The following is a 282,942-nucleotide window of genomic DNA, read 5'->3' on the forward strand; positions in this document are numbered from 1 at the left end:
TAGCAGTAGCAGTATTAATAGCAGTAATAGTTGCAGTAGTAGTTAATGGTAACAGTAGTAGTAGCATTGATGTAGTAGTGTTGGTAGTAGCAGTAATGGTAGTAGTAATAGTTGTAGCACTAATAGTAACTGTGGTAATAGCAGTGGTGTAGTAGTAGTAGTAGTAGTAATAGTAGTACTTGTACTAGTGATAATAGTAGTAGTACTCATAGTAACATTAGCAGTAGCAGTGGTGTAATATTATTATTAGTATCAGAACTATTACTAGTACTATTAGTAGTAATACTAATAGTAAGTGTAACAGTTTCAGTGGTGTAGTGGCATTAGTAGTAGCAGTAATGTTAGTAGTCATAATAGTAGTAGTACTAATGGTATGGGTATCAGTAGCAGTGGTGTAGTAGTATTAGTAGTAGCAGTACTAGTATTAGTAATAATAGTAGAAGTATTAATAATAACAGTAGCAGTAACAGATGTGTAACTGTACTAATAATAGTATTAATAGTAGTAGTACTAATAGAAACAGTAACAGTAGCTGTTGTGTATTAGTATTAGTGGTTGGAGAACTATTAGTAATATTAATTGTAGAGGTGTTAATTGTATCAACAGTATTAACAGTGGTGTAGTAGCATTAGTTGTAGCAGTACTAGTAGTAGTGATAATAGTAGTAGTACTAATAGTAACAGTAGCAGTAGCAGTGGTGTAGTAGTATTAGTAGTAGCAGTACTACTATTAGGGATAATAGTAGTAGTACTGATAGTAACAGTAGCAGTAACAGTGGTGTAGTAGTAGTGATCGTAGTAGTTGTACTAATAGTAACAGCATCAGTAACAGTGCTAGTAGTAGTGATAATAGTAGTAGTATTAATCGTAACAATAGCAGTAGCAGTGGTGTTGTATAATTAGTAGCAGTACTAGTAGTAGTAATATTAGTAGTAGTAGTAATAGTAACAGTAGTAGTACCAGTGGTGTAGTAGTATTAGTAGTAGCAGTACTGGTAGTAGTAATATTAGTAGTAATACTATTAGTAACAGTACCAGTGGCTGTGGTGTTGTAGTATTAGTAGTAGCAGTGCAATAGTGGTAATAATAGTGGAAGTATTAATGGTAACAGTAGCAGTAGCAGATGTGTTACAGTACTAGTAGTAGTGATAATAGCAGTAGTACTAATAGTAACAGTAGCAGTAGCAGTGGTGCAGTATTATTAGTATTAGCAGTACTAGTAGTAGTAATAATAATGGTAATAGTATTAATAGTAATAGTAGTAGTAGCAGTGGTGTAGTAGCATTAGTTGTAGCATTACTAGTAATAGTGATAATAGTAGCATTACTAATACTAACAGTAGCATTAGCAGTGGTGTAGTATTATTAGTAGTAGCAGTACTACTAATAGTGATAATATTATTAGTACTGATATTAAAATTAGCAGTAGCATTAGTGTAGTAGTAGTGATAGTAGTAGTATTAGTAATAGTAACAGCAGCAGTAGCAGTGCTATTAGTAATGATAATAGTAGTATTATTAATCGTATCAGTATCAGTAGCTGTGGTGTAGTTGTATAATTAGTAGCAGTACTAAAAGGTAAAAGGTATCCCCGTAACATGCCATGAAGGCACTTGAGGGACAAGGAGGTAGAGCCCCATGCTTTCCATGACCTCGGCATTAGAATGAGGTGGTGTGGTCGGCACCACGCTCTGACCGCCTTTAACCCCCGGGAAAGACCCGGTACTCAATTTAATAGGAGGCAGAGTGAACCTCGGGGCCGTTCTGAAAGTTTGGCAACGAGAAAAAATCCTGTCACCACCTGGGATCGAACCCCGGACCTTTCAGTCCATAACCAGCTGCTCTACCAACTGAGCTACCCGGCCGCCTAGTAGCAGTACTAGTAGTTGTAATAATACAGGGTTGGTCAGGTAAAACCGGCCCCATCTCATGTCATATGATTTGGAAAATAAATTATGTGGGGTATTGATTTCTTTTGTTTCTTTTTTCTGGAAAATGTAATTATGTTGGCTAGCTATGTTGGCTATACTGTATCTTCCGCGTGTTTTGTGTCATTGTTGTTGCGGCATTTTTGCTTATAACCTCTTCTGGTTGCTGTTTAAAAGTCAGACGTTCTAAACACATGTAAAGGATTATTCTTTAAATAGGCATGACTTATTCAATACCAGAGCGAATATTCATTGTGGAGGCGTACGTACAGACCAGCTCTATTAAGGAAACACAACAATATTCAGAGACACATATCCGCTTCGCTCAGTACCAGCGAAAAGCAGCATTCAAGATTTGGTGCGAAAATGGGGTACGACTGGATCCATAAAAAATGTAACAAGGAACAGAACTCCTTCTGTCCGGACTCCTCAACTTACGGCGCGAATTAATGAATTTATGACTACGAGTCCTCGAAAGTCTACCACGAGATTGGCTCAACAGGTTCATGTGAGGAGAACTTGCGGACGTGTGTTGAAGTGTTTGAAATTCAAACCGTACCGAGTGACAGCTGTACAACAATTCAAAGAGCCCGATAGATATAAACGTGTAAATTTCTGCCGCTGGTTGTTGGACATGGTTGCAGGTGCATCCGCAGTATCACCCAAGAGGAATTGACACGTGTTTGCATGAACCTGTTAAAACGTGCACAGAAGTGTCTAGATGCAGATGGAAGGCACTTCCAACATTTATTATGAAGGTAAATGCATTTTATTTTCATTCCATTTGAAGTTTGTTTCAAATCATTTGTACCTATCAATGTTATAACACGGGCCGGTTTTACCTGCCCAACCCTGTAGTAGTAGTACCTAATGGTAACAATAGTAGTACCCGTGGTGTAGTAGTATTAGTAGTAGCAGTAATAGTAGAAGTAATAATAGTAGTAGTATTTAATAGTAACTGTTGCAGTAGCAGTGGTGTAGTAGTATTAGTAGTAGCAGTACTAGTAGTAGCGGTAATATTAGTAGTACTAATAGTAACAGTAGCAGTAGCAGTGGTGTAGTAGTATTAGTAGTAGCAGTACTAGTATTAGTAATAATATTATTAGTATTAATAGTAACAGTAGTAGTAGCAGTGGTGTAATAGTGTTAGCAGTAGCAGTACTAGTAGTAGTAATAATAGTAGTAGTACTAATTGTAACAGTATCAGTAGCAGTTTTGTAGTAGTTTTAGTAGTAAGAGTACCAGTACTAGTACTCATTGTACCAGTAGCTGTAGCCGTGCTGTAGCAATATTAATAGGAGCAGTACGAGTAGTAATAATAATAGTACTAGTACTATTAATAACAGTAACAGTAGTAGCGGTGTAGTAGTATTTTTAGTACCAGTACTAGTAGTAGTAATGACAGTAGTAGTACTAATAGTAACAGTAGAAGAAACACTGGTGTAGTAATATTAGTAGTAGCAATATTAGTAGTAGTAATAATAGTAGTAGTATTAATAATATCAGTAGCAGTAGCAGTGGTGTAGTAGTATGAATAGTAGCAGTACTAGTAGTAGTGATAATAGTAGTAGTACTCATAGTAACAGTAGCAGTAGCAGTGGTTAGTAGTATTGGGAGTAGCAGTACTAGTTGTAGTAATAATAGTAGTAGTACTAGTAGTAACAGTAACAGAAGCATTGGTGAAGTAGTATTATTAGTAGCAGTGTTATTAGTAATAACATTAGTAGTCATGGTAACAGTAGCAGTAGCAGTGGTGTAGTAATATTAGTAGTAGCAGTACTAGTAGTAGTAAGAATAGTAGTAGTACTAATAGTAATAGTAACAGTAGCAGTGTTGTAGTATTATTAGTGGTAGCAGTACTATGTATGTATGTAAGTATGTATGTATGTATGTATGTATGTATGTATGTATGTATGTATGTATGTATGTATTTACACTGCAAGTGGGCATGCACCTAGTGGCAGTGTTAAACACAATATAAACCATACACAATAAAGAAATATTAAGCAACACAGAATAAATTTACAATACATAATACAATTATACTCTACACAATAAGCCTACAATTTTATACACAATACAATAAGAATACACAGTATAATTTCACACAATAATAATAAAACATAAATAATATTCCGAATTTTACATTACAAGCTACATTATCATGAATAGGCTCTACATAAGTTTCAATAGTCTTTCACTTAATTTTTAACTCACTTACTCTAATGGCACAATGACGCATTTCACCGACACTTTAGCGCACATTTCACTGACACTCTATAACACATTTCATTGACACTATAGAACACATTTCATTGACGCTATAAATTATCACTGATCGGAACTATTCACTGCACTGTAAAACCCTAACTTCACTGACTCACCTCGCTTCACTGATACAACAGTTCAAATAAGTCAAATAATTACACCCTTATGCATACTGTACTTATAAACAGAACTACATTTAAACTAAACTTTTCTAGTCTAAGACCCTCTTACACGCCATTTTTAAATAATTTAGAATTCAAACCAAGGAAGTAACTCGTCAGGCTAAATAAATACATGTCACCTTAAAAAATTAAATGTTAAATGTCGCCTTAATTTTAATATGCACTTTATACACAACTTTTTAATTTATTCTTGAATCTCCTTAAAAGCGGCTACACACGACCCAATCTGCAGGGTCCGATTTGCAGGGCGGTTGGGTCGGACGAATTGGTTCTGCTCTCCACACGACCCAACTTGCAGTAGGCTGATCCGCTCCGTTGTGAAAAGATATATCATGGCTCGTTCACTTTCCAAGTTTCAAAAAGTTGGAATTGCATTGAGTTTGTTGTTACAGAACGATGAACAGGTACTATATGAAGAAAATTTTTTCCGATTAAAAAAATATTTAGGCATATATATATTTTTCAAGATTAAAAATGTTGAGAGTTCACTGTGCAGTGATGAAGCGTTTCCCTCATAACTTAAAAACTTGTTAACTTTTCATGTTCTCTCTTTTTTATTTTATTGCTGAAACTCATGTTTACAATATCATGCTCTTTCAACTACAGTCCTTAATAAACAATAGTTTTTTTTATTTTGTGTAATAGAAAATACTGATGTTTGACCACTTTTAAAATGAATTTATTTTTTATCACACAATCTATTAACGGTAGAGAAGTGATCTTGCATCATATTGTAGATATGACGTGCATAAATACACACAACAAAAATTCCTTCACAGAATGTTAGATAGTTTTTGAGTTATGAGGGAAACGCATCATCACTGCACACTGAACTGAATTTAAAAAAAGAAAGTAAATCATTTTTAACCGTAAAAATTTATATATATACATTTTTTTTTTTTTCACAGAGAAGGACAGTTGTCTATGCGGATGACGTGAATTTGTTAGGAGAAAATCCACAAACGATTAGGGAAAACACGGAAATTTTACTTGAAGCAAGTAAAGAGATAGGTTTGGAAGTAAATCCAGAAAAGACAAAGTATATGATTATGACTCGTGACCAGAATATTGTACGAAATGCAAATATAAGTATTGGAAATTTATCTTTTGAAGAGGCGGAAAAATTCAAATACCTGGGAGCAAAAGTAACAAATATAAATGATACTCGGGAGGAAATTAAACACAGAATAAATATACGAAATGCCTGTTATTATTCGGTTGAGAAGCATTTATCATCCAGTCTGCTGTCAAAAATCTGAAAGTTAGAATTTAGAAAACAGTTATATTACCAGTTGTTCTTTATGGTTGTGAAACGTGGACTCTTACTTTGAGAGAGGAACATAGGTTAAGGGTGTTTGAGAATAAAGTGTTTAGCAAAATATTTGGGGCTAAGAGGGATGAAGTTACAGGAGAATGGAGAAAGTTACACAACTGCACGCATTGTACTCTTCACCTGACATAATTAGGAACATTAAATCCGGACGTTTGAGATGGCAGGGCATGTAGCACGTATGGGCGAATCCAGAAATTAACTTAGAAAGCATGCTGTAAATATTCAGATTGTCAATGTTAATACAGATAATACAATATAATATTTGTTTTTTCAGTCTTATGACAAATCAATTATTAAAACAATGACTTATATTTCATAACATGTAGTCATTGAGTTTTATACAAATAAGTTACGAACGTTTTCGACCATTCAGGCATCTTCAAGTTCAGTGTACAATATCTGATTATTAAAGTTTAATAATGAGATATTGTACACTGAACCTGAAGATGCCTGAATGGACTAAAACGTTCGTAACTTATTTGTATAAAACTCAGTGACTACATGTTATGAAATATAAGTCATTGTTTTAATAATTGATTTGTCATAAGACTGAATAAAACAAATATTATATTGCATTATCTGAATCCAAAAATGCATATAAAGTGTTAGTTGGGAGGCCGGAGAGAAAAAGGCCTTTGGGGAGGCCGAGACGTAGATGGGAAGATAATATTAAAATGGATTTGAGTGAGGTGGGATTTGATGATAGAGACGATTTATCTTGCTCAGGATAGGGACCAATGGCGGGTTTAAGTGAGGGCAGCAATGAACCTCCGGGTTCCTTAAAAGCCAGTAAGTAAGTAAGCAGAAGGACAGTGTTTTATACATACTCATTTTCATTATTGTACAAGATACAGTAATGGAGGAAAAAAAAAATGTTTAATATTTCCAAAATTTTACTGCTGTAAGCTGTACCTAACCTCTTAAAAATAAGAAAACATTTAAACTCTTCTCATATTTTCGACAAAGCATAGGTGTGCATATTGATAACGTTGATCCTATTGTGTTGGCATGCTGTGCACTACATAATTTGTATTTTTCGAGAAGAATTTATAAAGCCTGATTACGCATATCTCTGTTCAGATAATTTGCGTTTGAAATGTCCCATTAAAAAGGCACATCTTTATACAGTTCAAAAATATCCTTCCTGACTTTTCTCCTTTTCCTTCATTTCACGTGGCACTCACTGTCACTGCCCTCAGTTCTTCATAAACGCCACTTCTGCAAGCTGCAACTGACAAGAAATCGGCCCGATCGTGCTACACACGACCCAACTTGCAGGGTGTTGGAGTGGGGGAGTCGGCAGATTGGGTGGCTGCCCGAACCAACCACCCGACAAGAGGTTTGTTGTCCCTGCAAGCCTACACACCACCCGATCGGCAGGGTCCGATTTGCAGGGCGGTTGGGTCGGACGAATTGGTTCTGCTCTCCACACGACCCAACTTGCAGTAGGCTGATCCGCTCCGTTGTGAAAAGATATATCATGGCTCGCTCACTTTCCAAGTTTCAAAAAGTTGGAATTGCATTGAGTTTGTTGTTACAGAACGATAAACAGATACTATATGAAAAAAAAAAATTTCCGATTAAAAAAATATTTAGGCATATATATATATTGTTTTTCAAGATTAAGAATGTTGAGAGTTCACTGTGCAGTGATGAAGCGTTTCCCTCATAACTTAAAAACTTGTTAACTTTTCATGTTTACAATATCATGCTCTTTCAACTACAGTCCTTAATAAACAATAGTTTTTTTATTTTGTGTAATAGAAAATACTGATGTTTGACTACTTTTTAAAATGAATTTATTTTTATCAGACAACCTATTAACGGTAGAGAAGTGATATTGCATCATATTGTAGATATGACATGCATAAATACACACAACAAAAATTCCTTCACAGAATGTTGGATAGTTTTTGAGTTATGTGGGAAACGCATCATCACTGCACACTGAACTGAATTTAAAAAAAAATAATTTTTTAACCGTAAAAATATATATATATATATATATATATTTTTTTTTTTTTCACAGAGAAGGAGGACAGTTGTCTATGCGGATGACGTGAATTTGTTAGGAGAAAATCCACAAACGATTAGGGAAAACACGGAAATTTTACTTGAAGCAAGTAAAGAGATAGGTTTGGAAGTAAATCCCGAAAAGAAAAAGTATATGATTATGACTCGTGACCAGAATATTGTACGAAATGGAAATATAAATATTGGAAATTTATCTTTTGAAGAGGCGGAATACCTGGAAGCAAAAGTAACAAATATAAATGATACTCGGGAGGAAATTAAACACAGACTAAATATGCGAAATGCCTGTTATTATTCGGTTGAGAAGCTTTTATCATCCAGTCTGCTGTCAAAAAATCTGAAAGTTAGAATTTATAAAACAGTTATATTACCAGTTGTTCTTTATGGTTGTGAAACGTGGACTCTTACTTTGAGAGAGGAACATAGGTTAAGGGTGTTTGAGAATAAAGTGTTTAGCAAAATATTTGGGGCTAATAGGGATGAAGTTACAGGAGAATGGAGAATGTTACACAACCGCATGCATTGTATTCTTCACCTGACATAATTAGGAACATTAAATCCAGACGTTTGAGATGGGCAGGGCATGTAGCACGTAGGCTATGGGCGAATCCAGAAATTAACTTAGAAAGCATGTTGTAAATATTCAGATTGTCAATGTTAATACAGATAATACAATATAATATTTGTTTTATTCAGTCTTATGACAAATCAATTATTAAAACAATGACTTATATTTCATAACATGTAGTCATTGAGTTTTATACAAATAAGTTACGAACGTTTTCGCCCATTCAGGAATCTTCAGGTTCAGTGTACAATATCTCATTATTAAACTTTAATACTGAATCCAGAAATGCATATAAAGTGTTAGTTGGGAGGCCGGAGAGAAAAAGGCCTTTGGGGAGGCCGAGACGTAGATGGGAAGATAATATTAAAATGGATTTGAGGGAGGTGGGATTTGATGATAGAGACGATTTATCTTGCTCAGGATAGGGATCAATGGCGGGCTTAAGTGAGGGCAGCAATGAACCTCCGGGTTCCTTAAAAGCCAGCAAGTAAGTAAGCAGAAGGACAGTGTTTTATACATATTAATTTTCATTGTTGTACAAGATACAGTAATGGAGGAAAAAAATGTTTAATATTTCCAAAATTTTACTGCTGTAAGCTGTATCTAACCTCTTAAAAATAAGAAAACATTTAAACTCTTCTCATATTTTCGACAAAGCATAGGTGTGCATATTGATAACGTTGATCCTATTGTGTTGGCATGCTGTGCACTACATAATATGTATTTTTCGAGAAGAATTTCTAAAGCCTGATTACGCATATCTCTGTTCAGATAATTTGCGTTTGAAATGTCCCATAAACAAGGCATATCTTTATACTGTTCAAAAATATCCTTCCAGACTTCTTTCTCCTTTTCCGTCATTTCATCACTGTCACTGCTCTCAGTTCTTCATAAACGCCACTTCTGCAAGCTGCAACTGACAAGAAATCGGCCCGATCGTGCTACACACGACCCAACTTGCAGGGTGTTGGAGTGGGGGAGTCGGCAGATTGGGTGGCTGCCCGAACCAACCACCCGACACGAGGTTTGTTGTCCCTGCAAGCCTACACACCACCCGATCGGCAGGGTCCCTGCAAATCGGACCCTGCAGATTGGGTCGTGTGTAGGCGCTTTAAGAGGGCATTGTCACGCGTCGGACCATTTACTACCTGCGTGAAATCTTTACGCCAGATCAATTCATTAACAAGGGTCTGTGCATCTGAATTCGTACCTGAAATCACGTTCCAGTTAGTTTTCGGGAGGTTTAGATCTCCAGCAATTACTGCGTTTCGGTCTTCTGATACTGTATTAAGATATTCATTTAGTTTGTGCAAAGTTAAATTGTTTAATTCACTGGGTGGTCTGTAACATGCTATTACATCTAAGGTTTCCCGCCCATTTCTTATCTGAACATTCAATTTTTCAACTTCCTCATGTATCCACAGAAGATTGCTACTTATTTCTATCTTAGTACAAACGAAAACTCCCCTCCCTTTTCACTCCTACCTTTTCTGAAGACTCTATAATCCGACCTAAAAATTTCCGAGTCATTTTTGTATTCCCTAAGCCATGATTCCGTCCCAATTATTACATCTGGATTATAAACACCGACCAAGTTCAAAACGGAATAAGTTTATTTCTAATACTTCGCCAATTATCCTGCAGACGTCTTAGTAGGCCTGTCCTTACTTGAAAATTCTGAATCTCCGTTGCACCTCGCCGTCACTGCTAGTCTCCGCCGACCGCTGATGGATCTTCGATCGCACCGCCCACTGGTAGTCCCTCGACTCCTCCCACCACTGGTAGACTTTCACCCACACTGACCACCGGTAATCCCACGCCCCCGCCGTCAGCTGATGGTCCATCGGTCCCGCTGCCCGCTGTTGGGTCCACGATCCCGCCGCACCAAGTTGTAAATACCAGCGTGAAGAGGAAGCCCAGGACTGCAGCCACCCTCCGTTTTAGGTGGATTCCGTAGTAATAATAATAGTAGTAATAGTAATAGTAACAGTAGCGTGGTATACTAGTATTAGTAGTAGCTGTACTCGCAATAATATTAATAGTAATACTATTAATAGTAACGGAAGTAGTATCAGTGATGTGGTAGTATTAGAATTAGCAGTACTAGTAGTAGTAATAATATTAATGGTAGCAGTAGCAGTGGTGTAGTAGTATTAGTAGTAGTAGTGATAATAGTAGTAGTACTAATAGTAAGAGTAGCAGTAGCAGTGGTGTAGTAGCATTAGTAGTAGCAGTAATAGTAGTAGTAATAATAGTAGTAGTACTAATAGTAACAATAGCAGTAACAGTGGTGTAGTAGTATTAGTAGTAGCAGTATTAGTAGTAGTGATAATAGTAGTAGTACTAATAGTATCAGTAGCAGTAGCAGTGGTTTTGTAGTATTAGTAGTAGCATTACTAGTAGTAGTGATAATAGTAGTAGTACTAATAGTGAAAGTAGCAGTAGCAGTGATGTAGTACTATTAGTAGTAGTAAGAGTAGTAGTAGTAATAATAGTAGTAGTACTAATAGTAACAGTAGCAGTAGCAGTGGTGTAGTAGTAGTGATAATAGTAGTAGTACTAATAGTAACACTAGCAGTAGCTGTGATGTAGTAGTATTAGTAGTAGCAGTACCAGTAGAAGTAATAATTGTAGTAGTACTAATAGTAACAGTAGCAGCAGCAGTGGTGTAGTAGTATTATTAGTAGCAGTAATAGTAGTAGTAACAGTAGCAGTAGCAGTGATGTAGTAGTATTAGTAGAAGCAGTATTAGTAGTAGTAATAATAGTAGTAGTACTAATAGTAACAGTAGTAGTAGCAGTGGTGTAGTAGTATTAGTGATAGCAGTACTAGTAGTAGAGAAAATAGTAGTAGTACTAATAGTAACAGTAGTAATAGCAGTACTAGTAGTAGTGATAATAGTAGCAGTACTAATAGTAACAGTAGCAGTAGCAGTGGGGTTGTAGTATTAGAAGTAGCAGTACTAATATTAATAACAAAAGTAGTAGTAATATTAGTAAAAATAGTTGTGATAATAGTTGTAGCAGTGGTGTAATAGCATCAGTAGTAGCAGTACTAGTAGTAGTAATAATAGTAGTAGTATTAATGGGAACATTAGCAGTAGCAGTGTTGTAGTAATATTACTAGAAGCAGCACTTGTAGTAGTAATGATATTAGTAGTACTATTTGTAACAGTAGTAGTAGTGGTGTAGTAGTATTAGTATTATCACTAATAGTAGTTGTATTAATAGTAGTAGTAGTAATAGTATCAGTAACAGTAGCAGTGGTGTAGTAGTATTAGTAGTAGCAATGGTAGTAGTAGTAATAATAGCAGTAGTACTAATAGTAACAGTAGTAGTAGCAGTAATATTAGTAGTATTAGTAGTAGCAGTAGCAGTGGTGTAGCAGTAGTAGTAGTAGTAGGAGCAACAATGACACTAGTAGTATTAATAGGAACAAGAGGAGTAGCAGTGGTGTAGTAGTAATAGTAGTAGCAGTACTAGTAGTAGTAATAATAGTAGTAGTAATAATACTAGTAGCACTATTAGTAACAGTAATAGTAGCAGTGGTGTAGTAGCATTAGTAGTAGCAGTACTAGTAATAATAATAGTAATAGTACTATTATTAATAGCGGTAGTAGCCGTGGTGTAGTAGCATTAGTAGTAGCAGTAATAGTAATAGTTATAATAGTAGCATTACTAATAGTAACAGTAGCAGTGTAGTAGTAGTAGTGATAATAGTATTATTACTAATAATAAGAGTAGCAGTAGCAGTGGTGTAGTAGTAATTGTAGTAGCAGTACTAGTAGTAGTATTAATAATAGTGGTACTAATAGTAACAGTAGCAGTGGTGTAGTAGTATTAGATGTAGTAGTTTTGTATTAAACACAATTGTAGAATTATTAATAGTAACATTAGCAGTAGCAGTTGTGTAGCTTTACTAGTAGTATTGATAATAGTAGTAGTACTAAGAGTAACAGTAGTAGTATCAGTGGTTTAGTAGATTTAGTAGTAGCAGTACTAGTAGTAGTAACAGTAGCAGTAGCAGTGATGTAGTAGTATTACTAATAGCTGTACTAGTAGTAGTCATAATAATAGTAGTATTAATAATAACAGTAGTAGTAGCAGTTGTGTAGTAGTATTAGTAGTAGCAGTAATAGTAGTTGTTATAATAGTACTAGTACTAATAGTAACAGTAGCAGTAGCAGTGGTGTAGTAGTATTTGTAGTAGTAGTGATAGTAGTAGTACTGATAGTAAGAGTAGCAGTAGCAGTTTTGTACTAGTATTAGTAGTAGCAGTACTAGTAGTATTAATAATAGTAGTAGTACTAATAGTAAGAGTAGCAGCAGTGGTGTAATAGTATTATTAGTAGCAGTACTAGGTGTAGTAACAGCAGCAGTAGCAGTGATTTAGTATTAGTAGTAGCAGTAATAATATTAGTAATAATAGTAGTAGTACTAATAGTAACAGTAGCAGTGGTGTTGTAGTATTAGCAGTAGCAGTACCAGTATTAGTAATAATATTATTAGTAATATTAGTAACAGTAGTTGTAGCGGTTGTGTAGTAGCATTAGTAGTAGCAGTAAAAGTAGTATTAATAATAGTAGTACTACTAATAGTAACATTAGCAGTAGCAGTGGTGTAGTAGTATTACTAGTCGCAGTACTAGTAGAAGCAATGATACTAGTAGTACTAATAGTAACAATAGCAGTAGCAATGGGGGTAGTAGTAATAGTAGTAGCAGTAATAGTAGTAGTAATAATAGTACTGGTACTAATAGTAACATTAGTAGTAGCAGTGCTGTAGTAGAATTAGTAGTAACTGTACTAGTATTAGGTATAATAGTAGTATTACTAATAGTAACAGCAGCAGTAGCAGTGGTGTTGTAGTATTAGTAGTAGTAGAACTAGTTGTAGTAATAATATTAATAGTACTATTATTAACAGCAGTAGTAGCAATGGTGTAGTAGCATTAGTAGCAGCAGTAATATTAGTAGTAATAATAGTAGGAATATTAATAGTTACAGTAGCAGTGTTGTAGTAGTATTATTAGTAGCAGTACTAGTAGTAGTAATAATATTATTAGTAATTAACAGTAACAGTAGCATTAGCAGTGATATATTACTATTAGTATTAGCAGCACTAGTAGTAGTAGTAATAGTAGTAGGACTAATAGTAACATTAGTAGTAGCAGTGGTGCAGTAGTATGAATAGTATCAGTAATAGTAGTAGTACTAATAGTAACAGTAGCAGTAGCAGTAGTGTTGTAGTATTAGTAGTAGTGATAATAGTAGTAGTACTAATAATAACAGTAGTAGTAGCAGTGGAGTATTAGTATTACTAGTGGCAGTACTAGTAATAGTAATAATAATAGTAGTACTAATGGTAACATTAGCAGTAGCAGTCGTGTAGTAGTATTAGTAGTAGCAGTACTAGTATTAGTAATAATGTAGAAGTATTAATAGTAACAGTAGCAGTAGCAGAAGTGTAGCAGTACTAGTATTAGTGTTAATAGTAGTTGTACTATTAGTAACAGTAGCAGTAGCTGTGGTGTAGTAATGTTAGTAGTTGGAGTACTAGTAGTAGTAATAATTGTAGTAGTGCTAATAGTTACAATGGTATTAGCAGTGGTGTAGTAGCTTTAATTGTAGCATTACTATTAATAATGATAATAGTAGTAGTACTAATAGTAACAGTAGCAGTAGCAGTGGTGTAGTAGTATTAGTAGTAGCGGTACTACTAGTAGTGATAATAGGAGTAGTACTGATAGTAACAGTAGCAGTAGCAGTGGTGTAGTAGTAGTGATCGTAGTAGTAGTACTAATAGTAACATCATCAGTAGCAGTGCTAGTAGTAGTGATAATAGTAGTAGTATTAATCGTAACAGTAGCAGTAGCGGTGGTTTTGTTGTATAATTAGTAGCAGTACTAGTAGTAGTAATAATAGTATTAGTAGTAATAGTAACAGTAGTAGTAGCAGTGTTGTAGTAGTATTAGTAGTAGCAGTACTGGTAGTATTAATATTAGTTGTAGTACTATTAGGAACAGTACCAGTAGTTGTGTTGTAGTAGTATTAGTAGTAGCAGTACTGGTAGTAGTAATAATAGAAGAAGTATTAATAGTAATAATAGCAGTATCAGATGTGTAGCAGTACTAGTGATAGTGATAATAGCAGTAGTACTAAAAGTAACAGTAGCATTAGCAGTGGTGCAGTATTATTAGAAGTAGCAGTACTAGTAGTAGTAATAATTGCAAGTAGTATTAATAGTAACAGTAGTAATAGTAGTAGTAGCAGTAGCAGTAGCAGTGGTGTAGCAGTAGTAGTAGTAGTAGCAGTACTAGTAGTCGTTATAATAGTAGTAGTACTTCTAGTGACATTAGCAGTAGCGGTTTTGTAGTAGTATTAGTACTGGCATTGCTAGTAGTAGTAATAAGAGTAGTATTACTAATAGTAACAGTAGTAGTAGCAGTAGTAGTAGTAGTAGTAGCTGTAGCACTTTTGTAGCAGTAGTAGTAGTAGCAGTACTAATAGTTGTAATAATTGCAGTGGTACTAATAGGAACAGTAGCAGTAGCAGTGGTTAGTAGTATTAGGAGTAGCAGTACTAGTATTAGTCATAATAGTAGTTGTACTAGTAGTAACAGTAACAGAAGCACTTGTGAAGTAGTATTAGTAGTAGCAGTGTTATTAGTAATAACATGGTAACAGTAACAATAGCAGTGGTGTAGTAATATTGGTAGTAGCAGTACTAGTAGTAGTAAAAATACTAGTAGTACTAATAGTAACAGTAACAGTTGCAGTGTTGTAGTATTATTAGTGGTAGCAGTACTGTGTATGTATGTATGTATGTATGTATGTATGTATGTGTGTATGTATGTATGTATGTATATATGTATGGATGTATGTATTTATTTACACTGCAAGTGGGCATGCACCCGTTGACAGTGTTAAACGCAATATAAATAATACACAATAAAGAAATATTAAGCAACACAGAATAAATTTACAATACAGAATATAAATATACTGTACACAATAGGCCTACAATTTTATACACAATACAATAAGAATACACAATATAATTTCACAAAATAATAATAAAACATAAATAATATTCCGAATTTTACATTACAAGCTTCATCATTATGAATAGGCCCTACATAAGTTTCAATAATCTTTCACTTTATTCTCAACTCACTCACTGTGATGGCACTATGACGCATTTCACTGACACTTGAGCGCACATTTCACTGACACTCTGTGACACATTTCATTGACACTATAGAACACATTTCATTGACGCTATAAATTATCACTGATCGGAACTATTCACTGCACTGTAAAACTATAACTTCACTGACTCACCTCGCTTCACTGATACAACAGTTCAAGTAAGTCAATTAATAACACCCTTATGCATACTGTACTTATAAACAGAACTACATTTAAACTAAACTTTTCTAGTCTAAGACCCTCTTACACGCCATTTTTAAATAATTTAGAATTGAAACCAAGGAAGTAACTCGTCAGGCTAAATAAATACATGTCACCTTAAAAATTTAAATGTTAAATGTCGCCTTAATTTTAATTTGCACTTTATACACAACTTTTTAAATTATTCTTGAATCTCCTTAAGGAAGGACAGCCCTGAAAGACCGCTGCAGGTAGGTCATTCCAATCATTTATAGTTCTATTTATAAATGAGAATTTACCTACATCCGTTTTCTGCTTCCTACATTTGATTTTAAAATCATGATCGTTCCTACCATAGTACGTTGGCTTTTCTAACCGAGCGGTTATGTCTACCCATGCTTTTGACCTAGATGTGCTCTATACAATGATGTTATTCTAATTTTCCTACGTCTGTTTTCCAAAGTTTCCCATTTAGGTTCTTTTATCGTATCGTTTCCATCTTCTCTTTTACCTTTAACAAATTTAGCTGCCCTTTACTGGATTCTTTCTAAGGAATTTATCTGATATATTCTATAGGGATCCCAACATGTAGTTCCGTATTCCATTAACGGTCGCACTAACGTTAGATATGCTATTTCCCTTGATTTGGGGCTAGCCTTTCTCAAGATTCTCATAATAAAGTGAAGTGCCCTCCATGCTTTACCCGTAACATTATCAACATGCTCTCCCCAAGAAAGTTTGAAGTTTAAATACACTCCTAGGTATTTATAACATTGTACTTGCGGAATTACAACACCACTGAATTCGTAATTAAGACTAGTTTCCTCTCGGGTTTTACAATATGTTATAGATTTACTTTTAGAACCATTTATTTTCATCCTATGCATTAACGCCCAGTTATAAATTTTATTCAAGTCTGTTTGAATAGCATCTACATCTGAATTATTTCTAATCTTTCTATAGATAATGCAGTCATCTGCAAATAGCCTCACATTTGATGTAATATTCTGGCATAGGTCATTTACGTATATTATAAAGAGTAATGGACCCAGAACGCTGCCCTGTGGCACCCCTGAACTTATATTTCCAATTTCCGATATTTCATGACCTACTCTAACTCTCTGGGTTGTACCTTTTAAGAATTCTTGGATCCATAGCACCACTCTTTTATCTATTCCTAGCCTACTTAAGTTATCTATTAATATCTCATGTGGCACCAAATCAAATGCTTTCGAAAAATCAATCACAACTGCATCGATTCTTCCGCCTCTATCTACCTTTTCAGCTAGATCCTGAACCAGCGACGTAATTTGACTATCACATGAGAAGCCTTCCCTAAAATCATGCTGGCGGTTGCAAAACCTGTGTTTCGCATTAAGAACATGACGAATATAATCCGATATCAAATGCTCCATGACTTTACATACGACAGATGTAAGGCTAATCGGTCTGTAGTTTCTGACATCTAATTTATTTTCGCCTTTATGTATGGGTACCACTATAGCTGATTTCCAGTCACATGGAATAGCTGCATTGTTTATGGAAACATGAAATATACGCATTAAGTATGGAATTATGGCCTCGGAACCTAATTTAAGAATCTCTGCAGCAATACTATCTGGTCCTCTAGACTTCCGACTTTTTAATTTCGTTAGTCTCTGTCTAACCCCTTTGGAAGTTATTTTGAATGTCGAATTTGGTTCACATTTACGGTCTGTGACACAACCACTCCTATCAGCGGGATTACTATTATTATTATTATTATTATTATTATTATTATTATTATTATTATTATTATTATTATTATTATTATTATTATTATTAAAAACCGAAATGAAATAGGAATTTAATAAGTCGGCCTTTTCATTGTCATCAGTTATACTTTCTCCGTTTTGATTTCGTAAAAGCACTACTCCTTCATTTTTTCCTTTTCTCCTGCGTACATAATTATAAAACTGTCTCCAATTGTTACTGTCATCTTCTTTTAAAATGGTTTTTAGAAAATTTTCCTGAGCTATCCTTTTTTCACACTCAAGTTTCTTAATTAATTCGACATATTTTTCCCAATGCTCATGGCTTCGTTTACGTTTGCTAAATGCGCGCCTTGTCTTTTTCTTTAAGTAGCGAATATAATTAGTGTAATATTCAGGGTCCGGATTTTTCTTAATTATTTTAGAAGGTACACATTTTACTAATGCCTCGAAAATTATACTCTTAAATTTATGCCATACATTTTCCATATTTCCTTCAGTCCTTAGAAAGTCATCATGCTTTTGTCGTAGAAACGTTTGTAATTCATCGACATCGGTTTTGTTGAAGGTCCAGACAGACAGTGGACTTGACCTCGGATTTACAGTGTTTTCCCAGAAGATTTCTAATAAGACGCTATTGTGGTCAATTATTTTATGAAGACTTTCAGAGTTGACAAAGAGAGAGACAGGTCTTAATAGGTAAACATCTAAGAGGGCATTGTCACGCGTCGGACCATTTACTACCTGCGTGAAATTTTTACGTCAGATCAATTCATTAACAAGGGTCTGTGCATCTGAATTCGTACCTAAAATCACGTTCCAGTTAATTTTCGTGAGGTTTAGATCCCCAGCAATTACTACGTTTCGGTCTTCTGATACTGTATTAAGATATTCATTTAGTTTGTGCAAAGTTAAATTGTTTAATTCACTGGGTGGTCTGTAACATGCTATTACATCTAAGGTTTCCCGCCCATTTCTTATCTGAACATTCAATATTTCAACTTCCTCATGTATCCACAGAAGGTTGCTACTTATTTCTATCTTAGTACAAACGAAAACTCCCCTCCCTTTTCACTCCTACCTTTTCTGAAGACTCTATAATCCGACCTAAAAATTTCCGAGTCATTTTTGTATTCCCTAAGCCATGATTCCGTCCCAATTATTACATCTGGATTATAAACACCGACCAAGTTCAAAACGGAATAAGTTTATTTCTAATACTTCGGCAATTATCCTGCAGAAGTCTTAGTAGGCCTGTCCTTACTTGAAAATTCTGAATCTCCGTTGCACCTCGTCTCCGCCGACCGCTGATGGATCTTCGATCGCACCGCCCACTGGCAGTCCCTCGACCCCTCCGACCACTGGTAGACTTTCACCCACGCTGACCACCGGTAATCCCACGCCCTCGCCGTCAGCTGATGGTCCATCGGTCCCGCTGCCCGCTGTTGGGTCCACGATCCCGCCTCCCCAAGTTGTAGTAAATACCAGCGTGAAGAGGAAGCCCAGGACTGCAGCCACCCTCCGATTTAGGTGGATTCCGTAGTAATAATAATAATAGTAGTAGTAGTAATAGTAACAGTAGCGTGGTGTACTAGTATTAGCAGTAGCTGTACTCGCAATAATATTAATAGTAATACTATTAATAGTAACAGAAGTAGTATCAGTGATGTGGTAGTATTAGAATTAGCAGTACTAGTAGTAGTAATAATAGTAATAGTAGCAGTAGCAGTGGTGTAGTAGTATTAGTAGTAGTAGTGATAATAGTAGTAGTACTAATAGTAAGAGTAGCAGTAGCAGTGGTGTAGTAGTATTAGTAGTAGCAGTACTAGTAGTAGTAATAATAGTAGTAGTACTAATAGTAACAATAGCAGTAACAGTGGTGTAGTAGTATTAGTAGTAGCAGTACTAGTTGTAGTAATAATAGTAGTAGTACTAATAGTAACAATAGCAGTAACAGTGGTGTAGTAGTATTAGTAGTAGCAGTACTAGTAGTAGTGATAATAGTAGTAGTACTAATAGTAACAACAGCAGTAACCGTGGTGTAGTAGTATTATTAGTAGCAGTACTAGTAGCAGTGATAATAGTAGTAGTACTAATAGTAAGAGTAGTAATAGCAGTGGTGTTGTAGAATAAGTACTAGCATTACTAGTAGTAGTGATAATAGTAGTAGAACTAATAGTAAAAGTAGCAGTAGTTGTGGTATGTATGTATGTATTTATTTACACTGCAAGTGGGCAAGCACCCGGTGGCAGTGGTATATACAATATTAACAATACACAGTTAAAATGATAAGCAATACACAATAAAATTTACAATACATAATAAAATTTACAACACATATACAATTTTATACACAATACAATAAGAATACACAATACAATTTAACACAATAATAATAAAACATAAAATAAAACACCTAATTTTACAACACAACCTACATGATTATAACACAACCTACATGGTGTTGTAGTATTAGTAGTAGCAGTACTAGTAGTAGTGATAATAGTAGTAGTACTTGAAGCAAGTAAAGCGGTCGGTTTGGAAGTAAATCCCGAAAAGACAAAGTATATGATTATGTCTCGTGACCAGAATATTGTAAGAAATGGAAATATAAAAATTGGAGATTTATCCTTCGAAGAGGTGGAAAAATTCAAATATCTTGGAGCAAGAGTAACAAATATAAATGGCACTCGGGAGGAAATTAAACGCAGAATAAAAATGGGAATTGCGTGTTATTATTCGGTTGAGAAGTTTTATCATCTAGTCTCCTGTCAAAAAATCTGAAAGTCAGAATTTATAAAACAGTTATATTACCGGTTGTTTTGTATGGTTGTGAAACTTGGACTCTCACTCTGAGAGGGGAACATAGGTTACGGGTGTTTGAGAATAAGGTGCTTAGGAAAATATTTGGGGCTAGACGGGATGAAGTTACAGGAGAATGGAGAAAGTTACACAACACAGAACTACACTCATTGTATTCTTCACCTAACATAATTAGGAACTTAAAATCCAGACGTTTGAGATGTGCAGGGAATGTAGCACGTATGGGCGAATCCAGAAGTGCATATAGAATATTACTTGGGAGACCGGAGGGAAAAAGACCATTAGGGAGGCCGAGACGTAGATGGGAGGATAATATTAAAATTGATTTGCGGTGGTGGGGTGTGATGATAGAGACTGGATTAATCTTGCACAGAATAGGGACCGATGGCTGGCTTATGTGAGGGCGGCAATTAACCATCGGGTTCCTTAAAAGCCATTTGTAAGTAAGTTGTAAGTAAGTAATATTAGTAACTGTAGTAGTAGCAGTGGTATAGTAGCATTAGTAGTAGCAGTATTAGTAGTAGTAATAATAGTAGGAGTACTAATAGTAACACTAGCAGTAGCAGTGGTGCAGTAGTATTAGTAGTAGCAGTACTAGTAGCAGTTATAATAGGAGTATTACTTAATAGTAACAGTAGCAGTAGCAGTGATTTAGTAGTATTAGTAGTAGCAGTATTAGTAGTAGTAATAATAGTAGTAGTAATAATAGTAAGAGTAGTAGTGGCAGTTGTCTAGTAGCAGTAATAGTTGCAGTACTAGTAGTAGTGATAATAGTAGTAGTACTAATAGTAACAAAATAGCAGTAGCAGTGGTGTAGTAGTATTAGTAGTAGTAGTGATAATAGTAGTACTACTAATAGTAACAGTAGCAGTAGCAGTAATGTAGTAGTATTAGTAGTAATAGTACTAGTAATAATAATAATAGTAGTAGTACTAATAATAACAGTAGTAGTAGCAGTGGTGTATTAGTACTAGTAGTAGCAGTACTAGTAGTAGTAATAATAGTAGAAGTACTAATAGTAACAGTAGCAGTAGCTGTGGTGTAGCAATCTTAGTAGTATCAGTACTAGTAGTAGCAATAATAGTAGTAGTACTAATAGTAACAGTAGCAGTAGCAGTGGTGTAGTAGTATTAGTAGTAAAAGTGCTAGTAGTGGTAATAATAGTACCAGTATTAAGAGCAAAAGTAGCAGTAGCAGTGCTGTAGTAGTATTAGCAGTAGCAGTGCTAGTAGTAGTGATATTATTAGTAGTATTAATAGTAAAAGTAGTAGTAGCAGCGGTGTAGTTAGTATTAGTAGAAGCAGTACTAGTATTAGTAATAATAGTAGTAGTACTAATAGAAACAGTAGCAGTAGCAGTGGCGTAGTAGTATTAGTAGTAGTAGTAATAATAGGACCAGTATTAGTAGCAGTAATAATAATAGTAGTAGCAGCAGTAGAAGAGGTGTGTAAGTAGTAGTAGCAGCAGTAATAGTAGTAATAATAGTAGTAGTAATAATATTAACAGTACCAGTAGCAGTGTGGTAGTATTATTAGTAGTAGCAGTACTGTTAGTAGTAATAATAGTAGTACTACTAATAGTAACAGTAGTAATAGCAGTAATAATAGTAGCAGTGGCACTGGTGTAGCAGCAGTAGCAGCAGTACTAGTAGTAGTAATAATAGTAATAGTACTAATAGTGTCAGTAGGTGTAGCAGTGGTGTAGTGGTATTAGTAGTGGCAGTATTGTAATAGCAATAATGGTAGTAGTACTAACAGTTACAACATCAGTGGTGTAATAGTATTTGTAGTAGCAGTACTAGTAGTAGCACTAATAGTAACAGTAGCAGTGGCAGTGGTGTAATAGTAATAGTATTAGCAGTACTAGTAGTGGTAATAACAGTAGTAGTAATAACAGTAGCAGTAGTGGTAGTAGCAGTAGGAGTAGTAATAGCATTAGCAGTGGTGTAGCAGTATTACTAGCAGTAGTAGTAGTATTAGTAATTGCATTAGCATTGGTGTAGCAGTAGTAGTAGTAATAATAGCAATGGTACTAATATGAACAGTAGCAGTGGCGGTGATATAGTAGGATTAGTAGTAGCAATACTAGTAGTAGTAATAATAGTATAATTACTAATAGTAACAGTAACAGTAGCAGTGGTGTGGTAGTATTAGTAGTGGCAGTACTAGTAGCAGTAATAATTGTAGTAGTACTAATAGTAATAGTAGCAGTAGCAGTGGTGTAGTAGTATTAGTAGTAGCAGTACTAGTAGTAGTAATAATAATAGTAGTACAATTAGTAACAGTAGAAGTAGCAGTGGTGTGATAGTATTAGTAGTATCAGTACTAGTAGTAGTAATAATAGTACTAGCACTAATATTAACATTAGTAATAGCTGTAGTAGTAATACTATTAGTAGTAGCAGTAATAGTATTAGTAATATTAATATTAGTACTAATAGTAGCAGTAACAGTAGCAGTGGTGTAGTATTATTAGTAGTAGCAACAATAGTAATAGTAATAATATTAGTAGTATTATTAATAACAGTAGCAGCAGCAGGGGCGTAGTAGTATTAGTAGTAGCAGTACTAGTAGTAGTAATAATAGTAGTAGTACTAATAGTAACAATAGCAGTAGCAGTGGTGTTTTAGTATTAGTAGTAGCAGTAATAGTAGAAGTAATATTAGTTTTAGTACTAATAGTAACAGTAGTAGTAACAGTAGTAATATTAGCACTAGCAGTGATGTAGTAGTATTAATAGTAGCACTACTAGTAGTACTAATATTAACAATAACAGTAGCATTAGTGTAGTATTATTGTTAGTAGCGGTAATAATAGTAGTAGTAGAAATAGTTACAGTAGCAGTAGCAGTGGTGTAGTAGTATTAGTTGTAGCAGTACTAGTAATAGCAATAATGGCAGTAGTACTTATAGAATAGTAGCAGTGGCAGTGGTATAGTAGTATTAGTAGTAGCAGTACTAGTATTAGTGATAATAGTAGTAGTTGTAATAGTAAAAGTAGCAGGAGCAGTTTTGTAGTAGTATTAGTAGTAGCATGACTAGTAGTAGTGATAATATTATTAGTACTAATAGTAACAGTAACAGTAACAGTGGTGTAGTAGTATTAGTAGTAGCAGTACTCTTAGTAGTAATAATAGTGGTAGTATTAATAGTAACAGTAGCAGGAGCAGTTGTTTAGTAGTATTAGTATTAGCAGTACTAGTAGTAGTAGGAATAATAGGAGTAGTACTAATAGTTACAGTAGCAATAGCAGTGGTGTTGTAGTATTAGTAGTAGCAGTACTAGTAGTAGTACTAATAGTAACATTAACAGTATCATTGGTGTAGTAGTTTTAGTTGTAGCAGTACTAGTAGTATTAATAATAGTAGTAGTACTAATAGTAACAGTAGCAGTAACAGTTTTGTTGTAATATTAGTAGTAGCAGTACTATTAGTAGTAATATTATTGTCATTAATAATGGAAACAGTAGTAATTGCAGTAGTAGTAGTATTAGTATTAGTAGGAATGGTATAGCGGTAGTAGTAGTAGCAGTACTGGTATTATTAATAGTAGTAGTAGTACTTATAGTGACAGTAGCAGTAGCAGTGGTGTAGTAGTATTTGTAGTAGGATTACTAGTAATAGTAATAATAGTAGTACTAATAGTAGCAGTAGCAGTAGCATTGGTAGTAGTATTAGTAGTAGCAGTACTAGTAGTAGTGATAATAGTATTTGTACTAATAGTAACAGTAGCAGTTGCAGTGGTGTAGTAGTATTATTTGAAGCGGTATTATTAGTAATACTATTTGTTAGAATAGCAGTAGCAGTGGTGTAGTAGTATTAGTAGTAGTTATAATAGTAGTAGTGCTAATAGTAACAGTAGCAGTGGTGTAGTAGTTTTAGTAGTAGCGTTACTAGTAGTAGTGATAATAGTAATAGTACTAATAGTAACAGTAGCAGTAGCAGTGGTGTAGTAGTATTAGTTGTAGCGGTAATATTAGTAGTACTAATAGTTACAATAACAGTAGCAGTGGTGTAGTAGTATTAGTTGTAGTGATAATAGTAGTAGTACTAACAGTAGCATTAGCAGTGGTGTAGTAGTGTTATTAGTAGCAGTACTAGTAGTAGAGAGAATAGTAATAGAACTAATAGTAACAGTAGTGTTAGTAGCAGTAGCAGTGTTGTAGCAGTAGTAGTTGCATTACCAGTAGTAGTAATAATAGTGATTGTAGCAGTTATAGTAGTAGTAGTAGCAGTAGCAGTGGCGGCTTTTTCCAGTTAAATTAGGTGAAAACCAATAGAATTGTAGGTAATGTCCTGGAATCGATGGATGGCTGTGACGTCATTGATGATGTTGCGAACGTCTTTGTGAGCTATACATTGGCCTTATTGGAATAATGAAAGATATTCGTAATTTTCTTAAATTTATTGAAATTAACAACATAGGCTATTATATATACAAATTTGCAACATTTTCGGAGGTTACTCCCCCTTAACACTGCTACACAATGCATGCCACAAGTCTACATGATATAAAAATGTAATTCAGCATTTTATATAGCACATCAAATTAAACGTGCATACAAGAAATGGAGAAATATTACTTTCCCATAACAAAATTCTAAATCGGAATCAATTTCATGAACTGTATTTGTATTTTAAATCAACGTCAGAACATCTGCTTGCAATATATAGTGAAATCCTGCAGCTATACATAAGTCAAAGCAATATTATGTTGTATAGGAAACTTAAGGCAATACATCAGTCAACTTTTGGCCGAAAATGAAAAATTATGTTTTTTAGTTTTTTAGTATTTTATTATGAATAAATTTTCTATTTTAATATTGTGTCATCCACTGGAAAATTTTAGGACAATAGGATGATGGTGGTTGTTGTTTAGTCAACTGTCCAGATAGGACTGAACAACAAATCAGTTTGTTTATATTGGTCTTGTGAGACATATATTAAATTTATTTTATTAAATCTAATATTAAGAGAAATTTGAAACCATTCATCGCGTCGTGCATATTGACGAAGTATAAATTTAGCGATTAAAAATTTATTCAAAACTAATATCTAAGGAATGGTACATTATACAGCAATGAGGATAATAATTAAATATTATTATTATTATTATTATTATTATTATTATTATTATTATTATTATTATTATTATTATTATTATTAAGTCTTCTGCATCTTCCTATCAAACCAACCTCAGCTCCACAGTTTTAAAGTACTCCCGCTGAGAGACAGAGACGGAGAGATTAGTTGTGACAACGTCGCGCTCGCATGTTACTGGCTTTCGCGAAACGTCAGGAGGTTTGAGAGTGCGACTTGTAGATCGTAGATATATTTTATTAACTGGAAGTTGAGCCTGGTTACGATGTATTTCATTCTGTAATACATTAGCCTATATATTATAAGTACTAGTATAAAAAGTGAATGTTATTAAATAATTTATTGTGAAATATACTTACGTTTACATACAAGCTATAAAAGTTGTCCGCGTAATATGGGTTAAACAGGCCTTGTGTTCAAAAGTGGACTCGTGTATATATCCAGTAATCAATTTTAGATTTTTTGTAATATGTCTTTTTGTAATGAAGCATGTTGCGTATTATATATAAGTGGGAACAGTATTTTAGTAACCTATGAAGGATATGTAGCTATACTTATGGGAATGCTGCTGGTGATGCATTGACTTCTAAGTACCCTGACAACTGTTTCAGTGGGAGTGACCAGGAGTCTGTATGTTACGCGCATGAATATTATGTGGTTTGTAAAGCTGTATGGGGGGTTTCGGACATGGATCAGATTTTCATTAAGTATGCAATTATCCTTTTAAAATTGTTTTGTGATATAATATTCTTCGGCTAAATTTATCAATCCATTATCTAAACATCGTTTCAAAATTGTGAATGTTTCAAACATGTGACTTAATTCGTGTCCTGTGTCTATTAAATGTGCAGGACATGTAGATTTTCTTCTATTGTGTTTCAAATCAGCTAAGTGTTCACCATATCTGATTTCAAAATTTCTTTTAGTTTGGCCAATAATATTTCTGTTTGCAAGTGTGACATTCTAAGCTGTAAATACATTATTATGTAATTTATTAGGTGTACGAAGCCCATTATTTGAAATATTGTTCAGTTTCTTTTCGGGTTTGTGTGCTATTGATATATATTCTTTCTTGAAAAATTAGCTAATTTATTTTATATATATTCTTTGTAGATAATGCAAAATGTTTTCTTTTAGCATTGTTATTAATATCATTAACATTTTTAATGTACTTACGTTTTTTTGTTTTACACTTCTCTCTCTTTTATGTATTAATTCCTTAATTAGGCTTCTATTGTAACCATTTTCGTTAGGTATTTGAATTATTTTATTGTATTCTTTGTTGTAGTTGTTCTTGCTTAAGGGCGTTTGTATTAATCTATTAATAAAAAATTTGAAATTATTTACTTTTTGTGTGAATTTTTGTGTTCTGAAGTTATTGGAATGCTGTGGTTAGTGCTTCCGGATTTTCTATAAATATTAAAGCCAGATTGTTTTTCTGTTTTATTGTAGTAATGTCTAAAAAGTGAATAGTGTTGTTGACTTCTATTTCTTGCAAGAATTTTAAGCTATTATGTAGCTTATTGAATGACTGTAGTATTTGTTCATTTGTTTTTTCATTCTCATAAATTATGAATGTATAGTCTACATATCTGCTATAGCATTTGATGTTATGTGATTGCAAAATATTGCTTATGTGGTTGTCTTGTATGTATTGAATAAATATCTCATCTAATAGGCCTGACAATGGATTCCCATCGCGAGTCGCCTGTGTTGCTTATATATTCTGTTATTGAACTGAAAATAATTTTGTTTAGTTACAGTGTGTTATTATCTGTTCAATTTTGGATCTGTGTAGCTTGGGGGCGGTATGGTTATTGATGTGGGTCCTCCATCAACCAATCGATGCGATGGATGATGCCCCCGCTCGCATCAGCCTGCTGGTCCGCGGCTGTCAGCACTCGTCCTTCGAGTATCGCGAATAGGGTAGGCAGATTTATTATGGTTTTAAGTAGTGGGCGCCAGCCCACCCTATCTCGACGGTCGGTGTTGCGTGAGACCCACTCAGGGTAGCCGAGGTACAATTGTGGTGTAGTATGATGTCGGGAATAATACCAAGCCAGCTACTTATATAAAAGGCAGTGTAAACTCCAAAACTATAAGTTTATTGTCGTATTCACTTGATAAACCCTAGAGTATGTATTCCCGGCTGACTTGTAATTCAATCGTTGGTCGCACTTCTGTATCGACTCTATGGCAGCTATGAATAAGCTCTATCCGATACTATAAATTCAATACTCTGTCCAGTACACTATGATCGAAGCTCCTACACGTTGACGAGTAGTCTCGCCGATGACAAAGTTCTATCAATCGAGTCTTCGCCGGAAGAAAGGCTATTCAGTTGGGCCGCCGACACCAAAAAGCTCAGTGTGTGGGGCCGTCGACACGAAAAAAGATGTCGTGCCGTCGACACGAAAAGAAGTCTCCATATGTAGGGCCGTCGACACGAAACGAAGTAGTGCTCTCCGCGCCCCGTCACCCTTATTTATAAAAACCTATCCTACGCTAAAACTAACTATCCTATTGGCTAACGACTACGTCACTTAACCGGCCTAAAATCTATTCTCTATTGGTCCAAAGTGACCTCATAAGCTGAACCAAGTTCTCTTCTCATTGGGCGCGAAATGCGTCATCTCTAAATTTAGACTTCGGACTTCCCACAACATCAAATTAGTTAGTAGATCTTTCGAGAAACCCCGTTCTTTTGGAAAATCCCGAGCTTTGCACTAGCTTTCCCACGGGTCCAGTCCAAGTCTCGGATTCTACGCTTGAAAGAGTATCTATGCAAAACCCCGCACAAGGTAGCCATAAATCTGTCCGATTCTGACAAGTGACGAAAGGAAGCGAAACACCTGCGTGGGAAGCTAATTCTAACCAAGTCGCCAGAACATCCCCGCGAATACATGTAACAAAAACATGGAGATATCACTTCGCTATTAAATCGGTCTCTCCCTCTCCTAATTACTGCTTCAAGCTCTAATTAATTTGTGGACCTAAGTAATATATTTTCAATTATATTAATGGTTACATTTATTAAAATATTAGTACATAAATTTTCAATGTCAAGTGATAACATTTTAGTGTTCTTAGTCACTTTTAAATTGTTGAGTTTATTAACTAATTGATTAGTATTTGTTGTTGTGTATAGGTGTTGTAATTTCAATGTGAATCTTACGTACTGTTGTAAAAATTTACATATTTTGTAACTTAGAGAGTTGATTCTATTTACTATTGGTCTCATTGTAGTAGATTTTTATGAGTTCTCGGCAGTGTTTTCAAGGAAGAATTTTGGGAGTTTGATTTATATATTTAAAAATAGAATTAGGTGCGATAATTTCAGGAATGGATTTTAAAGTGTTATTGATTTCTTTCGGTTTGGTAATAATAACAGCAATAGTAATAATAATTCAATATGAAAACCTAACTTAGAAAAATAATATTGTAGGTGGAGGGAGCATCTTAAATAAAATAATATTTATATTTAAAAACCGAATAAAAAAGTGAAGTAAATATATCTTGCCAACCTAATTAAGTATATGTAAACTTAATTATTTACATGTGTATTATTATTATTATTATTATTATTATTATTATTATTATTATTATTAATTGCAATAATTGTATTGTAAGAGTAATGTGTTACCATTTCCACCGGGCGTTTACCCATCTGCAGTGTGAATAAATACCATCTACCTACATGCAAATCAGCGTGATATGTGTGATAACGATGCTATGTAACCTGTTTCAAAACGGAGTATTCAATTCTCATGGCGATTAACCAGCGTGTTGACCAGGGTAACGATGTTGAGAATCCAGCTTTAAGACAGGGCAACGAACTCTCGTGGCATATATGAGATCTGAGAGCGACTTTGAGTTCTTTTAAAGTCCGAAGCTCCAGGATGTATTCAAATATGGACAGAACATGGCAATATCACCAAAGCAAGTTTCCACTGGAGTCCCCAGGGAACAAAAGTACAAGAAGAGGAAGACCTAGAGTGCCAATACACTCAGAAATGAAGCCGAAGGGTAAGGAAGGAGATGGAGGCACAGGCAAGAAACAGAATTCACTGCCGATCTTTCAGCAAGGCAAGCTGCTTCCAGAGGAGTGACAGCACTGATGCTGCTAGTTTCGCTGGTCATTATCGGAACTTACAAGCAACTTTGACTGCTTCTGAAGTCCGAAGCTTCAGGGTCTATTACTTACTTTACAAATTAATTAATCTATTTTTCAATTATTTTTTCTACTGTTTTATTTATTTTGTTCCAGAAGTTTTAAATAGTCATTTGGGCTGTATTAACCGGCCACAAAGAATCAGCAGCAGCTGATGACACCCGTTCCATGACAGCTCACTTCATACGTAAGCTGCTATGGACTTAATGCAGCTTCTCGCTATACCCTCTCCTTGTTAGGAATAGGCGTTTGGTTTTCATTGAGGCTTTTGTTTTCTTATAATAACCCGAAGCCAATATAATATGCCACTTTTAATAAGAGAATTGAATTAACGATATTTAACATTCTAACAGGGGAAATTAAAATATTACCACAGGTTATAAAATACAGTATCCATAAGCCGATTAAAATATGTATATAATTATGTAATCAAATATATTAAATGCATAATGTGTCATGCATCTAAGTGATATTATATTGTACAGGAAATCAGCATTATAATGCTCGCCCAAGTGCTGCATGTATTGCATGTACTTGGAGTAACGTGTTTTATGTTGTGACTGTGGAGGTGGTTGGTAATCAAGAAAAGTAGCAATGCTTCGTTTTCTGTAGTTCGTAATGGCCATACATCGGATTGGCCCTAAATTTTTAAGTTTTAGTGCCTATATAGCTTGCAAACGTATGTAAAATAAGTTCTTATTGTTTTAAAATAGGTACAATAACATTTATGAAAATACATAGTAAGGGATATAAGTAAAACAATTTCACCTGTTTAAAAATAGAGAGATGGCAGTATTGGTGATGCTTGAGAAATATTGGCTTTAAGCATAGCCTGACCCACACTACGTGGCAACGTCGCACAGCACGTTAGTTGCCGTCCAATCATGCTACATAGCTGTTAAATGCCAAAAATATAGGCTTTGAGCATAACCTGGCCCACACTACGTGGCAACGTCGCACAGCACGGTAGTTGCCGTCCTATCCTGCTACATAGCTGTTCAATGCGACAAATAGAGGCTTTAGGCATAACCTGACACAAACTACGTGGCAACGTCGCACAGCACGTTAGTTGCCGTCCTATCCTACTGCATAGCTGTAAAATTCGATAAATATAGGCTTTAAGCATAACCTTGCCCACACTACGTGGCAACGACGCACAGCACGTTAGTTCCGACCTACCCTGCTGCAAAGCTGTTAAATGCGAGAAATATAGGCTTTAAACATAGCCTGGCCCACATTACGTGGCAACGTCGCACAGCACGTTAGTTGACGTCCGATCCTGCTACTTAGCTGTTAAATGGGAGAAATATTGGAATTAAGCATAACCTGGCCAACACTACGTGGCAACGTCGTACATCACGATAGTTGCCGTTCTGTTCTGCTGCATAGGTGTTAATTGCGAGAAATATAGGCTTTAAGCATAACCTGGCCCACACTACGTGGCAACGTCGCACTGCGTGTTACTTGCCGACCTTTCCTGCTGCATATCTATTAAATGCGAGAAATATAGGCTTTAAACATAACCTGGCCCACACTATGTGGCAACGTCGCACAGCACCTTAGTTGCCGTTCTGTTCTGCTGCATAGCTGTTAATTGCGAGAAATATAGGCTTTAAGCATAACCTGGCCCACACTACGTGGCAAAGTCGCACAGCACGTTAGTTTCCGTTCTATCCTACAAAATAGCTGTTAAATGCGAGAAATATAGGCTTTAAGCATAACCTGGCCCAAACTACGTGGCAACGTCGCACAGCACGTCAGTTGCCGTCCTATCCTGCTGCATGGCTGTTAAATGCGAGAAATATAGGCTTTAATCATAACCTGGCCCACAATACTTGGCAACGTCGCACAGCACGTTAGTTGCCGTCCTATCCTGCTACTTAGCTGTTAAATGCGAGACATATAGGCTTTAGGCATAACCTTGCGCACACTATGTGGCAACGTCGCACAGCACGTTAGTTGCCGTCCTATCCTGCTACTTAGCTGTTAAATGCGAGAAATATAGGCTTTAGGCATAAGCTTGCGCACACTATGTGGCAACGTCGCACAGCACGTTAGTTGCCGTCCTATCCTGCTACTTAGCTGTTAAATGCGAGAAATATAGGCTTTAATCATAACCTGGCCCACACTACGTGGCAACGTCGCACAGCACGTTAGTTGCCGTCCTATCCTGCTGCATAGCTGTTAATTGCGAGAAATATATGGCGCTGGCCTTTCTGTCCGAGATCGATGCCAGTCCATGTCGATGGTATTTAATTGTGCTTAAATGCGACAGGCTGAAGTCACTAGACTTACTGACATGTTAAAGAACTCGTGTGGAACATAATTCTGTCACATCGGCGACGCTGATATAACCTCAGCAGTTGCGAGCGTCGTTAAATAAAACATACAGTAATTTACACAAATCATAATTGATTTTTAGAGTGTAATAATTGAAGTAAATCCGATTTGAAATATCAGTGTTTTTCTATTCCACATCTGAACTTCACCCAGGCCTTTCATATATGAACAATTGTTGGGTCTGCATTAACGTGTCAGTACGAGTTCCAACTTTAATGTTATAGATGGAAGCTGAAGAATAATTTGCATGCATATTCAATTACTTAATTTTCTCCAGATTACATATCATACTTGAAAGCACGAAATATCACGGAAATAATATACAAAGTATTCCAGGGAAGAGGAAAGTACCCCACTGAAATGTCAACACACAGCACTAGATCAGTAGTTAATATTTGGTCACATTGACGTTTGAACCGAGCCTCTAGAGTGGAAATTCAAATAAAAATAATTTCCTAACTAAATCTGAATGCTGCTCGTATATATCAATACTATCCTTGTATTTATATTAGGTTTACTATAAATTCACGATAATATTGAACGTGGCTGAGATAGGGCGTGCAGGATGACATGCTAGGCGAAGTAGAAATACTCGGCAAAGTTGATCCAGAATACGCTGATCACCTCAAACATCATTCTTGTAACGTTAAAATAATAATTGATTTATTTTAAAATAAGCATTAATTATGAGACACTCTGTGGGTATTCAGTTACAACTATTATTTTATTATAAATAACACACAACAATTATGCGGCACACGAAGAGAGGTATAGCTTGACGCTGGGGGACCGGGTGCTGTATAACCCAAGTGACATTTTTATATTTTGTCATTCTGAAGATGATCGGAGAGAGTAACGAAAATCAGTAAATATATTTAAAGGATAATTACATAATTATTTTTTTGGTACAATGTCTATGCTCCTCCCTGACTGCATTATGAACGGCAGCAGTTGTAGTACTGCTACTGACGATATACAGGGATATCACTTTATTTTTAACATTAACCTGGCTATACTCGGAAACACTGTTGCCCCCTTCCATTACAGGAGTTTGATGTTACTAGTGCAATATGTAAACAAACCATTTTACTAGGTATAGGAGGAGAGAAAAGTAGTGTATCCATTTATGTTGTAGGGAAATACGATATTACGATTTTCAGTTTGATCATCACTTTTACGGAATTTATCAAAATACAGTAGAGTAGTAACATTTTTTTTTTCAAAAACTCAACTTTTTAGGCGGCTATGTTCGTTATGTAATGTCTACTTTATTTAGCATATTAATTATTGATGTTAACATACAATATAGAGAATGCATTTAAATTGAGGGGCTCATAAGTAAAGGGCTGTAAGTGCACTTGTTACTTTTGAGAAAATGGGGTTTACATATTTAAGCTTTCGTAAAACCGGTGAAATTTTTATTTAAATTTTAATGTGTGATGCGATTAAAATATCCCTTTGACACTAAAATTTTAGATACTTTAGCTTACACTGGATGCACTTAACTCATGTTATTACAAATGTCACTAGCATTCCTTTGCTTCTAGCCACCTCAATTCAAAATAAGCTAATCTGAATTTTTAAACAAGTTGCTGAAAATGGTTGCCGTTCATTACAATGCAGGCTTCAATTCTTTACGCATATTATTAAAAACATTTTGAAGCATATTCTCTGAAGTTTAATTTATCGTTTCTTCAATATAATTTTTTAGTACGATATTATTAATATAGGTTCTTTTTTCTATAGAAAACGCAACCATATTTCTGAAACACACTATACACTGCAGTGTTTACTTCACTGCTTGAAGACTTCGAATGCAACAGCGGCCGTAAGTTTGTGTGTCTGACGGGAGCAAGGACATTAGTGAAGGGGTGAGAGTGAAGTACATTCAGAAATGCAGGTACAATAAACATGCAAGTAAAAATAAAATGATGTCCCTGTAGCAGTAATATTAGTGAAGCAGTGGGGCGCGCGGTACCATTGCAATTAATAACTAACACTGCAAGCCATAAGGTCACGGACTCGATTCCCGACGGGATCATAGACTTTTTCCATTGGTCTAACCCTTCCAGCTGCACTATGGCCCTGGGGTCTACTCACGTCTCACAGGAATGAGTGCCAAGGCTGTTTCTAACTTCTCTCATTGCAATGTTGTTAACTCTCTGCTTTTCTGATTTCTTGGCTGATCCATGGGTTACATCTTGGAGGAAAGTGGATCGACAGTATAGAAAAAGCCTCCATGAAGAACTGCAGACAACATTGTTGCTCCGCCCTATGAGCTACATACTCGCAGATGAGGAGTGTGTACGTATGAATGGTAGTCTCTTAAGGGACGTCCTTTTCAGAAATAAATGGCAGACTATGAATTTTATGATCTCATGTATGTCACTCTGAACAATAAATTCCTAGTTAATGAACAGCTACTTATAGCCGTCCGTTCCTCAGCCGGGCTAGTCCAGTACAAGAGGGGAAACTGCGAGCATCCGGAAATAGAACTTACACGTGCAAATATAAACTTCATCAAGAGATGTCGGGAATGCATGAACGCAGATGGGAGCCACTTTGAACAGCTCCTGTGACGCAGTTTAGTACTCATATTATTAAATAAAAAATAATTATGATCATGATATTATTAACCAAAGTTATATGAGTAAAAATGCGCGGAAGTTACGGATAGATAATGACGCCATCAACGCCAACCATGCGCATGATGACTGTGGGCACAGCAGAACGTTTTTTATTATTTTAAGGATATGCTGTAGGAACCAAAATGAAATCACTTCTTCTTTCTTGTAAGGAGGAGGGACTCGAAGGCTTACACTGCAGCCTGAGGTTTATTGTGCTCATCTCTGAACGACTGGGCAGCGCTCTTCTACAGAAATGTTGAGCGGCTCGAGTATTTTTCCAAGTCAAAGAATGCCACACTGTGCATGCTCTGGTTCATACCATGAACAGATATTCGTCTCTCCTTTCTGCTTATGTATTACATATCTATGGTGAGGAGAAATTAAAACATGGGGGGGGGGGGTACTAAATTTTTAATACGTATACAAATATATTGACGTAAAATTCTGTAGATTTTAGAAAAAAAAAAACAAACCTGAAATATGCAGAAGAGCCGGAAGCATTTCACCACGTTATGAAAACAACTAATGCTACCAGGCGAGTGAAGTGGTCTAAAGCGTAGCGTCTGCAGTGCTGATAAACGGTTCCAATCCCAACAAGATCCATTATGTGTTATATTTATAAAAATATAGGGCTTCATATTAACCCATTATATAAGAGAGATTTTTTTCGATTTTTTTTTTGTGAAAACTCTCAGAGATTATCACTATATACCAAATAACAATATAAAATATAAAAGAATTCGAAATAGTGTTATTTAGGTCCTTTTATTCTATGTTTGATATATCAAACGCTGGGCATTGGTGTATAGCAATGTTATTTGGAAAGTTCTGTACAGAATTATGCGGGATGTGACAGGGTAAATAACTGTTTTGGGTTATGGGGATGTTTGGAAAGGTTTCAAGCATATGTAAAGTGCTCTGGGATAAGTGGAACCCATAGTTTTCTATGGTGAAAGTGGAACCTAACGTATGACAGTGCCAGAGAATCAAATATGAAAATGAAATTTAGTGCATATAAATTCCAATTTCCTTTTTGAGTTCATTATTACCTAATAGTTTCACCAGCCTTTAATAGTTTTAACGTAACAGTTATAGGTTCCACTTTTCCCAAGTTTCCACTTACCCCATTGTACCTTATGTAAAATAATTTACACTGAATTCTGCAAGAAACTAAATTATTATTATCATAAATCATAATGGAATAAATTGTAATATAAATAGTCAGAAATTGTGAACACTTATTTCAAATTATCCATAAATACAAAAGTAATCCACATGATACACTGTTAGCCTACTTGGTGTGGAATTTTAGAAAGCAGTCTTTTGGGTGCTAGGCAACTTTAAAATTGATGCAGTTGTATTTTGCATTTTTCTTGCATACTCCACAGCGCCTTTGAGTGTCCTGACATTGCACCAAATGATTTTTTCCATCATACCGCAATTCAGTTGGTATCAGTTATGGTTTCTTTGGCAAAACAGACGTCCTTGGGGAGCTCAAATTTTGAGTTGGAAGTGTTACCAATGTTATCCTCCTTATGAATTCCAACAAAGGATACCCTGGAACATTTTTCCTGTACTGTATAGTAACCACATGTTTACTACCGCCCCATTCAAACAGAACCTGAAAAATGGCCACCACCATTTTTTGACCTGATTCGAATTCGATACAATCCTCGGTATTGATCGACCAAATCAACACCTCCCCCATATACTTGTTGTAGTTGTTGTTGATTGTCGGTTGAGTAACAGCAACACGTTTCTTTTCACTTGCATTCCATCGTTGACAAGTTCCGTAAGCAAGTGTCACATTTTCATCTTGAGCATTAGTGCCCATAGTCACTTCATTGTTATCTTGCCATTTGATGAGCATTACTTTCTTGTCTTTTGATTGAAGGGTGTGAGTTGCACCTCTTGACTGTTTCCCTAGGTCTTTCAACGGTGCATTTCCAGTCCTATCAGCTCGAATTGTTCCTATTACATTTAAGTTATTTTGTAACATTGTGTTGAGGAGTTCTAAAGAATTGAAATAATTGTCAATGAAGACAAAACTGTTAACAGGAATAAATCCAATACAAATACTTTGAACAACTGACGACCCCAATGATTTACCTTGAATCCTACCTTTTTTCCCTGTATAAGGACAAAATTTAAGAAGATACCCTTCAGGTGTGGCTAAACACCAGAACTTGAAGCCGAACCGTATTGGTTGGTTTGCCGCGAATGAATTGCTTCATTGAGTGACGGCCATAATACAGCTTCATCCAGTGAATACTTCGAGCCAAGAGGTTGAGCAGATTCTTGAAATTTGTTGTTGACATAGTCAATGAGGGGCCTTACTTTGAATACCCTTCTGTTTGATCTATTTCAGAATTGTCACTGCAGTGAAGAAATCTATGAATTATGTCAAATCGATTTCTTGTCATTGCATTTGAAATCAATAAGTTGTGTGTATCATCTCATGTTTCCCAGAATACCCGCCGGTGTGGCACCTTCACATAACCGGAAACTAAAAGAATTGCAAAATATGTGTATAGTTCTTCAATGGACAGATGTATAATGCATCCTTTCTGGGCTGCATATAATACAGTCTGCCGACATATCATTTCCATCATTTCTAAGTCGAATACCATTTTGAACAACTCATCGGGAGACTTATCAAAATTCAAATAAAAAATATGATCATTAGGGGAGGGTGGTAGAGAAATTAAATTAGTTTTATGAAGATTTCTTTCAATCCATTCAGTTGTATATTTAGCTTTCTTGGGTACAGATTTGTTTACTTTCTTCGGTATAGACTTGTTTACATTTTCAGAATTTGAAGAAGGATAAACATTCAGATGAGTTGAAGCAGTAGAGTTCGATGGTAATTCTCTATGAGACGCGACTGTTGTTACATTTTCTGATCGTTTCTCAACCCTAGGTTCATTCACGTTTGATTCAAAATTTATATCCTCTCTCTGTTTGAAATGGTCCCTCTGTCTAACTATCCTCATCTCACCTTCTTGACGTAAAATTCCTCTGCCTAGTTTTTCCATCGTCGTCGCTGCCACCATCATCCCGATCACTGTCGACGCCATCAGCAGGAGGGTTAAGTACCACCTCTATTTCGTCAGCAGCATGTATACTTGCACATGTTTCAGGTTCATCTGCATCTAACACCTCATTTAGCTATTTTATCAATTGTTCTGTATCTTTCCTGTAGGATGGATAAAAGTTCACATAAACGGCCAGCGTTTGATATATCAAACATCAAAGTTTACGTAGTCCTCCAGTCCATATCATTCAAATTATTATGAAAAACTATAATAGAACTGAAAGGATACACATTTGCCAACATGTTAAAATAATTAATTAAAATCGAGCTTTCAAAACCAACTATTCATAAAATAAAAATCCGACTTATGTGTTATCCATCTTCCAAGGAGACTGGTACTGGAATTTCAACACTCGCAACAACTACCAAATTAAAACATTTAAGTTTTCCACTGTTTCCAATATAGAGGTTGATGATTTATAAGGCAACTGGTGTACCAACAATCACTATAAAAACAGAACTTCAAATATACTACAATCAAACCGACGGTACCATCGAATAACATTGTAACTGACATTTTGAAGAATTTGGGTTTTAAGCGTAGACTTGAACTTCTTATAACAGACTATCTGTGGTAAAATTATGATTAAAATCGGTTGGATTGTTGGGCAGTAATCGCGCAATATTAAAATACTGTAACCAACAATTATATATTTTATACGTAGAATAATATTGTATGTCACTTACGAATTTTCCAAGTGTGTATTTTCGCAATAATGTTCCGTTAAAGCTATTGTAAGTCTCATACCATAGTCTTCATTGTAGGAAATGAATGAACAGTTAAAGCAGTATATACAGTTTTAAAGCATTGTATCTGCATTCTACAACAACATGTAGTTGTGTTATTTTATTCTAAGTTGTCAGCCTTGTTTAAACGAGAAATAACGAGGGAAGAAACTGCAATGGAGCGAAGTAAGCGGATGTTACTTCTTGCGAAGGAGATGTATAAAGATGCAGATGAAAATTTTCCTGGTGAGTTTCATTTCGCTATATTTTATTGTAACTTATTATATAATGTGTTCTTGAAAACTTTAGCTTAAGAATGGAATATCCATAATAACTATCATGTGGCCAGTGTAAGTTAGTGAGGTTATGTACTTGTGCGTTCTGAACGTTGCTTACGGTTCTCAAGTGGGGTGCCGCTATTTTCCCGTCAAGCATTATTACAGGCTTACCAACATACAAACCTTTAAATCTTCATAATCATATTCATGGCTATACTCAAGACACTGTATCATGTCTTAGGGTACGGCCACACGAGCTACATTTGTAGCAAGTTTTCTGCTACAAATGAAGCTGCCGTAATTGTCGCAAAATGGGTGGCCACACGGGCGCTACAATTACTGCCAGTTTCTGCGTTAAATGTCGCTACGTGTGGCCACATGAAATGCCACACGTAGCGACATTTGTAGCAAGTTCTTTTGCGTTTTGCAGCACTCAACCGTAGTGTAGTGGAAGCTTTCTTCCGAGATGGATTATGAAGCCAAAGTCGCTTTTTGTGTGTTGTTAGTGTACATTATTACAGTCACACACAATTACAATGCGCATGAGAAGAAAATTTATAGCAGTCCCATAAAGTTAACTTTTATTCCTGTGTAGATTTTACAACAGGCAATATTGTTCGTCAGTAACAATCGGAAGTACAGTGTGGGTGAAGGGTTTGTTGAAAGGCTGTATGAAGACCTAATTTCTCGTGGTTCTGTAGAAGGGTCATTGGGATTGTACGACAGATTAGACATGCTCTTCTCTTTTCAATACATGAATTTCTGAAACATTTCCAAGTAAAAAGGAGTTTTAAACATGACCCAAAACACAACTCAAAGAGGCAATCTGTTTGTAACATATTTGAGATATCTGTCTTGTAAAAGAATTGTGTTTTTTCTTTTTTACCAAATGAAGTCGCTGTGAAGGGTTTACTGGAACGCTCTTGTATAGATTTTATTATTGAAGGAAACCTTTGGTCGAAAATGAAAGAAAAAAATGTGTATTCTCGAAGAACGGTATTTTGAAAAGAGTATAAGTAAACACAGCTATCATAAAAGTTCTCTTTTTCTTGGTTTCGCAGAATGCTTATTGGACGTTGCGGCAATTTAAACTTGACCCTTATATCCCAAAATACAACTCAAAGAGGAAATGTCTTTATAAACAATACTGATTTGTGAGGTCAGTCCTGCAAAAGAATTGTACGTTTTTTTACCAAACAAAATTGCTGTGAAGGGTTTGCTAGAACGCTTTTGTATACATTTTATTATTGAAGAATTCTTAGGTCGAAATTGAAAGAAGAAAAAGTATGTACTTTTTAAAGAAAGATATTTTGAAGAGAGTTAAAAAATAGGGCAACTCAGCTGGACTATACATAAGCGAAGAAATATTTATTGGCACTGTAGTCTATTGTTAGTAACAAAATATGTTATATATATTGGCATCGTATTGTTATAAATCTGTCATGATAATAATTTCCCATCTAAAAGTCAATCTCCCTCTCTACTTCACTCCCTCATAAACACAAGTTAATTCTGTTATGATTTCATATACATACTGAGAATTTCAACCATTAAAAAAACGGGTTTTCCTTCAAATTTGAGAATGCCTTTCTCCCATTGTAGGCCTACATCTAATCCAATAGAAAACAGAGTTTACGTTCTCTTAAACATGATAGATCACGTTTCTCAGATTATTATTAAATTTCGGGGGAGGGGGAAACTGAAAGGTGAATCTTAGGATATGTTACAATTTCATGTCTCATAAATTTTTTTACCAACAAAAGAAAATTTAACGCTAAAAGATAAGCGGGGTGGTACAAATTGCGATATCTTATAGCTAACTCGAGAGACAAATTTCACTGCACTCATCAATGTCACTTGTTTTATTTTTAAATACATTAGGCGTGAATAAAATGCCAAGGTGTTGTATGCCCGGCTGCAAATTCAATTACTAGAAAGGAACTTAGTGGCGATATTTACTTTTCCTTCTGGTGAAGTAACAAAAAACAGGAGTAAGATTAAGAAAATAGTATTTAAAATTAGCTTACGCGTGTATCCATATGCTTTTGTAAATTTACATTGCGCTAAATTATTGTAATTCTCTACTGTAAAATGAATAACTTTGATTTGTTATTTCACTCTTTTTAAAGTCTTAATATGTGTCCTTTACATGACATTTGATTTTCGCTTTCTATCTCATTCCTAAAAAAATTAAAGCATAAACATTCATTTTACACGGTTGTTTGTACTTTTATTACAATTTTTTTCTTTTCTTTTGCATGATATTTATTCTTTATTTATTGTCAGTTAGTAGATAAAAGTCTTTTGACTCACTGAGTCTCCTCTGGGAATTAGTAAAGCGGAAATAAATATTAATATAAATTTAAAGTTTAAGAAATATGGATATCATAATAAGAAATTCCCAGTAACTAACAACAATATTAATTCGTTTAAGCTGGAAAATTATTGGTCACGAATAGACCTAACATGTCAGAATGCGCCAAACTTGCTACACTTACTGCTCCGTGTGGCCGCTTCCATTTAACTCAATGCGGTCTATAATTCCAGCTACATTTGTCGCAGAAAGTTGCTACAAATGTAGCTGCACGTGTAGCCACCCATGTCGCTACGTGTGGCCACCCAACAGCAGTAAATGTCGCAGAAAAAATGGACCCGGACCCATTCGAGTTGCGACACGACCTTGGGATGCCCCAAAATTGCTACATTTACTGCTCCGTGTGGCTGCTTCCATTTAACTCAATGCTGCCTATAATTCCAGCTACATTTGTCGCAGAAAACTTGCTACAAATGTAGCTCGTGTGGCCGTACCCTTAGCTTTCAAGTTGCATTGTAAAATATGATTTAACTTAAGCCAGCATAGTAATGGGTAAGGAATTGAAGGTCGCAAATAGTTGGGACTCATATTATGATATGACTAGGAACACCCGTTTTCGCGAGTGATTCTTTTCACGAATTTCTTCTAATTGATTCAAGAGAGTTAAAATTGTTATAGGTATGAAATGTCTTTGAATGAGCAGAAATTCGTGGAAAAAAATCATTCACAAAACTGAGGTTTCCATTAAATTTCATAAATAGCTCCATTCATAAATAAAAATTGAGACATTTCTCTTGCACCAATAATACAGGGGGATTAATTTATGTGAAAATATTCTATATTTCAGTATATGGTTCGTGTGGCCCCGGTATTTTTGTAATATTACGGCACAGTTAATATACACCTACCTACCTGTATTCTATAGTAGTTGTTTCTAATTCCAAGCTTGCACCTCAGTCTTGACATTTACGTTGAAGCTCAGTTAATTCAGTAATAGTTTTAAATTTTAATTAAATAAACTTTTAGAAATGTGTTATATATTTTAAATTTTTTTAGATGAAAAAAATGAGTCTTTAACATCCTCTCCAGCGGCTGAAATTTCCAGAGAATTACTAAACATTTGGCGAGACTTGGATCTAAGTGAGGGCGAAGATTTTGATTCAGATGATTCATTGAGAGATCCAACGTTTACTCTCTCAAAATAAACCGACAAAAGCTCATCTGATACAAATAGCGAAACTATGGTAATTTAATTTAACTATCCCTATAACCTACATACTTCAGTTATAAAATTTAACATATTATGTTGACTTATAATTCAGAAAAAACAACTTGATTTTATATTATATTTCATATTTAGAAACCATGTAGCTTATGAGGAAGAGATAATGTTGTAACTCATATCCTTTCTATTACAGGTTGGACCTAAAAAATTAAAAAAAAAGAGAAAAAATATACCGTACACAAATCACGTACAATCAGATGTTGTTGATGTAGAAGATCGTCGTACTACCACATATGAAAGTCCAATTAAGGAAATTATTTTGCCAAAAATCACTAACCAAAGCATCCCAAGAGACAATATTGCGGTATGTTATAATTATAATGCAAAGAATCCTACTAATAGACAAGCCTTAACTATATATGTCTATCTATTTCAATATTACTTCTACTGACATATTCATGATTCGCTTTTTCGATGTTACTAATTTCTTAAGAAAAGAATTATATACAATAATGGAATACAATATTTTATTTTGGATCCCAGGTTGATCTCCAACAAATGGAAATGGTACAAGAGCAAGATGCTTCTGATGATGACAGTAAACTACGTGTACAACACATTGTATTTCACAATTCTACTTATAATATGCCCGTTCAGGATGTGAGTGAAGTTGACACAAGCGCAGAACAGACATCGTTTGAAGACTCTGTGAATGCTGAAATTTCTAAGCAAAATAAAAATAAACATGCAGGAAAGAAAACTAGTCCTGGTAGAAAGTGGAAAAAAAAAAAAATGAAAGTAATTGGACGATCAATATTAAAAAAAGGAAAAGGAATGAAGGATCAGAATACAGTTCATCTACAGGAAAAATAATACAAGCAAGACAAATGGGACCAGGTTGCGCCTTAACATGTAGATATGGTTGCAAAAACAAGGTCACTCATGAAGGCAGAGGAAAAGTTTTCAGTAGATTTTGGAGTCTTTCAGAACACACTAGAAAATGGGATTACATTACAAACAACGTAAGAAGAATTGAAAGGAAAAGAACAACAACTGCTTCGCCTAAAGTCTCTAGAAGACAGTTCACTTTTATTTACACTACTTTACCTGTTGGCAATGAAGAAAATAGTGTGCAGGTCTGCAAAACGATGTTCCTGCATTCCCTCGGCATAAATGACATGTGGGTGATGACAGCTATGCAGGAACTTGATAAAGGAACAGGAATAGTTTCCCCAGATAAACGAGGAAAACACAGAAACCGTGGAAATGCTGTGTCTGAGAGTGTGAAGGATTCCATACGACAACATATTTGTTCTTTTCCAGCTGTAGACTCCCACTATATCAGAAAAGATTCTACACGAAAATTTTTGGATGGTGATTTATCCATAGCAAAAATGTAAGGAATTCAACATAGCCTTCTTTTTACCAAAGAAAGACCAATGTGAAGAGTGTAATACTTACAGTATTGCAAGTACAGATGTGAAGCTCAGTTTAGAAGATTCTCATGTTGGACATATAAAAAAAGAAAGATGTTATACGTGAAATGAAAGAACGTGATAAATTGAAAGCTCAGAATGACAAAAGCGTATGTGCGGCAGTTTTTGATTTGCAAAAAGTTCTTCAAACCCCTTATTCCGATTACTTCTATTACTTAAGAAAATACTCTACCTACAATTTTACAATCTATGATTTGGGAGAAAATAAAGGGTACTGTTTCATGTGGCATGAGTCCGTTGCAAAAAGGGGCTGCAATGAAATTGGTAGTTGCCTACTGAAGTGGATAGAAAGAAAGAAGAAAGAAAATGAAAATATAAAGGAATTCATATTTTTCTCAGATAACTGTTCAGGACAGAACAGAAACAGATATATTTTTGCTCTTTATTTATTTATAAGCGAGAAGTTCAATGTTAAAATTACACATAAATTTCTGGAAAAAGGACACACACAAAATGAAGCAGATTCAATACATGCTTTTATTGAACGAAAGAAAAAGGGACGAACAATATTTACACCTGAACAATGGATAATGCTAGTGAAAATGGCTAAAACAAGTGGAAACCCATATGACGTAACGGAAATGGCACAAAGTGATTTTAAAAACTTGAAGTCTTTAATCACTGACGAAAAGGGCAACTGGAATTTGACAGAAGAAAAAGAAAAAGTAGTCTGGTTGAAAGTTAAGCAAGTTAGAATTGTTGCAGAATTAGGAAAGAAGATTTTCATAAAATACAATCATTTTGATGAGCATGAACATAGTATTGACATACAGCACAAAATCAGAGGAAGACGCAAATCTTGGAAGGATATCAATCTCAAATGTGCTTACACTCAGTGGCGGCTGATTGACTGAGGCAAGTGAGGCCGTGCCTCAGTCACTTGGCTTAACTGAAATCAAATTTTGTGTTTTTATATAATGTATTAGTTATTTGAATGAAGCATATATCGCTGTAGAAGCATTTGAAAACGTTGATGTATATAGAACTGTTTTGCAGTAAAATTTGTTCCTGAGGCCGGGATCGCTCGTGCCGGGTCTGGCTTGTGATGTATATAGACCTGTTTTGCAGTAAAATATGTTCCTGAGGCCAGAATCATTTGTGCCGGGTCTGGCATAATGCATTTCATGTCCTTTCGCGGGCTTTGAGTTTATGCTTAAAACGTTGTAGCTGAGGCACAATTCGTCTGGCCTGGTCAGGTTTCACTCGTCCCATCCATGGGCCAGCCTCAAGGGTAGAGTGGGGTGGGAATAGCCATTTACAGTTATTACAAACGATAACGAACTTTTCACAAAAATGCGAAGTACAGCACAGTCAATGCTTTTTCGATCTAGACCAGGCCGTAATGTTTGTTCGGGTTTTCTATTTCAGTGCATGGAGCTCAGTGAAATATTATATTATAACTTTATTGCTTATCATTGCTAAGCTTTATTTAGTGTGTGGGAGACCGGCCTTGGTTGTCACACATTTTACAAAAATATTATTTAAAAATATTCTAATAGGATATATATTAATCATTTTTACAGAACAGTTAATTCTATCCTTTGGCACCTTAAAATAAAATTATCAAAACACGAGATGAAACAGAAAGTATTAATATTTTATTTTATTTGTTAAGTGCGAAATGAGACAACCAACCCCAGCTCAGGGTTGGTTGTCACATTCACTGGGGTTGGTTGTCACATTGAAAATAAAACCTGAAATAAGATGTTGGAAGTTTTATACTCAACTATTTAAGAATTATATGGAAGAATTGCATGACTTAGTGTCAATAAATTTTAATACAGAGAACAATAATGTTATAATAATGAAACATTTAACTTATAAATATATGAATATTGATCAAATAAACTACATTTAACGAAATTTCACTGAAATTTGAACAATTTGAATTATAAATTAACAAAAACGTAATTGCAGCACAAAAATGACATCTTCTTCATAATTATACAGGATTATTACTAAGTGAAAATGAAAAAAATGGTATTAATTTTCAGTCTGTTATTTCAAACTGCACAACACGCACAGAATTATTATATTATCCGAAACATACTAATCTGAGTCACAATTGTGGCACACATATATACCACGAAGTCCGGGGTACAGGCTTCATGACCCAACCTTTGCAGTCCTGACATTGTATCCACACCTCCTTAGAACGACTCTTTGAATATGGTTCAAGACAAACAAGACAAAAGCATTCATCTTCTTCACTTTCTGAATGTAGTTCCACTCTGACTTTCTTGACTTGGCTCTTCTTTGTGAACAAAGTTCTCTTGTTGTTAGCTAATTTATTTTTCTTCCTTTGACTAACCTTTTTCCTTTCCTCCAATTTTCTTTTCATGGGAGTGTCAGTTAATATCGCTGTTTCACCTTCCGTATGACACGCCGTTTGTCAGGTTTAGGGCCTGCTTTAGGGAATGGTCTTAAATCTTTTGACGAAACCACTTTTGTATCACTTTTCCCAGTGGTATTATTTAACGTCTTTGTGACATCAACTGGAAAAGAATCAGTAAGAACTTCAGAAAGTCTTGCAAGAGCATCAATATCGACTTGAGGTGAGATTGCTTTACCTGGAGCTGTAGGTTCATTTTCTTTTTCTGAGTTTCCTGTCATTGGCTCATCAATTGGATATTCGCGATCTGTTACCAAACTTGGTGCAAAGTCAGTGTCACTGAAAATATCCCTATTGAATGGCCATATGCCTGTTGTTCGACACCCTGATTGTATATTTTGGATCGTCATAGCCTGAGGATATGCAGTGGTCAGTATTCCTGGAATATCGTATATTGTCATGCTTTTTCCAGGATTACTGACCATCCAAGAATCACACGCTCTGTTAACCGCTTTCTTGAGAGGACCGAAAACTGTCCTGTCTAAGGGCTGCAATTTATGTGAATAATGGGTTGGAAATGATAACATAACCACTCCATTTTCTTTGGCAAAATCAAGACCAGCTATGCTCAAATATAAGCTGTGGTTATCTAGCAACAGCAAAGAAGGGTTTTGCTTAGAACATTTACATTAGTCGTAAAATGCTTCAAGAATTGCAGGAAGTCATCCTCATGCATCCAGCCTGATGAATTCGCGGTGCCTTTGCTCCCAATTGGTCCTCCATTCAAGAAGAAATCGCGAAAGTTTACTCTAGGAAAAATAAAAAATGGGGGTATTGAATTTCCTGTTGCAGAGATGACTCCTGCTAAGGTGACCAGGGTTCCTCTGTCATGGGACACAATAGCCCCAACTTGCTTCCAACCTTCTTGCAACAATCCTGTCTGGAATTTGGGATGTTGTAATTCCCGTCTCATCCATATTCCAGATGTCGTGAGCTTCAAAATGATGGCGTTTCATGACTATGTCTAGGTTGTCAAAGAATTTGTTCACCTGCACTTTATTGAAACCAGTAGCCCTAGCTACACTTGTCGGCTCCGGGGTTCTCAGTGAAAGTTCCCTGTGCCGTTTCATAAAGGCAGTGAACCAATTTGGGCCAGCAGTTTTATTTTCCTCCAGTTTTTAGGGACAGATAAATTATTGGCTACTGCAATCTGATATGCCAACGAACCAACTTCCGATGCATTTAAACCGAAATAAATATCAGCAGTCTCTAAAAGATATTTACACAGATCATTCTCCAGATCATCCGATAGCACCTGTCTGTTTCGGATATATCCGACTAGTTGAAAGAGCACAACAACGTCGTCCTGCAATTCAGCATCTGAAATTTTTTTGCAATACCTTCCCAGTGTTTTGTAATTTATATTGAAGTCTAGTACAGTCTGTCTGATTGACCTATTCAACAATTTAACTTGCTTCACCGCTCACAACATTACGTCTGGTGGAGTTTCCCCACAGTTCGTCTTCTTCTTAAAGTCTCTACCCATGACTTTATGTCTGAAAATACAGACAGACACTTTATTAAAAATAGGTATGCTGTGAGCTAGTGTGTGATTACAAAATAATTAATTATGTATCTCTTAAAATAAATTCAACATCTTATTTACAAGTAACTATTCTAGTGTGTTATGCATTACTGACTGAATTAGTAGTACGTTATTTGCTTAGTGATTAAATACATTATATTCTAAGTAACTAGTATTCTATTAAATAAGCATGTGACATGTTACCATAGATTAAGATGACTGTAATATTATTGTATCATTGTTAGATTAATGTACACTGACGATGCCATGAATAATTGTATTCCAATGGTTAATAAAATATCTATCTGTCTATCTATCTATGTGATAAAGTAGCTAAAATACAAGTTAGACCATTTTAATAGGGAAGCATGGAAAGTAAACAAATGTGATGTTGTGAAGGAATAAAGTATTAAATATTCTTAAGTCCTTTATTCTGTGTGTGCTCGATTCAAAAAGTACTTAAGACATTTGTTAACACTCTATAAATCCAGTCAGAAGTCTTAATTGACTTTAACTGTTTTACCAAATTGTAGAGAATTGTTTCCGCTTCCAGAATATATAAAAACCTCATTTTCACAAAAAATTGACTTAAGACCTTTTTCTCCCGGCCACAGAAATATAAAAAAAGTCGGCACAGCATATCTTGAGGTACTAAGATGCACCTTCAACATTTTTCCCCTGTTACGTGATCACCAGCTGAAATCTAGTGCTTTTCCAGCCCCCAGGTTCACTTCACTACTGGCAACACTTTCTTCAACACCCACATGTTCTAGATATTATGATAGTCATTTTATAGTTCTTACGTTGGTACTTACTTACTTACTTACAAATGGCTTTTAAGGAACCTGAAGGTTCATTGCCGCCCTCACATGAGCCTGCCATCGGTCCCTATCCTGTGCAAGATTAATCCAGTCTCTATCATTATATCCCACCTCCCTCAAATCCATTTTAATATTATCCTCCCATCTACGTCTCGGCCTCCCTAAAGGTCTTTTTCCCTCAGGCCTCCCAACTAACACTCTATATGCATTTCTGGATTCGCCCATACGTGCTACATGCCCTGCCCATCTCAAACGTCTGGATTTAATGTTTCTAATTATGTCAGGTGAAGAATACAATGCGTGCAGTTCTGCGTTGTGTATCAGTCCTATTCCGAGGCTTATTGTAGGGATTCATAACAAGCTGTTTTTTATGGTGATGGGTTGTTAGCCCTTTGCCCAACCCCCAAGCTGGAGGACCACCCCTTATCGGCTGTCCACGACTGCTTATTCAATATATTCGCAGCTACCCTCCATATCTGGAGGCCGTCTCCTCTATCCGCAACCTGAGGACTCGCCATGCCATGGTGATAGGGACTCTTACGTTGGTACACTTGGAATTATTAATCAATCTGGCCCGCTGCTCGATTAAAAATTTCGTTCAAACATAATACTGTATTGTATGTATTTTATATCGCGATTATAATATATTCCGCGAATTGCGAGTTGTACGCGAAGTTACTATTTCCATCACATCACATACCGTAATGCAACTCTGTGGTGTAATTATTATCAGAACTACCGGTATTGTATGTTTCTAGGTAAGTAGAAATTTTGGAGCTTTACATTGCAGTATTACAATGAAATTAACATTTATTAGAATGTTGACGCTCCAGCTCCATCTCACTTGCCGAATACCTCCAGATGCGCAGCATCTGCTGTTGAATTAGCCGTGAAAAACAAAGTCAATAAATATGCTCATCTTTTAGACAATTATATCTTTGTCCCCTTTGCTGTAGAGACCTTCGGTCCTTGGAGTCATGACACTAAAGTTTCGGTATCTCAAATCGGCCAAATTTTGATCTCCATTACTGGTGATCTTTGTTGCACTACTTATTTGCGTCAACACTTCAGTACTGAAATTCAACGCGGAAATGCAATGAGCGTTTTGGGTACTCTTCCCGAGTTTAGCCCTTTGGACGAATTTTTCTCCTGTAAAATTTATTAAGTATTCCGTATGTAAATATTTGTATTTAGGGTAAAGTTTTATATACCGTATTGTTAAAATTGTTTCAAATTTTCAGGAAATCTGTAGCCATCGAAACTGTAGAGAATTTCGAATGTTGTGTTGTATTATGACTCACTATAATTTAATATGTATTAAGATATTATATTACATAGGCATACTTATATTCTAGAATAGTGAAATTTATAATTAGGGCCTAGACCTACAGATGATTCTGGTGAGGTAAGAGCATTATTTGAATTTTTAAGCATTAGGCCCTATACATACAGTATTAAAAAATAAATTATATGATATAATAATCACATTTTTTTATCATAATATAAGATATTCTCCAGAGAATCTACATCAAAGAAGGCATGTTTCACTGGCTTATGAGAGATGTATACAGTGATAAACATGTGGTTTTAGTTTGCTTTAATAAATACTTCCAACAATCCATAATAATATACAGGTTTTAAATGACTTTTATGTTGAAAGTATTTATAGCTGGAAACTAAAACCATGTGTTTATCACTAAGTTATCATCTCACAGAAGTCAATGGAACAAAAGAAAATTGTGTCTCCTATGGTGCAGTTATTTTGGAGAATTACGTAATATAATTTTACATAACCCTACAAATATTAAGTCTAATGAAGGTGAATTAAATCAAGGTTGAAGTTAGGTTAATGTGTAATTCATATTTTAAGATGCAATAACCATTTTATCTTAAGGTTATAACATGTCCAGAAAGAAAGAGTCTGAAGAACTTATAGGCCTACATCAAGAAAGAAAATAACTTACTTTCGTTACAGAGCAGCTTACAATAAGCAGTGGTTATTCATTCATTCATTCATTCATTCCCATAGATCTTACATGAGCAATGAAGCTTTAATATGTGAAACAAGTCAAAATTTTACAATATTACAATTACAATTTTTATAAATTTTTATGGTCTTACAATTTAGTAATTTTTTACAAATTTTTATAATTTTGTGCAATTTTTTACAATATTTTGGCGAGATGTAGTGAGATGAGGTGAGGTCCGAGGATTCGCCAAAATATTACCTGGCATATGTACAGACAATTGAAGGCTGAAGCAGAATAGGAAGATATCTGTCAAACCAAAGCGGCTCTAATGACAAGAATTGCAAATCTCTTGTAAGTAGGCCTACCTGTTTTTATAGATAATAGTTGACAGGATCAGTACAGATCTTATTCCATAAGGGTGCATCCATGATAGTGTGTTAAAGAATATTTACACATAATTTAACATATGAAGACTTTTCTGCAACCTAATCTAATGCAACTTCATTATAAACATGCAACTGAATTTTGAAAAATTTTAAGTTTACTTAGAAATACAAGTCCCAAATAAAATAAAATCTCATCACCGACAAACTTTGGTTTGTATAAAAATATTCTTGTTAGAAATTACTTACTTACAAATGGCTTTTAAGAAACCCGAAGGTTCATTGCCACCCTCACATAAGCCTGCCATCGGTCCCTATCCTGTGCAAGATTAATCCAGTCTCTATCATCATACCCCACCTCCCTCAAATCCATTTTAATATTATCCTCCCATCTACGTCTCGGCCTCCCTAAAGATCTTTTTCCCTCCTGTCTCCCAACTAACACTCTATATGCATTTCTGGATTCGCCCATACGTGCTACATGCCCTGCCCATCTCAAACGTCTGGATTTTAAGTTCCTAATTATGTCAGGTGAAGAATACAATGCGTGCAGTTCTGTGTTGTGTAACTTTCTCCATTCTCCTGTAACTTCATCCCGCTTAGCCCCAAATATTTTCCTAAGCACCTTATTCTCAAACACCCTTAACCTATGTTCCTCTCTCAGAATGAGAGTCCAAGTTTCACAACCATACAGAAGAACCGGTAATATAACTGTTTTATAAATTCTAACTTTCAGATTTTTTGACAGCAGACTGGATGATAAGAGCTTCTCAACCGAATAATAACGCGCATTTCCTATATTTATTCTGCGTTTAATTTCCTCCCGAGTGTTATTTATATTTGTTACTGTTGCTCCAAGATAGTTGAATTTTTCCACCTCTTCGAAGGATAAATCTCCAATTTTTATATTCTTGTTTGAAATTAAGTAAAAAAAATACGTATTCAGTAATGCAGAAGAATATATTTATTACTGTCCCAAGTACTTCACTGTAAGCTTATTACCATAATCTTTAAGGCTATAGGAATAATTAAAAAGGAGCATATTATATGTTTACTTGTTCCAGATATAGTTACACCACAGGCATGTATGTATAAGAAGCATTAAATTGGACTCTCACTTTGAGAGGGGAACAGAGGTTAAGGGTGTTAGAGTGTAAGGTTCTCAGGAAAATATTTGGGACTAAGAGGGATGAAGTTACAAGAAAATGGAGAAAGTTACACAACGCACAACTGCAAGCATTATATTCTTCACCTGACATAATTAAATCCGGACGTTTGATGTGGACAGAGTATGTAGCACGAATGAGTGAGTCCATAATTGCATATGGAGTTAGTCGGAAGACCTTTGGAGAGGCCGAGATTTAGATGGGAGGATAATATTTTGAGGAGATGGAATATGATGCTAGGGACTGGATTAATATTGCTCAGGATAGGGAAGAATGGCGGGCTTATGTGAGGACAGCAATGAACCTCTGGGTTCCTTAAAAGCCATTTGTAAGTAATAAATATAATCTCCATACTTTTATTACAGCATTCATAGAATGCAGTAGAAATAATTATTACCAAATCTGAAAAGAGGCATGCACTGTCTACACCAGGGAGAAACAAGAAATATCCACAACCTGTAACCAGCATCAGATGATTTTTCCAAGGAAGTCATTGCAAGATTTGTATATGATAGACTGAATTGAGATGAAGAAAATTATGGCAGTGACATTTTTTTTATTAATTTTTATAAGTCAAAAGACTGTGGACTTTACATTTATAATTACTTCTTATTTATTGCTACTGGTACTATTTTCATTTCTGTTCAGGAAAAAGAGTAACAGCCATGCTGGTGCTGGGCCGTGTAACAGGAAACTACGATAGATACTCATTTGGAGGATCACGTTCGTTATTAAGGACAATTTTGAAGGAAATGTGGTTTAAATTAAAAACGAGGGCAATCTCAGAGAAAGTAAGAATATTAATTTTAAGAGAATATGTCCAAAGTCTATTGTTTTTCTGGGTGAAGTCTGGATTTTTATGAATGGCAGGCTTTGTTACAATATTTTAAGATAATTTTTTTTTTATTGGGTTATTTTACGACGCTGTATCAACATCTAGGTTATTTAGCGTCTGAATGAAATGAAGGTGATAATGCCGGTGAAATGAGTCCGGGGTCCAGCACCGAAAGTTACCCAGCATTTGCTCGTATTGGGTTGAGGGAAAACCCCGGAAAAAACCTCAACCAGGTAACTTGTCCCGACCGGGATTCGAACCCGGACCACCTGGTTTCGCGGCAGACGCGCTGACCGTTACTCCACAGGTGTGGACTTTCAAGATAATAAAGGGAACGAATGTTATAACATTATTAATTCTATGTATATTTCATAGACTCTGCAACACATTCATGGAGCAAACCAGTATCGTTGGTGGTAAGATTCAAGGAGTCATGCATGCATCGACCTGCTGTGGGTGGAAGACTGGTCATTGTGCAAGCTGGAACCTGGTATGTAACTACAATACTATACCTATATAGTGTAGTAACTTTTATTATGTGTTCTCTCTAGAAACTAAATATCTTGCCTCTCTTATAGACGCAGATTTAACTTTTTGCATCCAATCTGAAGACTGGCCAAGATTACTATGGTGCCATGAAGACATTCCAGAAGTGGGTAGAAAGGAGACGAGATCATTTAATGGTAAATATAATTTCTATAGAATCCGAGTATGAACTGTGATGTTAAGTTGCATTATTTATGTTAAAATGTGAACTTTGTAGACATGGCTGAGACAGAATGGAGTACCACTGCCAGACAATGCAAACAGGAATAAACGACACTTGAAAAGATAATTCTCTAAATGTAAGTAATCCATAAGTAATTTTTCTTTGTCTAATGGTGGTTAATTGACTGTTTGTCATTCAGCCATATGAAGCGAGTTGTGTAGACCAATTTATCAACATAATCATTGCCCAAGGTGTGTCATAGGAGGGTGGTCTTCGAATACACCAACCTCCCCACATCCAAGCCATGAGGGTTACCATTGTGCACGACAGAGCCCACCGCTAATTTAGGAAAAGTGAAAATATCTCTGATGATCAGACACCTCATATCAAAACCCACTATTTTTTTAACAAAATATGATATGCCTACAGATAGATTGCTACACATTCAAATACAAGGATGCTAGACGATCTCATCATTGATAATTTCCAAGTTGTGTTTTTTCTGTTGCATAGGACTTAATGGCAGAGTTTCACTTCCAGGGATTAGCTATCATGGTGTTCCAAGAAGCCAGTGAGGCTTATTTCGTTGGTCTCTCAGATACACCAACCTCTGTGACATCCAAGCCATGAGGGTTAACATTTTGCACAATGACTTGCAGCTGGACGGCACATCAGAGGCCACCATTAATTCAGAGGAAAGTGAAAGTCTCTGATAATGAGATTTCTTGTATCAGTACCATTATTTATTTATTTATTTATTTATTTATTTATTTATTTATTCATTCATTAATTCACAAAATATGATATAGTTAGATTTCTGTACCTTCAAAAGCAAAGAATTCTGTGAGTGTAGTATTTTTCTTCAAAACTTGCCAGATCCTTGAGACAGATTGCACTGAGAGTTTGGCTTATTTTCCACATTTCTGTTTCAAAGCCTGATGTCATATTTTTAGGTACCGGTACAATGTTATTTATGCAGTATTAATTTTCACTCTGTGTACAATGTAATATATTTTTGATTCTAATTTTAATTCCCCCCCCCCCTTTTCTACTGATATTTACAAGATTAATTGTCCAGTCCAGTGTTGTCACCATAATGTTCACTATAATTCCATAAAAAGTAATTCAGTTATTGTTAAATGGGGCTATGTGTAATTACTTTCTTATATAAAACATGCACAGATCCCCTTTTAACATTGATAATTTCTGTGTTAAACCAAATTCTGTCTTTCTTTTAGTCTCGAAGGATCCTATGATGCCACGAACATTATCAAGAGGTTGGTTAAGGAAGAGGACGTCTGGAAATTTGGTAATGAAATGACTAATTTCAGAATTATTGGCCGATGCAAATGCTGGAGCAAACATGATATGTCTGTCCAAAACAATAGTTATTTTCTTTTTATATCACTTTGTGTTTTTCAGAAAAATAAAATAAATGTGCTGTTACACAGAAAATAATACAGTTGATTGTTCATTGTGTATTTTTGTCGTTGCCTAACTGTGATTTATGTTAAACTAGCTAAAAGCACCCGGCATTTCCCGGGTTTTCCTTTCTGCTTCTATTTTTAATTAAACTGGTTTTTAAATTTTCAGAAATCTCGGAAACCTAACTATAGAAACCAAAACGAATTGTCTTCACTAAGCCATAAAGATGAATCTTTACTTAATATCACTTACATGAATTAATAAACTTCTTAGCCAAATGCCTGCCAGGGTTAACTCAATTTAAAACAGTTGTAAATCAGGCACCGAAAAGAAAACATTTCATCATGTGCCTGACGTTAAATTGTTGTTTTAAATTTATATATTTATTTTGTTTTTTTTTTATTTATTTATTTATTTATTTATTTATTTATTTATTCTGGTGTAGTTAAGGCCATTAGGCCTTCTCTTCCGCACCTCCAGAAATACAAATAAAGTAATAGAAAAATCAAACTATAAACAAAGTAAAACCCAACGAAAATAGAATTCCTTCTCCTCTTCCTGATCAGTTTCAGCATAAAATCAATATATATATATATATATATATATATATATATATATATATATATATATATCTCATTGAATTTATATTGGAAGATTTTTTACCTCTTGACTGCTGTACAGTTGTCTTAAAAAAAAAGTGGCCGCACTCGTGAACAGCGAATATTTTCAAAGTCCACTTCGGGTCGCGGCGATGTTACACGATGCATGTGCTTGTACAAGCAGTTCCGGAACTGTGAAAGTGTTCCATATCTGCGCCTCGTACACCAGCGGTAGAGTGCTTGTTTAATGATTCAAAGGTTGTGGGTTCGGGCCTTCTTCAAGTTTTCATTTTATTTTTTAATCGTTCTTTAGCGATGTAAATGATATTCAAATTATCATTTATATCCAGTTATCGTTCTTTATGGATATCACGTTATTTATATTTTGTTATCGTTCTTTAGAGATATGAATAAAATTCAAGTCATCATTTGTATTCTGTTATCGTTTTATAACGATATGAATAATAATTATTATTATTGTATCTCCAATGGGGGTTAGCCCTATTTTACATATGTATGTTAGGGCTATAGTTTTATACACAAAAAACATAAGCATAAAGAGAAATGGAAAAGAACATTAAATTAGCTTACGCGATGTAAACAAAACATAAACAATCCGTAAATTAGGCATTGCGATTGCAAAACAAATATCAATTATCAATTTGAAACATACAAAAACATTAACAACACACATACGTAACACTTCTTTAACACAAATATGCAGCTTTCCATACCATACATCATAAATTAATACACAATAGTCACACAAACACAAACTATAATTACGACATTGGGACGACATCAAGCATCCCATAACTGACTCACATACATAACAAATCAAGCATCCGTTGCAACACATACACTTCAACATAGTAACCACACTTTTAAAAGTTACAAATTTGGCTCCAAGAAGAATAAATAGGACACAGTTACTAATTACTATTCTTCTACAATTTCTTAAATACATCTGTAATAAATCTGTGAAATTCCGATATGAATAATATTCACGTTTTTATATTGTTACCGTTCTTTAGCGATATAAATAATATTCAAGTTATCATTTATATTCTGTTTTCCTTCATTAGCATTATAAAACAATATTCAAGTTATTTATATTGTTATTGTTCTTTCGCAATATAAATAATCTGTATTTTATGTAAGTAATTATTATAACACAAATAAGCATCTTTCTTTGTAAAATAGGTTATTTTATTTAGATAATTAAATACGTATTATATAATATCTTATATTAATTAAATAAAACGATATTTATTATTTATATTCTGTTATCGTTCTTTAGTGATACTGTATAAATAATATTCAAGTTATATATATTGTAATCGTTCTTCAGCGATATAAATAACATAAATTTAATATTAGGTTTGGAAAAATCCAGTTGCATAATAATGGTATTAGTTTTTCTTTTTGTATTATTACATTATACTGTACTATCTTGAACCACAATAAAATGAAAAGGAGTAACGAGGAATTGAACCTGAGATGTTGACATCTAAATTCCGACGTTCGTCCGCTGAGCTATGAGGGCAAAAGTGTGGAAACATTTTCGGAAAAATTGGCCCAATCACACTCTAAGATTTTCTGATGATTCGTAGAAGCTAGTCCAGGATGCGGGAGGCAAAGGCTAATTGGGATTTCCCGGTCTCTGATCGGGTCAAACATCCTGATAGAACTAATATTTAACCCTTGCCGTGACTTTCGGTGAAGTCCGGAGGGCCCAATTAGTCAAATCCACTCTCCTCATCTCCACGCTTGGGCCCCCTGGAATCTAATAAGATGCGAAAGAGATAGTGGTGTGCGGAAAGCAACGGGATGTTACCGCATTTAGGCCTATCCTACCCAAGAAAAACTGCAAACATGAACAAAGGAAGCTTTTAATAGAAGAAGAAGGATCTTCTGCGGACCTCTGGAAAAAGAACTAAGGAAGAGACTAGTGAAGTGCGTTGTGTGGAGTGTGGCATTGTATGGGGAAGGAACATGGACATTACGACGAAATGAAGAGAAACGAATTGAAGCATTTGAAATGTGGATGTGGAGAAGAACGGTGCGTGTGAAGTGGACAGACAGAATAAGAAATAAAATTGTGTTTGAAAAAGTGAGTGAAGAAAGAATGATGATGAAACTGATTAGAAAGAGAAAAAGAAATTGGTTGGGTCTCTGGTTGAAAAGAATAATAGACGACATTAGGATATGTGGATCATATGCGGAGACTAAGAGGAAGGCACAAAATAGGAAAGATGGGAGATTGCTGGGTTTGCAATGAAAGACCTGCCCATGGACAGAACACTTATGTATGTATGTTCAGAATGCCTGGAATATCGTGTCTAAGAACAGTTGCCATTTGCAAAGACTAGTCGATTCCATGCCCACTCGACTGCAAGATGATCGAAATAAGAGGAAGATAGACTAAATATTGAATTGTTTTTTTTTTTTTTTTTGAACGCTTAATTGTTTGAATGTTTTAAGGCCGACGCCAGTAAATTTGTTTTGTCTATGCCACGAAAAATATTTTATTGAGAATAAAATCTTTTTTCTTTCCATTTGCAGCCACAATATCATAATGATAAAGTCATGGCATAATATATTAATGAACCTGATGTTAATTACTAAAATAATCGTAAAAGAGAAAGGAGCCATCATGTATAGTTTGTCTCTCTGAAAAACAGAACAAAAAAAGAACATAAAAAGCACGAGGTTGTAGTCGAACGCAGGACCTCATGAATAAGAGGCCTGAACGCTACCATTACGCTATCGAATAACACACAGAATACTTTAATTATAACTGTAGATATCAGGCAACGTGGTCCAACAACATGTAACATCGCGTGTCTCCGAATTGTAGCGAAGATACCCGAAGGGAACTTTGTTTCAGGAGAGCGGCCACTTTTTCTTTTGACAGCTGTACACCCACTTATATCATATCCAGTTTTTTTAAATATAATTTGAAATTATATCTCATAAATTCAGAAAATATTATATTAATTGTAATTTTATATACAGAATACAGATACAATATAAACTCGTAATAAGTCATTTTTCCACATAAAGACTAATATTCTGAGAAACGTATAGGCCTACCGGTATTTTAGAAATTAAGAGATTTTTATTTCCACAACACTTAACATACTAAATTTGTAATGTGATTATACAGATATAATTTCGCAGCAACACATTTTCGGACGTGAACAACAATATTTTGAGAATTAATACAGTGTCATTTTCAGTGGGCTTATGTACATTCACATACTGCATTAGCAACATGACAAAAGTATCATTGAATTGCTTGTTGTATAAAATATAGTTGAGGATGTGAAAAACACGCAGTTTTTAAGTTAATGTGTGCAACTTTGAGCGACTGTCCTTGAGCTTCATTTTAATATGGCCATTACAAATGCTAGTGGCATTGAAATTGCAGTTACTTAAAACTGAATGAGTATCCTAGCAATACATGGAATAAAAACATCTCCTTTTATTTTTGCAGTTAATATTGCCAATTCTATTACGTTTCGTATGAGTTTTTCACACCAATTCTTATTCGTTCATAATTTTGGTGGGTCAATATTTCGCAATAGTACTATTGGTTATTCAATATTAAGTAAATTATGTGGTAGCAATCCTTGTAGTTTCAAAGAATTCTAGGATTCAGTTGTATAAAACAGTCTGCTCACTATCTATAAAACTGCATCGAGGAATTCATAATACGGTCCTGGACTGCGTAAAGATACTTACTGCATGAATTATCTAGTTTTAGCCTTCATGATGTGTAACAACATGTAATTTAATTTCGTGTTAAAATTTCCATGACCTCGTGAAAGTCGATGTTGAATACAACAGACAATTATAAAAAACAATTGACTGTAGAAGATTTTGCATTTTAACCCTCAACTGGTATCGCTTTTTAAGTGTACATTATGATATCAAGCAATATGAGTCTATTTTGACCCATAGATACCAGTTGAGGGTTAATTAAACATGAATATTTGATCTATTTATTTTTATTTTTATAATTTTAATTAATTTAACATCCATTTGCACAATTTTAATGTAACCTATGCTTTTCTCCTGGTTAAATGTGCAAACTTTGGCACATATTGTTCAAAGCGTGTAGATTTGTATAGAGAACATACACATACATATATACATACATACCCACATTCACTTTTATATACTAAGATTTGTATCATAAAAAAATAAAATAAAGTTATATGCAACCTGTCCTTTGTTGAAGTATTCCCTTAGTCCTGAGGCAAAAGTCGGAATATTAAAATTGTGTAATTCTGATTCAATACATCACCTTGTCAGCATTCCATAATGTTATACAACAACGTAATAAATAAATAAATAAATAAATAAATATATATATATATATATATATATATATATATATATATATATATATAATTACATACTTCAGTTTTCTTTTATTTGGTCGAAATGAATCCTTATGATACAAAATTATAGTTTAATTCTTTTTGTATAGAGATTGGTCGTGAAAAGTATGATTTTTAAATTTTCATTACCTGGTTACTTAAAACTAAAATTTCACAATTCTCATTGTACTATTTAATTATATTTATTCATACATATCTGTATCTATCAAAGAGGAATATGTGCAGCAAAAGAAATGGAAAATAATAATAGTGATGAATGTAATGCAGTTTTAAGAAGAATAAATTTCTTTTAAGACATGATTGTTATATTGCTCCTCAAAATTGATTTAAGGCACATAATACCATCTTTCGTGGCATAAATTGTTTTCATTTTTCTCAGAGTTTGTTTTATTCTGGTCATCGACAATTTTTAAATGCTCTCCACTGACAATTTATTCAATTTATTGAAAAGAATTAATATTAGTGTTTTATGTTCAAAGTTGGTAACACTGAAGTACAGCCATCTTGAATTATTTAGTACTTCACCATATGTTGTGCCAACTACCACTGTATCGAACATGTAAATTAAATAATACCTCAATTACTTATAGCAAAACAGTGACAAATTTAGGAGTGTATTTAGACACAAATTTAACTTTTCAAAGTTAAATGACCTACTATGTAAGAAAACATTTTCTATAATTCATTCCCTCAAACACTTTTCCAATGTTCTCCTCTCGGCCTCAAAAAGAATCTCGTTCAAAAGTTAGTAGTGTTCCATTTTGACTATTGTGATTCTCTATTCACGAACCTGAATACTAATCTTTTCTACAGACTACAGCGTGTTCACAATATCTGCGTTAGTTTCGTTTGTAACATTAGGAAATTCGATTATGTAATGCTGTCATTAAAATTGTTGTCTTGGGATCCTCTTAAAGAAAAAGATTTTTCAGTTCACTCTTATTGCTATTTAAAATATCCACACTCACTTATCAAGCATCTCATTTTGTTCACATTTCGTTACCTCGAACTCAGAACCTTCTCTCTATTTCTTTGCATAGAACATTCTTCTGCTTGTCATCTTTCAGTATATCACTTCCAGGACCCTGGAATCCTGTCACTGACTTTGTATAATATCACAATTAAACTGTAAACACTGATTAACTTTACATTTTCTTCACTGTGTTAATACGAGGAAACTACCTGGCTGGTAGTTTCCAAGTGATATTCTTCATTGTGTGCAGCTAGTGAAGGTCCGCACACACCCCACCACAACAGGAAACCAGAAGGCAGCACCGGACCTTACTGGGCTTAGACAATGAAGAATATGTGCATAAGCGTTCTGCTTATGGGCAGGTCTTCCACTGCAAACCCAGCATTCTCCAATCTTTTCTATTTTCTGCCTTCCTCTTTGTCTTCGCATATGATCCACATATCTTAATGTTGCCTATCATCTGATACTTTCTTCTCCTGTTCACCATTCCTTCCAGTGCATCCTTCAGTAGTCAGTTCCTTCTTAGCCAGTGACCCAACCAGTTCCTTTTCCTCTTCCTGATCAGTTTCAGTATCATCCTTTCTTCACCCACTCTTTCCAACACAGTTTCATTTCTTATTCTGTCAGTCCACTTCACAAGCTCCATTCTTCTCCATATCCACATTTCAAATGCTTCTCCTCATTTCGTCGTAATGTTCATGTTTCTGCCCCATGCAATGCCACACTCCACACAAAGCGCTTCACTAGTTCCTTCCCTAGTTCTTTTTCCAGAGGTCCGCAGAAGATGATCCTTTTCCTATTAAAAGCTTCCCTTGCCATTGCTGTTGCTGTTGAATACCACTTCGAAACCAGGCAGCCAAGTAATTTCCTATGTTAACACAGTAAAGAAGATACAAAGTCAATCAGTGATTATATGTGTTAAAAGTGTATATAGAACAATGGAGAATGAAATGTAAATTAAAGAACCATATCCTTCTCCATGGAATTGCTTGCTAAGCACTTGCTGCGATGCTTAACTTAGGATTAAGCAATAATAGTAAATATAATAACGGACTGTCACATTATAAATTTTACTCTTAACGTGTAATGTATTATTATCATCACTGTTATTTTTAGTCCCCTGCTGTGCAGTAATGGTTAGCCTGCCTGACTGTCAAATGAGCAGGCCAGGTTTCAAATCCTTATTGGGACAAGTTACCTAGTTGGAATTTATTCGGAGGTTTTCCCTCAACCACTTGAAGCAAAATTGCTGGGTAACTTTCGACGTTGGGCCTCGGACTCATTTCGCCTTCATTAGTAGCATTTCATTTACAGGTTGACCAAGAGGACATGACGGACGTGGTTCCAGGTGGCATCTGTCTGCAAGAAATGCATATCCCAGAGAAGCCACAGGGGCTTCAATAAGCGAACTGCGGGTGAGTGGGGGAATGTTGCTCCCTAAGATGGCCCCTTGGTGAGTCGTGGAATGGTCGGTGGTATGGCCTTCTGGTTAAGGATGCAACAGATTCAAACACCAGCTGCCATCGATCTGAGGAGGCCGCAGAGAGGGGGGTATGGTCTGCATGCTGTGGCTGAATCGCGCCTTATAGTGCTAGAGGAGTGATCAGAAGTCATCCCACAATAAGCCTACTGGCCCTCCTCCAGAAAAGGAAAAGCACTATTATTTCCTCCTTATTCTTATTTGTATTTGAGCTGTGCTCTTTAGTCTTCCCTTGTGATCCTCTTGGAATTGAATTATTTACTATCACTGCTTGTGTGTGATGTTTGCTGTGATCTTAACCATGCCAGATCAAATAAATAAATAATAAATACATAACAAATGAAGAAATAAATAGCTAATAAGTAAAAAAATAAAGAAGTAAATAAGTACCGGTAAATAAATAACACATCTTATTTTTTCATTATTCCTCATTTCATTTCTGACCAGTCACGTGAGTTCATGATATATTAAAAAAGAATAAAGTATGGAAAAGAAGTGAATGTAATAATGTATTGGGTGAAGAGATTGTAGTGAAACTGCAATGCGGCAATCCAGGTCTAAGACGAAATGTTAAGCAGGGAGTGTGCTACTGGTGAAATGCAGTGCTATACCTACCACAAATTATTAATCTAAAATATTATTAAATATAAACAGTTAAAACATCATTTACTGACTGAAGTTAAGAAAGGAAATCCTGAAACTGCCTGCAATCTTGTTCCAAATATTTGTCGAACCTGTTTAAAAAGTGACGGATGTCTGATTGTAGTTATTGTTGAGAACTGGAAGCAGTATTATCCCAAATCAGTGTTGAGTTCAGACCTTGCCCTTCTACTATAATGGGGGGAGATGAGTCTGACACCAAAAGAAACAATAATTCAGATCTTACGTAACAGCAGAGGTACCTTCAACTGGGGTGACTTTGTCTCATTTTCAGCACCTTTTTCCCTTTAAAACATTTTTATTGTGTGAAAAGTATTTTTGTAAATTTCTCGAATATTATTCTCAAACTGTTTAGTGACTAATGAGTAATATAAACCCAATTTGCAAAGATATTGAAATTTCCAAGTCCACATATTTTTTCCAAAGAAATGGGACAATCTCACCTCGGCCTGGGGTGACTGTCTAGAATCTCGAAAACCATTCAATAAGCCTTTACAGGAAATAGACAATGTCATCCCTACATTATCATACAACAATGAATCTCAATAAACAATAATAACTTCAGTAGGTGAAGGATATAAATCAATTCCAGGAAAATTTCCATCTGTTTTCATATTTTTTAAGTAATTTGAGGAGTACAAAAGCAGACACAAAAAACTGGAAAATAAACAATAATACAGGAATTATTTGCAGTAGTAATCATTCAACTCTAGGACTGAAAAATAGCCTAGTTGTTCCTCTTCACCAATGCAGGTCTCAGAGGGTCAACTTTCCTCAAAATGCTCTCCCATTCATATTGCTGAGATGCCAGCTCTTACTTTGTTAATATTTTGCGCAAATCTCGCCATTAATTCAGGGTGATCACAGAGAAAACTTTTGATCCAATCAGAGGCTGGTGTATTATCCTTGAATTTAGGCACACTTACACCTTTGCCTGGCAGATATTATCGCACAGATATTTTAAAATCAGTTTCATCCACAAGAAACCCAAACTCTGATAACTTGATAAGATGGTCAACAAATGATTGTTCCTGCCTATTGTTGAAAATCTTTTGCCCCCCCCCCCCTGCCCCAGTGTTTTTGTGTGCCTGTTTTTTTTTTTTTTTTTTTTTTTTCAGTATGTTCTCCAGAGTGGTAATAGGAATTCCATACTTTATGGCTGCTTTTCTTTGCCTTAATCACTTCATTAAGACACATCTACAGCTTTCTTCAGAGTTCCTTCATTGTAGGGCAGGCTACCTGCTGAGGACACAAACACGTGTGTGGTCTGATGGATCAATATGTACCTATATGAAAAAAAAGCAAGTACCAGTATTTGTTAGTATTCATGTATAGCTATAAATGCAAATCAAAAATACATAATTTCATTTTCAATGCAAAACATGAGCAAACTTTGATGAGACAAAGTCACTCCAAATCGCTGTTAGAAATGTCACATTTCCCTATACTCAACACAGTAACCTAAAGTGTTGGCTCAATAATTGTAATTTTCAAGTAGACAGTCCACACCTGTGGAGTAACGGTCAGCGTGTCTGGCCCCGAAACCAGGTGGCCCGGGTTCGAATCCCAGTTGGGGCAAGTTACCTGGCTGAGGTTTTTTCCGGAGTTTTCCCTCAATCCAATACAAGCAAATGCTAGGTAACTTTCGGTGCTGGACCCCGGACTCATTTCACCGGCATTACCACCATTTCATTCAGATGTTGCTACAACGTCGTAAAATAACCCAATAAAATAAAAAATCAAGTAGATATAGTAAAGAATAAAAACAAATACTTACCAGCTTACTGAAGTAAGTTGAGACACCTGTTGCAATAGAAAGTTTGCTGCACAAGAAAAATGTAAACAACGCAATAGCTCCAGTACAACCAACTGTGGAACTACAAAGTCCAGTCTGAAATTTCCATACTGAAACTGTTCTGTCATATATCAGAATCAGACATTAGTAACCTGTTTCATTGGAACAAATGTGAGATTGCGCCACTTATATTTTTCCGTGACATGAGACAAAGTCACCCCAACTGACGGTAGGTAGTCTATGTGAAAGGGAACAGAGAAAAATGTGGTCAATTAAAGAAATAGAGCTTTCATTTGTTTTAAATACTACTAAATGTTGACATTGGTACCCATTAACTTAAAAATGTGAATATTGTTACGTATAACATGGTGAATATGAACTATCCTTCTGTGTAAAATTATCCCATAAAGCCGGTGTTAAGTATCCTTTTACATAAACAGCCAAAATTTAGTAGTCCTACAATAGTAATAACTGGCCAATTAAATTAGACGAATGCATCTTACAGTAAAGTTTTGAAGAGCTTTGATACAAGAACTTCAAAGTCAGTTTTAAATGCATTTCACACAGTTTGCAAAATGTACCATCCCGAGCAGAATCGAAATACAACAAATGATATTTATTTTTCCCATCATTCTTTATACTTTGATTTCACTCCAACCGTTTTATTCATTGACTTGCCCAACAGCACTAGATGAATTTTACCAGTTCACAGATTTCGCTTTCACTTACAGTCAATTGAGAATTAACTTCATTAAATTCAACAGGTCCTCTTTCCATTGACTTCTCAATTTGGTACATCTTTTCATTTTAAGAAAAGTAAAGAATGTCTCTTATTTTGCCATCATACACTGAAATATTTATATTTACTTTATGTGCTACAACTATTTCAGTAAACAAAATTATTATATTTGCTAAACAAAACTAAGACTGGAAATCACGCTAATAAAAACACAGCACTGACTTCTTAACTGTAATAAACAAGACTGGAGATTGAGATGGTTTAAATGTGGCACACCAACCTTTAAGGAAACAACTATCTGACAATCTACATAACACAATAATTTGTTTCAGTTACTGTAAAGTCATATCAAATTGAAATATAATACTCTATAAATTATTTTTTTCTACTTTTAATATTTCTGAAATCTCGAGTGGGAACATCGTGGAATCCAGGGGAGGATGTCCTTCCCCAGCCACCTCTTGAAATCATCACTGATTCCGAATACAATTATTTTTTAGTTTTTGCAGGGTTTGTGGATTATTTTTTGGTCGATACTAAACTGAGCCCTTATGAATGTGATCTCTAGAGAAGTCTAAATGTGGAAAAATAATCTGAAAGAGCTGAAAAACCGCATCTTGAAAAACACTGTCTCCATGAGAAGTGCAGCAAATGATGCGTCACTTTTAAAGCAGATTCGACAAATATTTGGAACAGGAAAGCAGACAGTTTCAGCATATTCATTCTTAACTTGAGTGAGTGAACGGTGGGTTAAATGCTTATATTTAGTAATATTTTATATCACTGCTTTGTGGCATCGGATTACCAATACTGGGCTGCGACTGCAGGGTTGCCACATGCCACGGATTTCGCGGACAGTCCGTGATTTTATAGTGAAGAAGAAGGTCCGGGCCGAAAAGACTGAATTCCGCGATTTTGAATGCAGTCGGACAGAAATCTGGAAAATTACAAATTGCAGCAACAAATCTTAGGAAAGAAATAATGTATGCAGAAAAAAAAACAGTGTTTTGAAACATTTTTGTATAGCATTCATTACAGATAGTGGAAAAGTACACAATTTCATTGCTTCATTAAATAATAAAAAGAAAAACATAAAAAACAACCTATTATACACAAAGAGAAAACTTTAATAGATGATAAAGACATAGCAGACGCTTTTAATAAACTTTTTGCTTCCTCCTCCAAGTCAAGATCAAATAACAAGAAGTTCCTTAAGAGGAATGTTAGGGATGAATTCAAAAGTAAAACAAATTATACATTAGACACCATATTTAATATGAATGAGCTTCAAAAAGCCATTGCTCAATTACAGTCCGAGAAGAGTCCAGGTCCAGATAAAATATCTGTAGAAATGATTAAACATTTTCGCACAGTCACTCTTAGGAAATGCTTAGACATCTTCAACTTAATATAGAATACATCCCTAATACCAATAATGTGGAAAAAAGCTATTATTGTCCCTATTCTTAAAACAAATCACCAAAATCAAATTGAAAGCTTCCGACCTATATCACTTACCAGTACACTAGCTAAAGTAATGGAAAGAATGATTTGCAATCGTCTCATCTGATATTTGGAAACTGAAAACATAATAGCCAAAGAACAGGCAGTATTTAGGAAATATCAGTCAACTTCACAACAAATGAGTAGGATTAGCCAAGAAATTAAAGACTGTTTGGACAAGCAACAAACAATGTTGACTGTTTATGTCGATTTCAAAAGTGCTTATGATTCTGTACCTCGACTCAAACTATTGGAATACATAATAAAATGCTACACTGGCTCTACAATTTTTGTACTGGTAATCAAAGATTTTGTGCAACAAAATTCAATGAATACCTATCAAAATATAGACAAACTCACAAAGGCTTTCCACAAGGGGCAATATCTAGCCCTACACTTTTTAATATTTTCATCAATGATTTACCATCTGAGTTAAACAAAACAAAAAATGTTAAATGTGCACTGTATGCCGATGTTCTCATAATGTGGACATCGGCACCACAAAAGAAACATATGCATCTATCAACAGAAATGAACAAAGCCCTACTGAAATTACAAGACTGGTGCTTTGAGAATGAGGTGGAAATCAACTTGTCTAAAACCAAATACTCTTTGTCACACTAGACCCAGAGTCTTACTCACATTTAATAATAAATCCATAGAAGAAACAGAAGTTTACATTTACCTCGGTGTGACAGTGCACTCAAAACTTACATGGAAGAAGCATATTGAAAATGTTAAAGAAAGTGCAAAATACGCTGACAGTGATGAAAAGACTAGCTGGAAGTAAATGGGGTTGTTCAGTACATACACTGAATACAACATATTGTAAGACTTATGTGAAACCAGTTTTAATGTATGGCAGTGCAGTTCTTATATCTACACAACCTAATGAAATAGAAATGGTCCAGAATCAAGCTATGAGGATAATTACAGGTGATGTTAAATCTGCCCCCACGCAAATAAGTACTAACAATATCCCTATTAAAAACGAAATTGAGAAACAAAGTCTTATTTTATTTGAGAAATTAAAACGAATTCCAAACAATGATTCTTGGAGGAACTATAAAAATTCTGAACGGAAACTCAAAACACAATCTGACTTCTTCCAGGATATTTATAAATTACAAAGTGAAAACAATGTACAAACAACTGATAATATAGATAAGCTTCTACTCTCAGTACACCCACTCTATCAGTCCGAAATTAAATGTGAAAATGATTTGATACAATACATCACTGCAAAACATGGCATTGATCAATCAATATTAAAATCATTAGCTATTGAAACCATATCCAAAATCTGAATGGCTTCATATTTGTACAGATGGATCTCTGCTTGATAAACACAGTAACGCTGGAGCAGGAATCTAAGTGACTTTTTTAGCTTTTACGTATCTCTTGGAACAATGTCCACTCATTATGATGGTGAATTAGAAGCAATCAATACAGCTTTCCATCACATACATAAATTTAACAAAGCAGTTATACTTAGTGATTGTAAATCTGGACTCCAAGCACGAACATCGAGTCCTCCAGAAAACAGACGAGAAAGAGAAATTCTTTCTGCTCTTAAAATACTACAAGGGCTTCGTAAAGAGGTAGTTTTTCAATGGATACCCTCACACTGTGGAATAGTAGGTAATGAGAAAGCTGACTTCCTGGCCAAAAAAGGAACAAACATCAGACAAACTCAAAATATTACAATCTCTTTTCATGCCTCAAAAGTCAGGATCAAACACATATTTCAGTCTTTTTGTAAACACGAATTCCTGAAGAAAAGCGAATTCAAACCTTGGAACATTCTGCTAGACAGTAATAACATCCCAGATTTACTGTCGCTATATTTCGCTTAAGAACCGAACATGATTGTCCTGCCTTTCATCTGCATCGAATTATATATACTACATCCACAGTGCACACTCTGCAGAAATCAGAACTCCATCACGGATAAAGAACATGCCCAGCAATAAAGGAAATAGATGCCGATTTACCATCGCAGCTCACCAGATACTATTGGGACGCCGCAGGAGAACGAAGATCCTTAGCAACAACAACAATGTTCGTGGGATAATGTGGAAATTATGCTCAATTACACATCTTGGAACTGAATGAGAACCTTCTGGTTATCAATTGAAAAATCTTTCCTATCGGGCAACAAAGAGGAAAGTTCTAAAGATGCTCTTTGCACAAATATGGGTACAGCTCTGTTTCTGTGGAGCAGTGCATAGTGCGACGTTGAAAGAGTATTTCCTTTGATTAATGCTCAGTGGACGAAAGGAACAGATAATCACTTAAATCAGTATAATATGAAAAATGTAAATTGCAGTGAATTTAACATAGTCATTCAGAAACAAAGTTACTTTCTTCTATTCATAGTTCTGATAAGTATGAGTGGTACTGTGGTGGTAATACACAAATTTGAATGGTTTGCACTCAAATAAATGGTAATAATGTAATTCCCATGCCAAATAAGAAGGTGAAAGATAAAATAAAGTGTATTATTGAAGTGTCCAACTCTGTCCATATTAAGTAAATAAGTGATACTTATGTGTGTAAAAAAAAAAGGTATCCCCGTATCATGCCATGAAGGCACTTGGGGGGCATGGAGGTAGAGCCCCATGCTTTCCATGACCTCGGCACTAGAATGAGGTGGTGTGGTCGGCACCATGCTCTGGCCGCCTTTTACCCCCGGGAAAGACCCGGTACTCAATTTTATAGGAGGGTGAGTGAACCTCGAGGCCGTTCTGAAAGTTTGGCAACGAGAAAAAATCCTGTTACCATCTGGGATCGAACCCCGGACCTTCCAGTCCGTAGCCAGCTGCTCTACCAACTGAGCTACCTGGCCACCCACTTATGTGTGTATAGTAAATAAATTATTTTTAATGTCCATATTTAATGCAGTGTGCGTTTCTTAGAAATTCATATGTTTCCTGTTGTTGATTCAATTTACGTGTCATTCATGTCTTGGTTTTGTCTTTCTTTATTATGGCAACCCTACCTGCAAGCAGCTTGGTCAATAGCAGAATTGCTGCATTGTGGTTTCTCTATAATCTATTCACTCATTATAACAAAGTAAAACAGGATACAAGAGAACTGACTGGAACAGAATTAAATGTATACATCATTAATTAGAATGGAGAATAATTAAACAGATGTAATAGACTGGAGCAGAATAAAACAGATTTCAATGATAAGGAAGGAAAAAAAATTGAAATTATTTAAGTATGGTAGAATGCTAGTAAAATTCATCAATAATAATGAATTTGGAGGAGAAATATGTGTAATCATTATATTTTATTATACTCAGTTGTATAGCTTAGACAGTGGCAATTAACTCTAGAAACACGATTTGTCTTTTGTTCCAAGGACAAAATGAAATGTCAAAAATGACTTTAAAGATCTACATACCATTTTAGTCGTCATTTTCACTATAAAATTATAGACTTCATTTGTTCTGAAACATTCCCTAGTTCTGTCAGAAAATTTTCATCTAGAAATTAGAGTATTTTTCATATATTAATAGTTCCACCAACACAAAATTGTGGACAGGTTCCTTTATTAGCTTGCATATTTTATGTTTATAATTCTTTACGTAGATTATATGTATTATATGTAATGCAGAAACAAAACTGTACAAATAATCAAAATGTTTAATTTATGGAAAGTCAAAACAAAACTCATATTTGATAAATCTTCGCTCTTCCAGCAGCTGAACTCCAGCAACACACTTCCTCCTACTGCTGTGGCACGACTCCTCGACAAAATCCTGAAGGAGATGACCTTTATGGGTTGGGACAAACGTGACGGAGAATTTCACCATGTGTGACAGCTGAGAAGAATTCGACTTTTTATCAAATAGCTGCAGAACAAGATTCCCACTATGTGTGAATATCATTTGTTACCGCTAGTGAAACATAGATAGGTACCTACATTCTGATGCCCCCAGGTGTGGTCTGTATAGATCCTCCTGAACTCTGATATTCTCAAACACATTAAGTTTGATAATTATTCGCTTCATTTAAATACCGAAGTACCTAGAGGGGACCAGATTCACATTGATAAAAAAAAGAGGGCACAAAGGTTCGAAAAGGAGGACATTGTTTGAAAAAAGAGGACAGAAAATATGTATTTAGATTTAGTCTTATTGTACTTTAAATTATGTCAGTATCTATTATATTACAAAACATTTACAGTACAGATTTAGGCTTATATCATACTTATAAGTATATTAATATCTATTTCATTAAAAAATAATTATGAAAAAACTTGATAATATTGTTTTTACAGTTAGCTACATATGAAAATGAACGGAACTATAATTGAATACCTTACTTCAGAAATGTAATATGTGACATTTTCGCGTATCAGTATGTTACTTTTTTAACCAGAGTGCTCTAAGATACTTATGACAAAACTGATAATATAGAATGATTTTTACACTTGGCTACATATGAAAACAGCTAGCATAACAAATAGGAGCAAAGAGAGTTATGATCATTGGTGAAGAGTATATTCTGTCGTTGCTGATGCCACCTACAAGCAAGTTACTTGATGAGAAAGGCGTCAAATCAGATAATTTCAAAATATCAGGCATACGAGGAGGACATTCTCGATTTTTTTAAATCCGTTCGAACCCTGGACAAAGGCCTAAAAAGGAGAACATATCCGGACAAAAGAGGGTGTCTGGTCACCCTAGAAGTACCTACTTATTAAAACTTTTTTAATTAAAAGAGTTGTATTCCAAGTAGAATGTTGAGATACAGCACAGTTGCAATTATTCAAGCCAGCCCAATTCTTTCATTCTTTCCTTTTCTTAGCTCATTTCCTGAATAAAAAAAAAAACAATCACAGAGTGATGTACTAATTGAGTACCGGTAACGAAAATCAGCTCTGAAGATATGTATTAAAATGTTGAATGTTTTCAGTTGAATTTCAATTTTAATTTACTTTAGTGTTTGTCAGACTGTGAGTAAGCACATGCTAATGTGAATGTTGAAAAAAAGATCGTGGCTTTAATAGAAGATTAAGTTCCGAAATTGTGAAAATTAAATGGTGAGGTACCTACTTACTTACTTACTGGCTTTTAAGGAACCTGGAGGTTCATTGCCGCCCTCACATAAGCCCGCCATAGATCCCTATCCTGAGCAAGATTCATCCAGTCTCTATCATCATATTGCACCTCCCTCAAATCCATTCTAATATTATCTTCCCACCTACGTCTCGGCCTCCCCGAAGGTCTTTTTACCTCCGGCCTCCCAACTAACACTCTATAGATTCGCCCATACGTGCTACATGTCCTGCCCATCTCAAACGTCTGGATTTAATGTTCCTAATTATGTCAGGTGAAGAATACAATGCGTGCAGTTCTGTGTTGTGTAACTTTCTCCATTCTCCTGTAACTTCATCTCTCTTAGCCCCAAATATTTTCCGAAGCACCTTATTCTCAAACACCCTTAACCTATGTTCTTTTCTCAAAGTGAGAGTCCAAGTTTCACAACCATAAAGAACAACCAATAATATAACTGTTTTATAAATTCTAACTTTCAGATTTTTTGACAGCAGACTGGATGATAAAAGCTTCTCAACCGAATAATAACAGACATTTCCCATTTATTCTGTGTTTGATTTCCTCCTGAGTATCATTTATATTTGAACTTCTCCACCTCTTCAAAAGATAAATTTCCAATTTTTATATTTCCATTTCGTACAATATTCTGATCACGAGACATATTCATATACTTTGTCTTTTCAGGATTTACTTCCAAACCTATCTCTTTACTTGCTTCAAGTAAAATTCCCGTGTTTTCCCTAATCGTTTGTGGATTTTCTCCTAACATATTTACGTCATCCGCATAGACAAGAAGTTGATGTAACCCATTCAATTCCAAACCCTCTCTGTTACCTGGACTTTCCTAATGGCATACTCTAGAGCAAAGTTAAAAAGTAAAGGTGATAGTGCATCTCCTTGTTTTAGCCCACAGTGAATTGCAAACACATCTGACAGAAAATGACCTATACCAGTGGTCCTCAACTCAGAGCACTGTGTTGTCATCAAGCCTTGCCCGCTCGCCCGCTGGGCAAGTGAAAGTCGTAAAGGCTGGTTCACAATAAACAGGAAATGGAAACAACAACGAAAACGAGAACGGAAATATTGTTAAAATAAATGTATTTAAATATGAGCATTCTAGATACATTTATTTTAACATTATTTCCGTTCTCGTTCTCGTTGCCGTTTCCGTTCCCGGTTTATTGTGAACCAGCCTTAACAGGGCATACGTTCAGCGGCGGGACCACAATATGAATTTACTACACAGGTGTATGATTGTTTTCTGATGTAAAAAGATACGGGCTAAATAGAAATAACTAAATAAACCATGTTACCCAATTTGAAAAGCATTGTAGTCTATTTTCAACAAAGTTAGAAGTTAATAAATTTATAATTACTTTTAGAAATGTAATACACATTTCGTGTTAATTATTCGGGTAATGCATGACAATTACTGTGAATGTGTAAACTGCTTCTGTTAGGGAAAGTGTTGAACAAAACACATAAAAACCCTAAGAGTAGTAATGCAGAAATTAACTCCATTCAGTTCATTCAACACTGGCATTAGCACTGATTTTTCGGGATTTGTTTAATTCTCTTTTCCCTCAGCAATTTCTCAACGTTTGGAACTATTGTTTGTATAGTGCATAATCTGAGAGCACATTTTAAGTTGTGATCCGATACTTGGTTTCATAACATGGCTTGTTCATCTTCATCATAGGAAAAAATTACTGTTCGCACAGATATATGGATCCTAACATGTATGTCTGTACAATCGGAAAGTTCATATAAAAGTCAGATAAAGTTCTTTTGTTTTGATATTTGCCCATCAATTCACTATTGTAAAGTAAATCAATAAGTTCCAATTAGAGATAATAATCGAAAATCATATTTAAAATTTCCCTAGTCTTTAAATCTCGAATCAAAATCCTGGCGCAGATCGCATGATGTGTGAATATATTCTTCGAAATCCAAAGTCTTAAGAAACAGTAGGCCTATATCGTTGTTAATTTTGAAAAATGTGCTGTAACTTTTGCTTTTAGTTAAGCTAACGTTCCATAATTAGAGGTGGTTTCATATTAAACGCCTTCACTCTATCATATAAAAAAGTATCCCCGTCACATGCCATGAAGGCACTTGGAGGGCATGGAGGTAGAGTCCCATGCTTTCCATGACCTCGGCACTAGAATGAGGTGGTGTGGTTGGCACCACGTTCTGACCGCCTTTTACCCCCGGGAAAGATCCAGTACTCAATTTTATAGGAGGCTGAGTGAACCTGGGGCCGTTCTGTAAGTTTGGCAACGAGAAAAATCCCGTCACCACTTGGGATCGAACCCCGGACCTACTGTGCAATAATCTTGTTCTTACCTTGTAGAAAACAATTTAAAGCATTCAGATAATTACATTAAAAGGCAAATTCACAAATCCATTTTTTCATTTTTCACTTATGATTCAGGCTTTTCTTTTTTCTTCGTGAACGATGATGTTTCCTCCCTCAGTTCAAAGAACCTATCCAATAATTTGCCACGACTTAGTCACCGCACTTTATTATAATATATCAGATCGCTATACTCACTATTGCATTCGTCAAGAAAGACTTAAATTGACGATGAGTGAGATCTTTCGTTCTAATTGTTGGTGTATAATGCAGTTAATAGAAATAACTTCATGGGATAAATTAACGCTTTTCACTTCGTCCCTTAGATTCCTTATTACACCCGTTTTACTTCCAACCATGGAAGGAGCACCATTGCTTGCCAAGGATATAAGTTTATTTCAAGAAAGTCCAAAATAATTTCTACAGGCTCTACATGAAAATATCGGAACCAGCAGTAGTATCCTTTATGAGAACAATATGTAAGAGCTCTCCTTAATCTGAAGGTTTTCAATAACGTTTCTTACAAAAATCACCAGTGGGGATTATCACTAATGTAAGTATTTTCATCTACTGCCAAAGAATAACAAAAGAAAGGTGACAAATAATTACTAGTTGCACCTGAACGTCCTCGGCTAGACCTCGGATGGGACGCATCACGGTGGAAGGAGACAAGCTGATACATTCAAATTCCTACACTTGTTGTGACAAAAGTTCTTCACTTGCAATTAAACATTCTTCAAATTTTCAATCTTTAAAAGGTTTCTAATATCTTACTAATACAAGTGAAATTTTATAACTGAGTCACACAGCCGATTCACTAACATTGTGATCATAAACAACTTCTAGCTCATTTTCCTTCAATTGTTGAACTAATACTGCAAGCTCTTCATCTTCGTATCTGCCATATTCATTGCTGTGAGTTGTATAATGTATCTGTAAATTATATTACTTGAGTGTGCCTACGTTTTGAAATGTTTTCTGCTCCTCACATCTCTTGTTTAAATGGATGGCAAGAACCGCCTCTGTTCACTACAACGCAACATTACAAACCGGTCCTCTGCCCGGTACAGTAAGCACGCAACAGCCAAGCACTGCCCGTGCCCGTTCATACGCGAGTTGTTGATCACTGAACTATACGGACTCTGCTGTACATTTCACTGAGACACATTTTAATTAATCGGACTAGTTTCTTGAGAATACCAAATTCAATAAGAATATCATATGAAACTTCTCCCTTAACCGAGTCATATGCCTTTTTGAAATCTATGAATAACTGATGCATTGTACCCTTAGGCCAGGTGCACACAGAATCAGACGCGACGCGGCACGGCGCGGCGCGACGCTACATTTTGCTTTACAACGCCTCGCGACAGCTTAAAACTGTCTGCTCGCGACAACTGATTTGCTGGCTGTGTGGGTTTGGAAAACTGGCCTAGGCTAGAAAATGGCGTCAATAATAGAGGACTGTCTATATGAAAAATTCTATTGCATTTGCTTATTATTTCCTAAGGACGCAAGCTCCTAAAAATCTATACGATTGAAAGAGTCTTAAAATTAAAATGTACTGCACAAACGTCATTTTTTATGTTATGACTACTTCACGACTCACGATAAAGAAAAATAATATATTAAATCAATAATGATGATAGTATAGAGCAGAGAATTAGGCTTACTACAAATTACACTGGTTAATAGTCATTTTGCGCCAGACATAAAACTAACAAATTCTTACTAATTTCGGCCTCCTGAATTAAAAAAATAACAAGCAAAATGTACCATCACTTCGGGTTTTCGAGATGCACAATATAATTAATTTACTATGCATTTTATTTCAAAAAATCACCGTATTTCGTGTGTAACTATTTTGTTTTACAAATATGAAGACCCATTATGTGAAAACAGTATTAGTATAAGTAGGGCACCATGTTAGAAGCACTTGTAGAAAGGGAAATTATTTTATTGCCCGTCTACGAGTCTATTTCGAGGGAGTGAAACAGGTTCGCGGTATAAATTCACTTGAGTTTACCTGATTTTACTTGAGATGTGCATTTCTTTCACGGTGAGCTTTAATTACATTAGGGCCTACTGTAGTTTATATTTTGCAATATATCACCATGTCAAAACCACTTCTAGAAGCGGAAATTGTTTTATTGCCCTTTTCGTTTCCATTTGGAGGGGAAGAAACAGGTTCGCCGTATGAAAACGCTTCAGTTTACCAGGATATTTCTGTGGTGTTAGTATTCTGTGTAAGACGTGTATTTCTTTAAAGTGTGCTTTAATGATAACATTCAAAGTACGAATGGTTTATATGTGCGGATTTGAAGGTTGTAGCATTGCTTTTTGGAGTGCAATTAGGCTACGCAAAATTTTGCTGCTTTCTGTACGAATTGGAGAGTCGCACTCGAGATATTTTATTTTTATTTTATTTTATTGGGTTATTTTACGACGCTGTGTCAACATCTAGGTTATTTAGCGTCTGAATGAAATGAAGGTGATAATGCCGGTGAAATGAGTCCGGGGTCCAGCACCGAAAGTTACCCAGCATTTGCTCATATTGGGTTGAGGGAAGATCCCGGAAAAACCTCAACCAGGTAACTTGCCCCGACCGGGATTCGAACCTGGGCCACCTGGTTTCGCGGCCAGACGCGCTGACCGTTACTCCATACACGCGCTCTAGATAAGCATTATAAAATAAAACGAAAATCACTAGAGCCAAGGAAGAAAAATATTATACATCAACCCCTTGTACCTGAAAGCGAAATAATTTACCCCTTTTACACAATAAGTTAGGGTTAATGAAGAATTTTGTTAAAGAGATAAATTATAAAACTGAAGCATTTAAAAATATCCAGGAAAAATTTCCTGCTATTAATAATCCGTGGCGCTACACCCCGTGAAGAGCCCAGACCGACCAGCCAGCTGCTGGCCTCACGTTCACATGCCAAAACAGAGGTGGACGATCATCCTACTAGAATGGAGGTATCGTATGGTTAGCACGATGATCCCCCCCCCAGTCGTTATATCTGGCTTTCGCAACCTGCTTTCGCTACCTATCGTAGCTCCCCAAGTGCATCACGATGCTAGGTTGGCACCGGTCCCATACACTGGCCGAAATTTCATGAGAAAATTTCTTCCCCCATGAGGACTCGGACCAGCGCGCATTCCTTAACATTTCCTGCTATTAGTGATTCAAAAATAATAGAGGGAGTTCTCAATGGACCACAAATTAGAGAAATAATGGACAATCACTTCGAATCTTTGCTGGAAGGAAAAGACACAGCCGTCTGGATTGCATTCAAGGAAGTTGAATTAATTTTCTGGATAACTGTAGAAGTGAGAACTATGAAGAACTAGTGAAAAATTTACTGTTGGCGTATTAAACTAGGGGTTGTAAAATTTCCCTAAAAATTCACTTCCTTCACTCACATCTTGACTATTTTTTCCCGAGAATTGTGCGATTTCAGTGATGAGCATGATGAGCGCTTCCTTCAAGAAATTTCAACTATGGAAAAAAGATACCAAGAACAGTGGAGTACCAATATGCTAGCAGACTATTGTTGGACTTTAGCTCGTGATGTAGCTGATGCCCAGTGTAAAAGAAAATGCAGAAAAAGAAAGCTGTAATCTTCTGAACAGTGAATATTTAGCCTTATTGTCATTATATAAAACAATATTTTGAATAGATATAAATTCCAAAATTTCTCAAAAACCGTAACCAACAACTGTTTTTATTGTCATATTCGTATAAAGGGAGGCTCAAATTATATAGAAAACATATATCACATGTATAGCGCGAAAAAAAATGTTAACATTTGTTACACAGTGTTATTATTATAAAATATTATTCACCTGGTGCTTTCATATCATTTGCAATTTTTCACATATTTTCAGAAACCACATTATTCTCGTGATATTGTTTCAAAGATTGTACAAAATGTATCTTTCCTGTACTAAATCATCTAATTTATCCGCATCGAGCTCCATTATGAATAATGTGCACTACACAACAATAGTATTTTTTGTAGATAATGAAAGCGTGCAATCATAGCCACTACTAACGCATGCGCAGTACACTGCAGCTATCAAACAGTCTCCTCGCGACGAACTTCTAGCAGTAATTCGATGTTGTCTCTTCGTGTCTCCTTGTGTCTGCTCGCGACCGTCGTGCCGCGTCTGTTTCTGTGTGCACCACATCATAAGAAATCAATAGGAGACAAGTACCACGAGACAAAATGTCGCGTCGCACCGCGCCGCGTCTGATTCTGTGTGTACCCGGCCTTATATTCCCATTTTTTCTCCATTATCTGTCGAATACAAAAAATCTGATCAATAGTTGATCTATTACGCCTAAAACCACACTGATGATCCCCAATAATTTCATCTACATATGGAGTTAATCTTCTCAAAAGAATATTGGACAAAATTATGTACGACGTCAACAAAAGTGATATTCCTCGAAAGTTACTACAGTTAGTCTTGGCCCCCTTCTTAAAGATGGGCACGATTATGGACTCCTTCCATTGTTCTGGTACAATTTCATTTTCCCAAATAACTAGTACAAGCTTATAAATTTCGTTAGATAATGCGCTTCCACCCTCTTGTAATTAATTCTGCTGGAATTTGATCTATACCTGGAGACTTATAATTTTTCAGGTTTTCTATCGCAATTTCGACTTCAGAAAGTGTGGGTTCGGGTATAAATGGCTCAGCAGTTTGTATTTCAATTTCGTCCCGATCATTTCCATTTGGCCTATGTATATTTAGTAGTTGCCCAAAATAGTTTTTCCATCTGTTCAGTATTGAATGAGCGTCTGCAAGCAAGTCACCATTCTCATCCTTGATTACGTTTACCCTTGCCTGATATCCATTCTTGAATTTCTTTATGCCCTTACATAAATCTCTAATGTTTTTATTTTTACTATTTGTTTCTACCTCATTCAGTTTTTCCTTCAAGTAATCTCTCTTTTTCTTCCAAAGTGTACGATTTGCTTCACGTCTTTTATTGAAATAATTATCTCTATTCGCCTCAACTGGATCCTGTAAGAATGTCAATTTTGCGTGTTTCCTTCTTTCTACTACCATGCAACAATCTTCATCAAACCACGGTTTCTTTTTCTTAGTTTCATAATAACCTATGCTCTGCTCAGCTGCAATTTTGATATTATCTCGGATATTTTCCCACATGCTATTAACATCTAACTCTTCCTCAACTTCGTCGGAACTTGCTAATACGGCAAATCTATTTGAAATTTCGATCTTAGTTTCATCGTCCTTTAATTTCGGAATATTGAATCTTCTAATATTAACTTGTTGCTCTACTTGCTTGGCTACTGATAGTCTTTCTCTTAGTTCTCCAATTACCAAATAATGGTCAGAATTACAGTCTGCCCCCCTGAAGGTTCGAATGTCTACTATACTAGTATGTCTTCTTTTATCTACCAAGATGTGATCTATCTGGCTATGTGTCAATCCGTCTGGAGAGGTCCAAGTATATTTATGTGTTTCCTTATGGGGAAATGTTGTACTTTTGACAGTTAAATTTTTTGATGTGGCAAAGTTGGTGAGATACCTACTAAAGATAAAAATTGACATTGAGCTCGAAATGGAAAGTATCACTGTCAATTTTTATTGTGGACTTGTGGTTGTTGTATCTAAGCCTACATTCTTTCCTTGTCCAGTATTTGTAGTTTGTTACTGCTCCTAGGAGTGATGCTTCTGTCAATTCAGTCTTTCATAATTGAGACTTTTTCTAAATTCAGTTTTCGAAACCATAAAGCTCGAATGGCCAATAAGGAAAATATAGACTGATCAGCCCCTCACAGTCGCTGTGGACTGGCAAATGAAGGGGTTTAAATCTATTTACAATCATAAAGAAGTTATGGACAAACATTTTTGTGGAAAATATTTATCTTAAAAAAAATGATGTGCGAAATCATTCAATCATTAGAGTCTTAACTATGTGGGCGTGAGAGACATGATATTGCCGCACCATGTAGCCAAAACATTTTTATATGCTGCTCGAGTTTTGTCTTTGTCGCAGCAACACATGGGAGTCATGACATAAACATGTACATATTGTACTAGATTACATTACATTAGGTCTTTATTAGCAGAGTAACTGCTGGAGTTTTAACTGGCATTACAGGTCATTGCGGACTCTTTACTTTATTTAGCTAGCTAGTAGGCAACGTGAGTACGAATTAAAATTATAAAACAAAAATGTTCCTAGCCACTGTAGTAAGAACCAAGCTCGTGTACGGTGTGGTCTTAGCCAATAATACAATAATATAACATAAAATTTACAAGGACAGTTTATTAAAATACAGTAAGTAACTTAATTCTAACACACAAGAGCAAAAAAAAAAAAAAAAAAAGAAGAAGAAGAAGAAAGAGAAAAAGAGAGAAAAAAACACATATAATACAAATTGACTATCAGACAGAAGCCAGTGATATTCAATAAAAACTTGAATATAGTCTGCAGAAATAAAAGGGTAAAAAATACATACATTTGTTAATATTATATATCATGAATAATTTTATACATTTTTTTTTAAAAGGTTCAATTTTAAAATATCTCAAATTTGTAAAATGGTTTGTAATTTTATTATAAAGTCTTGGACCGAAACTAGCACCATGTTTAAGTGCTGCACTTGTATGACATTTAGGCTTAGTTAATGGGAAAGTAGACTTTTGCCTTCAAGTATGATATTCATGTCGATTACATTTGTTTTGATTTCTGTGATAGCAAGTTTGTAAACTATAGTTATAAATTTCTTCAATAGTTCATTGTTCTTCAACTGTTAATGACTGATAAGCAAATGCGAGTTCAGAGCTTAAAATTTGTGTCAGTAATGAAAAGTCTTTTGTTGAAAGCTATGAAAATTGGGAAGAAACTGGGATGACAGGTACGCGAGAAAACCATATTAATAGTTCTCAGTGGAGCGACAGTCCGTGCGCAACCACCGGAAGGTTGAAGACCTTGAATAGAAAGTGAGGAAAGTAAAGTTAGTAATTCGGAAGCATAATTTCAACTTCGGTCTCTTTAGGTCGCATTGTTGGGGACCCTGCTGTACTTATGAATTGTATTTTATTTTAAGGGTTACAAGATGGATGACACACAATTATGTCATTCGGCTGGTTTGCCTGAACCGCTTGTTAAATTTGTCAAAGTTCGTAGAACCAGTTGTTAATTTTTTTAAAGTGAAAATGCAAGCTTCTTTACAGAAAGGAAGAATATTAATTCAAGAAGAAATTCCCCAGCTTTAATACTGCACTAAACATAATACAAAAGTAAACGACAATACAGCTCGAAGTGATCATATTATTATATTGTTATTTCTCGCAGCATGCCTGCACCCTTGAAGCCCATCTGCGATTACGTCGACAGTCCTCTACCCCTTCCGCTTCAATGCAACAGCGCATGTAGAACAGTGAACTGTAGAGTTCAAAAACATAATTTAGCGAAATTCGGAGGAAACAACAAAATCTTTGAAGAGCCTTGAATGCTTTGAGAGAATAGGCAAACAAAAATCATTTATGCATGAATGAAAGAAAGATGGTCTAGATGGTCTTTAGAAAAGGAGGCTGACTTACAAAAGTGTACTCAATAATGCGCTAGCATCAACCACTTGAGATTGTCAGCTCCTTCAAGTACTTAGAGATCAGCCTACAACCAACAACAACGTCATACTGCATTCAGGACAGAACTGCAGTCGCAGAACATCACTCTGCTCTCATTGGACACTGCCATGGTACTATACTGATAATCAGTTGCGGACTGGAAGTAATTGGTATAAACTAAGTCTCAGAGACCTAGTCACTATTGAGGAAATGAAAGAAACGTGCCCTTGGTATCTCGAAATGTTGACTACATTTTCCTGGCTAATTTACAAACTGGCCAAGGAAACTTTTCTACTTGAAGACCTCAGGATGCGACTCAACTCATCAGACCATCTACTAGAAGGACGCCTGAAAAGAGAAGAGATATGGCCAGACTTCTACTGCACGGATGATGTGATGGACACAACCAAATTAAGATCTACGACATATGCTTACAGGCTTGGCAGTTCATGGTTACCAAGACAACCTGCTGCATACACTAATGATGGCTGTGTGTGTTCGCATAACAAAACGCAGGAATTGGTCTGTTTCTATAGAAGAATATAGCAAAGTGTAAACACTCAACAATATACACATTAGTGCACTCTTCCTCTTATCAAAAATATAACTTAAAAAATATATAGACTTTCTACTACAAAATGCACTATTAGGTACATAAACAAGGTACTTCATTTTCCTGTTTTTACATTTGTCCTACAATTTTTAATTCCATTCTTATAAAATAAATTATTTTTTTCATTACGAGTATGGTATTGGCAATACTGAAACTTATGTTTGAATCTCTTTTCTCTTATTTGCAGGGAGCAATCAGTATAGTGCTGTAGTGCAATGAAACGTCAAAACATTTTATCAAGTTTTTTTTCAGTAGTGGCAGTAGCAATAACACTGAGAAAAGTAAACTAAATGATAGAGTGGTTGATGTTTGGGAAGTGGAAAGTTAGAGGGTGTAGTGCATTTCAAACAATTTGTCAGTGTGGTCAGATATTCAAATCTAGTTGATGTTGCAAATATTCTATATTTCTCTTCTCTCAACATCTGTGAGATTTAAATAACTCTACGCACAATTCTTCAATAATATGTTGCTATGCAGTTTCTCTTTATGTATAGCTGCTTATTGTTACCTTGCTTAGCATATTTCGCAAAGGGAAAGTAGCTTGCTGCAAGGTAGGTGTGGTGGGGTAGAGGGGAAGGGTTAAATCCGTGTTCTGAAATTTACCCCATATTGCATATTAAAATTGACATTTGCGTCATTAGCAAAAGAACTGATTGTTGGAAAGTTAGAATGCCACTACTGATTACACATAAAATAGTTTCCTGTATAATTTTTTTTGCAGTTTTGAGGCAACAGAGTGGCCCAGTGGACATTATGTACACACCATAGCAGCTACAAGGAGGAGCCATCTTGTTATCTTGTCTGAGGTCCTCACACTGCCTGGACCAGCATAATTTTGTCACACCGGTCGGTAAGTTGAATTACTGTTAGACTGATGCTCACATAGCACCGGTATATCGTGCACATATTTAGGAAGACCACATCGATTTCAGTTTTTAGGAGAGAAAGCAAACGTGTTTCATTCATTATACACGCTCTGGCATGAATAAACTCTGTTCTTATAATTCCATTCAAAGACGTACATCTCTTATTTTCTTTTTAAAATTACTTTTGGTACATTCATTCATTCATAGTGATCTGCCCAAGGGCAGGTCTTTCACTGCAAACCCAGATTTCTCCAGTCTTTCCAATTTTCTGCTTTCCTCTTTGTCTCCTCATATGATCCATATATCTTAATGTCGTCTATCATCTGATAATATTTTCTGCCCCTAACTCTTCTCCCGTTCACCTCTCCTTCCAGTGCATCCTTCAGTAGGCACTTTCTTCTCAGCCAGCGACCCGGCCAATTCCTTTTTCTTTTCCTTGTCAGTTTCAGCATCATTCTTTCTTCATCCACTCTTTCCAGCATAACGTCATTTCTTATTCTGTCTGTCCATTTCACACATTACATCCTTCTCCATATTCACATTTCAACTGCTTCTATTCGCTTCTCTTCACTTCGTCATATGTCCATGTTTCTGGCCCATACATTCCTACACTCCACACAAAGCACTTCACTAGTCTCTTCTTTAGTTCTTTGTCCAGAGATCTGCAGAAGATGCTCCTTTTTCTATTAAAAGCTTTCTTTGCCATTGCTATTCACCTTTTGACTTTTGGCACATTTTATATTCTAAATATTTCTTCGCAGTTAGGTCGTTACAACAGTTTTTCAACAGCAGTATTTTAAAAACAATATATTTTGTCTATTTTAATTCCATTAAGTCCTACGGAATAATATTTTGGGGTAATTCAGCAGATAGTATATTTTAATAGGTTATTTTACAATGCTTTATCAACATCTTACGTTATTTAGCGTCTGAATAAGATGAACATGATAATGCCGGTGAAATGAGTCTGGGGTCCAGCACCAAAAGTTACCCAGCATTTGCTCGTATTGGGTTGAGGGAAAACCCCGGAAAAAACCTCAACCAGGTAACTTGCCTCGACCGGGAATCGAACTGGGCCACCTGGTCTCGCAGCCCAGACACGCTAATCATTACTCCACAGGTGTGGACAACAGATAGTAAAAATATAGTCTATTCTTATTAGAAAAAAGAGCAATTAGAATAGGTAATATGTGGAGCAAAGGCTAGAGAATCATGTAGACCATTTTTTTTTAATTAGAAATTCTGACCTTAATAAATCAATATAATTATATACTCTTTAATAAATTTCCTCTTATGTAATAAAGAAAATTTTCCAACTAATTCAACCATATATAATATAAGTACCCGAAAAAAGAATGATTTTCATATGTCATCATCAAATTTATCATGCTATCAAAGGGGAGTACATTACATAGTAGTAAAAATTTTCAATAGTCTTCCTGAAGACATTAAGAATCATAACCAAAACCCTGCATTATTTAAGGTAAAACTAAAAAATTACTTAATATCTCACACTTTCTATTCTGTAGATGAATTCTTGACATTTCACAGTACTGTGTAAATATTGTAATATTATTAAATGATAAACATATTGCATTGTATATAATATGTTATTGTTATTAAGGTATCGGTATTAATTTTGAATATATTTCATATTAGCATTTTTTATGTCAAACGTAAGAATTGGACATGTTCTTTATTCTATGCTGTAAAGCACTGACAACCAGCTGGCTGCTCGCAGTGCAGATATTGAGCAGCAGTCGTGTCTCATAGCTCGACGCCTGTTTTTCATGGAAAGAATCCCGTTAAAGCGAAGACCTTTGATGCCAACGAACAATTTTGATCCCGAATGGGAGGCAACATACTTCTTCATGGAATGTAGCAAAGTTCTGTGTAGATTTTTCGAATTACTGGAAGAGATAAATTTGTCCCTGGAAATGAGTGGAGAACTTGTTGCAGATATTAGCTGGAAATATGATCTTGCATTCTTGGCTGATATAACTGAACATTTGAATGTTTTAAATGAGTCATTTCAAGGGAGGAACAAATTGATCACACAGATGTTTTGCAGTATTCAAGCTTTAAAAAAATATGTTGTCATTATGGGAACATCAGCTGTCCAATGGCAATCCCGGACATTTTCTTAGGTTGGCACATGTGGTCCAGAACTCTGATTTCTTAGAGGTAGGCTGCTATGTTGAAAATCTCCAGTGAATTTGAATACAGATTTCAAGATTTGAGTCACTTAAAAGTGCATTTCAATCTGTTTGCTACACCATTCAGCATAAATATTGATGGCACTCTCAAAGACGTTCAACTGAAACTAAGCAACTTGAAATGTGGCATTGAGTTGCTGATAGTTATAGGAGCAGACGTAATTTGCTAGACTTTAACAGCCGATTTCGTAAGTCAAGATTCCCTCTCTGCATATGTGTGTGAGGCATCTTTGATTTCAATGTTTGGTTCGACCTATGTTTGTGAAGCTTTATTTTCAGCTGTGAAACGTAACAAAGGCTATGAAAGAGCCCATCTCAGTGACTGTAACTTGAAGTGTGCATTAACCCTTCAGTACTCGCGTGGATTACAATAGTAATCCACTGATATTTAATCCTGTATTACGTCACCGCCTGCAGCACTGCGTAGCTGAGCGTCAATGCAATTTCTCGTCACAGTCTAAGTGAGGCATTACTGGTGTTTAGACGTATTTGTCGCAACGCTTTGGAAAGTTATACGGAGTTTTATCAAGTTATACGCAGTTTTTCCGAGTGGATTACCATTGTAATCCACGCGAGTACTGACGTCAGTTTCTTACTCAGGTAAGTGAAATAGTTTTTATATGGTTATGAGTGATGCAATGCAGGAACTTTATGAAACAAGTGTGTGATATTGTTCCATCCTCTTTGTAGTTGGCTCCAATGGGCACGGAAAATACAAGCAATATTTGCAAGTGGCTAGATGAAGATCTGGATGTTGGCATTGAAAATGAAAGTGATGATGAAAGCAACAAAGAAGATCTTTTGAATGAAGTTCACGATTCTAATTCAGAACAAGACAATGAGGAGGAGGAGGATGATTATGGTGATGGTGATGAAAGACTAATGTCTATAAATGATGGAAACTGCTATACGGGAAGAGACAACACTACAATTTGGCAGGAAGAACCAGTATCTCTACGAGGGAGAAGAAGAGCACAAAATATAGTGATTCATTTACCGGGCCCTAAAAGAGCTGCAAAAAATGCGCGGACACACACAGAGTGTTTTGACTGCTTTATTGATCAGACAATAATCAATGTAATAGTAAGGTGTACTAATATTTATATTGAAAAAGTGAAGCGTAATTACGGACGTGACAGAGATTGCAAATTAACAAATGACGTTGAAATTCGAGCACTCTTAGGTATTTTGTATCTTGCTGGTGCTTTGAAATCGGGAAGAGTGAACGTAAGAGAACTATGGGATAAAAATGGCACAGGTATAGAGTCAATTTACCTGACTATGACCTACAATAGATTCCAATTTTTGTTACGATGTCTACGCTTTGATAACATTCATGACAGGCAGGAAAGGAAAGAAATTGATAAACTGGCTGCTGTACGTGAAGTGTTCGAGTTATTTGTTCAGAATTCACAAAGGTGCTACATTCCAAGCGAATATGTAACTATAGACGAGCAGTTGGTTGCATTCAGAGGACGATGTCCCATGAAAGTGTATATACCTACTAAACCAGCAAAATATGGGATCAAAATTTTTGCTATGGTGGATGTGAAAACATATTACACTCATAACTTGGAAATTTATGCTGGTATTCAACCAGATGGTCCATTTCACCAAAGTAACAGTGCACATGCAGTGGTGAAGAGGCTGGTTCATCCCATCAAAGGAACAGGAAGAAATGTGACCACCGATAACTGGTTCACGAGCATACCTCTGTGTTTAGATCTTCTAGAAAATGACAAAATTACACTTGTAGGAACCTTGAAAAAAAACAAAAGAGAAATCCCTCCTCATTTCACAACTACTCAAGACAGGGAAGTTAACAGTACATTGTTTGGATTCAATGAAAACTGCACAATTATTTCGTATGTACCGAAGAAAAACAAAACAGTGTTAGCATTATCAACCATGCATTATGATAAGGCAATGGATGAGGAAACAGGAGGAAGCCAGAAGCCTGAAATAATATCTTTTTATAATAGAACTAAATGTGCTGTGGATGTCCTGGACCAGTTATGCTCAGCCTATGATGTAAGCAGAAATTCACGCCGCTGGCCTCTGACTATTTTCTTTGACTTACTGAACATAGCAGGTGTCAATGCTCTTGTTGTTTATTCTGCAAACAAACAAAAAATTCTACGGAAAAACTTCCTAAAAACCCTTGCTCTGGACCTAATGAAGCCACTAATTTCCGAGCGTATCACCCAACAGACAATTCCAAGAGAAATAAAGAGAAGAGGAGAGCAACTGTTAGGCATTCCACAAACAGGTCAAGAAGAAGGAACACGGCCAGAAGGTATTGGTAGGTGCTACATGTGTGGTAGAACAAGAAACAAGAGCACAAGACAATCTTGTTTCCAGTGCTTGAAGAGAATTTGTCCTACTCATTCAGATGTAATTTGTTTGAACTGTGTAGAAGAAATGCATAGGCCTACTCAGATAATTGAATCAGATGTAGATTAGACTCACGTGTGTAAAGTGTGAAATGCAAACATAAACATGAAAGTGCATCAATATCCTTCTTACAATACACAAAAACATCTGTAAAATATTACAAGTGAAGTGAGAATGATTGTTACATCCCTGAATTTTTTCATTGCTACACCCCTGAGTGAGGTATTCGGTTATCAAATATGACGTAAGTAAGGTCAGCAGTAGTGAACTTGCGTTTCCCGTGGGAGAGATTAAGAGAGATCAAGAGTTCAGATGACCTTCAAACATCGAGTGAGCAACAATGCTAGATAACCTACATAATTATGATGATAGTGAACTAACTCTTAACTATGATGCAACAATAAATTATGACTCAAAGACACGACCAGTGTTGAAATATTATGCAAACATGTCACTTGAATGCAATTTGTGTACTATCCATTTCATTATTAATATTTATATTTAATACGTTCCGTTATGCGTACCATATCTATTCTTATTACTGTAATAACTGAAAACAATATATTTCTTAACATTTAAATCTAATTCCAATGTTTAAACCTTGTCTGTAAACAAAAACAAATGTGGATTACCATTGTAATCCAGGTGAGTACTGGCGTTACGGAATTTAACGCGAGTAACGAAGGGTTAAGGGTTCGGAGTTGTGTTTCAATATACTTCATATCGTACAAACCAAAAGATGTCAAAAAGCAAGAGCGTGATCTGAGTAAACCTTAAAGTATCGGAATCTTAATTTAGATATGTACTACCTATTGCACAATTTATATCACTTTAATTTGAAGGCATCTTTCCAGTATTATCGTTGTAAATATGTTTTGTTTGCATTTTTCAACATGCCTATTGGATAAAATATGTAGGAGTTTCATTTGTGAATTGCTAGCTTTCACTAACAATGTATTATTTCCTTCCAATATAACTATACTTAAAAAGATGTTGCAAGTATATGCTACAATTAAGTTGTATTTAGTTATATTGGTACAATGTATTATTTGTATTTCTGTAATGTAGGCTATTTGCATTTAGTCGTTTAGGCTATAATTTAATGTTGGCACAATGAACAGTGTTTATCAAAGCACATGATGTACTCTTTACTATCCGATCGTCTACAGTGTAATAGCAAACTGTACTGCAGTTACAGACACAAGCAGGCCGCCACTGCGTTACGTTCCCACCGTGCGCACAGAAGTAACACAGCATGCTTGGAGTTGGTTGACGGAGCTGTAAAGCAACAATGAATAAATGTATCTTCTACAATACTGTATGTCAATTGGCGTGCTTGGACGCCTAGTAGTGTAAATCAGAAATTATCGAAATTGAGGTTAGTAGTGACATCGCATCCTCCATATGGAGAATTATTAATGCCAAGTACCAGTAAGTCCATATACATAAATCTACCAACAGAGCACATTAGTGATTTTAGCACAAAATTATTTTTTGCCTCTCATTTTGTGCCTAATGCAGTAAGTTAGGTACTACCACTGCTACATTTTTACAGTCAGCCATGCTTTTGCTCCATCATATTATTTCAGTGGCAATAATGGGGATTGTTAGGCGCCTACTAGAATTTTAAAATATGAGGAATAGTAAACCTTGTTTTTCTCAAAACAAGGTTTTTTTACTTACGCCACATGACGACCAAACAGGCAAATTGTGTCGATTACCTCATCAGCCAAATATTAAATAATTTTGTCAAAGTTGCCACCGTTCACACTAGTGCTTCTGTGAACGGTAATGGTAGGAGGAAAAGGGAGTGGAGAGTGACTCAGATGCAATTATTTTATTATTATTATTATTATTATTATTATTATTATTATTATTATTATCATCATTATTGTTGTTGTTATTATTATTTCAATTATTATTATTATTATTATTATTATTATTATTATTATTTCAATTTTCTTTTGAAATTTATTGTATGTATTTTGATTGTTTAATTGTAAACTTATATATATATATATATATATATATATATATTTGTTTTCTGGATCCTTATGGTCACCCTTATTGAAGGGCAAGTGGTTTTATTTTCTAAATCCGATATATATATATATATATATATATATATAGACACACACAGTGGAGCCTCAATTGTAGGCAGTTTGATTTTACGCAATTCGATTCTAGGATCTATATATATATATTAGGCAGATTTTGAACATCACGCACAAAACATTCATCGAGCCAATATTTCTCTACAATGCAGAGGTATTAATTACAGCAAATAATTTCAACCTGAATCGACTAGAAGTATGCCAAAATCAGGCCCTGCGACTAATAACTGGTGCAGCAAAATCAACCCCAATCACGGCAATGCAAGCCCTAACACAGAACCCTCCAATATGTCTCACTCTAGAGGAGCAGGCACTAACACACCATAAAAAAATGCTACGGTTAACAACAACAAAATGGGAAAAAAGACTGTTACAACCAACCAAGTTGAAAACACAAACAAGTTTCCTGTCCAAAGTCATGGAAATAAAAACAGAATTGAATCTCCCTAAATCTAAAGAAAACATTAATTTTAACCAGAGGAAACCCTCTAACCTTCGACCCAATTAATATTCAGCTAGATTTAGAAGAACCAGTTATAAAATCTAAAACTTCCAAACCTGCACTAAAGCGCTAGCATTAGAAGCTGTGAACAATGACACCAGAAGAATCACAGATGGGTCTGCTATCGATAACAACTCAGGATCAGGAATTACGTGTGCGTTATTCTCATTTTATCAACCAGCAGGACATCATACAACAAATTTTGATGCGGAAATAATGGCTATTCATATCTCACTCCAACACCTACTATACAGAATAGATAAATTTCAAAATGCTGTCATTCTCTCTGATTCTAAAGCAGCATTATACGCAATAAATTTATATAAAATGATGTCAATCCAAATTAAAGAATGTCACAGAATGATTCAACAACTTCAAAAACTACAGAAAAAAATTCAATTGCAATGGATACCTGCACATTGCGGAATTGCTGGAAATGAAACTGCTGATTTTCTTGCCAAAAAAGGATCCAATTTAATTCAGAATACAAATACAAGCCTACCTTTTACATGCATGAAAAGACTAATTAAAAACAAATATACAATCAAGCAAAACCGAGCACTATATAACAAAGCCAAAGATAAAAAATGGAGCATTTTAATAATAAAAAAAAAATAGAAATTATTCAGAAATCCCACATAAAACTGCAGTAGCAAAATTCAGACTGCTTACGGAACACGATTATGAATAAAATAGGAATGTACATGAATCCAAATTGACCTCTATACAACAAAGAAGAAGAAATAACTGAAGATCATCTACAAACCTGTGAAGTTCTACCTGATGGATCCACCACAGAGAAATATTGGAGAGCAAGAGCGCTGATGGCCAGCATTGGGTAACAACAACATATTATGACATTCATAATAAAATGATTGTCTGTTTAGTCAGCAAACTGGCTGGACCCTCATAAATGACACCAATAAGCATCACCACAGCCTTGACAGCTGAAGTAGCAATGTTGTCTACCGGCCAACAATGTTAAGCTGCTTTACACATGTGGCTTATCAGATATAATATTATGAACTGCTATTAAAATAGATTTCTCGGTATAATGTTGCTGTAAACACTTTATTAAGCTTCATAATTGTGCTTTAACTATAAAACAAGGAACTTAAACTAGTTATACCCACCAAGTAATACACAACCTTCATCCCAATGCCTTGTTTGGGAAGATAAAAATAGTCGGGAGTTAAGCACAGGAAGAAATAAACATAAATGTGTAGGCTACATTGCGTTACTTATCAATGTAACAAATCACAATAATGTTTGAAATTTTCTCGTTTTCGTATTGACATCCTGAGAATAGCGATCCTTTTTTAACTTTGTATAGTTATGTAGCAGTACCGAGTATGTTGACCATATCTTTCAAAACATTCCAGACCATTTTTTGTTTTTATTTTCTGTTTTGCAACAGGCCACGAACATACATCATGTAATATACTGGTACAAGGCATTTCAACAAACTCTTCCTTACTAATTATTGCATCGACAATAATATTGCTTTTGATTTGAAACACTCATAATCAAATTTTGCTATGAAGGAACTAAGACCATCATGTGAGGTGAATACGTTCCACCATGTTCTGACAGAAACACTATCAGATAGCCTACATAGCACAGCAAAATGAATACATGACAGACAACATCACAAGAAAGACTAAATGCAAACAAGAAAATGCAACAAAACACAAGAACAAAACAAATGCATCACACTAACATAAGAAAACAAAAACACGTACAAGATTGTATCATCTTTCAAGAAACTAAAAATACTACATTGCATATAGAATACAGAATACACTACAAAAACATCTTAACACACAGACAAGAAACACAAATAAATACGACTTAACACGTGTATACAAACTATCATGTAGGCTCAATGACTTTCACATTGAACAGCCTGGAAGATCATTTCAAATACTTTACAAGGAACAAACATATCACAGCCATAACTAAACTACACAACAATTCAACCTATGCAGAACACATCATATACTGCAATCATAACTACATCAACATAGACAGTTTAGACACTGACATGAAAATACTGCACATCCAGCCAGAAAAACCAGAAACTTGGCAATCTAGAACAATATTAAATTTACAAACACACAAAAACACACTCACAACATACCTTGAATACTCAACTGAATTTTAAAACATACACTCTTTTGCACACAATCATGAACACACCCCACCACAGCAAGAAACCACAAGATAGTGCTGGAACTCACTAGACTTCGAACAGTGATGCAAACCACCCACAACATATCCTGAATACTCAGCTGAATTTTAAAACATACACCCTTTTCCACACATTGTATTGGCACAATTTTTACGTTGATACAATGAAGCATCTCCTTTTAATAATATTTTTAACAATAGTCTACATATCAACTCCCCAAATATTTCACCCTTCATTACATTTCAATCATTGATGATATGAAGTTCATATTAGGCCATTTAATTATTTATTATTATGACATTCATTTACTAGAATACTGAAAAAATCCAGAACTTGATGTTACAAAATTTAAAATTTCATATGGACTGACCCAGGTATTTACCACCCTGGATGCAACTAATATAAAACTACAAAGTGTAAACCTTGATTTCCATGAAGCAAATTGTCTCATTCACAATTTGATAAAAACATTCCACACTTTTCGTGATAACTATTAAATATTATGGGACAAAACTACAAAAAGAGCAAATGAGCTGGATCTGTCAGAACCAAGGACCCCGAAGCAAAGGAAAGTGTCTCGCCGCCTGGACTATCGTCAACACACAGAGCATGAATTTAGTGATACGAAGGAATATTTTAGGAGTAAATACTTTAAACTTATAGATTGTGTGACAGCATCCCTTAAAGAGTGTTTTCAGGAAAGTGAAATTTTGAATACAATGGAAAACTTTGTTATCGGAAAAGAAGACGATGTCAGGATTGTCAGGTGTGTTTTCGATGACGATATAAATGACTATGAGATCTTACGGTTGCAGAGAAATATGGCGTGTGATAGTGCTGCAATGTTGTGTGTTGAATTAAGAAATTTTGGAGATGTAGTTAAATTTCTGAAGTCACATGTTATTTGTGAAATAGTGCCTGAATTAATTAAAAGGCTAAAAACATTTCTCCGTTCAGCAATGTCCCAGAAGCGACTTAATCACATTCCTATTTTAAATACAGGCCTACACAAGGACAGCACTGAAAAGTTGGATTTGGAGGACGAGTTTATAGGAAGAAGCGCAGTGAGGAGAAGCACATTTGCAACTCGTCGTGCTGCATAGTGGTGAGTCCATATATTGCTTTATATTATGTTACAAAGTCGAATCGTAAATTAGAAAGTTAATTTAAACTTAAATTTACAACTTAATCACAATCTTGATATTCACAGGGCTACACAACTCTTTATCACGGTTTAATTAAGTCACTATCTGTATTCGGTTATTTTTATTGACTTATCAAAAAGATTGTCAGATCTCTAATTTTTCTGTCATTCTGTATAGTATATCATTGTTGTGAATAGACATACATCACGATTCACGTAAGGGAGAATTTGATATTTTATTATAATTCAAAATTTTTAGCCCACCCAAAATTTTTCAAAAGTTGGCGCCACTGGTAGAATGGCTTACATGAGGGACTAGCTAAGTGACAGGAGACTGAGGACTATGGCAAAGTTAGAGTGGGTTAGATGAGGGGCAACGAAGTGGAATGAGGCTAAGGAATGTGACAATGTTAGGGTGGGTTGGATGATGCTGAGATGGTGGGATAGCTAGGTGACAGGAGAGCGAGAACCCTGACAAGGTTAGAATTATTTATTATTGCTTTCCGCCCAATTTTAGTAGTTTGTACGTATTTGACCAAGTCAAATCAAAGTCTTCTAAATATTGTCTAGAAAACAGTCATTCCATGTGGACCGGTGTGACTTTTGCATAACTTTTTTAACCAGTTTACTGACCCCCGATTTTTTGCAGTGCATGCTACACTTCTCACACTTGGATCACAGTGCAGTACATTAAACCTTGCACCTGCTGTATAACTATTGTCGCAGAATTCTAACAATACTTAAGATTGCAGCATCGTAAATGTCCGAGGACGAGTGTGACAAAAATATGCACTTGCAGTGAACACCTCTAATGAAAGCTCTGTGAACTTAATAAAACAAATATCTTGAGAATTTTTGTAATACAAGTTCCGGTTATTTAATGTTATAAATGTTTTCTGTAATGATTGCACATTTATACCCAGATTATAGCATTTTAAAAATAATTAAGCACAGAACAGGTGTGACACTTTCCAGGTGGACGGGTGTGACACTGTGAAGTTATATTTGGCCTATGTTTTGTATATAAAATTAATGAAAATTTAAAACTAAAAATGATCCATATGATTTTAGGAAGCACTAAATTAAATTCTAATAATTTTAATAAAATATGTTAACAATATTACGACAAACAAACATAGAAATCAACTGAAGTAGTACAGTACTTAGTTCTAAAACACAAATACTTCTAGAAAATACATGATAGGGGCTGTTTCCTGCAACCTTTATAGTTGGTTGTGGAAGAATGCTGATCAGTTGTTCATATGAAACATAAGACACATCATTTTCATCCATTCTAAAATCTGAGTGTTTTCTCGTCACACACTCTCAAACGCATAATTTTAACTTCACCATCCTCTTCAGCTGCTAAGTAGAACGTCGTTCCAAGATTTCTTATTTTTCTTGAACATTGTATTTGGAACATCTGGATTTGCTTCCAGAAGTTTAATAACAGCCTATTGTTTTTTACTCGGGCTTGTAGGAAACACCTTCTTCACTCTTTCAACTGCCTTACAATCCAAGTGACTGCACACACTTGTAAGAACCAAGCTCAGCCTGTGCTGCTGCTCTCTTCTGCCTTCAGTTTGTTCCTGTCTGCAGGTAAACATTTCTTTGCATTTGCTGCCTCTTCCTATCTCTCTCCCTTTCCTTCAGCAAGTAAACTTTGTTGGCTTTACAATTTTCATTCAGTTCCTTTCTCCAATTTTGTTTTGATGTTCTCCACTTTACTCTCTTTTCTGTATTCATCTACGAATAATTAGAAGAAGAAGAAAAACATTTTAAATGTATTATGTTTTGGAGCAAGAACATATATAGGCTATATTTTTAAACTATTCTTATTTGTGAGAATGAGTCTATATGACATGAACACATACAACCACAGAAGTCTCTTATAAAATTCAACTTTATTTAATTTAATTCACTTTTCTATAAGTAATAGTGAATGTAGTTTGATAACCTCAGTCATACTCTGTAGGACGGGTGTGACAGACATTAACCAGTGCTTTATTATGTCTTAATTCTGAATCAAGCGAAAGTAATATTCAGATTGTATTGATTAGTAACTCAACCTTACTTCTGTAAACGTTTATTTCTTTTATAGTTTGTTGTTAATAAATAAAATAAACTTCAGAGTAATTTTTGAGACAGGTGTGACACACACAACTGTTACAGTACCATTAACATAATTAAAACTCATGATCTACTTCACCTGCTTTTAGAATGAAGTCCTAAAATGAGGAAGAAAACTGCTGCTGTAGATAAGATGGCGCCAGATCAGCTGATTGATGAGGAGAGGGAACAATTCAAGGACTGTCAACATTGATCATTTGAAGTTCAGCATGCGCACACTTCACATTTGTTCATAAAATAAACACATACACAGTGAACTGAGTTGTTGAACTAATTTCTACTGTAAAATATAAGTAACCAGGGTTTATTATTATTAGTCTCCAGAAAGAAATACTGAACTTTAAAAAATAATGTACAGGCTCAGTCTAGCATGGAAACGTACCATACGTATGTAAATAATTATCTTCTAGTGCACTGTTGTAGCCTCCCTCTTGCCAGATTGTTAAGGACTACCAACATAACATGCGAGAGGTTCAGATGAATTAGAGAAATGGTTGGTTTACCTAGTACGGCAATCCTATACATATAGGATATGAGTCCTGTATCAGCAACAGCAGTCTCGCCATGTGATTCACATGCACTGGTTTGGAGGGGATTAACACGTTGTATGAACTTCACATGCACGAGATGTACTGTAGCAGTCCACTACGAGCTACAGGAGGGGAATAAGTTAATGTGGAAACAGCTGCATGGGAAAAAGATGTTGGACACATTCAATAATCTACTTAATCCTTTGGAACACAGGTCCGTACACCAGAGGGGATAAACCAGCACCAAATTCCTCTTCCTCGTATTCTGTTGATTTGTTTTCTTTGGTTCAGGGCAGTGTATCTCAGTGCAGTGAAGGCAAGTTATTTCTTTACTTGTCGACTGACCCTCAACAAATAACGAAAGCCCCTGAATCAAATAATCCCAAAGTTTATGAAAGTAGGGACTCAAACAATTACTGGTTGTTCTGTATGGTTGTGAAACTTGGACTCTCATTTTGAGAGAGGAACAGAGATTATGGGTGTTTGAGAATAAGGTTCTTAGCAAAATATTTGAGGCTAAGAGGAATGAAGTTACAGGAGAATGAAGAAAGTTACACAATACAGAACTGCACGCATTGTATTCTTCACCTGACATAATTAGGAACACTAAATCCAGACTTTTGAGATGGGCAAGGCATGTAGCACGTATGGGCGAATCCAGAAATGCATATAGAGTGTTAGTTGGGAGGCCGGAGGGAAAAAGACCTTTGGGGAGGCCGAGACGGAGATGGGAGGATAATATTAAATTGGATTTGAGGGAGGTGGGATATGATGATAGAGACTGGATTAATCTTGCTCAGGATAGGGACCAATGGCGGGCTTATGTGAGGGCGGCAATGAACCTCCGGGTTCCTTAAAAGCCATATGTAAATAAGTAAGTAAGGGACCCAAATTGCTGTTCTTTTTGGTAACCGCATCTGCATTTCCACATCCCTCCATACAGACTTGTTCCATGCAACAGTTACATCCCTCCTATAACTTGTAGTAGACATATTTGTAACAAGTGTGGGGGGGGGGGAGATACAACAGTACTTTAGTTACATTGTTTATTATGTTCATGTTAACGCTTGTTTAAAACTTAAAATTTTCTTAGTTGAAATGTTAAAAGTGTTATGATTATGAATTTAAAGAGGTACCGGTAATGTACCTTATTCCTCTGATTGAGGTTCTGGCTGATATGTACATCTATTATCAGGAAATACATCTCACTTGACGAATGTGTCAGAGGAAGAACAATTGTCTGCATGCATCTGAAGTCTGACACCTACATCTACGAAAAACTCTTGAAAATTCTTCCACTCCCTCTAAGCTTACAGAACTCATCTTATCATTACAACAAGGAAATGAAACTGTATTCGAGATCAATCATCTGCGTTCAAAGTCTATAAGTTTTAAAAGAGGCGTGTTACAAGGTTCCCCTCTATCACCTGCTTTATACAACTTATCAATCAACTACGTACTCGAGGAATTTCAGAGGAAACGGTGGCAAATGAATATGGATTCCTCTTGTTCCAGCTTCCAAACCTTTAACTGTCTTAGGGTTTGAGGATGACACCGTCATCATAGGGAAAAACAAACCATCTGTATTGGAATTATCAAGAATGGCTATTCAAAATTTCAAAGAGATTGGCTTAGAAGTAAATATGTCTAAATGTATGTGCATTAATATTGTTAAAGGTGAACTCCAAGGTGGATACTTCAGTACAGACAAGGGTGACGCAAAAATGATATCCACCGGTTAGATAATCCAATATTTAGGTGTAAATTATGAAAATGAGATTGCATTTAATCCACTAACAGCTATGCAAACATTACGTCAAAATTTGGAATTACTCGCAGCTTCATCCCTTCTCCAAGCCTATCAGAAGTTCTCTATAGATCTTAAATGCTTCGATTTGCCCTACACTCATCTATCCTATTCAAACTATTCCCCTTCGTCAGATTCCCCAAAAATTTCTAGAAGACTCTGACAAAATGATAAAATGCACTTTAAAGGAAATTTTGCAACTCCCTGTTCCTGACAATGTGGTTTACAGTCCCAGAAAATTTAAAGGCTTGGGACTTTTTAGATCTGAATGGGAAACAATTCTGCAGCAAATTAATGCTTTGAAAACATTATACAAATCAAATAATCCCTATATTCTAAATACCAGAAGCCCAATAGATGAAAGCAAACAGTGCTTAACCAGACTAAATTTAACATACGATGACAGTCTCACTAACTCCCGAGACGGATTTCTTGATTCAAGGAATGTGATGGCTTGCTAAGAGATCTAGAATTTCAGAAATGGAGCACGCTTTCCGGTAATGTTGCGGCTGTACATGCTATTCTGGGAAGATCCATGGACAGTAACTGTTGTCGCCACTGCAGCGAGATAGAAACTCTCGCCCACGTTCTTGGATCTTGCTCCCATGGTGAGACATTACACAATGCCAGGCATCACAAAATCAGGTCCGCAATTGCTCAAGCTCTTCGCAACAAGGGATATATACCACTTATGAAGAAATCCATGGTCTATCAGAAACAGGAAGCTGTCAGCGTGTTGATAAATTAGCCTTTAACAACACAACAGGCTATATAATAGATCCTACTACCTGCTTTGAATTAAATACAACTCAACTGGAAGATATCAACAATGAGAAGAATCAAATTTATGGTCCAGCTGTTTCTTATTATTTACATATGTATAAGTTATAAACTATTGAAATTATTGGGTTGTTAGTGGTGCTAGAGGCACGATTACAAAACAATTTATTAATTTCTGCAAAGAATTTAATCTTGAATTCTCTTTGGCCAAGACTGTATCTTTGACAGCTCTAAAATATTCAGTCTATCTTCTGAGAAATCACATATATAAAGTAAATTAATAACACAATAATTCTTCTTCTTCTTTAGTTCTACAGCCGGGTTCCAGCCTTGACCGCCCCAATGATGCTTCTCCATGTCCTTCGATCTAACACCTTTGTTTTCCATCCTCTAACACCTGCTGCTATTACATCCTTTTCTACTTCATCCCGTGTTCCCAGTCATAAACATTTATCATTGCAGGATCGTCTTTAATTAATCTGTCCGACAATAACACAATAATAATAATTATATTTCTCACGAAAACATTTTCATAAAATTGTATGTATTTACTAATACTTGTATATTTGGTATACTTTGTCCTTCAGGGCAACCCCTATTTTAGGGAAACTTTATTTACATACATGTAGCTAGTCGGCGATGTATGCAATATAGGGGGGAAAGGAACTGGCCACTCTATCCCATTATCTCCTCTCCTGGTTGCCTCATAAGTGGTGCCTTCTTGGTATCACTTGTGAGGTTCAGATCTGCCTTCAGACAGTTGACTAAACAACAATGTACCTTATAATGAACGCACTCAAGACCAGCTGCAACAGCAGTAGTTCGAAAGTCACCACACTGGAGTTGAAACGGAGCCTGTCTGTCATAAGGTACATTACCTCTTTGAATTCATAACACTTTTAACGTTTCAACTAGGAAAGTTTTAAGTACTTTAGAATATACAGGTAAGTATCAAATAATTTTTATCTTGGAAGTATTTATGGCTGCAAACTAAAATCATATGTTTATCACTATATACATCTCACAGAAACCAGTGAAGCAAAAGAAAATTGTGCTTTCCTGTGTGTTGCATTTCTGGAGAATCACTGACTGCAGATGTGCGTAAATGCGTTCATATTCTCTATACAAGAAGAAAAAAAACTGTTTTTCGCTGTTAAAATTTACGATAAATTAATACGAGGTGTGCCTATGTTGTTGTTGTTGTTGTTGTTTTCTAATGCAGGCGTTTGACTTGCACTCCAATATTGTCATGGCCAGCCACTGAAGCACAGATTTTGAGGTGTTCCGAATCCATTTCTTGGTTTGAGTTGCACAATGGGCAGTTACGGGACTGATATATTCCAATTCTATGCAGGTGTTTGGCCAAACAATCATGGCCTGTTGCCAATCTAAATGCAGCTACAGACGATTTGCGTGGTAAATCGGGAATTAACTGTGGATTTTGATGCAGATAGTTCCATTTTTTTCCCTTGAGATTGTGTTATCAAATTTTGTTTGTTGAAGTCTAAGTATGTAGATTTAATAAATCTCTTCACAGAGTAATACGTAGATTTAGTAACAGGTCTGTAAGAAGCAGTGCTGCCCTTCTTTGCTAAAGCATCCGCATTCTCGTTTCCCAGGATTCCACAATGGGATGGTATCCATTGGAAAACAATTCTTTTATTGAGTGATATTAATTGAGAGAGCATTTTAGTTATTTCTGCTGTTTGAGATGAAGGTGTGTGTCTAGAGACTATTGGTAGAATAGCTGCTTTGGAGTCTGACAATATAACTGCATTCTTAAATTTATTGATGTGGCAGAGAAGATTCCTGAGACTTTCACTTATTGCAATGATTTCTCCATCAGTTGGTTTCAGATCATCCATCCAAGGTGCATGCATTCTTTGTTGAGAATGCCTCAGTCGACAATTTTCAGCACAAATTAAAGAAATAGCGGCATCTTGTTTTCATTGCATTCAAGTATGTTTCCGTCAGTGAAAGAACAAAAATAGGTACCGTAATTAGCACGAGTGCTACCTATTTATAACCGAATTGTTGACGTCACGCATGATGTACTCCAACATGATGCAAGATGTAACATCGTAGAAGTTTCTCAGTTTGTTGGAATATTGCTAACAGTGTTGGGGGGAGGAGGGGGACTGGTTGTAAGTGTTGCCATTCTAACTGATATTATGGATGCGTAATTCTGATTGAGGTTCTGGCCGATATGTACATCTGTATTATCAGGCAGTATGTCTCACTTGACAGGATGTGTCAGAGGAAAAACAATTATAAATGATTGATTAAATGGCAAACTTACTAGTGTTAAATTATATAAGCACGTGTGGCTTACAGCTGTTTCGGTGTATCCTTCACACCATCATCAGAGCGTACTAGATCCTGGCGTCATCTCGACATCGCTGCCTGTTGTAGGGGTGCGTTTGCATGTTGAAAAGTGGAGTCAAATAGTGTGTGTGTTCTGAAATTGATCTGAGTGTTGAGAATTTGATTAAGGTGTGTTTTAGTGTGTCTGTATATTTCATATTGTTCTAGTGTGTTGAGTTTTTGGTTTTTGGGTTGTATGTGTAGGATTTCCATGTCTGTATTTATGTTATTGTATGTATGGTTAGTATTAGTTATGTGTTCAGCATATGTAGATGTATTATGTCCTCTTGTTATTGCATTAATGTGTTCTTTGTAGCGTGTTTGGAATGATCTACCTGTCTGTCCAATGTAGAACTTGTTGCAACTAGTACATGTGAGTTTGTGTATGCTGTGTGGTTGTATTTATTTGTTTGTGTTGTCTGTGTGTTGAGATGTCTTTGTAGCGTGTTTTCTGTTCTGTATGCTATGTTGTATTTCTGCTTTCTGAATGAAGGTGCGATCTTATGTGTGCTTTTGTTTTCGTATGTTAGTGTGATGTATTTCTTGTGTTCTTGTGTTTGTTAAGTTTTTGTTTTGTCTTCCTTATGATGTTGTCTATTATGTTTGGATTGTAACCATTTTCTTATACTGTGTATTTGATTGTGTTCACTTCTTCATTGTAGTGTTGTTGGCTCATGGGTATGTTGAGTAGTCTGTGTACCATTGTCCTGAATGCAGCATGTTTGTGTTGTGTGAGGTGATTAGATGTGTTGTGTATGTGTGTGGTGGTGGTGGTTGGTTTTCTGTATATTTTGAAGGTGTGTTTGTTGTCATCTTTTGTTATAGTGATGTCTAGGAAATTTATGGAGTTATTGTTTTCAAGTTCCAGTGTGTATTGAAGTTTTGGGTGTATTTTGTTTATGTATTGGTGTAGTTTGTGTATTTATCGTTTGTTTCCTTTGTATAGTATGAGTATGTCGTCTACGTATCTGTGCCAGTATATTATGTTGTCTGCATATACATAATTATTTATTTCTTCCAGTACAAGGTTTCCTTTGAGATTGTGAATGTGAATGTAGCTCTCTGGAAATTATTCAATAAATATTTAAAAAAAATCGTATGCGTTTTTAATATGGTAATGATTTATTTATACATCACTTTTAAATTTAACACGTTGCATATTACGCAAAAGCATAAATAAAACAAGAAATCATCAAAACATCATAATGAACAAATTCTCGAGGAAGTGCCTAGTACGTAGGTCGTTATCGACCCATCCCATAAATTTTTACCGATGTAACAAATTCAGTATTTTCATAGTTCCTCATGCTTACAACGTCCTTCTGACTCACTTAATATGATATGTGAAACAAAAATTAAAAAGAAATAATCTGGCATAAATGGGTTAATGCAGGGTTGATACTGAAGGAGCTCTCGGACTAGTTAATGGTGTTCATAGGCAGTGACAGCAAATAAGAAATGACTCCATACTCACAAGCTTGTTAGAGGCTGACCCTCCCCCCCCCCCCACTCCAAAAAATCTTAAAATGGAATTAACCATACCACAATCAAGGAAAAGGAGTCGTACAGTGCTCCAAAAGTATTTAATATTAAGTTATAGTCTACTGATTGAAGTTCTGGCTCGTATGTAAGTACAGCTATTATCAGGTAGTGCATCTCACTTGATGATATGTGTCAGAGGAAGAACAATTGTTTGTATGCATCTGAAGTCTGATTAGTGGAATATGTTACTGGTCGGTGAGGGGGAAAGGAACTGGTCACCCACTTATCCCCTGCCTTAGTTCCCTCATGAGTGATGCCTTATTGGTGTCACTTAAGAGGTTCCAATCTGTCTTCGGACAGTTGACGAAACAATTAAGTTATAGAGACATCAATAAGGAGATGGATTTGGATAAATTTGTTTTAAATTTTGCAAGAAAAAAAATTGAGAAAAGTTTTTCTAGTGTATCATTACTTTTTCCAATGTAACATTGCAAGATACATTTGTTTTAATAAACATTTTCCATACTTATCCTGTGTATTAATTTTGGTAATTTCATAGAAGACGGGCACTTGGTTGAATATAGTAAGTATTACCAACTTCTTTATTTCAGAGTTAAATGTTAGTGATCTTTTAGTCACTTTTACATGTTAGTTCTAGGTTTTTGTACTAGGTGTTGCCGTGATTTTCTTTTAATTTTATTGGTTATAGTTGTCATTTGTTCTAGAATTTTCGTTAATTTTGAATGGATAATGACGTTATTAGTTATTCTTGGTTGTTTGACGTGAGTGGTGTTATGTTGTGTCTGATGGCTAAAGCTATTGAAAGTTTCTCGTTTTATGAGTTTTGTGATTTTCTTTCGATTTGATTGGTTATAGTTATCATTTATTCTAGAATTTTCATTAATTTTTCATGGATAATGATGTCCTGTTGTTCTTGGTTGTTTGACGTGATTGATGTTACATTGTAGATTTGTCTGCATTTGTAGAATGCGCATCATCATGCTTACGAAAAGCCACTTTTCAGTGCCAATAATTTATTTTGTGTGCACAAGGTTGGAATTTTAAAGTAAGAGGGAAAGGAAGGAAACCGTGTTCTGAAATTTATCTATTAAATTTTGTGTCGATTTTGATTTAGTTCTTTCGCTGGTGAAGAAGGATTGTGTTGAATGTTGAAAAGAAAACTGTTTTTCTGTGGTTTAAAGGAATTATTTCCTGAATTTTCTGTAGATGTTACGATGTAATAAGTGTTCGAAGAGAATTTCATTTAGTGTAAACACGTGGTTTATTTATGCAACGTTGACTGTACGACAAAGTGTTGGTTTAGTTCTTTGTTGCCTGCATGGTTTAAGTTTAGATTGCCTTAAAGCCTGTGTCATTTATACTGGAAGTGAAGAGGTTGTCGTTGAAGACGTCGATGAGAATTGAATTTTATTTGATAAGATGATAAATTATTATGTTTTGTTTTGTGTTTTAGTGATTTTTGGGGGTAAAGTGCGGACGAAAACTGCCAGAAAAGTACTACCAACTATGAAGTTCGAATGCCACCAAACGCCAAAAAAATCAAAGGCGAAAAATTAAATATATTTTCATTTTTTTGGAGGGCTTGTTCTTCTTTAAAAATATGAATATATATTTGATTTTTCATCTTTGATTTTGCGATGTTTGGTGACATTTGGACTTCATAGTTGGCAGAACGTTTTTGGTAGTTTTCGTCAGCCATGTTGGATTTTGCCCGTCTTCTAGGAAATTACCTTAATTTTTTTTACATTTTACGTTTTTATTAGTTTCTTTCCTTCAGTTTGATTTCTTACTATTGTTCAGAGGGCCATTATCTCTTTTCATTTAAAGTATATTTCATAATGAATGCATGTCCCCTAATGGAAAATAACTGATTCACAGGAAAATTATGCTGATAATGGATTACTACACAGTAAACTTACTGTATTCATGACGACATAGAATACATGACAAGAAAATTAAAAGAGGAATACGAACATTGGGGATTGACAATAAATATAAAGAAAACTAAATATTTATGTATTGGCGAGGAAATAGAACCATTGCAACTAGACAATGTGGAAATTATACATCCAAGTACGGAATGTATATATTTAGGGACGAAAATAGATCAGTTTGGGAAAAGTAATACAGAAATTGAACATAGAATTTCAGAAACAAAGAAAGTAATTAATGCTCTAAATTCTCTTTGGTGGAACAAACATATAACAAGAAACAGGGAACTGCAAATTTATAAAACAGTAATTCAAAGTATTCTTACCTATGGCGCAAAAGTATGGCAAATTTCTATAAGGGGACAAAATAAAATTTTGGCTACAGAAATGGATGTTTTTAAAAGATCAGCAGGGAAATCAAGAAAAGAAAGAGTAAAATATAGACAGATAAAAGGAATTATGAAAGTAGAGGAAGAACCAGACATTATTGACGTTATAGAGAAGAAAATACTACAATGGTATGGACATGTGAAGAGAATGACTGAGGAACGACTACCACGACGAATTATGGAATGGATACCGATAGAAAGAAGGAAAAGAGGTCGTCCAGCAAAGACGTGGATAGAAGGGGTACAGACTGCCATTACTTCAAGGAATTTGACACCAGAGCAATGGATGGCTAGGGAGGATTGGTGTTTGGTTTCTGGAAGATTGCATCAGCAGTCATGAAACCGGAAGAAGAAGAAGAAGAAGAAGAAGAAGAAGAAGAAGAAGAAGAAGAAGAAGAAGAAGAAGAATCTTCCTGCTAACAGTGCTTAAACACTATTAAAACAAACATTAAGCTAAGTAATTATCTGTTCTCTGTTCATAGATCTTCATTTTACACATTTATCATTTTTATATTATCATATTTTCTGTATGAATGTCTAACTAAGAAAACTGCATACAGTACTGAAGTAGTAAAGACAAATTATAAGCAAATGTTATATTCCATAAATTATGCAAGGTGGGGCAGAAATATTTCCCCATTTTGGAAGTTTCGTAACTTCAAGAAGTTTAGTGATATATATGTAAAAGTGTTGTAGTAATACTTGTTGTGTAATGTCATTGTGTCACTGTACTTATGTTTTGAATATCACACCATGGAGATGACGTCCTTGATTTTGTACACACTCTTCCAAGCGTCTCTGCAAGTTTCCACATGCATGTTCCACCATATTTAGAGGCACAGCTGCAGTTTCCCTTCAGATGACATCCTTCAGTTCCTGAATGTTGTGTGGCTTGTGAGAAAATACTTTGAGATAACCCAAATAAAGTGATCACATACAGACAGGTCTGGAGAGCGGGGAGTCCACAGAACATCACCACCTCTCGACATAACATGACCAGGAAACAAGCCACGCACCACCGCCATGGATGGTCTAGCTGTATGTGGTATTTCCCCATCCTGCTTATACCATATCATTGGCGCCTGAATTCCATGACGTTGAAGTTCTGGAGAAAGAAAATTCTGTATCATCTCAACATATCAAGCATTATTCATTGCCACCACTTCCATTTTTTACTTTCAAAGAAGTTTGGGCCAATAATCCCAAACTGTGCGACACCGCACCAGACAGTGATGCGTTCACTGTGAATCGGTCACATGTTGATCTCTTTCGGATTTTCCTATGCCCAGTAGCGGAAGTTCTGTTTGTTTACACTTCCGGACAAACAAAAATGTACTTCATCTGACATTAATAGAACAATATTTTGGACAGGATTTCAAGAAACTGTTCAGCAAATCTCAGACGATTTTTCATATCACAATCTTTAAGTTGGTGGACCATTACCATTTTGTATGGATGAAAGTTAAGATTGTGTGGCAAGATTCTCCTAAGGCTGCGATTATTTAATTGCGGAACTGAACTAAAGGATAAAATGGCATAGCATAAGGAATAAATTGATATTACTATTTGATATTTGACTTCAATATTTTCCATTTTATATGCAGTTGAAAATGGGGAGCTATTTCTGCCCCACCTTGTATGTAGAGAGTTTCTGAAAATGTGTTCAACATTTACAAAAGCAGAAAGCAAGGCCTAAATAATTTTTGATAACTTGTAATTAAATTATTACACTGGTCAACACACATTTTGTTGCCAATCATCTGAAAGGTAATTTGTTGCACTGATTCCGAATATGACATCAGTTTTGCCAGATTGGCTCTAGTATTTGAGATATTTAATATGTCACTGAAATACATTAATAATGCAAGAAATATATACACTAAGGTATAGCCTGACCTATTCACAAATCACATGAAGAATTAATCACATTGCTTTAAACTAAGTATATGAAATGCCAAACATCAGTCAGTTCAGTACAATGAAAATAATCCCAATCAACACGTAACAAATCGCCTCTATTTGATTTGTTTCTGTGTGGCTCATCAGGGCAATCAGAGTGAAGACTCCAGCAGTAGTCAGCCATCATGTGCATCCCACCTTCCTTAGTATCTTTCTTCCATCACCTTTATGTCTTGTGGAACCTCTCCCCTTGTTACTCACTAAAAGCACAAAGATTATCTGGAAACCAGTCTAAGTGACTATGAAGAAAGTGAACTTTTATGCTCATAGTAGCACCCAAATTTTTTAAGTTTGAAAGTATGTTTTGTACCAGTTCTTCATATTGTCAGTTTTATGGTTACCAAGAAAGTTTTTAACAACCAAGACAAATTTGTTCCAGGCAGATGCTTCAGTATCAGTGATGGAATTTATGAAATTTTGATCCTTGATGAGTTGGAAAATTTGAAGGCCATTGAAGATCCCAGTTTTTAGTTTTTCCATACTCAATCTAGAAAAGAATCTGAAAAAGTATTTGAAACAAGCACCACCTTTGTCCACAGCTCTAACAAATTGCTTCATAACTTCCAGCTTTATATTGAATGGGGAAGAATGATTTTTTCCCTGTGAACCAGCGGTTCTTTAATGATGTTTGATGCACCTACAGTCATATTTTCCCTTGAAGTCCATACTACTTTTTTGCAGTGGTCTTCTTTTTCCATAGAGACCTAATGATTTACAAATGTTCCGCAACATTCCCAGACACATACAAACTTTCTTAGCAAGAGCCAGGACGGCTATATTATCACTCAGAAGTATCTTCACCGCTTTAATCTTGTTGACTCCAGTAATTGTTGCTGGTGCAAAGAAGATTTGGAACATATCCTCTTAAACTGCCCTGTCACAAACATCCATAGAACTAATCTAAAATCTGCAATCCCTGTAACCTTGGACAATTCTCTCCAATACATACTGAATACACCTCATCTTTGGAATGTGGCTGTTGAAATATACAACCAGCATCGTGCTTTTTACCCATCATTTGTAAGAAGAGGAAATCCATAGTGGAACACGTGTGTTGTCAGCAAATAGCTGGATACACTACGAAGATAGAATTCTTTTTCCTTGCTATCCCACAAGCAGATGAAACAAGGATACTTAGTGTATCCACTTTGCTGCGCAAGTAAGAAGTTCACCATCTTTAAATCGACACATGTAGACCACTGGTGCTCATGGTATCGAAGCTTCTGCAAGAACATTGTTATATTTTCATTTTCCTCTTTAAGTTTGGTTGAGTAACCTATTGGAATAGATACATAGTAATTTCCATTGTGCAGTAAATCACATTTTAAGCTTCTGCTGGAACTATCCACAAAAAGTCGCCAATCTTCTGGTCGGTATTCCCATTTGGAGAAGGAGCCCAGGGATGCACGAGACTCGTAGTAGATGCATATACCACAGGCAGCTAGTAGCCTGCCTGGGCTGGCTGTGTGCGCTAAGTCGAGTGAGTGTAAAACGTACTCTTTCTCTCGTGTTTGTTTGTACCGGTACTTTGTAGTTGCATTGTGTGCTTGTTTATAAGTGCAGTAAAACGTTCTCATTATATCTGCTGATAATGATATTATAGCCGATTTGTTACAAATACCGGTACCGTTTTCCCGAAGAATATTCGAAGAAAAGAAAACTTTAATTTTTAAAGGAAGACCAAAGCCTGCATTGCCAAATTTAATTCAGCAACAAAAGAATATTACTCGCCATTTTCAGAATACCAATTACGAAAGATGCGATTGGCTTACTGGAAGTGTTAAGTGTAACAGACTATTTTGTTGGAATTGTTTGCTGTTTAGCTGTGACAGAAGCTCCACTTGGACAACTACAGGATACAGCAAGCTAAATAATTTAACTAAAGCGATACCGGTAAGGGATCATGATGTTGCTATTGCTCATATTCGTGCTTCTAACGCACTCGCGACTTTTGGAACTGTGTGTATTGAAACTGAGCTAAGTGACCAAACACAACGAAGTATTAATCTACATAATGAAAGGGTAACACGCAATAGAGAATTCTGAAAAGGCTTATAAACGCCATTTGTTTACTTGCAAAACTGGAACTATCATTTAGAGGAAACGATAAATCGAAAATGTCCAACAACCGCGGTAATTATTTAGAACTTTTGGACTACACCACCCAGTACGACCCCCTTCTAAAGAGTCATTTGGAGACATCTACAGTATTCAAAGATGTATCAAATCGTATTCAAAATGATTTAATTGAATCTGTTGCCAGTACACTTAATAAGGAAATTAAACAGCAATTACAGAAATCTGATTTTTTTTGCCATATTAGCTGATGAGACAACTGACCTCGAATAAATCACAATTTTCTCTCGTTTATCGATATACGATTGAAGGAAGTGTGGTAGAGCGGTTTGTGTGCTTCCATGATGTGAGGACAAAACAGCGGCAGCACTTTCGGTCTTATTTTTAAGAGATATTCAAGACTTTTCAAACTGCAGTAAGAAACTTGTCGCACAGAGGGAAGTGCAGTGATGGCCTCTTCATTACTTGGTGTCAAGCTAATATTAAGGCGTCTTTTTTACAAGGTCTCTTTGTTCACTGCTGTGCACACTGTTTAAATTTAGCAATGCCCAAAGTGCTTCAAGTATTCCTGAATGCCGTATATTTTTTGCTACTCTTTCTGTGCTTGCAGCATTTTTCTCAAAATAATCAAAGCGCACAAAATTTGTCGATGAATTTCTGGATCGACGATTACCATACGTTTCCTGAACAAGATGGAATGACTTGCCAATACTGTTTACGAAAAAAAGGATGAGCTTCGCCATCATGTTGGTACATCAGTCAGAAGTGGACGTGACACTCTTTCTGTTATTCAAGGACATTTATCAGATTTAGAAAACTTTGAATTTTGCTTTCTTCTTGCAACTTTTCAAAATATATTTTCTCTAACTGATGTTTTGTTCAGTGTCCTTCAGAATGCTTCACTAGATATTGCTTACTGCAGAAGAAGGATAACAGAAACGCAAAATAATGTGAAATTTCTTAGAAACCGTTTTCAAGAGGTATATGACGAAACAGTTTCTGATGTTGGTCTTCCAGGAAAACGAAACAGAAATCTTTCTCTAGACATTACAACCAAATACAGAAGATTACATTTTGAAATTTTCGATAACATCAAGCAACATATTAATACAAGATTTCAGGATTATGGAAAGCTTACATTTTTGTGCTTATTAGATTCTTCAAAGTATAGCTCTTACATTACCAATTGTTGGTGTTAAAATAAATGGTTGCTTCTTCGATGAAGTATGTCTAAAAAACGAGTTAATTGTAGCATACAGTTCAAAAGAATTTTCCGATATGTCACCTTCTCGGCTAATGCAGATGTTAGGGACTTCAGCACAGTAGCGGCTCGCCGTCAAGAAAACAGGTGAAGTGCTGTTCACATAAACAAATGCATGAACAGTTTTACCAATATAATGAGTAGGCCTACTATTCGTAAACTACGTACAATTTTAATAGTTTTAGTACACATGCAAACAGGAAAACTAATTTATTCAGGACTCACCCACTTTCTTGCATACAAAGTCAATCCTCCTATCTTTTAAAGCAGCAAACCGTCAATGACGTCTTCATAAAATGTCTGAGTTTAACTGAGTGTGGACAGTATATCTCTATGCAAAGCTATGGGGCTAATGATGAAAGTCTCTCCTGTAATGTAGCATTCCGAGTGAAATTTTCAATATTTTCAAACAGAAAAGCTTCTTTCATCGGAAGAATTTTTAAAGTTAATTTATACAACTTCTCTATTTTCTTATCACTTTTTAAAATAAAGAACAATAATGGAACTGTAGATCGTCAAGAATTTAAAACATATTTTTATCCTCATATTTAAGTCAACAAAACGACATTTCTAATAAATTACAAACCGTGTCATTTTCGGGATGAATATTTCGCACTCATTTATCAACATTTTCTATGTGCTGGTACCTAAGTACTCGTATTTGTATAATAGCTACAGTGATTAAACATATAATATATACTTAGATGCAGGATTAATACACAGTATACACTTATCACTAGTATACTCTAAATACTTTAAATAAGTTAATATATACGTACACAGTATTAAATTACATATGTACATTTACGTGCGCGTTAAACTTTCAAATAGAAGAGCTTGAACAAAACTGGCGAGCTCATGAGAAAACATCATACACACCGCGGAAAACAACTTTTAAACTTTGCGAATGTATGTGGGGTGTATTCCTGATAAAATAACATGGAGCCAGCTAGTTTACCACTGCAGGGGTGGCTGCTCAGACACAGAATGAGGACACTATTCTCGAGTCAGGTAGTACATACTGTAAAATTTCACAGCCCTTGAACAATAGCCCCCGGCCTTGGAGACCATCTTCAACCCTTCTCTATTATTAGTACCGTTAGATCTGCAAACTGGTTACTCTTCCTTCAAGTCTGACAGTTCTCCGTAACTGAAAGACTCAGAAACGCACTTCACTCATACAATCTTTCTTTAGTGCGTGACGTCACGTTACCATGGAAACCAAGTGCTGTATGAGAATGGGAGCCCAAATAATTTCACCTCTACAGTATTGTAAGTTCCATTAGACACCACTTGGCGCTCGTAACAGTTGACATTATTCTATTCAGCGGACGGTTACAGGTACAGTACTATTTATACAACTAAACATTGTTTATAATGACTGAAAAAAACTTATTTTAGAAATACAGTACCGGTAGTAACTGGAATTAATTATTAATACGAGATAAAATTGCGTTTTACACATAAATAGGTGAAGTATTACTTCAGCTGAATAACCGCCCCTGCTTCAGCACTCGGAAAATCGATGCCACAGCTTTATCTATTAGCTCGCTTATTAGTGTGATACCAGTGTCCACTGCAACAGTTGAAAGATCGTTTTCTACATTAAGCGAATTAAGATATATGCACAAAACAGAAAAGGACAACAACGTCTTTCGGATCTTGGACTGATATCAATTGAAAGTGAGCTATTAAATACTCTGAAAGAGAGAGACACATTTTTCGATTCTGTAATTGAACATTTTGCTGCAAGTGATCGACGAATAGAATTCACTTACAAATAGGAAGGTACATTAAATGGATTTGATTTAGCTCTGAAACTACTAGACTCTTATGGTAGTAAGACTATAGAGTAGTCTTTTATAATAGTATTTTTAATTTTAGGCAGTAGTTGCAGTAGGTTTAATCTTACAGATTTTGTAAAAAAAAATTGGTACCAAATATCAGTGTGTTTTTATAATTAGTACTATTATAAGTATTTGCATCAATATAAATAGTAAGAAGGAAAAGAAAACTTGCCTACGCGGCTGCTTGGTAATCTGCTGCAGCATACTACTTCTTCATCTGGAATAAAATAAGGAAAAAGTGCTACCGGTACCTCTCTTGTCCGAAAAAAGTATGTTCGATTCAGGCTTTAAATAGTTATTTTATTTTAGTCTGGATGCTAAAGTTTTAGAAGACACTCCACTGATCAATCGTCAACACATTCACTTCTTGCATGATGGCGCTCCTGCACACTTCAGTCGTACGGCTCGCCGGTACTTGGATCGAAGGTTTCCTGATCGATGGATACAGTAGGTAGAGTTGGCCCCATTTGCTTGGCCGCCTCCACGCTCACCTGATCTGAACCCTCTCGATTTCTACTTGTGGGGCCATTTAAAATCATTGGTTTATTCGTCTCCGGTGCCTGATTTGGAATCCCTTCGGAATCGAATTGTGGCATGTTCTGAGGACATACGCAATACTCCTGGAGTTTGGGATCGTGTTCGCAGGTCAATGAGACATCGATGTGAGGTCTGTATTCAAGCAGGAGATGGACATTTTGAACATCTTCTGTAATGACAACGACCTGCGGAAAGAAAAACGTTCCAGTGAATTTCAATGTTGTGAACGCCATAAATCGGAAATGAAGCATTTTCGGACACATGTTGTAATGAACTATTTTGATTGTCTACATGTGGGAAATACATACCTGAAATTATGCCCCGTATTTTTTAAACATCCTGTATATATATATATATATATATATATATATATATATATATATATATATACACTCTACCCCTTGCAGCGTGCAACCCTCTCAGCAATCGGTGTTCCGTCTCTTTCCCACTCACTCGCTGTTTCTCTCCAGGCCTTGGCATGGCGCCAACAAACCCAGGGCAGCCACGGGGCATCACAGGGGGGGGGGCACTTGGAATCGTCTGGTATACACTATATAGCTACCCAAGCATTTAAAAACGAAAGCAATAAACTGTGTCTGCACCTTTTAGAAGCTGAAATGGACGGAGGAGCTGAAAATTGCGCGCGCATCCCATTACATTTCTTATGAGATGTAGTGCCTGTCTCAGATCCATGCTGCAAACACTGGTTGTAACGTGGTTGGCGGTAGAGTGCCATGGCACTACCAGAACATGCCCTATGAACAGTTCCACAGTTACTGGTTACAAGATAGAAGTTTGTCCCTTCAGGCTCTTGTGCACAAAGTGGGCTCCACCAATAAGTAGGGTACAGATGTAATACTGATCCAGCAGCTAGTGAGAAAACTGACTAAGGTGAGCCATAGCTTTTATCTTTACTTAATTTTGTTCATGCCAATTTCTAAAAAGTCCTCCTTTTTCAGCAATGTCCTCTGATTTTAGATTCAATGTCCTCCTATAGAATTTCTTCTCATGGTAACCAAGCATAGGATGACATCTTCTACTATATATCTACATATTCTACAGTTCAGCAGAACAGAATATTACCTTATTTATAAAAGTAACATCTGCTGAACCTGACTACACTTTTGAAATATTCACAACACAAAACAATTCGTCTTTCTGTCCTCAAAGCTCTTAAGGAACTTGGAGGTTCATTGCCGCCCTCATATAAGCCCGTCATCGATTCCTATCCTAAGCAAGATTAATCCAGTCTATATCATTATATCCCACCTCCCTCAAATCCATCTTTATATTATCCTCCCAACTACGTCTCGACCTCCCTAAAGGTCTTTTTCCCTCCGGCCTCCCAACTAACACTCTACGTGCATTTCTGGATTCACCCATACGTGCTACATCACCTGTCCATCTCAAACGTCTGGATTTAATATTCCTATGTCACGTGAATAGTACAATGTGTGCAGTTCTGCATTGTGTAACTTTCTCCATTCTCCTGTAACTTCATCCTTCTTAGCCCCAAATATTTTCCTAAGCGCCATTATGCTGCTAAAATTGTGTATGTATACATGGCATTAGCAGGGTGCGAATTAAGATTGCTGGGTGAGGGGGGATAGAATCCTAGATAGAGAATACCACACATAAAATTATTATTACCCTCATTCGATACAGTTCAATGCTTGGTCGCACTGAGTTGCTTCTCTTGCATCTTGATCATAATAATAATTATATCCATGAGCAGGCTTAAGATAAGATGTGTAATTTCTAAGTTATTGATTATTGTCAGCTTGGAGGTGATGATAATACATCAATATTATTTTCTTTTCTTACTTTATACTGTACCGGTACTTCATAAAGTATACTCATATTAAAATAATTATATTTTGTGAGGAGGGAGGGGAGATAGAAGTATCTCTGGCAGGGGTGTTAATATGAATTTATGAGAGGGGGATAACAGCGAATAGGGATTATAAAGAATGGACACTGAGCGAATTTTCCTGTGTTTTGTTTCTCTGTGCGCCAGTGGCTAGTTCCACTTTCAAGCGCTAGATGTAGTGTAATCGAGCATACGCTAAGATAATAATTGAGAATAGAATTAAGGCACAGGATCCAAACATCGCCTACCTTATTGCATAATCCAGTAACGCTTTGCTTCAAATAAATTCAAGTTAACAGCTTTTCCTTATTTCTCAGTGACAAACTAGTTGTAATAATAATATTTTATATTTCAGATATCATAAATTATATTATAAAATAATACAATGCATTATTATCGAATTCGTTTAATATTTGTATATAATATAATATAGGTATATGGTTTTACTTCTCATAAGAGTTTTGTTTTTCCATTTTCAGCGCTATCAAATCATTACAAATTTTAATTGTTGTTGGGGTCAACGTCTGAACTCTCATTAACTCTAGAGTCTAGACATTACAGTTAATGAAGGATTTATTATTTTATGGATCCATTTTATTTTATTTGAGTACATAATGTACCTAGATGTGTTAATTATATGTGTTATATTTCCGCTGTGTCGACTGCTAGCTGGTGTGATGTCAGCGCCAACTCTAGGGAGAAAGCAGAATCTGACGCTCTAGCTGGCTTGAAGGTCATTGAAATCAGTCCGGCTACATCAAAGGTACCGACGCGAAGTGTCCATTCTTTATAATCCCTATTCACTGGGGATAACCTTCCAGCAGCGGAGAAATCCCCCCCCCCGTTCCTCCCATTAATTCGCACCCTGGATATTAGATGCGTTTTCTGCACTATTATGATGCTTTCTAATATAAAACATACACTCGATCACAGCAGCTACAAAGAAGGTAATTTCGGATGCCATCACACGCTACACAACGAAGTATGAGAAAATAAAAACTTCCGCAGAAATGAGGTATCCTGTGACAGGCCTGAACTATAGTGAATTGAATTCCTTGTATAATGTAAGTATGCGGTTGTATAATTCAGAAAACACGGAAAGCATATTGTTCAATATGTATATCCGCTGTGGGATCAAAACACCCACTGTATCTATGAAACATCTAGAAGGTTCATACACATCCAAAGTTGCAGAGGAAACACTTTTTTTTTTCTGTTCTGAAGAATAATTTAAATTTGTTGTTGAGATGGAAAAGATTTTTGTAAAATTCCTTCCAACTGTTTTTGCACAGTAAGTTTGAAATAGACCTAATTATATTTCAAAGAGGTGAGTGAGTTAGAGATGAGCATACCTAATTGTCACTAACTTAAAAATAAAACTATTAACAAATATATTGTATACAGTTTGAAAATTAATTCCATGAAGTGCAAACCAATTATTCTTATCTACATTTTTTCGAATGCCTATGTTTCCGAAAGGCTATAATCTTACTTTCACATTTCCGAAAATAAATTCCGAAAGTCATTCTTCCGAATAGTAGAAATGTTAGAAATAATAAAAAATCATAAGCTTACGTAACAGGCCTACATATTATTGACTGAAATATAGAGGGAGTAAATCTTGAAAAAGCTATCTACAAACATGGAATGTAGGCTTTCATGGTCAGCGTTACAGGGATAGATTTTGTCCAGGCTAAAAGGCCGTGGTCTGTTGGTGCTGTTGCTACCATACGTTTCATGTGCTGCTCCGGCAGACATCGTCGTGGTGTGGCACACAGGAGCGCAAAGATCTCCTTAGCATGCTGGAACTGCGGCTGGTTGCCTTATGATATTTAAGGTCGGGATGGATTGCGGCTTGCCATTGTTGCCGCGGTCTACACCAGGGTCGATGTGTTGTGATGAGCTCATTATAGGACGATAGCTCATCATATGATGGTAACTCATCACAACATGACGACGACCACTGGTGCAGGCAGCAGCGACAATGGCGAGCCATGATCCATCCTGACTTTAAATACCGTAAGGCAACCAGCCACATTTCCAGTCATTCCCAGCATGCTAAGGAGATATTTGCCACACCACGACGATGTCTGCCAGAACAGCAGGACGAAATGTATGGTAGCAACAGCACCAACAGAGCACGGCCTTTTAGCCCTGATAATATCTATCTACAAACAACTTGTGATTTTTACTAAAATTGTAAGTTTAATTTCATGTCAAAAATAATTATCCGGCCTTTATTACTATCTCCCTGTAGATATGAGTCAAATAACAGGAATCTCTCACCATGAAGAATTTTTTTAGTATCTGTTGGGAATGAGAAACATCTTCTAATGTCGGATTTGGGGGTTGATTATGTCTCCTCCCTCTTCGAGTTGATTTCTTTAAATTTTCCCATTGGAACAAAATACTTATCACACCGGAAGAAACTCGTAATTCATTACAGGTACGCAATGGTCTTGGGCTGCATGCTTCATATTTTGTTTTATTACTACTTGCACCACCACTCTTTCTTCTCTATTCGTAGAAAAAAAAGTAGCATGATAGTTTGCCACTCTTAAACACTCGAAGTTACCCATTGCTGAAAGTGATGGCTTTTTACAGAATATTGCTTTGCTCGACGTCACTTGCATTCTCTGCCTTACAAATATTATTTTTAATACACAAGTGGATGTAGGCTAATATCGATTTCATCCCTCCCATTCAAGGAATACCTACTACTTAACTATTTTACGCTTTCTCTGAATTTTTTTCTTTGTTAGTGAATAAAACACAATACTTTTTACCTCGAACTATAAAGTAATGTAAGTATTACTTAGCAATGCCAAAGTATTTCATAAATTCTCATGCGATTATAATGGTTAATTGAAAATTTCCTTTCAGAAAATGTACCAACATTAGGAACAACTGTTCTGGAAAGCTGGTTTCAGAGAAAGGGATTCGGAAAGGAGTAGGGCCCAGATACAAATCGGTAAAGTACAAGTTAGGGATAAAGATTTCTGACAAATGATCGGGAACAGTGCAGGCCAACTACTAAAACCTATTCAAGTACATAAATTCCTTGCTGGACAACCATTGTAGTGTATAAGATTTTCCCCACTCTTTTAAGTGCCTAGGCTAACATGCTGCGTTTCACAAGAGAATGGTTAATGGAAAAGGTGAGTTATAGAAAAAGAATGAACAGATTAGGAGTTTGAAAAATGAAAATCTGGCTTGTAAAAGAAAATATTACAGATTGTTGTTTAGTCAACTGTCCGAAGACAGGTCTGAACATCACAAGTGATACCAAGATGGCTCCGCTTATAAGGCAGCTATGTCAGGAGATGATGGGGTAGGGTGGCCAGCTAATTTTCCCCTCCATTGCATACATCGCCGACTAGCTACATATTACACAAGTCAGACTGCAGATGCATACAAACAATTGTTCTTCCTCTGACACATATCGTCAAGTGAGACGTGCTGCCTGATAATAGATGTAGGCCTGCATATCAGCCAGAACCTCAATCACAGGATGCGACAGAAATGCAACTATAATATAAAAATTATGAAGCTTGACTAAAAAACTGAAGGAAAAACAACCTGATTAACGAAAATTTGCATGACATTGTAAACAGCAAATTTTTCAGATCTGACGCTTGATTTAATAAAGAGAGCTACAATATCCCATAATAATAATAATAATAATAATAATAATAATAATAATAATAATAGTAACTTAAAAACAATATCTTATCACAAAAATATTTTCATAAGCAACATGACACGAGTATGATTCTTCTGTTTAGGTACAATGGCTGTGTCCATACCTGTGCAGTAACGGTTAGCGCGTCTGACTATAAAACTCGAGCCATGGTTCAAATTCCGATCGGGACAGCTTACCTGGTTGAGGTTTTTTTCTGGGGGTTGGTGTCCTTCAACTCAATATGAGAAAATGCTGGTAACTATCGGTGCTGCAGTCTGGTCTTATTTCATAGGCATTATCAACTTTATTTCATTCAGATGCTAAATAATCCGATATGTTGATACAGCGTCGTAAAATAACCCACTAAAAATGACTGTATACAAGTCGGATAATGAAGGAGACTCATCTCGTGAGTTGCAGGGCCGTACAGCTTCCTTCCTGTATGAGGGTGAAGACGATTTTGCATAGAACATAAAGTCTACAAAATGATACAGACTTTCCATAATTTATTCTAATCATAATCATAATCATTTATTACATCCACTGATCATATACATGATATGGGACATGTCATATTTACAAACTAATAATTAATTACATAATATACATAAAAGTAATAACTATAATTAAATGCAACACAAATACAAATATTAAAAACTTGGAACTTGATTGAAAAAAACCACAGGTCGGTCGATTTCGGCTATAAGTCCTGTTTGCAGTATTTCTTGAAGTCAGGAGTCAATTTCAACCATCGCGTCTTTCATGAGAAGACATCCTTCTCGAAGTCAGGATCTGGAAAAGAGGAAGTAAAGTTTTTTGAAGTAAGGCGTTCTTTTTCTATTCAGTTATGACAGTTTTCAATAAATTCATTCATACTGTGAAAGCAGTTTTTGATTAAAATTTTATAAAGAGCTTTCTTAAATTTCTGATGTGCAGATATTTCTTTAAGATAATTTGGTAGGCTATTGTACATAAGAAGACCAGCATGAATGAAACTGTTTTTATATAGAGTTGTGTTAAAACTTTCAATAAAAATATTATCTTTATTTCTTGTATTGTGCTGGTGTGTGTCTGAATTTGTAGGAAAGCTATGCAAATTATATTTGATAAAATTTAAGGTTTCATAAATATAAATACAGAGTAATGGAAAGATATGTAATTTTTTGAAGAATGGTCTGCAGCTGGTAGTTTGAGACACTTGAACTATGGCTCTAATAGCTCTCTTTGGTAGTTTAAATATTTGGATTGCATTGGGTGAATTACCCCAAAAGATTATACCATACGTTAGGATAGAGTGAAAGCATGCGAAGTGCAATGTGTCAGCAGATTCAATAGATGATGCTCTTATTAGTAATCGCAAGGCAAAGCAAATTTTACTTAATTTCTTCCCTAGTTCCTGAAGGTGTACGGACCATTTTAAATGTTCATCTAGCCATATACCAAGAAATTTTGTATTGTTAGAATATTGAATTGTTTCATTTTGATACTCTATGACCGGCCACTCAGAATTATTATTTTGTGAATGATGAAAAGAAATGGCTATGGTTTTCGACTTATTGATTACCAGTCTGTTTCTCTCAAACCATTCTACTAGTTGATTTATTGTCTTTTCTATAAGAAAACCCATCGTATTGACATCTTTTCCTGATAAAAAGATACTGGTATCATCTGCAAAGAAAGTTGGTTCTCCATGACTGATGTATGACTCTAAATTGTTTATATATATCAAAAAGAGAATTGGTCCAAGAATTGAGCCCTGTGGAACACCATACCCTAAGCGCTTTTTTTCAGACAGATAATTTATTATTTTACCATTTTCTTTACAAGTGATCTCTGTTCTTTGTTCACGGTTTTCCAGATAGGAAGTAAACCAACTGTGTGCCAAGCTCTAATTCCAATAGTTTTTCATTTTTCCAACAAAATAGTGTGATCCACTAGATCAAATGCTTTTGAGAGGTCTAAAAATAATCCTATTCCTATTTCTTTCTTGTCGATAGATTTATATACTTTTTTTTTTTAATTTATAGTTGCCGTATTAGTTGATTTACCCTTACAAAATCCATGTTGGGTTACAACAACTATATTATGTTGGGTTAAAAATGATATAAGCCTCTTGTGCATAACCTTTTCTATTATCTTAGAAAAAACAGAGAGTAAGGAGATTGCTCTATAATTTTGAACTTCCGTCTGTTGTCTTTTTTATATCAGGGTTTCACTTTTGCCATCTTTAAACTGTCTGGGAATTGGCCTGTTGACAGTGAAAGATTTACTATGAAAGTTACAGGAGTAACTATATTTAGAAAACATTTTTTGATAATAAAATCTGGAATCCCATCGATGCCAGATGATCTTTTATTCCCAAATTGTTTAATAATTTCCGTAATTTCTGTTTCATTAGTAGGATTTAGGAATATGCTATTACAATTATCCTTGTGTTTTGTTATATTATTGTTTTTAATCTGTGTACTGTTACCCAGCATAGTTTCTGCGATACCTACATAATAATCGTTAATTATGTTTGCTATTTTATTGGGGTCACATATTTCTCCACCATCACATTTTAGTTTGATATTCTTTATGTCATTACTATTTTGTCCCAGTTCATCTTTAATAACTTTCCACATAGCCTTTGACTTGTTCCCAGCTGAATTTATAAATTTATCATTGTGCATTTTTTTGGCTTGACATATTACTTTATTATAAATTTTCTTGTAATGATAATAATAATCTTTAAACGTTTTTGAGACATTCCCCCCTTTTAATGAGACATTTATATAAAATTTATATAAAATTCTCTAGTTTCTAAAACTGTATAGTTTGTAGTATTTCAAATTTTGAGTGATGTGTTAAGAAAAATGTGGAGTTTTTTTACTACAGTTTAGCGGTTTTTTTTAAGCTTGTGCAGCGGTAAATGGAGTTCTGAGTTGGCGACACTGGCCACAGGGCACAGTTCAGTGTAGCCAACAGGACGGAAATTCCGTCAAAACTGACGGAACTTCAACGTAGCAGACGGGGAAAAAATGGCTTTGACGGGTGACGGATTTTCTGGCGGAAGTTACAATTTACATTGTCTTTTGACAATTTTAGCTCCTGTCATTCTTAATTGTTTAATTTTTGAGAGATTTTACTATTTATTTGAACAGCCCTGCCTGTTCCGTACTATGTTTAAGAATCCCCTGTTTCAGATTTCCTGTTATTCAAGTTAGATGTTGAAGAATTATTATTTTAATCAGGATTAGTAAGTAAATTGTGTTAAATTTTGCTTATATATTTATTTATATTGAATCCTATTCTTTTTTTCATTTTGACGGATTCTGACGGATTTTCAGGTGTTATCACAGTCTAAGACATACAGTCACGCAACTCATACGTATAAAATATGCCAACATTTGACAGCTGGCGCGACAGTAGCCCTCTAGCGGCAGGCAAGTTAAAAGTGTGCACACGACATATGATAACATATCAGAAAACGGGTTTTGCGTAATTTGTTTTATATTTTTATGCTATACAGTAAGTGTATATGATTCTTAGTAATTTTAATTTAGAATCCTAGAAGAATTTCACACGCAGTTAATCTACAAGTTTCAGAAGCTGAGAATAAACGTAATTTTTTCTGCTCCTTACAACTGAATCATGGAACTGTTCACGTATCATGGTTTGAAATACTATAATTGTTCGTACGTGGATGGTTAATTAAATTCATTCCTGAATATATTTATGAATCATTAGAACTCTATATTTCCTGTGAGAAGAGTCAAAATTAGTAGGTTCAAAATTGTAGGTTACATTGCGTGGTGAACGCCTCTCCCTATTTCCTGAGATATTAACTATTTTCCATACCGCAAATTGGGGTAAACTCGGCCGCTGAGGTAAACTTGAAAATAAAAAAGGGGAAGATTTAAACCTTAATATGACAGACATTGATTTATGAAGTTTATTATTTTTCATTTCTTAAGAACCGGTATTTTCTTTATTATTTTGAGTCACAAATAGTGCTGATATTATGGTTTAAATGTTTATGGCAAGTTTACCGCATTTTACATTACATTTCCAGTTTTCACACATAATGCCTAATTTTAACTTATCCTACCTATATAATACGTAATTTACATGCCCTTACTGTTAATATGACGTAGGTGAAAACAAATAAATGAACACACAATTTTGTTGAGAAAATTGTGACTTCAATTAACTCAGAAAATGTAGGCCTAATTTTATTTTCAGAGCAGAAGTGGTGTAAGTCAAAATGGGTAATGAGGGTTAAAGTAAACATTCTTTAAAATACAGCGCAAAGTAGCAGTTAATATTGAATTTATTTAAACTATTAGTAGTCAGTGAATAGCACGAAGGATATATTAATTCCTACTTTGCGCTGTATTTTACAGAATATTTACTTTAAATCTCATTACCTAATTTTGACTTACACCACTTCTGCTCTGAACAGCTCAAATAATCACTGGGAATGTAAAATCAACATCAATAACAGTCATGCAAATTATTACAGAAAAGATTGCTTTTTATATTAAATTTAAAAAGGCTCTTGAGAACTTAATACGTCTGCCACATGAATCTACACCAACACATCAGAAATCTATCGACACAGTCTGGATTTATTCAAGAAGTGAATATTTTGCAAAAGGTTTACAATACTCCATGAATTCTTGAAAAATTAACGCCATGATCCCTACTTGAATGCAATATAACGTTCAACTTTTGAAAAATATATAGAAAAAAACACGAATACAAAAAGTATGGAATTACTTGCATTAAAAACTGTAGATACATTATCCAAAATCGGAATGGTTACACATTTACACATATGATTTCTACAAAAAAATAATATACTGTAACAGGTATTTACTTTGTTTTTATTTAAACTCTCCTTCCTGACATACAAATAGGTAACTGATAAGCAGGGAACGGATTTATATGGACTAAAAATATATGAAATATGTAAATATATATGTAGTTATTTTTACCAAAATATGGAATTAAATATGGACTTAAAATTATAAAAAAATGACTATGTACGTTAAATATTGGTACATTTTAATCAAACTAAACAAAAAATATAATGGACGTACCTTATCTTCCAATGTAGTTTCAACAAAACACAATTTTTATTGTCTGTTACCATAACAATAGGTTACAAACATTTCTTTCAAGTGCTGAAAAGTGAATCTTCTTCTATTGTCTCTGAGGATAGATTTATACTGACTAAAAGAGCGTTCGACGTCACAAGAAGTAACTGGTACATAATTCAATTTCACAATGTCTGCTGGGGATAAGTCCAAGTTAATCTTCACTGTTGATTCACCACTCATCACAGCAACAACCTTTTGTAGTTCTTCATATCCAGGGTTTTTTGAAAGTACAGTGTCCACCTTAGCTCTTACTGCATCTGCAACTTTACCTCTACCACGATTCAGTTGTTCCACAGTACTATTTATAATTTCAAAACTTTCAGATAGTGAAAGGTGCCTATTTTGGAGACTTTTGAGCGTTTTTATGATGCATGAAAATGTATGCTGAATGTGAGCTAAGTCATTCTTCACACTTATGTCACAGGTAACTGTTTTCGCAGTATCAATTGAGACTGCATCTTCAGAGTCCAATGCAAGGAGAACATTGTTAATAGAGTCTATATGTTCGGCATAATATTCAACTGCTTCTAGCCATGTACCCCATCTAGTTAAAATTGGCTTTGGTGGCAATGGAATTTCAGGGTACATTTCTTTCAACACGTTAACTCTACTGGGAGCTTTGAGAAATACTTTTTTCACTGATGAAATCAACAAATCTACTTTAGGGAAATTGTCTCTGACCACTTCTGCCACACGATGAAATGCATGCGCCACACAAGTAAAATGAGTCAATTTAGGATATACAACAGATAATGCTTGTCCAGCTTTGACCATATAAGGGGCAGCATCGCTAATAAAGAATAACACATTATCGTACATAATACCCTTTGCCCACAGGATACCCATAGCTTCGTTGAACAGTTTAACTATAGTTTTGTTATTGCACTTTTCTAGAACATCACAATGTAAAAGAATTCGTTCAGAATATTGTTCACTTAACAAACCGATAACTACATTACCAACAAGTCTACCTTCTTTGTCGGGAGTCTCATCAATGGAAACCCAAATTGAACTATCTTTAATTTCATCTCTTATCTTCTGTATTGTCTCATCGTAGATGGATGGAGCATACGTCTTCCTAAGTGTTGACTCATCCGGGATTGTATGTTGAGTATATTTTTCAAGGAATTCCCTGAAGACCTTATTCTTTAGTTTGTAGAGAGGAATATCAGCAGAGATGAGAGAACGGCACAGGTCGATGTTAAACTCAGATCTTACATTCGATGTTGTTGGTTGTGTTAAAAACAATTGTCTCTGCTTGGAATTTAGTTGTTTGTTGGCCTGATGTTTACTAGTTGTAATGTGTTGTTGCACCAGGAACTTTTGTGTAGATGATACTGCACACTGACACAAATTACAAAATAATATTTTATTGTCAGTTGATAAACCATCTTCTTTAAATTCTGAAATGTAACTTGTTAGTTTTGATTTTAAATTGACTGAATGACGTACTTTTGGCATATTTACCGTCTTTATAATATGATTTACAAAACTGAACCTATGTGTACTCTGACTGGCATTTAACTGTTGAGCTGCACAACTGAAGTCTGTTAAAAATTTTAAATTAAATTAATACAGTTTTGTAACTTACTTTCCCATTGTTGATAGGACTGCTAATTTTCAAATAACTCTGATGTTAAAGGGATTACTGAACATGTGTTTAAATCTCTATTGTTGAAATGTATTTTTAAAAGTTAATGGAATTTTGTTTTGTTTTATTGTTAAACCTAATATAATATGGACTGTTTTATATGAAATATGGAAAATATATGGAAATTAACGAAAATATGTACTAAACTCTAAAATATGGAAAAATATGGAAAATAAAAGTAGGATTTTTCAACCCTACACATTGTGAAACATAAAGATAATGCAAAATATAAATTATATTAGCTTTATAAGTAAATATGTATTTACATATAAATCCTTTCCCTGCTGATAAGTAATAATAATGTTTTATAGAACACAATACGTAGGCTACCTACAACGTGGATTATTGGTTATTCCTGAGTTATGATTTTCTCATGGTCTTTAGGGAATCTGAAGAACGACAAATTCGGAGATTTAAACTTGTTGTTACTGCAATTTTCGTCATTGCACACATTGCCTTTATTCCGATGTATGATTAAAACGTTATTATAACATCTCGCATCCCTTTAAAGCACGTGCTGGCTGAACGAGACTATGGGCAGTGCCTTGCCTGCCGCTTGGGCGCTAGTGTCGCGAATGTTGGCAGAAAAAGTGTTGAAGTTTCGTGACTGTATGTCTTAGACTGTGGTGTTATATTGACGGGGATACAATTCATGTATTGGCAACACTGGCACAGTTAGTCGAGCGAAAGGCGCGGAAGCAAGAGGGTTAGAATTGGAATCTCTGTTCACACGAGACGATAAAAGTCACCCTCGGCTCTCTTTTTGCGCATGCGCCATCGGTGTAGTATTTCCGCTTCCGGTGTGATGCTGGGCCTCGTTGTACAAGGCTTTTTAACTTTACCCAGGTTGCATCAGTATATATTGACCAATCAGAACGCAGTCCCCGTGTGACGTATGACGATTCCTGGCACATGGCGACTATCATTTGATAATATTGTGTTGTGCCGAGAAATGTTGAAATAAATTGAAAACAATGCAAAATATCACCCGTGAAACGTTAAAATACATATATAATATATAGAAAATACTTACATATTATGAATTTGTGTTGTTCACTGTTTATTTTTGAATTGATAGTGGTAATGGCCAACATCTGTATCTGCAGGACGTTTTCGTGTTTTCCCAATTTTATTCTTGTTATACCTCATTTCATTCACGAGTCAGAGTTTTACGTTGGTTTCACCATGATGTAATGGCATAACCATGTTCTGCCTATATTGCGTGTGAGCGTGTGCAATTTTATTATGAAGCTGCGGAAATTTATTTTTTTAGTTTAAAGACAACATAACCTATAGGCATAACACAAATACGATGTATGTAGTGATCAGCTCGTGTGATAGTTCAGGAAACCCTGAAATTAAATTTAAAGTAGTGCAAATTATAACGTGTGATATTTATACGTAGTTATAAAATATTTACGAGTGCATACGTATGTTTGCTCTGTCTAGTTTTCACTGTGGCTTCGAAAATATCCGTAGGAATATCTTTGATGCAGGCCTATAGGAATATATTCAGCTGTCCTTTTTAGTATATTTTTGCCAACCTGAAATTCAGTGATATCATGAAATTCAAGAAAGTGATCTTCAATTTATAATGTTGTAATATAATATGAACATTAATTTTTCAAACGGTTTCTTCTACTCTGTCGTACAAAAATGCTTGTTTAACCACCATAGTACTTAAAAATAATAATACATTAAAATGGCATACAAGTGAATTACTTACTTGTTAATTAATTATTTTCTTGTACTTTTTATTCATCTGTCTCGCTTCTGCATTATCCTGCACTCCTAACCTCTTCCTCTTGTGTGCTTCAGTTTTGGAATTTAGATACTTTATCCTCACGAAAAATATAGTTTTCACAGCTGCTTCAAGTACCTCTGAAGGGATATGTTGTAGGCCTACACTTGAAGCTACGAAGTCTGTGTTCCTTTTTAAAACATTTTTCCCCCGTTGAACATTGTCTTTATGGAATAATGTGAATGAGGACACAATATTTTTGAATTCTTGTAGCCAGGTTTCAGAAGGTGAAGTAAGGCCTCCGTATGAAAGATGTCTAACCCAGGATGGAACTGTGTAGTTATGTTCTGTGTGAATTTTGTGCGTGAAGTTTCCCAGATACGGATATTTATCTTTAAACTTCTTGGCCATGTAACCTGCAATATATTCCAAACCATCCTCTTCACTTTGTTGTACAATTTCAGCATGGGAAATTTGTTCATTTTCAAGATCTTTAATGTGTAGTTCAGCAGGCAGACAGCTTGATTCAGGTATGGTTATTTGAGCTTTGTTTAGAGCTTTCGCTACTATAAATTCATCCTGGTCAGCATCAGTTGTATTTGTTTGCCTCTGAATAACTCCAGGGTTCTTACCTAAGATAATCATTCTTATTCTGTATGTACAGTCCAATGGAGAAGGATGATCATGTAGTCCACCTCGAGTCCGGATTTGAGAAAAGAAATTTCCTACCAGATCTTGGTTTAGTCTGTGTGTTAAAATGTATTTGATGTTGTGCTTTTCAACCATATCTTGAAACAAGAGGCGAAGGGATTTAATGGAAACAATTACAGCTTTCTGAAAGGCCTGTAAACTATTTTTTCCAGTGCAGAGTGAGGTGGTCATGACTGTTTCCATTTTATTTAAAATTATATTTTGCTGCTCTAGATATTTTCCATAGGGCATTTTAGTTGGAACTGAATGGTTAGGGGTATAAGAATTAAATATGTCATACCATTCATTTACCAGTTCTATGAAGGCTCCTGTTACTTCAGCTAACTTTTTGTCAGGTCCAGGTTTGTAATGTTTCAAAGCAGTGGCTGTAGTGTGAGAGAGTAACTGTGCAGCTAACAGAACATTTTGCCTTTTAGTTTTTTCACATTTCACATGGCTGGCACTTAATTTGTGGCATGAAGTTATTTCTGTGGCAGTACTTTTGATCAATTCTTCCACAGGAACACTACTGATTTGTTCTCCATTTTCCAAAGTAAATCCGTTGTCTAGCAACCAGTTACGAATCAACTTTAAAAGATGGGGGGCATCAGCAAAAAAGTAGATGGGTTCCTGTGAGACGGGATGCTTGTAGATTGTATTCTGAATTGATATTGACAGCTCCCTCCAGAGACCCATATTCCCTCCACCACAGTCACTAACACAAGCAACTACTTTATAGCCAATATTATTTAATTTAATGATAATATCATCCAGTATGACCTGAGTGATTTTGCAATCAAAGCCAATATATATTGCCTGCTTCCATTTCGCAAAAAGTCCTCTAGCCATTACAATCTGGAGATAAGAATGAGGTCCCACAACTTCATCCTCTTTCTGGTCATATTCGAGAGTACTGGCTATTTTCATTTCGTCATAGGATAGAACTGTTGTTTTTTCAAAATTATTCATATTCTGTCCTGCAACATCCATTATTTGTATGAAATCAGGCAAAACACCTTGTCGCAGTGACAGATTTGAAGCCCACCTTTGAAGCGATGAAATTCCAGGTAAGGGAATATTCATTTTTTCTCTAAGGTATATGTAACACCTTTTACTAAGGTATCTAATAGTGAAAGCATTAGAAATGTCATCAGGTGACCATTTCACATGTTTTTTTTTTTTTGTTCATGATTATGTCTATTTGATTTTTACTAAAAACCCCTGACAGTACTTCCTGAATTTTGTGATTTAATGCAAGAACTTTCTTCTCATCCATTTCATCAGATATTTTTTTAATTTTTTTTTTTTTTCCAATTGGCTAATCTGTTTTTTATATCCTTCAACTTCATATCTACTTTGTAAACATTGCTCTTTGAGTTTCTTATTTTCCTCTAGAACTGTGTTATAATTTTTAAGTAGAATTTCATACCTCGCTTCTTCATTCTGTGGCTCAGGTTCTGGTACTGACTCACCCACTTCATTAATTTCAGCATCCTCTTCTAACATATTGTGAACAATAGTTTTTAGATTTCTCTTCTCCATTCTTATATTTCGAGGTGATACTGTCTTCTGAGACTGTTCTGGTGTTAAATTTAATGTTGGAACAGCTGAAAGTAACACAGAATTAATAATTATAATTAATAATAACAATGTCTATCATAATAAGAGTATAAAAAATCAGTCATGTGATAATTTATAGGCAGAGCTTGACAAACGGGACTTTATAATAAACAGGGATATTCAAAATTCATAAGTAGTAAAGGGAGAGCACAAGTTATAGATAACTTTCTTCACAACAGACATAATACTTGATATATTTGTTTTTAATTTCTTTACACAAATTTTAAATGTAATTAAATTATTAGCCTTACCAGTTGGTTTTAAAGTCCTTGGTCTTTTTACTTGAATACCAAGTAAAGAAGCCCTGAAATCCAATTCAAAATCATCTTCTTTAAAATGTAGTGAGCATATTCTGCTGGTATCAGGGTTAAATTTATCTTGCCTTTTGCACGCTATTATCCATTGTTTCCTGATGTCTTCTCTTTTAGGTATACAAAAAAAAGAAACATTTTCACCTTTGCGTTTGTGGTAAAAGCTTTTGCAGATAGCAACAGCACATCTTTGGCCTGGCATGGCTGAAAATGGACTAGGACATTAGGAGGGAACAATACTATATATCATTATCGGTATTATTGTTATACATATTTTATTAAATACATGGTGTACAAAATTATTGAAATTTAAAAATAATTAATTTACTAATTTTTCCATAACATAACAGCGATAAAATAATAATGGTATTAGATTGAAATACTATAAATTAAAATCGCGCGGGAACGTAAGTTTAATGTTTCCAAACGAGCCGTAATTAATTTAACATTAGTTTAAGTCATTTATAACGCAGGACTTTAAGCAATTATTCAATATTTATAAGGTGAAAACATTTATGCTATTAAGCAATTCCTAAAGATCACTTAGAACACATTTAAATGCCGATATACGCGGGAAACGTGTGACGTCATTGACGATCCCCGCTCCCCTCAATAACCCTCGTCGCCAAGCTCCTTTTTGAGGCAACCTGTAGAGAGTTAAAAAGCCTTGCTCGTTGTAAACATAAAAATTGTTTTATTCACCGCATTCTAGATTCACCTTCGTCTCGATCATATATTATTTACATTCGGTGATACAAGTTACGTAATTATAATAATAGTGCATTGATAGATTTCTAGATTCACCTTCGTCTCGATCATATATTATTTACATTTCGGTGATACAAGTTACGTAATTATAATAATAGTGCATTGATAGATTTCACAATTATTACTCCAGCTCCTGTTATCCAAGTCAAACGTTATTTTCGTATAATTGTATTCCAGAATATTTCCTCATAAGTCTTGATAGGCTATATGTATTAAGAGTTAATTTCTGGTGGTAGTATTGATATTAAACTTGGCTAACACAATATTCCATCTACAACTTCAGAGGGGCGGCAAGAACTAGCGCTGAGGTAGTTCTGGATATTTCAACTGTAAACCAACTTACGAATCTCGTGATATGCAAATAAATATCACCAAACGTAGGTGCCAACTTCAGAGGGGCTGCAAGACACTTTGTGTCCAAATTTATAAAACCAGGGGCATCACATCCAGTAAAATTAAGAGTGATCTCAACCTTGTTAACAATTCGAAGAGATATTCCTATGTAAATAAAGCGGCGAAACTAGCGCTGAAGTAGTTCTGGTGATTTCGGAAGTGAAAATTGTTGAATTTATAAGGGTTTCTTTTTATGTAGATACAGTTGATCGTATATGCATCATAGACAAATATATGCATGGCGTAACAAAACCCTAAACTAACCAAATCTAACCTGTCACAGATTCGTATATGCAACATGTATATAAGCGGGGAACTACTTCAGCACTAGTTTAGCCAAAAATTGAATTAATTTGTTTGAAAGATGAAATAGGTTATAGGCCAAAGATTATTATTTGAACTCTATAGAGAGTAGTGGTTTGGTTCGACTGGAACATCTCGGAAAAAAGAAGATATATATATTTTTTATTATTACCGGTATAGACCTATATTCATTATTATTTATTATTCCACAGTTGAGTGACAAAATGGACAAGGAACCATCCAAAAGAACAAATCGGGACACCCTTAGAACAATAGCATTTTAAATATCATGGTAAATTAGGAAACATACCACTAACTTTATGAGTTCCTGTAGGCCCTAGATGTTTTTATCCATCTAAATCACTGATAGAGGAGGTCAGCTGTCGAACATGTTAGTAAAGCAATTCACAATGCCGCTATCTTTCCTGAATTTGAGATCGGTGAATCTTCACACATGCAACAGAGTGACTCCACTTCTCTATCCATGAATCACATTTTTGTAGTTCAGTTCAAATCTATGAACTATTGGGATCGAACAGTAATGGTCCTAAGTCTTACCAAGCTGAAATAACACAGAGCTAACAGTTAATTAACAGTGTATGGTAATTATGTAGTAATAATCGGCCAGGCCTCCATATTCTCGCAATAGAGGTCCAGGGCACCTTCGTTATCATATGTATTTTCTTTTATTAAATTTCGTTTGTATATGATTAACTTGTCATCCAGTATCCACTTTACACCCTGGATCTCTGTTGTAGTAAGATGATGGCCTGGCCGATATGACCTGTCGATGGTTTGTTTCTACACAATTATTAAAATATATGTATATACTTGGTAATGTATCTATCCTGGATCTCTATTACGGGAAGATGGCCTGGCTGATGATAACTACTTAATTACCCAAAATTTAAAACTAACCATTATCAACACTCGTTTTTAGGTTGATTTTTTTTGTTATGATCGTCGTCGTAGGTGTGTGCTCGTTAATTGATTAGCAACGGCTATATAACTACTGATAATGGATAAATGCTTAATAAAGAAAATTGTCCCCACTGAAAGTGCAGTGAACGGGAATACAATGATAAATTGGGTTATATTAATGACAGTGAGACTAATGGCTCATCGTCGGGTGGCGATCAAAACCTTGTAATTCCAAAACTGGAAATTTTACAAGAGAAAGATATAATATTACTGATACGATATCATGTTCACGTGCTCTATTTTATGTACATGTCTTAAATGTCTGTTTAAATTCGACTGTTTACTAAATATGGTACTGCAATGTTTGCATACCACAGGCATTATTACAGAAGTTTGAAAACTAATCCATCAATCTCGAATGAAAGTAAAAGAAATCCAATTCACAATTACTGCGGTAAATAAAACATTTTTATGCTTACAACAGGGCTCAGCGTCACACCGGAAGCGGAAATTTCTTCACCGAATAGCGCATGCGCAATAAAGGGAGCCGAGGGTGACTTTTATCGTCTCGTTCTGTTCACTACTATTGCGTGGAAGTGTATTGTGTATTTTACGAAGAATACGTAAGTAAAAGACTCGATGATTTAAGGTGATATTGAATGCAAAATATTCAGATTTTGCCTAAGAAGTGATAAACACTTTCCATAATTTAGTCTATATTTTTATAAAATTCTCCAGTTCCTAAAGCTGTATAGTTTGTATTTTAAATATGGAAGTGATGTGTTGAGAAAAATCTGGAGTTTTTCAAGTACAGTTTAGCGGTTTTTTTAAGCTTGTGCAGCGGTAAATGGAATTCTGAGTTGGCAACACTGATCGGAAGATTCGATTCGAAACAAGTATTAGCAGGGCACGTAAACACGTGTGTAGTTGGTGTGTAATATATCAAATGGTAGTTATGCTATGTATATTTTAGATACGAAAGTATGTGGTAACTTCTTCATGTTACTCTTCTTACGAGGTCGAGTTTACAGAAATTTAAGTCTTTATTTTATAAGTAGTTATTGTGTCCATTGAAAATCTAACCTATAATGTTGCATGTCAAAAGTTCTGCTGCATTGAAAATATTTTATCTTAACCAGGCGTTTAATATGAAGTTATAAATTTGAAGGTGAATATTAAAAGATAAACGTATCATTTTGAATATCCGAGTACTTTTGAAGGAACACCCAGAATAGGGAGTTAAAATTGAATAGGTCTTATATGTGTACCTTCCAAAGAGTTATACCACCATTTTGTTTAAAAAGTGTCGCCGTGATTTTCTTTTAATTTGATTGGTTATAGTTGTTATTTGTTCTAGAATTTTCGTTAATTTTGAATGGATAATGACGTTGTCAGTTGTTCTTGGTTGTTTGACGTGAGTGGTGTTATGTTGTGTCTGATGGCAAAAGCTATTGAAAGTTTGTCATTTTATGATTTTCTTTCGATTTGATTGGTTAAAGTTGTAATTTATTCTAGAATTTTCATTAATTTTGAATGGATAATGATGTCAGTTCTTCCTGGTTGTTTGACGTGAGTGATGTTACATTGTAGATTTGTCTGCATTTGTCGAATGCGCATCATCATGCTTACGAAAAGGCACTTTTCAGTGCCAATGATTTATTTTGTGTGCACAAGGTTGGAACTTTGAAGTAAGAGGGAAAGGAAGGAATCCGTGTTCTGAAATTATTTATTAAATTTTGTGTCGATTTTGGTTTAGTTCTTTCGCTGGTGATTAAGGATTGTGTTGAATGTTGAGGAGAAAACTGTTTTTTCTGTGGTTTAAAGAAATTACTTACTGAATTTTCTGTAGATGTTATGGTGTAATAAGTGTCCGAAGAGAATTTCATTCAGTATAAAGACGTGGTTTATTTATGCACAGTTGACTGTACGACAAAGTGTTGGTTTAGTTCCTTGTTGCCTGCATGGTTTAAGTTTAGATTGCCTTAAAGCCTGTGTCATATACTGGAAGTGAAGTGGTTGTCGTTGAAGACTTCAATGAGAATTGAATTTTATTTGATAAGGTGATAAATTATTATGTTTTTTTTTTGTTGTTTTTGTGATTTTTGGGGGTAAAGTGCGGACGAAAACTACCAGAAAAGTACTACCAACTACGACGTTCGAATGCCACGAAACGCCAAAAAAAATCAAATGCGAAAAATTAAATATATTTTCATTTTTTGGAGGGCATCTTGGTGTTTGTAAGTATTACTCCTGATCACATGTATATAACAGATTGGCCATCCCCATGTTAAAAACGGTAACATAAAGAAGAGAACAACCACCAAGATCGATTAGTAACGACCGCTAGATAGAAGTATAGTTGCTCCATGCAATTCAAATGAGAGTCTTCTTCTACTGTCGTTAGATGCATAGTGAAAGTTGTTGCCTTCAAAGCCCGTAAGGGTGATCAATCTGTTATGTGATCTGGGGTAATACATCAACTATTCACGCTAATTTAACTTCATTGTAGAACTCATCACAAATTTGTAACAGTTTTCTGTGCTATTTCCAACAACGAATGATAGGCCTACCGTCATTCGTTTATCCGAAAATCTTTACAGTAATTTTAAATTTGGATACTTGGCTTTTCTATAGCATGCAACACTGAAACTTCCAACTTGCATTTTTCTAAGTTCTACAGTGCGGAAATCTGTGACAGATTAGGTTAGTGTTTTCATATGCCTTCCATATACGAATCTGTGCCAAGTTAGCTTTGGTTATTTTAGGTTTTTTAAATATGCTTTACATATACGAATCTGGAACAGGTTAGCTTTGGTTAATTTAGGCTTTTGTATGCTTTGCATATACTAAGTGAAGTGAAATATGCATTTCGCGTTCATTTTGAAGTATTCTACCTTTTTATTTCACATGTTAAATAATCATTTTTAAGTTATGGAATGACACAACCAAATAGATCACATCTTGATAGATAAACGAAAACATACTAGTATAGTAGACATTCGAACTTTCAGGGGGGCAGACTGTAATTCTGACCATTATTTGGTGATTGGAGGATTAAGAGAAAGACTATCAGTAGCCAGGCGAGTAGAGCAACAAGTTAATATTAGTAGACTCAATATTCTGAAATTAAAGGACGAGGAAAGTAAGCAACATTATCAGGTCGAAATTTCAAATAGGTTTGCCGTATTAGCAACGTCCGACGGAGATGAGGAAGAGTTAGATGTCAATAACGTGTGGGAGAATATCCGAGATAATATCAAAATTGCAGCTGAGCAGAGCATAGGTTATCATGAAACTAAGAAAAGGAAGCTGTGGTTTGATGAAGATTGTTCCATTGTAGTAGATAGAAGGAAACAGGCAAAATTGAAATTCTTACAGGACTCAATTGAGGAGAATAGAGATAATTATTTCAATGAAAGACGGGAAGCAGTCGTACACTTAGGAATAAAAAGAGAGATTACTTGAAGGAAAAACTGAATGAGATAGAAACAGATAGTAAGAATAAAAACATTCGGGATTTATATAAGAGTGTAAAGGAATTTAAGAATGGATATCAGGCAAGAGTAAACGTGATCAAGGATGAGAATGGTGACTTGCTTGCAGACAGTCCTGAATAGATGGAAAAACTATTTTGGACAATTACCAAATATACATAGGCCAAATAGAAATGATTGGCACGAAATTCAAATACAAACTGCTGAGCCATTTATACCCGAACCCACACTTTCTCAAGTCGAAATTGCGATAGAAAATCTGAAAAAGTACAAGTCTCCAGGTATTGATCAAATTCCAGCAGAATTACTACAAGAGGGTGGAAGTGCATTATCTAGCGAAATTTATAAGCTTGTACTTGCGATTTGGGAAAAGGAAATTGTACCAGACCAATGGAAGGAGTCCATAATCGTACCTATTTTTAAGAAGGGGGACAAGACTAACTGTATTAACTTTCGAGGAATATCACTTTTGTTAACATCCTACAAAATGTTGTCGAATATCCTTTTGAGAAGATTAACTCTATATGTAGATGAAATTATTGGGTATCATCAATGTGGTTTTAGGTTTAATAGATCGACTATTGATAAGATTTTTTGTATTCAACAGATATTGGAGAAAAAATGGGAGTATAAGGATACAGTATACCAGTTATTCATAGATTTAAAAAAGGCATATGACTCGGTTAAAGGACAAGTTTTATATAATATTCTTATTGACTTTGGTATTCCCAAGAAACTAGTTCGATTAATTAAAATGTGTCTTAGTGAAACTTACAGCAGAGTCTGTATAGGCCAGTTTCTATCTGATGCTTTTCCAATTCACTACAGGCTAAAACAAGGAGACACACTATCACCTTTACTTTTTAACTTTGCTCTAGAATATAAAAGATTTTGGGATGGAAATTTCAGCACAAAAATCAAAAGTAATGGCATTTTTAGGACAAGACCCAGTGAGAAGTAAGATAATACACAATAACCAATGCCTCGAACAAGTGCAAAATTTCAATTATCTGGATTGTGAAATATCTTATCAAAATGAAAAAGATGTGAACAAGAAAATTACCAAATTTACACAAATTCTAGGAATAATAAACAATACATTAAAAGCTAAATTAGTACAAAAATCTACAAGAATAAAAATATATAATACACTAGCATTACCCACCCTTCTATACGGAAGCGAGATTTGGACATTAAAGAAAAAAGACATGAACAGAATCAAAGCAACAGAAATGAAATTTTTCAGGAGAACAGCAGGATATACTCTTTTAGACCGAAAAAGGAATGAAATTTTAGAACAATTAGAAGTAGAGTCAGTAGAAGAAAAAATCACCAGATACAAATTCAATTGGTTAGATCATGTAAGAAGAATGGAAAATTCAAGAATCCCAAAAATTATGATGCAATATAAACCTAGAGGACATCGTCGACCAGGAAGACCGTTAAGAAGACTGCTAGATGGGGCCGAAACAGGTCTACAGAGGCCTAATTCGTGAAGGATGATGATGATGATGATTTTTATTATTATTATTATTATTATTATTCTTATTGTTATTATTAATATGATTGTTGTTATTATTTTTTATTCTTATTGTTATTATTGTTTTATTATTATTATTATTATTATCATTATCATTATTATTATCATTATTATTATTATTACTAATATTATTATTATTATTATTATCATCATCATTACTATTATTATCATTATTATCACTATTATTATTATTATAAAATTATCATCATTATCATTATATTATCATCATCATTATTATTATTATCATCATTATTATCATTATCAGGGAACGGATTTATATGGACTAAAAATATATGAAATATGTAAATATATATGTAGTTATTTTTACCAAAATATGGAATTAAATATGGATTTTTACCAAAATATGGAATTAAATATGGACTTAAAATTATAAAAAAATGACTATGTACGTTAAATATTGGTACATTTTAATCAAACTAAACAAAAAATATAATGGACGTACCTTATCTTCCAATGTAGTTTCAACAAAACACAATTTTTATTGTCTGTTACCATAACAATAGGTTACAAACATTTCTTTCAAGTGCTGAAAAGTGAATCTTCTTCTATTGTCTCTGAGGATAGATTTATACTGACTAAAAGAGCGTTCGACGTCACAAGAAGTAACTGGTACATAATTCAATTTCACAATGTCTGCTGGGGATAAGTCCAAGTTAATCTTCACTGTTGATTCACCACTCATCACAGCAACAACCTTTTGTAGTTCTTCATATCCAGGGTTTTTTGAAAGTACAGTGTCCACCTTAGCTCTTACTGCATCTGCAACTTTACCTCTACCACGATTCAGTTGTTCCACAGTACTATTTATAATTTCAAAACTTTCAGATAGTGAAAGGTGCCTATTTTGGAGACTTTTGAGCGTTTTTATGATGCATGAAAATGTATGCTGAATGTGAGCTAAGTCATTCTTCACACTTATGTCACAGGTAACTGTTTTCGCAGTATCAATTGAGACTGCATCTTCAGAGTCCAATGCAAGGAGAACATTGTTAATAGAGTCTATATGTTCGGCATAATATTCAACTGCTTCTAGCCATGTACCCCATCTAGTTAAAATTGGCTTTGGTGGCAATGGAATTTCAGGGTACATTTCTTTCAACACGTTAACTCTACTGGGAGCTTTGAGAAATACTTTTTTCACTGATGAAATCAACAAATCTACTTTAGGGAAATTGTCTCTGACCACTTCTGCCACACGATGAAATGCATGCGCCACACAAGTAAAATGAGTCAATTTAGGATATACAACAGATAATGCTTGTCCAGCTTTGACCATATAAGGGGCAGCATCGCTAATAAAGAATAACACATTATCGTACATAATACCCTTTGGCCACAGGATACCCATAGCTTCGTTGAACAGTTTAACTATAGTTTTGTTATTGCACTTTTCTAGAACATCACAATGTAAAAGAATTCGTTCAGAATATTGTTCACTTAACAAACCGATAACTACATTACCAACAAGTCTACCTTCTTTGTCGGGAGTCTCATCAATGGAAACCCAAATTGAACTATCTTTAATTTCATCTCTTATCTTCTGTATTGTCTCATCGTAGATGGATGGAGCATACGTCTTCCTAAGTGTTGACTCATCCGGGATTGTATGTTGAGTATATTTTTCAAGGAATTCCCTGAAGACCTTATTCTTTAGTTTGTAGAGAGGAATATCAGCAGAGATGAGAGAACGGCACAGGTCGATGTTAAACTCAGATCTTACATTCGATGTTGTTGGTTGTGTTAAAAACAATTGTCTCTGCTTGGAATTTAGTTGTTTGTTGGCCTGATGTTTACTAGTTGTAATGTGTTGTTGCACCAGGAACTTTTGTGTAGATGATACTGCACACTGACACAAATTACAAAATAATATTTTATTGTCAGTTGATAAACCATCTTCTTTAAATTCTGAAATGTAACTTGTTAGTTTTGATTTTAAATTGACTGAATGACGTACTTTTGGCATATTTACTGTCTTTATAGTATGATTTACAAAACTGAACCTATGTGTACTCTGACTGGCATTTAACTGTTGAGCTGCACAACTGAAGTCTGTTAAAAATTTTAAATTAAATTAATACAGTTTTGTAACTTACTTTCCCATTGTTGATAGGACTGCTAATTTTCAAATAACTCTGATGTTAAAGGGATTACTGAACATGTGTTTAAATCTCTATTGTTGAAATGTATTTTTAAAAGTTAATGGAATTTTGTTTTGTTTTATTGTTAAACCTAATATAATATGGACTGTTTTATATGAAATATGGAAAATATATGGAAATTAACGAAAATATGTACTAAACTCTAAAATATGGAAAAATATGGAAAATAAAAGTAGGATTTTTCAACCCTACACATTGTGAAACATAAAGATAATGCAAAATATAAATTATATTAGCTTTATAAGTAAATATGTATTTACATATAAATCCTTTCCCTGATCATTATCATCATTATTATTATTATTATCATCTCATTCCTGCTGCTGCTGCTGCTGCTGTTGTTATAGCTGTTGTAATTGTTGCATTCCTGATTCCAGTGGTCGCATCATTTGAGGGAGGAATGATACATACTATATGAACTCAATTTAGGTATAGATAATATTCTTCAAATCTATTGTCCAGAATGAAAAAAATTAGAGACTTATGGATTTACTGTAGTATGAAGTACAGTTGCAGAGCTGAAAGAAAGTAGAAACTTAATATCTACTTAATATGCTGTATTTATTTTATATATTCATTGAATAATCAGCTCAAAGAATTTGAGTGACCATAAGGGTCCTGAATACAATAAACGTGCACAACATAATGTGATTTGAAACATTAAGAAAAAAGAAAGTTAATTGTTGAAGGGAAATAACGTAAGTGGATTAATTGAAATAGAGATGATGATGTAATATTTGAAGAGAATCCTTGATAATATTTATAAGAATAGACATTACATGATCAAAAGGAATGTGAAGTTCCTTAAGATAATTCCATGTGATTTTTGTAATAGAACCTCTACTGCCAAAGAGCAAACCAATGACAACCCATTGTTTAAGAGGGACGTTGTACTTTTGAGAAAGATACGGCAGACAAGGTTCATATATAGACTTCTTCTCAATATCAACTTCGGTGGCCTGATTTAGGTTCCTTTCGAAACAGATAGTGGGGTCAAGAACCTGTGTGCGTAAATTTAATTCTAATAAATGGAAGTTACTATACCAATTAAGTTTTGTTATGTTTGAATGTACATTGTGTATTAATTTACTAATATTTATTACGACGAAGTGAAGAGAAGCGACTAGACGCATTTGAAATGGGGATATGGAAAAGAATTGAACATGTGAAGTGGACAGACAGAATAAGAAATGAAGCTGTGTGGGAAAGAGTGGGTGGAGAAAGAATGATGCTGAAACTGATCAAGAAGAGGAAAAGGAATTGGTTGGGTCATTGGCTGAGAAAAAACAGCCTACTGAAGGATGCACTGGGAGGAATGGTGAATGGGAGAAGAGTTCTGGGCAGAAGAAGGTATCAGATGATAGACGACATTAAAATATATGGATCATATGAATTTACAAAGAGGAATGCAGAAAATAGGAAAGATTGGAGAAAGCTGGGTTTGCAGTGAAAGACCTGCCCTTGGGCAGAACACTAAATGAATGACGTAGTTATAATAACCACTTTCATGTGTTAAAATAAGAATTAAGTTGTATGTTACCTAATTGACTAGTTTCAGCTTTGTCTCAGTCATTCTGATGATATTCTAACCTATGATCAGTTTCTTCTAAAATTTTGAGTACCGGTACCATAATCTTCATGTCCACACCTGTGGAGTAACGGTTAGTGTGTTTGGCTGCAAAACCAGGTGGCCCAGGTTTGATTCCCAGTCGGAGCAAGTTACCTGGTTGAGGTTTTTTCTGGGGTTTTCCCTCAACCCAATATGAGCAAACGCTGGGTAACTTCCTGTGATGGACCCTGGACTCATTTCACCGGCATTATCATCTTCATCTCGTTCAGATGCTAAATAACCTAAGATGCTGATAAAGCATTGTAAAATAACCTACTAAAATAAATAAATAAACGATCTTCACGATGTGTTATCTTTCGTGAAATTTGTGTCATTCAGATTTTCAAAATGATCCTTTCTTAAATGGTTAAAATTCTCCATCTGGCTCTTGATTTTCGAGCAGTTACAGATGTAACAATTCTGCATCAAAACGTTCCACCATTTTTTATTGCAGCTAATGAACCATTAAAAATTTGAGGACAGTAATTTCTATCACTGTCCGCAGAGTTAGCTCTGTGGTAGTGTGTCTGCCTCCAGACTAGCTGGTCTGGGTTCGATTCCTGGCGGGGTCAGAAATGTTCATAAATTTTAATGTAAAATTTCTACGTCAGGACTAGGAGAGATGGCTGTGTGCAACTTCTAATCACTAGATTGTGCACCAATATGCCTGGGTTAAATCCCAAGTCTCTCCGCAGTGTATATGAAGAGAAGGCATATGTCACTGTTGATAGTGATTAGTCTGTCAGATGGGGACGTTATGCCTCATGGCCCCCTTGGTGCTATTCGACAGAAGTAGGCTACATGCCGGCACCAGGTTTCCCCTTCTCCCTAAATCTTTATCATCATCATTCATTCCAGACACTACACTTACACATTCTCTCACCCTAGTACACGACATAACTCTCCACAGATACACATCATGTACATTGTGGCCCGCCAAAGTGGTGTGCAACTAGGGTAAATGGATCACAGTCCTGCCATCTATCCGCAATATGCGGAACCCGAATCACGTGAAGTGAAGTGGGTAGGCATTGGATACATACATACATACATACATACATACATACATACATACATACATACATACATACATACATACATACATACATACATACAATTTCTATCACTAAACTGATGCGATAGCTTTACTGGTCCTTTAGGGCTAAAGATGCTTGGTGAGCTATAAAAATAATTTAATGAACCAATAAATAAATTAATGAATCATTAAAAACATAGTAAAGCTTGATGAAATCGGCTATAAGTGTTATATTCCCTATTTTTCCATTTTTGGCGTAAATTCTTCATGGTCATCAATTGCCTTTTTTACTTTGTGTACTTATTTGGAAAACACTTGTTGATAAATTGGGAACACTCAGTTATTCTGAAGTTGTGAGGAAATATAATTCTAGGATGACTCAGCTATAACCAGAGTGCGAATTAACGGGGAAGGGGGAGGGGAATGGTGGGGATTTCCGCCCCTGTTGGAAAGTTATCTCCCTCTCATAAATTTATATTTACATCCCTGCCAGAGATAGCTTCTATCCCCCCCTCACAGAATATAATTGTTTTAATACGAGTATACTTTATAAAGTACAGTATAAAGTAAGCAAAAAAATAATATTGATGTATTTATCATCACTTACAAGCTGACAACAATAAATAACTTAGGAATTACACATCTTATCTTAAACCTACTCATGGATATAATAATAATAATAATAATAATAATTATTATTATTATTATTATTATGATCAAGATGCAAGACATGCAACTCAGTGCGACCAAACGTTGAGCGTATCGAATGAAGATAATAATAATTTTATGTAGGATATTTTCTATCTAGGATTCTATCCCCCCCTCATTTGAAGTCTTAATTCGCACCCTGACTATAGTTGATGTCCATTTGGCTGCTTGCTTAATACCGGTAAGTTCCCCCCTGTTGATAGCAAAGAATCCAGTAAATTATGCCTTACAGGAAAATGCAAGGACAGGAATTAGTGTAAGGTAATTTTGGCTCTCAAATTTTCAATTTGATTTTAAAATTTCAAGCCAACCTACCACTTTTCAAGGGGCCACATAGCATTGAGTGTTTATGATTGGTGGAACTTATTTTTCACTATATTCACCAATGTGATAGAACAATCTGAAAAAGATGTAAGTTTTCAATTTTATTTGGTAACAATCATTGCATCATCAACAGTGTGGAATAGTACATTATGCAACGAGCCTATATTGGTAGTAATTAAGACGCGAGTATGTTTATGAAACAAGTGCGAGTTTCATAATTTTCATACGACCGTCTTAATTACCATTATAAGCAAGTTTCATACGACTTTTTATGCTCGACTATATTTCTAACTTGAAATTATTCATAAGTATTCATGTTATTCTTATCTGACTGGGGAGCGGAACTGACCTTGTGCAATGTCTCTTAAATTGTGAGATGTGCGCAGACGCGAAAGTATTGATTTTTTCCGAGGAACAAATGTCATTGACCTTGATATAATCTAGAGAGTAAAATGAACATTAATCTTGATATAACCTTGAAATTGATTTAAACATTGAAAAACGAGATGACAAATTGAATTTATTTGAATTTTATTTACAATTAACGCTAATTATTATAGTAACAGAACATAACCTTCTGCGACAGTATTGGATTTCCAGCCTCTGTGATGTTTCCTTGTTGTCTTTTGATTGCATATCCGAGAATAATCGACACTTGCACTTTCATATTGCTACAATGGTATTTTCTGATTGGTGGAACACATGAACTTTAATGAATAGGTGTACTTTAATGAGGTCCATTAAAGGGCTGCTACCAGGTGTATAATTACTACATTTCGGCATGGTCGAGCATAAAGAATTTTACGACATTTTGAATAGTGCACTCAAAACTTAAACTAGGCCTAAATTAAGGACAGAAAAAGCATTCATATTGGTATTTCTAATGAAATGTTATACACAGTGTGATAAGCTCTTTTGATTGATTAATTTTTTTGCAGTAGTAGTAGTAATAATAATAATAATAATAATAATAATAATAATCTATCTAAATAGTTTAATTTTTTTATGGAATAACAATTTAACTTTAGATAATATCTTGCTCAGAGCTAAGCTAATAACATAACACAAGTATTAATGTATTGAGGATAGTTTATTATTGTTGTAACTTTTCCTTTACCTTTAATTGTATATCAACATAATGAAGACATATTTTAAGCAATGTTATTAGTCTATGAAACTCTCTAGAGTTAAAACGTTAAAACTGTTACAATTTTTTTAAAAGGTAATTTACCTTTATGACAGACAGGCCCCCATTTCAACACCGGTGTGGTGTCATCTTCAGTGCCCTGACCAGTGGCGGCTCGTGGGTATTGAGTTAAGGGGGGCTGCATACAAAAATAAACCAAGCAACTTACTTTATTTAAAGATTAGTTCCATGCGCCTTATCTTGTAAGTTGTGTTTAAATGAGACAGGCTCATGTTAGTAGATTTATGGCATTTAAAAGACTCCTGCGGACAAAATTCCGGCACACCGGCGACGCTGATATAACCCCTGCAGTTGCGAGTGTCGTTAAATAAACCATAATTTAATTTTTTATATGCAGATTTGAACTTTAGAAATATCTAACTGGCGATGTTGTAGTTTGTTGTATAATATATATACATGATACATCAATAAATGAAAAAAAATAACTGAGCCAGAAATTGAATTCAGGATATTCAAGAGTACGCAGCAGGGCACTTGCCTCATTTATTGTGATGTTAGATGTTTCAGATTCCATTAAGGTTTGAAAACATTCTAGCAATGGCTCCTTCTTCTCATGAACAACATTTACTGTTCTTATTTTAAATCCATCTTGTTGCCCCAGCTGATGGAATTGTCTTTGAAACACATTAATCTAATACAGACTGTGTGGAGATCGAGAGAAGAAAGCAGGGATACTGGATAAATTATAAAAAAAAATATGCGAGCCTTTGTATTTTGTTTAGCGGCTCTTTCCATTATGAGATTCAACTGATGGGCACTTAATTTCACATTTCTCCTGAATTGTTAAGGTACTGAACTGAATAGACTGTAAATATTGTACAGAATTAATCATTGTTGCACTTGTTATACTCACAACATTAAAGAAAATGTATTTAAAACTACGCGCTACTGACAAACTGCTGCAAATTTTGCAGCGCCTGGAAACTCTGGATTCACGGCAAGGGGCAGCAGGGAGGAGGGGTAAAACTAACGTGTGAAGCATCCGAGATGGGACTGGCAGCTCCAGGGGAGGAAGTGGCTTCACACTATAGTCCTTGTCTCTGGTTTCGCTCCGGCAGCACCAGGGGAGGAAGTGACTTCACTAACGATTGCGTGCATGTCAATGAGAGCGAAATTTTAAAAAAAATTCGAGCCGCTAAATACAGACTGTATTATAAATGTATTTCACAAAATAGAACGAAACAAGAGCCACAAATGTCTGGGGGTGCTGTGCCTCCGCAGCCCCTCTTTGAAAGCCGCCCCTGATACTGACACTGTTTTATTCAAGTGTTAAAGTGAATGATAAAAAACAATGAACGTTGTTAGTATTTAAAATAGCACATTTAGAAATATAGGAACATGTACTACCTAATGCATATGTTATTGTTATTGTTGTTTTCTAATGCCAGACGTTCGACAATAAAGTCATTTGACCTCTTGCACTCCAATATTTTTCAAAGATATTATCATGACTAGCCACTGAAGCACAGATTTTGAGGTGTTCCGAATCCATTTCTTGGTTTGAGTTGCACAATGGGCAGTTACGGGACTGATATATTCCAATTCTATGCAGGTGTTTGGCCAAACAATCATGGCCTGTTGCCAACCTAAATGCAGCTATAGACGATTTTCGTGGTAAATCGGGAATTAACTGTGGATTTTGATGCAGAGAGTTCCATTTTTTCCCTTGGGATTGAGTTATCAAATTTTGTTTGTTGAAGTCTAAATATGTAGATTTAATAAATCTCTTCACAGAGTAATACGTAGATTTAGTAACAGGTCTGTAAGTAGCAGTGCTGCCCTTCTTTGCTAAAGCATCTGCATTCTCGTTTCCCAGGATTCCACAATGGGATGGTATCCATTGGAATACAATTATTTTATTGAGTGATATTAATTAAGAGAGCATTTTAGTTATTTCTGCTGTTTGAGATGAAGGTGTGTGTTTAGAGACTATTGATAGAATAGCTGCTTTGGAGTCTGACAATATAACTGCATTCCTAAATTTATTGATGTTGCATAGAAGATTCCTGAGACATTCACTTATTGCAATGATTTCACCATCGAAACTTGTTATTCCATATCCAAGAGATCTATAAAGTGAGAAGAGACAGCATGTAACACCTGCACCGGCACCTTGTTCTCTGGAGATCAAGGATCCGTCAGTGTATAAATGAAGCCAGTTTTGTGGAGGGTACCTAATATTAATTGTCTCTAAAGACAATTGTTTCAGCATTTCAGTGTTTACTTCTGATTTCAGTATTTCTTCTGTTAAATTTAGATTATATTCTATATTTAATAGAGTTAAAGGGTTTGGTTTAATTTGTAAGTTTTCTTTTAAATTCGGGATATTGATTTTCTGTTTTAATTCTTGAACCATGGATATGAAACTTTTTTGAGTTTTCAATCTACAGAGAGGACTGTATGAATGCCAATTGTTACCTGGTAATCTGATAAGTTTTTCATATTGAATCAGTGGTTTTTCTTCTATTGTCATTTTGATGCTGTTAATATTAGTGAGGAATCTCATAGAATCTATTGGCGTTGTTTTGATTCCACCAGTAATGAGTCTGAGAGCTTGGTTTTGAACATGTTCTATGTCGTTTATGGAAGGTGAAGTAATTAAAATTTCTCCGCAGTATGTCAGCACTGGCTGTATAAACAAGTTGTATATAGTGTTCAAAGTATTCCTAGAGCATCCCCATTTCTTTCCTGCTAGTCTTTTTAGAAGGGAGAATCTTTTACGAGCTTTTTCAGAAATGTATTTCAAATGGTTGCTCCAGTTAACTTACTATCGAAAATAACTCCAAGATATTTGGATTCATAAGTCCTAGGAAGGTGTTGGCCATTGTATTGGATATTGAATTCTCTTTCTTTTTTACCAAGTGAAAATATTTGGTAGTTACTTTTGCTTAAATTGAGTGTCATCAAATTTGATGTATTCCATTCATGTAGTTGATTTAGAGCTTTAAGAGCAGAATTTTGAATTTTGTCTCTATGTCTGTAAGATCCGGAAGTCCACAAAACTATATCATCTGCAAATAGTGCTGTTTTCATGTTTGATTCCTCTAATAGGGAGGGTAAGTCATTTATATAAATATTGAATAAAGTTGTGCTGAGGGCAGCGCCCTGAGGTAGAGCTCGATATGTTCATCTGTAACTAGAAAGTGAGTTATTGAATTTAGTGGCAATGAATCTTTGAGTAAGGAATTCTGATATCCATCTGAACATATTGCTAGAGATACCTAATTTCTGGAGCTTTAGTAATAATTTATTTCTCCAAACAGAGTCATATGCTAACTGAAAGTCAATAAATATTGCCAAGGTATCTTCTTTCTTGTTAAAACTGTCTTTTATTTCTTGGCCGAGGCGTATGACTTGTTCATTGGTAGAGTGTAGTTGTCGAAAACCGGCTTGTCTTGGTGATAAATGATTTTGGGATTCTAAATACCAAGTTAATCTGTTGGAGATCATGGACTCCATGGTTTTTGCTATCATGCTTAATAGTGCTATTGGTCGATAACTATTAACATCATGAGCAGGTTTCCCTTTTTTGTGAATTGGTACAATGATTGCTTTTTTCCAAGCTGCAGGAATTGAGGTGTTCCATGATAAATTGAAAATGGATAAAAGTACAGACTTGGCTTTTTCCCCCAGATGTTTAAAAAATTCGGAATGAATGTTGTCGGGGCTAGGAGATTTCTTGGTTTTTAAATTTTGTATAGCTAGAGTTAATTCTTTGGAAGTAAAATTTCTATGAAATATTTCAGGTTTTGTACTAGTAATATTGTTTTTATTATTTTTATGTAATTCTCTTTTGATAAAATTGTCAGTTTTTTTGATATTGGGATGTAATCTGTGAGAGTTTGAGTAGTGTTTATTAAAAGCGTTTGCTATATCTCTACTATCTGTTAGTGTTTTGCTATTATGAATAATAGGTTGGCTAGTATTTTCCTGTGTATTGGAAATATTCTTCAGAAATTTATATGTTTTAGCGCTATTGGTTCTGTAATTAATATTTTCAATAAATTTATTGAAACTGTTCTTTTTTGCTGTTATGATTGCTTTTTTAAGAATGGCAGTCTTCTTCCTCCAATCTTGAGTATCTTCTGGTGTTTTGCTATGTTCTGCTTTGGTTCTTGCTTTATCTCTATCTTGTTTCAATAACTTCAGGTTTTCTGTCCAGAATGGGGTGTATTTTTTTGGTTTGCCTCGTGGAATGTGCTTTTTTGCAATTTTAAGAACAGATTCACAGAAATAGTGGTGTGTTGACCTTGAGGTGTTCGTCGAGACCTAATGCATATGTTAACTTTATTAGAAAAGTGCCAGAACATTTTTAATAATCATATCTGATTTAAATAAAAAAATAATTATTTTGATTTTCTACAGCTTACCAATTCTGTTGTATTTGCTGCTTCAACAATAAAAGGTTCTTGTTACTTTCAGCATGTTCCTCCTACAATAAAATTCAACCTATGGAAATAAAAATTAACTAGTTATTAATAGCTTAAAAATTCGCTGGCACTAATATTGTGTGCTGTAGAAGGTTGCAAAATGTTAATGCTTTTTTTTTTCTCGTTATTTGACATTTTTAAGTGAAACCTGTTTTTTAGCATCTAAACATTCAATGTCTAATTAACATAAGGCTGGACAAAACAGTGTTCAGAAAATCTCTGGTTATTATTTTATGTTCGTTTTTTGAAAGAAATTTTATTAGCTGCTGTAATATGTATTAAAAAGCCTTTTTCCAGTAATGGTAGAGAGACATTTAAACAAAATATTGCTTAAATCCAATTTTGTGTCCAGGTGAATTTTATTAATGATAAGATAATAGAACATCCACAAAGTAAGAAGCTTAAAGCCATTCTTCAAGATTCCATAATTGTCCAACATGTGATGAAGGCAGTGCGAGATGGCAACACAGAAAACTTAACAGGAGAAGGACAGGTAAACGCTCTTTTTTCTCCTTTTCTTTTGCTACTGTTTTTCTCTTTTTTTCTTTCCCTGCCTTCTTCCTCCTCCTTCACTCAATTCCTTTTTCTATTCCTGCTGTTCCCTTCTTATTTTACTACCCTGTCTGCTCCCAGCACCACCCCCATCGCCACGTTTGTTATATGTCAAGTTTTTTTATACAATTTTTTTGGAGTCATGTACCATTGAGTTTATCTAAATGGCATTGACTGATCACAAACAATTCCAACATAGATGCCACTTGGTAGCTGAATATTCACTTCACATTCTGTTAGAGTTCTTCTGAATCTGATTTTCTCTATATCACACTTTAAAATTCATTTTTCGTATTTTTATATTGCACTTCTTCAGATATACAGTACATTTTATGGAATGTAATTGTAAATGCAGCCTTTTTTTTTTTTTTACTGATATTTTGTTTGATTTAACTCAATACTTGATCAGAGTGTAGTGGAAGATCTCCGTGGCACCACCTTGGAAGAGAAGCTGCATTTTGCTTGGGATGTCTTGCAAATTGACGTGAATAATCTTATGGATAATGACATGGATAAGGCAGCAAATAGATTGAAAATTCCTCCTGGTTTAAAACAGGTAAAACATTACAACAAGTTTGCTTTTATTATGCTCACACCCACAATTCTGTGGTTCCAAGGCAAATATGTTAATTTTTGACGAAAATGATATTTTACGATATGTTATGCATCCTGATGATATCTTTATTGTGACAGAAGATGGTATGCATATATCTATTATTTTTCTTTCTAACTCTTTGTTATGAAACACGATTACAATGATTTCATGCAGTTGTTCAAACTTTAAATGCTCGCTGCTGAAGAACTGCAAGAAATGATACCTGCATCACATTTTGCCTTACATCACATTTTGCCTTTGAGGCACAGAATTATTAATTAATTGACAAGAACTGTTATGACTCCAGTTCATTGCTGTTGCTGGCATGTGTCATTTCATATTGTAAGTTGTTGTCATTTAGATTTTTCAGTTATTTTATTTTAATTGAAATCATATTTGTAATCCTTTCCTTGTAAGCCTCTTTTGCATGACACATTTCATTTTCTTTTGTTGTGGGGTGCTTTTATCATATGTTTTATTGCTTTATTTTAGATAGCATGGCTTATTGTTGATGTTAGTATTGTAAATTTAGTCATTTATTGTAGTTCTCCATTGACTAATAGAGTCTTTTAAGTATAAATACAAATAATTGACTTCGGTGATAGAGTGCTCACTGGACTGTGCACTGATTGCATGTCACTGAGGACCATAGAGCTTTAGGCAGGAAAATTCTTTTAAGTGCGACTTGACTTCCATCAAAGGAAAAATAAATAAATTTGTTGTAAAAGTACGGAATGAAATGTATGTGAGCTCAGCAGTTGGGTTGCCTTCTTGCACCCCAATAGTGTGTTGTCAATTGTTGATAGCTGCTTCCTTCTGTCTTCTTCATGGCTGGATATTGGAAGGGATATTCTTTATCCATTGTATGGTACTGATTGGTTCTTTACATCGATGCAGTCAGATGAATAGATGGATAGCCTTTGTAAATGTTTTGCAGGATAGATATGCTTGTGATCTTTGGAAGTCTGGGTGGAAACTTGTTGGTATGGTGCCCTCCCACTGTTTTTCCACACTGTTGACATTTAGATGTTGCCTGATTTCTTATTTTATATAATTCTTATCAATTTGAAAGATACGTACGAAAGTTTAGCATCTGATAACTGACAGATTTCTGTTCCTTTTTAGCCTGTTCATTTCCATTGATCCCATAATGTCAAGGTGTCACCTTCCAGTGGGTTTTATTTCTCATATTAAGAGTCCCAGTGCTTCATTTCTGTCTAGTTGATAATGTGCTGATATGCAGTTAACAAAATCCCACAGTTGTACAGTGAGATGGATTTAATAAATGTTTTGTAGATTATATTGTGTGTACTTCTGGAGCTACCCCACTTGATGCTCGCTAATCTTTTAAGCATTGTGGGTCTTATCTTTGCCTTGTCAGTGATAACTTTAACATGCTGCTTGCAGCCAAGTTCCCTATCAGAATGGATATTTCATACTTATTACATTGTAGCCAATTTTTAATGTGATCTCAGGTGGCTTGTTACAACACAGTGTTAACCCGTCAGTAGTCGTGCGGAACACCCAGGCAGATATTACGGAGCTCGTAACTATAGGCCTATATTCTGTAAGCCTGTACTTCTGAAACTTTCAGTACCTTTATTGGAATTGGTAAGGCAACAATAACCGTGAACATTTTTGAAATCGGAATTCGCATACTCGAGATAATAACAGTTTAAGTGGGTGGGGTGGTGAAGGGTTAGAGTCTGGTAGTTGAAGGACTGTATTTACTTTTTTATTTAGATTGTTAAGGTGATTATATGGTGATGAAGTCTGCTCTCTGTATGTATGGGATTTCTCTGCTAGAGAATTGGAATCCTGTCTACTTCAAATTGTTTGTTGTGTTCTCAAGAAGAAGAAATGGATATGAACCATTTAACACACTGTTCAACAAAATGGTAGCCTAATTACTGGGACGCAAATCTATTTAAATGAAGAGCATTAGATACGTACCAACAACAGAATTATTTCAAATTTAATAACAAGATTTACTCACAACAAAAAGACCTAGCCTTGGAGACCCTCTATCAGGCTTACTGGCAGATATATTCTTAGAGAATCTTGAAAAAAAATACATATTAGTTCTCTATCCAATAAATTCAATATTTCTACCTACGTCTGATATGTAGATGACACCCTTATAATATATGAAAATAACACGCACTTTATACCGAATTCATTACCAATGAATATAATAAATTACATCTGAACATAAAATTCACACATGACGCTGGTATAGATGACACGCTAAACTTCTTGGATTTAAAAATTACATTGACTCCTCCTCATATAACGTTTGATATATACAGAAAACCCACATCAACAACCCATTCAATAACAAGACTGCAAGTCTATAAAACTGAATATTAGATTTTCATTCCTTGCAGACAGTACACTCTTATATCCCTTTGCCAAAGGATTTTTTTAATTAAGGACATCAAATAGCTTGTCAGAGAACAAACAGAATTCTACTGTTGCTTGTCCCCTCAAATTCTTTAGTTTTAAGTCTGAACATAGGAATAGCAGAGCATTTCCAACAGATGCACTCAGCTCTTGTACTGCTAATTTCCCTTTCATTTTTTGGTTTTTGAAAGTTTATTTGCAATAGTAAGGGTTTCATTTGTTTCTATTTGTTCTAATTTGTCTATAAACTTCCACTCAATAACATTGTCATTTAGAACTTTTAAAACTTTCATGTCACCAAACAAATTCCTCATTAATTTAATCATATGACATGCATCTAACACCAGTTGTATACCGTAGCCACCTATGTCGAAAGAAGTGTCTAGGTCTTCTGCATTGAAATTGCAACCTAACTTGTTTCCCATAACAATATCATCACAGGTCGCTGAAACAACAGTTAGTTTGATATTTTGCATGTGACTTACTAAATTGGCTGTCAAAGCTGCTGTTAGACCTTTAATTAAAAAATAGCCCACAGGAATTTTCCAGGATGCATTAGTTCCTTCCCACTACCATTATTACAAAAACCTCTTTTGCCTCTATCATTTCACTTAGACATACACCATTGCCTAAATCAACATAGCCTGTAAATGCACTTCCATTCCATTCAATGCATTTTCGAGTAGACATCTCGTCAAAATTAAGTGCTACATAAAGAGGGTGAGATGAAAGTGCTACTTGATCTTCTAAAGCTAAGAAGGCTTCAGGTGTAAGTCCAGGATCTCCATCTATTGTGTTCCTCCAATTTCTTAGTGTGTTAACATAGGGTAGAGCCCTATTTAAGCTGTCTAACATATTCGTTTGCAGCTGGTGAATAGAAATTAAGTGTTAATACAAATTTTTTTAAAGTATCTGAATGTTCTCCATTTTTTGCCCCAGATCTGTTGATTAAATCAAACATTACTTCAGAGAAATTGTTCTGTATGGTCATTAATTAGATTCTTTTTCTTTAGATCTTTGATAAAGGTTTTAAGGGTGGATATCACTTCACTTTGCCTGTCACATTTTCTCTTGCAGTTAATATTTTTCTTTTTCAATGCTCGTAACTGTTCATTCTTCTTTTCTAACATATTTTCAAGTGATTTAATATGTTTTCTAGGACTCGATAATGCTATAATTGTGCTCTGAATATACATCATCATATGTTTAAAAGAATTACTGTTGGGATCAATTTATTTGTTTCATGTGGAACTGTTGCTTTCATTTTTCTTTTCAGAACTCTCCGAGATGCTTTTTCAATCTACTTGAATAATATTATACTAAGTCTATTAAGAATTTATAAAAAGCGAAAATCATTTATTCATATTATAAAGCAAAGTTATTAAATTATTGATTAGAAATGTACATAAGCTATTAATATAACAGTGTTCAGCAGTTTACCTTTTGTAGATGGCTTGGGAAGTTAAACAGAGATGGAACTACGTCATCTTTCAAAACTTGATTTCCTAATGATATCCAGAAACAAGACTTCAAAATGGGCAGAACACAATTTGTGGTTCCGAGTTGGCACGAATTTATCCTGTTTAATTGCGTCGGCCACTTAGCCAGAAAATCTATCTTATTTAATGGGAACCTGTGAGTAATAGCATTAAGTTATAAGTTTAAACAAGTTTATTAGCGGTATTTTGAAAACCTAATATTGGAGAACAACACTTTTTTGTGTTAGATATTCGTCTTCGTCTACAGATATTATTTCGGTACATCTCTAACTAGACTAAGCAAGCAAGCAAGAAAGAAGTTGTACGGTAATTATAGTATTGTACTTACTTCTGCAGAGAAATTCCAGATCCTATCTTGAATGTGTATGTACAATTAAACACTGCACATGAATTCACCATGGTGAATGGCACCAACCATTCAATTAAATTTACTACTTAGGCATAGTACTTATTAAATAATAACAAACCTACACATTAGCAACGCGTATCTCTAACTTGTAGGAACACATTCACGCTTCGAAGATATTACACGCTTTTAAAATACACTAATTGTTAGAAACGACTATTAATGTACTCCATCACTGACTGAAAAACTAAACTTTAATACACTATTAAAAGTAGACTAACACAAATTAACACACTATTAATAGTAAACAACACAAATGAACACATGAATCTTTATGTGTTGATGAAGTGCTTCCAGTTCCTTTCTTGTACGTGTACCTACAATTAAACGTAGACGAATTCACCATAAAGAATGGTACTAGTCACCCAATTAAATTCAGTACTTAGAGACGTAGGTCTATAATTAAACAATAACATATCTATACATCTACATGTTAGCAACATGTATCTCTAATTTGTAGGAACACATTCACGCTTCAAAGATATTACGCATTTTTAAAATACACTAATTTTATTATGAGAAACGACTATTAATGCACTCCATCAATGCTAAAGACTAAACTTCCAATTAACTTTAACTTTAATGCACTATTAAAAGTAGACAACACAAATCAACACTCTATTGAAAGTAAACAACACAAATGAACACGTGAATCTCCATATGTTGATGCTTGACAAAGTGCTTCTGCCCCCAAAACATGACGTCGCACAAACCTGCGTGAGAGGTTTCAAATTTGTGTATGACACCAGCAATTGTGTGTCTAGATATATAACTACAATGTCTTTGATCCAGATAAATAAAACATCAATTTCGTCGTCCTTGGTGGTTTTGCGGTTACCATAATAGTAGTTGGATCCAAGATTCGTAGGTTCTAATCCAGCCAAGGGCAATGGATTTTAAAAGGCAATAAAATCCTTAGTGCAGCTTCCTCCTAGAGGGAACGGACTATGTCATAGATTTACGTACAACACACAGGAAAATTCTTTCCCTAATACAGGGTTCGGGCAAAATTTATAGGCTATTTCTCTCTCAATTGAACTTTAATGCTGAATAGCCACTGGAATTGGAAGTATCGTTAAGTAAAATGCTACTACTCCTGTTGCTGCTGCTAATATCTCCATTGATGATGACAATTTTCATGGATGAATTTGCTATGTGAATGATGACTTTATGAAAGTGTCAGAAGTGCTTATTGTGTCTGTTAGTCGGGCTTAGACAGTTAGCATTTATGGGACATTCAAAAAACTGTTGACTATGAGGTGGCGAAATCAAGAGAGAAACTTCAATTTTTGTGTGTGGGCAGGTGTGCGTGTGTTTTTTTCTAACACGTCAATTCAAAATAAAGTGTTATACAGATATGTTGTTTCTTTTTTTATACAGATTATTGAGAAAAAAGAAGGTATTATTCGTATGCATATGAGGGGGAAGCGAGTAAATTATGCAGCTCGCTCTGTTATAACGCCAGATCCATGTTTAAACATTGATGAAATTGGTTTCCCCGAGGAATTTGCCAAATGTTTGACATATCCTGTGCCTGTAACAGGATGGAATGTTGCAGAGTTACAGAACATGGTGCTGAATGGGCCAAATAAGCATCCAGGGTAAGATAAGTAACATGTCACAGCTAATTTTGTTTCTTTTGTATGGCTTTCAAAATTTTGTCTTTGTTAGAAGAGAACCAATTTTATTATTGTTTCATACATTTACTGTATGGCGGCCGGGTAGCTCAGTTGGTAGAGCAGCTGGCTACGAACTGAAAGGTCCGGGGTTCGATCCCAGGTGGTGACAGGATTTTTTCTCGTTGCCAAACTTTCAGAATGGCCCCAAGGTTCACTCAGCCTCCCATAAAATTTAGTACCGTGGGTAAAAGGCGGTCAGAGTGTGGTGCCGACCACACCACCTCATTCTAGTGCCGAGGTCATGGAAAGCATGGGGCTCTACCTCCATGCCCCCCAAGTGCCTTCATGGCACGTTACTGGGATACCTTTACCTTTAACATACATTTATAAAATGAAAGTGGATTGAAGTAAAGATACTGGATAAAGGTACTGTTTGCAAAGGTCTTGGCTACAAATGCATTGCATGTTGTGCAGTTTTATCAACTTACCACAGTGGCTAGGTATCCATTGAAATAATATTTCTTTTTGGAGATTCTTGAGTTCACTTACTTTCATTTCCTTTTTCTTAATAAAGTAATGAGTTCATGGAAAATCTGTTGTGAAGCAAATTGAAATGCATATAATTAACTCAGTGTAATTATGAAAGAGTGCCTTACATGATTCTCCTTTTCAGAGCTGTGATGGTCCAAAATGAAGATGGTTCTGTGATAAGATTGTCTGCTTTCAACTCTAACCAGCGAGAAAGTGTTGCAAAACGCCTCTTGACACCGAGTGATTCAACTCACAACTCCCAGAGGTTGAAAGTGGTGTGTATAGTGTTCTGGAGCAAATTTACCTCTTCTCACACTTTAGAAATGTCACTTGTGGTTGCACGAAATTCATTAAATCCAATTTATAAACACTAAATTGTACAGGAAAACTTTTTTATACTTTTCACACTCAAATGTTTTTTTTCCTCAAGTCCCAGCAAAATTCCTATACTTTTCACGTTAGTTTATTTTGGTTCCACATTTCTTTTATACAATTTTTACACTTAAAGTTCGTTCGAACAAGTAGTTTATGTATCAATTCATGTACGAACCTTGTATCACCTTATGCACGTGTGCTGATGGGTACCTACTACGGGATTGAAATAGAACTGAATGATGTTGAAACACTTTTTCAGATCATCACATACTAAAACCAGAGATTCTGTAACTTTTGCCTGAGAATGGGCTGGTTAATTATTGTCGTGTTGCAGCTAATTCAAATTGCAAAAAATAAAATTTCGATAATTTTATATACAAAGATAACAAAAAGTATGGAAGATAAGAATTCCGCAAATTCGATGTTGTACTGGGAGACTCTTTCATCTAAAAGAAAAAATAGTTTTTATTTTCTCAATTATTCATTTGTGTACTTTATTTATTATATTTTAAATCAAAGTTGCATGTTGAAAATGTAATTAGCTATTTCATTACCCAAATAATTTTCATTCTCTTTCTTTTTGGTGAAAATTTAAATTAAGTCTTTAATTTTTATTATTTGTTTGCAGTTCATTTTCCATCTTAACCTTTAAGTTGTGATGCGAAAGATATAAACAGTCGATCTTGTCTATCTTCAGTGTCCAGGAGACGTTAGTGAGCATATGCACATGTCCAAGACAGTACATGCCTCAGTGCACCAACTGCTTCTGATCGCTCCAGATCCGTGTCAAAAGTTTGTTGGAACGTTCAACTGAAGTACATGTTTCCTGTTCAGAATTGGTTTGGAGTGTGTTGGAATGTGTTTTCTGTACTGCACATGCTTCCAATAGTTACGGATGGTTACTGACTGTTGTTGGAACGAATCTTTATACAACTTAATCGCATTTTAAACTTCAGGAGATAATGAACATCATTTAAACATTCTAAATGAATTTTGCTCGAAATTAGGTTTGCCATAAAATTACAGTGTGTGTTCATTGTTAAGATGCAGAAATTCGAAACTGCCCATGCTTTCCTCCCCCAGTCTTGTGCACCTACGTTACTGCTTTGGAAACAGTGAAATATTTTGTAAGCACCATGATGTAATTGAACAAATTATGGAACAATTATCAAAATTTGAGGATATGGTTTGTTCTTTAGGAGCTAGCAGTCCAAAATAATTGATGTGTTTGTAAAATAATCACATGTTATTAAATGGAGATCACACTGGAAGAACGAGGTAAGTCAGTGTTGTAAAATTGCCTGGATTGGAGTGGAATGTATCAGCCAGTTGTGGCTCTGAGCAGCTAAGATTTCCTACAAATAAATTTATATTATTCGAGAATCGTGTTGTAAATTTGAGGACCATATTATAGACTCAAAGATTGATTGATTTATTTACTTACTTACTTATTTACTTATTCTGGTGTAGTTAAGGCTATCAGGCCTTCTCTTCCACAACACCAGGAATGCAAATACAATAATAGAAATAAACAGAAAAAAAATACACTATATACAAAGTAAAGCTACACAAGAAATAGAGAGAGAAAAAAACACTATAAACAAAGTAAAGCCACACAAAAATATACACAGGTTGCAGTCACACAAACTTTAAATGAGTGATTAAGTATCATAATTAATTGTATCCTAACTAATTAACTAACATACACAAGAAACTTGCAATTTTAATCTAGATTAAAAAAGAAAAATCAAAAAAACACAAATCAATACTTTTAGCAATACCTAAAAAACATTAACTAAGACAAAATTTTCCAATTTAATTTTGAATTGTGATAAAGTCCGGCAGTCCCTGACGTCATTAGGTAACGAATTCCAGAGACGAGGTATTTCTACAGTATAGGAAGATGAGTATAAAGACGTTCTATGATGAGGGATAGAAAGAAGTGCTTGATGTCGGTTTCGAAGAGTTGTAAGAAATTGAAAGCGTGATAACAGATAATTCGGAGTAGAAGTATGCATGATTCTAAACAGAAGAGACAGTGAATGTATTGTTCTTCGTTCCTTCAGACGCACCCATGAAAGTAACTGGAGGGAAGGTGTTATATGGTCAAATTTACGAGTATTGCAGATGAATCGTATGCACACATGAACACGTTGTAGTCTCTCAGCTAAGAGTGAACTTACATTAGTTAGCAAGGAATCGCAATAATCAGAATGGGGCATTACAAGCGTCTGAATAAGATTCTTTTTTTGGACTAAGATGGCTTAATTGTGAAGTTCTAAATTTCTTTTTGGAAATTTTACTGAATTGACTTAACTTGTTTTTCCCATAAAATCTTTAAATGTTACTTCATATGTTATTGAATGTCATTTTAATTATATGTTTTCCTCACATACGTTTTTTCTTTCTCCAGACCCCATAAAAATGCATAAATGAAGTTTTACTGTGTCAGGTTATGAAAATTTTCTTAATTGTATACATTTGGTCCTTTATTTAATAGATCTTAATAATACTTTTGCAACTGACTATGGACTGGAAAGTTCTAGGTCCAATTCCAAGTGGTGGCGAGATTTTTCTCGTTGCCAGAACTTGCAGAACAGTCCTGAGGTTCATTCACCCTTCTATCAAATTGAGTACAAGATTTTTTCCAAAAGTGAAGGCGGTTGGAGCATGATTCTGATCACACCACCTCATTCCAGTACCAAGGTCATGAAAGCATCTCGACACGCCCCAAGTAACTTCATGACTGACATACCTTTACCTTTTTACCTAATAATAATTTTAATTGTTGTAATTACTGGTTTGTACCAAAGTAAATTGAATTTTTAAGTATGTTTTGGCTTACAATGAGACTCGTTTACTTTATAAATTTCTAATTACTGATTTTATGACTTATTTCACAAAAATAAAAGCAAACAATATGAATTTGTTTTTTCAGAATATTTCATTTTCTCGTTCTGTGAAGTGTTTCGTAATGTTTGAAGGAGTTCAGGGAATAAAATTAAGTAGGTATGTTCCAAATACAAAAATTGAAACAGATTGGTAATATACAGAGCATTCGCCTATGGGTGGGGCCAAGAAAGCGGCCTGCCTGCGGCGTCGCTTGCGGGAATCGTCTATCCTTAAGCTTCCGCTTTCTTCTACTATACTCTGTAGGGTTTTAATTTTAAAAGTTTAGCAGCAGTAAAGACTGATGTTTTTGAAACACTAACTTCCTGTGAAACACTTCTTAGAGATTTATTAGGAGAGTGTGTAAATTATGCACTGATATCATCAATTTTTTCTCCCGTCAGTACTCTTTGTTTTCGATTAGGAATTGTAGCATTTATCGACCCTGTTGTCCTTAATTTGTTAACAAGACGTCTAACAGTTTCTCTACCCTGAATTGGAGCACCCGGATATTTCACTTCAAATTGCCTACGCACCTCTCTACATGACTCTGTTTTCACATATGCATCATACATAAAAACTCTTTGTTCAAGCGTGAATTTTGCGTTTTGAATTGTTAACAAATTTACACACATGCTGAATATTTAAGCAACTGTGTCAAGGAACTGCACTGTACGTGTTAAATACTGCAACATCTGGCTCACAACTGATAACTAGTCGACCTTGATGTCCTTGATTGTCGAGCGTGTCTCAACAACTGCGCGCACAAAGCAGTGTATCAGTACATGCCGCTTTCCTGGCCCACCCGTAGGCGAATTCTCTGTATAATATAGGCTATTTTTAACATTGATCTTAATCCCATTTCCTGATAATAATGTGTTTAATAATCACATGAGGTGTTTGAATCTAAAATACTTTTGTGTGTTCTATAGCATTTGTTTGAACTATATAATCTATTACATTGTTTTTCTGTAGGTTCGCAGACATCTATGCAATGGAGACGTGTTACTTCTAAACAGGCAGCCTACTCTACATAGACCCAGCATCATGGCCCATACTGCACGAATCCTGAAAGGAGAGAAAACTATACGGTTGCACTATGCAAACTGCAAAGCTTACAACGCTGATTTTGATGGCGATGAAATGAATGCTCATTTTCCCCAGAACGAAGTTGCTCGCAGTGAAGCCTACAATATTTGTATGTATTAATTATCTCATGATTAATTACAGCTTTCCTCTTCATTAATTTTAAATAGCACTGTAGCATTCTGTTATAGATTTAACACTTGCTACTGTCCATCGAAAGATGCCGCTGTTTAATGCAGGAAATTTTCTTTGTGCTCCAAATAACTCCACTCAAATTTAAAATAATATGTTATGTAAGAAACACAGCTTTCTTGAGTCACGTGCAGGCATGAGTAATGTAATAGGAATCGTATATTTGGATGTTCACTAACAGTTTGAGCTGATCCATTAGCTGTCAGTTTTTTCCGAACACAGAAGTGCTTGTCCTTGACTCACATGGTATGTGTGGACGTCTGTGAGTGCAGACATGTGTGACATGGAACCTTATTTGTGAATATCGGAACATTTTGTCTTTGTAATTTATTTAATTTTTTTGTGCTTGGCTGATAACCGAGTTATTATTATTCATCCGAATTCTATAAAAGCAAGTACAGGCAATGTGTTGTTGTTGTCTATGTTGGCGGGACATAAGGAACCAATCCATGAGTCTTCTGGCATTCCAGTACAGTTTTGAGGTTCTTCGTCTTCTGGAGAGTAGGATCCAGTTTTCGGCATTGAAGTAGATGTTCTCCATTCATTTGAGTGCTCTGGTCCTTGCAGATGGTGCAGTGTTCAGAGTTATAAATTTCCATGCGATATATGTGATGCTAGACAGTCATGCTCAGTATAACAAGTTATATTATCATCATACGACTTAGAGGTGGTGGTTTTCCTCACATTTTTGTATACAGTTCACCACTACACTTGATTACATTCGATCATATATCCTAAAATATTTTTCCTCTCATCTATATCTCCCCATATCTTCCATTACCTAAAGTTCAACTCTGTTTCAGTCTATTTTCTTCCTCCACCCTTTCTGATATGCTGTACAGTATTTCCAACTCTTCACTTCTTTATCTTGCTCAGTCCCATTCCCGAATATTATGCTGCACTGTCTACCTTACTCTTGTTTACAAACATTCTATTCATCTGTCTCTATTTTCATTGTCATCTTCCATTACTATTATCCCTAATTTTCTGTTTATCTTAAACCCTTTTCTCTCTGGCTAATATTCACTAATTTTTCTACTTTCTCATCTACATTACCATATTATATCATTTGTTTAGTTTATTGTTCCAATGTTCTACTGTTTATAATACTTCCTTACTATTACTTGTTCAATGCACATAATTTTTTCCGCAAATCAAGCTTTCAGGTATAACTCCCTGTAAAGTTCATTTGAATAATTTCGAGGGAAAAATTGTTCTGGGGCCAGGTATCGAACCCGGGACCTTTGGTTAAATGTACCAACGCTCTACCAACTGAGCTACTCGGGAACTCTACCAGACACCGATCCAACTTTTCCCTCTATATCCACAGACCTCAAAGTGGGCTGACAACCGTCAAGCAACCAACATTGAGTGCACACTAACTCTGTGTGACTTAAATTGTGGCTTTCTGTTAATGAACAGTGACGTGTATTATGCAAATCAAGCTAACTCCCTGTAAAGTTGATTTCAATAATTTCGAGGTTGTCAGCCCACTTTGAAGTTTGTGGATATATAGAGGGAAAAGTTGGATCGGTTTCTGGTAGAGTTTCTGGTAGCTCAGTTGGTAGAGCATTGGTACATTTAACCAAAGGTCCCAGGTTCGATACCCGGCCCTGGAACAATTTTTCCCTCGAAATTAATCATTTTTTTTCCCTTTATTGGATAACTTTTTCCGTTTGCTCTCACTACTTTTGCTCACTTTCTACCTCCTCCACTTTCCATATTCTTCCTCTCTCAGTTACATGAAACACTCAGTATTATTTTTTCATAACTCGTATTAGCCTCACTACCTTCATTACTTTTCTTCTCACTGTTTATTCTATTCATTTTCTCCTTAACACTTCACTACTTATTCCTCTATCTTATTCTCAGATCCACTTCAGTTACACTAATTGATCTAATCATCACATTTTTGATGGCATCAATACCTCAGACTATGTCAGATTTCTCCTCTAGTTCACTTGCTACACTTCACACATCCCTGTTTCTTTAACTATCTTATGTTCGCTGAACTGTTTTTACAAGTTTCCTCTAGTTTTTCATACATCTTTAGTACCCTATCAGTATCTCCTATGGTCGCTGGACTTGGATCATCTCCGCTCTTCTTCTCTCTTATGTTCTCGACTTCTTCTTTGTTCTCTTCATCGCAATCCCTTTCGTAACTTACACTTGGACTTGCACTCCATTACACTCTACTTATTCACCTCAGCTCATTCTCCTATTATCCCAGCTCTGGATTCCTCTCCCTTTCTTTCCTTCTTCTTTCCTCTATCATCCCCTCACTTGATTCATATCAATCAATGGCTTCCCATTCTTCACTAGACTCATTAATCATCACACAGATTAAACATATTTGTTATTATTCCAGAAGTATATTTGGCATTTAATTTTAAAAGAAAACAATCAGATAATTTTTCGAAACACTTTATTTATTATTTGTAATAAATAATATGAATCTTCCATAGCCAAAAATTTGACTATTAGAGCCACTACTATATTTCCTCGTGTATTAGACGCACTTTTTTCCATAATTCTTGGTTTTAAAAATCCAGGCTAAGTATTATATGCCAGGAAAAAATTTTAGGCAAAAAAAATCATAACTATCTGACATTCCACGTGATAATCACAGCTGTTTCGACATCGAACATTGAACTGATATTGAAAATCATCGACTTGTGCGACTTCGAAAGCGTTGATATATCAAGGAGCAGTAATAATACGAAATGAATAAAAAATGTAGCACAGTATAACCTAGAACTGAATACAAATAAAGGAATATAATAATGTTATAATATGTACATTCAGACTTCGTGAATAAGTACATCAACACGAAAATATACCCAAGCTGAAAAAATTGAACACTGCACAGTAGCCTTCTCCACTAATAGGAATGTAGCGTACTCTATCAACTGCTGTGTTGTCAGTTGCTTCATGTTGTTACTATGACATGCACTGCTGTGAAATCCTGAAAAAAAAAAAAAAAAAGATGTTGTTCAGAGAGTGATGACTCACAGACTAGAATCCTTTGCATAAAGGCAATAGCATCTTACATAGTAAGGCATCAGAATTGTGCAAAGGACTCTTCTGCTGTTGTATGGTGGTCATTGTGACAACGTCGGATTTCTCACTGTCTACATTACACAAAGCTGTCAGGTGCATAGTTACAATTGTATTGTATTTTTTACATTCCATCGCTTCACAGCTAGAATATGGAATATGTCGAAAGAAAAATCGTAATAGTACTTATTCCATAGCGAAAGTCTAGTTGAAATACTAGGGCATTCAGTAAGTAATGGCAACAATACTGTAAATCAGCACTCCTAGCGGTGAGCATTGGAATCTTTTAGTATGTAATAAAGGAGCGATTGTTGCATAAATGTGGAATATTAAAAGTCTGTAAGTAACCATATTTTGTGAATACAGGGACTGTTTCTGATTTGTATTAAGTAATAACGCCCTAAAAATGTTCAGTAAGGTATGAACAAAGATGCATCATAAAAATACAAGTTGCAAGAAGAAAAAATGCAACTCAGAAACTTGTGGGAGAAAAGTCCTACCATACCGAACTGTTGCAAAATGGGTGGAAGCGAGGCATTTGCTTTCAATCAAAAGTTGGCATCCGAACAGCTTTAGATTGATCAGTGAAAAAGAGATCCAGAAATGATGCTGCAGATGGAATCCATCATCTTCCAAGGGTTTTTCAATGTACTGTTGACTGGCAAGGGTCTATATTTTGTAGTGTGTAATGCCAAAAGCAACCTAAATAGATTTAGGGAGAAACACTAACTATGTTGCCATTATGTTTCGAGTGCCCTTATATATACAGAAGGGTTTTACATTATCGTAATACAACTCAAGGGGTTAGTATCGATACTTAATACAAGATAAAAATATATGTTCAGCATTGTTGAATGTCATGAATTCATCTACAGAATAGAAGGTGTGAGAAATTAGGTACCTCTTTAATTTGGCCCTAAATATTCGCAAGTTTTGATTTTTTTATATCCATAGGGAGCTATTAAACTGTTCACTGCCATGTCACATACTTGAATACTTGTATATTTGGCATGTTTGCTTGAACTGACAGTAATTTGCAATAACATTCTCTGTGTGCCAATGCAACATCCGTACAAATTCATTTTATATTACGTGTTATGCATTACATTACTTGTGTCTGTATGTGACATTAGATTTTTTTAAAACTTTCTATATTTAATTACCTAAGTATTCATTGAAATTGATCATAAAATGTATTTTAACACTTTTCTTGTTACCAGAATTACCTTTGGACCTATGTATTCTGAGTTCAAACCCATATATAGTAGTTTTTTAAGTGGATAAAATTGCAAAACGTAAGTTACTTCCATTGATTAAGACAGTAGAGTTGTTGGTCCCATTTTATAGATTAACTTATATTGGAGATTTAATTGTTCATAAATAATGACGAATAAAGACAAAATTCTGTATCCAGTTCTATTATTATGCTTCAGTCTCAACTCTTGGTAACATGTATCACCATGATAACTTAAAGATTTACTGTAGGAAAGAGTAAGAGTGTTTAAGATCTCATTAGTACACATCCTTGTGTATACCGATACACAAACTGAAAATTCTGCAGATGACACCAGACAAGAGTACTCGTTGATTTAGTTCTCAAGTGGGTACCAACCAAACTATGCCATTGACTCTGTAGCATGTCCTTGAATGAATCAAGGAAACATGTTTAGTATATTTTGTAATGGTCAATTGAAAGATTAAAAAAGCAAAGTTTGTGCGCAGTAAATAATCTGACCCTGGTTGTAAGAAATTATGTTCTTAAAATTTTGCTTGAATTGCACCTGCTCTTTCATCCCATAGTTTTAGGAAATTCTGCCCGTAAATAGATATATTTGGCTTCCATTTCTGAATTTTATTTCATTTTCAGTGAGTGTAAATAATCAGTACCTGGTTCCAAAAGATGGAACACCATTGAGTGGCTTGATTCAAGACCATATTGTGGCAGGAGTACTGCTGTCTATTAGAGGACGATTTTTTGTAAAGTGAGTAAACTAATAATTCCCTAGAGTCAGTGTGAAACATATCACTTTTCTCTTTTTCATTTCAAGATCAGTGGCAAATATTCAGAGCATGCCCTATTATTTTTTAAAACACAATACCTATAAGTCGAATTGTTATTATTATTATTATTATTATTATTATTATTATTATTATTATTATTATTATTATTATTATTATTATTATTATTATTTTATTTTATTTTTTTTGTTTTATTTTCCGCACAAATATTAAATAATGCTGTATTCACTTTAAATCTAACCAGGTTAGACTGCATGCAATTTATATGGCCTATATGCAGCATTCGACCAAAATGCCTTCTGAAGCCTCAGGGTGTATTACTGTTCACAGATCTCATACAAGCGCTGAGCAGAGAAAGAATGTGTTAGGGTGAAACACCTGTCACTTCGGATGCCATAAAGGCAGAGTGTAAGTCTGCATGCTATACGACAGTGATGGACTGACACACAGTTTTCTGCTGCTTGACCATATGTTATTCTGGCAGTGATATTTTTCAGTATAATAGCAAATGGACATAGTTTATTCACCATTCAAAGATCCGCACCTTTTACAATTTACTTTCAGTGTAGCATGATTTCGTGACACTTCAAGTGCTCAAGTTTCGTTCAGATCATGGAGAAGATAAAGTTGTATTTTGTCGTTTTATTTAATGTCAACATAGGTGACTGTGACAAGGTGTTGTTACATTGGAAAACATAAATTAAAACCTTTCCAACATATGAACTTTGAGGAAAAGCAAATTATAGCCTATTTTCTCAGGACAGACTAGTAGGGTGCTATTCATAGACATTTCGCAGCACGCGCTACGAGCGTACTAAGCTAGCCCCGGCTATCCACTTTTTACTTGTACAGAATTCAAATCATATCCTATCGCTAACACTGATTTATGAATACGAAAAATGCTGATCATCCACCGGAAACCCGCGCTAAAAATGTCTATGAATACGGCCCGTAGTGCCTAAATTAACAGCAGCTAGATATCAAATATAAATATACTGGTAAATCTACAGAATTGCATTTTGAAAGTTAAAGAATGGAACTTTATGCTTTGTAATAATAATAATAGTAATAATATAAGGAATAATGTTTAATCACGCCAACTTTCTTGAGAGAAATTAAAACAATTGTATGGTCATGCATGCTTCGCCACTGTTCAAGATGTCAAACTGTCCTGAACTTACTTTGACTAGGATGTTATCAGTGCATATAATTCATAGCTTTAAGCCTGTTTCTTCCTTCAAGAGAGGTTTAAGCCTGTATCCTATTTCAACCGAATTCAATTTCCATGTGGCCAGAAGGTGCCAGTATCATATGAGTTTGAAATCTAGTAATATTTTGGTGTATCTCTCTGTTGACATTTTAAAAATATGTGTGTACCAGTCTTGTTTCTGTTTATTAATATACACTCAAGTAAATGGAAAATACGCAATTCTGTTTGTTTTGTTTATATAAAAGCGTTATAGGCCTATTCTATCACCTAATTAGCTTTTTCCTTTCTTTGTGTTTGTTGCAGCTCACACAAGTCAGCATAGGTATAACATTCTCATTTGTGCTTTTCAAAATGTGTTTATATATTCTTCATATGTTCCACATATTCTTTGATGTATAATTAATTCCATATTAACATTTTGTTTGAGGTGCTGTGATATATTAAAAACCAGATGATGAACATTTGATGCATGCTCTGTAATGTTATTTTCTATCTTACATAGAGTTTTGCTTCCTTAAAATGTCATTGTTTTCATTTTTTAATCTATATTCGTAAAGGTCTAATTTCTTTCATTCTACAATGCACAATTTCTCTTGCTAATGGTGGAATACTGTTTAATTCTCATATTGATAAAATGTTCATGTAATATAAATTAGTGCTTGGCAGTTGTAATTTTCACAAAAGATCAAATGTAAACCTAAGAACAGTTAAACTTACTGCTAGAGTGTTGTCTGGCGTGACTCCTTGAGATACAATGCAGTAGATAGTTACGTGTTTAAATTTTGTATAATGCGGAAAATAATCCCCCCCCCCCTGCTTTAAACAAGTTTTATTGTATTTATTTTTGATGTTATTATTTCAGAAGTTCAACATTAATACCATTATAGCCTACAGACTAGCAGGTGGAATGTACATTACAAACATTGAATCTGTGTTGCAGAGAAGAGTACCAGCAGCTTGTCTTCCAGGGACTGGGGCATCAGAAGGGCGAGATCAAGCTGTTGTCACCAGCCATATTGAAACCAGCTTCTCTTTGGTCTGGGAAACAAATAATTTCTACAATAATTATAAACAATGTGCCTAAGGGGCAGCACCCACTGACTCTCACTTCCTCATCAAAAGTCTCGGACCAGGTACGTATACTATCCATTGTAAGTGCTCAGTGCACCATCATGTTCTAGTGGTTACTGTACTTGTCCCTGGTTGCCAGGGTTTGCCTTTTATTGCTTGACATCAGAGGCTTCTGTCACTCCATTGGCCTCATCAAGATTACATTCCCGTATTGCCTTGGCAATTCCTTCTCTTCAGCTGATGCAGGCCTTTGTCTTTCCTGCATCCTTGCTGTGACATGACAAGATCTGCGTTGGCCGTTTCTCTTCTGGCATCCTTTGATACTACTGCAGTGCTTTACCTCCCAATCATTCAGCTACTGTTTCTTTTTGGTTCATTTTTTCTCTTATTACATAATTTCAAATTCATTGTAATGCAAAAACTAGGCAACTCCTTTGCAATCCATCCATTTCCATCGGATATAGTTTTTGCTTGTCTCTGATGTTCACTTTAACACTTATTATAAAATATAAAACTTCATTAAAACTTAAAACTTTAATAATATATCTTATTGACAGATGGTACTGTCACAGTCTACTATATACAGTCGCGAAGCTCAATATGTAGTAAAAATGCAAACATGGGTAGTTGCCCACCACTAGGATTGCTACTATCGCCTCATCATCACAGATCTCTCCTATACTAAAAGCCAGGTTATGAACCGACGAAACAGGAAGTAGTTGGATGGGCGAGAGGAAAGTGCGGATTAGAGGGGTAGCCTGTGCAATGATGACACGTTGAGTGTGGGGGTGGAGGGGAGAACGAGAACGAGAACGGAGCTTTTCATTGGACCGCGCGTGAAAATGTCGTCTGCTAACGAAAATCTGGCAACAGAATCACGCAGACAGTGTAGCCAGTTCATTTGCAGTACCACGTGCATTACGAATTGCATTTCGTAGCAGCGTCATTAGCTCGTGCTTTCTTAAAAACAGTAATTTTAATTACTAATATTGTAGATAGTGTTATCGAGAACTATATACAGTAGTTATTTTAAACGTATCGGTGACAAACGCTGAACACGCTTTGAATCTCGCCCCACTATGTGGCAACAGAGCTCAGAAAGAGACCAACAGAACGTTGCTTCCGGTTTAGCTGGTTCATAACCTGGCTTTTAGTATAGCAGATGACAAAATGTTACACTTTCGTTGTTGTGTTCTTTTGGAAAAATTAACATCTTCCTTCCATTATTGAAATATTAAATGGATAAAGTTAATTTATTATTTTAATGAAGTATATTAAATTCCACCATAAACTCGATACTGCAAGAAATAGGTTAATATTATTTTTGTTTGTGCAAAACGAACTGAAATTTACTATAATCGCTTCACTCATTCGAGATTATAGCGATAATGAACTATGAAACCAATAAATATTAATTTGCATTTCCCTTTACAACAATAATATAATAACAATAATAATGGAAATATGAATTAATGTAGTAACTTATGTGTACCGGTACTTGTAGTGTAGGCTTACGTAGTTGAGGTTAAGCAATAATAATCACACCAGAATTGGAAATAAAACGTGATCAATAAATTTTATTCTAACAGACTTACTTTTTCTACGTCTCTAGTAAAGTAACAAATAAAAATAACAATAAAATTAACAGCTATAATTAAAAACATATCCTTTGAAAAAAAAAGTAGGCCTAAGTTGTCTGAAAATGTACAATTCTGTGGTGTTCGGGTAAAGGTGTATAAGTTATTTTTTTGTCCAGGTGGACTTTTGTTTGCCCAGATGAACACACAAGTTAAATTACACAAGTGAGTGTGCAAAAATCAAAGAATACTAGCAGTTGATGTGTTTCATTTGTGTAGAAAAATTTTTGTAATAAGGGTTCCAAGTTTAATTTTCATTTATCTCCGAACTCATTTTTATGACTTATCTCCCTTTACCCAAACACCACAGAATTATTCAAGGAATCAGCTGATACAGACGTAGAATTAGTGCAAAGCTTTTGTTTCTCAGCTGCAGGTTTATTTGAAACATCAAATAAAGTTGGAACAGCGTTCCAGATTAATTTATTTTTGTTTTCATTCATAAATTGTGTGTTTTCGAAATGAAGAGAGCAAAACTTTATATTATTATAAAGATATGCTTCATTCTTTGTCATTAGATCTTCCTCCTGCTGTTTATTAACCACTTTTTGCATCTAGAAGTAAAATAAGAAATAGATGTTAGGATTTTTCTTCAGGAGCATCGATGCGAAATACGCAACGACCTAGCACTCGATGGAAATACGACTCAGTCCACTCTAAATCCAAAGTCGACCGTGGACAGTCTATTGTTTCTAGTTGCTAACCGCTTGGAGCGCTTTATCGCGAGATTTGCAAAAAATCACCTCAAGCTTCACGACTGTACTTAGTAGACTGTGGTACTGTCATGTCTGAGACTTTAGCTGGTCTTGCTTTTTAGTGTTCACTGTCGTTTGTGGTTCGTATGACGATGGGGGTTGTTTGTATTTTGTGTGTTATTAGATCAAATAATGTGTGTTTGTTGAATTGTAATTGCGTATTAAGTATATGTTGTGGATGTGCTATTGTGTGTTTGTAGATTCATATTGTTTTAATATGCTGCACAATACTAACACACAAAATTGCAGCTTCATTCAAAAAACTAAAATATAAGATAGGAAGATGTTTGGTGTAGAATTCTGTTTGGAAAATTTTAACCATGCAGAGATAGGGACAAATGTTGATGAGATGAAAGAAAGAGACCCGAAAGAGGAGATAAGGAGCATTGTAGTAAAATATACGATGGGAGAACTATTTGGAAAATTAGAAGGTGGAGAGGTCATCACACAGGAAAGAATAGCAAGCAATGGAATGAAACAGTCCGTGAATTACAGCGACCAGGAAGAGAGGCCAGCGACCAGCACAGCTGCAGCGGCAAGCAAGGATGACGTCAATAAGCGATCGAGGAAGAAAGAAAAACTTGCACTAAAATAATGATGTGGCACCAGGTAGACAATAAGGGGATAATCGAATGGCAGTAGAAAAAGGAAACAACTGATTTGTCATTAGAAGAAGAAATGGCCTAGGTAGAAAACCAGATATCTACACTATAGTCAACAATAGTTACTAAAAATACAGGGCAAGAGCTCCATATTAAGGCTACTTTTGCTGTGCAACTTTTGTACTGCAGCTGCAAAAGTTGCGTGTCGTGTTCACACGTAAGCCAAAAGTAGCGCGCTGCACGCTACTTTTCATGCTGCGCAACCCAAGCGCTGCAAAAGTTGCAACTGAAGGTTGCGAGTCTGTTCACACATAACGCGCTACTTTTTCAGCCGCAGTCTAGCTGCAGCTTTCCATATCCATGTTGACTTTTTCAATATACATTTTGTGAGTATGTTCACATTAGAGTTTTGGATTATGAAACTCATGCGATAGCTTGCTTATCTATTATTTGCTTTTCTGTCCTAACTAGTATTCAGAAATTAGCATTATTTTTACTATAAAGCTATTAAAAAACGCCTATATACTTAAATGAGAACCAACATATTCACATAATCAATGTTGGCAACCCTCTTGTTTGAAACTACGCTATGAAAAATAAGAAAAAAATTAATTATGTCATCAGCAAATATACTCAGACTGTGTTGTGCATTTAATAACTGTTACAAATCATTTATTTTCATCACATCTAACATTAAAATATATCCAAATAATAGAAGTATCATTGGCACATTTGGGTGGCAACACTGGTTGCAACTGCTGCAAAAGTTTCAACAAAACCGATATCAAAAATGCTGCGGCTGTAACCCTGAGAACCCTGTTCACACGTCGCTACTTTTAAGCTGCGTGCAGCATGAAAAAGCAACGAGCAGCAGGTTCAGCAGCCGCTACTCTTCGGGTTGCACCGTTGTTCACACATCGCAGTATGAGAATTGCGCTGTTTTTTGTACTGCACCTCTACAAAAGCAGCGACGTGTGACCGTACCTTCAGACACATTCTTGTTATGATGATGATCAGTGATAAGGCCTGCAGTGCTATAAGCGATACCTCTTTGACAGAATCAGGTTACATCTGTGGAGCCAACCCTTGACAAATGAATAACTAGGAAAAATAGGTGAAAATGAAAACAAAAACTGCCAACCTGCTCTTATTCAGCCTGCCTACACTTAATGCGCGGATTAGACTTTTTAAATGTAATCTATTCTTAATTTGTCGTCTTGATGTTAGGAAGTGGCAAATAAGATGGCAAGGAGACAAAAATAATGTAGAAAACGGGAAAAACCCACATAAAGGTTGGATTAAGAGTTGAACTAGGCTTACTTGTGGACCAACCTGAAGTCTGGGGTCACGAGGGAACACAGCTCGGTGTAGATCGAGCTGCACAGGTTGTTGTGTGCCCAATTGAAAGATTTTCCACAAATTTTAGAACCGCCATGTGGCTGTGACATCAATGAGGGAGATTATGAAGAATGTGTTGTACAAACTGCGCGCATTTTTGTAGAGAAGTACCCCTGGTACTACATTATTGCACAAGGTGCTTGTACATGGATCAGCGGCCATTTCTGCTGCCCTTCTTCCAATTGATCACATGATAAATGAAGCTCAAGACGCAACAAACAAAAATATAAAATCATACAAAGAACATCACTTCAGAAAAATTTCCAGAACTGCTACAAATCAGAATGTTTTTCGAAGGCTTCTGCTAACATCCGACCCCTTATGTCTTCTATCAGACATTTTCCAAGGAAAATTATGGGATCACTCTCTACTGATGTCGTTAATCTTATGACTGCACCAGAATCTACTAGAATAGCAACAGAACTTCCATCTTCAGAGGAGGAGGATGATGAGGAAGAAGAAAATGCAGAAGGGGAGAAAACTGATCTATTCAAATAGCAAGGAATGTTTAAGCCACCCAAAAGCAATCTCTGTATGTTAATGGATTGCAACATGCAATATGAAAATAATGTATACTAATATATAGATAATAATATGAAATTAATAAAATGCGGTACTAGCCTGTAATTTACAGGACTTGTAGTCTGTGATACACTAGTATGAAATGGTTTATAATGATTATAAAACATGCAGTACTCTTCATTTCTTTAAAAAAAAATCGTTTTGAAGTGATTTTTGTAAATAATTTTGCCTCTCTGATTTTTGCTGCTTTTTTCGTTTTTTTTTTTTTGGATCACTGAGCAATGGTTTCCTATTTAATTCTGCTTTTCGGTGTTAGGACTTGGGGACACAGATTCTTGTAACTGTTTTGCAGGCATGTCTTGGTTTTCCAAATCCCACAGTATGTTCTGTCTTGTAACATACTTTTCCTGAAGGCTTTGTTTTTACCATTCCTTAGTAATTATTACACTTGCTGCAACAGCCCAGAGTCCACACCTGTGGAGTAACGGTCAGCGCGTCTGGCTGCAAAACCAGGTGGCCCGGGTTCGATTCCCGCTCGGGGCAAGTTACCTGGTTGAGGTTTTTTCCGGGGTTTTCCCTCGGCCCAATATGAGCAAATGCTGGGTAACTTTCGGTGCTGGACCCCGGACTCATTTCACCGGCATTATCACCTTCATCTCATTCAGATGCTAAATAACGTTAGATGTTGATAAAGGGTCGTAAAATAACCTACTTAAAAAAAAAAAACAGCCCAGATCAGCTCCAGATTTTGAGGTATAGGTTCATTGTTACATTTCTGTTGCCTCTAGAATTTTCCATGTCATCCAATTAGATTTATTTTACTTCTCACTCCCTGCTCCAGAGGCTTTTTATCAGCTTCGTGAATTCATGATTTTAAATTTTCATACATTACAGCAGCAGGCCAGTCTTCATTTACATTGATCTTCTGTTCTAATTGTTGATACTGCCATCCTGCAGGAGGTTCGGCATGTGCTCTGCTGCATGTACATAGATACTTACCAATGAAATACCTAAGGGAAGAATAGACTATGGGCTATACTTGATGTCAGTAGAAATATCTCTTTTCTTGAACACGAAGAAAGGGCCAATGTTGAATGATCCTATCATAGATCTCTTCTTACAGAAAAATCGTCGAATCGAACTTCAATACAAGTAGTCTGTAATGTCACAGTAACTAAATAAAATTATAGTAATATCGTACTTAGGGGTTAAATTGTATTGGTTAATGTCCACCAGTAATACCATGTAATAATATTCACACCATGCCACCAATATATGTATAATATTTAAATCTAAAGTGTAAAATAATTGAAGTAGTTTTATATTATAGATATACATGAAAGAAACATACTAGGGCATTCAATAAGTAATGACAACAATACTGTAAATCAGCACTCCTAGCAGTGAGCATCGAAATTTTTAGTGCATTATAGAGGAGTGATTGTTGCATAAATGTGAAATATTAAAAGTCTATAAGTAACCATATTTTGTGAATACAGGGACTGTTTCTGATTTGTATTAAGTAATACCGCCCTAAAATGTTCAGTGGGTATGAACAAAGATGTATCATAAAAATATAAGTTGCAAGAGGGAAAAATGCAACTCAGTGCTTTATGGCATTACAAGAAGTTTGTGGGAGAGAAGTCCAACCACACTGAACTATTGCAAGTTGGGTGGAAGCGAGGCATTCGCTTTCAATCAAGAGTTGACATCCGAAGAGCTTTAGATCGATCAGTGAGAGAGAAGCTCCACAAAATGATGCTGCAGATGAAATCCATAGTCTTTCAAAGATTTGGCAACATGGCAGGGGACCAGGGGCGATTTCTCAGGCATGCTATGCTTGCTGCGCAAGCCCAATATTTTCGTAGAATGTGTATTTCTCAAAATGGGATTACTTACATTAAAATTTATTTTGATTTTTGGAATACTGTATAGGCGTAATACCATCCGCAGGTTGCACACCGCAAGTATCGCAACGCTTGCTCGTTTCTCGGAGCTACAGGAAAGACGTAGAAATAGCGAGAATATGATGCGTGCGCAAGTGCCTTCCTCCTTGGTCCGTCCTAGGCTCACATGCTCCTGTTATGTGTTGTTTGAAGCTCTGATCCGAGAGCTACACCAACGACTTTTAACGTTACACAGAGCAGTATTGACAGCGGTTTGTGCTGTGATTTGCAATTGCAATGTAATTGTATGAGCGGAGTGCATGTGTTAGCTGCTGCATGTATTATTAATTCTTAAACATTAATTTGAAGTATTGCAATGAGTTCGGAATTGTGTGTTATTGAAACCTTATTATTAAATCCATTTTCCCGAAGGACTGTTCAAGAGAAGACAGACATTATAGAGAATATGTGTGCTCGTTCAGTGCAGCTCAATACAACAATGTGCATTGGTTGGCAGGGTCGAAAAAACTAAATAAACTGTTTTGTTGGCCATGTTTGTTATATCATATTGAACTTCTACATCTCATAAGCGAATATGATCCATGACTCATAATGATTTCATAATTATAAAATAAATTATTTATGTCGGTCTGATTATTTTTATTAATTATGAATTATTATATCCATAATTAATAAAAATAATCAGACCGACATAAATAATTATTATATCCCCATGTATGGTGGGTCCCTATCACCACGGCATGGCGCGTCCTCAGGTTGCGGATAGAGGAGACGGCCTCCAGATATGGAGGGTAGCTGCGAATATATTGAATAAGCAGTCGTGGACAGCCGATAAGGGGTGGTCCTCCAGCTTGGGGGTTGGGCGAAGGGCTAACAACCCATCACCGTAAAAAACAGCTTGTTACAAATTCCTACAGTAAGCCTCGGAATAGGACTGATTCTCTGGCACGACCACAGCAAAGGAATAAGGTTTTGAGATTTGGCACTTGGAACGTAACTAGTCTTTATAGAACAGGAGGGGTAACATTAGTAGCAAAAGAACTAGCTAGATATAGAATAGACTTTGTGGGAGTACAAGAGGTTAGGTTAGATGGGAATGGCATATCACAAATAGGAGATTACTTGTTGTATTATGGGGAAGGAAACAATAATCACCAATTAGGAACAGGATTCTTTGTACATAAAAGAATAAAATCAGCAGTAAAAAAGGTCGAATTTATCAGTGACAGGTTATCATATTTAGTACTTAAGGGTAGATGGTGCGACATCATAGTTATAAATGCTCACGCCCCTACAGAAGAGAAAGACGACTATATAAAGGATAGCTTCTATGAGGAATTGGAACATACTTTTGATCAGTTCCCTAGATATTATATGAAAATTTTATTGGGGGATTTCAATGCTAAAGTAGGACGGGAGGATATTTTTAGACCAACTATTGGAAAAGAGAGCCTACACGCAATTAGTAGTGACAATAGAGTTAGATTAGTCAACTTTGCCACATCGAAAAATTTAATTGTCAAAAGTACAACATTCCCCCATAAGGATATACATAAATATACTTGGACTTCTCCAGATGGATTGGCACACAACCAAATAGATCACATCGTGATAGATAAACGGAGACATACTAGTATAGTAGATATTCCAACTTTCAGGGGTGCAGACTGTAATTCTGACCATTATTTGGTGATTGGAGAATTAAGAGAAAGATTATCAGTAGTCAAGCGAGTAGAGCAACAAGTTAATATTACTAAATTCAATATTTTGAAATTAAAGGACGAGGAAGCTAAGCAAAATTATCAGGTCGAAATTTCGAATAGGTTTGCAACTTTAGAAAGTTCCGACGAAGTTGAGAAAGAATTAGATGTTAATAGCCTGTGGGAAAATATCAGAGATAGTATCAAAATTGCAGCTGAGCAGAGCATAGGTTATTATGAAACTAAGAAAAAGAAACCGTGGTTTGATGAAGATTGTTGCATGGTAGTAGAAAGAAGGAAACAGGCAAAACTGAAATTCTTACAGGATCCAGTTGAGGAGAAGAGAGATAATTATTTCAATGAAAGACGGGAAGCAAGTCGTACACTTAGGAATAAAAAGAGAGGTTACTTGAAGGAAAAACTGAATGAGGTAGAAACAAATAGTAAGAATAAAAACATTCGAGATTTATATAAGGGTATAAAGGAATTTAAGAACGGATATCAGGCAAGGGTAAACGTGATCAAGGATGAGAATGGTGACTTGCTTGCAGACTCTCCATCAATCCTAAACAGATGGAAAAACTATTTTACGCAACTACTAAATGTACATAGGCCAAATAGAAATGATCGGGACGATATTGAAATACAAACTGCTGAGCCATTTATACCCGAACCCACACTTTCAGAAGTCGAAATTGCGATAGAAAATCTGAAAAAGTACAAGTCTCCAGGTATCGATCAAATTCCAGCAGAATTAATACAAGAGGGTGGAAGTGCATTATATAGCGAAATTTATAAACTTGTACTTGCTATTTGGGAAAAGGAAATTGTACCAGAACAATGGAAGGAGTCCATAATTGTACCTATTTTTAAAAAGGGGGACAAAACCAACTGTGGTAACTTTCGAGGAATATCACTTTTGTTGACGTCGTACAAAATTTTGTCCAATATTCTTTTGAGGAGATTAACTCCGTACGTAGATGAAATTATTGGGGATCATCAGTGCGGTTTTCGGCGTAATAGATCGACTATTGATCAGATTTTTTGTATTCGGCAGATAATGGAGAAAAAATGGGAGTATAAGGGTACAGTACATCAGTTATTCATAGATTTCAAAAAGGCATATGACTCGGTTAAGAGGGAAGTATTATATGATATTCTTATTGAATTTGGTATTCCCAAGAAACTAGTTCGATTAATTAAAATGTGTCTCAGTGAAACATACAGCAGAGTCCGTATAGGTCAGTTTCTATCTGATCCTTTTCCAATTCACTGCGGGCTAAAGCAGGGAGATGCACTATCACCTTTACTTTTTAACTTCACTTTAGAATATGCCATTAGGAAAGTTCAAGATAACAGGCAGGGTTTGGAATTGAACGCGTTACATCAGCTTCTTGTCTATGCAGATGACGTGAATATGTTAGGAGAAAATACACAAACGGTTAGGGAAAACACGGAAATTTTACTTGAAGCAAGTAAAGCGATCGGTTTGGAAGTAAATCCCGAAAAGGCAAAGTATATGATTATGTCTCGTGACGGGAATATTGTACGAAATGGAAATATAAATATTGGAGATTTATCCTTCGAAAAGGTGGAAAAATTCAAATATCTTGGAGCAACAGTAACAAATATAAATGACACTCGGGAGGAAATTAAACGCAGAATAAATATGGGAAATGCGTGTTATTATTCGGTTGAGAAGCTCTTATCATCCAGTCTGCTGTCCAAAAATCTGAAAGTTAGAATTTATAAAACAGTTATATTACCGGTTGTTCTGTATGGTTGTGAAACTTGGACTCTCACTCTGAGAGAGGAACATAGGTTAAGGGTGTTTGAGAATAAGGTGCTTAGGAAAATATTTGGGGCTAAGCGGGATGAAGTTACAGGAGAATGGAGAAAGTTACACAACACAGAACTGCACGCATTGTATTCTTCACCTGACATAATTAGGAACTTGAAATCCAGACGTTTGAGATGGGCAGGGCATGTAGCACGTATGGGCGAATCCAGAAATGCATATAGAGTGTTAGTTGGGAGACCGGAGGGAAAAAGACCTTTAGGGAGGCCGAGACGTAGATGGGAGGATAATATTAAAATGGATTTGAGGGAGGTGGGGTATGATGATAGAGACTGGCTTAATCTTGCACAGGATAGGGACCGATGGCGGGCTTATGTGAGGGCGGCAATGAACCTTCGGGTTCCTTAAAAGCCATTTGTAAGTAAGTATGAATTATTATATCCTCCGATCTTCCTCTATGAATAAAAGAGCAAGCCTAACTTTCGTGACTAGCATTCGCCCCTGCAGGGGACTGTATTTGAAGTGTGTAATGTCAAAAAAACCTAAATAAATGTAGTGTTGCCATTACTTTTCGAATCCCCTGGCTTGTTTTGTATGTCAAATTACCTTACCAATTCCGCATACTGAGGTCTCCTGTAAGTCTGTGAAGTCTGTATACTTACGTTTTCCTTCATAGAGTCTTTGTTATGAAAACGATTTTGATAGGCAATACTTCTCTCATGGTTGATTGGTTTATATATGATTGACTTTTTTTCAATTGAGGATCTCGAAGTAGTATGTTCGAGAGAATCGTTACACAGCAAGATTATGAATTCATATGTTCTCATTTTCTAGTAGAGTGCTCTCCAATGCGACATGTTATCTGTCACCAACCAAGAGTTTAAATGTATTACCAGTGAGCCTGGGCAAAGAAATTCGCCTTTATTCATGCGCTATAATTATACTCTCCATCTTGCCTATAAATCCACTAAACTCAGTCGTAATCAAATCCATATAGTTTGGAGCCAATGGTACGGTAACTAGTAAACCACTTACTTACTTACAAATGACTTTTAAGGAACCCAAAGGTTCATTGCCGCCCTCACATAAGCCCGCCATCGGTCCCTATCCTGTGCAAGATTAATCCAGTCTCTATCATCATACCCCACCTCCCTCAAATCCATTTTAATATTATCCTCCCATCTACGTCTCGGCCTCCCTAAAGGTCTTTTTCCCTCCGGTCTCCCAACTAACACTCTATATGCATTTCTGGATTCGCCCATACGTGCTACATGTCCTGCCCATCTCAAACGTCTGGATTTTAAGTTCCTAATTATGTCAGGTGAAGAATACAATGCGTGCAGTTCTGTGTTGTGTAACTTTCTCCATTCTCCTGTAACTTCATCCCGCTTAGCCCCAAATATTTTCCTAAGCACCTTATTCTCAAACACCCTTAACCTATGTTCCTCTCTCAGAGTGAGAGTCCAAGTTTCACAACCATACAGAACAACCGGTAATATAACTGTTTTATAAATTCTAACTTTCAGATTTTTGACAGCAGACTGGATGATAAAAGCTTCTCAACGGAATAATAACACGCATTTCCCATATTTATTCTGCGTTTAATTTCCTCCCGAGTGTCATTTATATTTGTTACTGTTGCTCCAAGATATTTGAATTTTTCCACCTCTTCGAAGGATAAATGTCCAATTTTTATATTTCCATTTCGTACAATAGTAAACCACTGATTACATATTTCTCTTATATGAATTTCATATTCTCTTGATTATGTTTTGAAATCCGCGTTTTTTTTTTTCGGAGGCCTTGATCTCAATTTTTTTATTCTAGTGTATGAGAATATGGTAAGTTCTGTCATTTCAATTTTGTAACAATAAGAAGTTTTCATAATCTTGGTCTAGCAATAATGAAATTAATTGTAATTATAGTGAATGTAATGTATAAACTATGATCAATTCAATAGTCTATAATTAATTAGATCACTGTAGGTAATCAATTGATAATTGATTGATGCACACTTGATGCAACTGGCAAACTACCTATTAAAAACAGTAAAATCGATGTTTACACAAAGTAAAACTCATACCGTACTTAATATCAGTGCACAGCAAAAACAAAATAATCTGTAAAAAATTAAGGTGTGCAAAGTATGCAGGGACCCAAATTATGCGAGCAGATATAACTTCCTGCTGATGTAATTTTGAAACGTAAACCATGTTTAAAAATTATTTAAATGTTAATATTGTACGAACAGTAATTTTAAGTAATAAAATACAGAAGTAAAAAAATAAATAGTTTGTATACGAGTTTTTAAGATGTTATTGTTTAGTCAGCTGCCCAAAGACAGGTTTGAACCTCACAAGTGACACCAATAAAGCATCACTCATGAGGTAACTAAGCCAGGAGATAATGGGGTCAGTTCCTTTTCCCTTCCATTGCATACATCGCTGACTAGATACATATTACACTAATCAGACTTCAGATTCATATAAACAAATTGTTCTTTCTCTGACACATATCGTCACGTGAGATGTACTGCCTGATAATAGAAGTACATATCAGCTAGGACCTAAATCAGAGGGTGTTTTTTAAGATATTAGAAACAAATTGCTTAATATATGAATAATGAGTTTTCCCCCATTAAAGATTATCTTTGTACTTTCATTTCACGATAGGCATGGGCAGTTAAGAGACCTCGATCATGGAGAGCTGGAGGAACCCCGTTTACTGATCCGAAAACAATGTCAGAAGCAGAGGTCACAATTCGAGATGGTGAGCTTTTATGTGGGGTTCTGGACAAAGCTCATTATGGTGCCACTCCGTACAGTTTGATTCACTGCATCTTCGAGGTAAGCCAAATTATCAGAATGTGTAAGTCTTACAACATTTCTCCAACTCCAATCTGAGGCTAAAATGAGTAAACTTGTAACGAACCCGAGCTACTAACTTATTGCTGTGGACAGGCATTCAATTGAAGGACTGAACACTTGTCTGGTATTTTATTAATAGGGCTGAATGTTGTTTCTCATTTCGATTTCAGGAACTGGATACAACATTATTTGAAGTCTGTTGTATTACAGATTGAGTGTCCACTGTTTTATACACTGACCGGCAAAAAAAGTGGATCACTTTGTAAAAACCGATTCATCGTTAATAAACCACCAATTTAGAGAGAGCATTATTAAATTGAATATGTTTTATGAGTAAGAAAAGATGCATTCACCATTTTTGGAAATGAATGTGATGATAAGATGTCTCGGTATGAGCTACTTTCTACCAGACTGGTGCTTCATGGTTTTACAACACAGACCAGCAATAAAACATTGGTGCAGTAACCCCTATTGATGAATTATCATTGTGTGTCAGGCACATTTTCTGTCATAAGTCAATATTTTTCTTTAGTTACTGTTTCGAATTTGATAAGTTAGGATGCCTCTTATTCGAAAAGACTTTGCTGGATATGTTGCTTTGGTTTGGGTAGATGAATCATTCGTTTTGAAGCTAATGCCATCGGTGTGTCTTTCAATGTGCCCTGTGGCGATTCTGTGAACTGGGTACTTACCATAGACGACTGGAATCAGGCTGTAGTAGGTTTACGTCCACCAGGGATAACAGTTACTGATTCTCTGGGTCTTGCACAACTCCGCACGACTGTGATCTAGGCCAGAAATCATCGTCATTGTGATTGAGAATAATGTTAGACAAAGACTCCGGGAAGCCAATTTGACCTCAAGAAGAGCTATGTCAGAAATTTATTTTTTCAGTCGTTGACTTTACTACTTTATATATTTTGTTAGGTGTTAACCTTTACATAATAAGTTGTGTGATGTATGAACGTTTTCGTTGAGCATGTCATCATCAGATACAATCTGTCATTTTACAATATCAATACTCTCAGTGTTATCTACACAATCTGCACATACAATACATGTTTACTATCATATGGGGATAAAACCTATTAAAAATTATATGAATTAGTTTTATAATGTTCAGTTGTGAATACCCCAAATGTCAACATTCAAAATATACTTATACTATCATGGATATATATATATATATTTTTTTTTTTGCAAGTCATCACATGTGAACAATATTATGAACGATGTAATGATATGAGACTAAAAGTGAGATTAAAATATAAAAATGAGCTAACTCTATTCAATGCTTTACTATGCTGCTCAAGAAGAGCAGCAATTTCTCCACAGCCCGCCTCCAACACCAGGCAGCATGATTACTGTTTACTGGAACTAGACTATGAACCAGTGGTCAATGATTCTGTTCATGAATGAATCGCGATTTTGCTTCTGATGAGCTGATGATAAAGAGAGAATATGGAGGAAGTGTGGGAAGTGATATTCGCCTTGCAACTTCCCCGAAACAACGACTCTTGTATGCGGCTCAATCATGGTATGGCGCAATATCAGTTTGAGGCCCAAATAGAGCTTGTTTTCATCGTTGGAGGCACTCTGAATGCTCATGGATGTGTTAATAGACCATGTAATCCCCTTTGTTCTCTTCGCTGGCGAAAATTTCATTCTTATGCATGACAGTGTCCACTCCCATGCTCCTCACTACGTGACATCAGGATACTAACTCTGGACTGGTCAGCACGCAATCAAGACTTAGATCCTATTGAACACTTGTGGGATAAGCTCGACCAAACTGTCCGACATTGCAGCTTCCACACCCTGAACGAAACGTAGGCAGCATTGTTGGAGAAGTGGGCTTTCAACCATGAGGAAATGTGGTCAGCATCGCATTATGAATGGAGAACGTCATCACCACTAGAGCTTGCAACACACAAGGTGCGCGCACAGTGGCATAACCATATGTTATAATGTGAGCCATTGCCTCTAACTTAATGAAATGCATTATTTGAAATTTTGCATAAATTACAACACTTTCGAACTTAAAAATAAATAACAAAAACATTTTGATGATGGAATTGAAGTGCACAGGATACATATTTACTTCAATTTACAATATGCCTTTTTCAGGATGCAGTAAAAATAAAGCATAAGCTATAAAATTGTAGTTCTTAAAAAAAAATTAAGTGATCCACTTTTTTGGCCAGTCAGTGTAGATAGAATTGTGCTGTGTTATTTTGAATTATGAACCTTGCTCCGATTTTTCATATCATTGGCAGAATGATGTTTTTATATGCTAGGAATATTACTTTCTTTTTTCCTCGAAAGAGGGCCCGCGGGCAAGCACCACAGCCTTGGGCTTACTGAGCAGCCTCCTTATGTTGGAATGATTGTTGAATCCATTAAGGATCGCTTTTCAAACGTGTGATTCACTGCATGGTTCATCATATCGATTCATCCACAGCATCCAGTCCTGACTGGAGACTGATCCTCCGCCTTCCTGTGATGTTATCCTGCGGTCTCCTCAGATCGATGGCATCTGTTCGCAATTCATGTGCTTGAATGTGTTACATCCTTAACCAGAGGAACATGTAGCAGTCGATTCCACGACTTACCAAGGTGCCATCTATCCAGGGGTGCTACACTACCCCGGTTGCCCACAGTCCACTTATAAGTCCCTGTAGCTTCACTGGATATGTGCAGCTCCCACAGACATGCCTCCTATAGGCAGATCCTGGACCACATCCGCCATGTCCTCCTTGTCGACCTGTAAACTGTTAAGATGATTAGTGAAATGATACTAATGAAGGCAAAATGAGTCCGAGGTTCAACGTCGAAAGTTACCCAGCAGTTCGGCTTCGAGTGGTTGAGGAAAAACCTCAGGAAAAAATCCCAACCAGGTAACTTGTCCCAACCAGAATTTGAACCCAGGCCCGCTCGTTTCATGGCCAAGAAGGCTAACCGTTACTCCACAGGAATATTATTTATGTATTTTTTTCTTGTCTGAGTAAGTGCAGTACCCAGTCTACAACACAGTATTTGTACAGCAGAGAAAATTGTTTTTGGCATTGGCCTCCACTGTTCATGCATAGAAAAGAGTCTGTAAAGTTGATTCAATATGAAAGGTATAAATTACCTGTGCATTTACCAGCAAGTGGGGTAATAACCATGCGAATGTTGTCTTCCAGCCACTAGTCTGAATTTTACATGTAAATATGGCTGAAAAGTGTTTCAAGTTTGAAGTGCACATAGTTACCAGATTTAGCAAGCAGAATGATAAAATCAGAGTGACAATTAGTGGCGAATTTACAATTCTGTTACCTGTAGGAACCCAAAAATATCCTGCCCCTTTTTCCTTAACATTTGCCCCTCCACTTTCATCCTCGATAAAAGTTGAAATAAAAAATTTCTCCACTGTGTTGGCAGGGTTGTGCCAGCACACAGAATATGTCGCCCATTATCTGGAAAGAAATTACAATTGAGGCATCAGAAGCAAAGGTGTATAAGTGCACTTACGTTATTTTCTAGAAATGTGATTAAAAGTTACTAAGCTTTAGTAAATTCTGTGAAGTTTTAATTTTAAATGTTAATGTGCAATGTGGATAAAAGACATCCCTTTACCACTGAAATTTTAAATGCTTTAGTTTACCCTGGAGGCACGTAAATCATTTTTTTTTAAATGTCACTTTGCTTCTATCCACCTCAGTTGTGTTGGTTTGAATGTTTTATTTTCGTGTCGGTTTTTTAATGGAAGATACAATAACAGAAGTAATGAATGTAAAGCAGCAACGTATTTTCGCTTCACTCTCCCTTTTGTATGTTGTGCAATACAAGAAGATTCTGTACCTCAAAAATATTGGAGTGCAAAAGGACTAATGGCTTCATTGCCAAACATCTAGGCATTTGAACAACAATATATTTTCACTTCATATAAGGAAACATTCTGAAAGTAGTCCCAGTTCACAACAAATTTTTCACTGTAGTTCCCTCAAAGTGTATCGCACATGTCTATTATCACTTTAATATTGCAGAACTCGCAATTACAAATCAAACCAGTGGTTGCACACATCTGTAGCTGCCCTCAGTGTTGAGATAGACTGTGTGGCACTGTTAATTTTACACACAACTTTTGTGCTCTCATGCTCGTAACAAGGGAAGATGGCAACATTGGTTGTGATCACACAAGTTACATTGCTGCGTGGCCTAACTACTAATAACATTAGCATTTGGCTGTGGCAGATAGTCTTGTTAGAGGAAGCATTTTAAATTCTGTCAGTTTTTGTTTCGCCATGGATACTGGAACAGGTTCCCATACCCATTGCGGGGAAAGACATATTCTGTGTCAAACCCTGTGAATTCTTTTGCCTTGCCTTCTGCTGAGCAAACTGATCAATGAATTTGGACAAGCTCATTTTCTCCAAAATGTTGTCCTCTATGGAGATGATAGCTAGTGAGTTGAGGTAGTTCTGAGTTATGTTTGTGCGCAAATAATTTTTTTATCTTCTCAGCCATGAGAAGGTGTGCTCTGCTGAGCACTTGGTGCAGTGGAGAGCTGAAAGATGTAAACATGCCGCAGTCTGATCTCTCCCACATGTGACCTAGTGTGAGTGTTCAACTATCCACTGTCCCAAGTGTACAAAAGAACAGCTGCCACTATCATTTATAAACACAGTTATCTGCAAATTACAGTTATCTTAAAATTATCTGAAAATTCCCACATCTACATTTTATTTTTGTAGATAATTGAATAACTACACGCTGTTCATGTAGTGCTACAAATGAATAATAGGTGTTATTTGCACTGAAAATTGTCGAAAAACACAAGTTTCCATAGTCGACTATTAGAAACTCTTCTTATAGTCTAGATATCACGTTAATTCAACATATATTAAGAAACGAATAATAGTGGCCTTCCAACTTAAGACGTAGTTTTGTTATTTAAAAATTTGCTGCCCCTGAAAATTTTTCACCATAGCAGCTGCTCTCTATCTATACACAAATTTATAATATCATCGCAGGTTAGTGACTTTTATGGGCAAGACATTTTATGTTGAAAAGAAGTAAGTACGTGTGTGTTTGCAACAAATTTCAAGATGATCAAATGAAACTGAATGATGGTCCAGAGCAACAGAGGGGCAGGCCAGGACAAGTGTGCTATTGTCGAAGGTTTGATAAGGGACGTTTGAAGAATTGAAGTCCGTGAAATTGAAGCGACGATGAACATTCCGAAGAGCAGTCTTCATGAAATAATCCCAGGCTTAAATTTATGTAAAGTATCTGCGTGCTGGGTTCTGAAATTGCTGACTGAGGAACAAAAAGCAAAAGAAAGGTTGCATCACTGCAAAATCTCTACCATTTCTACTGAGAGGAAGAGAATCCTTTTTTGGAAAGGAGCGTTATGGGAGATGAAACATGGGTTTAGAGTTCGCTTCAGTGATGTAAGAAATTTGAAGTTCAGTCATCTGAAAAAAAGTAATAACTGTGATTACTCTAGGATTTTCAAGGCCTTCAGTGGTGACACACTGTGACACTCTCAACATATTGATTGAATAAGCCAGGGTTACATGCTCGTGAGAGATTTCTGCATGGTGGTGCATTACCTCACATCAAACCAGGCAAAAGCATCCACCTCGTAGTCCTGATCTGGCACCATCGGATTTTCACCTCTTTGGTCCATTCAAGAACTTCTTATCCAGAAAATTATTTAAGGGTTAAAACACATTGAAAACTGGACTTTTGCATTATTTAATTTTCCTTGGACAGGAAAACCCTGTGAAGGAATGTTTAAACTTGTTTCAATGTTAATGGTGACTGTGTGGAATGTTTGTTTTATTTCCCCTCTCCCCAACCCAGATTTTGTGAAATATGTTGATATAAGTCGGATCTGTGCCTTGAACTCTTCTATTCCTTCGTACCTGTCGTCTCGCTTCACTTACCTTTCTTCCCACCACAATCTGAACACACGCTCTCGCCATGAAACAATACTAACAATACCATCCCATCGAACCTCCTCATACTCATCCTCTTTCACAATAGCCCTGCCAAGACTCTGGAATTCGTTACCTGCTAGCATCAGGGACTGTCGAAATAAAATTGAATTCAAACGCAAACTTACTAGGCACTTGATCAGTAATTGAGACTCGTTCAGACATGGTTTCTTGTAAATAGTTCTCTTAATCTATCACAAAATATTTCAATATCCGGTAATTTCATCACTATAGAATTTTGTTATTGTAGGTTTAATTTGTAATTTAGTAAATACAAAAATATTCTTTGTTCTTAACTTCTATGATAAAATGTCTAGCTTTCATTAATCAGGTATTCTTGTCGTACTTTAATTTTTATTGTAATTGTAAATTTAATATTAATTGTAATCTTATTGTTCATGTTATAGTTGTAATCCCCTGGTAGAGGGGCAGAGAAGGCCTGACAGCCTTATCTCTACCAGGTTAAATAAATAAATACTACTAATACTACTACTACTACTACTACTACTACTACTACTACTACTACATATCGAACCACCCTCGTATAATTACAACAAAAGCATGCAATTCAAATTGTTGTATCATATAATTAATTTTCAAATTGTGCAATAATAATATGAAAATAGTTGACTGAATTCGTTTTACAAATCAGAAGGAAGGGCGAAAACTATCAGTTAATTACCTAGTAATTGTATTGAATACATGCAAGTAAGTTAATGGTGCCATGCTAATAAAAACTGTGCTGTGAGGAGATTTGAAGATACACAGCAAGCTTAGGTGTATAATGCTACTTTACAACTTTTTGAATGGTGAAAAATGACTGTTCTTGCTTTATATTTGACTGATCATTTTTGTTAATAGAAACTTGTTTATATTTCTTTGTGTTTTCCAGCTGTATGGTGGAACATATTCTGGTGCATTGTTGAATTCGTTTGCAAAGCTTTTCAATGCTTTTCTAAAAATTGAAGGTTTCTCACTTGGTGTTGAAGACATTCTTGTTGTGGATGCTGCAGAAAAGTGGAGGTCCAATATCATTAGAGATGCTAGAAATGTAAGTTTTACTTTACTTTGTGACAGTATTCCTTTCAACTAAAAGTGGAAAATGATGCAGAAACAAGGATCAGATTTCATCAGTAGAGCTATAAATTAACTTTTTTTTATATAATGTAAATATGAAAAGTTTTGCAAATATAACAGTTAAAATAGTAAATATAAAATTTGACATAGCTTTTTAAAGATGTTTTCTTGCATCCTCTTGTTTCATCTTTCTTATATTTTAGGATTTTTAGAATTTGTACATAGTCGTCTCCATAAATGAATGTTAAAATCCTTCACTCTTGCATTTGATGCTATAGTATAAAAGATTTTTTTCAAAGATTGTATAATCTTTTTATATATAAATAATTTTTATTTAATGAACTTATGTCTCACAATTTTCAGATAGGTGACACTGCTGTGAAAACTGCACTTAACCTTCCAGAAAGAACATCACGAGAAGAGATGAATCAGAAAATGGATGAAGTGTATCAGGACAAAGCCATAGGAAGAGCAATTATTGATGGCTCATATAAGAATTTGCTTGATGACTACACAAATAAAATAAACAGGTATGTTTCAGTGAGATATTTCTGAAACACTGTAGCTTTGGTTTATTAATAGTGTGACTTTTAATTCAAACAATAATGTAACTTTTATTCACAACAATAATGACTTTCTATAACTGAATTTAAACACTCCCGTCAACAATGGGTATTTCACTCCACACAGCAACACAGTATTCGTTATTGCACTCCACAGACGACAGTGACAATTCACTTGGATTATTGAGAACAACAATGTACTGCTAATCTCAACTAATGTTCACAAAGCACTATTTACAACACAAAACTGTCAGTTCTCAGTTCACAGTTCGTTGCCTTAGCTAGTTCTTCTAGCTCATTCACTCAAGTTCACAGTATATCGAACCCAAGACTTCCAGAGACAGTCCACTGCACTCGAACTCAAGACTTCCGGATGTGCCGCACTCCCTGGTCACTGTCACAGTTGCAGTCCTCCTCAAGTCGAACCCAGGTCTTAGAGGCTGGCTTCCTTGACGTTCACTGCTGCCTCACAAGACTGACTCGCTGTTCTAAACTGAACTGGCTCTCTTCGAAGGCTGCTCGCTTTTTATTAGTTAAACCACACTTCGCGAACCTTCGACCCTGGAAGTTTCTGTTTTTGGACGATTCTCGGTCTCCCCATCACTCAGACTCCAGACTTCCTTTACGTCCGTCGCAGTCGGTTTTCTCCCCCTCTCCCTTCGCCACGTGCCGCGCCGCCTCCTCACGCCCCCTCCCTTCTGCCGGATGTGCACGAAGTTCCTCCGAAGCGGCCAGGAACGACGAGAATGTTCGGCCTGCCGTCACAATAGATTTGAAGGCTTGTGTGTACACATTACCACCAGCACTATTGCTGTCATTATAGTTGCCACTGACATAAACACCAGTGACTGTGTGCATAACAAATTAACAAATATGGTTAGGTGAAAAAAAAATTCGTAACAGTATCTGAAGAACAAATAAGCAAACATGAGGTAAATGGAAAAGTGATGGAACAAGTTATTCTCAGGTACAGCTGGAGGCAGATGTGTTGAGTAATAGGACTCGAAGAACAGGTCTGAGTGAGAGGTGCTGGAGTATCTGGATATCTTAGAGGAACAAGTACAGTGAAAATCTGATGGGAGAGTATGGCTTGAAACATGAAGGCCATTGTAACATCGTTGTGCTTTTGTCCCATCAAATTGGCTGTAATAAATATGCTGAAAATACTGTAAATGGTAAATGTTTTTAATGAGTGAAGGCCAAATTCGCATATAATTAAATTTTAATAATCTGTAATACAGCCATTTTCATTGTATTTTTTTGTCACAGAGGAGTGTCTGATGGCTTGCATCTCAGCCTGAGTGTTATTGTGCTTACCTCCTTTGATAGGGATGATTGTTTAAGGCCCGGTTTTGTAAATATGGTTAATATAAAGATTATGTTAAACCTAAGTTAAACCTAACCGTGAGTTTAACTCAACGTGCCGTATTACAGAGTCTCGGTCAAGTTAAACCATAGTGGAATACAATTGGTATTACTGCTAGAAAAGAAAAGAAGACGATTGTAATTGCTTAATTATATTATTGATTTAAAATAGCTGATGCTCGTGGAGAATCTTCATTAACCCTGCGTTAGTGTGGCACGGTGTCAGAGACCGACCTCAGAATAAATTTACTGTTCTTTCCCCATCCACTCAAGGACAGGGGTTGTTATTTTGTATAGCTTTCTATTTTATTGCCCTTTACATACCAGAGCAAGGCCAGTTAACAAAGATCCCTTTTCCAAGTAAGACGAGGCGATTCGGTGTCACAGACCGACCACACTGTTGTCGTAACTTGGAGATCGACAAGCAGGTATATATAACTTCCATATATATATATATATATATATATATATATATATATATATATATATATATATAAAAATACAATTTTATATAATAATGTTCATATTTTGTTAATTTAATTACAATAACGATAATTACAAGGAGGTAAAGTGTAAAATTAGCATATTGATGAAATATAATAAAATAGGATATAGGCCAATCTAACGTTCATCACATTATTATTATTATTATTATTATTATTATTATTATTATTATTATTATTATTATCGTTATTATTATCTTCATTATTATATTCATTATTGTTATCTTCATCATTATTATTATTGTTATCATTATTATTATTATTATTATTATTATTATTATTATTATTATTGCTTTTTATATAGGGGAGAGTCGAGTAGTATTGGACATCGGGTAATATCGGACAGTGAGTTTCTTTCATCTACCACACGATGATAGTACCTGATTGACATGGTTACGTTTCTGTGATGTCGCATAGAGAAACGTAACCATGTCATTCAGGTACTACCATATGGTGGTAGATGAAAAAAACGCACTGTCCGATACTACCCGATGTCCGATACTAACCGACTCTCCCCTATGTAAGTTGTTCTAGATGTAATGAATTATGAACAAGAAATTCGAATTCAGAGGCTACTAGAAAGTATTCGCATTCCGAACATGAACAAGTATCAAATAACGAATCAGACGCTGAGGAAGACTATATCACAGAGGCGAGAGAATATGATTCAGGAAGTGAACATGAGCTAGACGCTGAACATTATATTGTATTGTAGAAAAAAATACAAAGCATCCCTTTCAAATGTCCCACATTTCAATTAATCATTGCTAACAAAAATATGCGGAATTATGAAATGAGACAGGTATTAAAAGAAAGAGAAACTCAAAGGAGTTTCATTGTCACACACTAATACACCCCCTACATGTACATTATTGGTAGCATGAACATCAAGTCTGTATTCGATTTCGTTCCACGTTCTGTTCAACAAGTCCACTGATATTGTTACAATATTGTGTCACAGATACGGGTCCGTAAAACTGGTATATCTTGTAGTGGAGTCGCAAACATTTGGTCTCTTACAAAGCCCTAGAGAAAGAAATTCAGTGGGGTGATGTCTGGCGAACGTGGTGGCCACCAAATTGGTACGCCTCGTTCAATTCAGTGATCTGGGAGGGTTTCTGTTAGGGAATTCCGAACATCCAGGCTCCAATATGAGGAGGCTCCGTCTTGTTGAAAGATTACTTGAGGTTGCAGATCAGCTACCTGGTGGTACAAGAAGTGTTCCAACATGTTTTGTTATACTGTGCAAGTTATTGACTCCTCGTGGAAGAAAAAAGGATCGATAATCCTATCCTTCATCAGACCGCACTAAACTTTTACTTTTGGGCTATCCCAGACATGTTCACGGTAGACGTGTGAATTTTGTGTACCCCAGATTCTTACATTGTGCCTATTGACAGATCTTGATGCACGAAACATTGCCTCGTCTGAAAACAAAAGGTTTTCAAGAAATTGAAGGTCACTGTCAATACGATCCAGCATTTCAGTAGCAAATGTCTGTCGTCGTGGCCTGTCATATGGTTTTAATTGTTGAATAATTTACCTCTTGTAGGGTACAAACGAAGTTGCTTATGAAGCACTCGATGCACAGTTGATCTCGGCACATTGAACTGTCGGAATGAATGGCGAATTGATTTTTGAAGAATTCTCTGAAATCCTGCTCTAATTTCTTCAATTTTCTCTTCTGAGACACGTCGACGAGAACCTCCAGATTGTTTGTTCACACTTCCAGTCACCAGAAATTTCTCACACCATGCCTTAATGATTTTCCCATCAGGCGCATTTCCTCCATATTCTCTTCTGTAATTTCTTTGCACGGGTAATTATTTATTTCGTCTCTGCATACCAGAAAACAGTTTGTGCACGTTTCTGCAGAGTCGCCATTTTGTTTTATGCCGTTGCTGCCGAACATGTGACAGATGAATTAATTTGGAACAAATGTAATAATTCTTTGAGATTCTTTTTCTTTTATTACCAGACTCATTTCATGATTCCAGTGATTAATTAAAATGCGGGAAGTTTGAAAGGGACACGGTATACTTTTTCAAGTTTCGTTGCCCTTACAAAATATGGAGAATGGGGCTTGAGTTAAAATCCTTAAGTGGAATGACAGATTTGAACCTAGGATCCTTTACCAAAATGTAACTAATTGAAATCTGAATCCACACAACGGAGAAGGCCCATAAATCTTTCTTTTATCTAGTTACCACATATTTAGAATTTAGGAAAAAATTCTCATTGGAATGACAAGGTTTGAAGCCAGACTCAGGCAAAACATTCTATAGAATCCCCGTCTATATATTATGAAAATCCATGAACTTCAAAATAATAGTCTCTCATCTCTTCACAATTTATAAGTATTTCCAGTTACATTGTATGGGACACGGAATTAAACAATTTGTATTGCAATAACAGGCTCGAACCCAATACCTGGTACCTATCTGTCCTTAATTTGAACCCAAGATATCTCAAACATAACATGAAATAAGACTAAAAAGAATGAATATATTGGTAGGATGGTCTGAGAGACCGGCCACACTAAAGATGTTGCAGTCTTGAGCCACACTTACGCAGGGTTAAGAAACATCTTCGTTCTTCGATATCAGAGAGAGTATCATAATAAAACCTAAAGAAGACCAATACCGCGTACTTCAGTATGCTTGTCAAGCAAGTGAATAGTAAATTGAAATCAATATTTTGGTGTTTAGTATAGCTCTCAGTTGCAAAATAGCAAAATTAGCAGAACAAGGTTTTTAGCAATAAAATAAGAATGCTCGTTCCAAGTCAATAGATTATCCATAATTATGCCAAGAAGTTTAGTACTGTGTTGGCTTCGGGTCGATATATCCCCCAACTGACATGGAAAATTTATATTCATAGGTCTATTAACAAATTTTAAACATACAGTCTTATTAATATTAACAATTAATTTGTTATAATCACACCACGTTTTGAACTGAGATATAGCTATGTCAAATTTACTTATCAAATCATTACAAGACTCCGAATAAACAGTAATAGAAATATCGTCTGCGTATAATAAAACTTTACCTTCCTTTATATAATTAGTCAAATCATTTATGTAAAGTATAAATATAAGAGGTCCAAGTACAGAATCCTGAGGGACTCCCATATTTATATAAAACTCATTAGAAAGAATACCATTAATATTTACACATATTTTTCAATTTGACAAGTATGATTTTAAAAATGCTAAAAATGTACCTCTAAAACCTAAGGCTTTTAATTTTATACATATATAATTAAAATCCAAATTATCAAATGCCTTAGCTACATGTTTACCTTCATCAAGGTTTTCATAAATATAGTTATTAAATTCGTAAAGAGCAGTTTCTGTTGATTTACCAGGGAGAAAACCATGTTGATCAGGAGTAATTAAATTAAATTTTAATAAAAATTGTAACATTCTATTATATATTAACCGTTCAAATATTTTAAAAATTGTGCTTAACAATGATATAGGTCTATAGTTTCTTACATCAGTAGAATCACCTTTCTTATGAATTGGTTTAACAAGAGCAGTTTTTAATAAGGATGGAAAAACTCCATTATTAATGCAATGGTTAAATACGAAGGCTAGAGGAGATGCAATAATGTCACTGATCACTCTTAATAGTTTCAAGGAACTATCGTCAATACCAGTGCTATTAGTATTTTTTAACGATTGAATTGTTTTAACAATCTCATTAGCATCAGTATCATAGAAAACAAAACTATTATTAATTCCTAAAGATTTGGTGCATAACGTAGATTTGCTTGGACCAAAATATTCATTCAGAGCATCCTCCACATTGGTTGAAAAATACAATCCAATGCATTGGCAACATCAGTTTTATTTGATACCCTTTCATTATTATGTACAATAGTAATACATTCTACAGGCTTCTTTCTGTTTAATTCACTATTTATCAGTTTCCACATTTGTTTTGGTTTGTTAGAAGAATTACAAATAAGTTGATCAAAGTATTTACTTTTTTCACTAAAGATTAATTTCTTGTAAGCCTTCTTTTTGTTTCTATATAATTGACGTAAATCAAAATCTTGATGGAAATTTTTTGTTAACAAAAATATATTCCTAAGTTCATCATTCAATTTTAAAACCTCAGGAGTAATCCAATGGTTATACTTTTTGGTACTTGTTTTTTGTATTAGTTTTAGTCAATATAGGTAAATTTATATCAATAGCACCAGTAATCATATTCATTAATTTAGTAAACAAGTTGTCTGCATTAATATTCAATTCATACATCGTACCAAAATCTAAAGCGTCAACAGTAGACCTTAGACCAGTTAAACCATCATTTGTTATTTTCCTAAAACTTTTCACTTCCGATTCGACAGGAATCATTTGACTAGCTAGATTGATATTATAAATTAAAGCCAGATGGTCACCAAGATTAGGTTGAACAACTTGTGTAGTGCAAGAGCTATCAAAAGCGTTAGTAATTATATAATCAATCTTAGACGATGACATATGACCGTTCTTATTTACAAAAATTCGAGTAGGTTCTGAAGATGTACATCTTAATTCAAAACATTGCAATAAATCATCTAATAATTGTTTATATATCTTATTGTCTAAGGAACTATAAATTAGGCACCTAAAGGAGATAAATGCTGTCCCTGGCAGGGATAAATTATTGTCATTTCAGCAACAGACACCAAATTCTCCAGAAGGGACAATCCCTGGCATCCTCCCTATCAATTTGCACCATGGTCTTCTGTGCCATCAGGAAACAGAGATGGATATGTACCATATAGACATCTGTAACATTCATAGACTCAAAATATTGAAAAGCACAACTTTATTGCGAAGTCAAGAGAATTAGATGCATACATTATTACAAATAATAATGATTAGAAAAAGTTAAAACTTCATTAATTGCCTAATACACTTTTGGAATAATCATGGAAATTAATTGTTTTGATATTCTAGAGATGGTTCATAAATAAGGTTCGCATTCATAGATGTTTGAATGTACTGTATTATGAATGCCTTTGTATTCATTGGAAAAACTAACAGGTGACGAATCATCTCGAACATTACGCATAATGATTGCAGTATCATCAGATGAATGATTCCCATTACTTCACATATTATATTCTGCGTTGCATTACTCATGACTGTACGCAGTCAGACTTACATACTGAATACAAAGTATAAAATTCCACTCAAATGAGATTTTTACAACCATTATAAGACTTTACTACATAGTCACTATTGTCATGTCTGTGAATGGTCTATCACCTTTCAGTAGTTTCAGGTTGATCGAAGGTGCAGCAGATGTAGTGCTTTTATTTCCACACAGATGAGGGAGCTGCATAAGTCCCAGGGGGATGGAGAGGCTTTCATAACAGACTGTTGGACATGAGTGATGTGCAACTGAATCAATAGATGGCACCAAATGGTGAATCACGATACCTACAGTAACATGATCTTTAGGTCAATATATATAGGATGCAGCAGGGAGGTAGTACCACAGTCTAGTACCTATACAGTCACGAAGCTCGATACGTAGGGAATATCCATCCATAGATAGTTGCTAACCACAAGGATCGCTACTATTGCCACATCACAGACAATGTGAAATAGTACCTGCACAGTCTATTGTTCCTAGTAACCCCAACAACTCAAGTTTCGTGACTGTATATACCCTTGACAACACGCTAATCCCTTATTCATCTGTCGTAAAAAATCTTGGCTTCTTTTTTGATAATAATCTAAGTTGGAATTTTCAAGTTAAAGAAACGGTAAAAAAAATCTGTTCCTTCATTCACTGTTTGAGTCGCTTGAGAAACTTTTTGCCCCAGCAACTAAAACTTACCCTTGTACAAACCCTGGCATATGACTCGGTTAAGAGGGATGTATTATATGATATTCTTATTGAATTTGGTATTCCCAAGAAACTAGTTCGATTAATTAAAATGTGTCTCAGTGAAACATACAGCAGAGTCTGTATAGGTTAGTTTCTATCTGATGCTTTTCCAAGTCACTGCGGGCTAAAGCAGGGAGATGCACTATCACCTTTACTTTTTAACTTCGCTTTAGAATATGCCATTAGGAAAGTTCAGGATAACAGACAGGGTTTGGAATTGAACGGGTTACATCAGCTGCTTGTCTATGCGGATGACTTGAATATGTTAGGAGAAAATACATAAACGATTAGGGAAAACACGGAAATTTTACTTGAAGCAAATAAAGTGATCAGTTTGGAAGTAAATCCCGAAAAGACAAAGTATATGATTATGTCTCGTGACCAGAATATTGTACGAAATGGAAATATAAAAATTGGAGATTTATTCTTCGAAGAGGTGGAAAAATTCAAATATCTTGGAGCAACAATAACAAATATAAATGACCCTCGGGAGGAAATTAAATGCAGAATAAATATGGGAAATGCGTGTTATTATTCGGTTGAGAAGCTTTTATCATCCAGTCTACTGTCCAAAAATCTGAAAGTTAGAATTTATAAAACAGTTATATTACCTGTTGTTCTGTATGGTTGTGAAACTTGGACTCTCACTCTGAGAGAGGAACATAGGTTAAGGGTGTTTGAGAATAAGGTGCTTAGGAAAATATTTGGGGCTAAGCGGGATGAAGTTACAAGACAATGGAGAATGTTACACAACACAGAACTGCACGCATTGTATTCTTCACCTGACATTATTAGGAACATTAAATCCAGATGTTTGAGATGGGCAGGGCATGTAAGCACATATGGGCGAGTAAGCACATATGGGCGAATCCAGAAATGCATATAGAGTGTTAGTTGGGAGGCCGGAGGGAAAAAGACCTTTAGGGAGGCCGAGACGTAGATGGGAAGATAATATTAAAATGGATTTGAGGGAGGTGGGATATGATGATACAGACTGGATTAATCTTGCTCAGGATAGGGACCGATGGCGGGCTTATGTGAGGGCGGCAATGAACCTTCGGGTTCCTTAAAATACATCCGTAAGTAAGTAAGTACAAACCCTAGTAACGCCGCACTTCGATTATTGTGACGTTTTGTTAAGTGACCTAAGTTCTGAACTGTCAGTCAAGTTACAGCGAGTTCAAAATATGTGCGTCAGATACGTGTGCAACATCTGACGATATGATCACAAATCACCGGCCTTCGCAAGTCTTTCGTGGCTCCGACTTAAAGAACGCAGAACTTTACACTCTTTGTCTTTACTCTTTCGAATTCTTCACACCTCAACATCAAATTACCTTTCGTCTCGTTTCTCTTATCTATACTCTAACCATGACGTGAATACCAGGTCACTTATCTGTGGCACGCTAAGTATACCTCTTCACAGAACATGTTGTTATTCATCATCTTTTACAGTATCCGCCTCGCAACAATGGAATTCCTTGTCACAAAGTATTAGGGGCTGCAAGACAATAAACACCTTTAAAAACAGCTTAAAAGATAACCTTATTAGCATTTCACTCCAATCATACTGATTTAAACTATCACTGACTACATTGTTACATCCACACCTGTGGAGTAACGGTCAGCGCATCTGGCTACGAAACCAGGTGGCCCGGGTTCGAATCCCGGTTGGGGCAAGTTACCTGGTTGAGGTTTTTTCCGGGGTTTTCCCTCAACCCAATATGAGCAAATGCTGGGTAACTTTCAGTGTTGGACCCCGGACTCATTTCACCGGCATTATCACCTTCATATCATTCAGACGCTAAATAACCTAGATGTTGATACAGCGTCGTAAAATAACCCAATAAAATAAAAAAAGAAATACATTGTTACTTCTTTCTTTAGACATCATCCTGATAGTGCTGTATTTTCAAAATTGTCTCATAATAATCTGTTTTTATTATCTAACATTATTTGAAATATAATAACATTCTATGTATTTTAGCTTAATTCTGCTACACAGTTTATTTCAGTGTTTAATTAATAGTTCATAGTATTTTGTTGTTTAATTCGTAAATAACTCTTGTATACATGCAACTCTCATCTAAATCAAATTGTTGAATTCTTTGTAAGTTCATGCATATGTAATATATACTTTTTGCTGGTTGAGTGGACGGCCTTAACTCTGCCAGCTAAAATAAATCATTATTATTATTATTATTATTATTATTATTATTATTATTATTATTATTATTATTATTATTATTATAATATGCTAGACTGTGGTAGTACCATTATTTGCATACAGATAACATCTAGCAAAGGAAACTACTGAAGTCACAAAGGGACAGAAGTTTCTGAGTCCATCAGAGTGGGTGTTGTAGCTAAATTGATGGCTCCAAACAGTGAATTGTGATACTCACAGCAGTGTACTTCTGACGACTTCCATAATGACTGGCACAATATGCCTCAGGTTGTGGTGGAGGCCTTCGTGCCCTCCTCAGAAAAGGGGGAAAAGATGCTAGGAAGGAAAAGGGAACAAGGATGACCAAAGAGAATATATTAGAAAGCTTTGGATTATTATCAATATATACATTATGTATATAAGTTGAAAAGAGAAGCAGACTTATGCCTATATCGAAGAAGGAGATGTGGGCAACGATTACAGTTCGGGTGGAGTTTCTTTATTCCCATTTCGACTGCCATCCTACCAATTCTTCATTTTACCATGACCTTTCCAGCAACACATAAAGGGACTTCATATTGTCATTGCATTAGAATCCCTCTTATCCAGCACCAGACTAGTTCCGGATACAAGATTTTGCTGGATAATTGAATAAATACCAATATGTACGTATTTCATGTTGAATCTGCAGCCATGTGAAGCTTATTTCTCTGTCACTTGCTCATAACTGAATAATCATAGAAACTGTATGGATTTTCCTTATTAAAACAAAACACAACACAACACAAATAATACACTAATTTTAGGTTTGAATATTCACTGAAAATGAAAGTTCTTGCGAACTTCCTAATGTGGCAACACTGATGGCCTGAACATAATTAATAAACATAAAAGCTGTGTGGATTTTCTTTATAACACATCACACAACACAAATAATATACTAATTTCAGATTCGAATATTTACTGAAAACAAAAGTTCGTGTGAACTATCTAATGTGGCAACACTGACAGCCCAAACATAATTAAATAAACATAAAAACTGTATAGATTTTCTTTATTAAAACACATCACACAACACATATAATAAGCAAATTTTAGGTTCGAATATTCATTGAAAACGAATGTTTGTGCGAACTTCCTAATGTGGCAAAACTGACAGTCCAGACTGTAGTAATGTGGCAGATTTGAACTTTTCTTTTGCCCTGCCAAAAGTGCCATTGTTTTGGTATTGCCAGATATTTGGGTGCCGGTTACGAGGTATTTTACAGTATCTGTCATATAGATGCCTAGTAATGTGTATAGCTTTGTTCCATTTTTATAACTTCTTCCATTGGGCTTGTATTTTAAAATTTGTTTTGAAATTGTGCTAACATATACGTATTCTGTGATTGACCAATATAATTGATATGTTAATTACATACAAATAGCCACCGGCATGGCTCAGTCGGTTAAGGCGCTTGCCTGCCGGTCTGAAGTTGCGTTCGGGCGCGGGTTCGATCCCTGCTTGGGCCGATTACCTGGTTGGGTTTTTTCCGAGGTTTTCCCCAACCGTAATGTAAATGCCAGGTAATCTATGGCGAATCCTTGTCCTCATCTCGCTATCACCAATCTCATCGATGCTAAATAACCTAGTAGTTGATACAGCGTCGTTAAATAACCAACTAAAAATAAAAAATACATACAAATTGTGTAATGCAACGTTAGTGTGTCTAAAATGTCTTCATATGTTGCCTGATACAAGATACTTTAACATAGTACAGAATAAGACAGCAGAAAAATCATCATATACAGCAATTGCGTTCATCCAGGGTAGGCTATGTGTGCTGCACCTAACCTGCCTTTTTTAATATTAACAATAAATTGTATTTAAAGATATTACTAGCTTCAAAAGCTAATAAATATCCATTTTTTATTTACATAAATTACTTTTTCTTTCATATCTAGTCTAACTTTGCGCTGTCTTGCAGGCAATGCAACGAGCTGTACTGTACGGTCAGCTATCGGAACCATGATCATGTGCCGCAACGAGTTTTCTCTTGTCTTCTATCTTGCCTCGTTGGCTTGCTTGCTCTCTGTATGCAACCATTTGGTTTGTTATGTCGGTCCAGTAGGCGCTAAGCAGATGTACTTTGGAGGTGATTTCTAATTCCAAGAGTATTGGTACGCAAAAACAGAAGTGAATAGTGTTTCATTATTGATGCAAAAGTGTAAATTGAAGGGTGAGTGTCATATAATGACTTAAAATAAGTACACAATAGAAGAAAGCCTGAAAAGGTCATTTGATTGCCGTTCTTTCAATGAAAAAGCGAAATTGTAACTGTGGGAAAGCCTGTGTCAGAACTCGTGGGTGTGAAATTAAAACATAAAAAAATAGGTGGCATATTTTCAATATTTTAATATAAATCAATATGCAAAAATTATTCGTAGTAAATATCCTCAAGAACTGAAATTTAAGTGACTACACACAGCAGTCTGAACTGTACGAGTTGACATCATAACCAACACATTAGTATCAGTCGAAAGATCATTTCTGTCTTTAAACAAATGAAATCACTTGAACGATCGACTCAAGAGTAAGAAAGATTGAACAACCCAGCCTTGATGTCAGTAGAGAAGAAGAAGAAGCTACAAGCACTTAAAATTCTGCAACATTTTACAATGAAATTATCAATGAGTTTACGAAGCAAAAGGAAAGAATGGAGTTTTCCTTCAAGTAAACAAGATGCAATTCTTTAAAATTTTGTGTTATTTCTTTATTAGTTTTGTGCTCATTGTCGAAATCTGCTAGAATAATTTAATGAACATAATACGTAATATGCTCTAGAGTATGCCATTAGGAAAGTCCAGGATAACACAGAGGGTTACATCAGCTGCTTGTCTATGCGGATGACGTGAATATGTTAGGAGAAAATTCACAAACGATTAGGGAAAGCACGGGAATTTTACTTGAAGCAAGTAAAGAGATAGGTTTGGAAGTAAATCCCGAAAAGACTAAGTATATGATTATGTCTCGTGACAAGAATATTGTACGAAATGGAAATATAAAAATTGGAAATTTATCTTTTGAAGAGGTGGAGAAGTTCAAATATCTTGGAGCAACAGTAACAAATATAAATGATACTTGGGAGGAAATTAAACACAGAATAAATATGGGAAATGCGTGTTATTATTCGGTTGAGAAGCTTTTATCATCCAGTCTGCTGTCAAAAAATCTGAAAGTTAGAATTTATAAAACAGTTATATTACCGGTTGTTCTGTATGGCTGTGAAACTTGGACTTTCACTTTGAGAGAAAAATATAGGTTAAGGGTGTTTGAGAATAAGGTGCTTAGGAAAATATTTGGGGCTAAGAGGGATGAAGTTACAGGAGAATGGAGAATGTTACACAACACAAAACTGCACGCATTGTATTCATCACCTGACATTATTAGGAACATTAAATCCAGATGTTTCAGCTGGGCAGGGCATGTAGCACATATGGGCGAATCCAGAAATGCATATAGAGTGTTAGTTGGGAGGCTGGAGGGAAAAAGACCTTTAGGGAGGCCGAGACGTAGATGGGAAGATAATATTAAAATGGATTTGAGGGAGGTGGGATGTGGTGATACAGACTGGATTAATCTTGCTCAGGATAGGGACCAATGGCGGGCTTATGTGAGGGTGGCAATGAACCTCCGGGTTCCTTAAAAGCCAGTAAGTAAGTAATACATAATATGCTTCTAAAGCTGGATTATAAAATATTGCCGGGTAGTAGTGACATTGAGTTATCTCTCTAAAAGAAAAGCCTACCCTAAGGATACCGCACACCACCACTGATAGACAGCATATAACTATTGTGTGTTAATGAAATTACGATTTGAAATTAAATACAGGTTAAGAAAAAACTTTAAAATGTGCTAACATTAATCAATCTGTTCTGGCTATAGGGCGTGCATTCCATGGGGGCTTTTGAAGAGATTTCCCTGCAATAACTTGCAACTTATGATTCAGACTGGTGCCAAGGGTCCAGCTGTGAATGCTATGCAGATCTGCTGCCTGCTGGGTCAGATTGAACTGGAAGGCACATGGTGTCAGGCAAGGCACTCCCAGCTTTCCTCGCTACAACACATCGCCAAGAGCCGGAGGCTTTGTGGATGGAAGGTTCATGACTGGTATCAAGCCACAGAAATTTTTTTTCCATTGTATGGCTGGAAGAGGTACGGATAAAAAAATTGGTATTATAAATGTGACGCATTTTTTATTATTCATTTTACGCCTTTTTCAACAGTTCAGGTATGACTGGTATGATCAATTTTGTCACTTTTAAATTTGACTTCATTTTGTACTTTAATTCTTTAGGTTTTTAGATTAAGAATGTGTTTATTTTATGTAAAACTGATATATGGTTTTCGAGAAATAAGCATTTTAGTGCAACACTGCAGATTTAAAGAGGCCCAGGTAGGTTCAAACGTCATTCCTTACATATTACTACAGGCCATGCACTAACTTAAATCCAGCAATTAAAAAAAAAAAAGAATCACGTATATGTCATGGCTACAACAGGAATTAGAGCAGTTTGAAAGAATCGTTACAGAATTTAGAAATCTTCTCACTATTCGTGAGCTGCCACAAGGGACAAAGAGTACTTAACCATAGAAATGTTTACAAGTTCAGTGAACCATTAATTTTGTTTTGATAATGAAACTCCACTGGCTTTCTATTGTTATAGAATACATTGTTAACAGAACTGATTTATTTCACTGTATTTAACCTAGTTTTTATGGATGTTCTGTATTGTGAAGTTTTCAAAATATACAAGTGAAACTTCTAAGGGTCATTCCTAAGTGTCAAGTCATTATCATCGTTTTACTGAAATATTATTCAAAATACATATACTTAAATGAAATCATTTAATATGAAACCAAATAAATAGATGAACCTCAGTTCTCTGGATTGCACACAAAAGGCATTTTCTGTAATCCAAGAAGTAAGACATTTGACTTCGTTTAAATAGATACATATAATTCATTTTGTACAAATGTACATTAATAGTTATACAGGGAGATCCAACATAAAGTGGAGTCTGCTGTCAACCATCCGGTTCTGTCACTGCTCATCCCTTGACATATAATTATAGAATATTCTATTAAATTAATAAATAAATGAAATAATGGGTAATGATTTAATTGTTGTTGCTGTTTAGTCAACTGTCCAAAGACAGGTTGGAAATCCTCATAGGTGACACCAATAAGGTAACTTAGCCGGTAGATAATGGACTAGGGTGGCCAGTTCCTTTCCCCTGTCATTTCTGTGACACACATCAAATGAGATGTAGGCCTGCTGCCTGACAGTAGATGTACATATCAGCCAGAACCTTATTCAGAGGTAGAGATTATGTTAATGAACAATAAAGGAGTATAGGAAATGAATAAATCATAAATACGTGAATGAAGCATGACTAGAGTCCCATGAAAGTTGTTTTATTTTTAGGAAAATTCGTCTTAAAATTTCAAGATTTCAGTATCATTGCCAATTTGTCGGTGTTATTTTAAATTTATATAACCCTTTGCAAGTTTTGTAATACTAGCTTAAGATATTAAACATGATAAGATGGTATAATACAGTATTTTCAGTATCAATTTTCAGTTTTTACAGTTTTTAATACACACCTGCATTCATTTGTTGATAAAATGGCAGAAATGTGCCATCAAAAAAAGGAAAACTGAAATTATGAAAATATTGTAATACATACTTAAAAATTCTTTGTTAAGATTTTGTGAACGAAACATGTATTGCTGGAATCTACTAAAAACTTGAATTATGTTTTCTTTTCAGGTTATTATTCAAATTCGCTTTATTTCGCGTTTCAGAAGTGAGTTTTTTTGCGGGGGGGGGGGGAGGAGTTCTGGAAGGAAGTAAATGGTACAAAGAATTGGAAAAATGAAAGCAATTCACGTTATCATGTCTCACGAATTTCATGTGTCTGTAAGCATGACATTAAGCCTACTTACCATAAGATAACCTGGTTTCTTGATATAACACCTTAAAGATTTTTTTGGATTAAATTCCAAACACACTCAAACGTCATCAGGCCTTTCTGCCGAACTGACTGTTCATTGCTGGCGAAATTCCCTGTCTTATCTTTTCACAATATTTGTGACCTTGTGAACATGTCTGGGAACTCCACCTCTCGTTGGATCTCACAGTCTGTAATCTTTTCTAATATTATTTTTGTGTTTAAGAAAATCAGCAGTTAAAAGTGACATGAAAACTGAAATTGCCTAGACTTTGCTTTAGTTCACTCTTGTATAACAAGATGTGTGTTATGACAATTGATATAACAATAGGTAAGTGTCTCTTTATAAAGGATAGCAGCTACCTGGGACTGAGAGACTGTTTGAAGATTAACAAAATTCGCAACAAAAAATATAAATAATTCTACATATAGCGAAGCGTAGGGCTCTGGGAACATACTGGGCGGTCATTTCATTCATCTTTTTATTTTATGCAAGAAACATAATTTTAAAAAATCATTAAAGGTGATGTAGAGTTAACTAGGTACAGTAGAACCCCTTTTTAACGAATCTCTGGGGGATTACTCCCCCCCCCCCCAAACAGGGGTTTTCCTTAAAAGGGGGTTTACGTAAAATGGAATGGAGATGCTAAAGTAACTAGTACTAACATGTGTATTATATACCAAACATTATAATCATTTAATTGGGCTTGCAATTATCATTTACAATGAATTTAATTATAAGATTTTATAACTCTTCAAGTGGTGAGGCACAAATGTTATTCCGTTTGGTTTGGCCCTAATGACACAAACTCGACAATGAAAATTTCTTCTTTTTCTTTATTATCCCCCATAATGAATTAGTTGGCAAACTATGCTCTTTTCAATATGTGATATTGTTATTTGAGGATTAACCTCAACATCCTTTAGTATTTTAATTTTCTGTCTGACAGTTAATTTCTTTCATTTAGTCGCCATTATGACAATGCACAAACAGCATAAACTAACAAAACACTTGAAAACAGGATCCACACAACTCGCAAGAACGAAACAAGCGAAGCAACCTCTCTGTAAAAGCAATGCAAAGCAAGACCATTAAGAACTATAAAGAATAATGGTGCTGCATTACTGTCGATTGAGATGCTGTATCGAATATGCTGGTACTATTGATTATTGAAAGTTGATTTGATATTTGGACTTCATTATCACTAAATCCACTTGAAAAGTATTCCTTAAAACTAAGATTTTCCTTAAACCAGGTTTCCTTAAAAGCGGAAATTAATTAATTACAATATGGAAGATGCCATTAAGTCAAGATCCAACTATTGGAAACTAACTAACATTATTCTTATGGTAATTTGGCTGGGACTTGACAGATTATTCCTTAAAAACGGGAATGTTAAAATGGAGTTTTACTGTATTTTGTGTCTTAGAGATAGACAAATAAGATCATATTTATTTCATACAGTGTTCACATCTGAATTAAGTAATCATTAAAATAATAAAAGGAAAATTCTAAACAATAGTTGTCTGAACACAGTCAGGTACAATACAGTTAAATCTTCAGTTTCTATACATGTTTCGACGCACTTGTCACTTCATCTTCAGTAGCAATTTGTCACGAAGTTGTGCTGAGACCGGAGTTGTCTGCCATGATTGTCAGTGATTTTCTCTAATAAGAAAAAAATCCATCGGTATTTGTATCTTGTGTGTTGTGATTCTAAACAACATATTTTACAATTCTTATTATGCTTCAAACAAATTGCATATTGATTTATGTAAGAATTTTTCACTGATTTAAAATAAAGCACTGCAAAATGAAATAATATATACCATGATTACAAAATAAATAGATACTATCAACAAGTTATAAAATCATTACAATTGAAGATTTAGAAATTCTTTTTGTAGATTTTTATTCATCAACATTGAAAGTTTGTATTCATATTGATTATTGATTAAGTCACATCACACACAGTTCCACTAGGATGGCTGCCATTGCCACAGAAAAAGCATTCATTTTGCGTGCTTGAATTACACAAAACGAATTCTGTTAATGGCATGCAGTGGCATTATAAAATACATTTGAGAAAATTACTACCAACAAGTCAGGATAGGAGAAGAAATGTCAGAAGGAAGGGAAATTGGTAGAGGAGTATGTCAAGGATGCCCTTTATCACCTACATGTTCAACATCTACTTGGAGGATTTAGTAAAACTGTTTCCATAACATGAAGAGTTATAATAGGAGGAAGAAGAATAAAGTGCATAAGATTTGCTGATGATATGGCGTTGTTAGCAGAAGAGGAGATGATACTAAGGGATATGCTACTGGAGCTAAATGACAGCTTGAGCAGTATGGGATGAAGACGAAGACCATGGTCATGGGAAGAAAAATAAAGGAGGTAAACTTGCGAATTTTAAATGAGACAGTAGAGCAAGTGGACAGCTTCAAATACTTGGGGTGTACTATAAGTAGTAACATGAGCAGCTGCCAGGAAGTCAAAAGGAGGATAGCAATTACCAAGGAAGCTTTTAATATAAAAAGGAGCATCTTCTCCAGACCCCTGGAAAAAGAACTAGAGAGGAAGAGACTAGTGAGGTGCTTTGTGTGGAGTGTGCCATTGTATGGGGCAGAAACATGGACATTATGACGAAGTGAAGAGAAATGAATAGAAGCATTTGAAATGTGGATATGGAGAAGAATGGAATGTGTGAAGTGGACAGACAGAATAAGAAATGGAACTGCGTTGGAAGAATGGGTGAAGAACGAATGATGAGGAAACTGATAAGGAAGAGGAAAAGGAATTGGTTGGGTCACTGACTGAGAAGAAACTGCCTACTGAAGGATGTACTGGAAGGAATAGTGAACGGGAGAAGAGTTCGGGTCAGAAGAAGATATCAGATGATAGACGACATTAAGATATATGGATCATATGAAGAGAAAAAAAGAGAAAGACTGGAGAAAGCTGGATTTGCAGTGAAAGACCTCTTGGGCAGGACACTGAATCATGATGATAGGCAGTTGATCTGTGATTGTACAAGAAACTTAAAACAATTGAAAGTTTGTGTAAGGATAAAAATTCTGGGAAAACATATGTGTCCGATGAAAAATTTGATTGTGTTCATGTTGCTTTCCAACACTGTCCAAAGAAATCGACAAGAAGTGCTGCAAATTCCACAACCACCTGTAGGACTAATTTTATACAAACTAAAGTCATCGTAAGTTCTAACTGACAATGACAACATTAAACGTGGTGACCTGTGTGGAAATGCTTATATGTTGTGAGGAAGATGATTTTAGTGATAAGTTAACATTCCACGTCAGTAAACAAACAGAGCATTCGAATATGGGGGACTGAAAATTCTAAAAGAATAATGGAGTATGTGCGGGATTCCTCATGTTAATGTGTTATGTTATGTCCTGCAAAATGGTTATCCCCCCCACTTTTTTCCCATGAAAAACTGTTACAAGATCTCCTTATCTCGATATGGCCATTAATTGGTTGATGCCTCAAATGTATGAAGACTGTGAAAACTTAATTTTGCAACAGAATGGGTCACCACTCCATTGACACTGGGAAGTTAGAGATCATCTGGAAAGAACTCTTCTACAGCACTTAATTGGTTTTGCAACAGTTGAAATAAATCACTCACAGTTTGGCTACCATGAAGCCCTGACCTAACAATCCGACTTTTTTGTATGGGCGTAGAAGCTCACATTGTGGAAACGACTTTTGATGATAGTGGTGGTGGTGGCAGTGGCAGTAACAGTGGCATCTGAAATACCGAGTTTGATTCCTCCTCTTCTACTGATTACTGACCTAGATGATATGAACAATGACATCCGAGCATCAATTGAAAGTGTTGACGAAGTTATGTTAAGCTGTTGAGTGAAACTTTACGAATATATTTACAAAACCATTTAAGGTGACTTTCGATATCTTAAACACTTGAGGCCATGTAACTTGTTAAATTTATTTCTTATGTAATCATCTTGTATAATTTATGTATGAAAAAACATCCAGTGGAAATCTTCACAATTACTTTGAGAAATCTGAGCAGACTGCAATCTGTTTAAAAGCTACAAACATTTATTCAGGATAGAATTGTGAAAATAGTGATATTTGTTTTCATGTATGTATTTAACCACAATATACTGATACTTGTTTTCATGTATGCATTTAACCACAATATTTCACAGTATTCATGAGAATACTGATACTTGTTTTCATGCATGTTTTTAACCACAATATTTCACAGTATTCATGAGAATACTGATACTTGTTTTCATGGATGTATTTAATCACAATATTTCACAGTATTCATGAGAATATTGATATTTGTTTTTATGCATGTATTTAACCACAATATTTCACAGTATTCATGAGAATACTGATACTTGTTTTCATGCATGTATTTAACCACAATATTTCACAGTATTCATGATAATACTGATACTTGTTTTCATGGATGTATTTAATCACAATATTTCACAGTATTCATGATAATACTGATACTTGTTTTCATGGATGTATTTAACCACAATATTTCACAGTATTCATGAGAATACTGATACTTGTTTTCATGCATGTATTTAACCACAATATTTCACAGTATTCATGAGAATACTGATACTTGTTTTCATGCATGTATTTAACCACAATATTTCACAGTATTCATGAGAATACTGATACTTGTTTTCATGCATGTATTTAACCACAATATTTCACAGTATTCATGAGAATACTGATACTTGTTTTCATGCATGTATTTAACCACAATATTTCACAGTATTCATGAGAATACTGATACTTGTTTTCATGGATGTATTTAATCACAATATTTCACAGTATTCATGAGAATACTGATACTTGTTTTCATGCATGTATTTAACCACAATATTTCACAACTTGTTTTCATGCATGTATTTAACCACAATATTTCACTGTATTCATGAGAATACTGATACTTGTTTTCATGCATGTATTTAACCACAATATTTCACAGTATTCATGAGAATACTGATACTTGTTTTCATGCATGTATTTAACCACAATATTTCACAGTATTCATGAGAATACTGATACTTGTTTTCATGCATGTATTTAACCACAATATTTCACAGTATTCATGAGAATACTGATACTTGTTTTCATGGATGTATTTAATCACAATATTTCACAGTATTCATGAGAATACTGATATTTGTTTTTATGCATGTATTTAACCACAATATTTCACAGTATTCATGAGAATACTGATACTTGTTTTCATGCATGTATTTAACCACAATATTTCACAGTATTCATGATAATACTGATACTTGTTTTCATGGATGTATTTAATCACAATATTTCACAGTATTCATGATAATACTGATACTTGTTTTCATGGATGTATTTAACCACAATATTTCACAGTATTCATGAGAATACTGATACTTGTTTTCATGCATGTATTTAACCACAATATTTCACAGTATTCATGAGAATACTGATACTTGTTTTCATGCATGTATTTAACCACAATATTTCACAGTATTCATGAGAATACTGATACTTGTTTTCATGCATGTATTTAACCACAATATTTCACAGTATTCATGATAATACTGATACTTGTTTTCATGGATGTATTTAATCACAATATTTCACAGTATTCATGATAATACTGATACTTGTTTTCATGGATGTATTTAACCACAATATTTCACAGTATTCATGAGAATACTGATACTTGTTTTCATGCATGTATTTAACCACAATATTTCACAGTATTCATGAGAATACTGATACTTGTTTTCATGTATGTGTTTAACCACAATATTTCACAGTATTCATGAGAATACTGATACTTGTTTTCATGTATGTATTTAACCACAATATTTCACAGTATTCATGAGAATACTGATACTTGTTTTCATGTATGTATTTAAACACAATCATTTCTTATTTTCAGGCTTTAATTGATACAGCTTTGAAAACCAGTAGGAGTGGATATCTCCAAAGATGCTTAGTTAAACATTTGGAAGGTTTAGTAGTTCATTACGACATGACAGTTAGAGACAGTGATGGCACTGTAGTGCAGGTATGGTAATGAGAAGCACTCACCATTCATTCCTTCAAAAGTAAAATATTACTGGCAATGATGATTACAATATGGGTCCAAATCTATTACGATGTTTTTGCATAGAAACAGCTGTGTGAAAACCATTCTTATAATATTGTAATCGCAGCCTAGCATTTTTCAGTGATAAAAGAAGTCTACCTTATAGGACGTGCAGACTATACTAACTGACCATATACTCTGCGCATGTTATCCTTAAAGGGTTTATTTACAACAAACCTAAAGCAGTCAACCATAAATTCCTCAGTCATGCAACCATTTTGTGCTTGAAATAGAACACCAGGGTGTTTAGGAAGGTTGAAGACTATTGCTTAAATGGACCATGCTCTGACACCAATAGCCAATAGCAAATTGGAAAAAACGAAGTGCACAGTACTGATCCGATACATATTTACAGCTTGGATCAGTATTGGCTGTGAAGCGTTTTAAAAAGTGCTGTGTTTCTAAGAACATGGATAGCAGTAAGGATGACATTTTGTGGCAGGTTTGGTTATTTACTGTGTCCCCTGAGTAGCACAGTTCGTATAGTGCTGGCCTTCTGTGCCTGAGGTTGTGGGTTCGATCCTGGCCAGGTTGCTTAAGTGCGACAGGCTCATGTCCCTAGATTTAGTGGCATGTAAAAGAACTCCTGTGGGACAAAATTCCGGCACACCGGTGATGCTGATATAACCTCGGCAGTTGCAAGTGTCGTTAAATAAATCATAATTTATAATTTTTATTTTACTTAACGGTATTTAAGGAACCCAGAGGTTCATTGTTGCCCTGTCCTGAGCAAGATTAATCCAGTCTCTATAATCATATCCCACCTCTCTCAAATCCATTTTAATATTATCCTCCCATCTATGTCTCGGCCTTCCCAATGGTCTTTTTCTCTCCGGCCTCCCAACTAACACTCTATATACATTTCTGGATTCGCTCATACGTGCTACATGCCCTACCCATCCCAGATGTCTGGATTTAATGTTCCTAATTATGTCAGGTGAAAAATACAATGTGTGTAGTTCTGTGTTGTGAAACTTTTTCCATTCTCCTGTAACTTCATCCTTCTTTGTCCCAAATGTTTTCCTAAGCACTTTATTCTCATGCACCCTTAATCTCTGTTCCTCTCTCAAACTGAGAGTCCAAGTTTCACAACCATACAGAATAATCGGTAATATAATTGTTTTATAAATTCTGTCAGTTTTTTTGAGAGCAGACTGGGTGACAGAAGCTTCTCAACCGAATAATAACAGGTATTTTCCATATTTATTCTGCATTTAATTTCCTCCCAAGTGTCATTTATATTTGTTACTCTTGCTCCAAGATATTTGAATTTTTCCACCTCTTCATAGGATAAATTTTCAATTTTTATATTTCCATTTCGTACAATATTCTGGTCACGAGCAGTGGCGTAGCCAGACTAATTATTTTGGGTAGGTCAGATATGCAGGGTTTAGAAACTACCAGACCCATCCCCTGACAATGCCGCTGCCGTCAACTCTCTTGAAACTCCTTCTCGGAAGTCTTATTTAATAACATGCAAAATTATGATACACAACCATGCAAGGCATACCTATACAAAGGCTTCATAAGGTGAACTGGAGCTGTCGAGATTTCCTAGCAACGAATCTGTCGATCGCTTATGATGGGTCCTTCAACAAATCCCAACTTTTCTCCCTCTCAAATGATAGAATTGCTAGATTACAAAGCCTTGTGCTTGACATGATTGTCGAATTTTTCTTCGTTTCAGAGCTTTGAAAAGTTTTATATCATTGCCTTAATGAAGGACGAACATTTACTAATATCCATTTTTGGAGACTGAGGTGCTTCCAGTAATGAATTTGCAAGAGCAAAAATATCGTTTAAACATACCAAATAAAATAAGGCGTCAAATTTTTCTAGCTGATGCAACAATTCAGTAGCCTCCACGGCTTCCTTCTTTTTATCGCTGCCAGACAATTTTTTAGGCCCAACCCAACACAGTTAAATTGGATCTTGAAGAAATGAACGCATTTTTGACTTCTTACTTTAATGCTATCGACTGTAACTATTGCTCTGGATCCATGGTTTAGTTTTAATTTTGAGTATTTTCCATAAAAACGCAAAAATACGCATATTTTTTGGGTGGCCCTGGGCCCACCTGTTGGCTTCACCACTGGTCACAAGAGATAATCATATACTTTGTTTTTTCATGATTTACTTCCAAACATATTTTACCATCTGAAAAAGAATCCAGTTCCAGTTACAAAATTAATTTTTTCATTTTATAACATTTACAAAGTGTAAATCTTATTACATAGAGATATTTTTATTTTTCTATATAGAACATCTGAAAACTTGAGGTCGTATTATGTTCGAGGTCATATTAGATTTTTGCCAGTATGGTACTTATTGGAAGAGTGTGGTCTCTAAAGTTAAGATTTAAATATGCATGTATTGTCATGTTAAGTATATTGAATATATATATATATATACACTGGTCAAAAAAAGTTAAGCATAATTAGGCATATAACGGTTTTTATTAATTAAAATAAAATAGATAAATTATAATTGGATTTCTTGGTTCCACAGAATAAACTTAAAAGTAGAAATACACTATTTGTTAACAATGGACTCAATATGAAATGAAAAAGCTGCATTGTTTGGAAACAACAGAAAAGATAAGGGAAGTTGAAATTCGTACATCATCAATGAAAAGGAGATGGTGCTTTCAGTGCCCTGTTTAATAACGTGTTGGTCCTCCACGAACCCTGAGGCACTCTTGTATGCGACGGGGCATACTCAGTACCAACGCATCTAAGCTCTCCTGAGGCAAATTGACCCATTCTTCCAAGGCATCATTCCTGAGTTCTTGAATCGTTAATGGGTGATGTGGACGATTGGAAATGGCTCTCCTGAGAAAGCTCCATGCATGCTCTATGCAGTTCATATCCAGTGAGCATGCTGGCCAATCCATTCTTCGGATCCCATGCTCTACCAGATACCGCTGCACACTATGAGCACGATGAGGCCGAGCATTATCGTCCTGTAGAGTGAACCCTTCTCCTAAAGTCTCTGCAAAACCACTTACTATGGGTTGGAGGATGTTGTTCTCATACACGGCAGCAGTCATGTTTCCCTCTATTGAAACCAGTGGTGTGCGGCGGCCAAACATGACACCTGCCCAAAACAAGATTGAACCACCAAACTGTTGGTGACGTTCCACGGTCATTGAGGGATGATTTCGTTCCCCTGTTCGTCTCCATACGCGAATAGAGTTATTGTCAGGGTGTAGGCCCATTCTCACTTCGTCTGAGAATAAATTTCTGGTCCATTGGTCTCGTGTCCAATTCTCATGTGCTCTAGCCCATCATGCACGACCACCCCTGTGATGTGGACGGAGTGCTGGAGTCTTGAGTGGTCTTCGAGCATACAACCCTATGTCATGAGGTCTATTGCGCACAGTTTGGCTACTTACAACAACACCAGTGGCTTCGAACAGGTCATGGCGCAGAGTTGTAGCTGAGGCTATAGGGTTCCTACGTGCAGATAACCTTACATACCGGTCCTGACCTGGTGTTGTTTTGCGTGGACGGCCCTCGCGAGGTCGATCTGCTATTGACTAGGTTTCCTGGAACTTTCTCCACAGTCTGGAGACAATACTCTGATTCACATGAAGGATGTTAGCAACATCAACTTGTCTCATGTTTTGTTCCATCAAAGTGATGATTTTAATGCGGTCTGCCATTGTAAGGGTGTTCCGAGCCATTGTACTGCACTATGAAGCAAAACGACACTGATTGAACTTTGCTCGAATTACAGGCTTTGTTTACTAGCCGTGATTTGGACGTTACCTAGTGATGCAGAATAAAACAAATGAAAGAATTTGAATTAGTAAACATAATACGTGCCACATAAAACCAAAAGAAACATAAATATCAGGTATTATAGGGTAAACTGGAAATATGCTTAACTTTTTTTGACCAGTGTATATATATATATATATATATATATATATATATATATATATATATAGATGGTGGATGAAAGAAACGCACTGTCCGATATTACCGATGTCTGATACTACCCGACTCTCCCCTATATATACACAGGGTGGAAGTGAAATAACCTTGCAGATTGAAAGGGACGATGGGATATGCTGAATGAATAGGAAACCTATATTACGCTCCCTTCTCTAGCTACAAAGTTGCGATGTGGATTGCATCGTTCAGTGGTTTTTTAATTAAATTTACACGAAAACCGCCCACATTATTGAAATAGGACAGAGGGATAAATGATTCTTTATTAGATTTTCTATCGATATGAACAAGAATCACAATCCAATTCGCAATAGTTACCAAATAAGAGGGTGTTAAACATTAGGAAAAAACATTTTTTTCTGAGAAAACTGTGAACTCTCCACCAATCTGGTATTACAGTTTTTGTTACATGCAACATGAGCTATTCACTCTAAAAATCTGCAGGGTTATTTCACTTCCACCATATATGTATATATATATATATATATATATATATATATATATATATATATATATTTGGGTGGGGGGGGTTCTCTCGATGAAATAACTTACAACTTGTTTTTGAATAAAGTGTGTATTTAATGTCGGTTCCTCTGAAATGTTTTTTTTTTCACAATATTTTTCAAAGAAATTCCTAAATGCATTTTTTGAAATCAAGTCCTTGCACATGTCTTTCCAGAGCTCATATACTCGGAGTTAGCTTTGATCCTAGATCATATATACCCATATAGGTCGGTCTTATAGGCTTTGAGGTTAACAACTTTCATCAGGTTTACTACGCTGCCATCTAGTTGTTACATAAGGAGTCACGTCATAATTCCCATTTGAATTGCATTAGTGACTGTACTGCCATCTCGTGTTCGTTTATGGCAGACGGGTGGCGATCCTGGCGTTGTTCTCTTCAGAGTGCTGCCAATTTTAACATAGCAATGAGTTATCTGTTACATATATGATCTAGGCTTTGATGCAAAAGTTTTCGAAGTCATTGCTTCCTTGTAATCTTCTTCATAACAAGTTGGTCTGAATGTGTTGCATGTTTTCAAACTGCCTACTAGGAAAGGGCATCTTTTATTGAAGATTTTATAATGTATACAAAACTTAAGTTATGCATAAAAATTGCACTCAGATGTTTGCTGCATGCTTGACAAACCATTACTGTTTTCCATTAGTGCTTGGGGCATATTCGCCAGTGAATTTAGGAATTGTTTATTTTGCTTTAATAACAGAGCTTTTGTACATTTCAACACAACATGATCCACAGACATATATATATGCAGATGTATGTTTCACTGAGTCACAATGACTGTTAACTCGGTAGTGCTGTTAACAGTATTTTCGCGTATAAATATGAATATATAAGATATTTTTTTCTTCTGTTTCTATCAAACACAGACTAATGTCCTGTGCACCGTGTGATAAACAAATGTTGGTGAGTTGTGAGCTGGCCACAGAAACAAATTATCTTTCATTGTTTTAATATAGACATGGCAGAAAGAAAAGTGTGTTGGAAAAGAAAATTTGCGATCGTCAACAGTTAGGAACATCTATTACAAAAATTTTTAATCTCACATTTTTCAAAAGTTTCGCCCTTTGTCAAAAGCATATTATTTGAAAAAATGAGGGAAATAAAAACAGTACTTCTTCAATTACACAAGCACAATGTGACAAATGTCCATTAGTTTATTTTGTCCTGTAAAAATATGATGTGTCTGTCCACATTTTCACTACTTGAATTAAATATTTAAAAATAGCAGTCCATTTATTTTGAAGAACTATATAGTTTAAACTAACATACAAAATTTCAGCCCTTTGTCTTAAGTAGTTTCTGAGTAAATGGTTCCTGAATTTAGAACAACATTTTTTTTTCTGTTAATTACTCACCTGCATATATTGTATATGTGTGGATGGCAGTTTTATGTCTGCATACATTTTTTAGTTTTTCATTCAACTCACCTATGTACTGTATATTGTACGTGTGAGTACAGTTTTTGTGTCAACATGTCATACATAAGTACTAAATAATAACTACCGTTTATGAAGTTCAAACATAATGTGAAGATTTGAAAAAAGCATGTCCATGTTCAGCCAGTTTTTTGTTTTATCATTATTCTTGTCTGTTTTCCAATTGCATTGAAAGTGCAACATCGTCGGTTTCTTGGTAAAAGTGACCAAGTCCAAAATTGAAAATTGTTGGGAAAAGGCATTTAAAGGTTTAATGATCCATCCAAAGACAACTGTTCTTCTTTAGATGTTAGTAACAAGTTATTTTGAAGGTAAATGTGCTATATTATTAGTTTTTAATATATAATTATGTCTTAAATTTTCATAAAGGTTGGATGCCTTTGAATGTGACTTGGTCACTTTTACCAAGAAACCGACGACATGGAATACAAGAATTTACATAGATATTACGTTTCTGTTTTTAGTTTGCTTATGGTGAAGAGGGGAAAGATGTCATGAAAGCCCAGTTTCTGAAGAAGAAACAAATCCCATTTCTTGCAGACAATTATAAAGTGATTAAGAATTTTTCGTCAGAAATGTTGGATGATGAACAAACTACTGCTGGCATAGCACAGCGAAAAAAACAGGTAATTTTGATTTTCATATACAGACTTAATTATATCATATAACTAATTAATTATATACAACAATATATAATAACACCTTCACATGTTGGACTATTTGACAATGAAATGGCAGATCAACTTTTCAAAAAAGGCACTAAAATCCAAACAATAATCCACTCCAAATCAAACCTCTGCAGGAAGATTAAAGAAATCAAGAAAAAATATGAAGGCCGTAAGGAAGCTGTAGCAAAATTTAGGTTGATGTCAGGACATGACTGCCTGGCTCACCGTAGGCATATACCACTCCAACAGATGTGTTGTGCAACAACCCTGACCAAATCATGGACAAACAACACCTTCTGTTCTGCCCAGCCTGAAACTCAACTGCACAACAGACTGGGGACCTTGTTAGCTTGTACTGGGAAGCTAGAGGGAAAATGACTCGATTGTCAATTCTAGCCATTGGAAAATAAATAATCTTACTTTCAGATGTCAGTGTTATGACTAGGTTTAGGATTTTTAGGTGATAAAAATTGAGAATTACTAATTTTTTTATGTGTTAAAAAATTAAAAAATATTAGCTAAAACATTAAAAATATTTTCATCTTTCACATAATAATGTTCAATATCCTAACACCTAAAAATCCTAACCTAGTCAAATATGAGTAAAAGCCTGTGTACTCACTAACCATGCCTCATCAGTCTATTGCTGAAATGTCTTTGGAGTTCCAGTTCACAATACATGACATCTCCGAATTATCCATTAAAAATCTCTGTTGATTGTCACAGAACACAGTCGGTACTGGGAAAACGACTGTTCTGTATCAAATGAAGTCAGTCTAACGTACTTCAGAAGAGGGATGTCAGACATTAACTCTCAGGTTCTCATTGTCTACTTGTTGATCTTCTAGAACTTGGGCAACTTTGCTCATAATTTCAAATTCAATATTTTTTCTAAACACAAGTTTAGATTACTTTTTTTAAACTTTTCCGTTTTGTTTTTAAACTTGCCATTTTTTCTTTCAGTATCGTGTCCTTTTTTTTTTAACAGTTTCTTTCAGGAGGTTTGTTATTTCTTCTAGTTTTTAATGGAGTTGGACAAGACACTCAAATTAGCAGAAACATATGGAGATTTATTTCTTCAATACATTTTGAACGAAGTTTTTGTCCATTTCATCTACTACCAATTTAACACTATTAAAATTGATATGCGTAAGACACCACTGCAAAAAGTCAAGCTCCCCAATGTGTGTTAATAATCAAAATATGAAAAATATTTTGTTGCATATTTTTATCCTGAAAATTTGTATCTTTATGCGATATAAAATTTGGTATTTTTGCTAGAGACATCATGTCTAAAATTTTTAACTTAATTGACAAGTAATCACGAACAAAAAAACATTTATTCACCTAAAAAATCCTAAATCTATTTTATCACAGTATCCAGATATTAACCTGAGAATCTCGAATTTCTTAACTAAATACAGCTAGTTTTACTATAGTTACTGTATGTCAGTTCATCAGCAACATATTAGGTTTGATTCCATTCATGCAGAGGTTTTGTAGAGCGTTAAGGAGTTAATATTGTGAATAGAAATAAACTGGAAAAGATATGTTTTCTAAGATGTTGAAGTCAGTTTTGAGAGCATTAAAATCTGTGATTATTTGAAACGGTTTTATCCTGATTTAGCAATAATTTTATTTGTAATATAGCACTTTGCAAAATATCTCAGAAGAAGCAAGAGGCACGATACTTAAATAAATTGGCAAACTTAAATACATTTATAATCTTATTTATAGCTATGAGACATTTGAGTGTGAAAGAAATGTTGCTGCTACTGCTGTTGTTGCTCTTGTTACACTGTAGTCTATGGGATCAGATTCATAAGCTTCGACATTTTTAGTCCATTATTTATTTTGAGAAGATTCTGTACTTTTTTACTGTAAGCAGTCCAATATGTGTTGGGGTTGGCATCTGTTTTTATCACAATTAAAAGGGATGGAAAAATATTACTGGACATCCACTCTATCATGTGATTCTTTGGCAAAAATCAAGACTCTCTTCTGCTTACATATATAGGGTGAGTCTTAATATGTGGGATCCACGTCACCAGGGGGGAGGACACACTAAAACAGTGAAAAATGCTATATGAACAGTGTCCATTTGTACCGCATTTCCAAGTTATCAGTACAGTTCTGTTGCAGCAATGATAGGCGTAACATTACAAGAAATGCTCAGAATGACTCCCTGTGGCTTGAATGCAAGCATGCAGTCATTGTATAGAATGCCACACTCTTTCAAATGAAAATTCAGTGGGTTTAAGTCTGGGGAACGCACAGGCCATCAAGTGGGTCCTGCGCGTCCTATCCATTTGTTAGGATATAGTTCATTGAACACGTTTCTGGAATTTTATTTGTGGAACTGTCTGAAAGAAATTGTGTACTCAGAACCCATTCCCACTGTTGAAATACTTCGTCAGCGTATACAGGATTGATGTCAACAAATCTGACGAACACACATGGTACAGTTGGGTTGGCAATCCTTCCTATGAAAAAATTGAATGCTATGCAGTAGCCTTCTGAACCAATCAGAACGTAGCATTTTCTGTCAGCTGCTCATGTTGCCACATGGAGCACTGCTGTGTTGTCGATTTGCTTATGTTACATAGTGTTACTATCATGTGCGTAATTTGTTTGTTAGTGTTCTAAAGTTATAAATAACTTGTAGCACTGGTGTGAAATGTTGCAAAGAAAAAAGATGCTCAAAAAACGGTAACCCACGTAGTGGGAATCCATGCGTAAATAGTCAGGCGTCAGAATGGTGCACATGATTCTTCAATTTTATGAGCAGGAGATGGACTTTGTCTGTATATATGGGCAACCCTCCATTTGTGCAGATAATTTAATACAGCGGACATAAAAAAAAAGTTCAGGTCCCTCCAAGATAACAGTAATAAAGAATGAGTTACATAATAATTACCATTTAATTTAACGGAGCAAAATAGCAAACTCCACATAATTTAAGTCAGCTGTTGTGTAGTGAGGGTCACTGTGGCAAGGTCACGTCTCTCGTTACCAGCGTAACACTAAACTGCCAAGTGCAATGTTGCAGTGGCCTGGGTATAGGTTGTTACAAGGCCATCATGGAAACACTACTCTCTTGTAGAGAAAATTGATTTTAATTATTCCTATAAAAGCAACATGAACTAATATTTTATATGCATCAGTCATTACTCCTCTGATTTTCTTTTACTTTCTGATGACTTTTTTTTTTCTTCACTCTGTGCCGCTTTCTTTTTTTTCAGATTCGTAAATGGAAGAAAAAGAATGGAAATCCTTTCCAAAAACATAGAATTAGTCCATTTTTATTGTTTTCTGCCGATTGAAAGATCATAAAGTACACAAAGGAAGGAAGTTGAACAAGGAAACAGGAAGACCAAGATTTGCTGAAACTATGTGCAAGCTTTGGAGAGAGAGCGATACTGACACAGTTGAAACGTGATTATTGTGAACCATTTAAAATGTAACTTTCTTTCAGTCCTGTAAGGTTTATTATGTATTCGGAAGTGATTTTTACAAATTTGAGATGTGGAGTAGAGTGTTTTTAATATGAATGCACATGTTATATGTTAGAAAATAGGGAAATACAGAGAGTTCCCATGCAGACCATCCCAGTAGTGTGGACTGTCCGTCCCGAAGAAGCTAAGTGGTAAAGAGTGCATAGGGAAATGTGTATGGACTTATTCATGTATTGGCATTCGACCACTTGCTGCCTACCAACAGATTTTGTTGAAGTGGGAGTGGTAGGTGGTAGATAAAATCAGTACGAATTGAAAATTTTCTGCAACTTACTCCTTATTGTAATTGTTTATCCAGAATTTTAGCAGTATATCAAGTTAGCATGATTTTCGAACAATTACAGTACTTAATAATCTCCAAGGTTAGGCTGTCCACAGAAAGAGCTAGAAGTCTTTGCCTTATGAAGACCATCCATGAATCAGTCGTTTTCAGTCCATTTACCTTCAGTCATGGGCATTAGGTACCTCATTTTGAGAACTGGTGTCTCACCAGTCACTGACCTTGACAGTGCGTAGTATGCTGTATGACCTCAACTTCATACTTTCCTCTTCCCTTGCTCTAGCACTGTACCAACTCTTACGTGTAGGCATTTTAATGTTCAGGATCAGTGGGGCATCATGCCATTATCAAAGCAGTGTGTACGAGCTAAAAAAAAAAAGTACATTACTGGTACTTTACAGTGGCCGCTGAGGGATGTAGAACGAGAAATGGGGGTAACTTATGAAATGTGTAGGCACCAGCCTGGAGTAGAGAGCCATGTTACTACCTTCACCAAAAATATATGCTGCATGTTAGGAAGTTCTTGTTATGCTTTTGGTTACAGTATGAACAAGTTACTATGAGAATTATTTTATATCTTCGTAACTCTTTTTGTTATTGTTGTTGTTGTTGTTGTTGTTGTTGTTGTTGTTCTTGTTGTTATGTCTCGTGACGAGAATATTGTACGAAATGGAAATGTAAAAATTGGAGATTTATCCTTCGAAGAGGTGGAGAAGTTCAAATATCTTAGAGCAACAGTAACAAATATAAATGATACTCGGGAGGAAATTAAACACAGAATAAATATGGGAAATGCCTGTTATTATTCGGTTGAGAAGATTTTTATCATCCAGTCTGCTGTCGAAAAATCTGAAAGTTAGAATTTATAAAACAGTTATATTACCGGTTGTTCTGTATGGTTGTGAAACTTGGACTCTCACTTTGAGAGAGGAACAGAGATTAAGGGTGTTTGAGAATAAGGTGCTTAGGAAAATATTTGGGGCTAAGAGGGATGAAGTTACAGGAGAATGGAGAAAGGTACACAACACAGAACTGCACGCATTGTATTCTTCACCTGACATAATTAGGAACATTAAATCCAGATGTTTGAGATGGGCAAGGCATGTAGCACGTATGGGCGAATCCAGAAATGCATATAGAATGTTAGTTGGGAGGCCGGAGGGAAAAAGACCTTTGGGGAGGCCGAGACGTAGATGGGAAGATAATATTAAAATGATGATAGAGACTGGATTAATCTTGCTCAGGATAGGGACCAATGGCGGGCTTATGTGAGGGCAGCAATGAACCTCCGTGTTCCTTAAAAGCCAGTAAGTAAGTAAGTTATTATTATTATTATTATTATTATTATTATTATTATTATTATTATTATTACTACTATTACTACTACTACTACTGCTAGGGCTCGGATAATTATGTAAATGCATACAATCATTTGGGATAGCTTTGTACCACTTCTGTCATATTTTTTTACTTACCTAAAATAGTGTCTATTGAAATTGATGTTTCAAAGTAAATTATTTAAGAAAATTACTTTTTTTATGGGTTGGGATATAATACATACCAAACATAAATAAGTGAAATTTGACATTTAATGGTGGTACAAAGTTACACAGCTACAGCTAATTGGGGAAACGTTGTACCACATACGTGTTTTCCTATTGAATTACATTTTTTATATTGCCCTTCAAATTCAAGGTAAGAATACAATAAGAAAATATATTAAATTTTATTTCATATGAAATCACCCAAAGAGAGTTTATTGGAAACATAGAACATATACTTACTTACAAATGGCTTTTAAGAAACCCAAAGGTTCATTGCTGCCCTCACATAAGCCTGCCATTGGTCCCTATCCAGAGCAAGATTAATCCATTCCCTATCATCATAGAACATGTATTATAACAAGAAAATATATTAGCACTTACTCACTGGATTTTAAGGAACCCGGAGGTTCATTGCCGCCCTCACATAAGCCCGCCATTGGTCCCTATCCTGAGCAAGATTAATCCAGTCTCTGCCATCATATCCCACCTCCCTCAAATCCATTTTAATATTATCTTCCCATCTACGTCTCGGCCTCCCCAAAGGTCTTTTCCCCTCTGGCCTCCAAACTAACACACTATATGCATTTCTGGATTCACCCATATGTGCTACGTGCCCTGCCCATCTCAAATATCTGGATTTAATGTTCCTAATTATGTCAGGTGAAGAATACAATGCGTGCAGCTCTGAGTTGTGTAACTTTCTCCATTCTCCTGTAACTTCAGTTATGTAACTTTCTCCATTCTCCTGTAACTTCATCCCTCTTAGCCCCAAATATTTTCCTAAGAACTTTATTCTCAAACACCCTTAATCTGTGTTCCTCTCTCAAAGTGAGAGTCCAAGTTTCACAGCCATACAGAACAACCGGTAATATAACTGTTTTATAAATTCTAACTTTCAGATGTTTTGACAGCAGACTAGATGACAAAAGCTTCTCAACCGAATAATAACAGGCATTTCCCATATTTATTCTGCGTTTAATTTCCTCCCGAGTGTCATTTATATTTGTTACTGTTGCTCCAAGATACTTGAATTTTTCCACTTCTTCGAAGAATAAATCTCCAATTTTTATAGCTCCATTTCGTACAATATTCCCGTCACGAGACATAATCATATACTTAGTCTTTTCGGGATTTACTTCCAATCCTATCGCTTTACTTACTTCAAGTAGAATTTCCACGTTTTCCCTAATCTTTTGTGATTTTCTCCTAACACATTCATGTCGTCCACATAGACAAGCAGCTGATGTAACCCGTTCAATTCCAAACCCTCTGTGTTATCCTGGACTTTCCTAATGGCATATTCTAGAGCAAAGTAAAAAAGTAAAGGTGATAATGCATATTCCTTTGCTGTGGTCGTGCCGGGAATCAGTCCCATTCCGAAGCTTATTGTTAGGTTTCGTAATAAGCTGTTTTTTTACGGTGATGGGTTGTTAGCCCTTCGCCCAAACCCCAAGCTGGAGGACCACCCCTTATCGGCTATCCACGACTGCTTATTCAATATATTCACAGCTACCCTCCATATCTGGAGGCCGTCTCCTCTATCCAGACCCTGAGAACGTGCCATGCCGTGGTGATAGGGACCCACAATACATGGAATATTAGCACTACAAAAGAAAATATAAACACAATTGTTATGTGTTCATTAATAGCAAATAGTAACAAATAAGACGAAGGCTATGGTCATAGGAAGAAAAATAAAGAAGGTAAACTTGTGAATTCTAAATGAGCAAGTGGACAGATTCAAATACTTGAGGTGTACTATAAGTAGTAACATGAGCTGCTGCTAGGAAATCAAAAGGAGGATACCAATGACCAAGACAGCTTTTAACAGAAAAGGGAATATCTTCTGCTGATCTCTGGAAAAAGAATTAAGGAAGAGACTAGTGAAGTGCTTTGTATGGACCATAGCATTGTATAGGGCAGAAACATGGACATTATGATGAAGTGAAGAGAACCCAATAGAAGCATTTGAAATGTGGATATGGAGAAGAATGAATTGTGTGAAGTAGACAGATAGAATAAGAAATGAAACTGTTGGAAAGAGTGGATGAAGAAAAAATGATGCTGAAATTGATCAGGAAACTTAAGTCTTTATTAGTTTTAGCCTACTGAATGGGCACTTGGCCATTGCTGTAGTGACTGGAAGATGGGGAACAGTAGGCCTCAGGATTTTCTACAATTATTGTAGTAATTCGATCAGTTCCTTTATTACTGAAACTTTACGAATCTCTTCCATCGTTATGGATCGAAGACTAATCAGTTGTTGAGGAAAAGTAGGAGATGAATCTATAGTATAATATTTCCATGACTTTTTCGATCATTTCATTTTCGGTTAAGGTGCTGACTTGATGGTTGTAGCAGCGAGAATTTAGCTGAGATTTTCATGCTTTCAAAGCATACTTTAAGCTGCTAAATTATAATGTTCAGGCAACTGTTAAAAACAAATACTGGAAACCTTTCTTCTGAGTTCTGTAATCATTCGTCAAAGAACTTCTTAACTTAGCATTGCCGTGTTGTTTTGAAAACAGGGTCTATTTCCCAGGAATCTGAGGATTCCTTTGGTTCCTTTAAAACAGTACTCGAAAATTGCTGCCTCAACTTTATTATAATATTATTTCGGGTTTGTTTTAACAGTGATGCGGCTGTCAATGAATCAATGGACTTTTTCTTGTAAATATGTGAAATGATACTGGAGCTCTGTTATATCTTGCACTGGAACACAAGCATAATTACAAATTCGAAGTAAATGGGCTCCTTTTTGAATGCAAGAACTGTGTTTTTTTTTTTTTTTTTTTTTTTTTTTTTTCAGAAGATTTGTTAGAGAACAGCTATATTCTCGAGGCATATCATCATCTGCAAAAACCCACTTTTAAACACAAATAAGCTATCAAATTGGTAAGACAGTGTTCGTGCCAGACGAGGACAGAAAGAATAGAAATACATGTTGGAGAAGCGAGGTAGGGATTAATGTTGTGACATCAAAAAGAAAAAAATTATTGCAACTTGGGAAGTGATTGTTGAAAGAAACACAGCTGTTGTAACAATACTGTACATAGTATCGCTTTGGAATGAGTGAAATATGAACATTATTCAAAATCGAAATAATGTCTTCATGTAAAATAGAACAATTTTCTGGGCCCCTCTGCAGGGCATGTTACTTACGCCCCTGTTCACCACTCACTGTTCTGCCCCTCCCACTTCCTGCAGCAGCCCTTAACTAAATGGTTTCCACAGCAAGTCTGCTATCACCTTCCCAGAGCCAATTATTTTGTTACTACATACAAAAGAACCTGTTGACTGAACACCTCAAAATCTGTGCTTAGTGGCTGGCCATGATAATATCTTTGAAAAATATTGGAGTGCAAGGGGTCAAATGACTTTATTGTCAAACACCTGGCATTAGAAAACAACAACAACATGTTGACTGAAGTTCGGCAGGTGCAAATTGACATAGATAACCTTAGACTGTATCTTACCCAAGTCTTTTAGTTCTTTTTTGTAATATCGTTTTGTCATTTTTCATGTGCATTATAGAAAAAAAAATAGAATTCAAATCTAACAATGGAAAGAATTCTCTTCTTTTAGTTCTTTCACAATTCGCCTCACTGTCCTCTCAGAAATCCCTGTAGCAAATGCAACCCTCTTCTGAACTTGATCTAGTGGTAAATAACTGAACACTGTGTTTCTATTTATAATATATTTTATTGTTATTTTAGTCATCAACTTATCAGGTATATATGAAGGTTAACAACTTATCAATTCACGACACGTGAACTAGTTTAAAACACACGTTTTCGATCATTTAATTGGTCACCTTCAGTGATTGTTTGAGTACAATGAATAATATAAATATTTTGAACACAAGGTTAGGAATTGTACCATCCCATATTACAACAGAAACATGTAATTATATAATTAATGAATGATAAAACTGCATATTGGAACGAAAGTGAAGTCAGTGTAGGTTACATAATACAATCTTATTAATTATTTTATTTTAAACACACTTGCTCCTATTTTTAGTATTGTCTAAATAAAACAGATTATCCATCAATTCTGGTTAACCGTCAATCACTTGCTGCCTATTATAACAGATAATTTAGGTTCTACTGTATATACTCTACATTTATGTTCTTGTTTTATTATTAAAAATTGTTACGTTTTATTAGGTATATTTTGTGAAGTTAAGCAAGTCATTTTGGTGGTAAGTTTGGTAAATAAATATATGATGCGAACTTAAACAGGATGATTCTCCAAGGAAGATCATAACTTTAGAATTTGCTTTTGAAGCTCTTTTTAGTAAAAAAGAGTTATTATAAACATTGATCCAATTCCAGTTATATCCGTTCATTTTCTACAAATACATCACTGTGAATCACGTATTATCATAATGTTTTCTATTTCATGACCTTGATCGAATGTTAGTAACAGACAAAACTGGATACAAGAGATTCATTACTTCGTCATATTTCAAAGACAGCAATACGGTATGAAGAACAGTTAGGCCTATATAAAACTTGCTCGAGCATTGTGCAATTCACATGCCAGTGCAGAAGTGTAAAGAAATAGAGTATGATGCTTTTGAAAAATTTGTGTGCCTGTGAACATAAACTGTAAATTTTCCAACTGTCGTTTTCTAAAGGTGGTTTAAATAATGAAATTGTTTTTCTTTAATCAAACAGCATAGTTTCGTAACTGTTCCAAAGCCACGTCCATGTTCATTTCAACGTTCTACTAAAAATGGTTTAAAAATTATAGCTGTAAGTGTGATATTATTCATGAATTGTCTTGTACATAGTACAGCTTAATTAAGAGAATAGCAGGAAGAATGGTTTAGAATACTAACAGAGAGATTCCCTGAAGTAATACTAAGTCAGAGGACACAAGATGTCAGACACACTCTGACTAGATGGAAGGTGTAAATCTGTAAAGTAAAAGAATATATTGTGAAATTTTAGGAACATTTTGCAGTTCTCACGTATTTACACATTTACATCTTCCTTTACAAGTGATTTGTCAGAAACAAGATAGAAGTAAGTTTTAACCTTGTTTAAGTTGTGTTCAAAATCAATTAATGTTACCGCCAAGTGATGTTAGTCACCCTTATTTCTGGTAGTAAGAAGGATAATTTGAAGTGACATCAGTAGGCTGTACATGCAGAGTGTGTATGTTCATATTATCACGTGGGCTGTCAGGTAGTTATGATTTTTCCCCAAGAATTTTTCCTTTCATATAATACACACCCTGGATTTTTAATCCAAAAATTATGGAAAAAAGTGCGTCTATTACGCGAATATATACGGTAATATTAGATTATACGATTATGCGTGTTTCCAAACATGGCCTAAGCAAGTATGATTTTTGTCTGCTGTAAGGATTGAAATGGAATTGAAGCTTGTTGTATTGATTTGTTGTATTGCAATCTCAGGTATAACTGCATGTGCTGGTCCTGTGAGTGCAGAATTCCAAGCAGATCGTGTCTTCGGTGCTAACAGAGAAGCCAGACAGTCTCATGGATGAGTATTTGAAAGAAAGGCACAGTTGTAGGAAATCTGAGTTCCGGCATCTGATGTCTGTGAAATCCACGTACATCCAGGGGAACCCTTCGGACTTCTGGCTGCACAAGTAAGTTGTTTCTTGTATAAAAATATAGCATTCATCATCATTCACTGAACACAAATTCAGGCCATAAGTTGACCTATTTCGCTCTCAGCTAGACAGGATCTACAGTCTATACAAACTAGAAAGGTATTGACAGTTCTTGCTTGCACATGCGGAAAGGGAGCGACTTTGTGAAGTGCGGTAGTCAGTGCGGCTCTTTGCGCCTCCTATCTGCTGTGTCGGAACTAAGCAGCTGACACGAAATCATAAACTGATGAATTTGTATCATACGGTAGTCTTTGACCAGACTAATAATAATAATAATAATAATAATTTATTTATTTAATCTGGCAGAGCTAAGGCCAGTAGGCCTTCTCTTCCGCCCAGCCAGACTCTAATTCTAATTGAATACAATTGCTTACATAGTTATTACATTAATATCTAGACCATAAAACAACATGAAAGTAAATAATGAAAATTGGATAAGTAATGTTAGTGTGACAATAATAAACATAGGTAAGAAATAGTTATAATAATGATAATAATAATAATAATAATAATAGTAATAATAATAATAATAATAGTAATAATAATAATAATAATAGTAATAATAATAATAATAATAGTAATAATAATAATAGTAGTAGTAATAATAATAATAATAATAATAGTAATAATAATAATAATAATAATAATAATAATAATAATAATGAGATAATTCAGATATTTATCCGTGATATATATAACCATTAAACATTGAGAAACCTGAAACAGCTATTATTGTTAACAAGAATTGTTAGAAAAATATTTCGTTAGCCTATTCTTAAATTGGTTTGATGTCTGACAGTCCCTGACATTACTCGGTAGGGAATTCCAAAGTCGAGGAACAGCCACAGTGAAAGAAGATGAATATGAGGATGTTCGGTGGGAGGGAATGGATAATATTGAGGAGTGTTGTGATCGTGTGTCTAGGTTATGATGGGTGGATAAATTTTGAAAACGAGACGCAAGATAGACAGGAGTGGAGAAATGCGATATGTGAAAGAGAAGGGAAAGACAGTGGATTTTCCTACGATCTTCTAGACGGAGCCAGGACAACATTTCGAGGAATGGTGTTACGTGACTAGCCCGGCGAATATTGCAGACGAAACGGACGCACATATTATGAACACGTTGTAGTCTCTGCGCCGAAGTAACGCTTATAATAATAATAATAATAATAATAATAATAATAATAATAATAATAATAATAACAATAATAATAAACATATGAATGAATGCGATTATGGTATATAGTGTGTAAGCGATAAGTTCTCTCCACTAATACCTTACGACCATTGATTTTTTATACTTGAAACCTAAATTCTTTAAGACAGTGTGCAGAGAAGAAACACTGCTGTGAAAAAGATCCGCATCTCGAAGTGAAGTTTGCAGCTTTTCTAACGTAGGATGCCCCTCCTGTTGGTAATATAAATATACATGCCGCCAGATTGTATTCTCCTGAAAGACATCTAAATTTGTCACCCACTTTTCCACTTTTATTTTCTTTCCCAGGGTTTCCAGTCAGGAAGGTCCATCCTCTTGCTCATTCAATTTAATCTTTCTTTTCCTATTTTAACGATGATGTTCTTTCCTATTTTGAGAGCCTCTGCAGTAGTATTTACCATCTGTTGTACAGGAATAAGAGGCCCGCCATTGTCTCTTCTTTTTCGAAATAGTCTTGCGCATTACAAACCATTTCTCTTGCCTGACTTGTAAGAGGAGCACTTTTTCCGTTATTTCTAGACCACTTGCTGTCCCTTGTAGCACTCCTTTCTCCCTCTGAGCCCGTGGTTCGTTTTGTGCTGCTAACTGCAGGAGTGATGTCTTGCGATATTGTATAAGTGAAACACATAGACATTATAAGTCACGTTACAAATACACTCACAGCTAAATTAAATTTAAAACTAAATTCAAACTAACTCTACCTTCATCAACAACAAAATATCTACGAAAACAATAGCCACGACAGAACACCAATACTTGCTGTAACACAGTAATGAAGATTCATCACTTCCAAACAAAACACGTGCTCACTGCGAAACAGTCGGCAACGTTGGCCTGTTGTCTTGGTCTCTGATGGCTAGTTTGGGCGGTTGCCATGGTGACGCTTAGAAGCCGCTGAACTGTCTGTATAGACTGTAAGCATTGTTTTCGTGGATGGCCAATTCAACGTCTTCCTCGTGGCTGGTAGTGTAATAGGTATCCTAGTTGGTGACACATGTTGGAGCCATCTTTTCCTGTAATTGAAAAGTTTTTCTTCTAATGGCTGCATGTAGAGTATATCCAGCTGTTCGGCGCATACTGTATATCCCATTTCTGCAGCTCTTGATCTACTGATGTCTTTCTTCTTCAAAACCCAAGTTTCACTTCCATATAGGATAGTCAGAGAGGCTAGTGTTTTATACATTTTTAATCTGGAATGATGAAGGCTGGATAGAGCAGAGAAAAATTCTCTCCAGCACTGGGACTCGAACCCGGGTTTTCAGCTCTATGTGCTGATGCTTTCTGCACTAAGCCACACCAGATTCCATTTTCAGTGCCGGATCGAATCCCCTCAGTTTAAGTTCTATCTCTCAGTTTTCCTTTTGGTGGCATACCCTCATGTATTTTTTTTTTATTGGGTTATTTTACGACGCTGTATCAACATCTAGGTTATTTAGCGTCTGAATGAAATGAAGGTGATAATGCCGGTGAAATGAGTCCGGGATCCAGCACCGAAAGTTACCCAGCATTTGCTCATATTGGGTTGAGGGAAAACCCCGGAAAAAACCTCAACCACGTAACTTGCCCCGACTGGGATTCGAACCCGGGCCACCTGGTTTTGCGGCCAGACGCGCTGACCGTTACTCCACAGATGTGGACACCCTCATGTATTGTATGACAGAAAATGTAAGAGTGGCACAATGTCCAATGCACTATGTACAGAGGTGCACTCATTATGAGTGACTAAGTGGCTGGGATCCGACGGGATGAGCGTCATCTTGAATCACAAAGTGATTACTTATGCATATCATATTAAAGTAGAACCTGGTTATAACGACATCCAAGGGACCTTAAAAATTGTGTTGTTATAAACGAGTGTCGTAGTAACCGAGATTCATATTTTCAGTCCAATGAGATGGAAAGTGAAAAATTACAAATTTAAATAGGCTTATTTCAGATTTATGTATTCACTTCTAAGCCTGCCATGGACTTAATAAAATACGCGTACAATTATAAATGCAGTATTCTGTATTAAAATAGTTTGTTCAGTACTCACTAAATTTTTTTTTACTTAGGAGTGAAGTAATCAGTCATTTTACTCTGTTGTCTCCTACTTGCCCAATACACACTTTCTAAATTACGTTCTACGAGTATGTTCATTATTTCAGTTACAATTTCACTGCTCCCTCCCCTACCTTCGATCCATTCTGTTCCAATGCAGCAACAATTTTATCCTTGCTTTTCCAAATCATTTGGACTGTGGAATTAATTAGGCCAAACCCACGATAGACATAAGCTTTTTTAATTCCATTCTCAATTTGATGAATTACTTCAACTTTTTCTTCCAATGTTAAAACTTTTCTTTTAGTGCCATACTGCGTTAAAATGCGTGCACTTAGTGAAAACTTCCTGTCGAAACTGACCGCACACAGATACCGTTAATACTGCCTGAATTTGGACAGATTACAATGGGATGGGGAACCCGCCTGTCTTCCAGAAATCTATGACAGAAGGACAGAGCAAAGAATGTACCAGGTTACTAGTTTTCAACAAAATATTTCTTAAAATACTTTGGTTCTTAGAAAATTTTATTCCAAACTGAGGTTGAAAATGACGTTACATGCGAGGTAGACGCTTATGCGTTTGTCGTATTAAGCAAGGTAGGAAAGCATATGTCTTATGGGGAATTAGTTGGGACCACAGAATATTTGACGTTATAAGCGAGGTGTCGCACAAAACGAGGTCGCTATAACCAAGTTCTACTGTATTATGATGTACCGAAGTACATATGATATTTCCGTGCAGGAATTCTGCATTATCATATGAAGAAGGATGGATAGAACAGAGAAAAATTCTCTCTGGCATCGGGACTCGAACCTGGGTTTTCAGCTCTAATGAGTAATGAGTGCACCTCTGTACATAGTGCGTTGGACATTGTGCCACTGTCACATATTCTGTGACACAGTACATGAGGGTAGGCCACAAAAGGGAAAACTGAGAGGTAGAACTTAAACTGAGGGGATTCGATCCGGGATAGGAACTGGAATCCGGTGTGGCTTAGTGATTAAAGCGTCAGCACATAGAGATGAAAACCCAGGTTCGAGTGCCGGTGCCGGAGAGAATTTTTCTCTCTTCTGCCTATCTTTCATTATATGATAACGCAGAATTCCAGCACGGAAATATCACATGTACGTCGGTACATCATAGTAATTTAATCTGGAATGTTGTTGTACTAGATGTGGTTCCAGTCTATAATTTAAGGGTCCTAATATTTACAAAAATTTTGTGATATTTTTGTTTACATCATTTTCACCTTCATAAGAGATATTGCATTCTAGATAGCAGAAGTTATTAACTTGCTCTAAAATATTATTTTCGGTTACTGTTTTGCCATGTATTGGATCTGTGCCATAACCAGTGGCGGCTCGTGATAAAATATTATGTGTGTTCACAATTTTGTGGTTCCAAAATCGAAGAGAATTTGAAATCGTACATTTAGTCTAATATGAAATGTCATGATTCCAATGTTTCACTATCGAAAAAAACCGTATATAAATTCAAAACAACATATAATAATAATAATAATAATAATAATAATAATAATAATAATAATAATAATAATAATAATAATAATAATAATAATAATAATAATAATAGTAGTAGTAGTAGTAATAGTAATAATGAAACCCAGTCTTTTTATTTCCAATTTTTCCTGGTAAGCCAGTTTACCCAGTTCTTTACTGTTCAGAATTGCTTGAACAGAGTTCATTGTTTACATTTGTTAAAAATGAATACATACCACAGTGCCGTTATTTACAAAAGCGTGTGTTCAGTAATATATTTTGGTTCACAACACACTGATACACTGCAGCCTATACCAGTATTGTAATTCCACTCACATAGATTGATTACTATAATTACATGCCAGTAAATATTATTCTTAAATATTATACACCACCATACCGATACTTAAATTCATACCACCACCACATTCAGCCAGCACGTGTTTGAAAGTGAAACTAATGGAAACAAGGTGTTCACATGCTCTTGTGCTCTTATTGACACACCGCCACTGGCCATAACTTTAACATAGTAATTATTACAATTCGAATTCTGAGTATATCTTTTAACTCACTTTCCTTAAAATGTTAACATAAATACTTCCCTCAGTTGTCATAAAAACAGAGTCAACATTTAACCCAGGATTGTGGAATTGGAGTCAGAAGGAATTTTTTTTTATGGATTTTGAGTTAGAGGAATTGCTCCAATACCCACACCAATATACAGAGTGTTACAAAACGAAACCGAAAAATTATATACGCTCTGGAATTTAGATCATAATGAATGCTAAATGACAGTTCTTGTTCTTTAAACTGCATTAGAATGAAAAACATTCACGTTCGCATTTTGAGCTTAGACATACTGAGAAGTACAGTTAATTGTTTATCAAACTCGCGTGTAGCATAGACACGAAATTAAAGGAACATTTCGCTTTGATATATGAGGGCCAGGGAGAGAGGATGGGCATGCAAACAAATAATAGTGGATTCCCTAAGTAGTTAAAGAGCAGGGAGCATTGACTTCTTTTCCAAACAAACTCTAGTTCTCGAGCAGTGACATTCATATTACTTTATCATTTACGTTTTGTTTCTCTTGGATAATGAACGATTTATGAGTTCTGAAATGACTGACATGGTGTTAATGGGAAGGTCAATTGCCTTGCACCAGTAACAGAAGGGTAGGTCCTAAATTAGGGGTAGATCATACAGCAGTGTGTGAACAATAGTTGCATACATACTGTCCCTATCTTACCCCAAATGACAGTATTGGTATCTGCAAAGGGTTCACTGATACAGTTTACAGATGAGCTTGCTTTCATTTGCAACGACCACTAGTGAGCAGAAGAGAATCCTAGGATTGCTATTCATTGACATAACCAGCACCACTTCAGTGTGAATCTAGGGACAGGTATCCTTTCGAATTTCATAATTAGACCCTACATTCTTCCTCACCATCTTAACAGCCAGAATTATCACCATTTTTTGGAGAACAGCGTGCTGGACCTGCTAGATAATGTACCTTATGATTTAAGATTAAAAATTTGGTTCTAGCATGATGGTGCACCTGCCCACTTTAGCTGTCAAGCTAGAATAAATATATCGCAACAACATGTACCATAACTGGTGGTTTTGTCGTGGTGGTTCTGTTTTGTGGCCTGCTAGTTCACCTGACTTAACAGTCATTGAAACTAAGGAACAATATTGATTGATCGGATTCTAACTATTACAACCGTTCGTCATGTTTATCCCAGAGAATGAGAGCATTGATTCCAAGATGATATGAGTTGTGTTCTGAAGTCGGAGCCTGCCTATTTGAACATCTCTTGTAGGCTTTGTTTCTTTGTATCTTGATTTCTTTACCTGTTTTGTTAATTCGTTAGGTATTACAGTTAGTTTAAATAACCTATCTGCATTTTTGGTTAGTCACCAAAGAATTTTTCCTGAATAGCTATGATTACTCATGTCTTACAACAAAAGCAACATTACAACAATAAATTAAAATACATTACATTTTCAAAATTGGTATTCATGTCCATTATTTTCTTTAACCATAAACTAATTCCACTTCTGCCTTTTACCATAGATTAAAATGGCCTTGTAAATTTGTGATCCATAAAACAGACGTCTTAATGTGTGAAAGAAAATTAAAGCACCTTGAGAGTATGCATTCAGCACAGTATCTAAATGATCAACACCCATTTCGTTAGGAAGATTTAATGTTTCTCAGAAGTACCTAATCATAGAATGGTTTCCATACGTTTTTAGGAAAATAATTTCAAAGGACATTTAAAATGTGGTTTCCATACTTGTTTACACCTCACAGACAACAGTTACTACATTTGGTACTTCCACTACTTTGTGAGCTGCCAGCCTCCTACTCAGAGAGATTCAATGATTCATTGAACCACAAGATATAATCATGGCACCAAAGTGGCGAGTATTAATTTAATAATTTTTATGTTTGTTGGTACTGGTACCTATAACATTACACGATATGGAGTTTTCGGTCCTATGAGTCTGTTGGGGATTCAGATCATGGTTGTATATTATCTTGCTTTATAAATTTTACTGGGAAACATTGGTCTTTCTGCAAGTTACGTAAACTGATTTAAAAACTATATAAATGTTCCAATTCATTAAATTTCAGCTTTGAAGTGCCACAACACTTAACTTTTGGGTCTTTCTTTATATAATCTTCGTTGATGATATCCGTATGAGAATAAATTCTGTCTCTTCATTATTTGCTGACAATTTAAGAATCTTTAATAGAATAAAAAATACTGCTAACTATCAATCTCTTTGAGCGATATTAATGCAGTCGCGAAATTATCTGAAGAGAATGACATGTTTCCAAGATTAATGCCGGTTTCTTATGTAGGAAACTTGCTTTTCTTAAATTCAACCATAATTTAAATAATAATCCCATCCCACAATACAAACCTTTGTCCAGAGTAATGCAGCTCTGGATGCCTGAAAGTTCGCGAGTATCAAAGTAGGTATTTACGTATCATCATCATCGTCATCATAATCATCATCATCATCATCATCATCATCATGTTGTCAGTCGCCATGCTGTTTGTTGCATGTGCATGTAGCTCCCAGAACTCACAGCATACAGCAGTTTATCGAAATATAAGTGGATATGGCGCCTAGTCTTTTGTGCAATTTCTTTGGGAGGCAAAAATTTCTGAAATGTGTTGGGCTGTGCAGTCCACAATATCATCTCGATTGCTTGGCTATTGGAGACATCTTCATGCAAAGTGGCAGTTCAACCTGCAAGCGCCAGAAGTGTGTCAGTGCTCTTAAATCAACCCAGGGAGACAACACATCAGTGCGTCCTATTCATCCAGGAGAGAAGAAGGCGATCTCACCTACACGTTAGCTGGTATATAATAATTTAGCTCCTTTATCAAAGATGCTCTTGCAGTTCAGATTGAAACAGTCAGACTAAATAGTGTATCTCTAATCGACATGGTTAGTGACATTTTGATCTATGTCAAGAATTTACAGAAAGACTTATTGAAAAATGACAATTTTGCCCTAAAAGAACAACTGTCAGAATTTTTATCAAAGGGCTGATGCCCCCTAAATCCTATCAAAATATTTCTTCTAATGGTCAACAGTCTGTACAAGCTAATGATCCCAAGAAGTCTTACAGCAAGATTGTCTCGGTAAGCTAAGCTGTTGACAATCAAATACCTTGCATTCTGGTATCAGCAACTGGTAAACCAGTACGTGTGAAATCAGGAAATGAGGTCAATGCTACTAATCTTCCCATTGATAACGAAGACTTTCAATTAGTTTCTCGTAAGAAATTAGAAAAAAAAAAGAAAACCCACAGTAGGAACCTCTTCTACTAGCAACATTGGAATGGTCCCTAAGCAAATCAGAACTACATTTCTGTTTGTTTCGAGATTGGTTCCAAAGTTAACTCTTAACAGTTTAGTGGATTCTCTTAAAAATCAATAAGTACTTAGGTCTCTCTTAATAACTAAACTCAAAACCAAATTTGAAACATATTCTTCCTTCCATGTAGCTGTGGATGAGAGGGATTTTGATGTGATAAATAATTCTGAAGTTTGGCCTAATTGCCCCATTTTTTGGGAAACTCAAACCTGAACAGCATTTCTCGCATTCTACGAATTCAGATTCAGTTGATTCTCAGGAAAATGCCTCTTAGTCTTACCTGCTATCATTATTAATGTGCAATTCCAATAGTCATCTTGAGATTTTTTTTATCAAAATGTTTGTGGACTTAATATGAAAAGTGATTAAATTTTCCAAATATAGTGATTAATAATGATATCACTATCTGTCTCACTGAAACATGGTTATCCGAATCTGTTGTTAATACAAATTTGTTTCCTAACAATTATACTGTGTTTCGTGCTGATAGATTATTTGAAGTTACCAACAAAGTAAAAGGTGGGGGTGTCTTAATGGCTTGTTAGTAACCAGATACCTTTTATACGTTGGAGATATGATTTAGAATTCGTTAATGAATGCGTTTGGATTGAAATTAAAATGCCTGATGGTTGTAATCTGCTAATTGGAAATCATTATTTCCCACCCGATACAGATCATAAACATGTAAAGTCTTATCTAAATTTTATAGAAAACAATCTTGATACCCACAACTTTAGAATTGTTATCCTCAGGGCTTTGAATGCTCCTGGCATGGTTGCATTCTTAATGATATTCATCAAGTTGCATTCTTAATGATATTCATTATTATGCTAAAATTAAGTTTCAGGATTTATACCGGTATTCCTTTTCTTGTCTTCTTGGACTAAACCAAATTAATCTTATGAGAAATAGTAAAACTCTTCTTGATCTTGTTTTTACAAATGTCTGTAACTGTTCAGTTAATCTTGCTAATCATTCACTAGTTTTGGAAGATGTTCATCACCCATTAAATTATTCTCAAGGTGATTATCACTGTCTTTATCCACTCTCCACAATTTTGATTAGGATTGTATATATCTTACTACCGATGTCAATGTTGCTATTAATTCTCTGACTAAAATTGTAAATGATGCTATATCTAAAGCTGTCCCTGTCACCTTTGTGAAAATGTCGCACTATCCTAAATGGTTTTCAAACAGTCTACATCAGCTCATTAAGAAAAAGAACAAAGCACATAGAAATTTAAAAAAATATAAATCTGATCACCACTATCAAATTTTCTCTTACTGTAGAAAACAAGTCAAGGCTTTGAGTTATTCTGATAAATGTAAATGGTTACAATCCATTGATGACAATTTAAAAAAGAGCCTAATAAATTTTGGAAATATGTAGAATCTTTTCAGAAATCGAAAAACATTCCTAATGGACTTATTATTAATGGGGTTCACATCGCTGATCAAAGAGTCATTGCAAATGCATTTGCTAGTCAATTTAAATCATTTCAGATCAGTCATAACTCTTAATTTTCTCAGTTGTTATTCTAACATTAATGACTTTTTACCCTTATCTGTAATCTCTTGTGAGAATGTCAGGAAGGCCATAAAAAATGTCAAGCCGAATGAATCTATGGGTCGGATGGCATCCCTAATTTTATTATTAAAGGATGCTCTGAAATTCTTAACCTACATTTTCAATTTGAGTTTGAAAACAGGGAAATATCCTTCTCTTTGGAAGGAAGCATCTGTTATTTCCATTCTTGATAACTTCTCAAAATTTTTGAAAAAAAAAAAAAAATTAAAAGACATATTTCTTTTTACATGAAAAACAAAATGAATTCGGCCCAACATGGTTTTACAAACGGGAAATCTACGACTACTAATTTAGTATCATATCTCAATTTCGCTATGCCTATATTTGAAACTCAGGGTCAAATTGATTCCATATATTTTGACTTTAGCAAAGCATTTGGTGTTGTTTCCCGTAATATGTTAGAGTAAATTAAACTCTTTTGATCTTACCACTAACTACCTGAACTGGTTTGAAAATTTTTTAAAAGATAGACAATCCTGTTTTAGACTTCGAAATTCTTACTCTGATCCATATATTAGTTTATGCGGAGTTCCACTTTGAGGTCTCTATTAGTTTTATTATTTATAGATGATATCAGTGCTAGACTAAGTTCTAACTGCCTTTTATTTGCCGATGACCTGAAAATATTTCGCAAAATTAATAGTCTGGCAGACTGCGTAACTTTGCAGAATGATATAAACGCTGTTGAGCTATGGCCTGCTGGTAATGGAATGAAAATTAATGAATCGAAAATTTTAGTCATTTCCTCCTCTAGAAAAACCACTTCTCTCAAATTTAATAATTGAGGACCGTTTTTACAAAACTTGCTAACTGAAAAAAACTAAATTTTACAAGAGAGACAAAACACTATAGTAAGCAAGTTTTGCTGTATGTCTCACTTATAGCAGAAAGCAAGTTTTGAAAAAACGATCACACTTTGACATGCTACAATGAAGAAAAATAACCCAATTTTACTAAGACGCTTTGAACATCATGTAGAGGCCTGCCTTATGTTAACGAATCCATCAAAATCTCAATTTTGCAAATTTTGCAGTTAGCAAGTTCTGCAAAAACGGTCCTCAATTATACTCTTAATAATATCAACATAATAAGGAAAGACTGTATTAGAGACCTGGGAGTTATACTCGATACCAAATTGCATTTTCATAATCATGTCCAATATATTTATAATCATTCCATTAGAATGCTCGGACTTATAAGGTCTATAACTTATTCTATTCAGCCACTCTTGTAATTTTATACTATACATTAATCAGATCTAAACTCGAATATGCATCTGTTGTCTGGAATTCTATTACTTCTACTGATTTGGTTAAATTGTAAATCATTCAAAGAAAATTTATGTCACTACTTGCTTTTAGGTTTTTATCAAATTCATCTATTTTCAATTATGAGCGTACTTGTAAATATTTTAAGTTTTCTAGCCTTTATGTTAGACATCTTGAATTTGACTATTTATTCTTTTGTAAGGCCATAAAGGATGATATTGATTGTGAATCCTTCATAAGCACTATCTACCTTCGGGTCCCTTCGAATGGTTTAAGATTTCAAAAAATTGTTTATACCTATAAGCCGAAATCTCTCCAGTTGTCAGATGCATGAAAGCTGCCGATTTATATTGCATTAATTCGGATCCGTTTAATGTATAGCTTGCTGTTTGGTTATTTTTATATTTAGTATACGCATCAAAATCATATTCATTTCAATTTCATTCGTTTGTGTTGTTTTTGAGCTGTTCTGTATCATGTATTTTGCAGTTATCTATTAATTTTGTCATTATTATTGTCTCTAATTTTAATAATTATTTTTATACACTGTTTATGTAATTCCTTGTGCATTGTAAATCTTGTGCTAAACTGTTGTTGGCTCCAAGGTGTTGTACAGCACAATAAATATTAGTAAATAAATTATTATTATTACTAGCCGTACACATGCGCTCCACTGCACCCGTTAGAAATAAATATAAAGTAATTACATAATTAAAATAGGACATTTGATCCAGGGAACATTCGTGTTTGATAGAAGGATAAATCGTTTAATATGTTACTTAATTTAAATTGCATCCAAATAATTAAAATGCGATCATTTTGGTCCAGAGACACTCATTTGGTGCAATGACAATTCCTTTAACATGTTTCTTAATTTTTATTACATGCAACCATAGTTTAATGAACATTGACATCATTTAGATTTAATGTGTATATTTTATTTTACTTGTTATAGGTTTCCATTGAATTATGGTAATAACTTAATTTTAACCCTTGTTTCCTACGTATTCAGTAACTGGCGCTTGGCCCACTATGGTTCTGAACCCTTCAAATAACTTAAATTATATTATATAATATTACATTACATATTATATTATATTATATTATATTATAGTATATTATAGTATATTATATTATATTATATCAGAAGTTGCTGTAATAACATTATAGCATTATGTCCATCTAGATAAACTACACTTTCCAATGGTGAAATAATAATTAATTATACAAATCGGTTAATTAACTTCCGATATTACTTCATACAAAAACAGAAACATTCTCTGTAGGCTATCTTCCATAGCTTTCGATTGTTGCTGTCCAAGGCCCCTTATAGACGATGTCATTTTTTTTTTAATTCATTACACGGCCTTAGATGGCAGTTATTTTAATTTTAAAACTCATTTATCCCATTAAATATCGGTCCTATCAAAATTTTTCAAGAAATAAAACATATCTCAAATTATTTTTAAAGAAACTTTTGTTATGTAACATTTTTCACAAAACTCAATAATAAGCGAGATATTTCGATTTATTTAATTCAGGCCCCTTTATAACCCCTCTTTTAAATAATGTATTTTGAATGCCATATAGCCTAAAATCTAAGTTACAACGAACTTAATTTATATTCCAATTTTCATCGAAATCCGTTCAGCCATTATCACGTGAAAAGGTAACAAACATAGACAGACAGACAGACAGACAGACAGACAGACAGACAGACAGACAGACAGACATACAAACAAAAATTTCAAAAAAGCTATTTTCGGTTTCAGGGTGGTTAATTATATATGTTAGGAGCAATTATATTTGGAAAATCGAAAATTACCAGAAAAATTTCGGCTACAGATTTATTATTAGTATAGATTATTATTATTATTATTATTATTATTATTATTATTATTATTATTATTATTATTATTTATAAATTACACTTGAGAGGAAGTTAACTGCAGAATAAATATAGGAAATGCTTGCTATTGTTCTGTTGAGAAGATTTTGTTGTCCAGCCTACTTTAAAAAAATACTGAAAGTTAGAATTTATAAAACAGTTATATTACAGTTTGCTGCATTTAGATTGGCAACAGGCCATGATTGTTTGGCCAAACACCTGCATAGAATTGGAATATATCAGTCCCCTAACTGCCCATTGTGCAACTCAAACTAAGAAATGGATTCGGAACACTGCAAAATCTGTGCTTCAGTGGCTGACCATGACAATATCTTTGAAAAATATTGGAGTACAAGGAGTACAAGAGGTCAAATGACTTTATTGTCAAATGCCTGGCATTAGAAAACAACAACATCGTATTACAGTCGTTCCGTATGGTGTGAAACTTGAACTCTCATTTCGAGAGAGGAGCAGAGATTAAGAGTGTTCGAGAATAAGGTGTTTAGGAAAATATTTGGGGCTAAGAGGGTTGAAGTTACAGGAGAATGGAGAAAGTTACATAACGCAGAACTGCACGCATTGTCTTCTTCACCTAACATAATTAGGAACATTAAATCCAGACATTTAAGATGGACAGGACATGACGTAGCACGTATGGGTGAATCCAGAAATTCATATAGAGTGTTAGTTGAAAGACCTGAGGGAAAAAGACTTTTGGGGAGGCCGAGACGTAGATGCGAGGATAATATTAAAATGGATTTGAGGGAGGTGAGATATGATGGTAGAGATTGGAATTAATCTTGCTCAAGATAGGGACTGATGGCGGTCTTATGTGAGGGGGCAATGAACCTCTGGGTTCTCTAAAAGCCATTTGTAAGTAAGTTATTTTAAATGTACAATCTTTCTGCATAAGGAGTCTACAAATACACATGGTTTTTCTATTTCAGTCCATCGGAGAGCCATCCACTCAAATGACTGAATACATTTCACTTTGCTGGTCGTGGTGAGATGAATGTGACATTGGTTATACCTCGATTGCGAGAGTTGCTCATGACAGCATCACATAATATGAAGACTCCAAATATGGACATACCATTCCTTCCTGACATACGTAAACTAGAGAAAAAAGCAAATAATTAGAAATTGAAATTGTGTAAAGTTACAATGTCTGACGTATTGCAGTACATTGATGTAAAGGACAAAATTGAATTTTTTCCTGAAAGGTAAGAAGTGAAAATGTATATAAAATTTATGCTGAAATTCTCGCAGGTACATCAAAGAAATTAATTACAAATTTTCAAATCATAAAAGAAATGGATAATCAAGACAAATTAGAACTAATAAAAATTGAAGTATGGAAAAATCAACAACATTTCAAAATCTACAGTGCCTATAACCCACCTAATAATCCCCTCAATCTTTGTTCGATATACAACCTAAAACTATCATAATTGGTGACTTTAATGCCCACTCCCAACTCTGGGGCTACGATAATGTAAACCAACCTGGAAAAATGATCATGGACCTCCTAAATACTACAACCGCAGAACTTGTCTACAGAAAAGAAGATCCCCCTACTTTCATTCATTATCCTGGTTCTGGTACAAATCCAGACTTATTACTAGTAACATCAGATATCCATCACGAAACGAAGAAAAAAATAATTGAAGACCCTGGATCTGGCCACAGAGTCATCATTGCTTCTATCCATCTCCACCAAAACCGAAGACAGGCACCCTACAAAAACAAAACAACATGGAACTTTAAGAATGCGAATTGGAAACTATTTACAACAGAACTCGACGAACACCTCCAGGTCAACACACCACTAATGGAAAATACAAACTCAGATAGATTGAACAAATATTTCTGTGAATCTCTTCTTAAAATTGCAAAAAAGCACATTCCACGAGGAAAACCAAAAAAATACACCCCATTCTGGACAGAACACCTGAATTTATTGAAACAAGATAGAGATAAAGCAAGAACCAAAGCAGAACATAGCAAAACACCAGAAGATACTCAAGATTGGAGGAAGAAGACTGCCATTCTTAAAAAAGCAATCATAACAGCAAAAAAGAACAGTTTCAATAAATTTATTGAAAATATTAATTACAGAACCGATAGCGCTAAAACATATAAATTTCTGAAGAATATTTCCAATACACAGGAAAATACTAGCCAACCTATTATTCATAATAACAAAACACTAACAGATAGTAGAGATATAGCAAACGCATTTAATAAACACTTCTCAAACTCTCACAGATTACATCCCAATATCAAAAAAACTGACAAATTTATCAAAAGACAATTACATAAAAATAATAAAAACAATATTACTAGTAGAAAACCTGAAATATTTCATAAAAATTTTACTTCCAAAGATTTAACTCTAGCTATACAAAATTTAAAAATCAAGAAATCTCCTAGCCCCGACAACATTCATTCCGAATTTTTTAAACATCTGGGGGAAAAAGCCAAGTCTGTACTTTTATCCATTTTCAATTTATCATGGAACACCTCAATTCCTGCAGCTTGGAAAAAAGCAATCATTGTACCAATTCACAAAAAAGGGAAACCTGCTCATGACGTTAATAGTTATCTACCAATAGCACTATTAAGCATGATAGCAAAAACCATGGAGTCCATGATCTCCAACAGATTAACTTGGTATTTAGAATCCCAAAATCTTTTATCACCAAAACAAGCCGGCTTTCGACAACTACACTCTGCCAATGAACAAGTCATACGCCTCGGCCAAGAAATTAAAAGACAGTTTTAACAAGAAAGAAGATACCTTGGCAATATTTATTGACTTTTAGTCAGCATATGACTCAGTTTGGAGAAATAAATTATTACTAAAACTCCAGAAATTAGGTATTTCGAGAAATATGTTCAGATGGATATCAGAATTCCTTAGTCAAAGATTCATTGCCACTAAATTCAATAACTCACTTTCTAGTTACAGACAAACATATCGAGGTCTACCTCAGGGCGCTGTCCTCAGCACAACTTTAGTCAATATTTATATAAATGACTTACCCTCCGTATTAGAGGAATCAAACATGAAAACAGCACTATTTGCAGATGATATAGTTTTGTGGACTTCCGGATCTTACAGACATAGAGACAAAATTCAAAATTCTGCTCTTAAAGCTCTGAATCAACTACATGAATGGAATACATCAAATTTGATGACACTCAATTTAAGCAAAAGTAACTACCAAATATTTTCACTCGGTAAAAAAGAAAGAGAATTCAATATCCAATACAATGGCCAACACCTTCCTAGGACTTATGAATCCAAATATCTTGGAGTTATTTTCGATAGTAAGTTAACATGGAGCAACCATTTGAAATACATTTCTGTAAAAGCTCATAAAAGATTCTCCCTTCTAAAAAGACTAGCAGGAAAGAAATGGGGATGTTCTAGGAATACTTTGAACACTACATACAAAATGTTTATACAGCCAGTGCTGACATACTGCAGAGAAATTTTAATTACTTCACCTTTCATAAACGACATAGAATATGTTCAAAACCAATCTCTCAGACTCATTACTGATGGAATCAAAACAACGCCAATAGATTCTATGAGATTCCTCACTAATATTAACAGCATCAAAATGACAATAGAAGAAAAAGCACTGATTCAATATGAAAAACTTATCAGATTACCAGGAAACAATTGGCATTCATGCAGTCCTCTCTGTAAATTGAAAACTCAAAAAAGTTTCATATCCATTGTTCAAGAATTAAAACAGAAAATCAATATCCCAAATTTAAAAGAAAACTTACAAATTAAACCAAACCCTTTAACTCTATTAAATATGGAATATAATCTAAATTTAACAGAAGAAATACTGAAATCAGAAGTAAACACTGAAATACTGAAACAATTGTCTTTAGAGACAATTAATATTAGGTACCCTCCACAAAACTGGCTTCATTTATACACTGACGGATCCTTGATCTCCAGAGAACAAGGTGCCAGTGCAGGTGTTACGTGCTGTCTCTTCTCACTTTATAGATCTCTTGGATATGGAACAACAAGTTTTGATGGTGAAATCATTACAATAAGTGAATGTCTAAGGAATCTTCTATGCCACATCAATAAATTTAGGAATGCAGTTATATTGTCAGACTCCAAAGCAGCTATCCTATCAATCGTCTCTAAACACACACCTTCATCTCAAACAGCAGAAATAACTAAAATGCTCTCTCAATTAATATCACTCAATAAAAGAATTGTATTCCAATGGATACCAACCCATTGTAGAATCCTGGGAAACGGGAATGCGGATGCTTTAGCAAAGAAGGGCAGCACTGCTACTTACAGACCTGTTACTAAATCTACGTATTACTCTGTGAAGAGATTTGTTAAATCTACATACTTAGACTTCAACAAACAAAATTTGATAACTCAATCCCAAGGGAAAAAATGGAACTCTCTGCATCAAAATCCACAGTTAATTCCCGATTTACCACGAAAATCGTCTGTAGCTGCATTTAGATTGGCAACAGGCCATGATTGTTTGGCCAAACACCTGCATAGAATTGGAATATATCAGTCCCCTAACTGCCCATTGTGCAACTCAAACCAAGAAATGGATTCGGAACACCTCAAAATCTGTGCTTCAGTGGCTGGCCATGATAATATCTTTGAAAAATATTGGAGTGCAAGAGGTCAAATGAGTTTATTGTCAAACGCCTGGCATTAGAAAACAACAACAACAACATTTATGCTGAACCTTCGAGCATTAAAGTAAATAGAGAGGGCGCTCAATGTTGCTCTACCAGATGAATGTGGCACCAAAATAACAGCTCTCTCAGATCAGCTGATCTTGGGCAAAACATTACACAGTATGCTTACGAACAAGCAATTTATTGCAATGATTGCGGATATGACAGCATATCCTAGAATGTATTAAGATAAAAAAAAATGTTTCGGTAGATCCTAATTGAACAAGTGTCTTGTTTTATAATACAACATGAAATAACTTACAGATAAGCCTGCTATAAATGGCTTATGAAAATGTGGGATACTTTTACTGTCGACGTTTTAATAAGGAAATTGCAGTTAGAAGTTATGAAAATGTATTAAGTGAGATTGAAACAAAGGAGTTGACAAAAGAAGGACACTATTGTTTTTTAAAATGTTTAATCATGGCAGTTTCTTTACGTTACTTGACAGTACTTTGCACTTCTTTGTCTGACAAGTGCCCTTCATTTGGGGGGAGGGGGGGAGTGAAAACATAGGTAATGTAAATTTTATTGATTTGAAAACTAAATAGTGTGAGAAAGTAAAGTTGTGTCTTACTGAAATATTAAATATAATAGCTTTGATTTTGTGATTAACATCTTGAGGACTCTATCGAACCTTGTATTTTAGAAATTATTCGTAAGTTCGGCAAGTTTATTTACTAGTAAAACTGGAATATAGGCCTAGGCCAACCATGTATTTATATAATACTTTAATTTACAGATTAATAAAAAATACAATTATGTAAGCCCATAAAAAGGAATAGGTGACAAACTGGCAGATACTTATACAAAGAGGAAGGGAAAGAACATGATTTTTCGCTCATTCGCATAAAATGAATGTTTGAAAAAATGTAACAAAACATGTTAACCCATTATGTTTCAGAGTTTTAAAATTTCCTCGGTTATTATACCTACCGTAGGTAACAATGAAACTGGATGTCTTCTAATTTATAATTAAATCCTCACAATAGGCCTTATAAGTAAATATATAATTATAATAATAATAATAATAATAATAATAATAATAATAATAGGTACTGTTAAAATGAAAGCTTACAAATGAAGTCATGACTAATTATTTATATAAAAACTAGAGGAAAATAATATTTCTACGTTATTTCACATAAATTCGATATTTATACTGGAATAAAAACAATTTAAGTAACAGTGTAGGCCTAATATTTTTTTTTCATTTTTATGAATTGTATTCTGGTTTTGTTTCAAACATGAGTAAAACTGCTCTTGAATCAATTCATGTCCTTATAAATCATCTAGCCTATTTTTTTTTTTACCCATAGTGAAACTGGAAGCTTCAGTCACTAGCTTTGTGCACCTCTGAACTGACTGAGTGTGACAAGAAAATAAAGAAAACTCCAACGCCGAAATTTATAGATCATTGAGCAGTACTTCGATGCCATTTTCTTGACAGTTTTGAAAATTGGTGGCGCTGTAATTCAATTTTCGGCTAAACTAGCACTGAGGTAGTTCCCTTTGTACCCAGTTTATACACCTTGCACATTCGAATCTGAGACAGGTTAGGTTTGGTTAGTTCAGGCGTTTGTTATGCCTTGCATATACGATCAACTCCATATCCACAAAAAAAAAATCGTTCTAAATTAAACGATTTTCACTTCAGAAATCACGGGAACTACCTCAACGCTAGTTTCACCTAGATAACTGTTTCAGTTCATCCATAGACGTATAGCCAAGGTGGGAGGGAGACGATCGGATGCAATTATATGCCATTACTCTTTTTAAAATTTAATAGGACACTGTAGTTACTTTGTTGAAATAACTTGAGACCTATTGAAGATTCGATTGCAAAACTGAAACAAGAACACGAAATGAATAGGATAATTTGGTAACTTGAAGTAGGCCTAGGCCTATTTGTTTTTCTGTATTTGATTTCGTAAGCGTGATGATGCGCATTCAGTAAACACACACAAATCTGCTCTTTTTTAAAGATAAATCGCTGGCAGTGAGGAAATCGTACATGGACTCAAGTTTTCCAAAATAAACACAATTAAATAACGTTATCGCGCTTTAATACATTGCAGTGAGGTTATTAATATGCATCAAGTGTAACCACCTACAAAATATTATCGTTATTTCTAATTTTTATGTGCCAAAATCAATCCAAAACACTCACATTCCACTAGAAATACATTGGCCTTTCCATATCCAATATCGCTTCTGCCCTAGATCAGCTGATCGAACTCTGGTGCCACTACCCAGCAAGCCTTGCCCCTTCTATCTATTTTATGTTCGAAGTGCTGAACAAATTGCTGTATGTGAAAATTAAAGCTTTTTTTTTTTTCAATTTTTTTGCATAGTACTTTTTTTCACCAAGTACGCAGTGTTTATAAAATACTGTTTACAAATGTATGACCACGTTTTTAGAGGTACAGTGAAACCTTTCCTTACGGACACCCCCAAGATACGGACTCTCCTCAAATACAGACAGATTTTTATGTCCCAGCTGAAATAATATAGAAATAATAAATTTAACTTTCGTTTACGGACACTCTCAGACACGGACACAGACAGCTGTTTCACAGTCCTAAAGCTTGCTTTACCTGCCTCATCTCGCCAAATATCATCTCGCTATCACCAATCTCATCGACGCTAAATAACCTAATAGTTGATACAGCGTCGTTAAATAACCAACTAAAAAAAAACTCCTGACTGCAGACAGAACTTGGTTTTCAAGACCTAATGTGTTACATCATCATCATCATCATCATCCTTCACGAATTAGGCCTCTGTAGACCTGTTTCGGCCCCATCTAGCAGTCTTCTTAACTGTCTTCCTGGTCGACGATGTCCTCTAGGTTTATATTGCATCATAATTTTTGGGATTCTTGAATTTTCCATTCTTCTTACATGATCTAGCCAATTGAATTTGTATCTGGTGATTTTTTCTTCTACTGACTCTACTTCTAATTGTTCTAAAATTTCTTCATTCCTTTTTCGGTCTAAAAGAGTATATCCTGCTGTTCTCCTGAAAAATTTCATTTCTGTTGCTTTGATTCTGTTCATGTCTTTTTTCTTTAATGTCCAAATCTCGCTTCCGTATAGAAGGGTGGGTAATGCTAGTGTATTATATATTTTTATTCTTGTAGATTTTTGTACTAATTTAGCTTTTAATGTATTGTTTATTATTCCTAGAATTTGTGTAAATTTGGTAATTTTCTTGTTCACATCTTTTTCATTTTGATAAGATATTTCACAACCCAGATAATTGAAATTTTGCACTTGTTCGAGGCATTGGTTATTGTGTATTATCTTACTTCTCACTGGGTCTTGTCCTAAAAATGCCATTACTTTTGATTTTTGTGCTGAAATTTCCATCCCAAAATCTTTTAATATTTCATTTAATGTATACAATCCTCTTTGTAAATTATCCTCTGAATTGGAAATTATGACTTGATCATCGGCATAGAGTAAGGTATTTAATGTTAGAGCACTGGTTATTTTGATTCCTGATGTGTAGATTTGGTTCCATTTTAAAATAATTTCATTTATATAAATATTAAATAAAGTTGGTGATAGTGGACAACCTTGTCGAACTCCATTATTAACTAATTTTCTTTCGGATATACAGTTATTTATTTTGACACTTATTTTGCTGTCCGTGTAGATTTCTATTATATTTTGGAATAGCAAATTTGGAATATTTTTTTCTTGTAATATGTCGAATAAAAGGTCTCTTCGGACTTCATCAAAAGCTTTCACAAAATCAATAAAAGCTATATGGGTTTCTAAATTAAATTCTCTTCTTTTTTCCAACAATAGTTTGATACTAAATAATGGATCTACACATGATCTTCCTTTTCTAAAACCATTTTGACACTCCGGAAGGAAAGTTTCAGCATGTTTTTTTAATTTTTCATTTAAAATCCTACTAAATATCTTATAACATGTGTTGAGGATACTAATCCCTCTATAGTTTTCAACATTCTGTTTATCTCCTGTTTTATATATGGGAATAATTACACTATTTTTCCATTCTTCCGGTAAAGTGGCAGTCAGATATATTCTGTTTAGAAATCTTAGTAATCTTTCTTGAAATAGATCTCCTGCATATTTATACAATTCTGAATTTAGGTTATCTTCTCCAGGTGATTTACTATTTTTCGTCTTCTTTAATGCTTCTTGTAGTTCTTCTTTTGTAATGCATTGTTCATCTGGGTTTTTTGTGTCCCAGAATTTTGAATCAAAAGTAGGATTGTTCCATAAGTTTTTGTAAAAGTCTAGGAATGTTTCTATTTTGGGGCAAGGGTTTATCTTGGCGGATTCCTTTATGTCTCTGTTCATGTATTTTAAAATTTTATATGTATTGGGTTTCATTTTATAAATGTCAGTTTCTAAAAAAAGATATAAACTCTTTCCATGATTGCCTGTGTCGTTTTCTAATTTCTCTGTTAGCTATCGCCCTTTTATGTTTATAATCTATTTCATCATTAACGGATTTTGTTTGAAGGTATTTTCTATAAGCTATATTTTTATTTTTTATGATCTCCTTAATTTCATCATCCCAAGATCTTAATTTTTTCTTTTGTGTGAAAGCCTTATATTTTCCGATACTCTCCGTGACTGCCTGTGATATTTGAGTTTTAATATTTTCCCATTCTTTGTGAATGTCTTCATCTTCAGATATTTCTAACATTTTTTGTTCAAGTCTTTTTTTGATAAAGCCAGCGTACACTGTCGTCATGGATTATTCTAATTTTGTAACGCATTAATTCTTTTTTGGGGGAATTTATCTTTGTTAAATGTAGCCATCTTGGTGTATATCTCACTTTTGCTAATACAAGGTAATGATCTGATCCAATGTCACTTCCTCTGAAGACCTTGACATCTAAAAACAATTCGGATAATTTTCTATTTGCTATAAAATAATCTATGATAGATTTTGAGCCATGTGCTGACCATGTATACATATGAATATCTTTATGGTTGTAAAATGAATTCATGATTTTCATTTCATTGTATAATACAAAATCTCTTACTTTTTCTCCATTATTGTTTATGGTAGGTTCTCCAAATTTTCCTATGGTATTTTTTATTTCAATGTTGCCTATTCTACCGTTTAAATCTCCGGCTAATAATATGTAATTATTTTTATTTACTTTATTCAAAATTTCTTGCAACTGGGCATAAAACAATTCAGTTTCTTCAACTCTTCCTTCCTCTGGAGCATAAAGACTAAAGAAAGTTAGTTTGCCTCTTCCTATCTGGAGTTGTACTTCTAATATTCTTTCATTCCAGTATGTATAATTGTTATTTATTAGTAGCGACGTGTGAACAGGGTTCTCAAGGTTGCAGTCGCAGCATTTTTGATATCGGTTTTATTGAAACTTTTGCTGCAGTTGCGACCAGTGTTGCCACCCAAATGTGCCAATGATACTTTTATTGTTTGGATATATTTTAATTTAGATGTGATAAAAATAAATGATTTGTAACAGTTACTAAATGTACAACACAGTCTGAGTATATTTGCTGACGATATAATTCATTTTCTTTTTTTTTTTTTTTTTTTAATTTTTCGTAGTGTAGTTTCAAACAGGAGGGTTGCCAACATTGATTACGTGAATATGCTGTTGGTTATCATTGAAGTATATAGGCGTTTTTAAAAACTTTATAGTAAAAAAAATACCAATTTCTGAATACTAGTTAGGACAGAAAAGCAAATAATAGATAAGTAAGCTTTCGCATGAGTTTCTTAATAATGTGAACATAACCACAAAATGTATATTGAGAAGTCAACACTGTCACGCAACTTTTGCAGCTGCAGTACAAAAGTTGCAGAGCAAAAGTTGCAACGTGTGATCATACCTTTATTCTGTATTTCTTTGAAAAGTCAAGTTGGAGGTTCCATTTTATAGATCTATGGCACGTGAAAAACTTTGTTCCTGTGTGAAAAATCTGAAGACAGAATTATGTAGCTGTTTCTCAAATTTTGGTAATCATTATAATTAAGCAGGATAATTCATTCCACTTTCTGGTGTGTCCATCTCAGCATTGTAATTCAACACTTACATTGACATACTGGTAGAGTCCAAGGAAGTCTCAGAGATCTGATCAGGATGCAGTCTTACCTTTTTGTCAAGAGACAAGTTCTGGAAAAAGAGTTCCCAACATTCAACAATTGTGTGGGCATTTTGAGCAACTCCTTTCACTATGTTTCTCTTTCTTTTGTTCTGTTTCGTGGAGATACATTTAAAATTGCAAGCCTCATCCAGATCTCAGATGTTCTTCAAACTGTCAGATGATATCCTGTGTAATTTCTATAAAATAAAAAAAGAAGAAATACCAATCTATAATCACAGACGCATTCATTGCCAAAACTCCAGTTGTGAACGAAATACCTCTATGGAAATGGGTGATTCCAGAACATAGCATACAAATTCCAGGAAATCATTCCAAAAATGATCCTCCATACATTCTTAAGTTAGATGCCATGGAACTACTCTGCAGCACATATAAGGATCACCTTCAAATTTATACAGATGGATCTCTAAATCTTAATAATGGGGCATCAGGAGCAGGGTATTATATTCCAAAATATCAAGAAAGTTATTTCATACCATGTTCATCCTCCTCCAGTCTTGACACTGAATTGCTAGCTATTGATGCCGCTCTTTAGTGTGTTACTCAAATTTCTGAAAAATCTATTTGCATACTTACCGTCTCCAAGGGGGCTATATTTAATATAATTAAATATGTACCAAACCTATATGCACATAGAATTATTCCACTTCAGAAACAACTAAGTAAACTAAAAGAACTCCACAAGGAAATAAAATTTCAATGGATACCTAGTCATTGTGGTATACCTGGAAATGAGAAAGTCGATAATATTGCAAAACAGGCAACATATTTGCAACCACGACCTGTTCAAGTGATATCTCTATCCAGTGTTTTTGCTTCAGTAAAGTCTCGTTTTACAAACCTATGGATCAACAATTGGCTCTCTTCTCACAAAGGAAAAATTTTACAGTCTGTACAAAAGAAACCAAATGACCTGGAAATGTACAAAAACTTGCCCAGACATGTTCAAACATTTTTAACAAGAGCCAGAACAGGTCGCATTGTCACTCAATTGTACCTCCACCGATTTCACATTTCTGATAATCCTACTTGTCTGTGGTGTAATAATCATGATGAAGATCTGGAACACATTCTTCTATACTGTCCATCCATGAACCACAAAAGAAGTAAATTAAACTCATCAGTACCAGTTGCAGAAGACACAGCCCTGCAGTATATATTGACTACATCCCACCTCTGGCTACTAGCAATAGGCATCTATAATGAACACCGATCAAAATACTCCTCATTTTTCGTGAAAAACAACAACGGAATAGACTACAGTGGGCTATAGTGGACTTTATGTTGTCAGCAAACAGCTGGATACATTAAGAAGATTGATTGTGGAGATGGATGAATGTTCTATGAAGTTACCTTATCACGACCTACATAATGCAGTCCAGGATAGGCAGTCAGCATTATCAGAGCCAGAGTCATCTGCAGAAATTTCACTCGCACTGCCATGCACATTTTCATCAAAAGTTTCTATATCAGAACATTCAGAATCTTAGCCTGGTGATCATTCCTCTTGTCATCATCATCATCTTCTTATTCCAATAGCCATCTTCCAATTTGTGAATTTTGAGCAATATTCATAGTAATAACACTAACACCCTTGGTTGACCTGTAAGTGCGGCACTCGGTGTATGTTATGGCAGTTTGGCAGAAACTGAAAGCCACATTGTCACTTCATACTTTACCAACCGACTTCTGAGACTCTCGTGGAAAGATACACTGAATTTCAAATAGGCCTACTTATTTTCGACTGTTGCAGAGTTATTATAATTTGAATTTAAAAGTGAGCACAGAGCTCACACATCAACCAATGGCAGGTTAGGCAGACGTTGCTGTCTTAAAAGCAAGAAATGCCCACTGCAAAACTGGGAATACAGAGTATATAAAGATACTATTGGCATACATTTCATTTCTCTAATACTACCGACAGTATTCAAAAAGGATGTACAGTTTTTTAATTTTACATTTTAAATGTGAAAGTAAGAAAATCTTTTACAAAATTTCCATATGTCTTGAAAACATGTGGAGTTTGCAATTTCTTACCACTGTATAATAATAGATAGAAATAAAATATGACTTTTGATTTATTTTTATTGTAAATGATGGGAACAAAAACAGTTTTCCATTAATTGATACATTCTAAATGTTACTTTCTTACTTTTAATGTCTTTTTCACATATCATTCAGGAGGAAAACTGAATAAAATGTCAGTAAACAACTTTTACATGTTATTCATTAATATAAATCATGCCCCAATTTAATGTTCCTTATTAAGTAAGAGAGTTAAAGTTATTCATTACCTTAAAATGAATTATACCTCGATTTTATGTTCCTTAATTGGTAAACGAGTTGAAGTCATCTCTTGAAGAAGTCAGAAAAATTATTGCTGCACAGGAGAAAGAATGGAGTACCAAGATCAGTGAAGACAGGAAACAATTGAGAAATTGAAGCAGACATGTCAGATGTTGAAAATGGAGAAAAATTCCTTGCTGGTAAGACTTCCCTAATTTTGTGCTTCACATTGAATTACATTTTATATTTGATACTATCTTACAGTTATACAGAGTTCGGCAGATAAACCGACCCATCTCATTCATTTGATTTGAAACGAAATTTTTTCAAAGAAATGGAATAAAATGAATAAATGAATGTGTCCTGTACTAACCTTCATAATAGATATTGAAAGTGCCCTCCACCAGCACTTCTGTGCATGTCTTAACAGGTTCATACAGACACGTGCCAATTCCTCACAGGTGATAGTGTGGATGCTATTCCTGATGTTATCCTTCATTTCATCAATAGTATGGGGATTCTGCTCGTACACTTTCCCCTTCAAGTACCCCCATAAATAAAAGTCACATGTCGACAAATCTGGTGACCGCAGAGGCCACAAGGCTTTGCTCACAGTCCACTCTTCAGTGAACATCTGATGAATACATGTAAGTGACCTCTCAGATGTGTGAGATGTTGCTCCATCTTGTTGAAAGAAGCAGTAATTACACTCCTCTTCTGTTAGTTGGGGATAACATTCATCCAAGAAGGTCAAGTATACATCCGTATTGACTGTGGTATCGAAGAATATTCGACCGATAGTGTTGTGTGTGTGTGTGCGCGCGCGTGCGTGCGCCCCCCCTCTCTCCCCATCCCCTCTCCCGCACCCCTCTCAATTTAGCGTGATTCGGGTTCTGCATACTGTGGATAGATGCAGAACTGTGACCCATTTTGAAGTTGCATACCATTTTGGCGGGCCACGTTATTCATGATATGTATCTCTGAAGAGTTATGTCGTGTACTAGGGTGAGTGTATGCGTAAATGTTCGTGTAGTGTAGGAAATGGGTGAGGATGATGATGGTGAGGAAGGGAGAAGGGGAAACCCGGTGCCGGCACATAGCTTACTCCTGTTGAATAGCACCAAGGGGGCTGCCAGCTTAACGTCCCCATCTGATGACGGTAGAAATTTTACATGAAAATTTCTGAACCTACCGGGAATTGAACACAGCTCAACTAGTCTGAAGGCAGACGCGCTACCACAGATCTAACTCGGTGGACTGAATAAATTATTGTAACAATTAACATTTTATCTAATATAATTTGCCTTGGTATAAATACATAAATTTCAATTTTAAATAGATAGAAAGTACAATACACAACTTTTGAATTAAATTTGTTAAAACTTGATGAAGAAAACAACATTATTTACTGGTGATGTTGCTGGTTGGAATATAAGACCAAATACTTTTCAAGATTCTCTACTGAGAAGTTTTTTCTGTTGTCTCTCAAAATACATTTGAAGGATGAAATGGTTCTTTTCAGAGCACATGACGTCATAGGTGCAAATTTCATCACTGCCGCTGCTGTAGGTACCCACAGTATCATTTTTTTCAAACCCTGGATTCTTCTGCAATACTTTCTTCAGTTTTAACATGATGGGTTCACCCACGGGTCCTGGTTCTTGTTTCTGTAGAAGCGAGTCAATGATACCAATTGCATATTTCAGTTGTAGCTACGAAGATTCCAAGTACTCAGTATATTTTGGAAGATCACTGAAATGTGCCTTGAGGAAAGTAAGGGAGCCATAGATGTTGTCACTGCTAAGTACAGATTTTGCCTTAGGGATTGAGGCAGCCTCCTCCACATCGAGTGTGTTCTTTCCTCTCTCTGAAATATATTGATATTTCTCTCAAAATAAAAAGAAATCACTATATAACACAGTAAATACAGGATAATGCTTATCAACAATGATATAGTTTCTTTTTAGGTACTAAGGACAAATTTAGGTTTTTTTTTAGGTTCAACAGAATTCACATATATGACTCCTACGATTATGATTCGAAAAAGTATTGAAGAAATTAGGAGTTCAGAAGCAAGGAAAAAATAGGTAAAAACTTGCAAATCCTGTCCCTACTAAGAGAGGCTCCTCTATTTTTACATATTGTGATGCAGGGCCATATTTACACATGAGGTAACATGGGACTATGGTCCAGTGCAGCAAATTATTCAAGTTGTTAACTACAGCTCTGCTGTGACGTCAGAGAAGATGGGAGACACCACACTGCTACTCATGACCCTTCACAATAAAAACACCCAATTTCCAGGAACTTTAATGTGTGAAACTTGGACTCTAAATTTTTACTTTTATTTTCAATTACACTTGATGTTAAACAGTGTTGTGCATTTAATATTTTTAAATTGCCAACTAAAACTTGAAGTGTAAGGTGCAGAGGCATAGTATCACTGTAAATTTGGGGGGAAGGACACAATTTAGATTTCTGTCAAGAAATTGTGGAATACTCCTCACACAATGTAAACTTCATGTACCAGTATAACATTATTCATGCATTTGCAAAAAGATTCGCTGTTTTTTTTAATCTCCAAAACTAAAAGGAATGAGGATTTGCATTCCAGCAAATTGACCAGCTTTTCAAAAACACAGTTGACTATTCATCATCATGCTTTGTAGAATTTCCAGAGATAATCGATATTCTTGAGATTGTGTTCATCTTTCTTGAATTTTGTTGCAACCCTGTTAAATTGTCCATTTATATTAGCTGTTCTCTCATTCTATTAATATCTAGGCCTATTTTGTCCATATAGAATTTTATAACATTGTATAAATTGCCTCCTGTTGTTTCTTTAATTTTAACAAAACCCAAAAATCTATCTTTAATTAAGAAAGAGTCTGATATTTTTAACACGTATCGAACACAAATACTTAGTTGTCCTTTAGTGGAAATATCACGAACAATAGATAAAGCAGAAAAGCATTCCTTTCTTTCATAATAGGGATATCCTGAACTAGCACCAACAGATGGCGCAAGTGTACTTTGAGGGATGCGCTTTGCGTGTGCATTTGTTTTTCGGTATATAAACATTGAGGATATACGTAGTATATTAATATATTAAATACTCTTAAAAACAACTAAAAATGGCAATTTTTGTTATGTTCCTATATGTAAAAACCAGGGAAAGCTTTTTGTCTTCGATCAGGTCCCGAAATATTCTGAATATATGCTTTAAACCTTAAAAATATAAGTAATTAAATTGGGCCTCGAAAGTGCTAGCTATTAAATAAAAGTAACTACTTCAAGTAAGGAATTGTTGACTACAGTTTCATTTTGGAAGAGGAAAAAGAAAAATCAATAAAGACATATGCAACCTCGACAGCGAGCTATCTTAGCTTAGATTATATACAGTAGTTGTACGAGTCTCCGAAGTTTACGCCTTCAGTAAACTCTCGATAAACTGAGATGTTTATTATCCAGGACGATCCGTAGTGAAATCCATTTCGTGAATTATGTTTTTAATATACTGTACCCTAATTATTAAAACTATGTTTTAACTTCAAATTTTCAAAATCATCTTACACAGTATTCAAAACTGCATGTCTTTAACCTGCAAAACGCACGAATAATCGTGATACTACTGCGATCATATTATATCATCCTATTAAAAATTTCATTTGATCTTTCTGCAACTACAGAAAAAAATACAAGGAATTCAATCTCGATAGTCCCTTCCCTATATAAAAAAAACACATTGGTGGCTGCATATCCTGTTTTTAGCGTACGGTTCGTAAATACTAATGATTAAAGATGATATTCACCTTCGACATAGTTTCTATTTTTTTATTCGTGCACCTCGTTCTCAAAGTTCTCGTTTAGGTTCATGAACATTCAAATTACTCGTATCTATATTCTGCATACTGCAGATTTCCCCATCCATCTCTTAAAGGGAATCGCTCAACATTATACAGGTTTACGTTATTATTTATTGTAAATTAAATTAAATTATGAGGTAAGAAAATACTGAATTATATTAAATTATACTAGGTTATACAAAATAATTTTAAATATAATTTTGACATGCACAGAAAACCAACAAGCGGGAAAACGTAATCAACTGTAGCATATGACATAACATAGCCCTACAACATGTTGCGCCGCATGGAACGCTCCTGCCATCTAGTGGTAAAACTTCGCATAAGATATCCCTATTGTTTGCATTTCATGTTTCATTGTTTCTATCAATTCATTTTGAATTTGAGCACTTTTGTAAGAATTGATTGTCGATCTCATAGTTTCGCCCACTTTCTTTATCTTTTACTCTTAGTTCTAATAGTTTTAAAAAGTTCCCTTTACATATTCGCTGATGTCATGAATTCGTCATGTCTCCTTAAAGATAAAAACACTGCTTTCCCATAAATAAAGTATAAACTTTGTATAACTTCTGTTTGAGAACTGAACAGCAACAGTTTTACCATAAAGATGATCATTGTGTGCATAGTTAAAAGAGAATGTAATATGTAATGGCTTGCTATATTGTAACTCAAGTACTTGAATTGTTTTAATTCCATGTCTAATATGCTTTTTGTTGTATTGAAAGACACTCTTTCAGCTTTCCCAGTGACGGGATTGCCTCATTGGACAAAGCATAATAAACATGTTGAGTGAAAACAAAAACAGACCACACAAGAGAAAGGACTGGAACGAACAAAAAGGAAAATTAAGTACAGGAAAGATAATAGCATGCATATAACAGGCCTAAACATAGTAAATAAACAGATTAGACATTCGAGCAAAATTCTCCCGTTTTAGGAAACAAAGTACAGATGGTATTTTAAAATGGCAAGTGATCCTCTGATAGCGGCAACGAATGAAGTCGTTGTTCAGCTGGAACTTCTTGCAGAAACTGACAAAGAGGCGAGGTATTGTGCCCCTAGCGCCAACCATTAGCCCAACTACTTCAATGGAGGTGAGGTGATATTTCTCCAAATAGAATGGAACTGTGGGCTCATAAATTCTGCATTTTTCTCAGTGGACTTCAGCGGGCTGTTGTTCCTGTGCCTCAAACCTGACTGTTGGGTTGATAATGTATGCTGATGTGGAGCCTGGTGGAATGGCAAGCATGTCAATTCGCCGACAGGATCCCTCTTGAGAGATGCCATGGACTTCTTCGTGCACAGTGAGATCTTTCTTCCTCAAGGCTTCGGCAATGATGGACCTGTTGTATAACTTGTATACTTTCAGTTTTAATCTTCTTCACGATATTTGAAAGGAAATTATGGTACTTGTTACTTACTTACAAATGGCTTTTAAGGAACCCGAAGGTTCATTGCCGCCCTCACATAAGCCCACCATCTGTCCCTATCCTGTGCAAGATTAATCTAGTCTCTATCATCATATCCCACCTCCCTCAAATCCATTTTAATATTATCCTCCCATCTACGTCTCGGCCTCCCCAAAGGTCTTTTTCCCTCCGGTCTCCCAACTGACACTCTATATGCATTTCTGGATTTGCCCATACGTGCTACATGTCCTGCCCATCTCAAACGTCTGGATTTAATGTTCCTAATTATGTCAGGTGAAGAATACAATGCGTGCAGTTCTGCATTGTGTAACTTTCTCCATTCTCCTGTAATTTCATCCCTCTTAGCCCCAAATATTTTCCTAAGCACCTTATTCTCAAACACCCTTAACCTATGTTCCTCTCTCAGAGTGAGAGTGCAAGTTTCACAACCATACAGAACAATCGGTAATATAACTGTTTTATAAATTCTAACTTTCAGATTTTTTGACAGCAGACTGGATGATAAAAGCTTCTCAACCGAATAATAACATGCATTTCCCATATTTGTTCTGCGTTTAATTTCCTCCCGAGTGTCATTTATATTTGTTACTGTTGCTCCAAGATATTTGAATTTTTCAACCTCTTCGAAGGATAAATCTCCAATTTTTATATTTCCATTTCGTACAATATTCTGGTCACGAGACATAATCATATACTTAGTCTTTTCGGGATTTACTTCCAAACCGATCGCTTTACTTGCTTCAAGTAAAATTTCCGTGTTTTCCCTAATCGTTGTGTATTTTCTCCTAACATATTCACGTCATCCGCATAGACAAGAACCTGATGTAACCCGTTCAATTCCAAACCCTGCCTGTTATCCTGAACATTCCTAATGGCATATTCTAAAGCGAAGTTAAAAAGTAAAGGTGATAGTGCATCTCCTTGCTTTAGCCCGCAATGAATTGGAAAAGCATCAGATAGAAACTGACCTATACGGACTCTGCTGTATGTTTCACTGAGACACATTTTAATTAATCGAACTAGTTTCTTGGGAATACCAAATTCAATAAGAATATCATATAATACTTCCCTCTTAATCGAGTCATACGCCTTTTTGAAATCTATGAATAACTGATTACTGTACCCTTATACTCCCATTTTTTCTCCATTATCTGTCGAATACAAAAAATCTGATCAATAGTCGATCTATTACGCCTAAAACCGCACTGATGATCCCCAACAATTTCATCTACGTACGGAGTTAATCTTCTCAAAAGAATATTGGACAACATTTTGTACGCCGTCAACAAAAGTGATATTCCTCGAAAGTTACCACAGTTAGCCTTGTCCTCCTTTTTAAAAATAGGTACAATTATGGACTCCTTCCATTGTTCTGGTACAATTCACCACAAAATTTTACTTACAAGTAAGTATATAATTATGCAAATGTTTTTAGATTTTTTTTATTGAAGATGAAGTTGAAGGGCAGAGGTTCACACTTGCCTCTCCTTCCCCATGTGATGTCCTTGATAAGGTGGCTGGATTTTACTATGATATTTTAACATTATAACTAATTTTAATATTCAACAATAATAAGTCAGACTTAAAACTAAAGTAAGTATACTCTAACTTAAAAATATCATCAAAAAGTACATTACTCACCTCTGACGTTTTTAAAAGACATGTAGATTGGACTTGTTCCGTTGATGATAATGAAAAAGGAAAAATCACAATGTTTCGAAGATTGACTCTGTCTTCGTCTTCAGGTCAACAAAAAGTGATATCAGAAATGGAAAAGTTCCAATCTATACCTATTTTAAACAATCTACCATTGCTTTCTCTCACGTTTAAATCATTATTACAGTAAAACCTGATTTAACAGACTCAAAAGGGATGAGGAAAATGTTCCGCTGCAGCCAGTTTTCTGTTTGGTTGAGGTGTACTGTAAAAATTAAACCAGGGACATGCACGTGACAAGATGAAATAAAATATGTTATTTATTTAGTTATTCACACTGTAATTGAACACACACTGGACAGAAAAAAAATGCCCAATTTTTTAATTAATTAATGAATTTTTTTTTTTCCAATAGTCAAGCGGGGTTTTCAGCATACAGTTTACATTTTTGGTTGCCTAACTTTCTACAAACACTTAGTCCAAGAAATCACACTAAACATATCTTTCTACTATATTCCTGTATCATAGCATACAACATGTAGTGATTTTTCACTTTGACATTGACAACCAACTCCCACACTATTTCATTAATATCTTCAGTTGTAGTTTTCTTAAGTTCGCATTTTATTTTCCCATTAGCACAGTTTTTCCCACAGTTTGAAAATGTCAGTTTCCTTTTTTAAAATCTCATACATTTGAGTTTCACTGATGTTGAACATCTTCATGATCTGCTTAACAGACCATTTATTTTGCTCACTCACATAAGTCACTTTTACCCTCGTGTTATGCTCAAGCACAAGATATAATGATGACTGTCAGACTAGAGTAAGAGTCAAAACAATTGAATTTCAATCCTGGTAGTTATGGATGAATGCTGGTGTACCTTTAAAATCTGAATTCCAAAGGAAACTGGCCATTTGTTAGCATGGGAATTGGGAAGAACAAAGATACGTAACAGTCAAGAGGCATTTACAGTACAAAATTCTGTAAACAAGGCAACCAGCAACTAAAGGACTGTGAAGAAGAAAGGAATTGTACCTGTCTTCACATTTCATCTACTCTTAGAATAAACGAAAGAGTTAGAACTTATAGGTGGTAATCGACTGTAAAATGCTCCAAGTTAGATGAATTATGCTTAAATGCAATAGTTTATTTGTGGTATCAAGGAATGTCCAACACTAAAACACAAAATTCTGTAGTGTGTATAGGGTGCCTAATATTTCTCTAAATTATACACTTTGAAACATTGGAAATTTTCCGTATAATATAGACTTATTTTGATTTCTGTTTCTATGTAAGAAGGAGAATGAAAATCATCCATAATTCTGGGCATTAGACTAGTACTAATTTTCATAAATCTTATCTTAATGTAATACAATCAACATTCCAATAGATCTTACAAATTTGTTTATTTTGTTAAAATATCAATGTCGTCTACATTTAGAATAGACTTAATTTTTGTATTATGTATGAGTTAAATAGGTGATGCACGAAACGTACTCTATACCCTAAGATGGTTTAATTTTTTTAATGTTAATTTTTGGCAGTTTTAAATATTCACCAAGAATTGTTTTTGTGTGTTCCTTTCAAAATATATCTAAATGAGATTCAGTGGTTAGCCTAAAGTTTCTGTTCCTAAATTCAAGGAACATTTCTTAATATACATGAAATGTTCTTTTGTCTACTCAATAATGACTGTATGAAGAATTTGTAATAATATTGACTGTGAATCAGTAGTGTTCATTGTTGCACGTTTGCCTCACAATCATTCTAAATATTCTTGTTGCTATAGATACATATGACATCCACTGCATTTTCAAAATGTACATGTTATTCGAAAATTTCCGAATGAAATCCATATATAAATGTGTTGATGGCCATACTGAGAGTCTTGCATATATTGCTCAAAAACAAGCATGGACTGTTTACAGTCAGAATAAAAGGAATTACTTCCTAGAAGTTGTGGTATCACCACCATGGGTAAGCGTAGGTTTCAAACCAGTTACTTATTTATTCTGTGATTGTCTCTACATTTCTCGAAAAGAATTTTAGTAGTTTTAAGGAATTTTGTTTCTAAAAGAAATGTATAAAAAAACTGTGAAGTTACAGTTTGTCTTCAAAATCTAGAAAATCATAATAGACCATCTCTTGAAATCTCCTGTGTATTACAAACGAAATTATCACTGCCTTAAACTATCCAATTATCGTCAATTTCAAAAGCTGTAGCTGTAAAATTTTGTAGGTAGGTGTTGAATGGAAAATCATACTCTTCCAGTATTTTTTTATTGGATAATTCTTTCATTATATCATCTGTCGTCAAGTTAAAGAGCTTTCATTGATTTTTATGGAAATTTTTGTTTAATCTTTTAAGAGAAATGTGTTATATTTAACAATAATTGTATTTGTTGGAGTAAATCAACAAAATGTAATAAGCCTACTTCAGAACTTTGAAACTACCTTTTTTCAAATTTTAAAATTAAAACTATTTTTCATTTTTATACATAGTAAATAGTGCTCAATATATTTATTTTAACATATTTTGGAACAAATTCAAAATTACCGTAATAACTGGACACAACAGCTTTCGAGAATGATACCTCTGTAACTACTATGTTACCAACCACGAGGGGAAAGAGACGTGAGACTGTTTAATAGAGGAGAATTCTATGGGACAAAGCCAGTGCTGGATAACCGATTTTGCTGGTTAATTGGAAAATAATTTTGTTATTTGAAGAGATTGGTACACTCATGCAGAGGTCTGCCATCTTACAATTGCTGTTTCCAGACCTACCTAGATCATAAACTATCTCGGAAGCTTTGTGAACTGCGGCCATAAATGAGATGTTCCACCATTTGTAGAGCAGGCAAGAAAATACCTAATAACTGTTTGTGCACCTAAAAGTGATAATATCACACTCAGTATGTACACTGCACATTGAACGAAAGTCTGTGGATCCAGCACAGGTTCTTAGTAGTTTTAAAAATGGCTGCTTTTTCACTTCCTGTTGCGAAGTTAGTGACCTCAGTAGGTTTAAAATCCATGCTTTGTGCACTCAAAAGTGCCACATGACATCTGCAATTTGTGATAACATCACTCTTATGTATACTGAATATCAACAGTGTGTTCGCGTCATGCTTGATCCGAAGTACGCGGGCGGGACTAGTGAAATGATTTGTATGGAGTGTAGCTTTGTGTGGGGCAGAAACATGGACATTAGGGCGAAATAAAGAAAAGCGACTAGAAGCATTTGAAATGAGGATATGGAGAAGAATGGAGCGTGTGAAGTGGACAGACAGAATAAGAAATGAAGCTATGTTGGAAAGAGTGGGTGAAGAAAGAATGATGCTGAAACTGATCAGGAAGAGGAAAAGAAATTGGCTGGGTCACTGGTTGAGAAGAAACTGCCTACTGAAGGATGCATTAAAAGGAATGGTGAATGGGAGAAGAGTTCGAGGCGGAAGAAGATATCATCTGATAGACGGCATTAAGATATATGGATTTTATGTGGAGACTAAGAGAAAGGCTGAACATAGGAAAAACTGGAGAAAGCTTGATTTGCAGTGAAAGACCTGCTCTTGGGCAGAACACTATGAATGAATATTACTCTATTTGCTCTTACGACATACCACACACGAATCTTTTCATCGTACAGGGGAACTTCGTGAATTAATCGCGGATTTTCTGTGCACCAGAATCTATTGTTCTGTGAACATACATAACCACGTAAATAAAACCATGCCTTGTCAGAGAAAATGGTTAAATGTGGATCAACAATGTTTTGTAAAACCCAATTACAGAAATTCACTCTACTTTCGTTGTCATGTAGCCATAATACTTGGACTACAGTAACTCTGTAAGGTTTCAATTTCAAAAGTTTAGTAGCCATATGAGCTGAAGTTTTTGATTCACCTTTTTCTTGTGCAACACAACGTAAAGATTTATTAGAACATTCAAGTGATGCACCAATATCACCAAGTTTTGCTTCTGTTAGAACCCTACGTTTTGGCCTACAAATTTTAGAGTTCCGTGATCTCGTTTCTCTTAATCTAATGATAAGGTTTCGAACTGTACCTCTATTTGGGGGTCGAATATTGGGGAATTTCTCTACAAATTGCCTACACACTTGTCGACATGAATCTGTTTTGACCAAAGTTTTGTACATAAATATTCACTATTGTAGAGTAAACTTTTCAGTCGACATTTCAATTATCTAAACAACTAATTTAACCCCTTACATGGGACAGTCTTGCACACACCGGTTTTACATTCAAATAACTTAAGTAGTTCTTTCTTTCTCAACTGATGTCACATATGGTCAAATCCAATTCTTGACAGTGTGCCATATCTGTCCCAGTATCCAGTTTGAAATATTATATGCTTATATTATAAGTTATATGAGTATAAAACCGGTATGTGCCTATCTGTCCCGGTATGCGGTAAGGGGTTAATGCACAGCACACACACTTCAAACGTATTTAAAAGAAGTACACAAGCATGCACGTCTTCTATCATTAACATCTCAGATTGTTAAGCTGTGGCAACGACTAGCTCATTCATAGTGTTCTGCCCAAGGGCAGGTCTTTCACTGCAAACCCAGCTTTCTCCAATCTTTCCTATTTTCTGCCTTCCTCTTTGTCTCCTCATATGATCCATATATCTTAATGTTGTCTATCATCTGATATCTTCTTCCCGAACTCTTCTCCTGTTCACCATTCCTTCCATGCATCCTTCAGTAGGCAGTTTCTTCTCAGTCAGTGACCCAACCAATTCCTTTTCCTCTTTCTGATCAGTTTCAGCATAATTTTTTCTTCACCCACTCTTTCCAACACGGCTTCATTTCTTATTCTGTCTGTCCACCTTACACGTTCCATTCTTCTCCATATCCACATTTCAAACGTTTCTATTCACTTCTCTTCACTTCGTCGTAATGTCCATGTTTCTGCCTCATACAATGCCACGCTCCATACAAAGCACTTCACTAGTCTCTTCCTCAGTTCTTTTTCCAGAGGTCCACAAAGATGCCCCTTTTTCTATTAAAAACTTCTTTGCCATTGCTACCCTCCTTTTGACTTCCTGCCAGCAGCTCATGTTACTGCTTATAATACATCCCAAGTTCCACAGAATTAACAGTAATTATTTATTCATTTCTCAATCTCCATGGCAACCATTGTCACATAAATTGCAAGATCTGCACTATTAAACGTAGGTACATTTATTTGTCTTTGGCATATATATTTTATTAGCCTTTTTAAATGGGACACGATGTTTTCACATTGCATTCTAAGTCGTTTATTGGAGCATCATGTTGTTTTTTGTTTACTTTTCTCTTGTCAGGATTTTCACTATTCATATATTGTCCAATAAGTCTCTCCTCATTTTTTCTCAAAGCATTGGAGAGATTAGTGGATAGGCACATTAGGGATAAATTGTTGAAGGATTTTTCTTTACACAAGAACCAATTTGCCTATTTACCTGGTAAATCCACAGAAGTAGCACTTGATCATGTTGTTTCATCTATTGAGAACAATTTTTTAGATTTATTTTTAATGAAAAATACGAGACATTTTGAAAGTTATTTCGTTCCATAATAATGAAACATACTCCCTCTGAATGGTTTCCTTATGCGAAATACTTTTTTCTTGAACATATCCACCTTCAGCTTTTGAGTTTCAACGTGAAAATGCAAGTAACAAGTCAGGGCGATCAGTGGGTTTTTCATGTGGGAGTAAAGCAGTAGTTATTTCAGGTCATTGTGGATTGTAGGTGAAAGTTATAAAAAGTCAGGTTTGCTAAGCTTTCGAACAATAGACACAGCTTCTTGGTATAGCTGCTGCATGTAGAGCTTCAAATGTAGAGGGTAAAATAATTTTATCCTGCTAAGAACTCTTGCTGAAATGATCGGGAGACTACAAAATTTTGTAGGCCTCTTATTTTATCAGTAAGTAATACAGTCTTTCCTTAGGAACTGTAATTTTTGCGCTCTCTCGAGCCAATACTGAAGAGAATGGCGCATGCAAGTATCTACACTGCTCTGCCATTAAGTATATGAAAAAGACCCAACCCCACTTGATTAATAACTATAAAAATATTTGATCTTTAATAACAATATTATTATTTTAAGCAAGTTTTGTAGTTAATATATATAAACATCATGGCATTAACTATAATAATATTACATTTCTAATGGTAATAATGTCATCAAACCACCTCAAGTTTTGTAGATTTTAATATCCAATACACAGCTGTACTCAGAAAATTACACACCGCAGAATCAGACTTGTAAATTAGTAGTAAGTTTTGAAGGTTTTATTAACCAACTGAATTTTAATTCTAAGATGAATTTTGGAAATAGGAAAATTATGTAGGAAAACTAATTGGTTGATAGATTCAGCTTGGGTAAAATCACCTTTCCTTGCCTTTTTGGTCAGAATACGACCCTTACATTTGTCCAAGATTTCTGAATATATCCTGTAACAATTCGGAAACTGAATATTCTTTTAATTGGTTTAATGATAATATCCAGTCCTTATTGTAGAGGGGCCACATATGAACCTCCCTCACCTGGTGATTTAAAGCATAGTAAACTATGAATTGCCTCTGATTGTTGTTCTGGCCGATGTGTACATCTATTATCAGGCAATACATCTCACTTAACGAAATGTGTCAGAGGAAGAACAATTATTGTTTGTGTACAGCTCAAGTCTGACCAGTGTAATATGTTACTATTCTCCGCAGCAAATCTCCTGCCTATTACCTACAATGGCTTGACAACTCCCACAAATCAGAGCAGCGCAATGTTGCATAATAAAAGAGCATCGCTATCAAAGGGGACATTGGTGGTTGGGAATTTATTCAATTATGAAATTCAATAGCTTTCTAGGTATAATAAGAATGAATTTCTAAGTATGCCCGAAAAAAAAAAAACATAATTTTATATCAGATACTCTATTCTATCTATACAATTATTATAAAGATATGGGTTATAGCGCAATGTTAGAACTTAACATATTCTGGAACAAGAGCGCTGTTGTTTAGAGTGCCTGCATCACTTAAGATACGTAGTTATAAGAAAACATAAAACAGAGACACACTCTTATGATTCTCCCTTCGTTTTTTACATGTTGCACAAGAAGCAGATCATTTTTCGTTCGTGTCAAGGAATATTTTTGTTACACTCATTCCATTGATTAAAGCAAGTAGTAGTGATAAACGAGGGACAAAAGGTTGTGTTTTATGTTAACAGCCACGCATGACAATTGATATTTAGAGTTCACGAGTTTTTTTTTTTTTATAATATTGCGGAAATCTCTCTCTTAAAATATTGCGTCTTGAGTCTTTCACCAAGCAAAAACGTCCCTTTAACTCACTGTAACTTCGAACCCTATAAAGATTTTGAAGAGCATGTACTTTTAAAACCAATTTCCATTCTTTCTCAACATTTCTCCCCCCCCCCACTCTAAAGAGAAACATTTTCAAGATGCAAATGTCTATTTTAAACAAGAAGTTACTATTTTGTTCTCTCTTTTTAAGAAAGATTTTGATTTCTAATTTTTTTCCATGCTTCCCTTAGACAGTCATCTATCAGTCATAAAAATTACTGTGGGATTGATTATCATAGGAACTACGACATGATAAATATTAACAAATTCGGAAAATGGTCATCTTCCTCTCACGCGAGATGTCACTCTCTTGCATAAGTCAGCAACACTACAACGCCGCAGCAATGTTTAACTGGTTCTCGTCAAATGCACGAGATTTATCGCTGAGAATAGTCAGCGATGTATGACATGGAGAGGGAAAGGAACTGGCTACCCTGTTCCATTACCTCCTGGCTTAGTTGCCTCATGAGTGATGCCTTACTCGTGTCATGTTAAAGGTTCAAACCTGTCCTCAGACAGTTGACCAAACAACAAGCTACAAATTACCCATTTAACCCCTTCATAGGATACAATTTTAGAAATTGTTTTGAAGACCACATGTCATGTCTCCGTTGCAGCTTGTTCAGTATCATGATCAGAAAAATGCTCTTCCATCAGATGCTTTATCATCTCTTCTTTTGTAGTGGTAAGTTCACAATCTGGAAGACAGGTTCTTGGAAAGGACTTTGGGGAATCTTGCTGCAGGAGGCAATTCATTGATCTCACAGTAGTTCCTTCAAGCTTACTTCTTTGACTTCCTAATCTTATATTTAAAATCCACTCTGGCACAATTATAAGCCTATCAGTCAGATTGAAGATTAGTTCCAGTTTTGTGAATAGCTATTTCTCCAAATTCTTGATCCAACTAGGTATTTTGAAGTTGCTATTCCTCTTTCTCCCTTCATTGCATACATCGCCGAATAGTACATATTACACTATTCAGACTTCATATCGTCGCCTGAATGTAAGAACTAGGTAACTCGAAATTTGCGTTTTTTAGTTACCCCTTTTATAGCTTAGCAAAAATCGCACAAAATGTAATCCAGGATCTAGGTGGCTGATTGAACGATACCAGCGACATCTATTTTTCAATATAACAAATAGGTAAAAGAAAACGAGACATATTCCTTAGTGCAATAAATAAGTAAATAGGCAATGTCACAAAATATGAAGAATCAAGTTACCTAGTTCTTGCATTCAGGCGACGATATGTATACAAACAATGCTATTGTTGTTCCTCTGACGCATATTGTCAAGTGAGATGTTCTGCCTGTAGATGTAAGCTGCATATCAGCCAGAACCTCAATCAGAGATAAAATACGGTATATACATCATTACTGTTTTATGGAAATAATTCAAAGTGTTCAGTTTTAATAGAAGTTTGCTATCATTTTTCAAAATTCATATATCATTTACTAATTTTCAAAACTCACGGAATTTCTGTTTACTAGAATTCAGGACCTTGTGTCTGCCAATGTTATTGGACTAATGTTTTTAAATTAAACAAAAATTAAGTAAGAAAAATAAAAATAAACAGTCATCATTGTGTGAATCCTTCATAATTACAAACACATATGACTAGAAGGGACCTGTGTATTGAGCATTTGCACAATGTAATTACATTCTTTAAATTAGAATTAAATAATGATAAGTTTACTTCACCCACATAGCAAATCAATTACTTTAGCTCATAATAATAAACTGTCACATGAGCTTCCAATAATTCTATTAGTATCGAACAAATTAGTAACTTAAATGTACACTACTAGTTAACTAGTTAAAACAATGTGTTGTGATTTCATTTAATACTGTATTTAAGTAGAAGTACTATACTACATTAATTTTTATCGATTTTCAAATTACAGAATTAAACTTATTAACTAACACGGTGCCTCTGATTGAGGTTCTGGCTGATATGTGTATCTATTATCAGGCAGTACATCTCATTTGCTGATATGCGTCAGAGCAAGAATAATTGTTTTATGCATCTGAAATCTGATTAGCATAATACGTAGCTAACTGGTGATGTATGCAATGCAGGGGGAAAGAAACTGGCCACCCTACCTCATTATCTCCTGGCCTAGTTGCCTCATAAGTGGTGCCTTGTTGGTATCATTTGTGATGTACAATCCTGTCTTTGGACAGTTACTAAAGAACAATAATTATAGTATTTAATAATTAATATTAATTAGGTTAATATCCAAAATCAAACTAAAGAAATCTTCAATGAAGCTGACTCTGTTCCGTAAATCATACTAATCAATTCTCCTACTGTGAAAATGTGGCATTTGTATAGGGTGTGGCAGTGGTATATGACGGTTTTTATCGCCCTGTTGTGGGACACTTAGGACGAATTAAAATAAAAAAAACATATGTTTTCTTTTAATTCGTCGTGGGTGTCCCACAACAGGGCTATAAAAACCATCATATCCCACTGCCACACCCTTTATATCTAGTACGGGAATTGTCCTCCAAAAATATAATTATGCTTGTAATAATGAAAGATTTATCTGTTCACTGACATATACACGTATATTTAAATTTTTAATTGCTATTATAATATGTTCGTCACATGAATGTGTCCAGTTCTCTCTATTGACATTCTCTTTGTGTGTTCTAACATATGAAATATGCGTACATTAAAATTAATTCAAGAATAGAAAGTCTGTTGCGAAATATTCACATTTAAATACAACTATATTTTAATTTCATTGGATATTACCACCGTTGAAATCAGCATAAAAATATGCTCACCATTTCTTCTAGCTCTATTCTCTTATCTGGATCGAGACATGTAATCAAAGAGCTCGTTGAGATCTTTCAGCTGATTTTGTAAATGAGCTATGAAGGCATTACTTCCATTCATCAATATGTCCAGGATCACATTATATGGTACATACTGACCGTCTGGTTCTCCGCTTATTATCTGCAATTTAATGACAATCACATTTGAAGCTGTATGTAAAATTAGTTCGAAATAAGACGGAATTATATGGCTAATTAAAGTGTTCATTACATTACACTAGAGTTTCTCAATGGAACAACTAGATGAAGAGCTCAATAATTAAAATCACTATATAGATTACAAGTGACTTTTACGAGAAAATAAGAACCTTCTTTAAACAAGGCAGAGCATTAAAAAAAATGCTTATAATTCTGAGATTCTTGGAGGATTTCCATTTGCCTTATTGTTTCAGTATACCAGTAGTTCACTGATTGTTGTGGTGTTATTCAAAACTGTGTAAATTTACGATCTTTCATATAGACTATAGAGGATAAATCTGTTACTTTCTCAAGTGTGCATGGATATCGTTACCAAACAGGTTGAAGTGAGTCACTAACTGTTTGTAATGTTTCCATCATTGATATTTAAATTACAATAATTGCTGGTTGCTGTTGAATTTGAAGAATGTTCATTCAATGTCATACTATTATAGCAAAATTGGTCATCCTCAACATATAAGTGTATTTTTTCATGGTTTTTGTTCGTTTTGTTTTTTTTGGGGGGGGGGCAACATAATTGAAACTATAGTTATTTAACTGGTCATTGTATCACTGAGCAGGCATATATATTACCATTTATACATCTTAATTTAATTTTTTCATCTCAAAAACATACAATAACAAAATAGGTTTTAGCTAATAAAATGCTATTACTTCAAATAATTACTGCTATGTAATGCTACTATTTTTTTAAATTTTTATATAAATACAAAAAATTAATGCTATAAATTTACATCTCACCCATGAGAAATCGAACCAACATACATTCTGTAACGCAAACCCTAGGCATTATGTCTCAGACTACAATGCTACAGTGCAGGACTTACAAACTGTCAGTGACTCTTATATTGAAATATGATATTTTACTTAAACTGGGCATGTGACTAGCGTACAATATACAATTTTATGCTTTATTGATTGAGGTGGCTAGATATTTCATTTCTAGTGCAAAACCAGTTTGTATAAAGCACAGCATAACAACATTCGGTACCGATACTGGTATTTTATGGACACTGATGATACATTACACTGGTATTTTGCATCTTACAGTCTCATTCAGTATTGTTGGCTTCTCTCTTAACCAGTACCTGTTGTTATATGTTACTACGTGGCCATTCAGATGAAATTAAGTCCCATTAGAAAAAAAATCGATCTAGGATTAATTTCTTCACTCTTTTCTTTTTCTAGCATCCAATTACAAAAGTTAACTTTATGATTGTAATCTTGAGGTTGTAGTTCATGAATGTCTGGAATTAATGAAAGCTTTATTTTCAACAGTTTTGTTCCTCACCATGATCATGCTTTAGAAAATTCTGCCTCCTATGCTACATGTCTTAGGCATTTTGGGGACTATGTTCGAAAGCAGCTCTTATTTTGTTAAGTCAATAAGAATACAGAGTTTTTTTTTTCTTATTTTACGGTTATCCAAAGAACCTGTTTTGTTAAATCTCTCAGTTAAATTTAGTATTTTATTTCTACACGGAAATTTACTTTCAAATTTTTGTTGATCACAAGAAATATTAGTGAAACAAAATAAACCAGAAGAATATAAAAGGTATGGGCCATTATCAAAATATAAGACACTCTTTTTTGCCACATGACTTCTTATTCTTTATATACGATATATGTTTTTCCTTAATGAATATTTTGTTGATCACATAAATGAGAGAAATGAACTACACTCAACCAAAGTGAAACTACAACTGAGGTACGTACTCCTATTGTGTTTATCAAAACACATCCAAACACGTCTCCACCTGCAGCAGCGACTGGGACAATGACAAAGCAAGCAGTCAATATATGACAAAATTTGTGAAGAGGTGTGCTCTGTAGACATCTACCAGTGTCTACCTCTGATAGCTATCCCAACATTGATGATAGTATCTAATACTCTACAGTCCTAGAATATTCCATAGAACATAAGGAAAATAACATTTTCATTGCTGACTTTTATACTAAAATCAATAGAACTCAAGATGATGTCACAATAAGTCAGTCTTAATAACTTGTAACAAACAAGATTGTGTTTGGTTGAGATCATAGATTAAGAAGAGTCTGTTTTCATACGTATGTACTTCTTGACATATATTTGTTGTTATGGATCTTATTCTTCTTCTAATATTAACTAGTAACCTTAATCTACTCCATCATTGTTGATGTACTATAGTAAGGTATGTGATGCAAATATGGCCAGAAGCCAACAAGCCACTGGCGTGGCTCAGTCAGTTAAGGCACTAGCCTGCTGGTGTGAAGTTGCGTTCGGGCACCACGGGTTCGATCACCGCTTGGGCTGATTACCTGGGTGGGTTTTTTCGGAGGTTTTCCCCAACCGTAATGTGAATGCAAGGTAATCTATGGCGAATCCTCGGCCTCATCTCATTATCACCAATCTCATTGACTCTAAATAACCTAGTAGTTGATACAGCATCATTAAATAACCAACTGAAAAAATAATGATATGGTCACATTACTGTTCTATAGCTGATTGATATCTAATTGATATGATAAAATTAGTGCCAATATGTCGAACCACGTGTTAGGAAGTGTTCATGATCATCAACATTAGTGGATAATAGCACAACTGCTTCCACAGGCCTTCTTTATTTGATTTGTGGCAATGGATTAAGACGGTGTTATAATATTGCTGTTGGTAAGTTTATCTTGTATTTCCTTTCAAGCAATTGCTAATTATATTTTCTATATAACAGTTTATAACTGTTCAATGCTTGTTAGAGACATTTAGTGCTTATTTAAAATGCATTCGTAATGAACTGAAAAATAGCTGAGTTTTCGAGAGGTGCTAATTGCAGGTAATATGGCCACATGGATATGCGACTGTATGCAATTTGTGATGTGTACATGCATGAGGAAAGTGTTGGACTCACAAAAGACATATTTATTTGTCACACATATAGACCTACCCATTGATTTTCCTTTGTGTTTGTTAACTTTGTTATTATTATTATTATTATTATTATTATTATTATTATTATTATTATTATTATATATTTTTTCAAATTGCAATGTTTTATAGACCTAGCCCCAAATTATTTGTGGGAATATATTTTTGAAGCCAAGAACCATTATTTTCAGTCCAAACTTTATTAATCCCCAAGAAATGTTGTTCTTTCCAAAATTATCCATTTTCTTTCTTCTGGCCATATTACCTTCATATGGGTATATTACTTGCACCATGTAAGATTTTTCAAAATGTAAAAAACGCAATGCACTCTGGTTTGAAGAAAAGTTTTGGACTATTTTTCTATGTATGCCTAAAGAATCAAGCTCATGCAAACACGCGAACTTTTTTATTTAGGGAATACCACAGTCATGAAAAAATTAATTCAAATTAAGGTGCCAAATTACCTTCAGATATCTTGGTTGATGTTTTGATTGCCATGTTTGTTGATTATTCTGAAAGAACGAATATAAAAATTACACATACAGTACATAAGGCTTTAAACAGCTGAATGTCGATTTTCCAGTTCTGTTATCAGCATTTTTTGTCTTCCTTATTTTTTACTTGGAGATTTTTCTATATTCCTGATGCACCACAGACTTGTTTTGTACTTTCTGTGGAAATGGTAATAGTGATGTGAATCTCAAGATTCACTGTGGAATTATCTAATATTTGCCTTACGTTTGGATGAAACTTAAGAAAGAAAACCTCATCAGGTAGGCTATCAGCTCAATTAGTGTGATTTGAACCCACACTTGAGCACAGTCTTAGATCTCGTAGTCCGACTTGCATTGTCTGACCTACATCAGTTGACTATGTGGAGGTTTTACAGTATTTTCTATAATACACCCTACATAGTTTCATTTAATTCTGATTTTGACACTATGATAAGTGTTTGCTGAAATTCAGACGAAAGGAAACAGGATGAGACTACTCACTCTGTATACTACAGAACAAGGTATGATTGTAAGATTGAAACCTCTTATAATACTGCGCCATAGTTTCATTGTAATAGTACCTAATATTGAAAGGAAAAAGCTAAATTTTGACGTTTACAGTTTCTTCAACGTGAATTTTGAAATACTTTACAGAATGTAAGACAGAGGAATTTAGCAGCTCAGCCAGAGGGCCATATCAATAATGCACATAATGCTCTCATTTTGGAAAATCAGAAGCTGCGTGAAGAAATCAAAGTTCTGAGACATGTATGTATGTATTTATTAACACTACAATGGCAGTGATATATAATATACAATAATTACAATTACATGAAATAAAATAGAATAAACCTAAATGATGTATTTGAAACCTGAAAGTGACATTACAGACTTCAGTTGACTCATCAGATCTCTTCTCAAAACGATTGGTTTTACAGATCAGCCTCTTCATGGCACTCCTTATCTGTGGCACTGCATGTGCCGTTTATGCTGCATTTAATAGTCGAACATTGCAGAATGAAGTGAAGATAATGTAAGTTTTTCAGGTGTTCAGAATTGTTCAGTAAGTGACGTAAGGCTGTATTTCATCAGCTCTTGAAAAAAAAAATTGTGTGTGTTTATTTGGGTACGTTTATAGAAAATGATTGTTTCCCTAAAATTGGTGTTCAGAGTAAATGAAAAATATTTTTTAAGATATTTACATGATTCTTGTGTGTATGGGTATTAATTTTTCAAGGTTAGGTTGCGTTAACTTAGGTTAGAGTTGAAGATAAGTGGTAGTATGATTTGTTGAAGGGGATATGCGTTTCTGTACTATTTCCCCCATCTAATCCATTCTAACCTTGTCACAACCCTCGACCTCCTGTATTTTGGTCCAGGGAAAATCATTCACACGTAGTTTTACAGTGTTGGCATTTATGAAATGGGGATTAGAAATGTTGGAGACCACACAGAAGAATATTACCAGCATTTTAGCAGTCTTTTCTCTTTGGTTACACTAGCAGACTATTGTTACTGTGTTGCAGTGAAGGTAATGGTAGATTAACCTACAAAATTGGTTAGGAAAATTATGAAATTTACTTAAATATAATTTTGGTTTACTGTGAGTGAAATTTATATATATACAATTATTTTGTTTTCATTAGAATTGTGAAAGAGCTGAAGAAGCAGATATATTCAATACTTGCAGAAAAATGCAGTGCCCTGTCAGAACAAGTACAAACTAATTTGCGGGCTCCGGTCATAGTTATCGCAATTGGCTGTCTGTATAAAATTGGAGGTGAGTGTTAGCTTCAGTTTGTTTGCAACGTGATTGATTTAAATTAAATCCATGTTATGACAGCTCATGGAAGGTCTGAAGACATGATGATAGGACGGTTATTATATTACATAGTGCAACATTCTTTTTTTTGCAGTTATAAATGTAATAATTACGCAATTGTTTGCTCCTATTATAGAGCGAATTCCTTTTATATATTACAATATGCCTTTGTTTGACAACATGCTCATCAAACTGTCTGACATGTGTCAAGGAAGCCATTACACAATATAATTTGGTATGAACAGTGTTCTTCAGCCTTTGTATAAAAAGTCGTAGTGTAAAGTGATCTATTATCAACATCACCACTTCATGGAGTAGGAGTCTTCTACTCTGATCTCCATAACAATATATACTTCCATCTTCCTGATTACCTCACGTCTTATCACTTCAGTTTCTAGCCATAAAACTGTCATGAAATGAAGAGATCTGTCATTAGGAATAGAAATGTCTTAGAAATAAAAGCATAAACAAAACAGGAGTTGTTCATTTCACACCCCTTTTCCAATAAAGAGGCCCTTTCGAGACAGTGGCGTGTATGTACTGTAAATCTTCATTTAAACAGTGGTCAGCACATTGTGCATTTGCGACAGGTGCACGGTCAGACTACATGAGTACCTTAAGAGTCGCACAACAACAAACTAGTAGGCTACAATTGTATAGTAGGTAGTTTGGGAGAATTGTTCCTGATTTTATTTATATGTGGTAATTTGTCTGTATACTGAAGTGAGTGTAAATTATTTGCTGGGGAAAGTACTAGTAAAAGTCCATTAACATAATACACACTTATTTATATTTATGGAGTATGGGAACAATGATACTCTAACATGTAAAAAAAGTTAAATTTATAGAAAGCATCATTATTCAGTATGTCATGCCAATGATGAAAGACAAGCTATTAAGTGTATTGCAGTTGCTGCAGTAATTTCATTTTATGCCCATAAGAATTTTGCTGTCAGTATGTATGAAGAATTGAAATATCTATCTTAATTTACCATGCTATCAGTACTCTCAGGAATGTACATACTGCAAATTTATTGCTACGACAATAATAATCACGTTCTACAATTTATTCTACTCCCGTCAACAATGGGATTTCCACTCCACACAGCAACACAGTATTCGTTATTGCACTCCACTGACGACAGTGACAATTTACTTGGATTATTGAGAACAACAATGAACTGTCAATCTTAACTAATGTTCACAGAGCACTATTTACAAATCAGAACTGTCAGTTCTCAGTTCACAGTTAGTTTGCCTTGGCTAATTCTTCTAGCTCAGTCACTCGAGTTCACAGTATCTCGAACCACAGACCTTCAGAGGCAGTCCACTGAACTTCGAACTCAGGTCCCCCAACTGCAGTCCACTGCACTCGAACTCTGGACTTCGGACACTCATACAACTACGGACACACTCAAGTCGAACTCCGGTCTCGAAGCTGGCTTCACTGCTACACAAGACTGGCTGGCTTGCTGTGCAGCGACTATAACAACACTGCTCAATTTGAAAGACATGTTGGTTCAGAAAAGTGTGAATACAATTAATAATTATATATAATAAATTTTCAGTCAAATACACTTTTCAGTTTGTGAGGTCAGATATCTGTTACATCACAATATTTAATACGAAGTCACTAATATTTTCGACTTTAAAAAGTCATCTTCAGGTGCATGAGATGCAAACAATATTTAAAAATGGGTGATAAGTTGATCTAGCAATAATAACATAGTAAGTAATGCACGTACTGGCATTTACAATTATATAAATTTCGTGCCTCTTGAGGTGAACTGTACATGGTAAAGCTGAACACTGATGCTAAATTGTCGTATGTATATAAGACAAGGAAAGGCACTGCATGATATTAACCTTATGCAATTAAGATCATATCATTAAAATTAAATTTGTACAGTTTGATATTAACTATGTTAAAATGTTAAATATAATGTATAAATTTAAAAGATGGAGAAGCTGTGATTCAAATGCTGTTGGTGGGAGAGCACGCAGTCTAATTCGTCGTGGTGAATGCCATAGTTGTCTGAAAATATTTTAGTTAATAAGTTATTATTAATTTTGAAAAGGTTGTGAGAGCTGATATCAGCGTTTCTTAAAGGTTTATTATATTTGTACTTAATAGTTGTTCAGTTGTTTGCATCCAGAGAAGGGGGCGTGTTTCATGTTACAAAATCAGCATAACATAAAAAAATAACATAAAAAATTATTCCCGATATGTAGATGATAACCTAATCATACACAATGGCACATCATCTTCTGATGCCATAGTTACTTCATTCAATAAATTACATCCTAGCCTAAAATTTACTTACGAGGAAGAAGTACAAAGAACAATCAATTTTCTTGATTTAACTATTAAAGTAAATAAATCCAAACTCACCTACAGTATTTACCGAAAAGTTACTTCAGTTGATTATACTATACATAAAACTTCTAACCACCCATATTCACAAAAATTATGTAAATTTAGGTATCTCATTGACCGCTTAATAAATACCCCTTTAAGTCAAACAGCTTATACAAAAGAAAGAAAATACAAACAATGGCTTCAACAGAAACACAATTGAAAACTATATCCGAAATAGAATTAAGAAACTAGGAAATAAAAATAAAACTTTCACCACATTACGACCTACAAACCCAAAAAGAGATATAATTAGATACCCAATGACATATTTTGGAAAAATTAATAATCATTTAACTTCATTTTTTAAAAAATTAAAAAATAAAATATACATATCACTTTCAGAACTAACAACAAAATAAATAGCATCATTTCCAACAAATTGCGCAAAACGAATAAATTTTCACAAAGTGGTATTTATCAATTACAATGTAAAAATTGCAATAGAAAATACATAGGACAAACCAAACGAAACTTCCACATTAGATTTAAAGAACATAAATCAAATTTCCATAATAACAGGAATAGGTCTAAATTTCCTACTCATCTTATTGATTCAGGCCACGAAATTAATAGTATACAAAACACCTTAAAAATTTTAAAGGTAATAAATAATTCACACCTTATCAACACTGCGGAAGAGTTTATTGTAAAAAATCAAGACCCTAATAATCCATTATTAAATGAGCAAATACCAAATTTACGTAATCACCTATATCACTTAATAAAATAACATGTTATCGAATAGTCACTCCTGGCATTCCCTCTCAGTTATCTGCCCATACATCATCACTCGGTCTAAAACATGCAACGTCGGGTGAAACACGCCCCCTTGTCTGAATGCAAACAACTGAACAACTATGTAAGTACAAATATAATAAACCTTTAAGAAACGCTGATATCAGCTCTCACAACCTTTTCAAAATTAATAATAACTTATTAACTAAAATATTTTCAGACAACTATGGCATTCACCACGACGAATTAGACTGCGTGCTCTCCCACCAACAGCATTTGCATCACAGCTTCTCCATCTTTTAAATTTATACATTATATTTAACATTTTAACATAGTTAATATCAAACTGTACAAATTTAATTTTAATGATACGATCTTAATTGCATAAGGTTAATATCATGCCGTGCCTTTCCTTGTCTTATATACATACGAGAATTTAGCATCAGTGTTCAGCTTTACCATGTACAGTTCACCTCAAGAGGCACGAAATTTATATAATTGTAAATGCCAGTACGTGCATTACTTACTATGTTATTATTGCTAGATCAACTTATCACCCATTTTTAAAATTGTTTGCATCTCATGCACCTGAAGATGACTTTTTAAAGTCGAAAATATTAGTGACTTCGTATTAAATATTGTGATGTAACAGATATCTGACCTCACAAATTGAAAAGTGTATTTGACTGAAAATTTATTATATATAATTATTAACACTGCTCAAGTTCACTCGCGTGTCGTAATTTATAACCACACCATAGTTACGAGAAAGTACGATTGCTCGAAATTTCCGGAAGATGCCACTCTCGAATTCTCTGGATTTCTCTCCTCAGTCACCAGCTGCTTTACTCCCCCTTCTCTTCCGCGGACTAGAGTGTCGTCACTCCTCTTACGTCGCGCCCCTCCAGACCCTAGCGGCTGCAGCCTTCTTCGCCGCGTTTTCTCGTGCACCCCGCCCTCTGCGGGACGTGTGATCGAGCCTCGACTTGGCTGTCACAATATATATCATATGCACGAAATCAGATGTACAGAACATCAATGTAGAGTTCAATTGAAGCTTATCAGCTATTCTTCGCCATTCATGCTGATATTCTTAAAAGAGAGCACGAATGCTCTGTGCGATGATGTCATAGAACACTGATCCTGTCAATCACTGACTTAATATTTCTTTAGAAATATTGAGGCCATTCATTGACAATGAGTATTAAGTTATAAGAGCAATTCATTTGTCTCTCTTCAAACAGACTTTCCAGAGATCATAGTATCCCTATTTAAAATACAGGAGTTATTCACATATGATGAGATGGACTATAACTTTAATTTTTCATTCAACATACCTTTTCAAATGTAAAGCTATTTGGAAATGATGAGATGATTAATTGTAACTCATATAAAGAGGCTCTTCAGAGATGATAGTTAATGTTATAATTAATCTTTATTTACAATTTCTCTTGAAATACAAAGGTAAGAAAAATGTAAACGGTTTCATAAAATTACTGTGTTTACTCGTGTAATAGACGCACTTTTTAAAATAATTCTTTTATTAAAAATCTAGGGTGTGTATTATATGCCAGGAAAAATTTTAGGAGAAAAAAATCATAGCTACCTGACATCCCACTTGATAATGACAGCTGGCTTCAACATCGGACATTCAACTAATATTGAAAATGATGGATTGTGCAAATTCTGCAAATATAATTACTTTTAGCTTTTAAATTTGCAGAATAGCTTATAAATTTACACTTACTGGAGTTCATTATAAAGCAAGACAATAATAACCACAGAACACAACTGA

General features: G+C 35.1%; 1 protein-coding gene and 2 long non-coding RNA genes across 14 annotated transcripts; all 3 read left to right on the plus strand.

The window, feature by feature from the left end:
• Positions 1-38,484: 38,484 nt before the first annotated feature.
• Positions 38,485-99,024, plus strand: LOC138693972 (uncharacterized). Of its 6 annotated transcripts, XR_011330662.1 has the most exons (14): positions 38,485-38,571; positions 41,974-42,161; positions 42,336-42,506; positions 53,106-53,220; positions 53,309-53,413; positions 53,494-53,575; positions 53,980-54,748; positions 62,160-62,260; positions 70,732-70,909; positions 83,404-83,532; positions 89,351-89,536; positions 93,968-94,070; positions 95,590-95,708; positions 96,329-99,024. It is a non-coding gene; the product is annotated as an uncharacterized lncRNA (long non-coding RNA). The 6 variants fall into 6 exon arrangements; XR_011330659.1 differs by lacking the exon at positions 89,351-89,536; XR_011330658.1 differs by lacking the exons at positions 89,351-89,536; positions 95,590-95,708.
• Positions 99,025-130,755: 31,731 nt separating this feature from the next.
• LOC138693968 (DNA-directed RNA polymerase I subunit RPA1-like) lies at positions 130,756-211,171 on the plus strand. 6 transcript variants are annotated; one of them, XM_069817713.1, is made up of 13 exons: positions 130,756-130,777; positions 149,198-149,338; positions 149,807-149,953; positions 155,681-155,901; positions 156,593-156,725; positions 160,690-160,912; positions 165,917-166,031; positions 168,219-168,411; positions 181,341-181,514; positions 188,412-188,570; positions 188,960-189,126; positions 203,017-203,286; positions 211,043-211,171. In XM_069817713.1, the coding sequence occupies exons 2-13, from the start codon at positions 149,288-149,290 to the stop codon at positions 211,047-211,049; spliced, it is 1,860 nt and encodes a 619-aa protein (XP_069673814.1). In that variant the 5' UTR covers positions 130,756-130,777; positions 149,198-149,287; the 3' UTR covers positions 211,050-211,171. The 6 variants fall into 6 exon arrangements, with proteins under 6 accessions (XP_069673814.1, XP_069673810.1, XP_069673811.1 ...); XM_069817709.1 differs by lacking the exon at positions 130,756-130,777 and adding an exon at positions 133,182-133,247; XM_069817710.1 differs by lacking the exon at positions 130,756-130,777 and adding an exon at positions 133,184-133,335 and having other exon boundaries at positions 160,690-160,894.
• On the plus strand, positions 133,224-243,357 carry LOC138693970 (uncharacterized). Of its 2 annotated transcripts, none has more exons than XR_011330653.1 (3): positions 133,224-133,236; positions 228,606-228,802; positions 243,183-243,357. It is a non-coding gene; the product is annotated as an uncharacterized lncRNA (long non-coding RNA). The 2 variants fall into 2 exon arrangements; XR_011330652.1 differs by lacking the exon at positions 133,224-133,236 and adding an exon at positions 221,154-221,273.
• The last annotated feature ends 39,585 nt before the right edge of the window (positions 243,358-282,942 follow it).

The sequence above is a fragment of the Periplaneta americana genome, unplaced genomic scaffold (genome assembly GCF_040183065.1).
Source record: "Periplaneta americana isolate PAMFEO1 unplaced genomic scaffold, P.americana_PAMFEO1_priV1 scaffold_29, whole genome shotgun sequence".
Lineage (NCBI taxonomy): Eukaryota > Metazoa > Arthropoda > Insecta > Blattodea > Blattidae > Periplaneta > Periplaneta americana.

Coding starts and splice junctions, on each gene's coding strand:
- LOC138693968 (XM_069817713.1), top strand. CDS start 149,288: ATGAAGGCAGTGCGAGATGGCAACACAGAAAACTTAACAGGAGAAGGA. Junction 160,913..165,916: donor CAGTGAAGCCTACAATATTT/GTATGTATTAAT, acceptor TTTCATTTTCAG/TGAGTGTAAATAATCAGTAC. Junction 188,571..188,959: donor TCATTAGAGATGCTAGAAAT/GTAAGTTTTACT, acceptor CACAATTTTCAG/ATAGGTGACACTGCTGTGAA.